This window comes from Eurosta solidaginis, chromosome 3 (assembly GCF_040869045.1).
Source record: "Eurosta solidaginis isolate ZX-2024a chromosome 3, ASM4086904v1, whole genome shotgun sequence".
In the NCBI taxonomy this organism is placed as follows: Eukaryota; Metazoa; Arthropoda; class Insecta; order Diptera; family Tephritidae; genus Eurosta; species Eurosta solidaginis.
In genome coordinates this window covers 271,550,841-271,804,638 of record NC_090321.1, presented here as the reverse complement: position 1 = coordinate 271,804,638, position 253,798 = coordinate 271,550,841, and the positions used below count along the sequence as shown (strand labels likewise).

At 37.6% G+C, this 253,798-nt stretch overlaps 4 protein-coding genes and 1 long non-coding RNA gene across 17 annotated transcripts; 1 reads left to right on the top strand and 4 right to left on the bottom strand.

Annotated features, from left to right (window-relative positions):
* Window positions 1–26,901: 26,901 nt before the first annotated feature.
* On the top strand, window positions 26,902–74,899 carry Sec24AB (Protein transport protein Sec24AB). 3 transcript variants are annotated; one of them, XR_010951363.1, is made up of 16 exons: window positions 26,902–27,172; window positions 48,093–48,921; window positions 49,092–49,984; window positions 50,057–50,159; window positions 54,835–54,961; window positions 55,029–55,138; window positions 55,203–55,434; window positions 55,493–55,650; window positions 55,720–55,945; window positions 58,127–58,380; window positions 58,462–58,830; window positions 58,915–59,144; window positions 60,940–61,037; window positions 61,113–61,251; window positions 67,055–71,961; window positions 72,244–74,899. XR_010951363.1 is itself a non-coding variant. In XM_067776486.1 (15 exons), exons 2-15 carry the CDS (start codon window positions 48,142–48,144, stop codon window positions 67,164–67,166), a joined length of 3,828 nt encoding a protein of 1,275 aa, XP_067632587.1. In that variant the 5' UTR covers window positions 26,902–27,172; window positions 48,093–48,141; the 3' UTR covers window positions 67,167–74,899. The 3 variants fall into 3 exon arrangements, 2 of the variants coding, with proteins under 2 accessions (XP_067632587.1, XP_067632585.1); XM_067776486.1 differs by having other exon boundaries at window positions 55,723–55,945; window positions 67,055–74,899; XM_067776484.1 differs by having other exon boundaries at window positions 67,055–74,899.
* Window positions 74,900–81,320: 6,421 nt separating this feature from the next.
* On the bottom strand, window positions 81,321–91,351 carry LOC137245583 (uncharacterized). Of its 7 annotated transcripts, none has more exons than XR_010951358.1 (4): window positions 91,234–91,287; window positions 89,951–90,990; window positions 87,661–88,021; window positions 81,321–81,606 (listed from the first exon to the last, which is right to left on the bottom strand). It is a non-coding gene; the product is annotated as an uncharacterized lncRNA (long non-coding RNA). The 7 variants fall into 7 exon arrangements; XR_010951357.1 differs by having other exon boundaries at window positions 91,162–91,273; XR_010951359.1 differs by lacking the exon at window positions 91,234–91,287 and adding an exon at window positions 91,162–91,176 and having other exon boundaries at window positions 90,721–90,990.
* Window positions 91,352–109,927: 18,576 nt separating this feature from the next.
* On the bottom strand, window positions 109,928–111,970 carry LOC137247168 (probable citrate synthase, mitochondrial). Its single transcript, XM_067778255.1, has one exon. It carries the CDS (start codon window positions 111,602–111,604, stop codon window positions 110,072–110,074), a length of 1,533 nt encoding a protein of 510 aa, XP_067634356.1. The 5' UTR covers window positions 111,605–111,970; the 3' UTR covers window positions 109,928–110,071.
* Window positions 111,971–115,412: 3,442 nt separating this feature from the next.
* Window positions 115,413–248,579, bottom strand: spin (Protein spinster). Of its 3 annotated transcripts, none has more exons than XM_067776477.1 (9): window positions 247,783–248,579; window positions 159,487–159,844; window positions 150,880–151,206; window positions 148,431–148,692; window positions 136,389–136,487; window positions 126,925–127,245; window positions 125,693–125,834; window positions 123,491–123,654; window positions 115,413–119,503 (listed from the first exon to the last, which is right to left on the bottom strand). In XM_067776477.1, the coding sequence occupies exons 1-8, from the start codon at window positions 248,063–248,065 to the stop codon at window positions 123,542–123,544; spliced, it is 1,905 nt and encodes a 634-aa protein (XP_067632578.1). In that variant the 5' UTR covers window positions 248,066–248,579; the 3' UTR covers window positions 115,413–119,503; window positions 123,491–123,541. The 3 variants fall into 3 exon arrangements, with proteins under 3 accessions (XP_067632578.1, XP_067632579.1, XP_067632580.1); XM_067776478.1 differs by lacking the exon at window positions 148,431–148,692 and adding an exon at window positions 141,920–142,181; XM_067776479.1 differs by lacking the exon at window positions 123,491–123,654.
* Window positions 248,580–248,859: 280 nt separating this feature from the next.
* On the bottom strand, window positions 248,860–252,879 carry LOC137247167 (uncharacterized). 3 transcript variants are annotated; one of them, XM_067778252.1, is made up of 5 exons: window positions 252,710–252,879; window positions 252,233–252,369; window positions 252,021–252,171; window positions 251,506–251,957; window positions 248,860–251,441 (listed from the first exon to the last, which is right to left on the bottom strand). In XM_067778252.1, the coding sequence occupies exons 1-4, from the start codon at window positions 252,760–252,762 to the stop codon at window positions 251,522–251,524; spliced, it is 777 nt and encodes a 258-aa protein (XP_067634353.1). In that variant the 5' UTR covers window positions 252,763–252,879; the 3' UTR covers window positions 248,860–251,441; window positions 251,506–251,521. The 3 variants fall into 3 exon arrangements, with proteins under 3 accessions (XP_067634353.1, XP_067634355.1, XP_067634352.1); XM_067778254.1 differs by having other exon boundaries at window positions 248,860–251,418; XM_067778251.1 differs by having other exon boundaries at window positions 248,860–251,957.
* Between the last annotated feature and the right edge of the window lie 919 nt (window positions 252,880–253,798).

The window sequence follows — 253,798 nt, the reverse complement described above, 5'->3', positions numbered from 1 at the left end:
TTTGTAATGACAAAGTACGTTTTGAATAAAATATTTTCAAACGGTTTTATTTAGCTTGACTCTGTGTAACGAGCTTTACACATTTTGTAATTGAAATTTCAGTAACTTCCCGATAAGCTACAAGCTTAAAACTTCGGATAGAGTTCAGAACCCAATGCAATAATAAGAAAAAACTCCGATAGTTGGCGCCTGGATCGAAATATTTCAAAAATTCGTATTTGTGGTCCGATTTGGTTCATATTTGCAACACATAATACATACATGAATAGAAAGCGACATATGAAAAAAACCGCCGTCAGGTGGCTCAAGGATCGAGCTATTAAAAAAATCGCATTTGGGGTCCGATATGGCTCATATTTGGAAAACATATATGACATACAGAAATAGAAACAGCTTTAGTAAAAAAAAGTCACGCTAGGTGCCGCAAGAATTGAGATATTCAAAAAACTCGTTCTTGTCTGTCCAATTTGGCTCATTGAACAAATATTACATACAGTCTGGTAGAAGTGACATCAAAATACTTTGGAGCACATAAGTTCAAATTGTGTAAGCGCAATTTAAGTAAAAAATTCAAGTCCCGTTAGAAGACACGTTAAAATACTTTGGATCACATCATTTCCAATTTTGTTAGTGAAATTTCAGTAAAAAAATTCAATCCCCGGTAGAAGTGACGTCAAAATACTTTGGGGCATATAAGTTAAAATGTTGGAAGTGAAATTCAAATAAAATAATTTAAACAAAATTTTTAAGCTAAACGGTTTTATTGAAAAGTATACCTACATTAAGTAATAATAATACTAAAAGCTAGAAAATAATTAAGTAGGTCTTAGGTACTAGTCATCACACTCCTCAGCAATCTAGGGCGTTCATCACAAAAATAAATAAAATCCTTGGGCGCGTGAAATTTATAAAAAATGTGAGGCGTAGCATAACCTTATTAAGGTTCAGTTCGTCTTACTTATACATATATGAAAATATGATTTGTAAACATATGAGCGGTTGACTATCAATAGAAATTTGACACGACCCCCGCTTTTATTTATTTGTCTGATCAACGCCCTAGATTGCTCAGGAGTACGATGACTAGTACCTAGGACGTACGTAATTATTGTCTATCTTTAACTTAAACATTTTTTTAAATTATTTTATTAATAAACATTTCAAGACATTTTTAAAAATATATTAGCTGAAGTCAAGCCTTTAACAACAAGAAAAATTTATATTACCGAAACTTGAATCAATCCAACTTTCCGGGGTTGCGGCCAACTGATCGATATTGGGCTCTGATAAAAACAAATCTTTTGAAAAAAGGAAAACCAACAAAAACCATTACAGAAGTAAAAAGATAGTGGCGAACACTACCGCTAAAAATGTACAAACCCGTTGTGCAAAGTACTACCGTCACAGGGACAGCAACAAATAAATTGACAATTAAATGTCGTTGATAAAAATATGTATTTTCATATTAATAAACACAAAAGCACGCGTTAAGTAACTGTGCTGGTATGGCACGGTAACACTAACTTCAACTCCTAATACCTTTTCTAATAAGTATGCCGAAAGTTACTACAATGGGCATTTGAACTTTCTTGATTTGAACTCATTTGAAGAACTTTTTGTACCAGGCCTTAGTTTGGGAATTTTAATGAACATTTTTAAAAAATTTTCGCTTTTTCCAATTTTTTTTCGAAATTTGTTTATATAACTTTTGTTACACAATTCACTAAAGTTTTTTTTTTATTAATTAATTTATAATTTTCTTTTTTATTAAATAAAAAAAAATAAAAACACAAAGTTTGCAAAAAATGTTTGGCACTATTTTTGTACATGCAGGTGTACATGCATATCGACTGCTGAGTTGCAGATCTCCCTACCTTGACTGTTGGAATAGCCCCTTTCTCAGAATTTGTTTAAGGAGAGTCCACCCGAAATTTTTTTTTAAAACGCAAAAACTCAAAATTTGTTGGTTTGCTAAAATGAGCATTTGTGGCCATAAATTGAAGCAGGGTATATTTGTTGTTCCCGATGCGTTTCGACGTTTACCTTACGTCTTCTTCTTTGGGGATCTATTTAATGTTAAATATATAAAATTAAATACATTAAACATTATACATTAGATTATCTAACAATAAACATGAAACTGACACATCATTTATCACTTATTTTGCTACTTACATTTATATTAACATTAATAATTATTTGATTCAAGTACTAATACAATTTTTTTCACAACATTATTCACACATTAAATGACATTTGTTTATTTTTTAACATTCTGTTGCATCTCTGTACAACAGCTGAGTAGACGCTGCTTATATTGTCAAAATCTTCTTTGAAGTTCATCGCGTTTTGTAATTGTTGTTGAATGCGTATACTTTCCAGCGTCAGCCTCGTTTTCTTTAACATTTGAGAAATCCGCTACGTGATTGCTCTTTGTTAGATGTTGTGCTAGCCCGGTCGACGTTTTTTTGTTTTCTGCATCTTTCTTATGTTCATTAATTCTTATACCTAGTTGCCGTTTTGTTGTACCGATGTAACATTTGTTACATTTTTCATTTTCGTTACCATTGCAAGTTATTTCGTAAACAACATCGGTTTGTTGTTCTTTCTTAATTGGGTCTTTTGTTCTAGTGGCAATTTTTTTGAGCAAGTTGTTTGGTTTATGCGCGTAATTAATGTTTTCGGTTATTTATTGTTTTATGTAATATTTCATTATCTGTAAGGCCCGGGATGTAAGTTACGCCGATATATTTCTTGTTCGTATTATCTGGTTGTGTGTTATTATCTTTTTGGTGAACTCTGTTCACAGCATTTTTGATTAGTCTATCCGTAAGAGAACTTGGATAGCTAGTGTTATATAGAATTTCCTTTATCTTTTTAATGTTATCCGTCCAGAAATCTTCATTGCTAAGTAATATTACTTTTCTTATTAAATTCGTTGTTGTGTTGATTTTTTGTTTCCATGGATGGTTTGAGTGGTAATTTATTAATCGTCCCGAGGCAACGGATTTTGCGTACCAATTCATTAGTAGATTTTTATTTTTTCTACTTACTTCTACATCTAGGAAGGCTAATTTATTGTCTTGTTCCATTTCAATCGTGAATTTTATACTCGTGACTTGAGAATTTAATGTGTTTAATATTTCTTCCGCGTCTTTAGATTTAATTATTGCGAATACATCATCTACATACTTGTTGATGTATTTGATGTATATGTCCTTTTTCTTTAATTCAGCTATGCTATCGTCAAGGATTTTGTCTAGTACTATATCTGCTATAGTCGGAGATAGTGGATTTCCCATTGGCATCCCGTAGGTTTGTTTTGTTGATACAATTTTGAATTGTACATGAAATAATTGTTTTCTCGCAGGCAAAATTCTAGTATGGTTTGGAATTGTTTCTTTGAAATATTTGTACGTCTTTCCAACTGCGTCCATTTTTTCATTGTCGTCTGTATTGCTATGTGTGTGGGAATGTTTGTAAAAAGTGAAATTACGTCAAATGATATACGTATTTCGTCATCATCAATATTAATATTTTTCAATCTTTCTTTTAATTGGAACGCATTTTTTACATTATAATCATCAGATATTATGTTTTTCAGTATAGCACCGGTATGTTTAGCTAACCTATAGCAAGGTACTTTCGTAGATGATGATATCGGCCTCAGTGGCATGTTGTCCTTGTGGATTTTTGGTAGACCGTATAATCTGGGCGCGACAGCCGCAGTACATGATAATTGAAATTTTTCTCTTGCACTAATTTTATTTTGTTTGTATAGCTCGTTAACGATGGTATTGTTTTTCCTCATTAGTTGTTGCGTTGGATCCTTCGTAATTATTTTGTAGACTTTCCTGTCGCTTAGTAAGTCTGCCATTTTTTCCTCGTACTCGGTTTTATTTATTAATACCGTTTTGTTACCTTTATCCGCCTGTGTTAATATTATTTTGTCCTTGTGTTGACGTAAAAACTTCTTTGTGTCTTCGAAAGTTCTCATAATTAGCTTAACTTTGGGGTTCTGGTTGATTCGTCTTTGGTAGCTAGTGATTTTTTCAGCTATATGCTTCTTATTGCGTCCTTACTTTTTTCGTCTTCGATCTCATGTAAACCTTGTTCCAGTTGCGCGATAAGATGTATTGGAGAAAAATTATCTTTTGTGACCGGTAGTGCAAACTTTGTGCCAAGCGAGAATAATAAGCAGCTTTCTTGAGGTACGTCGATATTCGATTTGTTTATGAACCAGTCCTCGTTGAATCGTATGCCAAATTTATCGATGTTTTTTGTTATTTGTGTTTGGATCTTCTTTTGGTGTGTTTTTCCCTGGCGTTGATGAAGTAGTTTGTGAAATGTTTTTGTTTTTCCACAATATTATCATAGTCGTGTTCATTTAATTTATGTTTTAGTGTATTATTTACGTATTTTAATTCGTCTTCAATTATTTTAATGTTTATATTTGTTTCCTTAATTTCTAAGTTTAATATTTTTAGTAGAAAACCGGTTTCCAATTTTTGTAGTTAGGTTCGGGTAGACTGGTGTTTAAAGGAGTTTGCTAAGAATTTAATTTTACCTCGTAAGTGTGGTGGTGTGATGCCGTAGCTCTTGCATTTGAGCAGAAATTTAAGCCTTTCTTTTTGTTTCGTGATATTTTTTGATTTTTTGTTAAATCTATTAATATTATGTTGTATTTCTTCATTGTATCTGGTTTTGATGTACCGAAAGATATGTTTTATGTTTATGTAAGACTGTAGTTAAGATGTTTTGTATTTCGGATTTGCTCACCGATTTTTGGATCTTTATTATGTTGTTTGGGCCAATTTATAAATGATTGGTTTGCTAAAATGAGCATTTGTGGCCATAAAAAAAAAAAAAAAAAAAAAAACTCAAAATTTAGTTAAATGTCTCAAATTTTCAACTAAGGTTGAAACAAAATATTTTGTTATATGATTTGGCGTTCTTCAACTTAATTCTGAAATGGGTCCTGTTTCAAAAACAAAAAAAACAAAAACTGGTATAGCGCTCTTCCAATGAAATTTCGATATTGGAAGGCTGTGAAAAAAAAAAACAGTCAGACCATTTACAAAACAGATTTTTGAACTTCCAGCCGAGATTATATTATATTGCACTCAGCCGTCGATATATTATTTTACTTAAGTAGTTATGTATGTACATATATTTATGTTACACGTTTTACTATAATTTTATTTTTTTTGCACTTATACATACATATATACAAACTACATATTAAGTAATACCTAAGTAATTGCAATTCAGCACAAACCAATCACTTCGTTGCGAAGGCATATATTCATGCATACATTTATATATTCTTTCTTAGTAGATTTAGCTGCAATTGATTAAGAAACGTTTTAGCATTTCACGCATAATATTTTAGTGTTGTGAACATTTTACATATTTTATATACAGACATACAAATACATACAGATATACATACATTTTTTGATATCACAAAATATTAAAAAAAAAAAAAAATGGGATATTGTGATCACAGTTCGGTCGGGTGAGATGAAAATCATATTAGGAAGTTCTTAAAATATACATACATATATCAATAATTGAGTGCACACTTTTTCTTGTAATTCATAATAGTTGAGTTCCAATGAGCTATACAGTTCTGGATCACGATCAAATTTCACTGGAACGAGAGTTCCTTCACTTCTATGAGAGTTGGCAACACTAAACTCATGCATACACATAATAGGGCACCTGTTTTTTACAAACTTGTCCCCTCAATCGCCCCCTTTTTGTTTAAAATTCAAAACACATCAAACTAATAAATAATATTATTACAAATGCGATACATTTTCTATATAAAATTATATAGGATTTTGCACTTAAGAAAAATTAAAATGCTATTACGAAATTACCAGGGTCAGGTGTTAAAACTCGTCAGAAAAAAAAATGGTTCGTTTAACAAGGGTCAAAGTTTGCAACTCTCTAAGGGGCCTGACTTTAGACACAGAAAGTTTTTGTTTTGCTCACTATCGGCAACTTATCTTGTATTTTTTTTTGCATTTGGGATTAATGGCAGGGTTCTATTACCATAGTGACAGGTACAAAATCAAAATGGTCTTTCTAGATTGTCGTTTCATTTCACATGTTCCTCCGTTATTCACCATAGCTCCGCTATTCAATAATATTTAAAAATTCCGTTATATCTCGAAATGTTAATTTTTCGGTTGTTAAATGGCACCACACCAGGCACAAAATCAATAGGAATTTCGTTTTTAATAGCACCACGCCAGACACAAAGTCCGCAATAATTTGATTTCTCAATGGCACCACGCCGGCCAACTTAGCTTTAGGTGTTACGCATTCCATCGCCAAATCTATACATGCAACTATTTGACATTCCCTTTTAACAGAAAATAATAATTATTCTCTTTATTTCGACCAAAACAATCAGTATGTTCTGAAAACCAAGAGAATGCACAATGGCCAAAAGAGATACAATACGTCACGTACGTTTTGAGTTTTATTATGAATATTAAATAAAAATCAGATTTTGATCATTATTCTTTATTGAAAGAATAATAATCATAAGGTAAAATCTTTGTGTAGTCTTTATCAAAACAATAAAAATCAAAGATCATAATTACGGTTGAAAAAAGTAAGAACCAGAAGTAATAATTATTCTTGAGTAAAAAAGTAAAAACAAAAAAAATTTTTATTAGTGAATGAATTTTTAAAAATCAAGGAAAATTATTATTTCTGAACTAAATTATTAAAATCAAATTAATTTATCACTTTTAATCGTAAAGTAAAACTCAGTAAACAATAATTGTTCTTAATCAATATCATATAAATCGAATAATAATGATTATTTACTGATTTATATCTTTTAACTTATAATGATTACCGCTCCTGATTTATTCTGAACAATTTACGATTGATCAACAGTATTGTTCTCTGAACGCGTTCGCAATAATGCTTGGTTTTCACTAGGTCAAACTCGACCACAAACCTTGTCATAGCAATGAAAACGGTGTGCCATCCGTTTCGACTACGAAGTGACAATTAAAATGACAAGTGTGAGCGGCAATTGACAAAAGGTAAGGCAAATTGACATTACAACTTCATTTGGAAATTTTTTTTGTCGGTTGCCAACTGGCGTCTCATCAATTTATAATGTTACAGCATTCCAAACAGCGAAAAATAATCAAACGGTTTGGAAAAAAACGAACTTAAACACATTCCTGTATCGACTTCGTGTCAATCCAATGGGTCACTTTTAGGTTAGCTGTGATGTCTGTAATTTTTACCTAATGGAAACATTTAATGAACTTTTTTCCCCTTTCCTCACTTACTCTGTGTTTAAAAAACAAACCAAAATTTTTGGAAGTGGGAGTGGTTATTCTGACTTCGACCATTTGCAATTCCAGTATATCGTCGACGATGCTGTAAAAGCTGCTAACTTTATTCAATAAAATTTCACAGAACGAAAGTTCTAAAGTTCTGGACAATAAACATACTTTTCTTTTGCCACCATTATTCCACCACGATCAAAAGTTGGTTTGAGTGAAATGTGGAAGATTTACCACATCGTCGACGATTGCCTTAATTCAGATCAGCTCGTGTACAAGATTTGCTGAATATATATATATCGGTTTTTGCTCAAGTTATGGTTTTTTGAGTCGTATTAAGTTTTATAAATAAACGCACATTAGTTTTATTATTGCGAAAAGTATTAAATAGTAATTTATTTTAATATATAAAAAACTTATTTTATTACTATACACAAAATAAACACGTAGGCACGCAATATTATGTAGTAAATAATATTAAAAAAAAACTAGATACATACATAACCTCACTTTAGAAACTAAAAAAATTATACTTTCGCCTACAATTAAAATAGCCAAGTCCAGCAATATTATAAAGATTTTAAGACGTAAGAAATCTTAAATAAACAAATTTTATACATTAATTTATATTAAACTAGTAAAAAAAAACAAGTAGAAACTGTGAATTATGAAACTCCAATTTAATGAACAATCAGCACAGAACGGAATAATTAATAGCATTTTTTAAAGTAAAATAAGTTTTAGAATTGCACATTTTTAATTAATTAATCGTTCTGACATGGTATTTAATTTTGTAGTAGTGCAGAAAAAAACATAAATAAAAAATATATACAATTTAGAGATATATATAAAAGTTTACTTAAACCAGTTAATAGCATTTACACATTTTCTTTATATTAATTGAAGCACTTACACTTTTTCCAGTTTAAGTTCAGAAATTTATAATTCAAGTCCAGAATTTCCAATTCAAGTTCAGAAATTCCAATCTATGTATATTCAGATATTGAAAATTCAAGTTCAAAAAATTACAATTCAAGCTCAGAATTTTGAATTCAAGCTCAGAAAATTACAATTCAATTTCAGAAAATTAAAATGCAAGTTTAGAAAATTACAATTCATGGTTCAACTATATGGTTGGCTCTTTTTTTTTTTTGTGCCCTGATGCTGTTGCCCAACCAGCTGATTATGGCAGAGTATATAAGTTACTCCACACGCCAGGTTATGATACTTTTAATTCTAAATTTCAGCTCTCCAATTCGTGGACAACTAGTGACAGTTGGGTACACTGTCGTGTGTTTACCAGCCTCCACAGTGATGATTATTAAGCTCCGTGTATTTTCATTTGTATCGATTATTTTTAGTTGCGGTGGTAGGTTCACATGTTTATTACAGGTTTGGAAATCTAACTACTTCAATAAGTTGTTTACAAATTTACTTATGAAGTGCCCTAAGATTTGCTGAGTGTTGATTTACTTGCTGTAATTGACTTCCTCTTAGTTCAGGTATATATGACTATATATGTCTATATTTTATTTAACAAGTAACTATATATATTTTTTTAATAGCTATTTCTAAGTAGCAGTGGATGTACGTTACATATTTATCAGGTATATTTTTTCCGTTTTTTGACTTAATTTAATTTAATTTATTTATTTATTATTACGGCTGTTTAGGCCTAAAACTTAAAATACTAAGTACAATTCATTATTATATCATTTATTTCTATCGAATATGCTGTTGGAATGCCATGTGATTCCGATCAGCATATTTACTGGCGTGACAAACGGACGAGTCTGGGAGCCAGTCATTTAAGGAAGGTTGGAAAGGACGCGTTTCCAATCCTCCAGGGCTCCCAGCTTAAGGCAACAAAATTTGGAACTTATATTTTTCAATTATATTTGTATTTTAAGCTGTCGGAATGTATTGGTCTCCGATCAACACAGCTAAAGAAGTCTTTGGATGTTGGAAATTGAAGTGTACCCAATCACCCCTCAACTTTGTTGAGTAAAGACGCTGTCGGAACGCATGAAGATTCCGATCAGCACAGCTCAAAATATAATGAGAGGTTGAAAAGGCCGTGTTTCTAATCCCCCCTGCTCCAACTTTTGTTTGACCTTATTTTGGTAACACATCATATAATTTTATTGTTATATTAATGCTGTCGGAATGCGAGTGATTCCGATCAGCAACAGTAAATATAGGCTGAAAATACCGAATTCCAGTGAAATTTGTTGTTGGAACTGTCTGGAGTTACAGGTGGCGACTGATTTTCTTTTCCTTAGGGCCGGATGCATTGTATTTTGCTGCTACCAATATTACGATTCCCTTTTCGCGCTCCAGTATCGGTATGTCATGTAAAAAATAAAAGAAGAAAAAAACTTTATCTTATTGGAAGGGGTTTACAATGCTCCAATAAACTTTTTTTAAAAGTATTGAAGTTATTACTACTTTTTATGTGATTAGGAAGTTCATTGAAATATTTCAGGCCCTTATAAAATATATTTTGCTTGTCCACTTCTGTTTTGAAAAGAGGTAATCTAAAATTATTGTTTTCTTTGATTACGTATGAATGTGCATCATTTACATATCTAAGCTTTTCGCTGAGGTATGTTGGTAATTTACCGTGCTTAATATTAAATACAAATTTCATACTGTAGTAGAATATGAGCTGTTTTATACTCAACCAGTTTAGTGCTTCTATCATGTTATTAATGGGAGTATCATACCTCATGTTAATATAAATCTCATAGCTTTATTTTGCATAACTTGTAGCTTATCTACCTGAGTTACATTGGCCATAAAGAATATTGTGGGACAATATATGAAATGCGGCTCTATGATGGATTTATACACTTTCAGTTTGTATTTTCTACTGATAAATTTGCATGACCTTTTCCAAAAACCAATTTTCTTGCCTATTTTGGCAACTATATAATCAATATGATCATTAAATTTTAATTTATTATCAATCTGAACCCCTAAGTACTTGAAAGTTTTAACTTCGTTAATGTTTGAGTTCACTATTTTTAGCTCGATATTACAAGATTCCTTATTCATCACTCTAGATAAGACCATAAAATGGGTTTTATTAACATTAAGTTTAAACTTATTGTTACAAAGCCACCTGTATAGGGTGTTCAAGTCTTCCTGCATTTTGCTCGCTAACATGATATCAATTTCACTTACTTCGAGCAGTGCGTCATCTGCAAACAGCCTTATTTTACTATGTTTTAGCGCCGAAGATATATCATTTATATATATGTTAAATAGGACCGGGGCCAAAACCGATCCTTGTGGCAATCCAATTCCTGTCAATACCTCTTCCGAGACAACCGACTCAATGGCTGTTTGTTGTCTTCGGTTACCTAAAAAGCTCTGAAACCACTGCAGCTCGTTGCCCCTAATTCCAATTTTTTCTAATTTTTTAATCATTATATTTCTGTCTATAGTTTCAAATGCTCTCTTTAAGTCGATAAAAACCGCAAGTATACTTTTCTTTTGATTTAGTTCTTCTTTCCAACTCGATATTACATAATTTAAAGCCGTTTCACAAGAGTGGCCTTCTCTGAAACCGGATTGTTCTTTAATTAGTATTTTATTTATTTTCAAGTAACTTATGAGCTGATCTTTTACTACTGTTTCTAGAATTTTTTCGATATTCGGCAACGTGTTGATCGGTCTCAGATCTTCTGCCTTTAATGAATTTTTTACCTTCTTTATTGGCACTATTGTTGATATTTTCCATGCGTCGGGCACTATTCCCTCTACTAATGATTTATTTATGATATCCGCATAGAAATGTCCCTTTTGCTTATTAAACGCTTCATTTCGGGTATTGATCTTATAAAGCATTTCTTTGTTTGCGTTGCAAAGACTCTCTACATGTTTAATCAACTCTAATTTTTCCGTGTTCACCCTGTTTATATTATCTACAATTCTTTTCATCTCTCTTTCGCTGTGCGTTATGGATGCGCTTATCTCCCTTTTGTGTTCATTCAACATTTTTTCAAGTTCACCCTTTTGCTCCCTTAAATTTACTTTGGTAATTTCTGAAATAGAAAGTATTTCTCGGAGGGCATCATCTACATTGGAGATATATGTCATACAACCATCGCACATAAATCTTAAAAATTGGCAGCCTTGCAAGCAGTTCATGCTACATTCGTCCATAGATGCGCATGCAATTGTCTTGTGATACACTTTACCACACACACCCTCACATCGTACACCTGTCTCCCCCTTTATTTTTTTGTGGCATTTATCGCACACCTCCATTCTCTTTTATTTTTGTTTTCACTGTTACATACATATATATTATATATATATATATGTCGAACTGAACAAGCAAAATATATTTTAGCACAATACCAATTGAAAATTTCACTTTAATGTTTATTTGTATACAAAAACACTTTATTTTTTGAATGTTGGTACATCACCTGCTGTAACTTTATTGTTTACACCACTTTTGTGTGCTTATTAACGCGCAGAACTTAAGAATTTTCGCTTTCTTTAATGACTCTAAAAATACACGTCCGTCCGCCGCTAATAGATGAGATGTGTATATGTTGTACTTTTAATTCTTATTACATTTTTTTTTAATTTTTTGATATCAACTATCCTACACTTACATACTAGAGCATTTTTGCTAGATTTGCATTATGCAGAAAGGTTACCAATTCTTCATAGTTTTTGAAATCATTCGATAAGAAAAGGTCTTTTACGTTATTAAATTTACTAAAAATAATACTGTTTCTGAAGGCACTATATCTGTTGCATTCGAAGATTAAATGGTGGGGGGTCTCGGCAGTCTGGCAGTCGGTACAGTGACCTGAGACGTTGGACCTGAATTTCTGTAGATACGTTCTACTATATGTGTACCCTAGAATGAGTCTGTTTATTAGTTTTGTATCGTATGGACTTAGCATGTTTTTTTGCTTTTGTACCACGGATTTTTTTCCTTCTTCGCTATCAACTCAATTAATTCTGCATCAAACTTGGGACAGTTGGTCTTGCATTCCTCCACCGTTTTCGCCCACAATTCCCTGCTGACTTGTATTAGAACTTCCCTTGGTGTCAAATCTATTGTTATGCGTTGGCCTACCTCGGTGGCCATTTTCGCTGCCTCATCTGCTTTTTAATTAAAGCTGATACCTATATGACTGCGCACCCATACCACTACTATTTTTTCAATTTCATATTTACTTGTTTTATTGTGTATTTCCGCCACTACATGGTTACTTGTTTCACCTTTGTCGAGATTGTTGATAGCGCCTAAACTGTCCGTGAAGATTACCACTTTTCTTTGCTTGTTTTTTATTGCTAGCTGGATGGCTTCATTTATCGCAATAAGCTCTCCGAAAGTTGATGATACTACCTCACTTATGTTGAACAAATATGACACCCTACTCTCAATACTATACACCGCACATCCTGTACTGCTCACATTAACAGAGGCATCTGTAGCTAACCCATAGAAGCCTTCACTTCTGAGCTAGTCGTACTTCTCATAAAATATTGCTTTTAATTGATCTGGATTATAATTTCTTTTTGCTCCACTTAGCTCCGATTTTATTAATTCTAACTTGCCGTGCCTCTGAAACCCTATGTTTGTGTTGATCCTATCAAATATGTGCTTAAATTGGGAGCATACGTGATTGTAGCTAGATTTAACCGTGCTTCCTTTCATCAACGACTTTTTTAACCCTGGCTTAAGAAGCCATTGTTTTGTTAGTTCCTTGGGTGTGAGCCGCTCTTGATAGCGGTGGTAGCTCACACGCAAGTGCCTATCTCGCATACGTGGGTGTGTTAGGAGGAACCCCTAGCAGCGTCTTAGGGTATCGTTCATTGTAGTAATAATTTTCTTCCCGTATCCTTTTGGGGCATTTGCAAAAGTAGTGGTAGCATAATCCGCTTTCGACCTAACATATGTCTTGAACAGATTGACCGCAATTTTTGGGGCCAGACCAGCTTTTATGGTACTAACCATGCGCCAACCATTTAATTTTGTCTACTTGTTGGATAGTGTCCCCATTTATGCACAGATCAAAACTTTTTTTTGTGATACTCATATACATGAACTGCGTTTTGTCCGAGTTAAAGTCTAGGTTAATTGCATTGCATATCCGTTTCAGCTCCGTTACTTTCATCTTAAGCATCCATAGTGCTTCTTCGTCCGAGTTGGCATGACATATCATTGCTATATCATCGGCATATTGGAAGATTTGTGTATTTTGATCACTGACTTCATGTAGTTTGGCAGTATAGATATTAAACAGCACCGGTGAGAGACAGCTCCCTTGGGGGAGCCCATTTTTGATCAGTCTACTTTCTCTTCCTAGATGAAGAGTTCTATTCGAAAATAAATTGTGGATCCAGTTTGCCATGCAGTCTTAGGGTCTCATGAAGAATGCCTAAGTCTACACAGTTATACCCATTCGATATATCTAAAACACAAACAAACACCTTTTCCTTGCCATTTTTTAGCTCCGCGATACTATGTAGAGCCTCATTCAAAAACATATTCGTAGACCGTTTTTTTCTGTACGCAAAGCTCCTTGGTGGGATGATTTTGTTTAATTCAACAAATTTCATTAACTCTTCTTTTACTAACATGTTAAGGCTCTTGACGATAACCGACAACAGCGAAATTGGTCTATAATTCTGGAAATCCTCTAGGTCTTTGCCCGCCTTGGGAATGGGTACTATTTTAATCTGCCGCCATTCTGTTTCAACCACATTTTTATTGAAATGCTCCACCAGAGTGTTAAACAGTCCCTCCTTTGTTTCTATTGTAAGGTTTTTCAGCATGTCAAACGTAACACCATCAACGCCACCGGCAGTTGATTTCTTTTTATTCAATAACAATAGGAAGGTTGAGAAACTGAACTCAGCTTCATTACTTGATGTAGACATATATTCTACACTAGCCACCCTGCTATTGTTGATTACCTGTGTAACTTGCTTCTCTAACATTTCTAAGTATCCCTGATTGTTCTCAGTTGCCAATTGACCTTTATCACCATTGCCCGAATTCTTTACATTATTAATGAAGCGCCAGGTCTCTTTCGAGTTTGGGTTGCTGTTAATTTCTTCTACTTTTCGTTGGTACTGTTCCCTCTTAGCCAATTTCACTGTTTCCTTCCAACTTTCCTCTTCTCTTGCTGCTTATTCCAAATCTTGTACAATACCTGTCTGCCTTTCTTTCTTCCTTTTTGCAATGAAGACTCTGTATTGTCTTTCAATGTCCCTGTTCCACCATGCCTTAGGAGTATGTCCTTTTTAATTCAGGTCATACCTTGCCTTCCTTATTGCATCCATCATCTTCCTTCTAAAGTCCTTCATGTTAACAAACCCTACTAAACTGAGATTGTCTTTGAGCCTGTGCTTTGATATGAATGAATTCGGTCTTTTCTTGTTCGGTACATCTATCATTATTGGCCTATGCTTGCTTCCTCCTATATATCCCTGGTGACACATGAAAGTGAGTGTCGTTGTCATGTTCGTGAATGCTAAGTCTAGCAATGATTCGGTATTAAGCGCTACACATAAACGTGTTGCCGACCCATCATTGATACATCTGAGATTCGTGTTTGCTGTGACCCTATCTAAGTTCTTGCCTTTGGTGGTATCCACTGAATCTCCCCACTTGCTCAACCTTGCGTTAAAGTCGCCTAGGAGAAGGATGTTTTGAAATTTTTGTAGAAACTGTGTAAGTCGATTTATTTCAGCCACGAAAATCTGATTGTTCAAATTTGGCGGAAAATATGCTGAGCATATTGTAATGTTCGTTTCTAAATTTTTTGTTCTTGCAATCAATATATCTTGTCTTGTTTGAAACTTGATTTTTGCAAACTTTATTTCTTTCCTAAGGCCGATGGCTACCCCACCGTAGCCATCCGCCCTGGTTTTTTAATTAAGTTAAATCCAATTAATTTGTGGTTACATTCTAGAATGTCGTGGGAAAAGATTTCCTGCAGACCTACTATATCTATTTTATATTTTTGATTAAAGAAATCTAGGTGACTTTTGTTAGCTTTCAAGCTTTGAATATTATATAGAAGAAATTTTATTGTGGTCGTCATTGTCACGGTCTAGATTTGTATGCATTGTTAGCCTTTCACTAACGTTGCCCCGACACAAGTTATTCATCAATTGTACTAAAGGTTCGTTATTATCTATCTCAAATTTTTGTACGAGCAAGGTGAGCACCTTTTCAATTTCCGACACCCTTGACCAGTTAGGATTCCGATAACAGGGTAATTCCTCCCTTTTGCTATTTTTTGGCTTATAATTTCTGTCGCCTTGTGCCTACCGTCTGTTGATCACACTATCATTGTTAATACATCCGGTGCCCGTGTTTCTGAGTGGTGGAAAGCTCTCCTCATCCACCTCCAATAGGCTGAAACGATTATTACTATTAATAATACTTTGGTATGATCTCATTGCTTCAACTCTGGCCAATTTTTTGATGGTCATTATTTCCAATACTTTTTTTTCCATTTCCCCCTTCTCACAGCTGTTCCGATTCAATGCACAATGCTCCCCACTACCACCACATAGAACACATTTATTTGGCTCTTTGCATTCCACTAAACATCTTTCCTCTTTTCCACAGAGTACGCATCTCTCCTTAGCTCTACACCCCTGTCTAGTATGTCCCAGTCTACCACATTTGTAGCACTGCCTAATTCTGGGTATGTAATGCGCTACCTTAAATTTTACACAATAAATTAAGACTTCTTCGGGGAGCTCGTTGCCTACAAATGAGATTTTTAATTTTTCTTTGTCATCAGGGTCTCTTTTTGTTATCCTAGACACCCAGGAAACTCTGCTAATTGAGCTAATATTTTCAAATATATCCTGGTCCGAGAAGCTGTGAGGTATGCTTCTCACGACCCCCACTGTTTCAGTGAATTTCTTCGGGATGAATGGTCTTAGATTGATTTTTCTTAGGTCACTATTGCCTATACACGCGTTTGCCTGTTTATACGACTCAAACGTTACCTTATATAAAGTTCTCCCAATTCCTTTAATTTCCTTGATTCCTGGAATTTTGAACCATTTTATTTTTTCCAGTAAGAACAAGCCATTCTTCATTCTCTTGTTGTCAAATAAGTTACATTTTGAGGTGTCTATAAGTACATAGCAGTTACCACGATGGTACTCAGTGTATAGTTCGCTGTGTCTCTCCTGTTCCCACTCAGCATCTTTTCCAGTTTTCCCATTATTGGCACTGGCCTTACTCGGCTGCATTTGTCCTACCTTCTGACTACCTACTTCAGCTGTCTCCATCAACTCTGTTGAGGAGCCACACTGGTTCGGTCCTTCATCCTTTTCTGCATTAACGCTCTCATTATTATTGTATTTATTTGTAGTTGTTGTATCAGTTACGCTTGGCGCCACTGTACCATTTACACTCGTATCTACTACACCATTTTTAACCTCATTTTTTGCGCATTTAGTTATTCCGCTTATTTCTTTGTGGTCTTCAACCCACTTGTTCCACACGCCTCCAGGTAGAACCAAGCCTTGTAGCAGAATTGTTGCACCGTTATGTTTGTCGGTTTTCACCTTTTTGTTTTTGCTTCTTTGAACCTTGTCCAACTTTTTCCTGATTTTTTCATCTACTGCCTCTTCAATTTCAGCTGTATCCTTCTTACTAGATCTTTTTCGATACCTAGTCTTTGTATTCCTATTTCTATAATCCAGAAATTCTAAGTCCAAGTCCGTGTCCCTGTCCGTATCCATGTCCGAATCCTCTTTTTCCACCGCCGGCGTCACCGCCGACGGCCCGCATCCGCCATCTTTCTACCCCAGCAACAGTGTTAAGCCTTCCCAAACTTACCACGAAAAACCAAGTTGGACGTTAATTTAGCTTTTGATTAAAATCCTCTAACACCAGCAATGTTAAGGCACTTTAACACAGTATAAAAATACAACTTTTACACTTTTGCACACCAAATTAACAAATTTTTTGTTTTTTTTTTTAAACGCAAATCACCTACCACCTTGGTCGCAGAAGACAGACACGTCTATTCAATTCAAGAATCAGCAAACAAATGCTATGGTTGGCTCATCTCTACAACAATAATATACATTTGTTCAGATTGTCAAAATATGCGTGTTGGACAGAACACATAACACTTTGCAATTCGAGTGTGTTGTGGGAAAATGATGCACTCAATTAGATGCATTTACTAAAAAAAATAACTTAAAGTGATGTGAAAATATTTTTTTATCAAAAATTTACCAACGCGGCAGTAACAGTACATTTTACATTTTGCGTTTTCCATCTCCTTTTGACAATCCCTATACCAAAAAAATAAAATCTGCTGATGAAATGAGCCAACCATATGATTGAGCCCTATTACAACTCAAGTTTATGTAGAAAATTACAATTCAAATTCAGAAGTTTATTGGTAGGGTGTTATTCTTCAAAAGTTATTCCAATTCATACTACGTAGTGTAATACTTATATGTTGCTTGCAGAAGTGTTGATGCTTTGTTGACAATGTTACCAAAATGGTGGCTTGGATATACCGTACCCCAAGTTTTCTCCATAGTGTGTACAACATGGTGTGTGAGCTTAGAGATCAAATGGAGGATAACTCTTTCCAACAAGTGCATGAGGACGCTCCTGCCAAGGAAGTCATTCAGTCGACACCGCAGTTTGGGAGCAGTGTAAGTTAGAGACCTCCACAGAGCTGTGGGAGGCAGGTGGAGGAAGACTTGACCTCCCATGGTGCGCCTAATCGCCGTCAGTTATTGCGAAACAGGGAAGGCTGGCGTAATTTCTTACGAAACGGCAAAAGCCGCTTAGGCAGTTATACGCCAAATGATAATGAATGATGATGATGGCGGATAAGTTGAGATAACTATTCTTGACATATGGTGCGAAGATCTATGCACACAGTACCTATACGCTACTTGCGGGAGTGTGGACGCTCCTTTGACTGTGTAAGTGGTCATATCTTCATTGTTGTTGTCGTTTTGAGTGTCGTCATGACCGCTGTCATATTCAATGCAGATCAATGGTTGTGACCCTAAGAATATAGCTGGATGGCCTTGTAGCTGACCTCTTATGGGCGGAAGAGAGAGAGGGAAGGTTTTTTTCCTTCGCTATCTCAAATAGTAGAGCAAAAATTTACCCCATCTTACATAACTACATTTATTTCCATTGAATCAAAGAAAACATACCTGACAAATTTTCAGAACTTGAATTGTAATTTGCTGAACTTGAATCGTAATTATCTGAAATTGAAGTGTAATTTTCTGAATTTTAAATATAATTTTCTGAACTTAAATTGAAAATTCTGAACTTAAATTGTAACTTTCTGAATTTTAATTGTAAATTTCTTAATTTTAATTGGAATTGCCGAACTTGAATTGGAAACCTTGAACTTGAATGGTAATTTTCTGAATCTTTATTTATAGTTTGCTGAACTTAAATTGGAAATTCTGAACTTAAATTGTAACTTTCTGAATTTGAAATTCAAATTTCTGAATTTTAATTGGAATTGCCGAACTTGAATTGAAAATCTTGAACTTGAATGGTAATTTTCTGAACTTGAATTGCAATTTTCTGAACTTGAATTGTAATTTTCTGAACTTAAATTATAGTTTGCTGTACTTAAATTAGAAATTTTGAACTAAAATTGTAACTTTCTGAATTTGAATTGTAACTTTCTGAATTTTAATTGGAGTTTCTGAACTTGAATTGTAATTTTCTGAACTTGAATTGAAAACATTGAACTTGAACTGTAAATTTCTGAATTTAAATTGGAAATTCTGAACTTGGATAGTAATTTTCTGAACTTGAATTGTAATTTTCTCAACTTAAAGTGGAAAGGTGTAGTAATAATTATATTTGAATCGGAAATTATTTAAAAACTTTTGAATAAAATATGCAATTCAAATAAAATTTGGAATATTTATAAATTATAAATTTTAAGAATACTATGTATAAAAAAACGTAATACATACATGCATATTAAATGAACAAATAAAAAATACGGATACACGTAGATTAAGCAATAAAATTTTGTTGAAACTGCTCTAGCATTACACAAAGAGAAATCACCAGAGAATAAAAAAGGAATCTACATATACTACATCAATAATATTAGAAAATTAATGAGTATTTTTATTTGTGGAGAACTGTAGCTTGTTTAACCCTCAAGCAGGCGAATTTTTATTACGGGGGGCTACGATGTTTAAAAAATTCACCTAGACTAATTTTACGTAGAGGAAAACGGAAACGGAACTATTTTCGGCGCTTGGTGCGTATTTCATCGAGAAAAGTGGAAAAACCGTTACACCGCTTATAAGCGGTCTTGCCTGATGAAGGCATAAATTGGGTAATAATATGATTTATACTATGAGGAAAACTATCTAATTAGAAACACGAAAATATCAATAAGAGGAACATTTATTTTGTATGAAATTGTACAAAACAGTTTCTGTCTTGGACCAAGCAAAGGTTTAATTCTTGTGTTTCATATTTACAGCCAGGAAATTTACATTTTCGTTTTCCTTTTACGTCCTTTACCTCCGGCCAGTGTCCAAATTGATCAAATCGTATTTCTGGCGGTGGTAAATATGTCTTATTTCCCGGATCGTAACTACGAACTTCTTCTTTTGGGGGACGGCCAACGGTATTTTTTTGCGGCGCCACCTGGAAACTGGTAAGGACATCAGCGACGAGGAGTCTGAAATCAGGAAGCTCGACGTGTTCATTATCTGCGCCATGCTTGTGTATTCGGCGATAAAGCAAGTACGAATTAACTACAGTCATATCGATGAAATGGTGAAACAAGCGATGAGAGTAACTAGATGTCTTTAGTCGAATCCTGTACCGTCCAAGTAGTCCATCCATAGTGTTAACTCCACCCATATGTGCATTATATTCTACAAATTAAAACAATAAGGAAGTAAATTTTTCTAAGCGGGGTCGCCCCTCGGCAGTGTTTGGCAAGTGCTCCGGGTGTATTTCTGCCATGAAAAGCTCTCAGTGAAAACTCATCTGCCTTGCAGATGCCGTTCGGAGTCGGCATAAAACATGTAGGTCCCGTCCGGCCAATTTGTAGGGAAAATCAAGAGGAGCACGACGCAAATTGGAAGAGAAGCTCGGCCTTAGATCTCTTCGGAGGTTATCGCGCCTTACATTTATTTTTTTAAAACAATAAGGAAAGTTACTGACAATATATTTTAAAGTACGTACCATTTATAATATGTGGACAGTCAACTTCAAGATAGTTCTTGTCTTTGCGGTCTTTGAAAATGGAAGAGTACCAACATAAGTAGAAACTAGACGTACGTTTTTCGTATCTTTCCATTGTATGGTGGCTATTTCAGCTCCGTAAGCGCTACCGATATATTCGACTACTTCACCACGCTTCAGTTTGGAATCTTTGTCACTTGGCAGTTTGCAATTGGGAATTCATTCACGTTTGATAGTTCCAAGGGCATATACCCTTGCTTTTCAATAAGACCAACAACGGTAATGAAGTATAAAAGTTATCAAAATAAACTATATGGTTAATCATGGGTGGGACTGTTTCCGTTAGCCGGACCACAACATTAGACGTAGCTCCCAAATCTGGATAACCATTAGGAATGATGTTATCGCCAGCACCGGAATAAAGCTCGAATCTGTACGCATAACCATCAGAATCGCATAAAACGAAAAATTTCATTCCCCATTTATGTGGCTTGTTAGGGAAATACTGCCGAAAACGTGAATGCATCTTGGTAGCACACATTTGCTCATCTACGCACAATCATGGCTTTTTGGAACCATGTCAACGCGTTGATTCAGATAATCAATAATTGGACGAATCTTGAATTGTGTATCATAACCCGGTTCTCCTATTTTCTTCATTTTAGAGAAATCATTGAAGCATAGGTATTTTCGAATTTGATAAAAACGTTTTGAAGACATCGCTTTCTTCACTGGAGCTACCGCATGACGACCCCAATAGCGATCGGCAGAAGGCATTCGAATTACAGACATATATATCAGAAGGGGCCTTCGATATTTTGTCTGTTAGCATTCAAGTTTGTATAGTGAACTATAGATTCAAAAAGATCGCCAGTGAAGAAAAAAACGAAACACTTATATGGCGTATCCAAGCTTATTATTTCATCTGATAACGACAAATCACCTAAAAACGAAACTTCGTTTACATGCTTCTGCATGTTCCCCTTACGTCGCAAAATTTTTTTAAATTCATTGGATTTAGTGTCTATGTCCATAGCATTGCCAGTAAAACCAAGATTATTTGTTTGAACTTCTGGACCTTCTACGTCATACTGTGGTAGGGGAGATCTTAGCCGCTTAGAAGGTTTTTTGGACAAACGAACTACTGTTGCTGTTACTATTTCTCGTTCAATCCCTGCTACTGATGTCGATGGGTGCACGAGTGGTGTAGATGGCGAAGTTACTGACAACAAAACCTCAGACGGAGTGGTGCGCACTGCATGCGCAGAGTTATCGAGATCACTTACGTTGCTCGTATTCCAAATCTGGTTCAATGGTTGAGCAAGGAACTCAGAGGAACTCCATCGTCCCAAATCGGAAACACATCGTCCAATTTGTGCTTCATCTTCTTGAGATATGTTTTCCAATAAAAGACTAACATTTCCTTGTTCATTTTCTGGATGATAATCTTCATCACTATCATCACTGTCTTCAAAGAAGCCTTTACAATCAGACTCAGCGTCCGACTGAATTTCTTCCGGATCTCCAGCCATCAAATCATTAATTTCTTCATCAGTTAAAGCACTGATTTCTTCAAAAGTCCACCTGTTCCGCCCCAAAACTCGATTACGTCTCATGGACATTTGTCTGCAAGAAAATCACCAATCGCCATACTAACAAAATTTTTTGAATAATTCAACCGCTAAAATTTGCCTGTAAACGGCAAGACCGCTTAGAAGCGGTCTTTGTAAAATGGAAGCTGTGACTCTTCCATTTAACATATTACAGTAAAAAAAATCACATATTTTCATAAGAATAATATTTACTTACCAGTAATAATTTTTTCAAGTTCCACAAATGAATTATTTTTCTGTATTTAGTTAAATAAGTTGTAAAATATTTCACTCTGAATTTTACATGCACATGCACTGACTTCACAAGTTCAACTGATTATGGGCCAATAAGTAAATAACAGAGAGAACTTTTTTTTTGGAAAAGTTTAACAACGGCTGCATTATTTCAAAACATTCTTTAAATAGTAAAAATCTATTACGTGTTACATGATTTTCGCTTTCTAACTCTTGACCGCTTAAAAACAGTCTTGCCCGCGTGAGGGTTAAAGGATGACAAACAGAGCAGAGATATACCCCCAGCCGGTTACGGGGTTAGAATATACCCGCGGTAGGTATGCCTGTCGTAAGAGGCGACTAAAATACCAGATTCAAGGGGTTTTGTAGCGCAACCTTTTCAGGTTGCCAGCGCAATATATAGCTTCTCCAAACTCAATTGTCAACTTCACCTTCGAGCGGCAAATCCCGTTTCACTAACAGAGGAGGCTCTGGGGACCCCAAGCTCCTCATGGAACTTGGGGGTGGGGAGGGAGGGGTGGTCTGAAAGTTTAATGTGGCCATATAAATCGTTCCCGAGATGGTCGGGCTAGCACCTTAATGGAGCTGTGTTACCGGATCGTACCGGATCTGTATCCGGCAAAGGACCATCACATCGATAACACTCCCCAAAGCATTCGGGGAGCAAGCTTATTGCTACAACAACAACAACATATTCGAGAGAAAATTGGTGTTTCCTGTAATGCCAACTACCTGAACGGTTGTAAATTTAACGATGAGCTTTAAGGAGATCTCAAAGTAGTGTAGTGAATCAGAGTCCGAAGGTTTTGCTTCCTAGGTCATGTTATGCGCATGGATAAAGACGTTTCAACACAAAAAGTACGCCCCTCGACATTCGAATTTGTCAGCAGAGAAATGGGAGATCTCCACTGTTCTGGGCTCAGCAACAGTAATTCCACGACGGGTGCATTTATTGTACGGTGCTGCCAAAACGCAAACAGCAGACACCGGATGCATCGGCATTAGCCGGGAAACACGAGCGTCCAAGCCTTAATCCATCATCCTCCTACCCATCCTTGCCACCTAAAAATTACGTTTACCTCACTTTCGCACTTCACAATTCTACAACTCACCGGAGGTAAAGTAGATATAACAGACTACACGAATAAGCAGAATATGCGCTTCAAAGCGATTCAAAAGACGTAGCTCAGCTACAACATCCACAATGAAAATATCGGGTGAGGGGAAAAAGTGGCGGCTTTGCATTTATCTCCCACAAACCGTGCAATCCGTGCCACCCTACCATGGGACGTAGGGACAATGCTTTAGAAAATCAAAGCGTAACTCTCCGGTCAGGCAATATCAAACTTGAAACGATAATCGTCCATATTTCTGCTGTTACCTGCTGTCCATGAGGATATTGCCCTGAAATCGGTGCGCTACTCAAAGGCAAATACCGCCTAACTCCTCTCGACTTTTATTCTATCACCTGCGCATACCCCTCGCACAATGACGATTGGCCAATCCCATCACCTCATAACGTCGAACCTTCATTAAATTTAAAAACTCTAAGTGCAATTAATAATGTTGTCGTTGTAGGAGTGGTTCGCCCTTTCCAATATGTGCCGCCACTCACAAATTGTAATCGGGAATCCAAGGAATCTTGCAGTTTCAAAAGGGGAGGACCAGAGTGAGGGGAACGTTAGAGGCGTTGGTTCCACATTACAATTAAAAAGATGGTTGGTCTCATGTGGGGATACATTGCAAGCAGGACATGCATTGTGTATGTCGGGGTTGATTCTAAATATGTAAGAGTTTAACCTGCTACAGTATCCAGATCGAAGTTGAGTTAGAGTGACGCGCGTCTGCCTAGGGAGAATGCTTTCCTCTTCTGCGAATTCAGGGTATTTATCTTTAAGAACGGGGCTCGCCGGACAATTCATGGAAGAGTTCCAACGCCTTTTTGTGCATATCACTGAGTACCTGTTTGTCTTTTTCTTCTGTTCTCAGGTGCCGTATTTCCTCATAATGCTTGCGGAGATGACTTCTTAAGCCCTTGGGAGGTGGGACCTTTTCAATCAGATGTCTGTTGTGATGCGCAGGTTTCTGGGCATTGAACAGAAACTGTTTGTTCAGCTTCGTTTCTCTCCCTATGGGGTGTACTCACGCCTCGCCCTGAAGGTGTTGTTCATAACAAGACAACCCGTGGTGGTTCTAAGAGCAGTGTTTTTGTAGGCCTGGGACGAGTAGTATGCAAGCGCCCAATTGTTTTGTAAGTGGTAATGAGCTTCTCCTTGTCTTTACTCCAAGTGCTGCCGGCAAGGGATTTGAGGATTTTATTACGTCTCTTGGATTTAGATACAATTGCGGTTGCATGCTCGACAAAATGTAGATCCTGATCGAACTTCACACCCAGTATTTTTGGGTGAACGACAGTCAGTTGTGTAATCCCATTGACGTAGATGTCCAATATGGTCGAAAGTTGCCATGTCCATGTTGTAAATAGGGTGCCCATGATTTGGTCGGTGGCAGCGTCCAGTTTCGCGGGAGATCATGGAGAGATCAGGGAGATAGTTGTTTTTTTTAATGATGAAACCCGTCGGGGGGTTGCCGTCGCTGAGGAGGGAACATCTAGAAAAGTTGCGCCGTGCAAGGCAGGAACTGCATTGGGCAGGTGTCGCGATCATATTTATTCTAGGCTGGCAAACGGTGCACAAGGTGGTAGGGACTAAGAGTCCTTCTGACCTGCTCGGCATTGCTACCTTCTCTGCTACGGAGAATGTAGTTATTGGTAGGAGCGGCCGTATGAGCTGGTGGCGCCGTGGGCGCGTGCAGCTGAGGGTACTTGTTGTGGCTTGCTGAGGAGTGGAGCTGCTGGAAGGTAGTGGTTAGGCGCTGAAGCGCGGAGTACGGGACGCCCTTGGGCGTGAACAGCAGGGTGCCAGGAAAGATTTGTAAAAATTACTAGGTCGACAGATTTTCGGGATCTAGCCCAGAGGACCAAGTGTGATGAAACCATCCCTTATATGTTACACACTGGCAGGAGTATGACCGTCTTAAAAATATTCTCTTCCGGCACACGCAGCAAAACCATTTCTCTGTATCGGGATCAGGTACTGGCACCGGATTGGGTTCGAAATCTTTCCGGATTAGGAGAATATGGCGAAGTCCCGCTGCAAGGGTCTGCTGGGAGGATGACACTTTGTGAGAAGGACGCAACAAACTAAATGGGGTTACACTGAAGTGACAGCCCTTGGTCGGAAAAAATCCCGAGTCGCTCCGGTACATCGAAACGGCTGCCTTGGGAAGCGTGGGACTTATAATATTTCCACTAAGTTTTCCTAGAAGATTCAATGTGATGTTTTTGTTGTTGTTGTAGCGGTATGGACACTCCCCGAAAGCCTTGCGGAGTGCTATCGATGAACGATTTATGTGGCCACATTAAACCTTCAGGCCATCCCCTCCTTCCCCACCCCCAAGTTCCATGAGGAGCTTGGGGTCGCCAGAGCCTCGTCTGTTAGTGAAACAGGATTCGCCGCGGATAGGTGAGGTTGACAATTGGGTTTGGAGAAGCTATATATTGCGCTGGCAACCTGAAGGGTTGCGCTACACACCCCTTGAATCTGGTATTTTAGTCGCCTCTTACAACAGGCATACCTACCGCGGTAATATTCTGACCCCCTTACCCGCTGGGGGTGAGTGTTATCGATGCTGATGGTCCTTTGCCGAATGCAGATCCGGTACGCTCCGGTAACAATCACCATTAAGGCATCAGCCCGACCATCTCGGGTACGATTTGTTATGACTCTGCTTTATCTCCGGTTAGACCACATGCGACCTTCTAGGCCATACTGCCCTCCCACCCCCTAGATCCATGAGAAGTTCGGGGTCGCCATAGCCTCGGCTGTTAATGAAACAGGATTCGCCACGGATAGGTGAGTTTGACAATTGGGTTTGGAGAAGCTATATATTGCGCTGGCAACCTGAGAGGGTTGCGCTACACAATCCTTGAATCTGATATTTTAGTCGCCTCTTACGACAGGCATACCTACCGCGGGTATATTCTAACCCCCAAACCCGGTGGGAATCATAGACAACCCTCTAAAATATGCATGCCGAACTTGTCAAAATAAGGGAAGACGTCAACGGGATGAGAACACCTTAATGCTGCCTTTGTCATCTTTGCTGCTTTTCCAACTGGTTACCAAATGTCAAGTTAGCTCAAATTATCAGCTTGAGTAATTGAAAGTTGTCATTTTGCTACCATACAACAGATGTCGCGCTCGGTAAGTTTTTGAAAATTAGTCTACCAATTGTACTAATAGTTGATTACTTATAAAACTAATAATCATATTATTAAAAACAAGGCCAAGACAATGTTTTTAAAAAGGTTTCAACTAATTTATCAAATTCAAAAAATAATTGTGACAGTGAAAACGCTGTTGTTGCGGTCATATGGCATCACTGAGGCCACGTCAAATTTTTGCTGAATTTTACTCTCTCGTTTATTTATTGCATTCTCTTTCGCTTTTGCTCGTTTTCTGCAATTCAATGAAAAATTTGTCGAACCAGTTATGTGTGGAAGTAAATTAAATTTTTTCCAAATCTAATTTGCAAAACTACAATTTGATCCATTTTTAGTGCGTGTAGGGGCAGAAATTTAATTAAGAATTAAGTGATTTAGGTTTAAATCGTCGTGTGAATGTGTGTTTGTACTGGAATTTACACTTTTTACGCCAGTGTCTGTTGAAGTGGTGCTCCAAGTGAATATTTGCTGAACAAAAGCAGCACCGAAGAAAAGTGTAAGTGCACCTAGAGAAATCAAGGAAAATTTATGCTGAAACGTATTTGTGCAAAAAAAAAAAGAAAAATTCAAAAAGCTTCAAGTAAATAGTTAAGAATATAATGAAATACCCCCAAATCCTTTTGTACATCAATGCAAATTCGAATAGCCTGGATTACTTTATTGGAGTTAATTATCGTTTATGAATTTCGTGTGTCGATCGTTTGAACAAAACAACGAACGGCGAACTCGAGCACAAAGTCTAACTTTCAAGTCAGATTATTAATATTAAAAGAAAAAAAGAAACATAATTGCATTAGAAGTATAATGTTCTTATAAGCTCTGGAAAAACCATTCTTGGCGACGTTCACCTCCAGTGCGCAAAATTCGCTTTAGTACGATACGATACCCTCACTTCTGCACAACTGCCTGCTCATGGGTACGTCGTCATTTGGGGGCCAACCGATGGGCGCATGGAGAGTTGTATAAAATGAAAGCTTCGTGTTCTCTTGGCGAGGTTTCGTGAGTTGCTTATTCTTGGTGATTTTGCATTTTTTGCTCTTAAATATTCACGCTTTCGCCAATCGAGTTTTGGTTAATCAACAAAGAAAGAAAACAGTACATAAATGTAAATAGAAAAACTGCATTCGTATCTACATCAGACAGACAACTCAATTATACTATCTTCGTGCATAAATTGTCTGCACAAATAAAGCAAATGTAAAAACGTGCCCAATAGGTACGTCATTCACCCGCTGCATTATGAACTTTAGTCGCTCAACCATGTGTGTCATGGCACTCCCAGGCAGATAAGCGGGTCAACTGGATTTGCTCTCATTACGAAAGCTAAGAATTTTCTGTTAATACGTCATCAATATGTTGTCGTTGTTGTTGTTGTTGTAGCGATAAGGTTGCTCCCCGAAGGCTTTGGGGAGTGTTATCGATGTGATGGTCCTTTGCCGGATACAAATCCGGTACGCTCCGGTACCATAGCACCATTAAGGTGCTAGCCCGACCATCTCGGGAACGATTTATGTGGCCACATTAAACCTTCAGGCCATTCCCTCCCTCCCTACCCCCAAGTTCCATGAGGAGCTTGGGGTCGCCAGAGCCTCGTCTGTTAGTGAAACAGGATTCACCGCGGATAGGTGAGGTTGACAATTGGATTTGGAGAAGCTATATATTGCGCTGGCAACCTGAAAGGTTGCGCTACACATCCCCTTGAATCTGGTATTTTAGTCGCCTCTTACGACAGGCATACCTACCGCGGGTATATTCTGATCCCCTAACCCGCTGGGGTAATGTTGTCGTCATGCGGTTACCTACATATATATAATCAACCGGTACCATAAAGCAAATCACACTACTATGTGTAGCTCTAAGGATTTTAGTATCACTTTTTTATGCATGTTGTTGTTGTTGGAGTTGTAGTTGGTGTTGTTGTAGCTATAAGGACACTCCCCGAAGGCCTTGGGGAGTGTTATCGAGTTTATGATCCTTTTCCGGATACAGATCCGTTCCGGTGCCAAGTCCGACCATCTTGGGAACGATTTGTTATGACCACATGCGACATGCTACAACAACAGCAACAACCTTCTAGGCCATACCACCCTCCCACCCCCTAGATCCACGTGGAGTTCGGTGTAGCCAGAGCCTCGGCTGTTTATGAAACAGGATTCGCCTCGGATAGGTGAGGTTGACAATTGGGTTTGGAGAAGCTATGTATTGCGCTGGCAATTTGAAAGGGATGCGCTACACAAACCCCTTGAATCCGGTATTTTATCGCCTCTTGCGACAGCCATACATACCGCGCGTATATTCTAACCCCCCAAGCCGCTGGGGAATTTTGTATTATAAGGTAACGTTTGAGCTACCTCCGAAAAACCACCCTTGAAGTTCAAGAAGCCATCACAAGATCGGTGCTCCGAACATGGGATTCCTTTATTTTCCACAATCCTGGCCGCAGGAAGAACACCTATGAATATCAAATTATAACTGTCCTGTCAGTTGTTGCCAAACAACGACATGAGAGCATTACTTGGGATTGGAAATCCGTTTGTTGTTATTGTTGCTTTTGTAATTATAAAAATACTACACGAAGGGTTATGCGATTGTTACGGATGTGTCATATCGACCGCTATCTCACCTTTCGGCAGTAGCGAAGGCATTGGAGATCGCCTCGCTCCCTAATTTCACTGCGAAACTTCGACCCGCCAACCATCAACATGGCTTCGGCAAAGTGCATAGCGTTACCAACGCGGTAAACGGCATAAGGACTCAGATAAGTTACGGACAGAACCAGGAAAACCCCTACAGGACGGAGCCCATTTGATCTCCCAAAAGCTTTTGACACAGCCATCCACGGTACGGTACTTCCAGACATAGAAGGTTCACTCCTTCCCTCCTGCCTAAAAAGTCGGACCACAAATTATCCGAAATGGACTCGCATTTATTACCCAGCACTCAGTGTATATGTAATATATTTGATCCCGACATCGGCCGAAGGTACAGTGTCCTGGAATGTCAAGGCATGTCAACATCTACATCCTTCCTGTCACCTGCTGCCCCAGTGGATACTGCCCTGACATCATCGCAATACTCACTGGTCAAAATCGCATCTTCTAGGCGCTTATTGCTCACCACGACATTTGGCATTTCGATTTACAAGCATACAGCAGGGATAAAATGCTGGCGGATCAAATAGAAGAAATGGCGCTTTGCACAATAAATGGGGACAGACATGTTGTTGTTGTAGCAGACAGACATCTCCATCGTATGCGCAGGTCTTGTTAACTTGTCATACCAACGCAGCCCTGTTGAAACTGCTAGTTTCCTAGGACTCCCGTTAGAGGATTTTGATGTTAATTTGTGAGAGGTCGCACCCATTGAATGAGTCGAAGCACTGTTAATACAACAACATTGTTACGGATACGGGTATTACTTTGCCTGATCTGAATCTGAATAAAGTTAAATAGCTTCAAAGCTTTCGGGAAAAGGTCCACTTACATGGATAGCACTCCTCGAAACCTTCTGGGAGCGTTTTGATGTTACAAGAAGAAGAAGAAACTATTGCCCCGACCGCCACAGAAACCTTTTTTCCACCCCCGAACTATTGAATCTGTGGATTGTAAAAAACATGCCTTGCTGCGGCTATGTTCCAATCGCCTTAAATCGATAGGCATTGGCCTAGAAATACGGCAAGTATTTATGTAAATGTGTCCAAATCCTGCCACTACCGGCCTTTGTCATTCCTGACAAACGGAAAGAAGCACGACGGCTACCCCTTTTCAAGGGGTTGATAAGCACAATACAAAGCTTTATAGTTGCCGAGCTTCCGAAACCCAAATGTCAACCTCACCTACGCAAGGTATATCCTGTTCCCGAGATGGTAAATCTTCGGTTAGTTCTGCTATCTAAATGCCACAAATCACTTGAAAGTAGTTGTAGCGATATATCCTTCAAAAGCTTTTTATGTAGTCAGCCAAGGCACGCTACCCGATTGTTTTCACGTTGGAAGATTACCTAAAATTCGGCGGAAGCTGCGGTCTTAGCGAGAGAAAGTGATCTTTCAAGGCATCGAGACCGGCGTGACCTCAATAAGCGTACCGGACAGTTTGTCTTTTAGGCTAAAAGAACTCTAAGAAATGCTCGAGCGCTGTGTAGTGCATTCCTTGCATGGTAAATGCGGACGGCGAGACAACAGCCCGCTTAAGCATTAACATGATGCGTTTCTCATCGCTCAGGCGGTGGCCTCGACGCAGATATCAGTTGGCTTCGCTCGAGGCTGACATAGTCACATAAATGTTGGTGAAATTACAGAGAGCGAAGCTTTAACTTCCTTTTTGCCATGTGCAGAGGAATTCGGTATGCCCTTAATCCAAAAGTGTTACCTCGGTTACTAAGTACATGGCGGAGGACCATGGCTCTTGGATGAGGACTATTTTCAGTTAAAGGCATTGAATTTTTCCTACAAATTGACGGGACGTAATGCGGACTCCGAACGACATCTGCAAGGCAAATGAGTTTTCACTGGGAAGCTTTTCATGCCACAAACACTTCCTAAGTGTTTGCCAAGCGCTTCCCAATGCAGTCGGTTCTATGTACCGGAGCGACTCGGGATTTTTCCCGACCAAGGACTGTCATTTCAGTGTAACTCTATTTAATTTGTTGCGTCCATCCCACAAATTGTCATCCTCCCAGCAGCTCCTTGCAGCGGGACTGCTCCATATTCTCTTGCTCCGGGAAGGTATCGAATCCAATCCGGGTCCGTCTCCTGACCCCGGTCCTGAGAAATGGTTTTGCTGCATCTGCCGGAAAAGAATCTTTTTAGGACGGTCATACTCTGTTCACTGTGTCTCGTGTAAGGGATGGTTGCATCGGACAGGTTCTGGGCTTGATCCCAAAACCCGATGTCCACGTAACTTTTATAAATCTTTTGTGGCTCCTTGCTGTTCACGTTCAAGGGCGTCCCGTAGTCTAAGCCTTAGCCCCCCCCACACTACCTTCCAGCAGCGTCGCTGCTCAGCAAGCCACAACTAGTACCCGCTGCTGCTCGCGTCCCACCGCGCCAACAACTCAAACAGCTGCTACCACTCATAACTACTATCTCCGTAGTAGGGGCGGTTGTTGTTGTTGTTGTTGTTGGTGTTGTAGCAATGCTCGCCCCACCTAATAGCCGCGACCGATCACAAATTGTCATCAATATCCTCTAACGGGAGTCCAAGGAAACTTGCCGTTTCAACAGGGGTGGACCATAAGGAAAGGGGTGTTAGAGGCGTTGGTTCCACATTACAATTAAAGAGATGGTTGGTGTCATGTGGGGACACATTGCAAGCGGGGCATACATTTTGTATGTCGGGGTTGATTCTGGATAGGTAAGAGTTTAACCTGTTACAGTATCCAGAACGAAGTTGAGCAAGAGTGACACGCGTTTCCCTGGGGAGTATGCGTTCCTCTTCCGCGAGTTCATGATATTTTTCTTCAAGAACTGGATTCACCGGGCAATTCCCGACATAAAGGTCGGACGCCTGTCTATGGAGTTCACCAAGGACCTGCTTGTGTTTTTTCGCTTCATACGGCTGGGTTCTCAGGTGCCGTATTTCCTCAAAATGCTTACGGAGATGACTCCTTAGGCCCCTAGGCGGTGCTGGTTCGTCAATCAGATGTCTGTTGGGATGCCCAGGTTTCTGGGTATTCAACAGAAACTGTTTGGTCAGCATCTCATTTCTCTCCCTGATGGGGAGTATTCTCGCCTCATTATGCAGATGGTGTTCTGGGGACATAAGAAGACAGCCCGTGGCGGTTCTGAGAGCAGTATTTTGGCAGGCCTGTAGTGTCTTCCAGTGGGTAGTTTTTAGGCTTGGCGACCATATGGGTGACGCGTAGCACGTAATCGGCTGGCTAATTGCTTTGTATGTGGTCATGAGCGTTTCTTTATCTTTTCCCCAGGTACTGCCAGCAAGGGATTTGAGGATTTTATTACGGCTCTGAATTCTCGGAACAATTGCGGTTGCGTGCGCACCAAAATGTAGATCCTGATCAAACGTCACACCCAAGATTTTGGGGTGTAGGACAGTCGGTAGCGTAGTGCCATCGACGTGGATGTTCAATATGGTCGACATTTGGGGCGTCCATGTTGTAAATAAGGTCGCGGAAGCTTTAGTCGGTGACAATGCCAGGTTTCGCGAGGCGAAAAAACTGGAGAGATCAGGGAGATAGCCGTTTATTTTATTGCATAGCTCATCGATCTCTGGGCCTGGGCCTGTGGCCATTATTGTGCAGTCATCGGCGTAGGAAACGATTGTGACTCCTTCCGGTGCTGAAGGTAGCTTAGATATGTAGAAATTAAACAAAAGTGGGGATAGGACACCACCCTGTGGCACCCCTTGTTTAATTCTCCTTGGTTTTGATGTTTCGTTTCTGAATTGCACCAATGCCTGCCGACCACCCAGATAATTTGCGGTCCACCTTTTAAGACATGGGGGAAGGGTAGACCCTTCCAGGTCTTGCAGTAATGAGCCATGGTTGACCGTATCAAAGGCTTTTGATAGGTCTAGCGCTACGAGTACTGTTCTATGGTGGGGGTATTGATTCAAGCCGCAATTTATCTGGGTGCTAATGACATTTAGCGCGGAGGTAGTGATATAGAGTTTTCTGAAGCCATGCTGATGAGGGGCTAGCTGCAAATGTGCTTGGAAATAAGGGAGCAAAATGGCTTCAAGCGTCTTTGCCATTGGCGATAGGGGAGATATCGGACGATATGACTCACCTACGTTAGCTGGTTTCCCAGGCTTTAGTAGCGCGACCACCTTGGCCATTTTCCATTTCTCGGGTATGGCAAAGGTGGAGAGAGACAGGTTGAAGACATGCGCGCATTTTTCCGCATCCGACAGCACCTTATCGCCAAAGGCGATGGAAACTTTGTCTTTGTGCTGAGCATCAGCCCCTGCCCCCGTCTTCTCCCCCCCCCCCCCCCCCCCTCTTTTCCGGCAGCAATCGTGTAGGTCAGGGAAACAGACTCTTAGTCCCTACCTCCGTTTGCACCGTTTGCCAGCACAGAATATATATGTTTGCGACATACGCCCAATGCAGCTCCTGCCTTGGGCGGTGCCACTTTCCTAGATGTTCAGGTCTCCGCGACGGCAACCCCCCGACGGGTTTCATTGCGCCATGCTGCCAGGTCGCAAACCCCAATCTACCGGTTACCCCAATGCTTGCCCAAGGACGCCCAGTCCCAGGCCACAACAGCAGTTGCGTCCTGGCCTTCCTCAACCCAGGCGTAGTCACCCGTCACTTACTCCCAGAGTGGCGACGTCTCCCCTATGCACTTCAGAATTCTGCAGTTAAACTGTAATGGACTAACTGGGAAGATCACGGAGATAGTCGATTTCATGAAGCGGCACAATATCATTGCTGCGATTCAATAGACTAAACTCACAGCAAGATCTGCACTGCAAACCTGTTCTGGGTATAATGCCCACAGAAAAGATCGCATGAGCGGAAATGGAGGCGGCCTCGCGTTTATCACACACCACTCTGTGTAATATCATATACTTGATCCTGGCATCGACCGCAAAGCACTGCTACAACAAGAACAACAACAACAAGTGTTTACAAAATCACCCGAAGTGCTTCCGACCCCGCTAAGGAAATCTTTTTTTAATTGAAAAACTTGTTTCTACATTTTTGATGTTGCTCGGCCCGTGGCTTGAATCCAGGTAGGCGAAGCATGCTAACACCACACCAGGGCGACCGCCAACGCAATGATTGATTTTTAATTTTTGGAAAGTAACTGTGGAAAGGAATCATTTCTCTAAATCTCTCGGCGTTAACATGGGATTATAGTTTTTAGCTTATCTTGCTTGCGATTCTTGTGATATTTAGTATGATAACGCTTTGGTACATAAATTTTATTTATTTTAGTATAGGAAATTTGCTAGCTTTAAGTATTCTGTTTTAAACACCTTGAACATCTTCTTTTATTTAAATGCAAATATTGACACTTAAATGAATACACATCATCAATGTCTTTGCGAAACCTTCTATGGTCATACAACTAATAAAATAAAACAGAAAATCAATTTTTATACTCAGCTGAGCAGAGCTCATAGAGTATATTAATTTTGTTCGCATAACGGTACCGCGTAATGGCATAAACTAATCGAGACAAATATACACTTTTATATATCAAAATGATCAGGGCGAAAAAAGAAATTCATTTAGCCATGGCCGTCCGTCCGTCCGCCCGTCTCTCCGTAAACACGAGAACTTGAGTAAATTGAAGTAATGAAATTTGGATGTAATGAAATTTGGTATGTAAGTTCCTGGGTACCCATCTCAGATCGCTATTTAAAATGAACGAAATCGGACTAACCACGCCCACTTTTTCGATATCGAAAATTTAGAAAAACCGAAAATGTGCTATAATTCATTACCAAAGACGGATAAAGCGATTTTGTTCAATGGGCGTGGCCCCGCCCACTTTTAAAAGAAGGTAATTTAAGTCGTTGAAGATATCATGATGAAATTTGGCAGGAACGTTACTACTATTACTATATACATATGTGCTAAATGAAAATTAGCAAAATCGGATGAAGAATGCGCCCACTTTTAAAAAACAAAATTTTTAAAAGTCAAATTTTAACAAAAAAGTGAACATCTTTACAGTATATAAGTGAATTATGTCAACATTCAACTCCAGTAATGATATGGTGCAACAAAATACAAAAATAAAGGAAAATTTCAAAATGGGCGTGGCTCCGCCCTTTTTTATTTAATTTGTCTAGAATACTTTTAATGCCATAAGTCGAACAAAAATTTACCAATCCTTGTGAATTTTGTTAAGGGCATAATTTCTATGACGATAACTGTTTTCTGTGAAGATGGCTGAAATCAGTTGAAGCCACGCCCAGTTTTTATACGCAGTCGACCGTTTGTCCTTCCGCTCGGCCGTTAACACGATTACTTGAACAGAAATCGATATATCTTTACTAAACTTAGTTTACGTACTTATCTGAACTAACTTTATCTCCCTTTTAAAAAACTCATTACCACCTTTCATTTGATACCCATATCGTTCAAACACATTCTAGAGTCACCCCTGGTGCACCTTTATGGCAATATCCCGAAATGGCGTCCACATATAGAACTATAGCCCACTCCCTTTTAAAATACTCTTTAATACCTTCCATTTGATACCCATGTCATACAAACACATTCCAGGGGGGTTACCCTAGGTTCATTTTCCTACATGGTGATTTTCCCTTATTTTGTCTCCAAAGCGAACTTAGCCTTCCTTACTTGTTAAATAGATTTTTTCATTAAAAACCGAGCATTCAATTACTTAAACTTATGAATGCTTTATTTTGCCTTGAACTTCGGATTAGCCAATATCGCGATTGTCGTTTTTGAGAGTTATGCGGTTTTGCAATAATTCAATGGGTGCTTTGCAAAAATAGTGACAATTTGTACAAATATACGTTTCTGTTCATAAAATGCGTATGAACTAGTTATGTACATATTTACACATGTGTATTGACATAACTATTGACATTTGAAAAGTTATTATAAAACATTTAAAGGACTGGCACTGAATATAGGAGGCGCTAACCTAGTTTGCGACTCTTAAATCTCATTTCTAGAATAACGAAAATTTCGTCATTTCAATCTAAGCGATTTATCAAAATTTCAAAACGATGCCCAATATATGCGATAGTACTGGCCCTACCGACAATTCAATTTAGGGTTTCAAGGGGATGATAAGCGCAAAGCTTTATAGCTTCACAGCTTCATTTGTATATAGCGGCCGCCGTGTTGTGGTGGTAGCGTGCTCCGCCTACCACACCGAAGATCCTGAGTTCAAATCCCCGGGTAAGCAACATCAAAAATTTGAAAACAAGTTTTTTCATTTAGAAAAACGTGTTTCCAAGTAGGGTCGCCTCTCGGCAGCGGTTTGGCAAACACTCCGAGTGTATTTCTGCCATGAAAAGCTTCTCGGTGAAAACTTTGCCGTTAGGAGTCTGCATAAAACATGTAGGTCCCGCCAGTTTGTAGGTAAAATTAAAGGAGCACGACGCAAATGCAAGAGAAGCTCGGCCTAAAATCTCTTTTAACGTTATCGCTCCTTGTATTTATTTATTTATGCGAGCCTCTGGCGATGCCAAGTTTCTCACACAACTAGAAGGTGGGGCTCGAGATGACCTATACGGTTGGGCTAATTCAGTAATTGTGATTTTTAGCGGTGCCTACCGGATCTACATATATCCGGCAAAGTGAGGTAACTACGTCTTTAGAAAAAAAAACTAAAAGTTGCCTAGGTTTGTCTCCTTCATCCGTCTTTTCGTTACCATCTAGGTATGTCCATATGATCGGCGATTGGTAAGCCTTTTTTCCCTGTTTAAATTCTTCTAAGTGCTTATTTGCACCCTAGCCCACTTCTAATTGTTGAGCTCTGCGAGATTATCGCTCCCATGACCGCCTAAAAACAAAAGTTTACGCGACTACAGTTTGCGCAGATTTGTGCAGTATTTCTCTTTGCCAGCTTGTACGATCTTGTTATAAACGGATCGGCACAGTATATCATAGACCATGTTGTTGTTGTTGTTGTAATAACGATGAAGACACTCCCCGAGGGTTATCGATGTCGAAGGGTCATTTGCCGGATATAGATCCGGTACGTTCCGGTAACAAGCGTCATTAAGTAACTAGCCCGACCACCTCGGTAACGATTAATAGGACAACATTAAACCTAGGCCATACCGCCCTCCTAATTGCCTAAATATTTTCATTCGAAACATTTCTGGCAATGAAAAATTAAAAGCTTGTTGGTCGGCCACACGCGTGTATTTACACACCGTTGCTAAGCGGGCTGAGCATTCTATACAAATAACAAGTAAAGGTGCCTAAGTTCGGGTGTAACCGAACATTATATACTCAGCGTGTGTGGTATTTAATATATAAATCACTATTTAATAATAAGCACTATTTATTTTTATAAAATATTTTTATTTAACCGCTCCTAAAAGTATGTTACAAAACGTTTTTAAATATTTCAACCGAATGAAAATTTTTGAAAGACAATATTTTACAATTGAAAAATAAAAATTAACAAGAACAAAAAAATTCAATTTATTTAAAGTAGGTACATTTAAAGTTGAATATAAATATAACCCTACAATACTCCCCCTTCCGGAGATTTAATGTTAAATAAATTAAAAGTAACTTTCTTTTTTGTTTTTGTGTTAGGTATCTGTATTTTATCAATCATTGCTGGTTTTAAACGATCAATAGGAATATATTTAATTTCATTGTTTATTTCAATTTTAAAATTTTTAATATCTTTTTCAATAACTCTATAAGGACCTTCATACGGATGTTGCAAGGAATGTTTGTTTATTACACGTACAAAAACAAAATGACAATCTTTTAAATCTTTTGGAACAAAAATACCACTAGAATTTTGATGATGTTCCAAATTTGATTTAAAATTTTTAAAATGTACACGCAAACTACTTAAAACATCCGTTGAAGTTATATTCTCTGTAGTTGAAACAAATAATTCACCAGGTAATCTTAAATTTTGTCCATAAACCATTTCAGCCTGTGTTGCTGAAATATCTTCTTTAAAAATCGATCGCAAACCCATAATTACTATTGGTAACTCTTCATACCAATCTCTGGATCCATTCCTAGCCATTATTGAAGATTTAAGCTGTCTATGAAAACGTTCTATCATTCCATTAGCTTGGGGATGATAAGGAGAAGTTGTTATTTGATGACTTCCAAGAAGTTTCGTTAATTCTGAAAACAAGTTTGAAGTAAATTGAGATCCCTGATCTGTTGTTATTTCTAATGGAACTCCAAAACGTGAAATATATTCTTTAAAAAATTTATTTACAATCGTAACTGCAGAAATATCTCTTAGTGCGAATGCCTCTGGCCAACGTGTAAATCTATCAATTATAGTTAATATGTAACGATATCCTTTTGAAACAGGTAAGGAAGGGTCCAACAATATCTAAGTGAATGTGTTCAAATCTAGATTTTGGAATTGGAATTTTCATAACTGGAGATTTTGTATGACGATGTACTTTCGATTTTTGACAACTTATACATTCTTTAGACCAAGTATTAATATCTTTATTCATTTTAGGCCAAAAATATTTCTTAACTATCAAACGACGTGTAGCTTTACTACCAGGATGTGAAATCCCATGTAACATATCAAATATTATTTTTCTTAAATTGTTTGGAATGAAAGGCCTAGGAGTTTCTCCTGACACTTCGCACCATATATTAAAGTTAAGAACAGGAATTTTTATTAGTTTCAAATTTAAAAATGTTTGCACTGAGGTAAGTTTGCTTAATTCACTGTCTTGTTGTTGTTCACTTTGTAAAATTTTTAAATTAATGTCCGAATTATTAATTGCTTCTACTTCAAACGCACGAGATAATGTATCAGCTACAACATTTTCTTGTCCTTTAATATACCTAATGTCATTCGTAAACTGAGCAATGAATTCCATATTTCTAGTCTGTCTTGGACTGCGTTCTGTTTTTGAATTTAAAGCAAATACAAGAGGCTTGTGAACTGTGAAAACTGTAAATTCACGTTCTTCTAGAAGGTAACGAAAATGTTTAATGTTCAAATAAATAGCTAATAGTTCCCTATCAAATGCACTATATTTAATTTCGGATGGAGACAATTTCTTTGAAAAGAATGCAAGTGGTCCTGACTTATTATTAAACGTTTGATGTATGACACCACCTATTGCCGTATTGGATGCATCTACATTTAAAGAAAGTTTTGCATCTTTGTTAAAATGATTTAACAATATCGCAGATGCAAACTTTTCTTTAATGCATTCGAAAGCTTTATTAGATGTATCGTCCCAAATTAAAATCTTGTCTCGCTTCTTATTTGTTCTATTAATTAAATCATAGATAACTGTCGTAAACTCTGCTATTTTGGTATATATCGATGGTAATAATTAACCATACCAATAAATTTTTGTGCCTGCTTAATAGATTTTGGACGATCAAAATTTCGAATGGCTAAAACTTTTTCTTCTGAGGGTCTAATTCCCGTTTCAGAAATATTATGTCCTAAAAAGTCAACATTTGTTACGCCAAAAGTACATTTACTTGGTTTTATATTTAAACCGTACTCCGTTAGGCGCTGAAATAGTACGCGAAGATCTTTGAAATGTTGTTCCTCATTTTCGCTTGCCACTAAGAGATCATCAATATATGTAAAAACAAAGTCTAAGTCATTAACTACTTCATTAATAAATCGTTGAAAAGTTTGCGCGGAGTTCCTAAGCCCGAAAGGCATTCGTACAAATTCAAACATGCCAAAAGGCGTAGTGATTGCAGTTTTATAGATATCCTCTTCTGCCATTGGAATTTGGTGATAAGCTCTTACCAAATCTAATTTTGAAAATATTTTCTTATTTCTTAGATTCATGTTGAAGTCATGAACATGGGGCAAAGGATAACGATCAGGAACTGTTACGACATTTAATCTTCTAAAATCTCCACAAGGACGCCAGTCATTTAACTCCTTCTTGGGTACAAGATGTAAAGGAGATGCTACTGCTGAATTAAAAGGTCTACATATCCCTGTCTTTACTAAAAAATCGAATTCAGTTTTAGCTACTTTGAATTTAATGGGGTCTAAACGTCTTGGTTTAGAAAATGGCAAATTTCCTTCAGTGACTAATCTGTGAACTGTTGTATGTCTAACTGGTTGTGAATAATCTGGTTCAGAAAATAAAGAAGGAAATTCTTTTAGTAACTTTGTAAATTTGTTATCAACAGCGAAAACTTTTGGTAGCGAAACATTACAAACACATGAAATTGTGTTAACTGAAAGACTTGTTATCGGATCTACTAAGCATTTGCGTTTAACATCAACCATATTTACACAAAAAATCAGCACCGATAATTGGTTTAGCTATATTCGCTATTAAAAACGTGAACGGAAATTCGCGACGCAGTCCTAAATTAATATTTAAAAGTTGTTTACCGTATGTCGAAATCGTTGAACCGTTAGCTGCAGTTAAAATAATATCTGATGACTTTTTCGAACTTGAAGATTTTGAAACCGGAAGCACTGAAATTTCTGCTCCACTATCTATTAAAAAATTAAGTTTGTTTGTTTTATCAAAAATAAATAAGCGACGTGTAAAGGTGTCTAAATGTCCGTTGTTTGTCGCCGTAACAACGGATAACTTTAGTTTGACGAACTATTATTTTTAAAAGCGCATGGTTGTTCGCACTTCAAAGCCTGATTACCAAACTTATAATGATACCTACAGAGCCAACTTGGGTTGTCACGAGACTTTGATCGATATCTAGAAGGACTTCTAAAACGATTCCTACTAAAAGATCGGGACCTTGAATAATTTTGACTCATCTGATTTTTAATTTCAGTGATCTCTAATGACAATTTTTCAAAATTTTTGCACATCATGTTAGTTGTTTGAACCAAATTTTAAATAATTGCATTTTCGCTTTTAGAATTTGGAAAATTACTAACTGAGGCTATTTCATTTTTATTATAAACTTCCCAAATATTATCGGCTAATTTAACTAATTCACTTATTTCATTCAAATTCGAACTAGTAAGAATAATATTTAAATTTTTGGGCAATTTCCTTATCCAAAGCTTTTTAAGAATTTCTTTGCTAAAATTGTTTCCAGAGAGTAGCACTAGAGACCGATAAAACTCAGAAGGTTTACGATCTCCCATTTCTGAATCGGATAACACTCGATCTAATTTGGCATTCTCACTTAATGAGTGCCGTTCGATTAAAATGTTCTTTAATGCAGAAAATTTGTCATTTTCAGGAGGATTTTGAATAAAATCAAGAATTGTCATAATTACATCCTGTGGAAGTGCAGTTATGACATATTCATATTTTGTCCCTTCCTGAGTAATGTTCTTTCGACTAAATTGCATTTCAGCATGGATGAACCATGCTTCAGGGCAATTAGTCCAAAATTGGGGAAGTTTTACCGATGTAGCAAAAATTTCATTATTTTGATTCACATATGGATTTGGTAAATCATTTTGATAATTGTCATTATCCAAATCAATAAGTGAATCGTTTACTTGATTTCGTGGTGTAGATGTACGTATATTATTTGATGGTGAATGAAACATTGTTAATAGAAATAACTACAAAAATTATATTATATGAAGAAATAAAAATGTCCGGAAAGGAGCGTTTACAAAACCCAAATTATTAATCTATTTTGATACATATACAGATACATATAAATAATATTAATACTAGATACAGCTCACCAAATATTTGTCGCAATGGTTTTAAAAATTGATTTATGAATTTAGACAATGTATTGTGCAATGGCTTTAAAATTGATTGATGAAATTGTACAATGTATTGTGCAATGGCTTTAAAATTGATTGATGAAATTAGACAATGTATTGTGCAATGGCTTTAATTGTTTTGTATTTGTAGCTTTTGTTGTTGTTGCTCTTGCAATGTTTGATTGAAAGCCTAATGTTAATGATGCAGCGGTAACGTCTGAAATAATGACAATCCAAAAATACGACGAAGACGACGTCGTGCAGTTGAAAATAAACTAATTTTATAGAAGTGAATCTAGTTTTTGGACCACCACGTCTACGTCAAATACGCGTTAGAGAGGGCTCTTGTGATGTTCACGATATATTTGGTATATATTTTCAACTTGTTTTTCAGATAATTCTTCGAGTAGTGAAGACACTTCACACTAGTTTAAAGGTACGAACTTTTAGCGAGTTAGAGCTGGACGTTGCAAGATGTTACGCACTTTATTTGAAAGTGAATTTAAATAAATCTCTTCACTGGTCTTTTGTAAATCAATTAAAGTTTGTTCAAGTGCACCACCTTTAACAATTTGTTTAAGAATTTGCTGATAAAAACGTAATAAGTTGGATATAGTAAACAGAACTATGGTATCGTTTTCGGAAGTCAATATGGTTTCCACTCGCATAATATATAACTAGGAAGAGAATAAATCGATTTTTGCTGAACATCAACTGGTGGCGTTATTATTTCATACAGCATACAAGAATTAAAATTTGATTCGTTGTTTTTGAAGGACGGTTTTTATGTTTGGCTGGCTAGATCGCCAATGTGGTATTTAATATATAAATCACTATTTAATAATAAGCACTATTTATTTTTATAAAATATTTTTATTTAACCGCTCCTAAAAGTATGTTACAAAACGTTTTTAAATATTTCAACCGAATGAAAATTTTTGAAAGACAATATTTTACAATTGAAAAATAAAAATTAACAAGAACAAAAAAATTCAATTTATTTAAAGTAGGTACATTTAAAGTTGAATATAAATATAACCCTACAGCGTGAACTTCAATTGTACATTTCATTTCAGATAAATTACTTTTCTACATAACACGTGGCACCGCCCGTTTAAAAAAAAAAAGTCTCCCCATTTCCTCTTACAATAAAACTTGTTAAGTGAAATATCATTGATTCAAAACTATTTTTTGCTAAGTTAAAGCTTATTATTTTAGTCTACGACCCTTTTAAACTTGTTTTATATCTAAGTTGCCGTGGTCTTTAACCGATCCCGTCCATTTTTACTAGAAATATTTTCTACTATAGGGAAAATTTGTGTACCCAATTTTATTACGATCCGTTAATTTTCCTTCGATTTATGACTCCCGAAACATAGAGAACTGCTTAGTCATAAAAGGGGCGGTGCCACACCCATTTTCAGAAATTTTAGTATTTTACAATTTAATGTTATAATTCAATTTAAAAAGTAAAATTCTATTGATACAAAGCTCTTTTCGCTAAGATATAGCTTATTTTATTCGTCCACGACCCTTTTAAAAATCTTTTATACAAAAGTGGGCGTGGTCCTTAACCGATTTCGTTAATTTTTCTTCAAAGCATTCTTTATAGTAAAGGCAACCTCTCTGCCGAACTTTGTTACGATAGGTTTAACGATTTTTGATTTATGATTAATAATATTTGTAAAATTGATTTTATCACAAGTGGGCGGTGCCACGCCTATTTTTAAAAAAATTTTCAAAGTTTTATCAAGTGTCTCAATATCAGTCCACATGTCAAATTTCAACATTCTAGGTGTATTGTTTACTAAATAATCAGGCTTTTTGTGTTTTCTAAAATGTTATATATATAAAAAGTGGGCGTGTTTATCATCCGATATCGTTTTCAATACCAATCTATTCTGGGTCCAGATAAGCTCGTGTACCAAATTTGGTGAAGATATCTCAATATTTACTCAAGTTATCGTGTTAACGGGCGGACGGAAGGACATGGCTCAATCAAATTTTGTGTGCAAAGCACGCTGAGTATAAAAATTGAGTCAGAAAACCCAAAAAGTCTCAAAAACCTCCCTCCTATCATCATCATATCTTTATCATTTCTTTTAACAATCAATGATTTCTTTAATTGGCATTTGAATACTTACAATTGTTGTGAGAGAAAAAATGAAATATTCTACTCAATTGCATTTGTTCATGCATATTTATTGGCTATCTTGACCCATTTGTATGTGGTTTAATATTTAAATGCTTTAAAATAGCAATACTAAATATTGTTTTGTTGTTATTTTGCCATAGAGAGCAAAAAGAAATTGGATTTTTGTTTGTACAAATTTGCATGTTTACTTGTTGTCACTGATAAACACGTCTACGCGTATATTATTTGTTTCAAAATATTTAAAGCATGGTTATGGGCAAGGTCAAGCTTCACTATTTACTCCAAATTAAACTTTTTTCCAATAAAGAACATTAGTTCTTAAATTAAACTCAAATTGATGCGTTCTTAGGCCCGATCAATGCAGGTTAAAACCTAAGTTTACGTTGACTTGAGTTAAATCTTGCCACATTGAGAAATATCAATTATCAAACTCATCTCAAGCATGTGTCCGAAACGAGATGCCTTCTCAATTTAAACTTTGTTGTCATATTTGTTATTGGCGAAATTGGGATTAGAGCTTTTCGAACGTTCACGCTGGTTCCTGTTGTTGTGTTAACATTCAAAAGGTTCGACTACTTACAAATTGTCCTCTAGCGGGATTCCAAAGAAACTGGCAGTTTCAACGGGATTCGACCATAGGGATGCAGCTGTTAGAGGTGTAGGTTCTAAATTACAGTTAAAAAGATGATTGGTGTCATGTGAGGAGACATCGCATGAAGGACATATATTTATACGTATATCTGGGTTGGACAAGAGAAACTTTAACCTGTTACAGTATCCAGAATAAAGTTGGGCCAGAGTAACTCATGTCTCTCTTGGTAGTGTGCTGTTTTCTTCTGCAAGGGTTGGGTAGTGTATAGTGATAATAGAGTTCACGTGACGCGACATAACGAAGGTTTTTTACCGATTCTGTGTGGATTAGGTTTAAGGCCTCTACGCTTACCTGGATCAAGCGGCTGTGTGGGTAGGTTCCGGATCTCATCCCAGTGCTTATGGAGATGTTTCATTATCCCTTTTTGAGGCGGGACTAGATGAAGCAGTTCTTTGCTGGAATGTTCGGATTTCTGACAATTTAGCAAAAATTTTCTGTTTAGCATTCCATGATGCTCTTTTATGTTGAGCTCTGTTGCCTTACTATGTAGGTGATGGTTTGGGGTCATTAGATCACGTGGTAGTCTGAGTGCATTTTTTTTGCAGGACTGCAGCATTTTTCAGTTAACATATGCGCCTTCCAGTTTCCTTGATATCGTTCTGCGTGCGGAGGTCTTGGTGAAAACGCTCGCTCTGCTTTTCATTGAGATCGCCAAAATTTTTTAGGAAAACGGTCCAGATGACTAGGGAGAAAGTGTATTTTGATACTCTTGTTTACACCTGGATGCTGAAAGTGTAGCATCAGTAGGTCTATATGGTCAGGAAGTTAGGTAACTTCCTGTTTCCCAAAAAGTTTTTTTCTAACCCAAACGAACTCGTCCCATGCAAATTTTTCAGGTGCTTTCATGCAGCTAGTGAACTCTGCAGCTGCTAGCAGCGACCCAAAATTAGTGAGTACCAAAAAAAATTCCGTGCAACAGACAAAAAGTGCCATTTTACCCACCAGTGTAATTTACTCGTAATCCTTTTACGTTTTTTTTTTTAAACCGTGGCTTCTGTAAATATTCGTGTAAACAAACCAATCATTTTGATTGTGTTTCTAGAAGCTCATCCCAGAAGATTTGCCCAAATGACGCGTTCTCGAAATAACGATTTTGTTCTCTTTAGGCAAAATTTTGTCCTCGGTATGATATAAAACAAGTTTTTTCTTTTATATCGAGCTCTAGGGCTGAAACCCGTATACGTATTCGCCGGTTTATTCCCGTCCGTGCTAACTACATTCACGTCTTAACAGGTCAGGGACAATGAAACGCTTCCTAAAACTGTATTTCCTCTATGTGTATGACCTCTCTGAAGTTGGCAAGACAACTTTTATGTGGAAAAAAATTTATATCGGGTAAACTGCCGTGAATTTGCCGTAACTTATCTGTGAAACGAAAAAAATTGCGGCGACCATATTTTAGAAAATATTGAGTGGCACGCCAATGAAGTTACCGAGCCATGTGAAGTTACCGTGCCACCCTGTGAAAAACTACCCTAGACACCAGTTAGGAAAATAGTTCTAATCATGAATTTGCCGTAGATGAGTGGCATATAGCAGAAGAAACAAAAGTTCTAGAAGGCGAAACGTCTAGACCTTAGGAGAAATATGCGAATGAAGCAACGGAGAGTATAAAAGCAGCGCAAGCTGAGTAATCAGTAATCAGTTTGATTTAAACACGCTATCAGTTGCGAAGTGAAGTATAAATGTACTACTCCCAAAGTTGTCTAATAAAGACCATTTTGCAATACAGAATATTGGAATGATTTATTCAACAGTTTAGCGATTCGAACGTTAGCACAAGGTTTCAAATAAGTGGAATTTCCCAAAATTCGTTACAATATGTATAAATTTCGTGTCACGATGTTTGTTCGCGATGGACTCATAAGCTACTTAACCGATTTCAATCAACTTCTCCCATCATGTTTAGTGTGATCTAACTTGGAAGATAGGATAGTGTTCCTGTGAAGTTTCTTTCCGGGAAGTGGACCAGGGACCGATCTTTTCGTACAAATTCTGCTCATGGTTCGATTTACCTGAAGTTGAGCTTATATGTAGCCCTTTGCCTAGATTAGTTGTTATGACACTTTTTTCAGAAAATGGAGCAGGGAGCGACTGGGACGGGGACTAGGACTTGGACTGGGGTTAGGGTTGGGATTGGAACTGGGACTGCGACTGGGACTGGGACTGGTAAATAGGGATGGAGAAGAACTAGATAGAAGAGAAAAGAGGGCACCAGCGTGTTAGGGGGTTAGAATACAGCCGCGGTAGGTATGCCTGTCGTAAGAGACGACTAAAATACCAAGTAGGTTCAAGGGGTTGTGGAGCACAATCTTTTCAAAGGGTTGACACCGAAATATATAGCTTCTCCAACCCAATTGTCAACCTCGCCTATCCGTGGCGAATCCTGTTTCATTAACAACCAAGGCTCTGGCGACCCCGAACTCCTCATGGATCTAGGGGATAGGAGGGCTGGATGGCCTAGAAGGTCGCATATGGTCATAGCAAATCATTCCTGAGGTGGTCGGGCTTGGTACCGGAACTTACCGGACTTGGATCCGGCAAAGGACCATCAACGTCGATAACATTCCCCAAGGCCTTCGGGGAGTGTCGTTATCGCTACAACAACAACAAGAGGGAAGGAGAAAGAGATAAAGGTAGACGAAGATAGAGATATGGATAGATGGAGCTGAAAAGAATGAGGGAAAAGACGGAGAGAGAGAAATAGACGCAGATAAAGCGAAAGGCAGAGGGGAAAATTAATAAAAAGATAAGGAAAAGGGGGTGATAAGGGAAGGGGTGTAAGAGGTAAAAACTGCTTAAAAGTTACGAAGATAGTCTAATGCTAGGGCAGCTTTAAATTAAAAAAAAAACATGTTAATTTTTTAAAAAATTAAAAAAAAGTTGTCTTGCCAACTTCAGGGCCGGTAATTTACCAGTTCCGTTCGGATTAAGGCCGTTAGTGACTATATAGTATAAATGTATATTTATCATAACCTTAATAAAAATTACAGAGGGGGAAGTACGAGCTATATTGTTTAAATTGCAACAACTGCAAAGTGCTCGCTATAATCTATGCTAGGCGAGAAGCAGTTATTGTTTTCATACATTTAACAAGCTTGAAACGTTTCTAGCACTCTGAAATCTTTTAAAATTTTCTATAAGAAATAACTTTCACAGCTTTCAATCTTATCAGCCTTAGGAATCAACTGACCCATTTGCGCTGGAAGTTACTGTATCCTCCACTGACTTGCTTAGATTAGATAATGAACTAAGAATATTGCACTAATTCATATCTCTTTTTTTTACTTCTTTAACAGATTTCGCCATATCTATGAATTGAAAAGTTGAAAAAATAATAAATATAAAATGTCTGGCTATACGAATACAAATTACGGTCCTCCGCAAATGGGACAGTCAAATGTGATGAACGGTTTGCCGACAACAACACAACAACTGCCGGCGGCACCGGGCACTGCCGCTGTACGATCTACACAACAACCACAGCAGCAATTACCGCAACAGAAACAACAACAACAGCAGCAGTTGCAGCCACAACAGCAGTCACCCAACCCAATTCCAGCACTCCATACCAATATGAGTAAATTTTTACCTCCTGCGACCCAATCCGGACCGCATCCAACTAATGGACCCACGCGTTCACCCAACATTACAACAACTGCAATACATGCGCCAATTAGCAATTTACCGCCACATTTACGACCACCACCTGGCATGAATGGTTCGTCGGCAGGTACGCCATTAACAAATGGTGGGAATGGTAGCGGAGATTTAAGCGCAAATTCTTCACGCACAGCATCACCATCATTGACACAACAATACCAACAATCGCAATATGGTGGATATACAACAAAGCCACCACCGCCAATGGGCTTAGCTGCAAGCTTCAGTATGACAACAACAAGTACTTCACAAGTTATGTCTGGCGATAGTGGCGTTGCTGGTCTGTCGGGAAGTATGCAAAACTTAAGTATTAACCGTACCAATGGCGTTGCGTCAACAGCGGGACCAACTCTATCGGCGGCAAATACCATCACTACGTCAGCGCAGCAGCAACAGCGATTACCGCATATAATGGCTAGTCAACCACAGCAACAGCAGCAGCGACCATTTGCCACAAACTATCAGGTAACTATTTTTAAACCACTTGTTATGGCAGGTTAGCGCACTGCGCTGTAATCGTTCCTAATGAGCAAACCTATTATCATTTCCCATAATGAGAATATATGCTCGGTTCCAATCGAAGGCAGACATACTTGCCCCTTAAATATAATACTAATATCTTTTTTATTTTTAAGGGTAATTTTCGTACAGACGCCATCAATGCAATCACTCCTACTCCCGGACAACAACCAGCATCTCAGGCAAATGGACCACCATCAAGCGCTGTTCCACCTTATATTGACAGTAAAACATCGCAGACACCAGCAATTGCATCCTTCAGTCAAACAGCGCCAACACACCCAGCACCTCCACCTCTGCTACCAGCACACGCTTCGGCTGCTGCTGGAGGTGCAAGTAATGCAAATATGTTTGGAACATCACGTTCACATCCAATTATCGCAAATGCACAGCCTGGTATGCAACAACAAATACCACCCCCAACGTCGACGCCATTGAATGAGAATTATGCATCCAGTTCTGGCGGCGGTGGTGGTACATTACAAACACCACGGCCGCTGCTGCCACCTTCTAATGTTGCTGCCGCCACCAACACAGTTCAGCAACAAAATCAGTTGAATAATAATATGCAACAGCAAATTTCTACGCAACGTAAACCCATGTACCCAACCGGACCGCCGCCAATGCTGGCAACAAGCCCACAACATCAACAACAGCAACCATATACACCAGCATATCAACAACAACCAACAGCACAACCTGGGTTATTTAATGGCCAGCCAAGTACTGCGCCACTGCAATATCAGTCACAACAACAACCATATATGCAGCAATCGCAGCAACAAATGCAACAGCATCAGCAATTTCCCCAACAACAAAACTTTCCTTCACCAGTTGGCGGTGGATATAATCAACAAATGAGCGTTACTCAATCGGGTTTCAATCATCTTTGGGGTCAAGACACAATTGATTTATTGCAAAATCGTCATATATTGTCGCCTGCGACTTTACCACCGCCTCGCATTGTGCTTAACAATCAATTTCATGAATCGATAAATTGCAATCCAAAGTAAGAAGTATTTGTAGTAAAAATGAGAAAGAGAAATAAATTAATTCCACATATCTTCATTTTTATGTATAGCATTATGCGCTGCACCATTGCTAAAATACCAGAAAGCAATTCCTTGCTACAGAAGTCCCGCTTGCCATTGGGCATATTAATACATCCATTCCGTGATATAAATGTAAGTAAAAAGTTACTGGTTTTAAGCTGGGAGTAATATAGCACTCCTCTCATAATTGTATAAAAACATTTTTAAGCAATTTTTAAATGTTTACTTAATTAAAAAATTTTTGGAAAAATTTATTTAACGCGCCATGACATCAGGCCGGAAAAGGCGACAGCTATTTAAATTTAACTTATAAATGGCTTCAAAGCCTTTTCTCCCGGTAGTGGGATTTGAACCTGCACTTCTGCGAAGATCATCGCTTTGAAGATATTTACAAGATATAGTCGAAACAGCTCTCGCCTTTTACGTCCCGATGTCGCGTTGAATCAATGTTTCCAAAAACATTTACTAACGTTAAAACTGTGATAACATAAAAATTGTCATCAATAAGTGTCAACCAACAACCATTCCGTTTTACTCTGCGAAAAGGAAAGTACGGGAAGTACGCGGAAATTTATTGCCAGCTGGGTTTGTGTCATATTCTGATTCTACGGTTAAGAAGTTATCTCTTCTGAATACGGAAATACACGAATCGGATATCTTTGTCGCATACCTTCGGTTCGGTTACGCCAGCAGTGCAATCAGGCCTAAAAAAATTGTTCGGTGGGGTTTTATGTTTCTGAATGTTTATGTGTCACTATACAACGCTCGGCTGTGTATTGGAATATACTTATTTTCTGTTGTTGTTGTTGTTGTTGTTGTAGCGATAAGGGCACTCCTCGAAGGAGTATTATCGATTTTGATAGTCTTTTGCCTACACCTCCAACACCAATTTCCCTCAGGTCCGCCCTTTTGAAATTGCCAGCCTCCCTTGGATTCCCGTTAGATAACTTTGATGACAATTTGTGAGTAGTCGTGCCCATTGAATTGGCCGAAGCACTGTTAACACAACAGAAAGCGGATTCGCCACGGGTAGGTGAGATTGACAATTATGTTGGATAAGCTTAAATTGTCCTGGCAACCCCTTGAAAGTTGCGCTGCATAACCCCTTAATCATTTGGGTATTTTAGACGCCTCCTATGACAGATATACCGGCCGCGGGTATATTCTAAGCCCCTAAACGACTAGCTTTTAGTATTAATATTAATGTAAGTATTGTTTTCAATAAAACCGTTTAACTTAAAATTTTGTTTAAATTATTTTATTTTCAAGTTTTTAGTCTTCATTTAATTGCCTATTATTTCCCAATGACAATGACTCTTTCCTGACAATTTATTACAATCTAAGTCCTCAATACATAAACCTTCCAAAGGCTTTCTCGATTCAGCGCCACCTATGCTTGTCCCTCCTCGAACCCCAAAGTATTTTGATGTCACCTCTACCGGACTGTATGTAATATGTATTTGTTCCAAATATGAGCCAAATCGGACCACAAATATGATTTTTTGAAATATTTCGATCCGTGCGCCACCTATCGGTTTTTTTTTTATATTATTGCACTGTCGTCGCGCTCTGAACTATATTCCAAGTTTCAAGCTTGTAGCTTATCGGGAAGTTACTTAAATTTTAATTACAAAATTCGGAAACAACGCCGGCCGGCCGGCCGCTACACAGGGTTAAGCTAAATAAAACCGTTTAAAAATAAAATAACACACGTTGTATGCAGTAAAATCTTAAACAGCCTTCGGGAAAAAAAAATTGTCAAAAATCTATGCGACTTCGAATATGAACTTTTTGAAATTAAAATGGATTCATGGCTCAATTATATGGTTGGCTCATCTTATCAGCTGATTTATTTTATTTTTTTCATTTTCCTGGTGTAAGGATTGTCAAAAGGAGATGGCAAACGTAAAATGTAACCAACACATTGACAATAATTTACTGCCGTGGTGGGACATTTTTTGTAAAAAAGTTGTTTCACATCACTTTCAGTTATTTTTTCAGTAAATGCATCTAATTTAGCGCATTATTTTCCCACAACACACAAGAATTGCAAAGTTTTATGTTTTCTCTCCATTCCATTCGCCTAACACCAACACGCAGATTTTGACAACCTGAACAAAAGTATGTTGTTGCATTAGAAATGAGCCAACCATATAGCTTAGTTGTACGATGAATGGATTTTACTTCAAAACTGCGTATTCAAAAATTATTAAGGTTTTTAAACTTTTACCTAATTTTCGAATTTTTTTCATTGCATAAAATATTCGGATAATAAATTGCTAGATTCAATGAGCAATAAGGCTTCGCAAGATGAATAAAGGTTTTATTTTCTGTTTATATTCATTTATATTTTATTTGGTTGATATTTCGACTACAATCTGAAGTCATCATCAGGGATGATTAACCCCAGCAGCAGGTATGCTTGCCGTAAGAGGCAACTAAAATACCAAATTGATTCAAGATGTTGTGTAGCGCAACGCTTTCAAGGGGCTGCCAGCGCAATTTATAGCTTCTCCAACCCCTTTGTCAACCTGACCTACCCGTGGCGAATCCTGATTCTTTAGCAGCCGAGGCTCTGGTGACCACAATTTCTGCATGAATCTAGGCGGTGGAGGGCGGAATGGCGTAGAAGGTTTCATGTGGTCATACTAAATCGTTCCCGAGATGATCGGGCTTGTACCTTCATGGTGCTTGGTACCGGAACGTACCGGATTTGCATCCGTCCATCAACATCGATAACACTCCCCAAACCTTCGAGGAGTGTCCTTATCGCTACAACAACAGCAAGATCAGGGACATATTGATATGTGTGACCAACGATCAATCTAGCAATTTCACGCGCCCAACGCTTTTATTTATTTGCCTGATAAATGTCCCATGATTGATGAGGAGTGTGATGACTAGTACCCAGGGCATACCTAATTATTCTCTAGCTTTTTGTAGTTTTCAATAAAATCGTTAACTTAAACATTTTTTTTTTTTAATTATTTTATTTTCAAGTTCCTAGTTTTTATTTAATCGCCTATTATTTCTCGTTCTATTATTTGTTCCAAATATGAGCTAAATAGGTCCAAGGAATACGATGTTTTTGAATATCTCGATCATTGCTCCACCTGTCGGGAATTTTTTTCAATGGTCCAAATATGAGCCAAATCCACAAATCACACACACAAGATTGCGCATTGCGCATGTAAACAAAAGATCAGCTGTTTTTCATGGGCAATTTTTACGTCACTTTCCTTTAGCTCTTGTTTTTTTTCTCTTTCTTTCATTCGCTCAAGCGGTCAAGTGCGACGTAGATGCGCAGAACGAAGCAATTTTGAACTCGTAAATGAGCAATCTTCTGTGTGTGATTTGAGAGCCAAATCGGACGAAAAATACCATGTTTTGAAATATATCGATCCATGCGCCACCTGGCGTAGTTTTTTTTTATTGCATTGTCATCGGGTTCTGAACTATATTCCAAGTGTAGCTTATCGGGAGTTACTTAAATTTCAATTACAAAATTCGTAATTCGCTACACAGAGACAAGCCAAAGAGGATAAATTATGATAAGAGACGTCACTCGCTACTCGCAGCCATTTGCTTGATGTTTTTTTTAGAGGTAGTCGCTGTTGTTTTTTTTTTTTTGCGAGATGTGCATAAAATGTCTTCTGTACATTTTCGTGGGGTATTTGCGTTTATTATCCCGACTGTATTTAATTAATTAATTATCTTTCCAAAAATCATAGCTGCAAAAGATGCCTACACCGCATGGATAACATGCGGCATCAATTTTTTGATTTCCAGCGAGTTACTCGCCACTCGTAGCAGACTGGTGGCTCTTATTACACCGCGTTACACACATTTTGTCCTATGGACCAAATATACTTTTTCGGAAAGGGGAGAAAAAATAAAAATACACGTGTATCGGCGATTTTCATGTACATTTCAGCATTTTTTTTTATGTATAACGCTCGTAGTGGCCGTCTGTCCGCCTGTGTGAAAGACTTTAGATCGATTTTTAACCCTTTTCCGTGATCCAATGGAGCTGAATTTTTGCAGGCAGACTCGTGGAAATGTCTGTATCACGTCAAATTGAAAAGAAAAAATAGATTTTTATCAATTCTCAGATTTTCCTGAATTTTTTTTTCACGTTTTTCGGCATACCTTGAAGGGACTCCAATTTTTTAAACTACTAAAGCGTTCCGAAAAAAAATTTGTTTTTCGACCTATCCTACTCCATATATTTGTAGTTTATCAATATTAACTTTCTAACACTAAACTGTTTATGACTTTTACAACGCTTACAACTGGTATGACAGATGAAACATTGAACTGCACAATCAATATTGCATCATTTAAATTATTTAAATAAAAAAATATTATAAAAAAAAATAAAAAAAAATTTACATAAAAAACAAATTCGGACGTGTACATGAAAATTGCCGATACACGTGCATTTTTATTTTTTCCTCCCCTTTCCGAAAAAGTATATTTGGTTCATAGGACAGAACTAAAGCTCGTTTTTGTAACGTAGTGTTATATTTCTCCGCTTTGGGAAATCTAAATAAAACCGTTTACAAACAAACGTAGCCGAACAAAAAAGTCTATAGGCCGTGACTGAAGAGCTCCTCTGTAGTTAAAGTGGAGTTTAAATTTGACTGGAGTTGAAGAAAACTGAGTTTAAGCTTAGCTCAACCAACTACTCCAAACCGAGCATAAATTATTAAACTTTTCAAATATTCGGATAATAATTTTATATTTTCAAATTAAAAGCCTTAAAAAGCAAAGCAAATACTGCTCAACTTTTATTTATATTTTGCAGAGCTTACCAGTCATTCAATGTCCCAATATTGTGCGTTGCCGTCTCTGTCGCACATACATTAATCCGTTTGTGTATTTTGTGGACAGCAAAATGTGGAAGTGCAATAATTGTTACAGAGTCAATGAATGTAAGCTTTCATTGCTCTCAGGTACATCAATAAATTTGTTTAACATCTTGTTTTTTTTTTGCTCTAGTGCCAGATGATTTTCAATATGATCCAGCAACAAAAACATATGGTGATGTTACACGTCGTCCAGAGGTGCGTTCAAGTACCATTGAATTTATTGCGCCTTCTGAATATATGGTAAGTTTTATTTTACGTATTAAAAATTTAATTACTGTATTTAATTCAATATATACCTTTACAGTTGCGTCCTCCACAACCCGCCATCTATTTGTTCCTTTTCGATGTTTCCATTATTGCCCAACAAAGTGGCTATCTGGAAAATGTTTGCACAACATTGAGTAAACATTTAGATGATATGCCCGGTGATGCACGTACACAAGTTGGATTTATTGCATACAACAGTCATGTACATTTCTATAGCATAGCTGAGGGCTATAATCAACCGCATGAGTTGACGTTGCTGGATATTGACGGTTAGTTCTAATATTTCTTGCGAAATAACACCATATTATATTCTCGTTTTGTTTAAAGATCCATTTTTACCACGACCTGATAATCTGTTGGTGAATTTGAGGGAGTGCAAAGAATTGGTAAAAGATTTATTAAATCAACTGCCAAATCGTTTTGCTGATACACATGATCCTGGTTCAGCCCTTGGTTCTGCTTTGCAAGTGGCTTACAAGCTGATGGTTAGCTTGTTATAATAATAAAAAAAAAAATATTTGTTAAAATCCTTGCTTTTTGTTTTTTGATTACAGCAGACAATGGGCGGCCGCATTACCGTTTTCCAAACGTGCCTTCCTAACAAGGGTCCCGGTTCACTGGAGCCGCGCGAAGACCCCAACAATCGGTCGTCCAAAGATGTGGCGCATTTAAATCCAGCAACCGACTTCTATAAGCGTTATGCTTTGGAATGTTCTGGTTACCAAATAGCTGTCGATCTGTTCTTAATGAATCAACAATATAGCGATATGGCCACGATATGTAAGCATAGACGTGTATATATATATTTTAAATTTTAGTTCCTAATACAAAAGCATTCATAAATTATTCATTTAATTTTTTTACATTTTCTAAACTCTATTCAATTTTCTGAAAACGTTTAATTTTCGAAAATGGGTTGTCCAATAAGAGAGCAGAGTTTGTACCTCTTCAATAAAAATCCTTAAAGTTGAATATTACAAAGGGTATTATTTCTAAAACATACTACACAACAGTATGTCCTATCTGCTCTGTATCTTTTATATTGTTACATTGCAGCACCCATCCGGATATTGAAACAAACTAATATTTTTGAAAAGATACAAGCCAAAGCAATCATTAAATTTTTACATTTTCCGAAGTTCTCCTCTAAAGTATAATTACACTATGCAACAAAATCAATTTTTTTTGGGTATTGGACCAAACGAACTTTTTTGAGGAGATTGAGGCTTAAATATAAGAAGTACTATCTGCGTTTTTCGAAGTTAGCCTCCAAAAAATAGATATCGGCTTTCGAAGTTCGAAATTCTACATTTCGAAATTTTATTTTTTTGTTAACGCGTTTAGCAAATTAAAGAAGTAAAAATGTGGTCGTGTTTCGATCTTTTCCCTTATTTGATGGGTTGAATTCTTTTTTTTGAGAAATTTAGTATAACAGCTGTTATACGCGGTGAAAAGTCAGATAGTCCCATGATAGTGGCTACTACTTTCATGTATGCATATACTCTGCACTGGAATTGCTCGTATTGTAATTTTTCAAAAAAAGAATTCAGCCATTCAAATAAAAGAAAAAGGCGGACCACGACCACATTTTTACTTTTTTAATTTGCTGAACGCGTTAACAAAAAAATAAAATAAAATTTCGAAATGTAGAATTTCAAACTTCGAAAGCCGATATCTATTTTTTGGGAGCTAACTTCGAAAACGGAGATAGTGCTTTGTCTACATAAGCCTCAATCTCTACAAAAAAGTTGGTTTGGTCCAATACCCAGCCGGCTGTTGCACAGTGTTATTGGCGTTGAAATTTCGAAATTGGACCCTTTGTAATAGATATGTTTCTTTAACACAACAAATAAAAAACATTTTTAGGATATGTCCAGTTACGAACTTCGAAACCAATATCTACGGTTTTGAGGCTTGGTTCGAAACGACATTTTCGCTAGTGGTTTTATCTCTTCAAAAAAGAAAAAAATAGTTTGGCTGAATACCCAGAAAAATATTCAGCCCAACTCTAAACAAAAATTCCGTGCGAGGTTTTTCCCTTCTCCCATTCCTCGTATTCTAAATAAAAATTCCTTGTGAGTTTTTTCACTTCTCCCTTTCCTCCATTCTGAACAATGTTCGAAGAAGCGGAAACCGGTTATGGGAGAAGAGTAGGTCTTATGCATCTGAGTGAGAGGGAGATTTCTCTGCCATTTCTTAGGAGTTTTTTCACTGGTTAAATTAAAGCGAATGCATCAAAATAATTAAAGGAAATTGATTCTTTTAAGAAAGAACACTTATTTGTACAAATTTGTGCTTAAATATGTACATTCTACCTTAATATTCTTTATTTTAAGTTGAAAAGTATATCATAGGCAACGGAAGAACTCTTGGTATATTTGATGCAGTCATCCAGAAATTGCGCAAGGATTTTTTGAGAAGGCTTAAATAGATTTTGGTATTTGACGAAAAACGAATTCAACTCCACTTGGCCGCCAGAAAATTGCTTTGCTGAATGGAAGCAGCGGATTTGTTTTATCCCGCCGTCTTCTTATTATGCTCCTCTGTTGATGTTGCTTTGGTACCAATTCATTACTCATTTCAGTGAATACCACATGAAATGCAATACTGTGCATTGTTTATATTTTATTTCTTAATTTCAAACAAATTTGCACCAATAATTAAACATTTAAATTTTTTAAACAAAATAAGAAATGCGCAACGAAATTTCAATTGACAAAACAGCTGACTTCGAAAATTCGAAATTCATATTCCCCAATTATTGTTCTCCCTAGGAGAATAGTACTGGAGATTTTTTCCGCGGTAATAAAAAAATCCGCGAGAACAAAATTCCGAGTGAATATTTAGAATTGGGCTGATTGATTTTGTTGTATGGAGCTATTAATGTCAAAAAAAGGCTTTGCAACTACGAAATTGAGTTACTAATTAAATTTATATACATATACTTTCATTTTTTTGCAGCTGGTATTAGTAAACATAGTGGTGGATGCGTTCATCACTTTCCACTTTATCAAAAAACGAAGCCTCAATTGGTTGATTCATTCAAACAGTGCTTCAAACGTTACTTGGTGCGTAAAATCGGTTTTGAGGCTGTAATGCGTATTCGTTGCACGCGCGGCCTACAGGTGCATACATTCCATGGCAATTTCTTCGTACGATCAACAGATTTGCTTTCATTGCCGAATGTTAATCCGGATGCAGGTTATGGCATGCAGGTGAGCATTACTCATAACATTCTCCTACATTGCATGATAGCAAATGACCACATTTGTAATTACTGTTAAATGCATTTATAGATTTCATATGAAGAGTCGTTGAGTGAAGCGAAAACAGTTTGCTTCCAAGCGGCGCTGCTTTATACAAATAGTGATGGTGAACGTCGTATACGTGTTCATACAATCTGTTTACCCGTAACTGGCTCATTGCCCGAGGTGATGCATGCCGCTGATACGGAAGCTATAATTGGGTTGCTATCAAAAATGGCTGTTGATCGGTCGCTATCGTCGAATGTGGCCGATGCGCGGGAAGCATTCATCAATGCAACTGTTGATATATTTAATGCATTCAAAGTTGCACAAAATTTACCAAGCGGCCAATCTGGCCAATTGATTGCACCACGCAGTTTGGCATTGATGCCTTTGTATATATCGGCGCTATTGAAACACGTGAGCAGATGCTGAATCCAATTTCATTACACAAATGGGATATAAAGATTTAAAATTAACTTCTATACTTTTTCTCTTCATTAGCCGGCGTTCCGTATAGGCACAAGCACACGTTTGGATGATCGTGTTTATGCGATGGATTGCATGAAAACCTTACCATTAGATCAGTTGATGAAATTTATTTATCCAGAATTTTATTTAATTGATTCATTGTTTTATCCAAATGCGAATCAAAATGCAAATGCAAATACTTTGGATAATGAAGACGAAGATGATTTGCCTGATGTGCCACGTTTGCAGTTATCAGCTGAATTGTAAGTTTTTAATTACGTTTTATATTTTTATAAAAAAAACCAAAATTCATCGCACAACAACTATTAAATATGAAGCATCGCTCTTCGCTACGGAAGCAGGTGGCCTGGTGTCAAAAAGAGATATCCCGTGGTAGCTGCTTCTTCTTTTTGTAGCGATAAGGATACTTACCGCAGGTTGTTGAAACTGCCAGTTTGCTCGGACTTCCGTTAGAGGACTCTGATGACAATTTGTGATTGGTCGTGTCCATTGAATGGAGCGAAGCACTATTAATACAACGACAACAACCGAAGGTTTTGTGTGTTTTATCGATGTCGATACAGAGCGTGGTACTGACAACTCGAACTTCCGGACTATTTTTTGTACTATTCACTCGAGAATGATTCCGGGACTATATTACAGAATATTTCATACATGTTCGGGATGTTTTCATTATTATGTATATTAAGAAATCGGTTCGGCCTGATTTATTGGTCAATATAGGGATTCAAGTATTTTTGGAAATATTAAGAAATTGGTTTTCAACCGTTTCCCTTAACTTGGAAAAACTAATTCCGAGAAAGATCCTAAAACAAAAATTATCATAGTTCGAACATATTAAGGAGCTCCAAATTTAAACCCAATAAGTGATAAATGAAAAACAGTGCCCAGTTTTAAATGGAGGCACATTTTCAAATGATACCTATAATATTGTAGCAGTTATGGAAGAACACACATGCAGTCAAAAAATCACATTTATCTCACATTTAGATTTGAAGTTCAGCAGATCATTTTTTGTAATTATTGCGCTTTGATCTGAAACAATTATTTAATGCGTTTTGGCCCTAGCCTAAGGCAGGCCAAATTTTTTATACTCCCAGCAACGAGACTATCAGCCAAACTCATTAATCTAAGCAGAGAGGACACTCACTGAGTATGATACGACACACTGTAGTCTACGATATCACCTAAGTCAGTTACATCTATCCGATACACATCTCTGTCGCTTTTGTGAGCTGGAGGGTGAAACGCCGGTTCACATTCTTTACGAATGCATCTCTTTTGCAAGACAGTTTTTGGTTTTCTTCAAGTATGACTAGTTTCGTAAAAACATCACCTGACTCACTGCAACTTCAAAATCCAATAATTTTTTGCTGTCTCGTACAAACGCAGGCTTCTTTTTTTATTTGGACATGTAGCACACAGCATTAATGCACTCAATACTTGTATTTAGTTAAGGCCGATTTGTCCCATGCTCCATTATTATCATATTATATTTTCCCGAATTTTTGTTCTTTAGATTACGATGTTTTTATAAGTGTTACTTTATGCTGTTCCTGACTAGCCTTTTAAAATAATTTGCTCAACTGTTGTGTTTGAAAAAAAATTCAAATAAATACAAATACAAAAACTCGAAAAGTGTGCCTTGCGAAGGGGGTACTCCAAATTAGTGATATACGCAACCAGACAGCCAGCAGACCAGACCTGGGCAGCTTGACATCAAGTTTGTCTGATGGTTTTCGTCGCCAAGAAGGCTGAGGAGAGTGTTACGAGTAGTCCTTTGCCAGATAAGAATCCGATAACACCTTCTGGTACTCGAACGTTCACACAAATCGCACAAATATTCCGAGCCCCTTACCCCAGTCCTATAGTTGTTAGGCGGCCTACTAAGAACGGCTATAAAAGATGCATTTTTGTTGCAAATTTTTTCATTGCAGAAAAACAATAGCCCAAAAGTTCTTGATTCCCGATTTAGTCTACGTAAAAGTCTATCAAAAAGTAATTACTAATTAACTTTTTTTCCTTAATTTTTTACAGCTTGGACTCTCGTTCCATATTTTTGTTGGACTGTGGTAATCTAATTATCGTCTATGTGGGCCTCAATGTGCCCTCGAATATTCTCGAAGGTGCATTTGGTATGTAGTCTGATTATAACTTCTACACTCAAATTGTTATTTGCTTAACTTATACTTAATTTTATTTTATATTAGGTGTTAAATCGACTGCAGAACTATCTGACTACGTGTATGGTTTACCAAATGTGAATAGTCCAGAAAATGATATATTAAAACGATTTATCTTACGTTTGAATGATGACAAACCCTATTCGCCTATTGTACAGATTATAAGGTAAGTTCACTGTAGATTTTAAAGCAATTGCTAAGATAATTTGTAGTTAATTATCATTGGAAAATGCTGTGAATAAGCCGCTCGTCAGTTAAGCAGATAACATCACAGGCTTGCTTAGTGTTTTTAAGCAAGCGTAGTAAATTTTAAACAACGTTCATGTATGGCCAAATTTTAAGGTGATAGACAACCTTCAAAGAGCAGTGTGGAGGGCGCAACAAATAGTTACTCCTACTCCAGAAAATTGTCCACATTTATAGTGCGTGCAAAGAACATAAATGGCTACCCCGTGTATTAGCTGATTTTCACAAACGCGCTGTCAATGATAATAAAAATTCATTAGCAATTATTTCCTTCATTTCAATTTTCTTCGCTAAAAATTTGTGAAGTTACGAAAGTAAATTGTCACGATCAGCTGGTTTAGCAGAGTTGCACTGCCACACCGCCATTTTATGCATGATAAATTTGTAACGCTTTGGCGTTGCGAGCAGGCAACAATTTTCACAAAAGAACGAAATGACCCGTAAAGGCGTTACCTGCTTTTCAGAATAGAACAAAATATATTTACAACCATTGCACGGCTGACAAAAAGCGTAACACTTTTGCCAGAAAAGAAAACGCCATTAGAGACCAATTGCAAAGCGAGCAGCGGGGATGAGTGGATAAAGGTATCTGCTTTTACACTAGTATAAATTAGGAATGTTGGAGATTTCGAGTTCAATACTCAGCTCCCGAAAAGCTAGCTGATAAAGAAGTGAATTTCAGAAACATGTCCCAGTAACCTCTTATATCAATAACAAAAACAATTGTATAAAGCAATATGAGCATGTCTCGCTAATTTAATACAGATAAAAATAATGTATAACAATCACACATTTGCCCTTATTTGCCATTTTATCATCTCTTCACACACTTGCATGCCTAAAAATTAAACAACGTTCATGTATGGCCAAATGTTAAGGTGATAGACGACCTTCAAAGAGCAGGGTGGAGGGCGCAACTAATGTGGTTAACTAACTAAGACAGGATCAATAAACATTTTGTATAATAAATTATACTATCTAGTAACTCGATTCCTGGGCGTAATGAAAACCGGGATCGATACAAGTGTTGAGGTTGTTCCAATTGCTAAGTGTTTTTTTATACTCAGCGTACTTTGCACAGAGTATATTAACTTTGATTGGATAATGGTTGGTTGTACAGGTATAAAGGAATCGAGCAATATAGAGTCTTTTCAAAATTTTATTGAGACATTTTCTCCGTCCGTCTGTCCGTTAACAAGATGACTTGAGTAAATATTGAGATATCTTCACCAAAATTTGTACAGGAGCTTATCTGGACCCACAATAGATTGGTATTGAAAATGAGCGAAGTCGGATGATAACCACGCCCACTTTTTATATATATAACATTTTGGAAAACACAAAAAACCTGATTATTTAGTAAATAATACTCCTAGAATGTTGAAATTTGACGTGGGGACTGATATTGAGACTCTTGATAAAAATTTGAAATTTTTTTTTAAAATGGGCCCACCTGTGACAAAATCAATTTTACAAATATTATTAATCACAAATCAAAAATCGTTAAACCTATCGTAACAGAATTCGGCAGAGATGTTGCCTTTACTATGAGGAATACTTTGAAGAAAAATAAATGAAATCGGTTAAGGACCACGCCAACTTTTATATAAAATATTTTAAAAAGGGTCATGGACGAATAAAATAAGCTATATGTTTGCCAAAAATAGCTTTATATCAATGGTATTTCATTTCCCAAGTGGTTTAATAACAATAAATAGGAAAAACTTCAAATTTTAAAAAATGGGCGTGACACCGCCCCTTTTATGACTAAGCAATTTTCTATGTTTCGGGAGCCATAACTCGAAGAAAAATTAACGGATCGTAATAAAATTGGGTACAAAAATTTTCCCTATAGTAGAAAATATTTCTATTAAAAATGGACGGGATCGGTTAAAGACCACGGAAACTTAGATATAAAACAAGTTTAAAAGGGTCGTAGACTAGAATAATAAGCTTTAACTTAGCAAAAAATAGTTTTGAATCAATGATATTTCACTTATCAAGTTTTATTGTAAGAGGAAATGGGGAGACTTCTTTTTTAAACGGGCGGTGCCACGTGTTATGTAGAAAAGTAATTTATCTCAAATGAAATGTACAATTGAAGTTCACGCTGAGTATATAATGTTCGGTTACACCCGAACTTAGACAACTTTACTTGTTTTCATATAAAATAAGAGAGACTCACATACTTACGACCAGGGCCGAATCGTTACATACGTATACGTATACAGTATAGCTCCGAAATAGTGCATTGGATTAATGAAATATGTGAACTAGGGACAACGCGTACTCACTAAATCCATAATTTATTATTATTTTTTTTAAATAGTTGGATAGCCTTATTTTAACCGCTTGTGTGAAAACTGTTTCGATAGCATTTTCAGTACGTGCCAGGAATTTTTGCTCTTAACACGAGTTATTGTTGGTCTATGCACGAGGAAACTTTTGCCTAACGCATAACAGAAAATCCTGCACTTAGCTTCGGTAAAATTTCAGCTTTTTGTTTACTTATAAGCAATTGTTCACGAATCGAGTTACTGCTGTAGTTAGGAGAAAACTGAATTACTTTCCTTTCAAGTATCGACATTTTTCTAAAACTCCAATTTATGGTCTGATTCTGCACAATTAAAGAAAAATTAGCGGATTTGTTGTGAGAGACCGAGACCCAGACCAATTTTTATTGAAGATGTTGAGCAATAAGAAAAAAGTTATTTTCCCGTTTTTCGAAGTTAGTCTCCAAAACATATGTATATATTGACTTTCGATGTACTAAAATGTGCCCATCCATTTTGTTTACTGTGTTCAAAAAATTAAGGCATAGTCTGCCTTCTTTTCTTATTTGGATTGTATACTTATTTTACTTTTTAAGCCTATAAAAGGGGTATTATAAAGGGCCAAAAGACAGGTCTTCAAACAACTTAAAAGCTACACAAAAAACCCTTGTGGAATCTGTTAATGCGACACATGTTCTCACATGTAATTTGATGGGCAGAATTCGAATCCAATGTCGAAATTTGCCGTGCCGAACCATGACACGTTAAGCCGATTTTGATAACGAATTCGAACTCAGCGCATCAAAATACATTGGAATGCATATTTCGCGTTACTAACTCTTCCTACGTTTTTTCCTGTTTTGGTGCCCATGCACATTGATAAGGCAGAAGTGAATCACATATGTATATGTACTTATGGAAACAGCTCGAGTCCTGAGAATGCTCCTAGTGTGCAAAAAATAAACTTTCCAAAGTAGGCAATTGGGATAAAGTTGTACAACAACATGGCCATGTCGTGGCTGAATGTGTTTGTAACAGTTCAACCATCGTATAAGTGCGCCTTTGAATCCCACTCCTGGTAGAAAAGAAGAGATTTACATGGTATAATCGTAACAGCTGTCGCGTTGGCCGTACTGATGTAACGTTGTTTTCCCAAATTACTAAAAATATTGTATTTGAAAAAATTGCTTCAAATAAGTGTTTTCTTACATTTAAAAGCAATGAGGGCAATCGCCGCTTAAATAATACTAATTTAATTTAATTTAGTTTATTTTGTTATTTAATTTAATTAAATATGATTTCATTTCTTTCCTTTTATTTTCTTAAATTTTTTTTATTGTTCTTTATTTTCTTTTATTTTATTTGATGTTATTTTATTTTTGTTCAGTTTATTTTATTTTACTTGATTTGATTTTATTCTATTTTATTAAATTTTTTTAACGTAATTTTATTTTAGTTTGTTTTTATTTTATATTACTTTATTTAATGTTATTTCATTTTATTTTATTTGATCTATTTTACTTAATTTATTTTTTGAATTAAGCGGGGATTGCCGTCATTGCTTTTAAAATGTATGAAAACATTGATTTGAAGCAATTTGTAATTTACAATTTATTTAATAATTTGGGAAAAATTTAAACAACGTGACGGCAGAACGGACAAGGCTACAGCAGTGAAGAAATTTACAAGGTATAAGCGAAATAGCTGTAGCCTTGTCCGGTCTGATTTTACGTCGTTAAAATTTTTCCCAAATTATTAAATAAAATAATTTATTTAATTTAATTTTTTAATTTTATTTTATTATAATAATTTTTTTCTTTCTTTCCACTTTATTACGTCATATAAACCTAACCAAAAACTTTTTCTCTAATATCAATAACAAAAACAATTGTATAATAAATACAGATATTAAAATTGATATAATAGTGAACAGTGGAAGTACTGCTTATGTTGTTGTTGTTGTAGCGATAAGGTTGCTCCCCGAAGGCTTTGGGGAGTGTTATCGATGTGATGGTCCTTTGCCGGATACAAATCCGGTACGCTCCGGTACCGTAGCACCATTAAGGTGCTAGCCCGACCATCTCGGGAACGATTTATAAGGCCACATTAAACCTTCAGGCCATTCCCGCCCTCCCTACCCCAAGTTCCATGAGGAGCTTGGGGTCGCCAGAGCCTCGTCTGTTAGTGAAACAGGATTCGCCGCGGATAGGTGAGGTTGGCAATTGGCTTTGGAGAAGCTATATATTGCGCTGGCAACCTGAAAGGTTGCGCTACACAGCCCCTTGAATCTGGTATTTTAGTCGCCTCTTACGACAGGCATACCTACCGCGGGTATATTCTGATCCCCTAACCCGCTGGGGAGAAGTACTGCTTATAAAAGGCATTGCTATAAACCCAATGTTACTATAAGATACTATAAGTACTCTACACAATTAGGATTAAAAACATAGTAGGTACCTAAATGGTGAATAAAGGAATAGCAACAAAAAAGGCAACACTTATGGCGTTTTCTTTTCTAAAATAAAATAAATTGAGGCCTAAGTAAATCGTAAAGCCTTAATAGAGTTACTCCTACTCCAGAAAATTTTCAACATTTATAGTGCATGCAAAGAACATAAATGGCTACCCCGTGTATTAGCTGATTTTCACCAACGCGTTATCAATGATAATAAAAATTCTTTAGCAATTATTTCCTTCATTTCAATTTTCTTCGCTAAAAATTTGTGAAGTTACGAAAATAAATTGTAACGATCAGCTGGTTTAGCAGTGTTGCACTGCCTCACCGCCATTTTATGCAGGGTAAATTTGTAACGCTTTTGCGTTGCGAGCAGGCAACAATTTTCACAAAAGAACGAAATGGCCCGTAAAGGCGTTACCTGCTTTTCAGAATAGAACAAAATATATTTACAACCATTGCGCGGCTGACAAAATGTGTAACACTTTTGCCAGAAAAGAAAACGCAGTTAGAGACCAATTGCAAAGCGAGCAGCGGGGCATTCATATGGCTGAGTGGATAAAGGTATATGCTTTTACACTAGTATAAAGTAAGAATGTTGGAGATTTCGAGTTCAATACTCAGCTCCCGAAAAGCTAGCTGATAAAGAAGTGAATTTCAGAAACATGTCCTAGTAACCTCTAATATCAATAACAAAAACAATTGTATAAAGCAATATGAGCATGTCTCGCTAATTTAATACAGATAAAAATAATGTATAACAATCACACATTTGCCCTTATTTGCCATTTTATCATCTCTTCACACACTTGCATGCCTAAAAATTGTGTATATGCTCAGTTACTTATATTGTAATATTTATTTTTAGAAATATCTCATAAAAGAAATATATTTGGATGGGTCTTCGAACGTCTATATTTATGTTTTGGAGGCTAATTTCGAAATAATTTTATTTTAAACTGATACCATTTTGTTTGTTTTTCCTATCTTTACAGAGATACTAGTACAGCCAAGCCACAGTTTATTGAAAAGTTAGTTGATGATCGAAATGAATCTAGTTTATCGTATTATGAATTTTTGCAACACATACGGACTCAGGTTAAATAGTATTTTATAAGCGGAAGTTAAACAGAAATTAATTGATTACAGCAAATACAATAATTAAAAGGAAATTAGCCACACTAAATAAAGAAGGAAATACAATTTACTTACATTATAAAGCTGGTGTAATATCTTAAATGTGAAAGCGTATGTATAGATTAAAACATTTGTAATAACAACAATAAATACGCAACAATATAAAATTAGAACTAGTATAGTACGTGATTCATTGATATATGATTAAATACAAGTTCGAAAAAAATTAAATACGCATGCAAAAACGAAAAATGAAAATAAAATTTAGATAATGAACAAAAAAAAATCATATACATACATAGATATATATATATGTATAAATAATACATATAACTAGCTAAGAAAACGAAGCAGTGCGAAAACATTTGTAGCAAATAAGTAATAATAAAAATTAAGAAAAAATTATAAAATAGCAAAAAAAAAACAATAATAATATTCAAAAAAACTAATAAATGAGTAAATACATAAATAAATAAATATATGATAAGTAAACGATTAAATAAATAATGTAAAAAATGTTAAATACGACGACTTTACATAGCGTGCTTGGGCAATCGCCCAAGAAAAAAAATTCAATTTTTCTAATTAGTGTCCAAACCAGAGAACAGCATAAATCGAAACAACAACGTTCGATTACATTCGGGAACATGCTCGTGTTCAATGATCCAACTTGCTTCAACGAACATAATCGACATTGATTTAAAATCAACCAACTTATTGAATGTGTGAATATAATCAATTCAGGTGTTTGCTCGTTTGCCTCAACAGCGATTACATTCATCGGAATGAAAAGGCAAATATGAAAACTCCATGCGTCAGAATATTTGCATGATTCTTCTGCCTTACGTCACGGCGACATACTACATATAAACATACATATAAACATTGCTTACGATTCTGTTTGTTTGCCGAACTAAACGATACTAATTCTCGTGCTTTGATTTTATTCTCCGCTTGCCTTCGTTTGATCAATACAATCGTACGCAAAACCTGTTCGGTCATTCGATAGCAATCATGCTAACGGAGTCTAGTAAAGACAGATGCTGAGTTTATTCAATTATGAGTTTATTCAGTTATGAGTTTATTCGCATGATTGAATGTGAATGCAAGTTTTAGTGTTTGATTAAATCAAGAAAATTGTGATTCTTGCAGTTCTCTGGTCCAAACTAAGGGCACTTTAATGAGTAGAACACCTCTTAAAGTGAAATGGAGTTTTTAAATTGCAAACCTATCGACGCGTACCTTGAAAGTAACAAAATTATAGTCTGGTGCGCAAAATACAGTTAATAAGTAGATAGTTACTCACAGTCAAAACGCGAGACATTTTTTGAAAAATAATTTTGTCATTTATTTTATTTAACTTTACTTTCATGTTATAATGCCAAATTCGCGTTGAGCTCGAAGCAAGGCGAATCTATTTAAATTGATGGTAAAGCGAATTCAGCCCAATTGATTTCGATTTACTGACATATTGTTGTACCAAGGCGTTGTATGGAAAATATTGGAAAAAGAAGCAATCAGCTGATGGATAATTCGTCTTGGCTCGAAGCATTCCACTTCTAATAAAGTTAAGGATTCGATGGAAATGCATTATAAAGTAAAAACAATGTCGCTATAGGTACGAGTATCGATCAATTCAGAAAACTCATATTCACGCAACTATTTGCTTAATATTCAGTGTTCGTATATTTACGAGAAGAGGTCACACTAAAAGAATTTAATCACATGGTGCAAATTTGGTACATGCGGACAGGAATCACTCCCTTTCTTAAAAAAAAAAATTAAGCGCAAGTGTTTAGAGACCTTAAGATGTCCTTAAAAAAAGATGGGAAATGTAAAGTCGAAGGCGAAGGAAAAGGATATGCGATATTGAAAAAGTGTGAGAAATGGAGGGAAGGTACTTCAAAATCGATATACTGCCATTCATAATAAAAAGGCGGTAAGTGTAAAAAGAGAAATCGGAGAAAACTGAATTTTTATTTGTGAAACTTTAAATTTTTCAAGTAAACATCAAATTCAAAACCTTGGTTTTAACTTTAGATCTGACTTTTAAATGAGTATTAGTTTAGTTAATAAGTAAATTGTAATCACAGAAATTGATTAAAATAAAATTTTTTAAAAGACAGTAAGTGAAATTTACTGCCTTTCTGCTTTGCAGGGCAGTATATGTATATTAGACTGGGTCGATTTATTAACCGATATCGCGCCATTGATTTTTCGATAGGATTTGGGGTCAGGAAAAAAAGTTCCACTACGCATACCCAAAAAAATAATTTTCGAGTCTGCAAAAAAAAAAAAATGACGAAAGGGTAAATTTTTCGACCAAAACACTCCCCAAAACCCAAAAAATATTTTTTTCAAAAAACTGTTAACGCCAACGTTTTTACAACAGTTTTTTGAAGAAAAAAATATTTTTTGGGGTTTGGGGAGTGTTTTGGTCGAAAAATTTACCCTTTCGTAATTTTTTTGTGAAGGCTCCAAATTTTTTTTTTGGGTATGCGTAGTGGAACTTTTTTTCCTGAGCCCAAATCCTATCGAAAAGTCTATGGCGCGATATCGGTTAACTTTCGTCCATACAAATCGACCCAGGTTAATGTATATAGTAGAGGTAAATACTAAAAACAAGACGATCCCATTTTGAGTTTGAGTAACTATTGATATGTATGTGCTAATTTTATTGCGCTGTCCAGTCAAAAAACTGCAAACAGGTTCAATTTAAAACGAGGAAGAAAAGGGAATGTTTATTATATCCCAGATGCGTAAATTGCGTGAAGCATTTGACACGCTGTACCGTGGAAATAAATTTGAACTATAAAACACGTCAGAAAAACTAAAAATGGGAACAAATTATTACAAATACAAGAGACAGCTTCAATCATAATAAAATACATACAAATGTGCGCATAAAAATAGCAGCAAATATTAGTAGCGCATTTTATACGTTATTTTTTTTTTGGATATATATAATTTGAGTAATTTTCGAAAATTGGTAATCTATGTAAGCAGAATTCAAAAAAGTGTTGGAAACACAAATTTAAAAAATTGAGAGCTCTATGAAAATTCAGCATTACATTATGCTCTTTTATGTTGAGCTCTTTTGCCTCACAATGCAAATGATGGTCAGGGCTCATAAGAAGGCACTCCGTAGCAGTTCTGAGCGCAGCCTTTTGGCAGGCCTGAAGCCTTTTCCATTGGGGGTTTCCCAGTTTATGCGACCAGATTGGCGACGCATTGCGGTGGTAGTGCTATGCATTTTGCTGAAGCCATGCTGATGGATAGCTAAGCGAAGATTCGCAGTAAAATTTGCCCGACTGTTTGCACGACGTCTAGCCTTGTCTACTGAAGTATGCATTACAAATTTAGGACAGAAACCGCTCGTGCATTTCTTCGAGTACGTCAGAGTTTATTCGCTAAAGCCGCTGTATATTTTATCATTGTAACTTTGTCGAGTTAGACAAGGACTTATGGTTTACCACAATCTGTCGACACCCGCATATAGGTAAGAATTCCTTAGACGCTCTTCCCATTTTCAGCAGCCGCATCGTAGTTAAGATCCCTTATGTGAGGGTTTCTTGGTTCGAGCTGTCTCGCAAGGTCACGTTCTCTTGCTAGGTTTCCAGCTTTGGCCTGGAAATGTGGTATGCTTTCAGGTATGAAGAACGCTCGTCCGCCTTTCCGGACCTCTGTTGGAATGGGGAGAGCACCGAAATATTGATTTGTAAAAGTTTCAAGGTCTTCCTAGGGTAAGCATCGGCTGCCGTTCAACGCTGCTGGGACTGTTTACTGCAATTCGAGTGGGTGCTTAGCCATTTATAGCGCAGAAAGTAGTTTTGTCTACTTTCTGTGCTAGTTCCGCGCCTCTGCTGTCGGCTGGATTGCCAGAGATCGTGATGTGCATTAAAATCGCCAAGAATAAAACGGGTTTCACCACTAAGCAGTGCACTGATAGCCTCTTGGGCAGCAGGTGGCAGGTATAGATGCAAATGATTTCTAGGTTAACATAACCTGACCATGCAGCTGATGTTGGGTTGAAATAGACGGTACTAAAAGTGTTCCGAGATCTGGAGATCCGATGTTAAAAATCAGAGAAAATCTTGACAGACATGCACACTCAAAAAGTTTATAGAAATCACAATTTTCATAAATAGTTTGAGTTAGCGAATTTTTTAAAAAACTTTGTTTTTTTAAATTAGTTTACATAGCATTCGTTAAACAATTAAAGGCCATTTTCTCATGCGTACTTTGAAATTTATCTGGCCTATAAACACAATTCATTTGTTTTTTAGAATTAATGAAAGAACGAAAAGCGAAAAAGACATATAAAATATTTAAAAAAAAAGTTGCTGCTATTTGTGTGCACACAGTTGCTCATATGTTTCTGCACGATAGTGTCTTTAAGTTGCTGGTTTAAATAAGATTATCTGTATATATATATGTATATAAATAAGTATATAAATATGTGTATATTGACGGCTTAGGGCTTGTTTTTCAGTTGGTCCCTTAATTAAAATTAAATCCACGTTAACTTGCCGATTAATACACAAACCTCCATTGACTCACATTAGTACCCAAATTATCCTGAAAACATAGCAGACACGATCCCGAAATAGTTCCGACAGCTTTCGGAAATGATATCCAAATGATCACGAAAATGTATCCAAAACAGTCCAGAAGAAAACCCTAAACCATCCTAAAATTATAAAAAACGGTCCCCAAATGCTCCCGAAACATGATTTCAAAAAAGTTCCGTCATGATACGAAACAGGCAAGAAAATATACTACAAAGTTCGAAAATAGTCCGCGGGGGGGAAGAGGCTCGCACTGTCCACTTTTTCACAATCCTTATTCTCAATATTTATGACCGAGATGCCAAACACTCTAGCTCAAATAGACTCAAAAGTGAAAACAAAAGTTTAAGAGGGTTAGCGTCTATAAAGAAAGGTTTACTAGGTAACTTAAAAAATGTATTGATGAGTTATCGCTTAAAAAAAAATACATAAACAATTTGTACCATGAGAAAGCGAGACCACTATTCCCACAAAATCAGGGAGTTTGACATGTTTTTGTTTATGTTTAAAATTTTATTTTGACATTTTAACAATAAAAACAATGGAAATAACACGAAAAAATTATTTCGGTATCTGATGGTTCTCAGTTTTCGCAAGAAATTTGATTTTAGTTGTATTTTTATGCTCAAATTTTTCGAACTAAAAACAAAATTTTTCTTTGTTAGAAAAAAATAAAGAAAAAACGGCCACATGTCAAAAAAACCTATCGAAATACAATCTGACTCCATGATTCAATTTCTAGAGGTTTGTTCTCCAATGACGACAGAGATTTGACACTCCCAAATTGGAATATCTGGACGGGTTGCTTTTACGAAATATGTATAAAGAGGAATAATTCAATCCCCTCCAGCTAAAATTGTAGCAGAAAAGTAGACAACCCAGACGGTATTTTAGTAGTGATAGTAATTTTTTAAATGCCAACAGGTTTTGGGGGGAGTAATTCATTTTCTACAAAATAATTCGTGAATTAATAAAAAGTTATGTCGGTTTGGTCATTCTTTCAGAATTTGTTTGAAGAATGTCGTACGTCATAATTTTATTTAATACTACACTATCTCAAAATTTGTTCCAAAAACTCCGTATCTGAGCATATGTTCAATGCATTTTGACATACGAGGAAATGGCAGCCGACATACTCTATGTTTTTAAACATGCTGCGATGAACTGACAAAAAAAAATAAAAGAAAATGGCTTATTGTCTTAGAACTTTATATTCCGGCCTTGACTTTGACAGAAGAGTTAAGCTTTTGTGCGGTCCTGCTATACAGGGAGTATTTTACTTTTTATTCATTTCGGAAAGCTCTTTTCCTTTGAAGTATTCATTGAAGTAAACGATGAATTTTAAATTGGTTTAGGTTTCGTATGTTCATAGGTTTACGAAAGTGCATGATTACATGGTGTCCGTACTTTTCATAAAATTACCTAATATGTTCATCTTTAAATTAGGATTGGTCAGTGATAGCAGATGTAGGAAGTGCTGGTTGGAGGAAACGAAGGATCACGTTTTGTGCTCACACCCTGCGCTTGTCAAGCTAAGACTGCAGCTATTAGGATGGATACAGCTGTATGACCTAGAAGTAGCAAGTGGCGTAGGTCCTAGAAAGCTTCTACTATTTGCCAAGAGGATGGAGTTATTTTATAACATAGGTTCTGGTTTTTGATAGGGTTTTTCAGTTTGGTCGTTAAATAAACTTCTGGTAACACTACGGACTCATTCAGTCTATGTGAGGTCCTCATAGACTGCTCAGTTCAACCTAACCCTACCTCAGCAATGTTCAGCCACACTAATAGATCATGGCATAGTTACCAAATTCATCATAAAACTAAAAAAATCGTTCTAAGAAATTGTGCAGTTCAGTACTTATCGGGTATTTGTAAACTGATTGCCTCCTATTTCTACTACTAATATTGTTCGAAAAATCGCAAAGAAACAACACAGTTAACGGATGTCAATTCGATTTGGGAGCAAAATGGCTGCAATTGTCAAAAAATTGGTCACCCGAGCATACCTCTTGTGATTGAATCATGAGCTGGCTCGTTTGTTTTTCATGAACTAGGTTGTATTTTTCTTGTATTTCGTTAGTTTTTTGAAATATAGTTCACACACACACCAGTACTTAAACCGTATTAGGAGGGAGGGCCACAAAAATATAAGAGATAATACAAGAAAAATATAGACAAAATAAAGTTGTGTCATATTTCTTAATTTCATTTTTTCACCAGCCAGCTTTCCGGGTGCTCAGTAGGCAGTAACGCAAATTCCTATATTCTTTCAACCATCGTGCCCCGCTGCACGCTTTCTAATGTGTCTCTAAATATTAAGTTTTTATTGCTATTCGCTTTCTACACAATTTTGTACATACATACATACTCTATGTTTTTAAACCCAAATTGTGGGGAATATTTTTGCACTTGTTCAACAGAACTTGATCGGTGACATTGAATTTATAGCAATGCATTATTGGCAATACATAAAAATTTTTTTACAACGAAGAAACCGCGAAAAGAATTCGTTACGCATCCAAATCTAAAGTGATTGCGTATTTAAGGGTTTTTCTGTGGTTTTTAGCGTTCTTTGGAGTTAGACTTTGTCTTAAATCTTTGACCTTCAGTTGAATCAATTCCGGCCATATACAATAACCCGAAATTTGTGAGAACATTGTTTTAAGCCGTCGATATAAGGTAACAACTTAGTACGTATGAAGTTCGGAAGAAGAATTCAATATAATATATGCTACGCACATTTAAAAAAGTTATGCTATTTTAAATTCGGGACTTTTATAATTTAGTTTTTGTTGCTAATAACTGTTAACTTTGTAATTAGTGTGTTTTGAAAATTTGTTTTGTATTGAGTCATTTGTTTCAAAATGTATTTTTTTAAATTTTATACATGCGTAATAATCACAACGTTTTGACTACAATCGTTGTAGGTGGAATTGAGAATTGTAAATCTAACACATAAATAGTTATGTATGTGCGCATAATACATTTTGTTTATTATTTAGTTAAGAAATGTGTGTTGGCCTAGGTATTACGTTTATTGCAGATTTTTGTGTTTTGAAATTTATGTAATTATAAATAACTAATAGAAATATAATTAATTAATAATCAATAAAAAGTGGTAATACATATGTACATTTTTTTTCTCATTCAAAACTTATTTAATTGGCGCTTAAACATTTAAATGGTTATGGCCGTCCAAGAAGGCGCTAGTCGCTTCTTTTTTGTGTTAACTGGCGCCAATTGGTCACACTATTAGAATTTGCATCGTTTTCCATCTGGTCCTTCCTCGGTTTGCATAGGTGGGTTCCAACAAAAATATTTTCATAGCCGGATCATCGTCTTTCATTCCCATAACATGGCTTAGCCAGCGTAGCCGCCGTGTTTTAATTCACTGGACTTCATTGATGTCTGCGTAAAGCTCGTACAGCTAATCAGTAAATCTTCTTCGGTACTCGCCGTGCCATCGCGTGGAGGTCCGTAAATCGAAGAACTTATCTCTCGAACACTCGTCGAGACGGCCCATTAGAGTGGGTCGATTTGTACGGACGAAAGTTAACCGATATCGCACCATAGATTTTTCGATAGGATTTGTGCTCAGGAAAAAAAGTTCCACTACGCATACCCAAAAATATAATTTTCGAGCCTGCGAAATTTCATTTTTTTAACCTTTTGTCGACTTTGATTTTTGAGGTTTTTTTTTTCAAATCAAAATTTTTTTGGTAGGCCATGAAAAAAACCTTAAAAATCAAAGTCGAAAAAAGTCAAAAAAATGAAATTTCGCGGGCTCGAAAATTATATTTTTGGGTATGCGTAGTGGAACTTTTTTCCTAAGCCCAAATCCTATCGAAAAATCGATGGCGCGATATTGGTTAATAAATCGACCCAGTCTACTGCCCATGCTTCTGAACGATATAGCAGGACGGGAACGATAAGTGACTTGTAGTGCATGATTTTCTTTACTTTTCAAGTGCCTACCTAGTCCAAAGAAGCATTTCTCGGCAAATGTGATTCTTCGCTGGAATTCAAAGCTGATGTTGTTTGTACTAATGCTGAGGCGTGGTTGCCAAAGCGGAGATACGCTGACTCTTTTCCTGATGACAGCAGGTAGTTCGTTTTGCCCTCTTTCACCATTCACCATCAAACCCATCTCCTTCAAGTTTGGAGTAAGCAGAAGTTACTGCGCGGATGTTCTGGCTTATGATATCTCATTCAAAACTGTTTGATTCAATGAAGGGATCTTAAATAAATACGCTGTGTAACAGCCTGTTGAACAAAAATAATTTATTTGTAGAATTTGTCCATTAGCAAAAAAGTGATTTCCAAGTTTTTAGCAGTTAGCCTCCGAACATAAATAATAGCTCTTGAAGTTTGAGTTCGAATAATAAATGTAAGGCGCGATAACCTCCGAAGAGATCTAAGGCCGAGCTTCTCTTCCAATTTGCGTCGTGCTCCTATTTTTTTTTCTACAAATTGGCGGGATGGAACCTACTTGTTTAATGTCGACTCCGAACGGCATCTGCAAGGCAGATGAGTTTTGACTGAGAGCTTTTTATGGCAGAAATACACTCGGAGTGCTTGCCAATGTCGCAGGATTGTGAATATCAATTGGCAAGAACCAGAATAGAAGTAGGAATAATGAAGACAAACAAAAAACCGATGTGATGGCTGAATGGTTATAGCATCGGTGCCTAAACGTTGCCGATGAAGGAATTTAGCAGTTCCCGAAATGGATTTATACAACGAGCTTTGGCAGTTGTCTAAAATTTTTTCTTTCTTCTATTCTAATTTAATAATTTTTTTCAATTAAGAAAAAATTTATCATAATAATAATATTGATAAAATAAATATTGGTAGGCCTTGAGCTCGATTCGAACCCGCGATCTTACAAATCAGTAGGCCGATATAACAACAAAAATTTTTTTTCGATACTGATGATTTTGATATATTGAAGTCTATATCTATCTCGATTCCTTTATACCTGAACAACCAACCGTTATCCAATCAAAGTTAATATACTCTGTGTGCAAAGCACGCTGAGTATAAAAAAAAGTGTAGGTCCCAACTCGCCAATTTCTAGAGAAAATTAAAAAGGAGCACGACGCAAATAGTTAGAGAAGTTCGGCCTAAATCTTATCGGAGGTTTGCCAAGTTATTATTAGTTTATTATATTATTTTAAACCGTTAAGCCATTCATTCGCACTTCGGCACGGCCCGTTGGTGGAACGAATTTTTCGTCGCCCCTATTTAACAATGATGAGAAAGTATTTGCTCGAGCGGAACTCTTCCATTATTGCGCATTGTCACGATTGAATGCACCTTGGATATGTAGCCCGCGTAAATTACTTTGAGTGAAGAAATACATAAAAAAATCCTTAAACACTTCTATCAGGGTAAAACCATTGCATACCCAGAACTTCGAGTACATTCTCTGAATTCCTAAAAAAAACATCCGGATTCTTAGGGCCGATTTCACCAACTCGTCTTAGGCTAAGACTTAAGTTAGTCCAGATTTGAGGCTAAGTTTTTTTTCGGTTTCACCAACTTAGCTACTAAACCCATTTGACATACAATAACCCTATCAGCTGTTGGGGAAACAGAAAAATTAAAAAATATGACTTAAATAATTTAAGTCGAGTTGGTGAAATCGGCCCTTAAAGTAGGCAGATCTAAAAAAAGCTATGCTCCAATTTTCGTGACCGTTCTCGAGGCATTGCTGCCGAAAATCGATGCAAAGTTTTTTTAAAAGGTTTGAGTGTCTAAGTAGGCGTTGCAACCCTCATTTTTTAAATACAATTTTTTATCGTCTTTTAGCATTGTAGCTTTATTATTTACGGGCGCGGTCATTGTAAAGGTCTACAAGTAGGATATGGAGCAGCACTCACATACACAGCCAACGCTCACCTGATAAAATGTTTGTTCTTGTTCGTTTTTTTTTTGTGAATGCTATTTGGCACTGTTGTACTTCTTAGGTCCAAGAAAAGTGTAGTAGCTGCTAACGAAAACAGCGTAAAATTTTTATCGTAAAATTACAATGAAACATCCTTATTTACTTTCAAACGAGCACTTAATTATATCTCTCTTTAAAATCCATATGTTTTGAACAATTTTAATTAACAAATTGTGATACTTTATTACCGGGGACGATTGCTAAAACACAACGAAAACCGTCGGGGGAGGTATTAATAGGCGTGTTTTTGCCTCGCTTTCAATAATTCGAATAATTTTTCGCCTTTGGACTATTGATAACAGGACAAAACGCGTCTTTTAATTTCTCTTGAACGGAGGAAAACTAAGCACCCATGTTTGTATTCTTAATACTGGAATAACTACGCGTCCTCAGATACCCCAATTCAAGACTTTAGTATCATTTTCTGTAGGACCCATATAGGTGCACTACATTTTCATACTAAATTCGTTCAAAAAAATTTACCATCACAGCAACCCATATCTGATATTCCGCATCTTTTTTTGTTTCCCTGCGTCGCTTTCCACGACAGCAACCCCGGTAATTTTGACACTTCGTTCAGTGTCAAACGCATGTTCTACGCAGGTTCCACTGATTTCCACAATAGTTTGACACTGACTGAAGTGTCAAACGGCAGTGGGTTAAAAAAGAAAAAGGAATTGTTTCCTTCTCATACATATCATACTTGTAAACCTGTACTATGGGCGCGGTCATCAGCGGATTAAAAATATCCAGAGCAGGGGCCCTATTCGCAAATGTGAGTTTTAAAGTGTACACAAGAAATTGTGTAAACTTTGAAATTCTGATTCTGTAAAATAAAACTGTGAACAAAAAAATTCACTGATAAAAATTTCGTAAGTTTTCTTGGCAGCCCGTTTACACTATTGTGACATTCAAAACTCATACGCACTGTTGCAGAATGACATTTTTGTTTTCATGGCGTTTGATGAATATTTTCTCACTGAGATAAGACTTTTACATTCAGCGCTCATTCAGCAAAACAATGTACACAATAATTTACAGAATCGCATGAAAATTTAAAGTGTAAATTGTGTGTGCAAATGAGTTTTCAATGAGTGTACATTTTTCAGTTTTTCACAGTTAGGGAATTGACCCCCAGTTCTCGTTAAATTAAGAAGGCGCCTACCAAATTTCATCCCTGTATCTTTAATCTTTCAATAAGTGGGTTTTGTCGCGCTCGTTTATTTATTTTTATTTTTTGTGCATATCGAGTCAGATCTACACAGGGAACCAATGTTCCAAATTTGAAGAAAAAGACAATCTTTGCTTTTGAAATATAGAAGAAGTATACATTAGAATGGGTCGATTTATTAACCGATATCGCGCCATCGATTTTTCGATAGGATTTGGGCTCAGGAAAAAAAGTTCCACTGCGCATACCCAAAAAAATAACTTTCGAGCCCGCGAAAAAAAAATGGCAAAAGGGTAAATTTTTCGACCAAAACACTCCCCAGACCCCAAAAAATATTTTTTTTCAAAAACTGTTATTGCCAACGTATTTACAATAGTTTTTGAAAAAAAAATATTTTTTTTTTTGGGAATGCGCAGTGAAACTTTTTTTCCTGAGCCCAAATCCTATCGAAAAATCGATTGCGCGATATCGGTTAACTTTTGTCCATACAAATCGACCCAGGTTAGTATACATTTTTAAAAGCTGGCGTGGTGATATGCCGATACGCTCCTTTTTAGTGGGAACGTTACTCGTGATCAGAAGAAGTGGTATGCCAAATATCATTTCGATACGATTTAATGATAAATAAATAAGAGTTTATGAAAGCTATTGCAAAAATTAATATTAGAGTGCCTCTCAAGAACTATAGGCTGACGTATGAGTGGAATGATAGCCGGGAAAATCATTACCCGTGTAAAATCATCATCCCTAGTCAAAACTCTTTTTCATAGTAGTAGCCATACACAGGTCGATCCTAAGAACATGAGTTTTATGGTATTAAAGAGTAAACATCTTTCAGCTATGTCAGAATTTGTTTGAGGAACGACCTATATCAGAGTTTGTTTCCAAATGCCCGTAACGTATAGAGTTTATATTGAGATAGGGAGGTGTTGATATAAATTCTGAGGTGCGTTTTTAGCCGTATTTCGAAATAGGACGAGCTTGCTCGCTTACCACACCGAAGGTCCTGGGCTCAAGTCCCATCGGCAGGTGTTGTGAAATATTCCGGGTATTTTTGCCATGAAAAGCTTCTAATTGAAACAAACTTTTTTAATTTGTTGCTTTTTCCAAGCCATTTTGAATTCATACAAGTGGCGAATGTTTGAAAAAAAAAGTTCACAATAGTAAACAGCCTGGATCAGCTGTTAAATTAGTATTCGATTACTGGAATTAATTGCTCAATAGTGTTTTTCAAACATTTTTGTAGACGACTGGTATATTGCATTATTAACATATTTTGAAATCCTTGCCTAACTGGTTGCTCATTTTTTATCTTTTAACTAGATTTTAAAAATGAATAGCCGTGTTTTTTTACACGCGTATACGTTTACGTTTGCGCGTAAAAAAACGCTTATCCTCGCTTAGATAATGCTTAGGAGACCCATCTAGCGGCAGAGGTTAAATAACTAGCTAGAGCACAGGGTGTACCGAAAAGTGGAGACACAACCCTCTGATAGCCATAGGGTATAACATATAGCTGAATCAGTTGCGATGAATTGTGGACGCACATCATTTTAAGAGGTGATACATAGAATTAGTGTAGAGGTGAAACATAGACACATATTTCAGTTACATCTGAGTATAATGCGTATTGAAATTTAGTAGTACTAATTTTATGCGCCGTAATTTCAGAGGTGTATTTAGAGTTTGACGCTTAGCAGCCCATATAAAGGTTAAGCGTAAACGTCTATAGATGTAAAAAAACAACACAGCTAATATATAGTCTGAGTTTCTGTAGACACATTTAGAAAAGTTGTTTTGAAACACAAATGGGCAATTCTTGGTATTTCAATTTAATAACTGTGAGCAAAAAAACAAATCTTTCTTACATTCTCTGGGAATTCGCGACAGCCATTCTCCCTCTCAACAATTATTTGACAGGTAGGTATGGCAATATATGAATAGATTTTGCACTTATAGGAATTCTCAATATGCCAAGCCTAAAAATACCAATGAAAACTGTTAAAATGAGAGATTTCCGGCAATATTGGCTGTTGATATGACAGAGATTTCTGTGGCACGATAGTCAGCTGAACAAAGTAGTGAGCGTAAGTTTCTCTTTAAAGTTAGCTAATGCATTTGCATAATATTGACAGTTGTTCGCTGTTGAAATGACCAATGAAATCAGTTCTTTTTACAGAATGATCATTTAGATTGGTTAGGAATCTGTATTTTTTACAGGATATTGTTGACTTGTGATCGACAGTTACTCCTTTGTTGAAATAACTAAGCAAATTTTGTAGTCTTCACAAAAAACACCTGAATTAACCATAATGCCATTATTTTTACTGAATATCTGTTAATTCTAGAATAAGAAACCTGATTTGTTGATTTTGGCTTCACTTCTTCGGTGTTTTAATAAAGAGAATTCATCAAAATAATATGAGAAGATGCAATAGTAAACTTGTCTCTAAACATGTTTGATATTTATTTAGTACAAGTAGCTACAAACAATAAAAAAAATATTTCAGAACAAAACGTTTCACTAAACTTATTTTTAAAAGGAAAATAGATACTAGAAACAATTACAAGTGAAATCACCGCCACAATTTCCAGACGTATGTCCTCTACTCTTGCAATATAGCATGCAATTTAAATGATTTCCAATTTCATCACAATGTAGAAAAACTGGCTTCGGAAGTCCTTGACTACGTGGATTATCTTCGAAATTGGTTTGATATCCTATAATTCAAGATAAGAAAAATAAGAAGTTATTAACATGTATGTACAGCTATGATTAAATAAATGGTAGTAAAAATTAATAGCAAATTTGATCCGTTTCTTCTTCTTTCTCTATTTTCGTTTTCTTGAAAAAACAAAAAATAAAAAAAAAAAATAAAATAAAAAGTTTTTATTAAACAAGTAAGGAAGTCTAATTTCGGGTAAAACCGAACATTACTTACCCAACTGTACACTTGAAATACTGCTGTTGTTTGTTTTGTGTGCTTAATAATAGTCTTACAAGGCTGCGCAATAATACATATACATATTATTCTATTCTGAACTAATTTTTCTTCGAGTTATGGCTCCCGAAACATTGAAAATTGCTTAGACAAAAAAGGGGCGGTGCCACACCCATTTTCAAAAATTTGAGTGTTTTCCAATTTAATGTTATAATTCAATCTAGAAAGTAAAATTCTATTCGCTAAGATATAGCTTATGATTTTCGTCTACGAGCCTTTTAAACATATTTTATATAAAATTGGGCGTGGTCCTTAAGCGATCTCGTTCTTTTTTTCTAGAAATATTTCCTGCTATAGGGAAAATTTGTGTACCCAATTTCATTACGATCCGTTAATTTTTCTTCGAGTTATGGCTCCCGAAACATAGAAAATTGCTTACTCATAAAAGGGGCGGTGCCACGCCCATTTTTTTAAAACTTGAAGTTTTTCCTGTTTATTGTTTTAAATCCAATTGGGAAATGAAATACCATTGATATAAAGCTCTTTTTTTGCAAAGATATAGCTTATTTTATTAGTCCACGACCCTTTCAAAAATCTTTTATACAAAAGTGGGCGTGGTCCTTAACCGATTTCGTTAATTTTTCTTCAAAGCATTCCTTATGGTAAATTCCTTATGCCGAATTTTGTTACGATAGGTTTAACGATTTTTGATTTATGATTAATAATATTTGTAAAATTGATTTTATCACAAGTGGGCGGTGCCACGCCCATTAACAATTTTTATCGAGAGTCTCAACATCAGTCCACACGTAAAATTTCAACATTCTAGGTGCATTATTTACTAAATAATCAGGTTTCTGTGCTTTATATTAAAAAAAAGTGCGCGTGGTTATCATCCGATTTCGCTCATTTTCAATACCATTCTATTCTGGGTCCAGATAAGCTCGTGTACCAAATTTGGTGAAGATATCTCAATATTTACTCAAGTTATCGTGTAAGTGGACAGACGGACGGACGTACGGGCATGGCTCAATCAAATTTTTTTCGATACTGATGATTTTGATATATAGAAGTCTATTTCTATCTCGATTCGAAATTTTTAAAACATCTCCGAAAAACTTTTAAAATCTTCATGAACATTTCCAATTTTTTTGTAGTTGTAGGAAACTTTTCTGTAGTCCAATTTGTTTAAGTCTAAGAAGGAACATGTTTGAAGCGTCTCGAAGTTCAAAACTTTTCAACATCAAAATACTTCCGAAAAAATTTACAAGCGCGGTCATCACATGGCAGTGGTTTGGAAAACACTCTGAGTTTATTTCTGGCATGAAAAGCTTCTCAGCGATAATTCATCTTCATGCATTGTCGTTTGGAGACGCAATAAAACATGCAGGTCTCGTCTCGCCAACTGAACAGGAATTCATTTTTGTTCTTTCCCTTTTGAAACAGCGCAGTCATTTCCTTAAAAAATAAACGTCCCAAAACTTGTATTTTTCCTTAGATTTGTGGGTATATTATTTTACTTTTACTCCCAGGCAGGTATTGAACCCAACACCTCTCCAATAACATAAATACTATAACTTCTTCTGGAAAATATGCACTGCGTGGCTTTTGAAGGGCCTTCCCTTCACGGCGGCCTTACCGCAGCAAGAGGGGCTGTTGACCCGAAGTGATGGATAAAATAAAGGGAGGTAATATAGATACTTTGGTTTACTCATAGATTAACCAAGAAAGTGAAAGAAGCGATGAAGCGGTTGCTCAGTTTCTAACTGTGGCACTAATTGATCACAGTATTCACAGATATCTATCGAAACTTTGAGAACTAAAGAATCGTCAGAACGTTGCGGGACGAACAAAATAAACTGCTACCAATCTTCGATTTAACAGGTACAATGGGGTTAAATTGATAAGACTGATTAATATAAGCAAGTAGAAGTTAAAAGGAGTTTATTCAAACTTCCAAAGGCAAGGCCTGAATCTTAAGTGCGGCGAAGTCGGAGGACGCGCCAAACCGGTTACAAGATTAACCGCCAGCAAAGTGAAGTGCCGGCGGGCGAACTCATCTTTACTATTAAGGAGGGTTCGGTATGGTTCTAACACACTTGCCATGGCTTTGTTTAAAGGAAAGCTTTCTTGAAAATTTTTTATATCTATTGGTAAATTTTAAAACAAAGATTCTCAGTTCTATTGGTATCGTTGGATAAACTTCTTATCAGTAGCTTGCAGGGTGATTTACCCAGTAAAGAGATCACACTTTAAGAATCACTCTCTTCCTAAAGTAGGATAAGGAAATTGCTTTAATTTTTTGTTGCATTTCATGGATTCACGGATTTCAAAATTCACCTTCCCTTCCAATTCGTGCCGTGCTCCTTTGAATTTTTCCTACAAATAGATTGGACGGGACCTACATGTTTTATGCGGGCTCCGAACGATGTCCGCAAGGCAGAGAAGTTTTTTATGGCAGTACTACATTCGGAGTGTTTGCCAAATCACTACCGGAAAAGAAAAACTTTTTTCAAATTGAAAAATTTGTTTTCTATACTTTCGATGCTGCTTTGAGGAGCATGCTACCATGTTACCACGGCGGCCACGGAAAAAAGCCAAAAGAAAAAAGGAAAAGTAGAGGAGGTTGCAGGGAAGTCGGAAAAGTAATGGGAACACGAGAAAGGGGGAGAGTGAGAGTAAAAGTAAGATGAAGGGTAATGGTTTCAGAATAAGTAGAAAGGAGAAGCTAACAGGAGAGTAGGAATAACATTAGCATAAGTTGCGGAGTAGTAGTGAGACAGATAAGAGCAAAAGCAGTAAGAGTAAAAGGAAAAGCGGGAAGATTCATGGAAGAATCAAGCGGATAGGGAGATTGAGTAAACTGCATAACAACTGGAAAAACGCAGTGAGGAGAGGAAATAGGAAAGGAAGAAGAGGGTGGAACAGAGGGGATAGGTGGATAGACAAAGCCCGAACAACGACAGTCGGGTTTAATGATAAGGCTGGAAGTATTTTATGTTGCTCTAAATGTTTCCAGAGTTAGGCAGAGCAGTTTAAAATGACGATCTTTAAAGCCAAATAATTATTTTTTGTCATGAGGAAAATCTATAAACTCTGCTATTTTGAAGCATCGTTGCTCTAAAAACTATGCCGCTAGATAATTGTAGACCATTCACCACTTTCTGCTCAATGAGTCTACCCCTTAATGTAAATGCTTGGACCGTATACCGTCAATCCCGAGTCTTCGTATGACGAACCTTCCAGATACTTATCTCCAACTACATTATATTGTTCCAAATCGTCAGTCATCTCATTGATGTGCATATTTTTAAACACATCTCGAATTATTCGAAAACGTTTTTGGAATTTCCCTACATAGTTTTAGTTACATATTCGCTGGGATTTTTTATAAATTAACCATATCAAAGAAAAAGAGAGGCGGCCGCCGTGGTGTGGTGGTAGCATACTTCGCCGACCATATCGAAGAACCCGGGGTTCAAGCCCCGGGCAAAGCAACATAAAAATTTAGAAAAAGGTTTTGTCAATTAGAAAAAAGTTTTTCTAAGCGAGGTCACCCCTCGGCAGTGATATGCCAAGCACTTCGAGTGTATTTCTGCCATGAAAAACTTCTCAGTGAAAACTCATCTGCCTTGGAGATGCCGTTCGGAGTCGGCGTATATATAAATGTGGAGAAATTTGTAGGAGAAATTAAAAGGAGCACGACGTAAATTGGAAGAGAAGCGGAGGTTATGGCGCCTTGCATTTATTTATTTATATAAAAGGGGAAAGTATATGATAGATGTTCGCATTTCTATGTATTTCAGTTTGGCAAAACTTTAGATACAACAAGTAAGGAAGGCTAAGTTTGGGTGTAACCGAACATTACATACTCAGCTGAGAGCTATGGAGGCAAAATGACCGTTTAGGAAAATGAACCTAGGGTAACCCTGGAATGTGTGTGTATGATATGGGTATCAAATCAAAGGTGTTAATGAGTATTTTAAAAGGGAGTCGGCCTTAGTTCTATAGGTGGACGCCTTTTAGAGATATCGCCATAAAGGTGGACCAGGGGTGACTATAATTTGTCTGTACGATATGGGTATCAAATTAAAGGTATTAATGCAGGTTTTAAAAGGGAGTGGCCCTTAGTTGTAGGCGTTTTCGAGATATCGACCAAAATGTGGACCAGGGTGACCCAGAACATCATCTGTCGGGTACCGCTGATTTATTTATATATGTAATACCACGAACAGTATTCCTGCCATGATTCCAAGCGCTTTTGTTTTCGCCTCACACAACTTTTTCATTTTCTTCTACTTAATATGGTAGGTGCCACACCCATTTTACAAAGTTTTTTCTGAAGTTATATCTTGCGTCAAAAAACCAATCCAATCACCATGTTTCAACCCTTTTTTGTATTTGGTATAAAATTATGGCATTTTTTTCATTTTTCGAAATTTTCGATATCGAAAAAGTGGGCGTGGTCATAGTCGGATTTCGCCCATTTTTAATACCAAGATAAAGTTAGTTCAGATAAATACGTGAACTAAGTTTAGTAAAGATATATCGATTTTTGCTCAAGTTATCGTGTTAACGGCCGGACAGACGGCCGACTGCGAATAAAAACTGGGCGTGGCTTCAACCGATTTCGCCCATTTTGACAGAAAACAGTTACCGTCATAGAAGCTATGTCCTTACCAAATTTCACAAGGATTGGTAAATCTTTTTTCGACTTATGGCATTTTGAAATTTTCTTTTATTTCTGTATTTTGTTGCACCATATGATTACTGGCGTTGAATGTAGACATAGTTTACTTATATACTGTAAAGATATTCAATTTTTGTTAACATTTTTTTAAAAGAGTGGGCGTGTTCGTCATCCGGTTTTGCTAATTCTTATTTAGAACAGATATAGTAGTAGGAGTAACGTTCCTACCAAATTTCATAATGATATCTTCAACGACTGCCAAATTACAGCTTGCAAAAGTTTTAAATTACCTTTTTAAAAAATGGGCGTTGCCACCCCCATTGTCCAACATTTTTCTAGCTTTCTATTCTGCGTCATAAGGTCAATCCACCTACCAAGTTTCATCGCTTTATCAGTCTTTGGTAATGAATTATCGCACTTTTCGGTTTTTCGAAATTTTCGATATCGAAAAAGTGGGTGTGGTTATAGTCCGATTTTGTTTATTTGAAATAGCGATCTGAGATGAGTGTCCAGGAACTTACATGCCAAATTTCATCAAGATACCTCAAAATTTACTGAAGTTATCGTGTTTACGGACGGACGGACGGACTTACATGGCTAAATGAATTTCTTTTTTCGCCCAGATCATTTTGATATATAGAAGTCTATATCTATCTCGATTAGTTTATGCCGTTACAGGGTACCGTTATGCGAAAAAATTAATATACTCTGTAAAACCTGCTCAGCTGAGTATAAAAATTTATCCGACAAGTTTCAAGAAAAAAGTTTGCAAAATATTTTTTTTTTTTTTATTGCCAGGAACGAAGGTTTTTCCGGTTTTACTTTAAAATCAGTTCACTGTTTTAAAATTCCATAGACATTGTGGATAAGACAAGTCTGATAACTTCTGCATATACATCAAAATTACAAATAGAACCGATCACCTGATTTTTAATTGACTATCGTGGTCCCATTCTGTATCCGTTTCTATCACCCGCTGAAGGTAGCCAGCCCTATACGTCGCCATAATGAACATCCTGTCAAAAGTCTGCCAAAACGCTTAAAAGTAGCCACCTTGAACATCCTATCAGGCAGTTGACGGATAAGATATCACACTTGTTTTATCCACAATTTCCATAGATTTATATATGCTTGAAAAATTACCAAGTAACGGGGCAGATTGACACATCACCGACATTAGAATCATTGTTATTGCGATTATTATCACAATAATAAATTGAGATTGTATTATCCGCCTGACGGAAAGCTTCCGCATATTGATGTACATATATAAGTATTTGTTTTTATTTTGTATGTATGTAGTATGAATGTTTATTGTTACAACAATAAGTATTTGCTGTAGTTAGTCGTTTGTTGAAAATTTGTTGTAGAATTACGTATCATACGAAGAAGCATTCAAATCGTCAAGCTCTATTCATATATATACTAAGTAAGTACTCATGTACACATTAGACCATTTACATTTTTTGCCCTCCCAGGCTAGAGAGTTTCGCTTATGTAGTATCTAAATAAAGGATGTTTATGAGAGCCAATATGGTTGAAATGGGTAGGTCGATTCATTTAGTAGAGCTATGCGTAGATCATTGGTGAAATCATATATCGTACACCTAGATCAAATCAGCGATCAACTCAAAAAGTCGCAAAGTTCAGAAAACGCTAAAAACTCACTGGCAGCATTCGCGCCAATCCAATTTTAGATATGTCAACATCTCTGCTCATAGTATAGGGCAACCCAGAATGTAAGGATAAGCGCAGTCTGTAGTTTAGGCGCAGTGTGCGGTATTGCCATGCTGCCTTAGGCAGAAGGCAGTCTCCCAGAAGCACATTTATATTTTCTCAGACAGTCAAGCAGCACTGAAAGCCCCTGACTCTGTCACACCTAATTCTGAAATTGTAGTAGGCTGTCGCAGATGACTTAACGTGATGGCTGAACAGTTTACTCTGCATCTGGTATGGGTTCCGGGACATAAGGGCATACCAGGTAATGAGATGGCGGATGAGCTTGCAAGAAAGGGAACCTCCCTTGCACGTTCGATATCCTGGAAGAGGTTGGGCATGCTGCTATCCACCTCCAAGCTGAAGATAAAGAAGGCTCTACTGATGGAATCCGGAGCCAGGTGGAATCATCATGATAGATGCCACACGGCAAAACTCACATGGCCGGAATGGAATGAGAAGAGTTCGCGAGAGCTTCTCACCCTCCGTAAGAGGGATCTTTTCTAAGTTGTAGGTCTTCTCACTGGTCACGTTTGTATTGGACCGCATGCAGGAAGGATTGGGGCTCCATTTAATGATTATTTTAGAAGCTGCGGCAACGAAGAATAGCCTGAAACTATTAGGCATCTACTTTGCGGATGTCCAGCACCCGGTATAAAAAGGCAATGTTTCATGGGCAATATGTTTCTTGTAGATCTGACTGATAAAGCTGAGGTCAATACACGACGCTTAGTTAGCTTCACAAACTCAACGAAGTCGTTTGATTAGGAGAGTAGGAACAAATTCGTGTGGTTTCACAATGGGCCTATAAAGGCCTAAGTGTGCCGCTCCGATGTGAACGGCAGCCACTTGAACATAACCTAAGCTAACCTATGGGGGAATACAGAACGTAAGCATAGTGTGTAGTGTAGGCGTAGTATGTGGGTTTGGTATGCTGTATGGGAGAATACATAATGTATGTGTAGTTTGTAGTGTAGGCCTTGTAAATAGTGTAGCTGTAATCTGTAGTGTAAGCGAAGTGTGTTGTGTAGTAAAAGTGGTATGTTGGATTGGTATGCTATAAGGGAATACATAATGTAAGCGTAAGTGTAGTCAGTATAGCGTAATGTACGTGGTACAGTTGATGTGAGGGAAATGATGCAGCTAATCAATTAATGGAAATTAACGAGGACTAGAAAAACAATTCGATGATATACATACATACATACATGTATAAAGACAGTGAAACGACAACGGAAAAGAAGTTGATGTAAAGAAGGTGAAACAGAAGGCGTGATTTTTGGTCGACGTGCTATCGGTTTATTATCGAAAAGTTACCGTTATGTTAGCGAAAATATATCAATTATTTATCGGAAAGGTATCGATTTGTTATCGGAGTGTTGCTGAAAAGTTTTGATTTTGCTATCGAAAAGTTTTCGGTTAGTTATCAAAAAGTTATCGATTTCAGGTTTGCTATGAAACACATACAGATAAAATTAATTATAAAATCGAAGACACATAACTTACGATAACTTCGCGATAATGGATCGCTGTCGATAATAAGCCGATATTCAAATAATAATTTGTCGGTACCGATTGGTGCAGATAAAAAGCCGACGAAGTTCATGTTAAAAGGCCCGAAATTATTTGTTTCTGTTAAAGTTCCCTCTGTTATGGATTAACTTCAATCCTTGGGTGAGTTCTAGTTAATTTAAAAACATTTGTTTTCAAGACGTACTTGGTACTGGGATTCAAGGGGCTGTGTAGCGCAACCCTTTCAAGGTTGCCTGCGCAATTAATAGCTTCTTTAACCCGATTGTCAACTTCACCTACCCGTGGCGAACACTGTTTCTTTATCAGGCTATGCTCTGGGGGTCGGGCTTGTACCTTAATGGTGTTTGTTGCCGGAAAATACCGGATCTATAGCTGGCAAAGGACTAACGATAATACTCCCAAAAATTTCCGAACAGTGTCTTTTCGCTACAATAACATTAATTTTGTACATACGCCTTTTTTTCTACAAAGCCTTTTCTCGCTGATTAGAGAAGGTATTAATAAATTGAGTATACAGTTCGATAGGTAGTGAAACGGGGAGCCCGGTGGTACTCATAACTTCGAAATTTAAGATTATTGAGTAATGGTCTAGGTGTGCGGTATTGTGTTTGCTGAAAACGCCCATTGTTTTTCAAAAGACGGCTTTCGATCACGGATCGTATAACACGATACGCCCCAAAATTTTATAGAACAATGTAAGAAGGACTCTTACTTCGGACATTTTTTTTAAAACCTTTGCTTTGTCTTAGACTGGAATAATTATTATTTTAAATGCAGCCCTAGAGGATTGCAAGACTTCTTTGTTAGCATGGCATAATGAATAAGAAGTTTTAGTCTTTATCCTTTTTTTTTCCTCCTTTTTGTATTCCATGGATTGCATTCATTGGACTGCAATACTCGGAGGGCGTTTCGCAATCCTTTGCATTCCTTTTGCTTTTCCCTTTTATTACTCACTTGCGTAATGCTTTTGAATTTTGTTACTCCACAAGAGGAATGCTTTTAAATGTTATTATTCCACAAGAAGAATGCAGAACGGAATATTTAGTCCGGATTAACCAGAAGAGAAAGTGATTAAAAAATGTGTTAATTATTCCAAAAGAAGGAATAAAGTCTGCACTCCCAAATTGTTTTTCCAGATATGGGAATTCATGGATTGCATTCTCGGGTGATTGCATTCCTTAGCAACTCTGGTCTAAGCATACCACCATTTCATGTGCAGAGTTTCTAGAAAAGAAATAATGATAGGCTGATGACTCTTAGACTGAGAGGGTATGTCACACTTCGTTGAATATAATTGTTATTTAAGAAACTCATAAATATATAATTTTATGTGTGCTGAAGTCGACCCGAACTTTTTATTATCATATTATATAACTTAATTCGGAAAAAACCTACAATCCACAAGCAAAACTTTAAAGCCTCTTTCAAACAAAAAAAAATTTAATATTCTGATTTGGTCTAACGTACATTCATTCGCGAACTGAAATAAAATAATTAAAAACCGACTGTCCGTTAGTTTTGAGCTCGTGCCGATTGCTCTGAAATATCACAAGAAACTGATTTTGGAGCTTAAACTTTTTTTTTGAACCGATCATCAGCTCAGACGCTTCAAGGCTTGACATAGGTGATAACGCTTTGGAGGGCCACGACAACGACCTCTTACCCTTGGTCGCAATAGTCGCCAATCACAACGCTCACAATATAGTGATGTGTGGTTCTGAGCAATTAACCGAATATTTTAAACGGTAGAGATGCAAAATAAAGGCCGCGGCACAATGAAATTTTTCATATAGCTGCGTTTAACACAAGCTTATACATTCCAGTAACAACGCCACAATCAACCAAGATGTTGCGATTTTAAATATGAAGGAACTTCAGGCTTGGCAATTCAAGTTTATTTCGCTTTGCCCATTCACATACAAAATTTTGCGAAGCACTGTTATAAACATTCTCCCTATACAACAAAAATAATTGCTAACATATTTTGTGTCGTATACATTTGTTATATTGCAGTTTTTAATTGCGAAAAATGTTGAAAAAGTTACCAGTGTACCAACACTCTTAGCCAAAGCAAATGACAAATTCTTCTTCTTATGCTTTGCCTTCTACAAAATTTGCAAGTTGGCCACTTTTTCATGTCAGAGAGTATTTTAAAAGGGAGTGGACCTTACTTCTATAGGTGGACGCCTTTTCGAGATATCGCCATAAAGGTGGACCAGGGGTGACTCTACAATCTCTTTGTACGATATGGGTATCAAATGAAAGGTGTTAATAAGTATTTTAAAAGAGAGTGGGCCTTAGTTCTATAGGTGGATGTCTTTTCGAAATATCGCCATAAAGGTGGACCAGGGGTGACTAGAATGCGTTTGTACGATATTGGTATCAAATGAAAGGTTTAATGATCATTTTAAACGTAGTGGGCCTTAGTTCTATAGGTGGACGCCTTTTCGAGATATCACCATAAAGGTGGACCAAAGGTGACTCTAGAATATGTTTGTACGATATGGGTATCAAATGAAAGGTGTTAATAAGTATTTTAAAAGGGAGTGGGCCTTAGTTCTATAGCTGGACGCCTTTTCGAGTATCAAATGAAAGGTGTTAATAATTATTTAAAACGTAGTGGGCCTTAGTTCTATAGGTGGACGCCTTTTCGAGATATAACCGTAAAGGTGGACCAGGGGTGACTCTAGAATGTGTTTGTACGTTATGGGTATCAAATTAAAGGTATTAATGAGAGTTTTAAAAGGGAGTGGCCCTTAGTTGTATATGTGAAAGCGTTTTCGAGATATCGACCAAAATGTGGACCAGGGTGACCCAGAACATCATCTGTTGGGTACCGCTAATTTATTTATATATGTAATACCACGAACAGTATTCCTGCAAGATTCCAAGGGCTTTTGATTTCGCACTGCATAACTTTTTCATTTTCTTCTACTTAATATGGTAGGTGTCACACCCATTTTACAAAATTTTTTCTAAAGTTATATTTTGCGTCAATAAACCAATCCAATTACCATGTTTCATCCCTTTTTTCATATTTGATATAGAATTATGACATTTTTTTTTTCATTTTTCGTTATTTTCGATATCGAAAAAGTGAGCGTGGTTATAGTCCGATTTCGGTCATTTTTTACACCAAGATAAAGTGAGTTCAGATAAGTACATAAGTACGTGAACTTAGTTTAGTAAAGACATATCGATTTTTGCTCTAGTTATCATGTTAACGGCCAAGCGGAAGTACAGGCGAACGACTGTGTATAAAAACTAAACTTGGCTTCAACCGATTTTGCCCATTTTCACATAAACCAGTTATCGTCATAGAATCTATGCCCCTACCAAATTTCACAAGGATTGGTAAATTTTTGTTCGACTTATGGCATTAAAAGTATTCTAGACGAATTAAATGAAAAAGGGCTGCGCCACGCCCCTTTTTTAATTCTTTTATTTTTGTATTTTGTTGCACTATATCATTATTGGAGTTGAATGTTGGCATAATTTAGTTATATACTGTAAAGATATCAAATTTTTTGTTAAAATTTGATGAAAAAAATTTTTTTTTAAAAGTGGGCGTGTTCGCCATCCGATTTTGCTAATTTTTATTTAGCACACAGACAGTAACATGAGTAACGTTTCTGCCAAATTTCATCTTGATATCTTCAACGACTGCCAAATTACAGCTTGAAAAATCTTTAAATGACCTTATTTTAAAAGTGACGGTGCCACTCCCATTTTCCAAAATTTTACTAATTTTCTATTCTCCGTTATAAGGCCAACCCACCTACCAAGTTTTATCGCTTTATCCATCTTTGGTAATGAATTATCGCACTTTTTCTGTTTTTCGAAATTTTCGGTATCGAAAAAGTGGGCGTGGTTACACTCCGATTTCGTTCATTTTAAATAACGATCTGAGATGTGCGCCCAGGAACCCGCATACAAAATTTCATCAAGATACCTCTAAATTTACTCAAGTTATCGTGTTTACGGACGGACGGACGGACATGGCTAAATGAATTTTTTTTTTCGCCCAGATCATTTTGATATATAGAAGTCTATATCTATCTCGATTAGTTTATACCGTTACGGATTGCCGTTATGCGAACAAAGTTAATATACTCTGTGAGCTCTGCTCAGCTGAGTATAAAAAAGGTTAAGTTCTGATGCGTAAAGGTCTTATATGTGGGGGAGTTGGGGTGGGATTTAGATTTCGAAAGAAAATGTATATAGAAAAGTTTTCTTCGTGGGAGGTAGATGGAGAAGTTGAGAAAGATGGGTAATGGAAAAGTGGAGTAAGGGAAGGACAAGAATAGAAAGAAGAATTGTTAAATAAAATGTAGGCAAGCCCGTTTTCGGGCAGGACAATAACTGCCGGGTACAAGGTTTTGATCGGACATGCTCCGGATCAGATTTGTTTGCTCTCCCCATATCCACAGTATTTTAAATACGAACCTATAAGACTTAGCGGCCGGTTCTCTAACAGGCATGGTTCTCTAGATCCGGGTCTTCTCATCATCAATATGCACATACTTAATACACACGTGCGCAATTAAATGCTTTCTTAGTCGGATTTGTATTATGAGTTATGTGATGCTGATGATATATACTTTTAAACAATTTCCATCGTTACCTTATTTTTATTATTTTTTATGCTAGTGAAATCTGAATTGCAAAAAAGCCAGATGAAAACTATATGAGTAGACATGCAAGATAGATTTGTCGGGTCCCCAAAGCAGACCAAGAAAAAGGGGAATGACTATAATGAGCTAAGAATAAAATAATCTCGGATATATCGTCGTCAGCAGGTAGTCGTTAAAACCCCTTTTAACACAGGACATATAATAAAAACAGTTTGATTTAATCATATTATGAGTTGAAGAGAAGGAACACATATTCTCGAAAACGTCTTGCGCCAAAAGAGCTGGATCGCATTGACGTGTAAGCTGAATTTCTTTCACATGACAAAGACTGCACATGCTCAACATTAGTGTGACCGTTATTTTTTTTCGTATTTTCACTTGGCAAACCCCTTAGATTTGTTCCAAATTAGACAAATTAGAAAAAAACTATATATAAAAAATTTTATATCGTTTGCATAATTATTGGGCGTTCCTTGAGCCCGCAAAGTTTCCTAAAAATGATATTTTTCTCACTATGGCTCGCTTTAATTGTTCTTAATTAACTTCAGTAATATTAATTATACTCAGCTGAGCAGAGCTCACAGAGTATATTAACTTTGTTCGCATAACGCTAATCCGTAACGGCATAAACTAATCGAGATAGATATAGGCTTCTATATATCAAAATGATCTGGGCGAAAAAAGAAATTGATTTAGCCATATCCGTCCGTCCGTAAACACGATAACTTGAGTAAATTTTGGGGTATCTTGATAAAATTTGGTATGTAGGTTCCTGGGCACTTATCTCAGATCGCTATTTAAAATGAACGAAATCGGACAATAACCACGCCCACTTTTTCGATATCGAAAATTTCGAAAAACAGAAAAAGTGCGATAATTCATTACCAAAGATGGCTAAAGCGATGAAACTTGGTACGTGAGTTGAACTTATGACGCAATATAGAAAATTAGTAAAATTTTGGACAATGGGAGTAGCACCGCCCACTTTTAAAAGAAAGTAATTTCAAAGTTTTGCAAGCTGTAGCAGTCGTTGAAGATATCATGATGAAAGTTGGCAGGAACGTTACTCCTATTACTATATGTGTGCTAAGCAAAAATTAGCAAATTCGGATTACGAACACGCCAACTTAAAAAAAAAAAATTTTTTTAAGTCAAATTAAAAAAAAAAAATTTCTATCTTTAACTCCAGTAATGATATGGTGTAACAAAGTACAAAAATAAAAGAAAATTTCAAAATGGGCGTAACTCCGCCCTTTTTCATTTAATTTGTCTAGAATAATTTTAATGCCATAAGTCGAACACAAATTTACCAATCCTTGTGAAATTTGGTAGGGGCATAGACTCTATGACGATAACTGTTTTCTGTGAAAATGGGCGGTTGAAGCCACGCCCAGTTTTTATACACAGTCGACCGTCTGTCCTTCCGCTCGGCCTTTAACACGATAACTTGAGCAAAAATCGATATATCATTACTAAACTTAGTCGACGTACTTATCTAGACTCATTTTATCCTGGTATGAAAAATGGCCAAAATCCGACTATGACCACGCCCACTTTTTCGATATCGAAAATTACGAGAAAATTAAAAAATGCCATAATTCTATACCAAATATGAAAAAGGAGATTAAACATGGTAATACGTCTTCATCTAAAGTCGACGACTCAATGCATTCGCCATCTCTTTTTTTGACTCTACAGAAACACTGTTATCGAAAAATCTTAAAGCCACACATTCAGGACTCAAGTACCATAAGTGGGTTTTAAATTTGTGTAAAGCAACTTGAGATATATCAGCATCAATTTTTTTTAAAAGAATCCAGTTTTTTCAAAAGCTGGAAATCTTTGTATGGTGCTTGTGCAGCAGAAGAGGCAGAGAACCATATCTCAACATATATTGAAACAATAAAAATACATATATTACGTGAAGCTTTCCTATCTTTCACTGCCAAATCAAAATCACGTCGAAATAAAAATATTTTTAAGCAGTATATAACTTTTGCCATACATCACGCGTGGTGGACAGCCCCAGGGGCGCGAAAAGCTACATCGCGAATAGGTGGAGTCTCGCCAAGAAATATTAGTGTTAGCTCAAGAAACTCTCTGCAGTCCTCTCTTGGCTGTTTAGTTTTGATCGCATCGTTCACAAATTCAATTATTTTATCTTTATCTACTGTTAAATATTTTTTGACATCATTATCTTTCATTCCAGACTGATAATTATTTTGGTTAATATTTCCCCACGTATTTTTAAATTGCTCAAATATTTTTACATTTGGGCTGTCGGGTTTGCTCATCTTAACTTCAAAGACACTTTTTAATACGACTTCCAAAATGGGGTGACGGCAAGGTAGCCAAAGAAGCTGCTTCTGAAGACTGTGTTCAATAGTCATACAGGTCTGTATTTACGGCAGTTGTGTCGAACACCAAGGCTTTTATATGATCTTGAGGTCCCCATTCAAATATAGCTTTACAAACAGCAGACGCCTGCTCTCTGCCAGTTGCACTTTTAGGTGCGGGCACTTCAAGTAGTTGCTCCGTACGCCCGCATGAAATTATGATTCGAAGTCTGTCAACTTTTTCATTCCCAGTAAGAGCTGGTAACAGCTTTCCGTCCCAGTGCAAACAAATTGCACCAAGTTCGTTCTTGTTTGAACGTTCTTTTATATTTTTGAACTGCTCGTATTTTTTCCCTTGCATTATGTATAGACGTTTTATTTATAATATAGTTTTGTAATTCAAGACCGATTGCTTCTACCACACATATAATTAAATGCACGGCTTTTCGATCACTGACCTTGCAAACATCTAAAGCGGCTGCAAATTTTGGAGTCATTATATTTTTTTTGCTGGAGTTGGCATTACAGCTTCTGCTCCTAAGACCTGTTAAAACAATTAAGTGTTCTGGTTATAGTTTTGTAATTTAACCCTGTGTATTTCAATTATTTCTCATCTACGTTTTATATAGTTTCATTCTCACGTTTTACTTATAATTTATAACCTTGAACTTATCTCATAGCTAGCAGCGATTTTGCTGATAACGCTCTCCGAACTGCAGGAAGAAAGTTCAGCTGTTTCATCTGAATAGAGACAGTACAAATAAATATATGTTATACTATATTAAAAATAATATACAATTTCTTCTTACTAGAAGCAGCTAATGCACGATCATTCTGTTCTTTCTGTTTTAAATGATTTTGCTAACGTTCTTACATTCTTTCTTCACTTACGCTGATTTGTAATCGATGCCATATATAAACCCCGGTCTACCTCACTTTCTTTGATTCTCCAAAAATAATTTGTCCTCTGAAATTCTAATAAGGTCCAGTGCATTTGCACTTGCTGTATCAAATAAGTCATCTAACTTCGACGTCCACGCCTCTTCTCTTTCTCTTTGCGCTTTGCGTTTCCGATTTAATTTTAGAATTTTTATTCACTTTCCGCCATGAATTATATAAATCTTCAAGTTTTGTTATGCAGTGTTGCTTGATTCTAGTGGGGATTCGAGCTTTATCCCAAAAAATATTCACTTCTTCGACCACTAATTCTGCACTTTCACGTAAAATAATACCTTCATAACTTCTTTGTTAGAAGGTAGTTTACACCCACTTAAGGAAGGAGAAAAATAGCCTAACAAATGAATTTTTTCAGGCAAAATTCTTGATGACATGTTTAATTACTTTAAATGCACGGCAATAAATGAAATGCAGTCGTCGTTAAGTAACAAGAACAATAATATTCTGCTCTGCTACTCAGTAAGAACTAACGGTAAACTGTTGCACTAATTATGTGTTGCAAATTGTTAGCAGATATTTATTAATAGAAAACGGATACTAAACACACAAACTCGGTTTCAATGCACGTATAATTTCGACTGTAAAAAATTATTACAATACATATTTTAATTCACTGGCAGAAATTCCAAAGCCAGTACAACTAAGTTAAATATTCTATGTTGTTACCAAGTGATAAATAAGCAAAGTAGTTTTATAACACAAATAATTATATGAAAATATTGTTACGAATATTAGCAAAACTAAGGGGTGCTGCCATCTCTAAGCCGATGCTAAGCAGCGCCTTGCATGCACATCCATAAATCAATCCTTATGTATCTACATAAACGAATCAATCATTATGTCTACACATATGTAGGTACACGCAGCTGAGAGCAACGCACAAGCACATGCAGATATCTTATATGAAATGCTCCTAAAGGTATGGAATTGTGGAAGTGTCGCTCACACATACAAGCGCATGGGGTATGAGTGAAGCTATAAAAATTATACATCTGTAGTTGTAGCTGAGAAATTTATAACTAACTAGTAAGTTCTGGAATTAGAAAAGCCTAGAAATATGCAACGAGGAAATCCGACAGTATAAAAAGGCGACAACAGTAGAGGCGAGAATCAGTTTCATTTAAGCTATCAGTCAGTTAGGTTATTAAGCAAGCGAGTTACAAAGTATAAGTGCTATTGTGAAGTACTTTAATAAAGGCCATTTTTCCATTATTCAATATTGGAGTTATTTATTCAACAGTTTAGTGATTCGAACTTAGCAGAAGATTGCAAATAAAAGGATTTGCAGTAAAATCGTTACAATATGTTCGTATGCAAAGAATTCGAAGATATGTGAAAATTTCGCTGTTATTTTTATACCTTTCATGAAAATGAAATGGTATATTAATTTCGTCACGAAACCCAAAATTGTAAGTCCTTAAAGGAAAATAGATAGACCCACCATTAAGTATACCGAAATAATCAGGATGAAGAGCTGAGTTGATTTAGCCATGTCCGTCTGTCCGTCTGTCTGTTTGTATGCAAACTAGTCCCTCAATTTTTGAGATATGTTGATAAAATTTGGTGAGCGGGTGTATTTGGGTGTCCGATTAGACATTTTTCGGAGCCGGCCGGATCGGACAATTTAACAGATTGAAGCTTCAAACTTCACCATATACTTTCGTATATTGCACATATTGTTGTCTGAAAAAATTGATGAGATCGGTCGTATATAGTATATATCCCCCACAACCGATTGTACAGATAAGAAAATTTTCGTAATTACTGCCCTATTTTAAGAGCTAGAGGCTTAAAATTTCAACGAATGCTTACGTATATAGCATATATTGTTGTCTGAAAAAATCATAAAGATCAATGGTATATATGGTGGTATATATAATATATATATATATTTTCGCAATTTCAGCCCCATTTTAACAGCTAGAAGCTTCAAATTTCACCGAATGCTTACATATATATCATATATTGTTGTCTGAAAAAATCATAGAGATCGGTTGTATATATAGTATATATCTCATACAACCGATTGTTCAGATAAGAAACTTTTCGCAATTTCTACCCCATTTTAATAGCTATAAGCTTGAAATTTCACCGATTGCTTACGTATATAGTATATATTGTTGTTTAAAAAAATCATAGAGATCGGTGATATATATAATATATATATGATGGTATATATAGTATATATATATTTTTTTTTTGCAATTTCAGCCCCATTTTAATAGCTGGAAGCTTCAAATTTCACCAAATGCTTACGTGTATAGCATATATTGTTGTCTGATAAAATCATAGAGATCAGTAGTATGTATGTATATCTATAAATCTTATAAAATAAAGTCGCTAAATGCCATGTATGCACATAACTTCACACAGAATGCTCCGATTTTAAAACGGGTTTTTGCATTTGAAAGCTTGGCTAGATTAGATGGTACAGTTAATATAATTTGAAGGTATATATTATAGGGGCGTGGCAAATTGCCAAAATGTAGTAAAAAATCATAAAATTTTTGTTTACACAGCTGTAACTCATAAACGGATGGATGGATTTAAAAAATTCTACTTTTCGGTAAAACTTTGAAAAATTTACCTTCGATCTGCATCAAAAAAAATAATTGATTCCTTTCTTATATCAGCCAAATTGTTTAAACAAAAGTAACATTTTTATCAAAAAATGCGTATGTGTGTTTGTTCGCTGTGAACTGTCCGCGCTAATTGCTTTTGAGTGAGGCTTGATGCGACACATACATACGTACATATATAGCATTCGGTGCGTTATTTAACTTCGGGCGTAGGTTTATAGGTATGTATGGATGTACATCACTACATAGTATAAAACAAAGTCGCTTTTTCTGTCCCTATGTCCCTTTGAATGCTTAAACCTTTAAAACTACGCAACGGATTTTGATGCGCTTTTTTTAATAGATAGAGTGATTGAAGAGGAAGTAACGGATGAACATATTTGGCTGAGAACTGGTCGAGGGGTAGCTTAGAACCAGGAGACAGACACAGGCTAATTTTATCCCGTTCTGGATAGGGTCTTGAGATCAAAACGTGGACCTGGGTAATCCTGGAATATGTTGTACAATATGGGTATCGAATGTAAGCTGTTTATGAGTACTTTAATACGGGGTATTTTTCGTACCCGCGTGTAACTAGGGTCTCGAGATATAAGCGAAAACGTGGACGCGGGTACCCCTAGAATGTGTTTATAGAATATAGATAACGAATGAAAGCTGTTGATGAGTGCTTTAGCACAGGGTAGTTTTCATACCTATTTGTGAAGGGTCTCGAGATATAGGCCAAAACGTGCATCAGGGTAACACTAGGATGTGTTTTTACATTATGGGCATCAAATTGAAGCTGTTGATGAGTGCTTTAGTACAGAGTAATTTTTATACCGCTGGGTGACTAGGGTCTCAAGATATGGGCAAAACCTGGACCCGGATACCCCTAAAATGTGTGTGTAATATGGATATCAAATGAAAGTTGTTGCCGAGAGCTTTAAAGTAATTTTCATTGTGATATTCGATTTAGTTGCATTAACCTGGCAAAACTGATAAATGTGCATGCGAAGCCGAAATAAAGACATGAATTAATAATACCCACATAACTATTTACATACGTCCTATTCGATATGCCTGGTAATAAGGGATGAAGAAGAATGGGAAAAACTTTAGAGAAGAGAAAAGACGGAAGGAGACTGAGAAAGAGATAGAGTGAGACGAAAATAGAGATAGATGAAGCGAAAAGACGGAGGAAGGAGTGAATAAAAGGATTAAGAAAAAGTGAGGAGGGGGAGGGGGGGGGGCAGGGTTAGACGGAAAAAGTTTATTAAAATGTATGGAGATAGACCAAATTTAGGACAGAACAACGTCTGACGGGTCTGCTAGTATATTATATACCCCATATAAACTGTCATTTTTCCCCCTTTTTTACGGGTAGAAGCTTCAAAATTCATCAAATTTCATCAAATAGTTACGTTTACGTCATAGTTTTTTGAAATACGTGCTTCGTAGTCATAATTTTTACATGCAGACCACAAAAAACGTGAAGCTTTGCACCCTCACACAAAGTACCTACATATTTTTTATTTTATATTTATCTTAAAAATCGTTTAGGTATGTACATCTGTTCACTATATATTTCTTACCTTATACATCCGATTATTTGGAGATTACGAACGGGATAAGATTATTGTTCAGCCCCATTCATGAAAGGTATGAAGTCTTCGGCACAGCCGAAGACAGTCCCGTCTTTACTTGTTTAATTTGTTTTTTTCTGGATTAAATATTAATGTTAAAGAAACCTAATACAGAGCAACATTGTTCATCAGATATGTCCCTAGAATATTTGTGAATAAAGTTATTCTATAAAATAAATATTACTGAAGTTAAGAACAATTAAAGCGAGCTATAGTGAGAAAAATGGCATTTTTAGCAAACTTTGCGGGCTCAATAATTATGCAAACGATCTAAAATTTTTTATATATAGTTTTGTTCTAATTTGGAATAAATCTAAGGGGTTTGCCAAGTGAAAATACGAAAAAAAATGTTCATATAACTTGGGTCACACTACTCAACATGCATTTGACGGGATTGAATTCCACTGGCTCAGTAGAAGATCGGCTCGAAAAGCCGCACAAAAGTGTACTAAGGGATCTCGAATTATTCTTGTTGTTGTTGTTGTTGTAGCAATGCTCGCCCCACCTAATAGCCGCGACCGATCACAAACTGTCATCAATATCCTCTAACGGGAGTCCAAGGAAACTTGCCGTTTCAACAGGGGTGGACCATAATGAAACGGGTGTTAGAGGCGTTGGTTCCACATTACAATTAAAGAGATGGTTGGTGTCATGTGAGGGCACATTGTAAGCGGGGCATACATTTTGTATGTCGGGGTTGATTCTGGATAGGTAAGAGTTTAGCCTGTTACAGTATCCAGAACGAAGTTGAGTGACTTGCACTTCCCTGGGGAGAATGCGTTCTTCCTCCGCAAGTTTTGGGTACTGTTCTTTGAGTATTGGATTCACCGGGCAATTCCTGGCATAAATGTCCGACGCCTGTTTGTGGAGTTCACTGAGGACCTGCTTTTGTTTTTTTGCTTTATACGGCTGTGTTTTCAGGTGCCGTATTTCCTCAAAATGCTTACGGAGATCACTCCTTAAGCCCCTAGGCGGTGCTGGTTCATCAATCAGATATCTGTTGGGATGCCCAGGTTTCTGGGTATTCAACAGGAACTGTTTGGTCAGCATCTCATTTCTCTCCCTGATGGGGAGTATTCTCGCCTCATTATCCAGTGGGTGATTTTTAGGCTTGGCGACCATATGGGTGACGCGTAGCACGTAATCGGCTGGCTAATTGCTTTGTATGTAGTCATGAGCGTTTCTTTATCTTTTCCCCAAGTACTGCCAGCGAGGGATTTGAGGATTTTGTTACGGCTCTGAATTCTCGGAACAATTGCGGCTGCGTGCTCACCAAAATGTAGATCCTGATCAAACGTCACACCCAAGATTTTGGGGTGTCGGACAGTCGGTAGCGTAGTGTCATCGACGTGGATGTTCAAAATGGTCGACATTTGGGGCGTCCATGTTGTAAATAAGGTCGCGGAAGATTTAGCCGGTGATAATGCCAGGTTTCGCGAGGCGAAAAAACTGGAGAGATCAGGGAGGTAGCCGTTTATTTTATTGCATAGCGCATCGATCTTTGGGCCTGGGCCTGTGACCATTATTGTGCAGTCATCGGCGTAGAAAACGATTGTGACTCCTTCCGGTGGTGAAGGTAGCTTAGATAAGTAGAAATTAAACAAAAGTGGGGATAGGACACCACCCTGTGGCACCCCCTGTTTAATTCTCCTTGGTTTTGATGTTTCGTTTCTAAATTGCACCGATGCCTGCCGACCACACAGATAATTTGCGGTCCACCTTTTAAGACATGGGGGAAGGGTAGACCCTTCCAGGTGCTGCAGTAACGAGCCATGGTTGACCGTATCAAAAGCTTTTGATAGGTCTAGCGCTATGAGTACTGTTCTATGGTGGGGGTATTGATTTAAACCGCAATTTATCTGGGTACTAATGGCATTCAGCGCGGTGGTAGTGCTATGGAGTTTTCTGAAGCCATGCTGATGAGGGGCTAGCTGCAAATTTGCTTGGAAATAAGGGAGCAGAATGGCTTCAAGCGTCTTTGCCACTGGCGATAGGAGAGATATCGGACGATACGACTCACCTATGTTAGCTGGTTTCCCAGGTAGCGGGACCACCTTGGCCATTTTCCATTCTCAGGTATGACAAAGGTGCAAAGAGACAGATTGAAGACATATGCTAAATATTTGAACCCCTCTTTCCCTAGGTGTTTAAGCATCGGCATGGCTATGCCGTCTGGGCCCACTGCTTTGGATGGTTTAGCACGACCAATGGCGTCCTCAACCTCTTTAGCGGTGATGGTGATTGGTGACGCGCTGAATTTGTGTTTATGTGCACGTCTATTGGCTCTCCGTCTATCTTTGTCGACCGTAGGATGCATTATATATTGTCGGCAGAAAGCGCTCGCGCATTTTTTCGCGTCCGACAGCACTTTGTCGCCAAAGGCGATGGAAACTTTGTCTTTGTGTTTAGTCGGATTCGATAGGGACTTTACGGTGGACCAAAGTTTACCCACACCGGTAGAGAGGTTACAACCTCTTAGGTGCTCCTCCCATTTCGCCCGCTTGTGTTCATCTACAAGCAATCTGATGCGTTGGTTTATATCCCTTATTTGGGGGTCGCCTGGATCAAGCTGTCCTATAAGGTCACGTTCTCTCGCTAAGTTTGCGGCCTCCGCCGGGAAGTGGGGCCGGATTTCGGGAATTCTCCCGGCGGGAATGAAATATGCCGAGGCGGATTTAATGACCTTACGGAAGGCACGCTCCCCTTGGCGGGCATCAGTCGGGATAGGGAGGGCAGCTAGGCGGCTGTCTGTAAAGGATTTATATTCTTTCCACTTTCCTTTTTTGAAGTTTATGAAAGTGCGTTTTTCAGTGACGATGAAGTCGGCGTTACGCTCAAGCGAAATAAGTATGGGCAGGTGGTCGGATGCCAATGTTACCATCAGCTGCCAGTTGATGCAGTTTACGAGTTCTGCGCTCACGATTGAGATATCTGGTGAGCTGTGACAGCTTCCTACCATACGTGTGGGGGCGTCTCCGTTTATTGTGCAGAACGTCGTTTCTTGTATTTGATCCGCCAACATCTCACCCCTACTGTCCGCCCGCAAGTTTGAATGCCATAGATCATGATGGGCATTGAAATCGCCTAAGATAATGCGATTGTTGCCAGTGAGTAAGGCCCTGATATTAGGGCGGTATCCACTGGGGCAACAGGTGGCAGGAGGGATGTAGATGTTGATGATTTCTAGGTTTGCATCGCCTGACCGGACAGATAGGCCTTGACGTTCTAAGACATTGTCCCTGCGGTCGATGCCAGGATCAAATATACAATATTGCACAGAGTGGTGTATGATAAACGCGAGACGGCCTCCATTTCCGCTCTCGCGGTCTTTCCTGTGCACGTTATACCCAGAGCATGTCTGCAATGCAGATCTTGCTGTGAGTTTAGTCTCTTGAATCGCAGCAATGCGGATGTTGTGCCGCTTCATGAAATCGACTATCTCCGTAATCTTCCCAATTAGTCCATTACAGTTTAACTGCAGAATTCTGAAGTGCATAAGGGGAGACGTCGCCACTCTGGGGGTAAGTGACGGGTGACTACGCCTGGGTTGGGGAAGGCCAGGACGCAATTGCTGTTGTGGCCCTAGGACTGGGCGTCCTTGGGCAAGCATTGGGGTACCCGGATGATTTGGGGTTGCGGCCTGGCAACATGGCGCGATGAAACCCGTCGGGGGGTTGCCGTCGCGGATACCAGAACATCTAGGGAAGTGGCACCACCCAAGGCAGGAGCTGCATTGGGCGGATGTCGCAAACATATATATTCTGTGCTGGCAAACGGTGCAAACGGAGGTAGAGACTAAGAGTCTGTTTCCCTGACCTACACGATTGCTGCCGGAAAAGAGGGGGGGAGAAGACGGGGCAGGGGCTGTTGCTCAGCATTGCTTCCGACTCTACAACGAAGATTGTAGTTATGAGTGGTAGGAGCTGTTTGAGTTGTTGGCGCCGTGGGGCGCGAGCAGCAGCGGGTACTTGTTGTGGCTTGCTGAGCAGCGGGGCTGCTGGAAGGTAGTGGGGGGGGGGGGCGCTTAGACGTAGACTACGTGACGCCCTTGGGCGTGAACAGCAAGGAGCCACAAAAGATTTATAAAAGTTACGTGGACGTCGGGTTTTGGGATCAAGCCCAGAACAACCTGTCCGATGCAACCATCCCTTGCACGAGACACACTGAACAGAGTATGACCGTCCTAAAAAGATTCTTTTCCGGCAGATGCAGCAAAACAATTTCTCAGGACCGGGGTCAGGAGACGGACCCGGATTGGATTCGATGCCTTCCCGGAGTAAGAAAATATGGAGCAGTCCTGCTGCAAGGAGCTGCTGGGAGGATGACAATTTGTGGGAGGGACGAAACAAATTAGATGGTGTCACACTGAAATGACAGTCCTTGGTCGGGAAAAATCCCGAGTCGCTCCGGTACATAGAACCGACTGCCTTGGGAAGCGAATTCGATTGCGAATTATTCTTCTTTGCGTCTTGTCAATGGAGTGGGGTTTTCATCTTCGTATGATTTCGTATGTGTTCTGGTGAGACATCTTCTGGCCTGAAGCATCATCAACAGTTGAGTTTTGATCCGTTGAACTATTTCGAGAGGGTGGAATGGCTCTTCCGGTGTTCCAGAAATGTTGTCCAGAAGATTATGGTATTTGCTTATTACGTATTTTTACTAGGTCTGGAAGCACTGCAACCTTTGTGTAAATCTAATGTGCATAACCTTTCAGCCTAATTTTGTATGTGGAAGCTTTTAATGTATCTAAGTACTTCTTCAGGCTTTTTACTCCACATCACAAGGGGATTAAGAGTCATACCACTTAGTTGGGAGTCTCTGCCTTGCCAGAGCGACGCATTCGCAGACAATGTGAAACAGCGTTTCATCCTCCAGCTCACAGGAACGACAAATTTGTGTATCGGATAGATTTAACTTTATTAGGTGATATCGTAGACTACAGTGTCCCGTATAGTACCTGGCTGATACTTTCGTTGCCGGAAGTGTAAAGAGTTTGGCCTGCCTTTGCCCCGGGCATGTAATCCGTTGTCGTCTGAACTGCTTTGTTTCCCAATTATTTATGGTTTCCCTAGTGTGTGCTTTTGTGAGTCGACAGAAGGGCTCTGGACCATAGAATGATGCTGTAGCACCCTTGTTGGTTGGGTAATCTGGTTGTTCATTACCTTCATGTCCCTGATGTCCGGGAACCCATTCTAACAAAACCTTGTTTTTGGCTCCCAAGTCATTAAGGATTTCAATGCAGTCATTCCCCAGCTTAGATGTAAGACACAATATGATGGAAGTCTAATGATAAGCTGTAAGGGTCTAACGCAGATATGAACATAGTGCAGAAAATAAAAGTCCTCTACTCTATCTAAGTCATTTTATGCAATTGGCGTCAGGATTTACGAAACAAAAATAACTGGTTGACTTGTCACCCAACAGCCAAAAAAGGCTAGGCGGCAAATTAGTGCGGCTGGTGTCAATTAATGGCGATGAGGTGATGCGTGTCAAATCTCTTTTCATGTATTTCCAAAGATTTGACGGATAGAGAAAAAGATTGTAGATTTTCGAGGTATACAGTCACAAAAAAACCAGTCGGTCTACGGTGAGTTTCCATGTTTTGCACCATCTCATATGCGGTACTTAGAAAGCTGCTTCCGTTATAATTGCCGCGGAGATGCGGACAGCATTTGCCACTTTTCATCTTTTTCAAAATTTTGAGATAAAAATTTCGTAGCGTTCCATTTGCCTTCTGCCTTTTTTTCTGAAACGACGTATCGTTTGCTTGTTTAACACACGGGAACGTTAGAACAGTGTCCTGGTTGCATTTCATTTCAAAATGGCCACGTAGTCAATATCCTTTCCTTCGGTTGCATTGCGGCTTTCTTCATCGCACTAGGTATTTTTTCTGGTAGGCGGCATCAACTTACTTTCTCGTCGGCCTTATCAAGTACCCAGAGACATACTCTGGCCATACAACACATCGTGTTGGCTCGTGCTCTCAGAGAACGGGCGTGAGCACGAAATTGTGAAGTCATTGCAGCTATGTCACGACTCCAGATTATCGACCTCAAAATTTCCTTGTGTTTTTGAGTGCACCCTTTTTCTGAGGCAGGCGTCGATTTCGGCTATGCAGTATAATCATCCGAGTCGATATTGCGTCCTCGCATCGGGCGCACATCTTAAATATTGGAGGCAACATGACGGACTATCACAACATGGTCAATGGGATATGGGGGGTTTCAATTGCGGGATGTGTATTTTTATATTTAAACCTGGTGCTTGATATGATCATGTTTCGGATATCAGTGAAGTCAACCAGTGTCAAGTTTTCAGTTCAGTTTAGTTCTATAGCCGTGGAACTTTCCGCCTGTGAGGCACAATACACCTCATATCACAAATCTGACACCGAATGTGCGCTTTTCTGCATTATCTTCACAAGGTTCAGTGGTCGCAATTCATTATCTTTTCTACCGCATTTCTGGAGTTGCGGTTTCGTCAGCTTTTACTTTTACGAAAAGATCAACATATTGTGACGAATATTCACATCACTAAGGATACTAGAATCCCTAATCCGATACTAAGCAGCCACTTGTATGTACGTAAACAAATCAATCATCATTTACCCATGTACGAAGTACTACTCACATACATACACGCATATGGCTATGCGAGAGACTATAAACTACAAATATACATGTACATATATGGCTGGTAACCAAGCATGAAGTTCGCGAAGTTACTAGACCTTAGGAGAAGTGAAGTTTAATTGTGAAGTATAATTGTACTACTCCCTAAGTAGATTAATAAAGACCATTTTGCAATACAGAATAATGGAGTGATTTATTCAACAGTTCAAATAAGCGGAATTCCCCAGAAATCGTTACAATATTAAAGAACTGGATATTACACGTGTATGTAATCATAGTAAGCCATCAAACGTTTGCCATGCTCACTATGTACGAAATTTTGTCTTTTTGTCTAAGGTGTCTCGCTATTTTCATTAGAAGGTGCTTTTACGAGGCGTGGCCACCCAGAAGATACTTAAGACTCAAGCGTATTGTGACGAATATTAGCATCACTAATCGATACTAAGTGAATAAAGGCACAACAACAATAAAGCAAGCTGCCACTGTTGTGTACATCAAATCAATCATAATTTACGTACATACATGCAAGGCAACGAAGAGATAAGTCACACACAGATTTAGCCATCAGCCGAAGTGTTACATATACACATATATGGCTACAATCTACAAATATACATGTATATGGCTGGTAACCAAGCATGGAGTTCGCGAAATTACTAGAACTTAGGAGAATTGGGTGAATGAGGAAACCGAGAGTATAAAAGCAGCGCAAGCTGAGGCATGGCTAAAGCAGTTTGATTTAAGCACGTTATTGGTTGTGAAGTATATGCGTTATTGTAAGTACTCTCAAAGTAGTCTAATAAAGACCATTTTGCATTATTGAATATTGGAGTTATTTATTCAATAATTTAGTGATTCGAATGTTAGCAGGTTGCAAATAAGCGCAATTTTCCCTAAATTCGTTACAGAATATTCTTTCGAATTACAGAATAAGGCCCGTAGTCATTCCCTGATGCATGACGATCAGTAAACTTCGCAAACAAATAAATTTTTCTAAATTTTGATACTGCTTTTTCCGAGAGGCTTGAACCCAGGTTCTTCAGTGTGGTAGGCGAGCGCGGTCCACGCGACCACGGCGGTCGCCAGAAAGGTTGTGATTTACCTTGCGTACCTCAACAACTCTTGATACATATATATATGTGTATGTGCATATAATCCATTTTCATTCAGTTTTTAGGGAGGGAAATACTTGTATATACATATTTATGGGTCTTATTATGCAACTCGCCTCGAAAAAAAATTTAATAGAAATGTATGTGTTTTGATGGCTTTCGAATCACATTTCCGTTCGAATCGATTTACGGAATAAGATTTACTTCGATCGAAACCCCACTCTCCGATTGCCGAGTACCTACCGTATCTTGCTTCGAGGGCTTCGTGAATAAAGGATGCCAGGATGGATGATTAGCTTATACGTGTTTAATAAATCTTTAATGAAATTTTGTAGGAACAACTAAGGTTTTAAAATTTTTTTATTATAAAATATATAACAGTTTGGAACCTCAATAAGAAGGATTTTGAGTTCATCGCATGGTTAATAAGTCGTTATTTGGCACATTTGCTATTTTTACCTTTGTCGTCTTTTCCCTTTCCCTTACCATTCTTTCCTTTGCCACAGCCATCACCTTTCTTCGCTGCCTCCATGAGGGCATCAGTGGTAAAACTCTTCGGCCGTTCAATGGGTATAAGCAGAGCACGATGCCACGTAATCGATGACATAACACCAAGAGCACGCGAAACACCAAACAATACCGTATAATACTGCATTTCCTTCATACCAAAATATTGCAATAAAACACCAGAGTGAGCATCAACATTTGGCCAAGGATTCTCTACTTTACCCAATGACTGCAAAATGGGCGGAACAACTTTGAAAATTGTCTTTACCAATTGATATGTCTCATATTTGGGTAAATGTTTTTCGGCAAATTCCTGTTGAGCCGTATAGCGTGGATCGGTCTTACGTAGGACAGCGTGCCCATAACCGGGTATTACGTGTCCAGATTTTAAAGTTTTCTCTGCATATTCCTTAACTTTATCCTCTGGCGGATTATTACTACCCAATTCTTTTTGCATTTTATTAATCCAAACCAATACCTCCTGATTGGCCAAACCGTGAAGGGGTCCCGCTAAACCATTTAGGCCAGCAGCATACGAAATGAATGGATCATTCAATGCCGATGCGACCAAATGTGTTGTATGCGATGAAACATTACCCGAATCGTGATCACAATGTATGGATAGATAAAGACGTAAAAGCTCACCAAAGAGTGGATCTTCATAGCCCAACATACGCGCATAATTGCCAGACCAATCTAATTTTTTATCGACTTTATCACAACCTTTGTTATCGCGAAAACAATTGCGATAGATGCGCGCTGCTATATTTGGTAGCTTGGCTAGCAGTGTCATTGCATCTTCTAGTGAATATTTCCAATATTCCGTCTTCTTAACACCCTTATTATAGGCTTTCAAAAATTCACTATCCTTACTCAAGGCGGTAACAGCCATGGAAAAATGTGACATTGGATGTAGGTCTTTTGGTAAATTATCTAATATTGTCATCAAATAATCTGGCAACTCTGCTTTACTATTCCATTCGTCGGTGATCATTTTGACTTGATCTTTTGTGGGCACCTGCGCCGTCATTAGCAACCAAAACATCGCCTCTGGCAGCGGTTCTTCACCACACTCAACTTTAGGTAATTTCTTTTGACAATCTGGTATGGTGAGTCCACGAAATCGTATTCCCTCATTCGGATCCAATCTTGAGGTTTCGCACAGTAATGCTGGTATACCACGCATTCCGCCATAAATTTGTGATATTATTACCTCACCAATTTTCTTTTTTCCATTTTCTTTAACAAATTTTTTCACTCGTTCTTGCTCGGATTGGATTTTTTCTGCTACGCTTGCACGCAAGTCTTTTTTACCATCACCTCCTCCCTTTCCTTTGCCATCACCACCTCCTTCTCCCTTGTTATCACATTTTCCGGAGTAATTTCGTAAAAGTGTGCGGCGTGCAGTTTGTTCGAATAGCTTGGTACACCGTTGCGTTGAACGAATCAATAAAGTCATTATCCTTGAATTTAGGTAATTTTTTTTTTAAATTAAAAAAAGTTAGAAAATGCTATTTCATTTTGAATTTTTATGATAACTTTTTAAACAATGCTAAGAAGTTGAGCTGCGAAACTTTCCTGTATAACTTCTAACAAGTTGCTGGCTTCGTGAAACTTCTTGGATAGATAGAACGGCTGCTCACTAGGCACCGTATTGCTGTTCCTCCTGTTGTTGTTGTTGTAGCGATAAGGTTTCTCCCCGAAGGCTTTGGGGAGTGTAATCGATATGATGGTCCTTTGCCGGATACAGATCCGGTACGCTCCGGTAACACAGCACCATTAAGGTGTTGGCCGGACCATCTCGGGAACGATTTATATGGCCACATTAAACCTTCAGGCCATCCCTCCCACCCCACCCTAAGTTCCATGAGGAGCTTAGGGTCGCCAGAGCCTCGTCTGTTACTGAAACAGGATTCGCCACGGATAGGTGAGGTTGACGATTGGGTTTGGAGAAGCTGTATATTGCGCTAGCAACCTGAAAGGGTTGCGCTACACAGCCCCTTGAATCTGGTATTTTAGTCGCCTATTACGACAGGCATACCTACCGCGTTTATATTCTGATCCCCTAACCTTCTGGGACTGTTTTTCCTCCTGTTGTTGTTGTTGTAGCAGTGCTTCGCCCCACCCAATAGGTGCGACCGATCACAAATTGTCATTAATATCCTCTAACGGTAGTCCAAGGAAACTGGCTGTTTCAACAGGGGTGGACCATAATGAAACGGGTGTTAGAGGCGTTGATCCACATTACAATTAAAGAGATGGTTGGTGTCATGTGAGGGCACATTGTAAGCGGGGCATACATTTTGAATGTCGGGGTTGATTCTGGATAGGTAAGAGTTTAGCCTGTTACAGTATCCAGAACGAAGTTGAGTGACACGCCTTTCCCTGGAGAGAATGCGTTCTTCTTCCGCAAGTTTTGGGTACTGTTCTTTGAGTATTGGATTCACCGGGCAATTCCTGGCATAAAGGTCCGACGCCTGTTTGTGGAGTTCACTGAGGACATGCTTGTGTTTTTTTGCTTTATACGGCTGATTTCTCAGGTGCCGTATTTCGTCATAATGCTTACGAAGAAGACTCCTTAAGCCCCTAGGCGGTATTGGCTCATCAATCAGATGTCTGTTGGGATGCCCAGGTTTCTGGGTATTCAACAGGAACTGTTTGGTTAGCATCTCATTTCTCTCCTTGATGGGGAGTATTGTCGCCTCATTAAGTAGATGGTGTTCTGGGGACATAAGGAGACAGCCCGTGGCGGTTCTGAGAGCAGTATTTTGGCAGGCCTGTAGCTTCTTCCAGTGAGTAGTTTTTAGGCTTGGCGACCATATAGGGGACGCGTAGCATGCAATCGGCTGGTCAATTGCTTTGTATGTGGTAATGAGCGTTTCTTTCTCTTTTCCCCAAGTACTGTCAGCAAGGGATTTGAGGGTTTTATTACGGCTCTGGATTTTCGGTGCAATTGCGGCTGCATGCTCACCAAAATGTAGATCCTGATCAAACGTCGCACCCAAGATTTTGGGGTCGAACTATATATGACCCCAATAAGCACTGACGATGCCTAATAAATAGGCCATATAGTTGTCAGATAATCAGAGTTTATTAGAGTTAAAAATGACGCCGGAGAGTTCCAGTAGAGTATAATATGGGCTGTTTAAACGCATTTTAAGACTTATGTCGGACTCTTACTTAGGCTCAAATGATATACGTTAATAGGACGACCATTGCAAGAAGGGAAATACATTGGTTTCGGCCTCACAAATGAGCACATACCGGCTGTAAATGCTCCAATTTAGATAGTTTTCTGATTCTTTTTTGACTTCAAATGTTTACTGGGTAAACTTAAATTTTTGCAACGGGATGCATTATTGGCTAAATATTTTTCAAAAACGCTGGATTACAAATTAAAACCAATTCAACCGATAGTGTAAGGGATAACTACCCACCAATATTAGACAAATTGTATACATTTTGGATTGAATTAGTGTTTCGTTTCCCATATTTTCTAAAAGATTAAAGATATAAGATCGCGAGTTTGAATCGATCTCAAGGCCAAACAATAATTATTTTATCATTATTATTGTTATGATATATTTTTTGTTAATTGAAAAAATTTTAAATTAGAATAGAAGAAAAGATTTTTTTTTTTGTTTTAATAATGATAAAATAATTATTGTTAGGCCTTGAGCTCGATTCAAACTCGCGATCTTACAAGTCAGTAGGCCGATATAACAACAAAAATTGATTAAAGATATATATAACCAATTTACCGGGTATTTACCATTTGGGTATTTACCCCTTCCCCATCTCTAGGTATAACTTAATTTAGATACTGGCGCGCTTAAAGCTAAATTGTGCGCAATCGACCGAAAGGCAAGGAACGTATTCAAACTAAAACAATTTGGGAAATTTGAAAACAGCTTTTATCGAAAGTGAGACGGGTTTTTAGCGTATTATTCGAAAGCATTTGGTTTTTGTGCATAACCACTAAGGGATTAGGTAATAAACACTTTTCCCTGTGACGCGGTATTTTTGTTTTGAGGTAGAGTTTTATGTGCAAATGTACATACGTACTCAGCTCTTTATAAAAGAATCTAAGCAATGAATAACATTATTTTGCAAGAAAACTCAATTTCTTTAAAAATCAGGCCCGATGAAAGACTTTGATTTTGGTTCGGAATATATGTATTCTCTTTTTGTACACGATCGAATCGTTTTGATTCTTCTTAAAAACGCCCTTAAGTAGTAGCAGGCCGTAAAGTATAGTATTCAGATTTTTAATTAAATTGTAATAACTAGTAAACATTCACAAATCACACTTTACAATATTCATTTAATAGTAACTTTGTTATTTTTCTGAAAGAGGGAGCATCGCACAAATAATTCACGTACTGCTGTACTATATATTTATGTAGAAAATTTAAACATTTCTTACTAACATCTGGAAATGCCCAAAGAGTTATAAATCTATAGATAATTGCTAGTATTTTTTTAGCGTTTATACAGCATTGAGCAAAGATAATCTATACACACAGCTCTTTCTAAAAAAAAACAGCATGGTTACTACTTTTTTTTTTTTTTTTTTGGGATTATTAGTTTCTTGGTTAAAGCTTAAGCTTATAAAACACCAGGTTATCTCTCCATTGGTGTTAATCCATAACACCATGTTATACATATATTAAATTTTTAATGTCTTTAAATTGTTGTACAGTTGCTCCACCAACACACAGGTAATACACTAAGGCCAGAACCATGTGCGTAGGTTTCTGCGTAATTAAGGTTATTATATATTTAGATTTAATGGTTTACTCCAAGTACGATGAATTATATTTAGATTTAATGGTTTACTCCAAGTACGATAAATTTTAAGTTTTTCAACTATTTCGATTCCCTCACAATCCGCCATTTTGTTCTCAACCGCATGAATAGCATCCTTTTATAGCACGCGGTTGAGTTGTGGGGAAAAGAACTTGACGCGACGACGTTACAACACGAAGTGATGGTTACTACTTAAAAAGAAAAATTTATTTATTGTGCTGTGTTATTGGCCTTATTCGCATATTTTGGTTTTCTAGCAAAAGAGCAGACTAGCACAAAACACTAACAAAAAAATATTTCAAATTCAAAAATTTCAATGAGCTCTTTTTCCCTCTGAAATGAGCACTTAGTTCTGCCAGTGTGCTCTTGCGATAATTGGTGTACTGCCGTCCAAAGCAAAAGGCAGTAAAGTTTAAAAAGTGAAATCAGAGAAATTTCACGTACGAGTTTTGCGTAGATTTTTTTTTTTTTTAACTAAGCAAATGATTTTATTTGTTACACAACAAAAATTAATGAACATTGAACTATTAAATCGATAAGATCAATAGAGGGCCATTGTCATGTGATTCTGTTACGTATTTATTTCAGGGCCTTATGCCAATTTCACACAGAGGCTTAATGAAATAATTAGTCAAGTTTTCTACATTAAAGCCCTAATTGAACGCAATCTTCCATACAAAATACAAATTCTTAATTATCTCATTATTGCTTTATTGAATGCCCAATCGAGTGAAAATCCAGTCAGCTTTGCTTGGTGTTTCGATTTTTATTGTCAATGAAACAATTAAAAATAAATTATTTTCAATTATTTACGAAAAATAGAAAAACACGAAAAAATTCAAAATTAAATTTTCCCTGCATTTGCTGCAAAAGATAATATGGTTTTTTCGAAAATAGGCACATATTTGGTTAGGTGCAACATCTATGGGTAGTTGCGCGTGCATCTTATTTTGATTGTATTTATAGTTAAGAAGAAAATGGCTGTTTTCCATTTTAACCATTGTAATTCGATTAAGTTTCTGTGTGAAAACGGTATTAAATAGGAAGCTAACTGCCTTCATGACTTGTAAATCCAAAAGCAGTAAAATCAGGGCCCGAATCGTCACATACGATCACGGATGGGCAACTATAAGAAAGAAAATTACGTGCTACGTCAAACGTATAAACGAAACGGGATTATAACATACGATAGCAAACGGAACGTAATTTATTTTCAATTCACAATAAATTGTACGATCCACATTAGGTGGATTATATTTTTAGCTCACAATAGATTTTGAACTGTCAAATTGGTTGCCAAAATATAAAAAATAAAGTAAATAACTGCGATGGATCAAACTTTATTGTTTTGTTTGAACTCCAGTAATAGCGAAGGCGATGAAAAGATATTCCAAAGGCGCTTAAGAGAGTGCAGTAACCTTTGGACTTATCGAACAAAGCGCAAGCATATCATTTCTGTATTATACTTTTGTAACAAAAAATTATTGCAGTTTCTTAAAGAAGCTTTTAGTTACTTTCTAGAGAAGTTAAATTTGAAGCGAGCCGATAACAAAGCGTGTGGGTCGCCATGAATTCCGGCAATATTCCCTTTGGCTTGGATTAAGCTTGTTTGATTTCGACCTTTGTTTATAATAACCGTTTTAAATTTGTTATTATATTTTACTTATTCAATTACAATTTTCTTACATTTTCAATGAAATTTGTGTGTATACGATCGCCAGTTTGTGTTCGAATAAAAGTGGGACGGAACGTGTACGTTCAGTCACTCGTCACGTATGTTGCGATCCAAAATTACGATCGAAGTAGTACGTTCACGTATGTCGTAATCCGAAAATCATATTTTTACGTGACGAGTTATACGATCACGGATGTTACGATTTGGCCCCAGATTTACTGCTTTTTAATGTATTTTCATAGAAAAGTTTGACTTACTCTGCTTTTTTGCTGTGAAATAATTCGTTTAGCAAAATTTTAATATAATTTTATTTTAATGCTGAAATATAACATTTCTATGTATAACGAAATTTCAGTGAACAAAAGCAGCAATATTTATTTCTTGTTTTTTTTGTCTTCAAAAATTTATTTACTGTTTTCTTGCTTAAAAAATTAAGATATTCGAAATATTAAACAAATTTTAAATCTTATTTTATCTTTAAATTTGAATTTTTATGAGTAAATTGAAGTTGCAGAAATTTATTGGCATCAAAATGACTAGGCCCGGTTTTTTCGCACAAGTTCAACTCGCTTTGTCAGTTAAACTACGCTTAAACTTATTATGCAGTTTTTCAGTCTACCTTAACTGAAGTTTAAGCTGGGGCTTAAGCGACCGATCTGGCAGGATTAAACTTTAGTTAACCTATCAGTTATTTGCATTCGTTCGAAATGGCGTCGAATATACCCAACAAGCATTTGGGCTTGAGTGCCATTAGAGCTCATATTGATAACTAGCATACTTCTAGAGTTGCTTCGAAACAGTGGCTCAACTCGATAATCATAGCGTACTCAGCAAAAGAGGGAATTTTTTATAAAGCAAAAAATGCTATTACTTAAATTGAAAAAATTTAATTGACAACTTGTGGTTCTCTACCTGGACTCAAATGTAAAATTCCATACTACAGTATTTTCACGAAAATAAAATAAAATTATATAATTAAAAAAAAAATAAATGTGACACGCTAACCTCTGAATTGCCGGGACGGGACCTACTTGTTTCATGCCGACTCTCACCGGCATCTGCAAGGCAGATGAGTTTTCACTGAGAGCTTTTCATGTCAGAAATACAAACGGAGTGCTTGCCAACAATGCCGAGGGGCAACCCCGCTTAGAAAAACTTTATACTAATTGAAAAGCCTTGTTTATAAAATGTTGATATAGCTTTGCCCGTCACACCACGTCGGCCGCCCATATAATTTATTTTTATTCATTACTGCCAACAACCAAGTGTTTATTTCTCAGAACAAACAGCTGTTGGTTTTGGTGGTACCACCTTGGAGATATTTTTCAACTCCTCAACTCGATATGCAATGTAGGATATCAGCTAGAGAAATGTGTTGAATGTTCATTTGAGAACTGTACATTTCTCAAAATCTTTCGAAATTAGGATATTAATTGGAAAATATTAATGACAATGGAGATCAAACCGATAACTATTAATTTTACAAAATTTCTCAAAGGTTGGATAGTGATTGGAGAATGAAGTTGGATGTCTACTCGAGAACTATATGGTTTAAGAATAATTAAATAATAATGTTGGATATCACTTCTGGAACTATATATATAATTTCGCTGGAGAATTTTTTTCCATGTTTGTAGGGTAAACAAAATCCAGCTGTTGCCATATCTACAAATTATCTAGATAACAAAAATACCAATGTTGCCGCACAAAAAAGCCTACCCCAAGGGCGGCCTTAAACTGTCACTGAAAAAGTGCTCAATAATTTAACTGGAGTTTAAATTTGACTAAAGTTTAGGCAAACTTAGTTTAAGCTTAGCTTAACCAACTACTGAAAAACCGGGCCTAAAAAGCAGTAAATGAACTTTACTGCCTTTGTGCTCTGGACTCCAGTATAATGAAATGCTATTATTGCTACACAATTTCTTAATGCACACATTCGTATTATCAACTTCATTCACATCTATTTTTTTATTGCTATTGTTACAATTATTTTTACAGTGTTATTTTTAATTTTTCTTCATTAATTCCATTATTATTATTATTCCTACTAGGTATTATTTCATTATTTATGCTATAACTAATTTATTATCTTCACTAACTAAATTTTTAATTATTTTCTTTACAAAATTCTTTGTCAGTTTATGTAGAAAATCTACGTTTATAAACTATATAATTTTTGACTAAAATATGCAGATTTTAAACATTTGCATTTTTTAAATAACTGAGCATGCACATTGCGCAGGACATGGGGTGATAGTTTTAAAAAAATGTTATGGAAAATATTTTAAAACTATTTCTTTGAATAATAAAATAATAATACAAAAAAGAATTTTCAATTGACCCAATAAGTGATGACAAATGGTAATGATGGAACTCATGCATCTTTTCTTATTACCTCTTCTTTAGGTTTATAAGCTTTTTGTTGCGTACATATGCCCTTAGTTACTTAGACATGAATTCTTCTCTGTATATGATAGTTTTATGTTTATAATGATTTAAATTTACAATTTGAATAATTTTACAAAATGTTTAGGAACAAACACACTCACTAATATGAGGCACACATGATTCTATCTATAAATCATTCGTTGTACATACATATTTACATAAGTATGTGTATTACTACTAAAATATAATTAGTTATTGTAAAAACTAATATCTTTTTTTCAGTCATATGTTTTTTGCCTATATAGCAATACATCCTCGCCAACACACATGCGCTGCAGAGCGTGAGGGATGTGATTGTAATCGTGATTTATTATTGATTGACTTGACTGGCTTTATGGTTGGCTAAGTGTCTTAAAATATATTTGCTATTTCTTTAGTTTATATAATTAATTGGAAGTGCACTTCAATCTCGATTTGCTGCATTGCCTAAAATGAAAAAAATGGAACCAAATATTATTGTTAATACATTTTTTTTTTTGTTCAAACTTAACATGCAATACATAATAATAATAAAGTATAACTAATTACTAATTATTTTAGAAGCACAACAAAAAAATAGTTAGAAGCGTTAAGGTTAATGAGCCCTTCAACCAAATTGATCGAGTTGACGCATTCATACAAACATATATACTGTAACGAATTTAGGGAAACTCCGCTTATTTTACACCTTCTGCAAACGTTCGAATCGCTAAATTGCCGAATATATAACTCCAATATTCAGTAATGCAAAATGGTCTTTATTAGATTACTTTGGGAGTACTTCACAATAACACTTATACTTCATAACCAATAGCGTGCTTAAATCAAACTGCTTTCTGAGTAGTCAGCTTGCTCTGCTTTTATACTCTCTGTTGCATATTTCTCCAAATTTCTAGACGTTTCTCCTTCTAGAATCTTCTACTTGGTTACCAGCTATATGCGTGTATATTTGTAGTTTATAGCCTCTCACATAGGCATATGCGTGTGTATATGTGAGTACTACTTCGGCTGATGATTGCATGTGTTTATGAGTATCTCTCCGTTCTCTTGTATGTATGTGTGTAGATGACAGGCATGCTTAACGAACGAAACGATATCATTTCGTTACGATAATCAACGCTAATAAACGAAACGAAGTCACTTCGTTTCGTTTATTAACGTTAAGAACGTCAAATTAACGTTAATTTGACGATCTTAACGTTAATAAACGAAACGAAGTGACTTCGTTCCGTTTATTAGCGTTGATTATCGTAACGAAATGATATCGTTTCGTTCGTTAAGCATGCCTGGTAGATGATGATTAATTTGTTTACGTACATACTGCTTAGTATCGGCTTAATGATGGTAGTATCGCTTAGTGATACTAATATTCGGCACAATATATATATGTGACGCTCCGCGAGTAAATGCCCCTAGCTCAAAAAATTCGTGTTTCTTAACGGTTTATTACAAATTAAATTTCGTTCTAGAAATGAGTGAAAATCAGAGATTGAAATCGTTGGTACTTTTTGAGTTATGAGCAACAAAATTCGACAGTAGTTGTGCGGTATATGGGCCATCATGTCAAAGTTAGGGCACACGACCCACTATACTTGTTCGCCGTGTAAAATAAACGGCATTCAACGGGGCGTTTTCTCGCGGAGCGCCACATATGTCCACATAAGCGTGATTTTTGTAAATAAACGATTTTTTTTCATTCCCATACCTTCAGACGGTAATACCCTGGTCAAAAATATCAAATATAAATTTTGGCCCTGAATAGGGACGGCTGTTGTTTTGTGTTTGTAGCGATAAGGACACTCCCCGAAGGCCTTGGGCAGTGTTATCGATGTTGATGGTCCTTTGCCGGATGCAGATCGGGTACGTTCCGCTACACAACCCCTTCAATCAATTTGGTATTTTAGTCGCCTCTTACGACAGGCATACCTAAAATAAATAAAACAAATGAAAGGCGCGATAACCTCCGAAGAGATTTAAGGCCGAGCTTCTCTTCCAATTTGCGTCGTGCTCCTTTTAATTTTTCCTACAAATTGGCGGGACGGGACCTAGGTATGCCTGTCGGAAGAGGCGACTAAAATACCACATTCAAGGGGTTGTGTAGCGCAACCTTTTTAGGTTGCCAGCGCAATATATAGCTTCTCCAAACCCAATTGTCAACCTCACCTTCGAGCGGCGAGTCCAGTTTCACTAACAGACGAGGCTCTGGCGACCCCAAGCACCTCAAGGTTTAATGTGGCAATATAAATCGTTGCCGAGATGGTCGGGCTAGCACCTTAATGGTGCTGTGTTACCGGAGCGTACCGGATCTGTATCCGGCAAAGGACCATCACATCGATAACACTCCCTAAAGCCTTCGGGGAGTAACCTTATCACCACAACAACAAAAACAACGGGAGCTACATGTTTTATGCCGACTCCGAATGGCATCTGCAAGGCAGATGAGTTTTCACTGAGAGCTTTTCATGGCAGAAATACACTCGGAGTGTTTGCCAAACACTGCCGAGGGGCGACACCGCTTAGAAAAATCGTCTTCTAATTGAAAAAAACTTGTTTCTAAAATTTTGATAATGCTTTGCCCGGGCGTGAACCCAGGGTCTCCGGTGTGGTAGGCGGAGCACGCTACCATCACACCACGGCGGGCGCCAGGACTGACCTACCTACGGGGGGTATATTCTAAGCCCCCTAACCCGCTGGGGCGGTTAAGGCGTGTTGTACAGGAATTAAAGCTCATATTGCCTTATGAGGCTTAATATATTAAAAACGGAACTAGTAACTTTGTTGCGAAATCCCTTAGTCGTTTCTTATCGGGACTAAAATTTGTATATGATAATTTTTACCTTGATATTACCGTATGGGGTGAGACTGGAAATTATCATTTATTTGATTACAACGACCACCCTGTACATATATGCAATGAAAAAGCATAGAGGCATCATAGCGAAGCAACGCGATTAAAGCGGTTATGCTAATCCACTTTTAGAGTCGATGGATGCACATGTGGAAAAATACATTGGATTTTGTCACTCAAGACGAAGAGAAGAGAGAAAGCAAGCAGATGCGCAAATAAAAGGTCATTCATACTATTAACGGGATTTACAACACCGGAATGGCCAGGACTCTGGTTATCTTTGTTACATAGACGGAGGAAAAATTTATACTCATACTGAATTATGAAAAACAAACGAGCCAAATCAATCGAATCGAGTTAAGATACAAGACGCCTTAATATTTCACAGCTTCCACATACATCACACATCACCTATCAATCAGGAAAATCCATACAACCTCTCCTCTACCAAGCACAGAGCTGCACGCTGCTAATCTTCAAATATTGATAGCCAATGCAGAGACTGAGACTAAAGAGAGCGAAGGGAGCGATGCTGCAGATCTATCAGAAAAACGCTCCAAGAACTTATGATGTATCCAAATAACGTCACAGCATCACTTGGGTGACATATGGATTGATAAGCACAATAGATATTCAACTTCCGCTACCCAATTGACGACCTCACCTATAGTCCAAACAAGGCTTTTGCGACCCTAAGTTTCTTATGGAAAACATTTCAGTTAGTGAGATTAGTACATAACGGTGTTGTTTATGGAGTCAACCGGCTGATCTTGAATACAAGTACAAAAAGTGATTTAAAGAACTGAAATGGGAGCTGTTAGAGCCAAGCCTTGGTGCCAGAGGATGTTTTGGGCAATCAACCAGTCCCGGGTCTTACTGGAAACTATACTCACCGATAGACCTGTAAGCCAACCACAGGTCCCGATCTTACAAGCACCAAAAAAAGGATCGAAGATAACAGAAAAAGAGCCCTGCCGAACAACTTCCATTAAAAAGAAAACAGGATTTCTGGACCGTTTATGGATCTTCTTGTTGTTTTACCAGAAGCGAACAGCGAGTCTAAAGAACCAATATTTTTATTATTTTAGAACCTAAAAGCGGCTCTCAATTAACCAAACTTGGATTCAATGTAATACTTGTTTCGAAAAGAATCGATTGCAGAATATTTAGGAGATCAATTTGTACTGTTCCCTAGCGACGAAAAAACGTAACATTCTGAAAGATATTTGATTTCCTGAGCAGTATTTGAGATAGATTTTAAATTTTGTTGGGTATGTATTCGACCTAGAAATTTCATGACCTACATTAATTGCATGCCTAGTATGATAAAAACTATTAAAGTTTCCAATAAAGTGTATTACGAAGTTTAGCTCCAAGAGAAAGAACAATTTGAAGGATTTGTTTATCGAATTAATCGTAAAAGTATTGTAAACTCGTTCTTAGTTCATTAAATTCAATGTATAATGCAATGAAAGAAAGGAAATGCGAAGTTTACGATTGAAATGTTTGTTAAACATCGAATATTAGCAAATGCGGGCACAGTTAAGATGGTATGAGAAGCGAAAGTTAATCAAACTAGAACCCACCAGCAATGCAGAGTTAAATAAATAATAGTTTTCAGTATTTTTTCTTGCTGCTTATGTAAGATTATCTCGTGAAATATCACTACAAAGTACGATGCATTCGGCATCTTCGAAATCGAATTCTTTATCTTCACTGTCCGCATTGCTATAAACGTAATGTTTTTTAACTAAATAGAAACATAAAAAAAAATATTAACAAATTATAGTTTTAAAACTAGGGTGCTCAAAAAAATCTACTATTCGGCTAATCGACTGGTCGATTATGACCATTCGGGCTGTTATTAAGTGAATTGTGTTATCCAATTACAGAAGGCTCACAAATTAGAGCCTTCTGTGATAAGAATTTTCAGAAATTATAATCAACTTTATTTAGCAATACAATAAGTACTTGCTCGAAAAATTCAAATTTCTTGGATTTCGTTTGTTTTTTGGTTGCAAAATAGATATAAAAAGGGGAACTCGCAATGTGCGTTGGATTTATCAGAATGACGAACAATTCGAAAATGATATTTAAACAACTAATCGCACATGCTTATTACCTGCAAAAACATTTTGTCAATATATACACATTGAAGTAAGGCCCGGTTTTTCCGTACAAGTTCAACTCAGTTTGTCAGTTAAACTACGCTTCTGCAGTTTTTCAGACTACTTTAACCGAAGTTTAAGCTGAGCTTAAGCGGCCGGTCTAGCAGGGTTAAACTCTAGTTAACCAATCAGTTATTTGCGTTCGTACGAAATGGCATCGAATATACCCAACAAAAATTTGGGCTTGAGTACCATTAGAGCTCATGTTGATAACTAGGCATACTTCTAAAATCTCAAGAGCTGTTTCGAACCAATGGCCCAACTCGAGAACCATAGCATACTCAGCAAAAGAGGGAATTCTTATAAAGTAAAAATGCTATTACTAAAGTTGAAAAAATTTAATTAACAACTCGGGGTTCTCTAACTGGACTCAAATGTAAGATTCCATACTACAGTATTTTCAAGAAAATAAAATAAAATTATATAATTTAAAAAATTAATAAATGTGAGGCGCGATAACCTCCGAAGAGATTTTAGGCTGAGCTTCTCTTCCAATTTGCGTCGTGCTCCTATTTTTGTTTTCCTACAAATTGCCGGGATGGGACCTACTTTTTTAATGCCGACTCCGAACGGCATCTGGAAGGCAGATGAGTTTTCACTGATAGTTTTTCATGGCAGAAATACAATCGCAGTGCTTGCCAAACACTGCCGAGGGGCGATATCGCTTAAAAACATTTTCTACTAATTGAAAAACCTGCGTGAACCCAGGATCTTCTGTGTGGTAGGCAGAGCACGCTACTATGACACCTCGGTGGTCGCCTATATAATTTATTTTTGGTAAATTACGCTTCATTACTGCTATCAACCTCTTGTATATTTCTCACAATAAACAACTGTTGGTTTTAGTGGTACCACCTTGGAGATTTTTTTCAATTCCATCTAAAATTGATATGCAATGTAGGATATCAACTGGAGAAATGTGTTGAATATTCATTTGAGAACTGTACATTTCTCAAAATCTCTCGAAATTAGGATAATAATTGGAAAATATTAATGCCGTTGGAGTTCAAACCGAAAAATTTTAATTTTACAAAATTTCTCAAAGGTTGGATAGTGATTGGAGAATGAAGTTGGATATCAACCCGAGAACTATCTGGCTTAAGAATATTTAAATAATGATGTTGGATATCACTTCCGAAACTAGATATATATTTCGCTGACGAATTTTTTTTCCATGTTTGTTGGGTAAACAAAATCCAGCTGTTGCCGTATCTACAAATTATCTAGATAATGAAAAAACCAATGTTGCCGCACAAAAAAGCCTACCACAAAGGCGGCCTTAAACTGATACTGAAAAACTGCTCAGTAGTTTAACTGGAGTTTAAATTTGACTAGAGTTTAGCAAACTTAGTTTAAGCTTAGCTTAACCAACTACTGAAAAACCGGGCCTAAGTCACTGCCTGATCGACTGTCCTGAAGTGAAGTCGATTAATGCAGTCAACTTATGGCATATTCGAGCAACACGACTAGTCGACTAACCAAATAGTGAGGTTTTTTGGAAAAAATAAAAAAAATGTTGTATACCATGAGAATATTGATACTCGAAATCATATGGTAAAGAAAACCATAGCAATTTACAACTGTCTATGCTTTTATGCTTGTTTAATCGTGTTTACTTACCAAGTGTTGCCTGCGCAGCGCGCCGTTTATCATTTATAATATATATGGCGGTTAGGAAAAAGAAGACAGCACCCAAAACTTCAATAAAACTCGTCGAAAATAGTGAATATTGTAACGCTTTAAATTTAGTTATATCGGTATCCTGAAAATAGAAGAAGAAAAAAACAATTTGTATGAGTTTAAGCGGGGATTACCCTTATTGCTTTAAATGTATGAAAACATTCATTTGAAGCAATTTTTAATTTATAATTTATTTAATAATTTGGGAAAAATTTAAGCAACGTGATATCACGAAGGACAAGGCGACAGCTGTTTCGATTATACGTTGTAAATCTCTTCAAAGCCTTTTCTCCCGGGAGTGGGATTTGAACCCGCACTCCTACGATGGTTGAAGTGCTACAAACGCATTCAGCCACGTCATGCCTAAGTTGTTGTACAACTTTATCCCAATTGGATTATTTGCATATTTTCTTTATGCACTGGACATACTTCGTATGTCATCATGTGGTAAAGTTATGCCTTGGTAAGGCGGTTTAAAAGAAACTTGGTGTTGTTGCTTTTGTTCTATTTATAGAACTATAACGAATTAACCAATGTTAGCTATTTGTATGAGTTTAAGCGGGTTCAAATCCCACTCCCGGGAGAAAAGTCTTTGAAGAGATTTACAAGGTATAAACAGGAACAGCTGTCGCCTTGTCCGTCCTGATGTCACGTTGGTTAAATGTTTCCCAAATTATTAAAAAAAAAAAACAAATTGTTATTGAATATTTAATCGTCTGATCATTCTAAATATTTAGAAGATTCAATAGTTTATTTTTCAAAACCAATAAATTAGCGTAGTGGCCATTCGTCCGGTAATTGTTTTTTTTTGTCCGGAATCGAGAACGAGGATGAAACGCACAAAAATGAAATAAAAAAAATGTCAGGATTAAGATGAACATAAAACAATTAAGGATATGAAAACATTTTTCAACCCGAAATGATGTGACTATTGAAAAACCCAAACTTAAATTTAATCAGGCAAGCTTTCAAGACACTGTCAGGTTTTCTCAGTTAAAACAATTTTTTTCGATTGCAATTCAAATAGCTTTGAAAAAATGAACTATGATTAATTTAAATATTTTGTAAGCTGTTACCGGAAGAACTAAAAACTTAAGATTTTTGTGAAAAAGTCATCTTAAACTATATCTCCTTACAATACAATGTGCTATGTGATAAAAAAAAGCACTCACCTGGAAATTCGCAGTCCTCAAGGCAATATCTTCACTATTATATGATAAGAGACTTGCATCCGTAATAACATCTGTGACATTTTGATGTATAAAATTGGTAGCATTTACAATAAAATCACTAATCGTCTCAGCCACTACACTGGTGGCTTGTGCTAAAGGAGTAACTGCTGTAGCATTACTTGTGAGCAGGGTGTCGGTAAGATTATGACTGCTGCTATTCTCCAATGTTAATGACATACTGGCTAAGGGAAGGCTATACTCGCCTGTATGTGTGCCTTTATCTGACTGCGTACGCAAGTGTTTTTTAATTCCCTCCGATAGCTAAATACATAACGAGAAAAATATTGAAATTTGAAATGTTAAATGGTTAAATTTAATATGTAGTTATGTATGAATGCCTGTACACATGTGGACATTGAAATATGTAAATATCAAATAAGAAATATATCGGTAATCCTCACACAAAGTTTCACCTATTTCGTTGTCTATATGAGATACATAACTATGAACTCTGAGCAATAGGTTGTATGGGATATACATATACTATATGCACTATCGATCTATACGATTCTTTCAGACAATAATATGTGCCATATCCGAAAGCATCTGCGCGATTTGAAGCTTCCATCTGATAAATAGAGGAAGATATAAAAAAAAACGCTTTTCTGAAAAATCTGTTGTATGGGGGATATATGCTATAGTGGTGCGATCCAGTTAGTTCCGACAAATGTCTAATCGGATATCCGCTCACCAAAATTCATCAAGATTTATCAAATATTGAGGGACTAGTTTGTAGAGCTGGATTCGATTTGATTTTTTTAAGAATCGATTTTTTTGATTCGATTCTAGAAAAAAATCGATTTAATCGATTAGATCGAAACGAAAAAAGTTTATTTCAATTTTGCTTATTCTTTGTAACAATGTACGTTTACTTACGTACTTAACCATTTACTCTATTTTTCCCCACAAATACAGCAGGCAGGGCCGTACCGAGACTGGTGCAAGCGGTGCGGTGCACCAGGGCCCCAGCTCCGAGGGGCCCCCAAACCACCGAGTCGCAAAAGTTTCACCGAAAAATATATACACTAAATTATGGGGAAAATTTTATTTTTTATTTATTTTATTCAAATTCTATTCCAAAAGCAGATATCGGGATGGACGTCTAGGATAGAAATTGAGTAAAATACCGTATTCTACACATACTAAACGTCGATTAGACCATCCACTAAAAATTCTCAACTTCGCCTTGGATTTTGAACTATGGATGAGCGAAAACGATGTTTCGAATGTGCCGATTGAGCTACTCTTAGTGTCTGAAATTATATAATTATTGAAAGATTTTAAGCCCTTTAATATATAGTCGTGTAAATGGACAAAATGAAATTCCACTTATATACGAACGACTCGAGATTCGGGAACCGTGCGCGCAGATTATATTAAAACCTAGTAGAAGTAGAGGGACCCACAACTCTTAACACGCGTTGAAGTTATAATCTTTCTGAGATTTTACATTGAGTATTAGTCATTAATTTACTAGTCAAATGTAATGATATAAGAATATTTATTTTTTTTGTAACGCTGATCACTTCTGATTAGCAATACAAGTAGTACGCAGAGCTGGGTAAACTCAATTCCATTACATTCCTCAGTAATTGGAAAAAGTAATCAATTCCTTTCCTCCACGGCAAAGGAATTGATTACATTTCAATTCCTAAAAAAAAATACCAAAAGTAATTTCGTTTTTTGAGGCTCAAGTACAAAAAATTTTTTGCTTGTAACTGAAAAAAAAATACTTTGCTCAAATGTAATTTCTGCCCAAGTACTTTCGAAAGGAATTGCAAATGTAATTGAAAATTTTCCAATTACAAGGAATTGAAAAAGTACTTTCGAATTTCCCATTCCATTCCTCAAAGGAATTGCGAAAGTAATTGAAAAACTACAAGTGTATAGGAACTTACGCGGGTTGATGTGGGTGACTTTTCGGGTCACACTTTTCGTTATTTCATCAGATTTTTCTTTTGAGTGGTAACTGGTAAGGGATCTCCTCTCCTTCCTCCGCTATCAAAGGGTAGTGGCTATAGGTAAGCAGCATACTTTTTAAATTCTCTTTGACTCATTCAGCTGGCATAACGTAAATACCAATAATGTTCCGGAAAACTTTTTTCTCGTATTCTTGATCTTTTGATCCATCAATAGTTGCCTCTTCTGAACCATATTGTAATAAATAATATTAAAGCAGACAATGACAAATCGTCCAAGAACTGCCAACCCCCTAATCCAGGGTGTTATTCGGACCATGCCTTTTGGACGATTTGCAGCCAGAGGATAAATTCGAACGAAGCCTTCCAATACCGGGCCACTCCGGAAGTACTGATGGCCTTACCACAGTAAGGGGCGCTGCTAGGGTTCTTTCCCCGTACATAATACTGAACCGCTCAGCCCGCCCTGTCGGGTAGGTTGTCGTGCGACCAAGATGAACGACTCATTATCTAATTGAAATAAGGACGACGATAATGGGAGGGCTGAGTCACAAGCCAAAGTCGACAAAAACGCATTAAGCGATGCGTTGGACACGGGGAGCGAGAGTAGGGCTGATTCAATTAACTTCGTGTTGGAAAAGCATACAAATGAAAACGGAGTAGAAGAGTAGAGGAGGGTACTGGGCAGAGGAAGTAAGAGAGCCCTGTCGCAGTACCGAGCAGCACTAAGAATTGTCCAACGCCTGGGAGCAGTGGTCGACCCAACAGAAACGGATATCGATGAGTGGGCTCATGAGGCGGTAGAAGTAGGTCCAAGGCAGTTCAAAAGGTTTGCTGCGAGAAACTCTCGGCACTGCAACCGGTACGAGGTGGAAGAAGCGTCGAATGGCAGAATGAAGAGACAACGTTCGGCGGAAGGCGAAAAATTTGCTTTCAAGAGTCTGAGCGGACTCAGTCCCAGAGCCGCGAGGCAGGGCAGCCGCATAGACAAGATAAGTAGGCCTAAAGCTGTAAGACAGATGGCCCCAATAGCGAGATAGCAACTACCTCGAAAGCTGCAAGTCATAGGAAGGACATCACCTGAAAGGTGGAGATCTGTAGAAAGGGAGCTTATTTGCTTAATGCTTAAGATGATAACGGAATAACCACGTAAGCCCCTGGTGTGAAGATGATAGTGTCCGCATCACGAACATGATGTGGCTGGAGGAAGTGGTTCCAAACCTCCAAAGCCAAGGCGCGAACGCGTAATTCGAGGTGGTGGATAAAGCGCAAATCTCCACGGTAACAAATCTCCAGGGTAATATACCGGCACAGTATTGGACATTGGGATCTATACATTGATTTCCATTGTGCTGCAATATCACCAGGCTCAGCGCTATGATTCGAGCTCACCTGATATATGTTTAAAAATTAATTAAAAGATCCTGTAAAGTCCTTATCTAACCCAAAAAAACACAATGATAACACAGGCCGACAGCATCTTTGACCCAGAAACCGGACTATATATTTTCGAAGGATTTTCATGCTATGAGTCGAAATCTGGCCTCAAAATTTCTTTATCAGCTCTGGTTTTCGAGATATCCTAACCTAAAAGTGCCTAACCCCTAGAAACCACCCCTACCACACCACAAAATTTCAAAATGCGATATCTCAGGGAAAAAATATTTAAGCAAACTCAACGCCATTTGAAAGAAGAGGACTTGTATTTAAAGATGGCATCCTTTAATATTGGTGAAAGAAAACATCTGCAAGACTACATAACCTCAAATATGGGCAAAAACGGTGTTTTTTGCACTTTTAGGTTAGGATATCTCGAAAACCAGAGCTGATAGAGCAATTCTAAACCTTCAGAGCATCATAAACCTTCGAAAATATACAGTCCGGTATCTGGGTCTGAATGTTGGTTAAATTTTGTCGGCCTGTGTAATTTATCCATCGCCTTTGGCGATACAACTCTTGTAACTCGAAGAGATGCGTGAGCGGTTTGTGCCGGTATTTTTTAATGCCCGGAATTTTTAATTCCCCGGATGAGGTGAACATAGACACAAACACGACGTGTGACCCGTTACCATCACCGCACAGAGGTTGAAGAAGCCATGAAAAGAGCCAAACCTTCTAATTCAATAGGTCCAAATGGAGTAGTCATGCCAATGCTAAAACATCTTGGCACTGAGGAAGAAAGCTATCTGGCGCACGTTTTCGAGCATGGGAAACCGGCTAACGAAGGTGAGTTATAACGACCGGTATTACTCTGTTCGCCAGTAGCGAAGACATTAGAAACCTTCCTGCTCCGTTTAGTGCGAATCTTCGCCTAGCCACTCATCAGCATGGCTTCCGCAAAATATATAGCACTACCAGCACTGTCAAAAGCTTTTGACACAGTCAACCACGGTACTATACTCCAAGATATAGAATATTCACCCTTTCCCCTTTGTATAAAAACATAAACTGCAAATTATCCGAACCTAGCCGGCCAAATCCACGGTCACTGTTTTGCGACGTGGAATATTGGACGTTGACGTCGATGGTGTTGCGTTACCGATTGTCAGCCATTAAAATATCTTAGGAGCAACATTCGGTCACACTCTCACCCTCAAGAAGTATGCCATCGAAGTTGTATCTAAAGTACAAATCCGCAACAAAATCCTCAAGTCGCTTGCCAGTAGCACTTGGGGAAAAGATGAAGAAGCATTGCTAGCCACGTACAAAGCAATTGGCCGGCCATTCAACAGAAAGTCTAAACTACGATGATACAATCTTACCATAACCCTCCTCATATATGGCGAAAAGAAATGAATTGCAAGTCACTGAAGGCAGTGCTTGTGTTTTAAAAACATTTTCTTATGGTCCAAAAAGTTACAATGGCCTCATAAGATCACCACTTGAATCGCAAAAATATTTTTTACACTAAGAATTCTTCAATTACTTTTGCAATTCCTTTGAGGAATGGGAAATTCGAAAGTACTTTTTCCATTCCTTGTAATGTAATTGGAAAATTTTCAATTACATTTCCAATTCCTTTCCAAAGTACTTGGGCAGAAATTACATTTGAACAAAGTATTTTTTTCTCAATTACAAACAAAAATTTTTTTGTACTTGAGCCTCAAAAAACGAAATTACTTTTGGTATTTTTTTTTTGAGGAATTGAAATGTAATCAATTCCTTTGTTGTGGAGGAAAGGAATTGATTACTTTCCTCAAGTACATGTAATGGGGAATCGACGGATACTGTTTACCTAAAGTAATCATTACTACCCAGCTCTGGTAGTACGATAATTTGGCTGTAAAAAGTATGTAAAGAAATTATGTATGCAACATAATATAAAAATATCCTACAAGCAAAACCTTTGTGTCGTATAACCTTTTTTTTGGAAAAAGGGCCCCTTGTGAATTTTGCACAAGGGCCTGTTGTTGTTGTTGTTGTTGTAGCGATAAGGTTGCTCCCCGAAGGCTTTGGGGAGTGTTATCGATGTGATGGTCCTTTGCCGGATACAGATCCGGTACGCTCCGGTACCACAGCACCATTAAGGTGCTGGCCCGACCATCTCGGGAACGATTTTTGTGGCCACATTAAACCTTCAGGCCATCCCCTCCCTCCCCAACCCAAAGTTCCATAAGGAGCTTAGGGTCGCCAGAGCCTCGTCTGTTAGTGAAACAGGATTCGCCGCGGATAGGTGAGGTTGACAATTGGGTTTGGAGAAGCTATATGTTGCGCTGGCAACCTGCAGGGTTGCGCTACACAGCCCCTTGAATCTGGTATTTTAGTCGCCTCTTACGACAGGCATACCTACCGCGGGTATATTCTGACCCCCCCTAACCCGCTGGGGGAGCACAAGGGCCTCCACGACCTCCGGTACGGCCATGAAAGCAGGACAGTTTCTCTCTCGTTTCGTTCACTGCCGACAAAATTGGAAGCCTCAAGGAATGCCACATGGGTCTTCACTTGATCCTTTTATGGGAGTGAGATAATTAGTATAGTATATACCGAAATGTCATACTTTTTGCTCTTTTTTGAATATTTTATTTCAAAACACAGTATCATACCTATATACATAAGTAATACTCCTATATGGCTAAAACAATATGCTCGCATTGAGTTTTGATTTCGAAATGAAAAAAGACAGCCTACGAAATTTTTGTGATTGTAGAAGCATAAGTGTGAGAAGAAAAAATTTAATTGGGTACATTCGATTTTTGATTACAAAAACTTTTAAACAGCAATATATCTGTATATCTGTATCTGTACCCGGCCTGTATTAGCAATATAGGAGTATTACATACATAAATGATCATACCAAAAAAAGGATAAACACATTTTCAATATATTGCTTACCGGAAGTCCGCAGAAATTTCTTCATCTTTTTCTCGAAGACAACAACACAATAAAGCTAAATTTATAAAAATAATAAAAAAAATACAGAATATGTATTTCCTCAAGCGCCCGTAAAACAGATAGTGATGAAAGCTTCGATACCTAAAGAATCGAACGATTTAAAAAAAAAAATCGATTCTACATTTCTAAAAAAAAACGATTAAATCGATTAAGAATCGAATCGAAATCCAGTTCTACTAGTTTGCTTTCAAACAAACTGACGGACATGGCTAAATCACCTCTGCTCGTCATCCTGATCATTTCGGTATGTCTTCTTTTTTCTATCCCTACCCTTTCTCTCTCCAATGGGGTGATATTTACACTACTATGGTGAGCCGTCTTTAGGTCGTTTACTGAGTTATAAACTTCTTTTTGTCGTCGTAAATAAAAATACTTCGCCAAAGCAAAGCCAGAATCTGAAAATATTGCTGCTTTACAGTCGCCAAAGAAATGGCGATTATTTTTTAATGGCTATTTCACACCATTTGGACTGTAGCGACATTCTGGACCATAGTAGATTTGACTGGTCTGAACGCGCAGTTCCACGATAACAACAACAAAACGCACAATAACCTAGAGAGAACCTTCTGTGCAGACATACAATGGATATGAACCAGAGATTCGGACCTCGGACCGAAAAATTTTCCTCGCATTTGAGGCTGTTTGAAACTGTTGTCTTGTTGTAGCGACGAGGACATTGCTCGAAGGTTTTGAGAAGTTTTATCGATGTTGATGGTTCTTTGCCGGAAATAGATCCGGTACGGTCCGGTAACAAGCACCATTAATATACTAGCTTGACCACCTCGGGAACGATGTAATATGATCACATTGAACCTACTATGTTGACATATGTCAGTTCTTACTACCTTTAAGCAATTTCACCGGATGTTGTTGTTGTTGTTGTAGCGATAAGGTTGCTCCCCGAAGGCTTTGGGGAGTGTTATCGATGTGATGGTCCTTTGCCGGATACAGATCCGGTACGCTCCGGTACCACAGCACCATTAAGGTACTAGCCCGACCATCTCGGGAACGATTTATGTGGCCACATTAAACCTTCAGGCCATCCCCTCCCTCCCCACCCCAAGTTCCATGAGGAGCTTGGGGTCGCCAGAGCCTCGTCTGTTAGTGAAACAGGATTCGCCGCGGATAGGTGAGGTTGACAATTGGGTTTGGAGAAGCTATATATTGCGCTGGCAACCTGAAGGGTTGCGCTACACACCCCTTGAATCTGGTATTTTAGTCGCCTCTTACGACAGGCATACCTACCGCGGGTATATTCTGACCCCCTTACCCGCTGGGGGAATTTCACCGGATCGTGTGCCTGGGGTTTTAGTTCCATTTTAGTCATGCCATACCTTTGATATATTTGAACCCCTAACAAGCCTTGTACATTGAAAATGCAAAATTTTTTTATAGATACCTGTCGACGGCAGCCTAACCTCACAGTGTCCAGAAAAACAAAGGATCTACTTACGTGAACCACCGGTCCAAAGGAGGCTCCCGCTACCCCACTTCGTTGCACAAAATTGGTATGTACTAATAGATTGCATTGAGTGACACAAAATACAGCCTGACCTCCACCAGAAGAAGTTACTATCATTTACAATAACTGTACGATAATGGCAACGGGACCTGACCCTCCAATACACTAATTAGTTTCTAGCTATCTCCCCAGTATTTCTAGTTTCTTCACCTCACGTGACCTGGTACTATCACCAACCAAATCCACGTCTACTCTGTTTACGACGTGTAAGAACCAGATGAACAGCTGGCGCAAATATTGGCCTTTCACGTCGATGGAAGTCAAGATTACTTAAAAAAAAACTTAAATACGTAAGAAATTTGCATTCCGTAAACATTCAAAAGCAACAATGATTTTGCTCTACTTGCTTACAAAGCAGAAGCTGATAAATGTAATTTACATTATAAAGGTTTAAAATGTTATAACGAGCTACCTTCCGATCTCAAATCCTGTACTATAGATAATTTCAAAAAACTTTTTATAATTACAGCAAAAAGCTACCAGTTTATTGCCTTCCAGCGTATCACTCACGGTGCCCTCGAGCCAAGTAGCTTGTTGTTGTAGTAGCGATAAGGTTACTCCGAAGGCTTTGAGGAGTGTTCTCGATGTGATGGTCCTTTGCCGGATACAGATCCGGTACGCTCCGGTAACACAGCACCATTAAGGTGCTAGCCCGACCATCTCGGGAACGATTCATATGGCCACATTTAAACTTCAGGCCATCCCTCCCTCCCTACCCCCCATGTTCCATGAGGAGCTTAGGGTTGGCAGAACCTCGTCTGTTAGTGAAATAGGATTCGCCGAGGATAGGTGAGGTTGACAATTGGGTTTGGAGAACCTATATATTGCGCTGGCAACCTGAAGGGTTGCGCTACACAGCCCTTTGAATCTGGTATTTTAGTCGCCTCTTACGACAGGCATACCTACCGCGGATATATTCTGACCCCCTAACTCGCTGGGGGTAGCTCTAATGCATCAATTCACGTCACGCACAGAAACGCAACATTTTGGCAATTAAATTTGGCTTTATAACCAAGGTTAGATTATTAATCAAATCTTATAAATAGGTATAAGTTATGCATAAGCAAGCTGTAAGCTGCCAGTTCCGTCGCCTGATCTTAAAAACACAAACTGTAAAAGGCTACAACAGAAATGAAATGAAATAAACAGGCCATAGGTAAAATGGACACCGAATCGTAAACGCCTTTGCCAGAACGCGTGGTGGGCCCCGTTATCAATATAAACTATCCCACCTTTGCAGAAGAAGAAAGGACACTATCAAGGGATACACGAGCCACCGTGGCTCAACTTGTGCTGGATAATGAAACAAGTTGAACTCTAACACCAACTATGGTCCAGCCCTGCTGAAACTGCTAGTTTCGTTGAACTACCGTAAGGAACTTTGGTCGCACCCATCGAATGGGGTTAAACACTGTTAACACAACAACAACGACAAAAGCGATCCAGCCTTCCATCAAAGAAGACCAGGTGTTGCTTTTCCTCTTTTTACATGTATGAGTGTAACTTTTCAATATACATACATATGTATGTATTTTATTGCTTCTTGTAATTGTAATATTTTCCATACATACCAAACCAACAAAATATGGACTGCCTGCATCACCTAAGGCATGTGACATCAAAATCTGGAAGGCTTCAGCTGTTGAACGACGTGTTGGCACAACCACATACTGTAAAAAAAGGTTAATTACATTTTGTGATATTTAATTACAATTGTACTATTAATCTAAAACAGCAATAAAATTACATAAACAAAGAGAAGGCGAGTGCAGGTGTTAATTAAAGTTGAGTGTATTTTATGTGCAAATTATTTAAACCAAAATATGTATGTATAAAAGCAAAATAGATAAATTCCATGAGCAAAACAAACTTAGAAATGTATTAATTTTTACACAAATATGAAACACTGGAATTTCTCGAAAAGCTGTTCACAGATGGAGCCACAAACGCAATAAGAAAGCAAAAAAGTTTAGTTCATGCACAGAATAATCCAAAGCAACAACAACAAATTAGTACATGGAAGTTAAATAAATTAGGTGAGGAACAACCAGCAGCGAATGTGTATACAAATTTTTTAACCGTTACTGTAGGCTCTTGTTCTGCTTGGAATATAGAAAATATGTTGCATACTTTTAGGCGATAGACGTGAATGAAGATCAAAACTTGCAACAAAGAACATTCGTTTATTATTTAGTTTTTAATTTTAAAATTGGATCTACCATTTTTCAACAAGTTTTCTTTTCGTTTTTTATTCGTTTTTGTTTTGCTTTCTTTGAACGTTGTGTGGCTTTTGTGGCGTTTGAGTTTGTGCTCGCGTTACTCTAGTAGGTGTTCGAATGTAGATATGTATGTAGGTGCCAAAACTTTTGTTGCAAATGTAAACGTTTTTAATATATGTATGTAAGTGACGTTCCGCGAAAAAAACCCCTAGGTGGAGAAGAAATAAGTTCTTTAAAGATTAATACAAATGAAAGTTCGTTCTAGAAATTGAGCTGTCAAAGTCGTCAGTAATTGTGCCGTATGAGGGCCGGCCATCATGCGAAAACAAGCACACATGACCGTAATAAAATCCTCAAATCTCTTGCTGGCAGTACTTGGGGAAAAGATAAAGAAATGCTCATGAAGAGAGAAGAGAAATGAGTGAGAGAAATGAAATGCTAAGCAAAGAGTTCCTGTTGAATACCCAGAAACCTTGGCATCCCAACAGACATCTGATTGATGAGCCAACACCATCCATGGGCTCAAGGAGTCATCTCAGTAAGCATTATGAAGAAATACGGCACCTGAGAACACAGCCGTATGAAGCCAAAAAACACAAGCGGGTCCTCAGTGAACTCCACAAACAGGCGTCGGACCTCTATGTGGGGAATTGCCCGGTGAATCCTGTACACAAAGAACAATACCCGAAACTTGCAGAAGAGGAACGCACACTCCCTAGGGAAACGTGAGCCACTCTAGCTCAACTTCGATCTGGATACTGTAACAGGTTAAACTCTTGCCTATCCAGAATCAACCCCGACATACAAAATGTATGCCCTGCTTGCAATGTGTTCCCACAGGACACCAACCATCTCTTCAATTGTAATGTGGAACCAACGCCTCTAACACCCCTCTCATTATGGTCCACCCCTGTTGAAACATGAAGTTTCCTTGGACTCCCGTTAGAGGATATTGATGAAAATTTGTGATCGGTCACACCTATTGGACGAGGCGAAGCACTGCTACAACAACAACAACCCACTATACCTGCTGTTGTTGTTGTCGTTGTAGCCCAACCCCGGCGTTTCATCATCCAGCTTACAAAATCGACAGATTTGTGTATTGGATAACTTTAACTTACTTAAGTGATATCGTAGACTACAGTGTCCCGTATAATACCCAGTGATAGTTCGTAGGTCACCTCTGCTTTGATTTATGAGCTTAGCTGATACCCTCGTTGCTGGGAGTATAAGCACTTTCCCAAGTGTGGACCTTTGTGAGTCCACAGAAGGGACAGGTAGTCTGCCTCTTCATTACCTTTATGTCCCTTATGCCCGGGAACCCATCCCAACAAAACATTGTTTTTGGCCCCCAGATCATTTAGGACTCGAATGCATTCATCCAATAGCTTAGAGGTAGTTATGTAGGACTGAAATGATCGCAAGGCTGCCTGGCTGTCTGACATAATGAGGATATTCCTCGATGTCTTTAAATACCCGCTGCTGATATCTTTTATTGGGATTTAAACGTTGTGAGCCTGTTCTTTCCTCCGCTCTATGGATCCACCGCTAGCTCCTCTGTGCTGAAATTAGCTAGCATATGGTCTTGGAGCAAGTTCAGCCAGAAAGTTTTATAATAGTTTTGGTTACATTCGCTAATTGAATAGTGCAATTGGGAACAATTTTTCCACCTGACGATTTTAAAGAAATACCCATATATGCATACAAAGAAGCTTTATGGGAAGGGAAAGGGTTGTTGTTACAAAGCAATTAGGTGGTGTACTTTGGGGTATAAATAAATTGCAAAGCATTATTACGAAATATGTGCTATGTTGTTTAGTGCAAGGGTGGCGTAATTTGGCGCCAGTTTTTCAAAGTAATGGAACGAGGATATATTATTTGTATGGGTTTGCAGAAATAAATTGTAACCCCTAATAGTTTTATTACTAAGAAGTGCGGAGGCATAGGAATACCAAACTTTTTTTGAATTTTTCAGTTTTTAAGGTCAAACTTCGTCTTTAATAACGAAAAAGATTATAGAGTACCGAGAAGCATAATAAAGGACTATCTTCGAAAAATAAAGTAGGTTATATGACATTTATAAAGGCTAAATTAGGTTGAACTGGCCGGTCAATGAAGGCCTCACACAGACTGAATGTGTCCATAGAATTACCAGAACTTGTTTTATGACCAACCGGTAAACACAAATTAAGCACCAGGACTTATGTTATAGAATAGTTCCGTCTTCTTGGCAAATACTAGAAGTTTTTAGGACCTTGCTGAATTGCTACCATTCTGCCGCCACTAGTAGCTGGAACCTTGACCTCGCGAGCATAGGACAAGAATACAGAACGTGTTCAACAGTTTCTTCCTACAGCTCGTGCTTTCTACATTTGCTGTTACTGACGAGGCCTAACGTATAAGCATCTAACGCCCTTCTTCTGTTGCCGCCTTTCCTGCTTGATGGATCATATGCAACTCCTGTCTTCTTTTGATTTCTTCCAAACGTATTGGGACGTCTACCACCGCTCCATTTCCAGCTCATCGGCCTTTTCGTTACCTTCTATCCCTTTACGACGGGGAATCAAGTTTAGATGTATGGTCCGGCCTGAGCGAAGTCTTTCCAATGCTTCTTTAAATTCCAAGATACTTCTTGAACTGTTTGAGATTGTTGGCTTGATCGCCGCCTGACTATCAATATATACATATATTGACGCGAATGCAGATTAAACACGCTTCCCGCCATAATTTCTGCTGCTTTCTTCACGGCTGCAGTTTCCACCTGAAAGGTACTGCAGTCATCTAGCAGCCTGTTGGATCTACTTATTTCTTGACCGACACAGCAAACAGCAGACCCGACCACTTTCGTTAATTTGACATCATCCGTATTCACGGGTATAGTATGTTCTTCCATTTCTGCGCCCTCGCGCCAACTCTCCGGCTCTATTGCGGCTCTAAGATCTCTTTCGAATGTCATGTAGTATCTTCGTCTTATAGTTAATGGCGCGTTAGTTTTGGCCATTGGGTCTGATAATCTGCATAGCTCCCAAGTATTTTGTCAAACGTACTTTTTTTGTGGTTGTTTACCAAACTAGGACCCCATAGTAAAGTATGGGCTTGACAATTCCGGGTAAATACCGAATGTGTCAGTTTGGGCGATAGGCCTCACGTGCAACTTAGCATGGACACAGTGCCACGAGGATTTCTTTGCTCCCTCTTCCACATGGAGTTTCCCCGAAAACTTGCTATCTAGTATAATATAAATATTTTGTGCTGTACTTTTCTCGTAGAGCTAGCCCTATAATTTGAGGCTCCAAAATTGCGGGACGTGGCTCAATTTTATGCAACCCCCTAATATTGCTCTAAGCCATTCTCCAATCGTTACATTACGCCACTTGCAACATAGAAGGGAATATCCCATCTGTAGGTGGTGATTTGAAGTTGGGAAAAGTTTTTATAGCCCACTCAATTTTAGTATTTATCCAAATCCTGGTCCTGCTCGCTCTGTATTTGAAGTGTAGTAGACGTTGTTATACAATTATTCAGCATCATCTTCTGATGTGAAGTGTGTGCTGAGTAGTACCTCAAGCGACTCTTCACCATTCCCCGTCGTCCTTTTTTAACAGTCCCTGGACTCTTTCTCCTTTAGATACCACTTTCCTCAGTCTTGCCGTTTCGCTGGAGCATTATAGGCCGCCCACAAACTTTTCCATGAAACCCTCTTTGAACTGCTGATTTCAAGTTAATATATCCTTAGCAGATCTCTATATTCTTCCCAGCACTCTTCGCTTCCCGCAACTTTTGCCAGCTAAAAAATATCTTTAACCTGCATTCTAAGAAGACTCAATGCTCTACTCCACCTTGGCAGCTTTCCTTTTTCCTTGAATCTTTTCAGAGGACGAGCTCCGATGTACGCAGTGATAAGCGAATTTTATAAGAAGTAGTTGCACTCCTCCAACTACTCTACGGTGGTAATCTCTTCAGGTTGTCGCAGTCTTCCTGATACATATTTCTGGGATTTGTAGCACTCCGTCGTCCTAGGGCTTTCAAAGGTTATCCCCTTCTCTACCTTTTTGGATTTTTATTTAACTGGAAGCCTTCTAGAAGGGAGTGTTTCACAAAATTATAAAAATAACAAAGCCACATATGCCAACAATATAACTAATCCAAAATAAAGTATACATTAAGACTACATTATATTGTGGCGAATGTTGACATCACTAGGCTGTTAGTAAATAATCACGCAACAATAAAATCATGAAGCAGCCACACGTAAGTATATACATGTACATTAAAGCGAGCTGCGAATCCTGTGTACATGAACAAATCAATCATAATTTACACACATACATACAAGGCAACGAAGAGATACTCACAAACACATGTAATCATCAGCCGAAGTTCTTACTTACGCATACACACGCATATAACTAATTACCAAGCAGGAGATACAAGAGTTCTAGAAAATGAAACGTCTAGACCTTTGGAAAAATATGCGGGCGAGACAAAAGAGAGTATAAACGCAGCGCAAGCTGAGTAATAATCAGTCAGTTTTGATTTAAACACGGTATTGGTTGTGAAGTATAATTGTGAAGTACTACTCCCAAAGTAATTTAAATAAAGACCAGTGTGCAATACCGAATATTGCAGTTATTTATTCAACAGTTTAGCTATTCGAACGTTAGCAGAAGGTTGGAATAAGCGAAATTTCCCAAAATTCGTTACAATATTAATATTTCGATAACTAAAATTAATAATAATACTATTAATAAAACGTTTACATTTGCAACTACATACATATATACCTACCATTGTGTTAATAACTGTTTGCATTTGTTATTTACAACAACCACCAATGTGTGCTTTTTGGTTTTTTTTTTTAATAAATTTAGATTTTTCCTTACCAATAAAATATCAGCTACAATTGCCCAATTTAGATTCAAAAATAATTGTCCAAAGAACATTAATACATATGATAATATGACATATTTTGTTACTACCAACATCGCAACAGCAATAATTAAGGCGCTACAAAATAGTCCAAAGGCGCATACCAAAGGATCGGCATTGCCCTTATAACGGCCAAGTCCACGTGACAAAAGCGGCCCAAGTGGTACACCAAGTAAACCAGCTATCATTGTTATTACGCCAAAACGGAATGACACGCTGTTAAATTGGCGCGAGTTTCAAGATTTGTAAGTTTAAAATTTGTTTATAAATTAAAAAGAAATTTCGATAGAAAAAAGAAAAGAAGTAAAATAAATATTTAGACAACATTAGAAAGCATTTAAAAACAAAAAGAAAACTTGTTTAGAATAAAAATTTAAATATATTTTAATAGACATTTTTTAAAACAATAAAAAAAAACGTACATTTAAACCATGATACAAAAAATGGAGGTAGTTCCATTTAGTGTGACGTTAGCCACTTGACTTTTATTTTATGTTTATTTTTTATTTTTATTATTTAAGTCAATGGTTTACAAACCTGTGGGGGGACAATGACAATTTCACCAAAAACAAGCTACCAGATTGAAAAATGTTACGAATTTCTCTAATTTTGATGGATTTCATATTAACGAATACGACACAATAACTTTCATAGTTATTTAAAAAAAGAAGAAAAAAAAGGATTTTGCTTTGAAAATATTTTAATACGAAATATCAGCCTAAAAAAGAAGGTTTTTAATAAGTTTTTCGAGCTCCCGAAAATTACTTTGGTGGAAGAAACTTGGATCGAAGTATACAAAGCAAGGGAATATAGCCTTCTTAAGTGTCCGCACGTTTGCTCAGAACATGTTGAAAAAAACATACACGTTTGTCCATTGATGGCGCAAAGGAGGTCCTTATAAACCGACAACGCAATTTCTAAAGGGTTAAGCATACTTAAACGCAATTTTTATGAAATTGAGTGGTTGATAAATTGGCTACAAGTTCACATTTTTTATTTATTGTATAACACAGGCCGACAAAATTTAACCAACAATATTCAGACCCAGAAACCAGACTATATAATTCCGAAGGTTTATGATGCGCTGAATCCAAATCTGTCCTCAGAATTGCTCTACCAGCTCTGGTTTTCGAGGTATCCCAACTTAAAAGTGCAAAAAAACACAGTTTTTGTCCATATTTGAGGTTATGTAGCATTGCAGATGTTTTCTTTCACCAAAATAATAGGCTGGCATCTTTAAGTACAAGTCTTCTTATTGCAAATGGCGTTTGCTCAAATATAATTTTTTTTCGCTGAAATATTGCATTTTGAAATTTTCTTTTTCTAAATTTTCCTACACCTGAAAATCGATTGAGATTAGTCGGTTACTAATTTGCTTGAATTGAGTCTTATTTTTTTTTTTAATTTGTCTCACACCATAAGTGTTCTAACTCACCACACCCCTACACTCTAACCCACGGGTACCAAGTCACACACGGCCCTAACCCCTAGAAACCACCCCTATCATACCGCAAGCAGGCTAACCCACTTAACCCTGGGGACAGAGTCTAGTCGCATATTTTTCTTAAAATAAGTTTTATTTATCTGGATATCTCACAGTACAAGTGGGCTAATCAACTTAACTGTTAACCCATTAACTCCCGTATCCCCTAATCCCTAGAAACCACCCCTCCCACGTTAAAATTTCAAAATGCGATATCTCAGCGAAAAAAAAATGATATTTCAGCAAACTCAACGCCATATGAAAGAAGAAGATGCCAGCCTATTATCTTGGCGAAAGAAAACATCTGCAAGGGTAGATAACCTCAAATAAGGGCAAAAAAGTTGTTTTTCGCACTTTTAGGTTAGGATATCTCGAGAAATTTTGAGGTCAGATTTCGATTCATCCCATCAAAATCCTTCGAAAATATATAGTCCGGTTTCTGTGTCTGAGATGCTGTCGGCCTGTGTAATTCGAGCGTAACACTTAAGGAGGGAATTGTTAAAGAATATTGCCCTGTAGCTCCGCAGGTTAGCCACTAGTTATGAGAGTTCGTTTGTACGTTGTACCAGGCGTCACCTTGGGGCAAGCCCCGCCTATACACATTCTGTGCCCTTTTAGCATTGACATGGATGTGGCGTTTCACAAACGTAACAAATTAAACACCATAAAAAAATAAATAAATGTAAGGCGCGATAACCTCCGAAGAGATCTAAGGCCGAGCTTCTCTTCCAATTTGCGTCGTGCTCCTCATGATTTTCCCTACAAATTTGCCGGACGGAACCTACATGTTTTATGCCGACTCCGAACGGCATCTGCAAGGCAGATGAGTTTTCACTGAGAGCTTTTCATGGCAGAAATACACCCGGAGCGCTTGCCAGACACTGCCGAGGGGCGACACCGCTTAGAAAAATTGTCTTCTAATTGAAAAACCTTATTTCTAAAATTTTGATGTTGCTTTGCCCGGGGCTTGAACCCAGGGCATACGGTGTGGTAGGCGGAGCACGCTACCATCACACAACGGTGGCCGCTTAATTAAACACCATGCCTTGAGAAATATCCGCTGTAGAGGCATGATAATAGGGCCATGCTAGAATAACAGGATTTTTTGTGTCTAGGAGTCAAGTTGCCATAAATTTATGAGTCATTAACCAATGTATGAGTCACTATCCACTATTTTTCAATAAAATTGCATGTTTTACTGTACTCTCAATCGATATGTATACACATAAATCGTGCTAATGCATATTATTATTGTCTCAGATGACCTTTGCATTGTCATCCTGAAGGAAATTTCCATCCCGAAAAACCATAATTTCGCCATAAACAGAAACGGTATGGCAACGCTTCCAACAAAACAACAAACATTATGAAAACTCAAAAATCATTCCGGTCGTGTCTTTACGTGTGAGTGGACGTGCGGTGTCATCCTCGACTCAACGTCAATTTTTTCGGGCTGTTTTATGCACAGAATGTGTATAGGCGGGGCTTGCCCCAAGGTGACGCCTGGTACAACGTACAAACGAACTCTCATAACTAGTGGCTAACCTGCGGAGCTACAGGGCAATATTCTTTAACAATTCCCTCCTTAAGCGTTACGCTCGAATTACACAGGCCGACAGCATCTCAGACCCAGAAACCGGACTATATATTTTCGAAGGATTTTGATGGGATGAATCGAAATCTGACCTAAAAATTTCTCGAGGTATCTCAACTTAAAAGTGCAAAAAACACAGTTTTTGTCCATATTTCAGGTTATGTAGCATTGCAGATGTTTTCTTTCACCAAAATAATAGGCTGGCATCTTTAAGTACAAGTCTTCTTATTGCAAATGGCGTTTGCTCAAATATCATTTTTTTTCGCTGAAATATTGCATTTTGAAATTTTCTTTTTCTAAATTTTCCTACACCTGAAAATCGATTGAGATTAGTCGGTTACTAATTCGCTTGAATTGAGTCTTATTTTTTTTAAACTTTGTCCCACACCATAAGTGTTCTAACTCACCACACCCCTACACTCTAACCCACGGGTACCAAGTCACACACGGCCCTAACCCCTAGAAACCACCCCTATCATACCGCAAGCAGGCTAACCCACTTAACCCTGGGGACAGAGTTTAGTCGCATATTTTTCTTAAAATAAGTTTTATTTATCTGGATATCGCACAGTACAAGTGGGCTAATCAACTTAACTGTTAACCCATTAACTCCCGTATCCCCTAATCCCTAGAAACCACCCCTCCCACGTGAAAATTTCAAAATGCGATATCTCAGCGAAAAAAAAAAAGATATTTCAGCAAACTCAACGCCATATGAAAGAAGAAGATGCTAGCCTATTATCTTGGTGAAAGAAAACATCTGCAAGGGTAGATAACCTCAAATAAGGGCAAAAAAGTTGTTTTTCGCACTTTTAGGTTAGGATATCTCGAGAAATTTTGAGGTCAGATTTCGATTCATCCCATCAAAATCCTTCGAAAATATATAGTCCGGTTTCTAGGTCTGAGATGCTGTCGGCCTGTGTAATTCGAGCGTAACGCTTAAGGAGGGAATTGTTAAAGAATATTGCCCTGTAGCTCCGCAGGTTAGCCACTAGTTATGAGAGTTCGTTTGTACGTTGTACCAGGCGTCACCGTGGGGCAAGTCCCGCCTATACACATTCTGTGCCCTTTTAGCATTGACATGGATGTGGCGTTTCACAAACGTAACAAATTAAACACTATAAAAAAAAAATAAATAAATGTAAGGCGCGATAACCTCCGAAGAGATCTAAGGCCGAGCTTCTCTTCCAATTTGTGTCGTGCTCCTCATGATTTTCCCTACAAATTGGCCGGACGGGACCTACATGTTTTATGCCGACTCCGAACGGCATCTGCAAGGCAGATGAGATTTCACTGAGAGCTTTTCATGGCAGAAATACACCCGGAGCGCTTGCCAGACACTGCCGAGGGGCGACACCGCTTAGAAAAATTGTCTTCTAATTGAAAAACCTTATTTCTAAAATTTTGATGTTGCTTTGCCCGGGGCTTGAACCCATGGCATACGGTGTGGTAGGCGGAGCACGCTACCATCACACCACGGTGGCCGCTTAATTAAACACCATGCCTTGAGAAATATTCGCTGTAGAGGCATAATAGGGCCATGCTAGAATAACAGGATTTTTTGTGTCTAGGAGTCAAGTTGCCATAAATTTATGAGTCATTAACCAATGTATGAGTCATTATCCACTATTTTTCAATAAAATTGCATGTTTTACTGTATTCTCAATCGATATGTATACACATAAATCGTGCTAAGGCATATTATTATTGTCTCAGATGACCTTTGCATTGTCATCCTGAAGGAAATTTCCATCCCGAAAAACCATAATTTCGCCATAAACAGTAACGGTATGGCAACGCTTCCAACAAAACAACAAACATTATGAAAACTCAAAAATCATTCCAGTCGTGTCTTTACGTGTGAGTGGACGTGCGTGTCATCCTCGACTCAACGTCAATTTTTTCGGGCTTTTTTGCGTTGAGTGGAAAAGTAAAATATGGATGTGGCGTTTCACAAACGTAACAAATTAAACACTATAAAAAAAAATAAATAAATGTAAGGCGCGATAACCTCCGAAGAGATCTAAGGCCGAGCTTCTCTTCCAATTTGCGTCGTGCTCCTCATGATTTTCCCTACAAATTGGCCGGACGGGACCTACATGTTTTATGCCGACTCCGAACGGCATCTGCAAGGCAGATGAGATTTCACTGAGAGCTTTTCATGGCAGAAATACACCCGGAGCGCTTGCCAGACACTGCCGAGGGGCGACACCGCTTAGAAAAATTGTCTAGGAGTCAAGTTGCCATAAATTTATGAGTCATTAACCAATGTATGAGTCATTATCCACTATTTTTCAATAAAATTGCATGTTTTACTGTATTCTCAATCGATATGTATACACATAAATCGTGCTAATGCATATTATTATTGTCTCAGATGACCTTTGCATTGTCATCCTGAAGGAAATTTCCATCCCGAAAAACCATAATTTCGCCATAAACAGTAACGGTATGGCAACGCTTCCAACAAAACAACAAACATTATGAAAACTCAAAAATCATTCCGGTCGTGTCTTTACGTGTGAGTGGACGTGCGGTGTCATCCTCGACTCAACGTCAATTTTTTCGGGCTTTTTTGCGTTGAGTGGAAAAGTAAAATAGGCCTCAAGGTTGGCTGCTTGGCTTCCCTCTGGCATTTTGGCGGAGTTAGGAGATGCAATGCCTCCCTGACCTGGAGTTAGGGCGGTTTAATGCACTCCTAATAGGAATCAGTGACATTTGAAAAGTGGCGTGGTTCCATTGAAAAACCTAACCTTATTTTTATATACTAGACAAAATGTAACGCGATATTGTAACATAAAAACGGAATATCTGGCGTGACGCCATAAAAATCAAACGTGTTTTATATACGAACGGGACTTTTACCCATAACGGGATAGTGAAAAAAACATGGCAATAAGCCATATATTGGATTTTCAAATATATATTAATAATTTTGTTACTTGCCATGCTGCCATGAAAAAAAACCAAAAAATTAACATTTCGGCAAATAACGGAATTGAATAAGTGAATTTAGACAACCTGGCAGTATAAGGGCTATTTTAAGCACCTCGCCATACGGCGCTTGCGAATGCAGTGTCATTTATATACAAAAAAAAAAAAAAAAACTTCAAAAATCCCCAAATACGTCAAAAAATTTTGAGTGGAACTACCTTTTTTTACACCATGATTTAAACGCAAATTATTTGCATTTCGTTCGTACGAGCTCTTCATTCACTACTTTTTAAAAAAAAGTGTAAAAAAAGGGGGGGGGGGGGCGTAACAGAGGGACAGTATATCATTTTGCTTTGACTATTTTTTTGCATTTTTTACACATTTGCTGATGATTGCACTTCGCCTTTTCATTCATTTATTAACATTTGTTTTTCGCATTTCATGCGAGTCTTACCAACAAAATATCAGCGACGATCGACCAGCAAAGATTCAGCGTCACTTGCGCCAAAAATATGAATAAAAAGCAGAACGAGGTTGAGGTTTGTGGTGTCACTAGCGCAAAGTAAACCATTGGCGCTGATATGAGTAAACCGAAAGCACATATGTATGGATCACAATTTTCGTGACGTGGTCGTAGACGTTGCGCTAGCATCGAACCCATTGGTACACCAATCAATCCAGCTAACATAGCGATGATGCCAAACTTGTACGACACGCTATATTATTGTTTTTTTTTTTACATTGGACAGGTACATGTTATAACATTTTTGGGTTTGCGTTATAAAATATAAAAAAAAAAATTACTCAGTACAACCCCTAATTTTAAGTATTTATGTGAGGCAGTTTGAAAAATAAATAAAAATTCGGGCTACCTCAAGGGTCGTGAGCCAGAAAGAAGTACTGAATATTAAGCTCGGCCATCTAACAGAAAACAAAGAGAGACAAGATAATGTTTTCGCAGTGCGCTATAAAACTGAGTCTCTTATACCCTAACTTCTCAATCTAAATTGAACCTGTAATAAAGCTATAAAGCTTACCTTCATATGCCACAGTCTAATATGTTTGCAAGCTGGGATAATTTGATGGAACTTACTTTATCATCGGACGAAGGTAGAAATCTGGATGTCGTCGAACGAATCCTCGCCCTATCGAACAACTCTTGGATTTACTGAACAACATAATGCAAACCTTTCTACAAAACAAACCACGATAAGACCTTAAACAATGTAATTTCATCGGTGTTATTACAATATTAATAAGGAATAAGGCCTTGTAAAGCTGGAACAGCTTTAAGTTAGACGGCCGGAATATCACTTACAGTTGGGGAGCTCTTGGAACCACAAAATTGGTACAGTCGAGAATCTCGCAAGATGAAAAACTATCGCTTTGTGGCTCAACGTGGCCCTTAAGTAATTCTAGGGCTGGCTGGACAATCTGGCGGCATAATCAAAAGACGTCATAATATGTGGGAAATATCTATCAATGCTCGGTTCACTGATGAACAAGTGCTGAAGATCGTTCATGTCTCAATGTCCGAGAAATATGAAATATCGAGGGTAAAGCCGAAACTAAATAGAAGAGTAATATTAGCAAAAAGGGATCGCACAGTACATTTGAATTTTTCTGAAACGGCATTATTAATGGAATTTTTCCTCGTGTGAACCAAAATTCCCATCATATAAGAGCATTCATTCACTTCAGTGAGTGACAATTAACCTGAATGCCATTATGAAATATTTGGTATTATACAGTAGTGAGTATGAATGTGAGTGATTGCGACGCAGTGTCACGGCGCCACACATCATCTGGCTCTTAATGTTAATTAAGAGGCGAAAGCGGTCTGAGTGGCTATGAATGAAAACTTATCCGCTACACTTGGCGTCTGTGGCCAACCGCTTCATATTGGTTTTCTCTGCAATCGGAAGGCCAATTCCATTTTATGGGGTCAATTCTATTTCATGGCGGAGTTTACCTCCGGGGAGTTTTGGACCGCGCTTTTTTTCCAATTCGCATCGTTATCCTTCTTAATTTTTCCTAAAAAATCTACGGGAGGGGACCTGCATATTTTATGAAGACTGAGAATCTTATCATGGCAGAAATACATTGGAAGTGTTTTTGCCAAACGACCCGCAAGAAAGACCGCTAAGAAAGACTTTTTTTAAAGATATTGTTTCTAAGTTTTTGATGTTACTTTGCCCAGAGCTTGAACCCAGGACCTTTGGTAGGTGGATCATGCTACTGCCACGCTACCGCTAAAAACGGCATCGACAACTCAGCCTCGTTGCAAGCTGAGAGTGAAGCTTCCAAAACTCCAAAAGGAAACTCCGCATAGTCTTCATGTTGAAGCGTTGTGTGTGTAGATTATAGTGAGAATTAACTATGAAGGCATTCTTCAGTTTCTTCACTTGTCAACCGTATACTTATGCCCACTTGCAGAAAGGAAGTTATATTTTAGCTCAGTTAATTTAATAAAAAATGGCAAAAATGTATGAGTTTAGTCCCTATGGCAGGTTAACTCTGAGTTTAAAATTAACTTGCCGTTCCGCAAGTGGGTTTAGAAGCAAAGAGCATATTAAGAAATTCAATGAGGCTGAATGTCTCGTGGCAGATTGAGTATAGAACTTATGGCCATAGTATACAGCCAACAGACTCAGATGAGGTTTTCAAAATCACAACTTGCAGTTGGAGAACCTCGCTCAAAAATTATTAGTCATCTAACTATCCAGTTTTCTCATCTCGCATTATTTAGCTCGGTTACTGACCAAATGTGCGTAACCTATGGTAACCAATTTTATTTTTCGAAACTGCCTTCTATTGATACTTCATAATACGGGGTGTTTGTCATATACCATTTTTCATGTTTTAACATTTTACTACTCATACATTAAAATAACAGTACTTACTCATTAAGTGACAAATGCTCATTGCCCGTCTGCATTTTGAAGCCTAGATAAATAAATTTCGGTCCCCACCAAGCCAAAGCACCCGTAACGAAAGCGACGCATGTAAAACCACCAGTCGAAAGCATAAACGAACGATTCTTCACCAAATCCTTAATATCCTCTGTATAACTAGTCGGCTCTAAATCATGTGAGCCTTCACTTTCTCCACGTTTGGGTTCTTTCGTTAGCAGTATTAGAGCAACGGCTATTATACCAAGACCGGGTGTAACACGAAGAGCCCAACGCCAATTCTTTGCAAAACGAGCAGTTTCCGAGCCGACAATGTAACTAAAAGAACAGAGAAGTTCAATTTAATAAAAAATAAAAGACTACGTAACATTTATTTATGAAACATACTTATGTACATAGGCATCTCGAAGCAGCAAAAGTATAAAGACACCTACCAAACGACCACGACTACTAAGAAATGACTCCTTTTTAAAAATGAATTTATGAATAATTTAAAATTTTTATACTCAGCTGAGCAGAGCTCACAGAGTACGCCTTCACATATACAACTAAGGGCCACTCCCTTTTAAACCCCTCATTAATACCTTTAATTTGATACCCATATCGTACAAACACATTCTAGAGTCACCCCTGGTTCACTTTTATGGCGATATCTCGAAAAAGCGTCCACCTATAGAACTAAGCCCACTCCCTTTTAAAATACTCTGTAATACCTTTCATTTGATACCCATGTCATACAAACACATTCCAAGGTTACCCTAGGTTCATTTTTCTACATGGTGATTTTCACTTATTTGACAAAGGATGAAGGAAAATCGTTCCAAAAAACCTTACCCTTGGTCTACAATTTGGTCAATATTTCCCAAACGTATGTGATATGGAATTAAAAACCACTTATAAACCATCTACGAAACTCTGCGAAACGAACGCAGCTAAGCTCTCAGCTGAGTATGTAATGTTCGGTTACACTCGAACTTAGCCTTCCTTACTTGTTGTAACTAACCTTTCTCCGGAGATGAGCGTAGGACCTAGGTTGTAGAGCAAATACTCTAATAGCTAGCGCACTTCGGTTCCAATAAAAAACTATAGTATAAATATATCTAGCAGAAGGCAATTGTGAAAAAGTTGTAAACCAACAAGACGCGTCATTGCTCCGGTCTGTTTGTCAACAAATAGATCATCGCAATAAATAAATAAATAAATTGGTTAGTTATTGTGCTCCAAAAATAGCACAATGCAAAAACCTGTTCATATTTAGAAAACATGCCAAAACCAAATGTATTGATACAAGCAAATATACAAAATATTTACTGCACGAAAAAATTAATACACTTGTGCAGAAGGCAATTGTTAAAAAGTTTTACAACAAGACGTGGCTTTGGGCGAGTCTGTTTGTTAACCGATGTTGTTGTTGTTGTTGTAGCGATTAGTTACTCCCCGAAGGCTTTGGGGAGTGTTATCGATGTGATGGTCCTTTGTCGGATACAGATCCGATACGCTCCGGTAACACAGCACCATTAAGGTGCTGGCCCGACCATCTCGGGAACGATTTATATGGCCACATTAAACCTTCAGGCCATCCCTCCCTCCCCACCCCATGAGGAGCTTGGGGTCGCCAGAGCCTCGTCTGTTAGTGAAACGGGATTCGCCGCTCGAAGGTGAGGTTGACAATTGGGTTGGAGAAGCTATATATTGCGCTACACAACGCCTTGAATCCCCTTTGTTAACCGATCGATCACCGCAGTAGTTCGGGTTCGAATTGCACTCCCGAAACAAAAGGATTTGAAGAGATTTACAAGATATAATGTGGTTACCACGTTAACAGTGCTCAACGAATATTGGAATCTAACCCAGAGCACTCCAAGTCTGAAATTACAGAAGGGTTGGAGAAACTGATTGAAATTTGAGCACTCCGAAGAATGCAGCCACACTTTACAGATGACGCAATGACAAGAGTATGACCATTTTATTTTTACAAAAGTGCAGCAAAACCACTTCCTTTGACCGGTGTTATAAGAAGCTGCTCCGAGGATGACAATTTATGCGCTCCCGTAGATAGACCCGGCCGTAACGGGAAGCGATAATATATAATCGGAATAGCTGTCCCTCCTTGTCCTTCTTGATGTAGCGTTGTTTCTATTTGTATTTTTTTGGCTAATTCTCGTTACATACGAAGAAGTTAACAAAAAATTGCACTGTGGAACAAAACAGACCACATATACAAACATCTATTTAAAATAGCTCCTAGAATAAGTCCGTTGAAACATATTTTATATTTAATTACTTTGGATAACCGAGAGATTGACCGGTGTTCTTTCCAATTTCCAATTAAGTAAACTTTGGTTAGTGCCATTGTATTTTTTGTTGAGTCATTCACCTCTGATATTATCAATTCAAACGTGCAAATATGGCGATCGCGTGATTTTTATTGACATTATAAACATTAGACCGATAAGCATAAACCCGAATTTCTTGCTTTTTACTTACTAAAAAGGGATTCGCAAAAGAGGGATTCGCTTTAATGTCATGTTCCAATATTTCAGGTGATAAAATAAAACATGAATAAATACTTGGCGCGATTTGCCTACGAGGAAATTTAGGCAAAACTTCTCTTTCAATTTGAGTCGTGTTTCTTTTTAATTTTTCCTACAAACTGGTGGGACGGGACCTATCTATTTTATGCGGGATCTGCAACAGCAGATACATTTTCACAGAGAAGCTTTTCATATCAAAAATACACTCGGGATATTTGCCAAACCACTGCGGAGAAGTGACATCGCTTTGAAACACTTTTTTTCTAATTAAAAGGGCTTTTTACAAATTTTCGATGTTGTTTTGCCCGGGCTTTAACCCAGGACCTTCGGTGTGAGAGGCGGACCACGCTACCAACACACCACTGCAGCTTGCTGTTTGCATCTGCCATTACACAACACAAAGAGCAACAGCGTTGACTTCAGAATTATGTAGTTTTGATATCACTCCAAAAAGTGCAATACTATACAAATACACCAAACTTTTTAACGTTGCACTATTTTGTTGCTAAATGTGAAAATACACGAATAATACGAATGCTAGTTTCAAAAAGTTGGCGAAACTCAGCGCATTCAGCTACGTCATGCCTTAGTTGTTGTTACAAACATGCATAACTTCAACACATAACTACATACGAAGTATGGGATGTGTGGAAGATAATATATGCGAAAGAAGGCAATTGGGAAAAACTTTACAACAACTACGGCATGACGTAGCTGAATGCGTTTGTAACCATTTCAACTATCGTAGGAGTGCGGGTTCGACTCCCACTCCCGGGAGAAAAGGCTTTGAAGAGATTTACAAGGTATAATCGAAACAGCTGTCGCCTTGTCCGTCCTGATGTCACGTTGTTTAAATTTTTCCCAAATTATTAAATAAAAAAAATGATTAAAAATAAAAAATAAATGTTCATACATTTAAAGCAATACGGGCATTCCCCGATTAATTCAAATAATTTGGAAATTTGAAACTTGGTTTTAAGTAACTCCTCGATGAACTGGAGGCTAAAAATTTAGAGCTTAATTTAGTGGTCGATAACAGCCGATGACGCAATACAAAAAGTTTCGCTAGGAGGCGCACGGACTGAGATATTTAGAAAAATCAAACGGAACGGAGCCAATTTTGGAATTGATTTTTATGTAAGTTCTCATTGAGCTACAAGCGTAAAACTTAACAGATAGGTTAAGACACCGAGAAAATGTAAGAAAAGGAGAAAATAAATATAAAATAAAAAAATTTTAAGCACTTCCTTTATATAAATGGACAAAAATTAGCGAAAAATTTTTCCTTATAAGACATATTCTTGCTAAACTTTGATTTTTAAATTTTGACATAGAAATTGCAAAAATATTTATGAGAAGTAAAAATATAAAGGTGGATTGATTGACTAATAATATCTCCTTTCCTACCTACTTTCCAATCCAAGTAATGTGCGCTCCACTTTTATATTTTTATTTCTCATAAATATTTTTGCAATTTCTATGTCAAAATTTAAAAATTATAGTTTAGCAAGATTATGTCTTTATATAAGGAGACATTTTTCGCTGATTTTTGTCTATTTATATAAAGGAAGTGCTTAAAATTTCTTTATTTTATTTTTATTATTTGTTTTAAACCATTCGGCTTCCAAATTTTAGACTTATCGAACAAGTTAAGCTTACAGCTTAAACCAAATAAATTTTAAAAACAGTAAATTGCGAGGTTTCAATTTGGTACAAAAAAGTTTGAAATATTCCTTTGAAGCCGATAAATAGTTTATAATTAACGTTCACATTTTTATACGTGTAAATAAGTACCTAAATCCCCTCGGAAAATCGATCTATATTTAAGATCTTAGAACTTGTTCTTAAGTTCACTGAGTTAAATTTTTGTGAAACGATCTTTAAATATTTGAAAGTAAAAACTTGCAGGATTTAGTGTGAACACAGATTGAAGTATTGGCAGTTTTCAAAATATGCCCGATTTTAGGGTTAACTAAAATTTTTAAACTCGAAATCATTTTTTTATCGGTCTAATAAAAGTCTGCCGATCACAAGCGCCGGATTGCGTGCTTTCAAATGCTGTCTCACGAAGAAACGAGATGAAGACACAGGGCAAGTCAGAAGAGGTCTGCCGCCAATTGAATGTAATTTTTCGAATAAATTTGAACAATTGATATTTACTTAATTGTGTTAAACCCAATTTATTGCATAAGCAATAATGCATGCTTTATGAATTGATGTTGTTGTTCTAGCAGTGCTTCACAAATTGTCATCAATATCCTCTAACGAGGGTCCGACGAAGCTTGCTGTTTCAACAGGGTTGGACCAGAGTGATAAGGGTGTTAGAGGCCTTGGTTCCACATTGCAATTGAAAAGATGGTTGGTGTCATGAGGGGACACGATACAAAAACTACATGCATTGTGTATGTCGGGCTGATTCTGGACAAGTTAAACTTTAACCTATTACAGTATCCAGCCCCAAATTCCAGCTTTCGCTAACGCTAAAACTCCATCGCCAAAAATATCTAAAACAGTATCAATTGCGCAGAAAAGTATGCAACGGTTACTACCTTGTGGTCGTTAGGAATAAATGCCTAAGTCCTAAGTAAAAGTATAGGATTTGGGCTGTTATTGCTTGTGACCATATTGTACTAAATGTTGCATACTTTTCTGCGGGCTTGATACTGTTTTAGATATTTTTGGCGATGAAGTTTTAGCGTTAGCGAAAGTTGGAGTTTAGGGGCAGATTGAAGTTGAGCTAGAGTGACGCAGGTATCCCTGGGGAGGTTGCTTTCCTCGACTGCGAGTTCAGGGCATTTGTATTTAAGAGCTGGGTTTACCGTGCAATCTCTGGCATAGAAGTCGACGTTTTGTGGATGTCTCTGAGGGCATTTCATGTTTCTTTTCTTCACACGGCTAAACTTTTAACTGCCGGATTTCTACATAGCGCTTACAGAAATGATTTCTTAAGTCTCTGGGTGGTGGACCTCTTCAATCAGATGTATGTTGGGATGCTCGGGTTTCTGGGTATTCAGCAGAAACTGTTTGTTCAGCATTTTATTTCTCTGGTTTGTGGAGAGTATTGTTGTTGTTGCTGTAGCGAGAGTTTACTCCCCGAAAGCCTTGGGGAGTGTTATCGATGTTGATGGTCCTTTTCCGGATGCAGATCCGGTACGTTCCGGTAACAAGGTACTTGCCCGACCATCTCGGGAACGATTTGGTATGACCACATTAAACCTTCTAGGCCATCCCGCCCTCCCACCTCCTACATCCATATGGAACTTGGGGTCGCCAGAGCCTTGGCTGTTAATGAAACAGGATTCGCCACGGGTAGGTGAGGTTCACAATTGGGTTGGAGAAGCTATATATTGCGCTGACAACCATTTGAAATGGTTGCGCTACACAACCCATTGAAATCAGTTTGGTATTTTAGTCGCGTTTGACGACAGGCCTACCTGCCGCGGGTTATGAGCACTTCTTTATCCTTGCCCCAAGTGCCGCCGGCAAGGGAGTTGAGGATTTTGTTAGGCTCTGTACTTCAGGTACAATCGCAGCAGCATACTCGCCAAAATGTAGGTCCTGCTTGAACGTTAAATCCGGTATTGACGTCGGTAGCATAATGCCATCGACTTGGACATCCAATATCGTCGACATTCGCTTTGTGTGCGTTAAAAATAAGGTTGCCGAGGATTTGGTCGGTCCCCAAAACCTTCGGGAGCGTCTTTGTCGTTAATACAACAACAACACCGATGCACTGACTACACAAATAATTTGCAGTCCACCTGTTTAGGCTGGGAGGAAGGGTGGACTTTTCCAAGTACTGTTATATGTTGGGGTTTTTACTTCGGTCCACAATTTATCTGTGTGTTTGATGGCGTTAAGCACGGGGACGGTACTATGTAATTTTTGGAAGCCTTGCTGATCATTTGCAACCTACATGATTGTGCTGAAATAAGGAAGAAGGACATTTTTAAGTGTCTTCGTTACTGGCAATAGGATAGACATGTATTGGCTTCCCTCGTTAGCTTGTTTCCTAGGATTTAGTAGCGGTATCCTCCCAGCCATTTTCCATTTTTCATGGATGAAGAAAGTGGACAGAGACAGATTGAAGACGAACGCCAAATATTTAATTCCAAGGTTTATAAGCATCGCCATGGCGATCCCGTGCGGGCCGACTGCTTTAGACGGCTATTTTAAAACTCTGAATACCGTGAGTGAAGTCCTTAGCTCAATTATAAATCCTTTGCTTCGAGCTTTCGATGGGTGCTCTGTATGAATTTTATAATTCACACCGAAATTCTGTGGTTACTTTTTACGACCTATCAAATTGAATTTACTCAAGAGGTTAATTAGTAATAGTTATTTTATTATCGACTTTGGTTGTCAATTTAAATTTAAATCAATTATTTCAATTCTTTTCACAACTGAATGCACATTTATGTGTGTTTTCGAGTGTGCGTGCTTTTGACACTCAGTGCATTTAATATATTCGAGTAAAATAAAACATACAAAATAAAATTCATCAATTAATAATAGCAATATTAATATTTTTGAGCGGTACATTCGAAGAAACTAAGGCCGAGCTTCAATTCCAATTTGATTTGCATTTCATTTTCCTACAATTTGGCGAAACCTATGTTTTATGCCAACTCCGAACGGCATCTGGGGCCCTATTCATTAACTGTGAGTTTTAAAGTGTACACAAGAAATTGTGTAAACTTTGAAATTCTGATTCTGTAAAGAAAAACTGTGAACAAAAAAAACTCACTGATAAAAACTTCGTGAGTTTTTTGGCAGCCAGTGTAAACTATTGTGACATTCAAAACTCATACGCACTGTTGCGGAATGACTTTTTTGTTTTCATGGCATTTGATGAATATTTTCTCACTGACATAAGACTTTTACATTCAGCGCTCATTCAGCAAAACAATGTGCACAATAATTTACAGAATCGCATGAAAATTTAAAGTGTAAATTGTGTGTCCAAATGAGTTTTCAATGAGTGTACATTTTTCAGTTTTTCACAGTTAGGGAATTGACCCCCTGCTAAGGCAGTTAATTTTCTCAGAAGGGGCGAACTCGGTTGAAAAACTCAATCGTTTCTTCCTCCAACCCGCACTTCCTACAAGGCCGTTCGGATTCGGCATAAAACAAGTAGGTCCCGTCCCACCAATTTGTAGAAAAAATGAAAAGAAGCACGACGCAAATTGGAAGAGAAGCTCGGACTAAAATCTCTTCGGAGGTTATGGCGCCTTGCATTTATTTATTTATTTTAAGGTTGTAAGGCCTGCACATGATCGTCAACACCTTGCAGCTCCGCGCTGCGTTCCACGTCTTTCCTGCATAATCAATCATATGCAACTCTCGCCTTCTTTTAATATCGCCCAATCTGACATCTAGGGAAGAAGCTTCCTGGGATGCGCCCTTTTTAGCAAGCTCCTCCGCTTTTGAAAAAAATAATATTTTTTGGGGTTTTGGGGAGTGTTTTGGCCGAAAAATTTACCCTTTCGGCACTTTTTTTCGCAGACTCGAAAATTATTTTTTTGGGTATGCGTAGTGGAACTTTTTTCCTGAGCCCATATTCTATCGAAAAATCGATGGCGTGATATCGGTTAACTTTCATCCATACAAATCGACCCAAGTTAATAAATATCCATTCTTCCAGCTGTAAAGTACCCTGGTACTTTCAACTTTTTAATGTATTTTTCTAAATGTTTCGGCTGAGTGCAAGATCATCTCATTACCTATAGCAAAAGTAAACCACAGAATGTGGTTAAAAAACTGTATCTCAGACTTTTTTCCGAAAAACGCCCTATGCATGGAGAACGTGTCCTAAATAATGCTAAAGTAGGGCATTCTTGGAAACAGATAGGGCGTTCCTCAACCGAAAGCCGATATAGCATATTCTAGAATCAAATTCAGCCAAAATAAGCTGACCCAGCCATCAAAGCTTTTTAGTGATAACTTCGAATATCCCGCTTAATGTGGTAGTGGGACTGATTTGGAAGACCGCTGTATGTAATATATAGTACAAATATTTGAACACTGTATTATATTGAAATATATTTTATTTCCATAAACTTACCCAAGTCCTGAGCCCACAGGTATTGCAAAATAAAATAACGCCAACATTTTTGAACGCATATCGTGTACGAATAAATCCGAAATAATAGTTGGTGCTATTGTACTATACGAAGCTTCACCAATACCCACTAAAGCACGAAATGCGATGAAACCACCAAAACTACCCATAAATGAGCCCAGCAATGTTGTTGTAGACCAAAGTAAGACCCCAATGGCCATAATCCAACGACGCGAATAACGATCACCAAGATAACCAAAAATGGGCGCACAAATCATATAAGAAAGTACAAAAGCGGTCTGTAGAAGACCACCATCGTCATCACCTATATTGAAATCATCTTGTATATCTGTTAAAACACCTGAAATGAAAGATAATGTCAACGAATTATTCAATAACAAAACAAAACTGCAGGATTTTTAGATTTACACTGGGATAAAAAATAATTCACATTCAATTCAAAAATTCTATTTTTTTTTTAAATTGCAATGTTTGAGTTGCAGTTTTATAAACTGAACATTGCTAAAAGTTAGAATTTTAGTACCTAGCATGGTTCGAAACAAATGATCTAATAATATGACGCTGATTAATTAGAGAATCTATAACAAACTCATACGGCATACATATAACCTTTTACATTTTACTTTTTTGAGTTAAGGAAAGAGTGCCCAAAGGTAAGTTATACGAAAAAAGTGAACAACGTTCCCTTAAGGGATTTAAAATTTGGGTGTTTTTTGAAGTAAAATACCTTAGAGTACTCATAAAACGTGCTTGAATTCCGAAAATGTTTGCGAAGAAACCTGATACCTACCATTGTTGGTATGTTATACTAGAATAACTCTAATAACACTTTGATAAATACGCTAATATACATTCATAGTAGATCGCTCAATTTTGAGAAAGAAGCACGATTTTTCTATCCGAACATGACTTTAACAACCTTGAGGCCTCACAAGCATTACAGTTGGTCCACAAGTAGTTGTAGCAGTGCTGACGCTTATTATGCTTCATAATAATTTTCGGTTTGTTCGATATGGGAGGAGTGAATCAAGTCTGGTATCCACTATGGTTTTTTTATACGATGAAGCGAAGCGGGTGGTGACATAACTAGGACTGCGTAAACAAAAAATCGGAGAGGGTTTATAATATAGACCAGTGATGCACAACGTGGGCAAAGCTTCGAGTATAAACGCAACTTTTTATGTAGTAGTATGCGTTTACATGAGTGCATTGTGAATTCATACAAGTGAAGAGCCATAAATCGCCCAGTTGTGTTTCAAAACAGCTTTTCTTTTAAATGTGTATACAGAAAATCGGACTACATATTGATTTTCATTTCTAAAATCTAGTTATTAGATAAAATATGAGCAGCCAGTTAAGCAAACATTTTAAAATATGTAAATAGTGCAATATACCAGTCGTTTAAAAAAATGTTTGAAAACCACTATTGACCTAATTATATAAGTAATCGAACAGCGGTCGAACAGGTGATCCAGGCTGTTTACTATTGTGAACGTTTTTTCAGACATTCGCCATTTGTATGAACTCACAATGCATGAGTGTTTGAACATAGAGTTCACGCATGAAATGTTTACTGCTTGAAGTACAAGTGTTTGTATGCACAAACAAAATTGAATGCCTGTTGGAACTCACGACAGCTCGAAGAAATGGAAAGAAGGAAATACGGAAATGAAACAACAAGAATTAATAAAATGTAATATAAAAATGTTTAAGTTTATTTAAGAAGAAAACCCGCATATACGAAGATATATGCGCATCAAAAATCTATATAGTAGATATAATAGATAAAAATGTTCAATATTACCCGTATCTTGATAGCTACCTTCGAACGCTGTCTCAATTGGAGTCGTCGTGAAAGTAGACTACCTCTTTGCAGTTAAGCGCAGCGTTCACGTATCCTAACTTCGAAAGAGAACCACCGGTGGATTTCCAACAGCAGTGCAGCTTTGTGGCTTACATCTTCAAATGAAGATACACCAGTGGTTCCCAACTATTGAAGGCGTTTGGCTTCAACAACAAGCCAAAACTGATTGACTGCTTGCTTGACTGATTTTGTCGCTGTGCTCACACGACATCTAGGTGGACGCCGAATAGTTTTCCGAAGCTATATGAAGTTCTCGAGTGCATCACTGATATAGACATGCATCGCTATAATCAAATTGGTCATTCGGTAGCAAATTGCATTACACCTACTTTTTAGTGAATAACTTGAGTAAGTAATTTGATAAAGAGGCAAACAATATCAAAGCCTATCTAAAAATACAAATTGCCACCAGAAATAAGTAAATACATATCACCCACCACGAAAATTTCTCTTAAAACATCCCCTTTAATACATTAAAAACGATTAGTTTTCAAGTGCACTCTACTAGCAGATGATTAACTTTTGGTGAGGGGTTTGGTAAGAACATTGTTAATTGTTGATATTTGCAAAAGTGATAAGTCATACAAGTGAGTGCTAAAAGCGCCACTTATCACCATGTCAGTTCGATCTTCAAAATAGATCACATGAATAACAAATCAGAATATACGCATAGATAAGCAACAAAATGAAGACGACGAATGAAACACTCCCTGTAGCAATTTGAAGTATAGCCGAGTTGAATCGAGCAAGTACGAAAGATTTGGAACTATAGTGATATATAATACACTTCCACCTTGCGCACTTGTGTGTATTGAGCTTAGTATGCAATTGAAAATATTTGGATTTTTCAAATGCATAGTAGGCGAGGTGAAAAAATAATTTAGTTTGAGTTTTGGTAATTGGAATTGAAGGTGATCGAATGTGAAGTATCGTTGTTCATCTTATATGTAAATTAATAATCAAATTTTAAAAAAATACATTTTAATTATTAAATAAAATATTAATATAAATAATTATAAAATATACGTGTATGTGTGTTTTAATTAAAGCGTATTTGTGTGTAATGGTGCATAATTGCACGTAAGAAGACATTCCATTTATGGAGTCTTTATATGGCGACCGTGGGCCGGAGCCTTACAATAAGAAAAAACAAAACGAAAAGCGGAACGAAGAGAAATACTAATATTAATATACTAGCCTTTACCCGCGGCCCCGTCCGCAAGGAGAAAATGAAATATGTGGGCTATTCACGTTAGCCTGCTTATAAAGTTATCTGTTTAAAATTTTTTTTCTGTCTAATGCATTTTATTTTTGTAATTGAGTAAAAAAAAGAACTTTATGAGCTGATAACCTGATAGGATCCCAAAAGGAAAACGAAATTATCCAGAAAAAGCCACGAAATGACCCCGACGCTATCGCGGACGGATCCCGAAAACCATCCAGAAACGCCCCGGAAGTGTTTCCAAAAGTAGTCCCAAAAAACCCGAAATGACAACGACACGATTCTAGACTTATCCAGATAACCACACAGAAATGATGCCTGAAGGGTACCAAATTGATCCCGAAATAGTCCCGAAAAAGTTCCGAAATTACCCTGACGGGCTCCCGGACGGATCTCAGAAACCATCCAGGAAATATCCAGGAAGGGTCCCTAAATTATCCCGACTAACTCCAGAAAAAGTTCCGAAATGGCTCCGAGGGGATCCACGATGGATCGCGAAAACCATACAGAATGATTCCGGAAGGATTCCAAAATGATCCCGAAATAGTCCGGAATTGACCCAGATGGGATCCCGCACAGATCCAGAAATGATCCCGGAAGGGTGCAAAAACTATCCCGGAAAAGTAACAAAAAATCCCGAAATGGCTCCTACGGCATCCCGGACGGATCCAGAAATGATCTCGGAAGGGTCCCCAAATGATCCCAAAATGGTCCCGAAATGACCCTGATGGATCCGGAAACCATCAAGAAATTATGCCGAAAGGGTCCGAAAATGATCCCGAAATAATACAGAAAAAGTCACGAAAAGACCCCTAGAGGATCCCCAAATGATCCCGTATTAGCCCCGGAAAGGTCCCGAAATAACCCCGACGGGATCCCGGACAAATCCCGAAAACCATCCAGAAATGATGCCGGAAGGAATCCCAAATGATTCCGTAAAAGTCCCGCATTGATTCCGACGGGATCCCGAACGGATACCGAAAATCATCCAGAAGTGATGCCGGAAAGGTCCTCAAATGATCACCTAATAGTCCCGAAATGACCCTTAAGGGGTCATGGACGGATCCCATAAACCATCCAGAAATGATCTCGATATATTCCCGAAGAAGTCCCGAAATGAACCTGACGGGATCTCGAACGCACCCCTAAATGACCCTGACGGGATCCCGGACAGATCCCGAAATCCATCCAGAAATGATCTTGGGAGGGACCCCAAATGATCCCGAAATAATACAGAAAAAGTCACGAAAAGACCCCTAGAGGATCCCCAAATGATCCCGTATTAGCCCCGAAAAGGTCCCGAAATAACCCCGACGGGATCCCGGACAAATCCCGAAAACCATCCAGAAATGATGCCGGAAGGAATCCCAAATGATTCCGTAAAAGTCCCGCATTGATTCCGACGGGATCCCGAACGGATACCGAAAATCATCCAGAAGTGATGCCGGAAAGGTCCTCAAATGATCACCTAATAGTCCCGAAATGACCCTTAAGGGGTCATGGACGGATCCCATAAACCATCCAGAAATGATCTCGATATATTCCCGAAGAAGTCCCGAAATGAACCTGACGGGATCTCGAACGCACCCCTAAATGACCCTGACGGGATCCCGGACAGATCCCGAAATCCATCCAGAAATGATCTTGGGAGGGACCCCAAATGATCCCGAAAAAGTCCCGCAATGATTCCGAGGGGATCCTGATCGGATACCGATAACCATCCAGAAGTGATGCCGGAAAGGTCCTCAAATGATCACCTAATACCAAAATGACCCTGACGGCATCCCGGACTGATCCCAAAATCCATCCAGAAATGATCTTGGGAAGGTCCCAAAATTATCCCGAAATAGTCTCGGAAAAGTTCAGAAATTACCCTGACGGGTTCCCGGACGAATCCTGAAAGCCATCTCTAAATGATCCCGAAAAAGTCCCGAAATGACCCTGACTGGACCCCGAAAGGATCCCGAAAACTATCCAGAAATGATGCCGGAAATGTCCTCAAATGAACACCTAATAGTTCCGAAAAGACCCTGACGGGATCCCGAACGGATCCCTACAACTATCTAGAAATGATGCCGAAATGGCGCGCAAATGATCCCGTATTAGTCGAGAAAAAGTCCCGAAATGAACCCGAGGGGATGCCGGACGAATCCCAAAAACCAGCCAGAAATGATGCCGGAAGGGACACCAAATGATCCCGAAAAAGTCCCGCAATAATTCCGACGGGATCCTGAGCGGATACCGAAAACCATCCAGAAGTGATGCCGAAAAAGTCCTCAAATGATCACCTAATAGTCCCAAAATGACCCTGACGGCATCCCGGACAGATCCCGAAATCCATCCAGAAATGATCTTGGGAGGGTCCCAAAATTATCCCGAAATAGTCTGGGAAAAGTCCAGAAATTACCCTGACGGATACCGGACGAATCCTGAAAACCAATCTTAAATGATGCCGAAAAAGTCCCGAAATGACCCTGATGGGACCCGGAAAGGATCCCGAAAACTAATCAGAAATGATGCCGGAAAGGTCCTCAAATGATCTCCCAATAGTTCCGAAAAGACCCTGACGGGATCCCGAACGGATCCCGACAACTATCCAGAAATGATACCGAAAGGGCCCGCAAATGATCCCGTATTAGTCGAGAAAAAGACCCGAAATGACCCCGACGGGATGCCTGACGAATCCCAAAAACCATCCAGAAATGATTTTGGAAGGGACCCCAATGATCCCGAAAAAGTCCCGCAATTATTCCGACGGGAATCTGAACGGATACCGAAAACCATCCAGAAGTGATGCCGGAACGGTAGGTATCCCAAATGATCCCGAAATAATCTCGAAATAACCTCGTCGGCATCCCGGATGGATACCGTAAATTATCCAGAACAGATGCCGGAAAGGTCCACAAATGATCCCCTAATAGTCCCGAAATTACCCTGATGGGATCCCGGACGGATCCCGAAAACCATCCAGAAATGACGCCGGAAGAGCCCCCAAATGATCCCGAAAAAGTCCCCAAATGACCCCGACGATATCCCGGACGGATCCCGAAAACCATCCAGAAATGATGCCGGAAGAGCCCCCAAATGATCCCGAAAAAGTCCCCAAATGACCCCGACGAGATCCCGCACGGATCCCGAAAACCATCCAGAAATGATGCCGGAAGAGCCCCAAATGATCCCGGAAAAGTCCCCAAATGACCCCGACATACTCCAGAAAAGGTTCCGAAATGGCTCCGAGGGAATCAACGACGGATCGCGAAAACCATACAGAAATGAATCCGGAAGGATCCCAAAATGATCCCGAAATAGTCCGGAAATGACCCAGATGGGATCCCGCACAGATCCAGAAATGATCCCGGAAGGGTCCTAAAACTATCCCGGAAAAGTAACAAAAAATCCCGAAATGGCTCCTACGGCATCCCGGACGGATCCAGAAATGATCTCGGAAGGGTCCCCAAATGATCCCAAAATGGTCCCGAAATGACCCTGATGGATCCGGCAAACCATCAAGAAATTAAGCCGGAAGGGTCCACAAATGATCCCGAAATAAAACAGAAAAAGTCACGAAACGACCCCTAGAGGATCCCCAAATCCCCGTATTAGCCCAAAAAAGTCCCAAAATGACCCTGACGGGATCCCGAAAGGATTCCGAAAACAATACAGAAATGATGCCGGAAAGGTCCTCAAATGATCCCCTAATAGTCCCGAAATGACCGTGACGGGATCCCGACAACTATCCAGAAATGATGCCGAAAGGGTCCGCAAATGATCCCGTATTAGTCGAAAAAAAGTCCCGAAAGGACCACGACGGGATCCCGGACGAATCCCAAAAACCATCCAGAAATGATGCCGGTAGGTATCCCAAATGATACCGAAATAGTCCCGAAATGACCTCGTCGGCATCCCGGACGGATCCCGAAAATTATCCAGAAATGATGCCGGAAAGGTTCCCAAATGATCCCCTAATAATCCCGAAATTACCCTAATGGGATCCCGGACGGATCCCACAAAACCATCCAGAAATGATGCCGAAAGGGTTCCCAAATGATCCCGTATTAGCCGCGAAAAAGTCCCGAAATGACCCCGACGGGATCCCGGACGGATCCCGAAAACCATCCAGAAATGATGCCGAAAGGGTTCCCAAATGATCCCGTATTAGTCGCGAAAAAGTCCCGAAATGACCCCGACGGGATCCCGGACGGATCCCGAAAACCATCCAGAAATGATGCCGGATGAGCCCCAAAATGATCCCGAAAAAGTCCCCAAATGACCCCGACGAGATCCCAGACGGATCCCGAAAACCATCCAGAAATGATGCCGGAAGGGTCCCCAAATGATCGCGAAATAGTCCCGAAAATGTTCCAAAATAACCCCGACGGGATCCCGGACGGATCCCGTAAACCATCCAGAAATGATCCCGGAAGGGTCTCGATATGACCCCTACGGGATTACAAATAAGGTGAAGCTAATTATAAAACCATGTTAATAAGGCAGCAGGCGCATTGGAGCGAATAAAAATTTAGATAGAAACATACAGGTAAAGCTAATAAAAGCGTGCTAATAAAAACAATTGATAGAGGGCGGATGGCGGGAGTAGAGGAGAGGACCACTGATCGTTCCTCCAAAAATGTCTAGATCTCGTTCTGTATGTACCAGATACCAAAAACTATTGATTTAGGAGAAAATTTAGATTGAGTTATAACAATTTATGGATTTTACATCAGAGGGGGAGATAAAGGGGGGCGGTCGGAGGGTGTCACTGCTTACTTTGTAAGCCCTCGACTTATTTGACCCCTTGAGTCTGTGATATTGGTAAAGTTATAATGTGTAAAAATTATGAAAAATAATTTCTCGAAGGGTCGTGGGACCCCCACCCCTCTTTCAATGTTCGAAAAAAATTTCGCTAGTAGACTACTGTCTGTGTCCCAAATTTCATAAAAATCCGTGTAGCCATTCTGGCGTGATTCAGTCGCAAAGACGAAAAAATATAATAATTAAATTATAACTGTTCCTAGGGGGCGGGGACCACGCCCCTTTTGAAAAATATATAGCTAGTAGATCCTTCTACACTATTGGCTATATGTGTGCAAAATTTCATCCAAATCGGTCCAGCCGTTCTTGCGTTATTGAGTCACAAAGACAAACGTCTGGACAAACATCCAAACATCCAAACATCCAAACATCCAAACATCTAAACATCCAAACATCCAAACATCTTAACATCCAAACTTTCCCATTTATAATATATATTAGATTAAGTGAACGAAAAAGGAACATAGAGAAATACTAATATTAATATATTAAGTGAACGAAAAGCGGAACTGAGAGAAATACTAATATTAACATATTAAGTGAACGAAAGAGGAACATAGAGAAATACTAATATTAATATATTAAGTGAACGAAAAGCAGAACTGAGAGAAATACTAATATTAACAATGGTATAAAAAGAATGGAACAAGTCAGCACTGAATATTAGCAAATATAAAATAAATTTTTTTTTTCTTGAACTAAAATTTTCTTAATTTATATTATTTACACTTTTGCACATTTATTATAGTACCACCACACACATGTACTCATTACATATTTACATACAAACTATTACTAATATAATTTATCTAAATATTTAACAATAAAAAAAAAAAAATTTAAAAAAAAAAGAAATAAAATTTAAATAATAATAATAATAATTAACATTTTACTAAACTTTATTTTAAATATATTAAAATATATTAACATATGTATGTACAAGTGTACATGTTAATGACAGTGGGCTGGTGTTGATGAAAATTTTAAAATATTTCTTTTTGTTTTTATTTGTTTTTGAAGACAAAATTAAAACAAAATAATTGAAATAAATAATTGAATTCAAATTATTTAATTTTTCTTTTTGAAAATTTACTTTTGCCCTACTGTCCTATATTCACATGTGGTAAAATTTACTTTAATTTAATACAAGTTTTTTTATATAAGGCAGTGTGTGCGTAAAATGAATATGTTACTTTTGAAATAAAGCGATACAATTCTCAAAGATGTGGCTTGAAAGCGATGCGTCAGTAATATAAAAAAATTTATTTTTCCCAAATTTTGTAAGCTCAGCGGAAATTTCATTTTATTACGATAAATTACACGGTAATTCTTTTACTATTACATATTCAATATTCAATTTAGTTTGCTTTTGTTTTGTTTTTTTTTATATGTGCGATTCTAATAGTCCACATACATTTTCAAATACTAGAATAGAATTTAGTGCAGATAGAGATTCATTATTTGAAGACTTTTTAGGGTTTGATAACACAAATCATTCTACGCAAACTTCATCTTCTAGTTCGATTTCTAATTTTGACCTAACTTCAAATTCTAATTCTTATTTTACTTCTGATACTATTTCAAATTTTAACGATTTAAACATGGCTACTCTTGAGCAATAGAGGTCATTCATTAGTACTTGTGCCTCGATTATTCGAGAAAACTATAGCGGTGATCCGTTATCACTGGCCTCGTTTATAGATAAAATTGATTTAATAGAAGATTTAACTGATGTATCTTTAACTACTACATTTATATCATTTTTAAAGTCGAAACTCGAAGGCAAAGCTCGCGAAGCTCTACCAACGCAAATAGATTCTATTAGTCAGATTAAAGATGCTTTACGTAGCAGAATTAGGCCAGATAACTCGAAGGTTGTTGCGGGTAAAATTGCGGCCTTAAGGGTAAACAATAATAATTTTACTGATTTTTCAAAACAAGTAGAAGATCTTTCTGATTCGTTAGAACGCTCTTTGATCATCGAAGGTATGACACAGGCAAAAGCTCATGAGATGGCGGTTGAGCAAACTGTTACTGTTTGTAGGTTGAACAGTCGTTCAGATATGGTGAAGTCTATCCTTGCATCAACAACTTTTAAGGATTCAAAGGATGTTGTTGCTAAAATGATTATTGAGCGTGAACAGGAGGTAAAAGAGCGGCAGGTGTTAGCGTATCGCTCACGTCCGATAAGATCTAATAGTTTTCGCGGGAATTTTAGAGGTAATAATAATTTCGGATACAATAACAATTTTAGATTCAATGGTAATGCAACTAGACCTAACAATAATTTACATTTTCGAAATACTAATTACAATGGAGGTAACAATAGGTATAATAATTACAACAACAATTACAATAGAAATAACAATCGGTCTGTAAATAACAGTAATTCAAATAATCAACGTGTAAATAACAGGAATTCAGTCAATGTTCGTCCTTTAAATGCCGAAGCCCCTCAGGAGCGAACACTGAGGGAGCAGGTGCTATTGGGTTAAATTCTTTTAAATCAATATATTGTCTAAATTTAAATTATTCTGACTTCATCGAAGTCAACTGTAGTGATTCTTATAAAATATGTTCTTTTCTTGTAGATTCTCAGGCAGATATTTCACTTATAAAAATTTCTAGTTTAGCAAGTGACGTAATAGTAAATAACAGTAATGTAATAAATATAACAGGTGTAACAACAGACACAGTAACAACTTTAGGCACAGTTAGTACGAACATAGTAGTTTCAAATATATTATTTCCTCTGACTATTCATGTTGTTGATGACAACTTTAATATTCCTTCGGATGGTATAATAGGAAAAGACTTTTTAAAAGCAAACAAATGTATAATCAATTATTCGAATGATACAATAACGATAGGACTAGGGAGAGAAAGAGTTAATATTTCAATTTTGCATTGCACTTCAACAGATACTCTTGTAATTCCACCAAGATGTGAAGTTTTTCGTGTTTTTAGTTTGAATAAATCGGAAAATCCAGTTTTTGTCGATTCTCATGAACTTTGTAGTGGTGTTTTTACCGCAAAATGTGTCATTGATACGGAACATCCTATTTTAAAAATTATTAATACTACTGATGAAGTGAAGTATGTTAAAAACTTCAATATTCAAACTGAGGACATAGAAAATTTTGATATCTATCGCATAAATGAAACATCTGTTGATTCAAAACGCATAGAAGAGCTTAAGTCAGTTTTAGTAAAACAAATACCTTCGTATGCAAAAGATAAATTACTTGACTTATGTTTGAAATATTCAGATATTTTTGCTCTAAAAACAGACTTAATGACGATTAATAATTTTTACGAACAAAAATTAAGACTAACGGACAAGACACCAGTGTACATAAAAAATTATAGATTGCCATATTCACAGCGTGCTGAAATAAATAAACAGGTTGATAATTTGTTAAAAAATGATTTAATTGAAGGAAGTTGTTCAAATTATAACAGCCCATTGATTTTAGTACCGAAAAACGACCCAAATGGACAAAAAGCATATCGAATGTGTGTAGACTTTAGAGCAGTCAATAAAAAACTTGTTGCAGATAAATTTCCTTTGGCACGTGTTGATGATATTTTGGATAACCTTGGTCGAGCTAAATATTTTTCGACTTTGGATCTTTTTTCGGGTTTCCATCAAATTCCATTACATAAAGATTCGAGAGATATAACATCATTTAGTACAGATCGTGGATCTTTTCGTTGGAAAGTTTTACCATTTGGACTAAATGTTGCTCCTAACTCATTTTCAAGAATGATGTCAATAGCATTTTCCGGTATTGCACCTAATCAAGCCTTTATGTATATAGACGATATTATAGTCATTGGATGTAGTGAGACCCATCATTTAAAAAATTTGGAGAAAGTTTTTGAGACATGCAGAAAGTTTAATTTGCGGCTTAATCCTAATAAATGTAATTTTCTTAGATCTGAGGTAACATTTTTGGGGCATAAATGTTCAGCAAAGGGTTTGTTACCTGATGATTCAAAAATAGAGGCAATTAAAAAGTATCCTAAGCCGCGTGACAAAGACGCAGTTAGAAGATTTGTTGCATTTGCAAACTATTATAGGAGATTTATACCTAATTTTGCTTGTTTAGCGGCACCTTTGAATCGTTTGAGTCGGAAAAATGTTGAATTTAATTGGGATACCTCGTGCGAGCTGGCATTTGAGAAACTAAGAAAAAGTTTAATGTCTCCAAAACTTTTGCAATATCCAGATTTCACTAAAGAATTTCTAATAACAGTTGATGCTTCGAAAATTGGGTGTGGTGCGATATTGAGTCAAGATCATAATGGTAACGATTTACCAATTTGTTTCGCTTCAAAAGCATTTAGCAAGTCTGAACAAAATAAAGCAATTATCGAATTAGAACTTTTGGCAATATATTTTGCAGTTAAGCAGTTTCGGCCATACGTTTATGGTACACACTTTATAGTGAGATCAGATCATCGGCCGTTAGTTTATTTATTTAATATGAAAGATCCTACGTCAAAACTGTCTAGAATACGTTTAGAGTTATCTGAGTATAATTTTACTATAGAGTATATAAAAGGTAAAGCGAATGTAGGTGCAGATGCTCTTTCTCGTATAACTATAGATGAGTTAAAAAATTCGACTAAACATATATTGGCAGTACAAACAAGGTCAATGACAAAGCAAAAAGAGGAAATACAGATACAAAACGATAACCGACAAATACAGACAGAAACATTACAAGTTTACGACAAATTTGCTTATAATTTTTCAAATAAAATCCCGAGAATAAAGTCGAATATAAATTATGATAAGAATGGTGATATTAGTAATATAGAAATATGTGCGCACTTAAAACATAAAAAGCTCGAGCTACTTAATTTTGAGATTGTTAACAAAATAGTGAATTTAGATGAGCTACTTTTGAGGCTGGAACATAATGCCGGCAATCACAATATTAAGAATATTGAATGGCAGAAAGATGATAATATTTTTCATCATTTTACTATTGCAAATTTTAAAGAAACCGGGAATAAAATTTTAAAACATTTAATAATTATATTGACAGAGCCAGTAGAGACGGTAACTGATGAAGACACGAAATTAAAACTTATGACAGTTTATCATAATGATCCAATATCAGGTGGTCATTGTGGATATAAGAAGTTATACGCGAAAATACGTACAAAACATTTTTGGAAAAATATGACGCGCGATATTGCTAAATTTGTGAAAAATTGTGAAAAATGCCTGTTAAACAAAGTTAAGCCCAAAACAAAAGAAAATATGGTGCTTACACCAACACCTTGCAAGCCTTTTGATATAGTAGTTATAGACACGATAGGACCTTTGCCTGAGTCGAATAATGGGAATAAGTTTGCAGTTACCATTATGTGCGATTTGAGCAAATATTTAGTTACAATAGCTATTCCAGATAAGAGTGCAAAAACAGTTGCATCTGCAATTTTTGAAAGTTTTATTTTAATTTATGGAATAATGAAATCTATTAAATCAGATTTAGGTACAGAATTTAAAAATGAAATTTTTGCGGAATTGACTAAACTTTTGAAAATTGAGCATAATTTTTCAACACCTTATCATCATGAAACTGTTGGTACTATTGAAAGGAATCATCGTGTATTTAACGAATATTTAAGAGCTTACCTTGACGATTCATTTCCCGAATGGGACGTTTATTTAAAATATTTTACATTTTTGCATAATACAACAACAAGTACTGTTTTTGATAATCTATTTACACCTTTTGAATTAGTATTTGGTAGAAAAGTTACTTTGCCAAATGAGTTAAAGAAGGAAAATATAGATCCAATTTATAATGTTGAAAATTATGCAAAAGAGGTAAAATATCGTATGCAAAAGTCACATCTACTTGCAAAAGAATTAATTAATAAACATAAAATTAGAAATAAAAATGTTTACGATAAAACAACAAAACCTTTGACTATTAATATAAATGATCGAGTTCTAATAAAAAAAGAACCTAGAGATAAACATGCAAACATATATCAGGGCCCCTACACTATAACAAAAATTGATGGAGTTAATGTAACAATTTTTGATAACAAAATTAAAAAGAAAAAATTAGTACATAAAAATAGAATACATAAGATAAAATAAATATTCTTATATTTTAGTTTTAGCATAGACTAAAATTTAGTTGTTGGATTAATGAAAATTAAAAAAAAAAAATTCAAAAAAAAAAAAATACTAAATGAATAAATTGTTTAATAATACAAATTGAATTTAATATTTGAATTATTAACATAATGTTTAGAATATAAGTTAGTAATTATTTGTAAATTACTTAATGTAGTATTAACCTAATATAGTATTAACATAGTAGTAATAATAATAATTAATAAATAAGTTAGTCTGGTTTTTTTTTTCTAAATAATGCATATTCGTTCATTCAAAACAATTAATCTTGCAGCTGAATAAGCAAGAAGGACGTGACAAAACTGATCAATTTGTCACATCCTTCTTTTCGAAAGGAGGGTGATATAATACACTTCCACCTTGCGCACTTGTGTGTATTGAGCTTAGTATGCAATTGAAAATATTTGGATTTTTCAAATGCATAGTAGGCGAGGTGAAAAAATAATTTAGTTTGAGTTTTGGTAATTGGAATTGAAGGTGATCGAATGTGAAGTATCGTTGTTCATCTTATATGTAAATTAATAATCAAATTTTAAAAAAATACATTTTAATTATTAAATAAAATATTAATATAAATAATTATAAAATATACGTGTATGTGTGTTTTAATTAAAGCGTATTTGTGTGTAATGGTGCATAATTGCACGTAAGAAGACATTCCATTTATGGAGTCTTTATAGATATACGCCCATTACGATACCACAAGTTTCGCATTCTCCATTTTGAATAATCTAGACAGCTGAAAGAAACTCTTTAGGTTATTTGCTTTTCTGAAATCCCCCCACTCATATCTGTTGGACGACACTAGACAAAAACAAGGGCGGTAGGATTATAGCTACTTGGCAGTTAAAGCTTAAGCCTTAAGGCAACAGAACATTTTACCCAATGACCATTACGCCACAGCAATCTTACAACACTTCGAGCAATTGGGACATTTCGTTCAAGCTTCTCCTCCGTACTTTTACATATATTTTTGCTGAAAAGCTTTCTGCTGCAGAAATACACTCGAAGAAGTTGTTAAACTACTGTGGGGGCAAGCACACAACTCGCATCCTACTTGATGCAGCACAGAATATTTTAACAAAGCACCGCAGGAATCTTGGATCATGATGGCTGGATGACTAAATCCCGATTAACTTTTGAAAAGACGGGCCGAAAACGACTAGAGGGGATAGGAGCTGCAGTACTCTGTTGAGAGCTTGATGATGATTCCAGTAAATTCAAAATTTGTGAACTCCAGCAGGGATCAAAGAAGTAAAACAAAAGAACCGATGCGGTAGGAAAAGCTGAGGAGAAATTTACCTTAAGATCGAGAAAGGTCAGACACGGATACGAATGGCCTGCACTCTGGGGAATACCACATACTACCTTTTTACACTGCAAAGCCGACTTGCATAAATTAGGCTTAGTAGCAGGATATAACGAAGGCGATTGTATCGAAGATTTAGCATTCGTTAACACTGCCCCTACACTTGGAGCAATTGTTACCCAGCCAAGAAAAAGAAAAATTTCCAAGACGCTGTTTAAAGCTTCAGTGGGCGTGATCTTGAGTGATCTACTTATGTGAGTGATAGTCCAAGAAAAAAGATTGCTCAATTCTGATTTTCCGATGGGTTTCCCTAAACGTTCCCACAAAAGGCAATAAATTCACCTTCATCAACGACCACACTAATCCATCTATTCCACAGACTACCCCTCCCTCATGTGCTCATACTTAAGCATTTTGTTTATCAAAAAATCGTGTGAGGTGTGGAATTTAGCAAAATAAAGAAGCCAAAACATATAAAAAAAAAGATTTGAGCGTCAATGAAAGCGTATCGCTCCACATGGTTAAGAGAGAATTTGGTTATCATCTGATGACTACTTTACGTGGCTAAACTGGCATGATTCAAAAGCAAATTTGTGAGCGCAAATGCTGTCAGAGCATTGTGAATGACGCGACCGTCTGCCTTCAAGAAATTTCTGACGGTCGTTCAAACCCGCTTTTAAAGCCCAAAAACTCATTGAGACCGACCGTTTTGCGTCTCTGCTGTTTCTCCGTCATTGACACAATTCATATTTCGTTTCATAAAAACTTGTTTACTGCATTTTCTATAACATTTGCATTGTTCGCATTAAATTTGTTTTGTTGTATTTTAGACGCTTATTGCTTTCAATTATTTTCGCTGTCATCTAGGTCTTTTTGTATGAGAAATTTATCGTATGATTTTTTCAACCAATCAGCGCGCACAACGCTCTTAGCCAGCTAGCATTGAATAAGTGACGCAAAAACAAACGATGTTAACGGCCGAACGAACGCTCAGCTTATAGTGATGCAGAAAACCGGTTAATCGCAGAACCCAATGCTCTAACACAATGCGAAATCTTGAAAAGTGAAAAAAAAAATTTAGGTTAGGTTAGGTTAGGTTAAGAGGGCGTGCGTGAGTGTTACCCACACTTCCACTCGGATACATTGTGAGTGCCCTCAGTAAGTGCAGGGTGGCGGCAAATTCGTTTAGCCCCATTACCTCCTAGTGGTCCTCAACGAACCACTTGCTTTCCCTGATGAACCCAAGAAGAAGCGAGAAGTCCACCTTTCCAACCTCTGCCAGGCTGTCGACGAAGCGTTAGGCCAGAAATATGAGCCTTTTTCTTTGAAGCGCCGGACATCGGCAGAGAAAGTGGTAGATCGACTCCTTTTCCTCCTCATCCTGACAGCTTCTTCAGAGGGAGCTTGTTGGTATTCGCCACCGTCGGAGCATTGGTGCGATAGCACAATGACCTGGGTTGACACCCCTAAGTTCCTTCACCACAGATTTGTTCAGTTTGAGAAGGAAGCTGGTGCCTTTCCTATCCAAGCATGGCCATAAGGACCTTGAAACATCGCAGTCAACTCTATTGGTTCCTAGAAAGTCCGTTGCCCTGTTCTCATATTCGTCGATTCTCCATGGGAGATAACTCAGCGACGGTCGGACAGAGCTGTCCACCAAAAAATAATATTTACTAAGTATTTATTTTACTTTTGGAGTGTAAAAATGGTTTTAAACGCACAGCCAACAACAAAAGCCAACAAAAATAATATTTTAGATAAAGCACAGAGATTAAGTTGTTTAAGCGGATTTTCCTCGCTTTAGAACTGGGCATGAGTTCTTGGGGAAACCTGTATAATGTTCAAGTTGAAGCTGTGATGCTAGCTAGCTGCAAGTGTCGGGAGAAACATTTATGCTAACATTGCAGCTAAAATATAAACACCCTGTATCACTCTTCGCTTAAGTTACAGCTTTGTACCCACAGTTCTATTGAGCACCTATAATAGCACAGCGGATTTCAAGCGTTTTTTCTTCGATAACTCTAACCTTAACCGTGACGGAGAAATTAAGTTTTGATACAACTTTTTCCAATTTACCCTATAGTGCGGCGGCGTTAAAAAAGCTGCTAACTGCTGAGACTTAAAATGGTTAAGATGGGCAACAATCAGATGTTTTTTATCTCGTTATATGAGGATTTTGTATAATTCTATTTAGTTTTTCTTCCTTTAAAGTTTTTCTTTACTACTTTACAAAACTTTGAGTCGTCTTACCTTACTTATTAAACGGAAACGCTAGCTGGAGATTGATGGCTGCAAATTCGATTACAATTAGATATGAAAGAGCGTTATTGGAATTGTCAGGTTAGAAAGTTTGCTTGCCCAGTTTTGACATTAGACGGCCGCAGCGGTGTGGTGGTAGCGTGCTCCGCCTATGAAACCGAAGATCCTAGGTATAAGTTCAGGGCAAAGCAACATAAAAAATTTAGAAGAAAGTTTTTGAAATTGGTAAAAAGTTTTTGTAAGCGAGGTCGCCCTTACGAATTTTGTAATGAACATTTAAGTAACTTCCCGATAAGCTACAAGCTTCAAACTTGGAACATAGTTCAGAACCCGAATACAATGCAATAATAAGAAAAAAACCTACAATAGGTAGCGCAGGTATTGAGATATTCAAAAAAATCGTTTTTGTGCTCAGATTAGGTTCATATTTGGAACACATATTACATACATGAATAGAAAGAGACATATGAAAAAAAAACGACGCCAGGTGGCGCAAGGATCGATATATCATATTTGGAACACATATTACATACAGAAAAAAATCCCACTAGGTGCGGCACGGATCGAGATATTAAAAATACTCGTCTTTGTGGTCCAATTTGTCTCATATTTGGAACAAATATTACATGCAATCCGGTAGAAGTGACATCAAAATACTTTGGAGTTCGAGGAGGGACAAGCATACGTGGCGCCGTAGTGCGCCGGGTCGAGTAAAGTCTTTGGAAGGATTATGTATTGAGGACTTAGATTGTAACAAATTGTCAGGAAAGAGTCCTTGTAATAATGAGTTACTAAACGAACTGAATATAATGAGAAATGATAGGCAATTAAATAAAAGCGTTGGGCGCGTGAAATTTCTAAAAATGTGGGCGTAGCATAACCTGACTACCAATAGAAATTTGACGCGTCGTATTAACGTTTTTATTTGTCTGTCAACGCCCTAGATTGATGAGGAGTGTGATGACTGGTATCTAGGACCTACCTAATTATTTTCTAGCTTTTAGTATTATTATTACATAATGTAATGTTGGCGGCCACCGTGGTGTGATGGTAGCGTGCTCCGCCTACCACACCGTATGCCCTGGGTTCGCACCCCGGGCAAAGCAACATCAAAATTTTAGAAATTAGGTTTTTAAATTAGAAGAAAATTTTTCTAAGCGGGGTCGCCCCTCGGCAGTGTTTGGCAAGCGCTCCGGGTGTATTTCTGCCATGAAAATCTCTCAGTGAAAACTCATCTGCCTTGCAGATGCCGTTCGGAGTCGGTATAAAACATGTAGGTCCCGTCCGGCCAATTTGTAGGGAAAATCAAGAGGAGCACGACGCAAATTGGATGAGAAGCTCGGCCTTAGATCTCTTCGGAAGTTATCGCGCCTTACATTTATTTATTTTAATGTAATGTAAGTATTGTTTTCATTAAAACCGTTTAACTTAAAAAAAATTTTTATTATTTTATTTTTAGTTTGTAAATATATTCCCTTCTATATATTTCTGTACCTAGACATGCTTATACACAACCCATTTTTCTTTCAGTTACCGTATCCTTATTCCAATCCTATTTCTGTTTTTATAGCTGTCCCCATCCCTTTCCGTATCCATATTCCTATCACTATCCTAACCATATTTCTTTTTCCGTTACCATATTTCTATTACCGATTACTATTACCGTATATTTTTTGAAACCCATATAGATTTCCATGTATTGTATGTATAAATTTAGTGAGAAGGCTTGCACATTTTAGGGAGTGGTTCTCAACTTAAGCCGTTTGGGACCGACCTACAAATAGTCTTTAATTGCAATTCATTGAGGCACAAGTTGATGACTGTTATACTCTCTATCTGAAACTTCTTTGAGAAATTGAAGCATTTCTCATACCCTAAAGCCAATGGAACCGGTTTTAAATATGCGCCAAAGCGGACATCACTGTTATGCAGGCAAAACACGCGAAATAAGAAGTAAACAGAACAAGTAAAGGTGTCTAAGTTCAGGTGTAACCGAACATTATATACTTAGCGTGAGCTTCAATTGTACATTTCATTTCAGATAAATTAATTTTCTACATAACACGTGGCACCGCCCGTTTAAAAAAAATCTCTCCCCATTTCCTCTTACAATAAAACTTGATAAGGAAATATCATTGATTCAAAACTATTTTTTGCTAAGTTATAGCTTATTATTCTAGTCTACGACCCTTTTAAACTTGTTTTATATCTAAGTTGCCGTGGTCTTTAACCGATCGCGTCCATTTTTACTACAAATATTTTCTGTTATAAGGAAAATATGTGCACCCAATTTTGTTACGATATGTAAATTTTTCTTCGAGTTATGGCTCCCGAAACATTGAAAATTGCTTAGACAAAAAGGGGCGGTGCCACACCCATTTTTCCAAATTTAAGTGTTTTCCAATTTAATGTTATAATTCAATTTAGAAAGTAAAATTCTATTGATACAAAGCTCTTTTTCGCTAAGATATAGCTTACTATTTTCGTCTACGACCCTTTTAAAAATCTTTTATATAAAAGTGGGCGTGGTCTTTAACCGATCTGGTCCATTTTTTCCAGAAATATTTCCTGCTATAGTGAAAATTTGTGTACCAAATCTTATTATGATCCGTTAATTTTTCTTCGAGTTATGGCTCCCGAAACATAGAAAATTACTTACTCATAAAAGGGGCGGTGCCACGCCCATTTTTTTAAATTTAAAATTTTTCCTATTTACTGTTAGAAATACACTTCGCAAATGAAATACCACTGTTTTAAAACACGATCCTTTTAAAAATCTTTTATATAAAAGTGGTTCTTAACCGATTTCTTTAATTTTTCTCCAATGCTTTCCTTATAGTAAAGGCAACCTCTCTGCCGAATTTTGTTATGATAGGTTTAACGATTTTTGATTTATGATTAATAATATTTGTAAAATTGATTTTATCACAAGTGGGCGTTGCCACGCCCAATTTAAAAAAAGTTTTCAAATTTGTGTCAAGTCTCAATTAGAGATATACGCCGCCGCCGATTTAGGTCGTTTTTCGCACGTCGCCGCCAAAAGTCAAAACTTTAAAAGAAAAGTTATATAATAAATTTATATGCTCACTCTGCATCTTTTTCAAAAAATTAATGATGAACAATGAATTCAAATAAAATGTCCCAAAATGTTAAACATGTTTTAAAATTGTCCTCAAGTTGTTAAAAAAGGCAAAATACCCAAGGAAGGTGCCGATTTTTTAAAGAATTTTATATTGCGATTGGCTGAAAGAATAAGCGAATTCAGTGATGGAAAATCCTTTAGTAGGTTCTAGGGGCATAACCACTCCTTTGAAATTATTCTTACCTCATACTTAAGTTGAGGATATATGTACGTATGAGAAGGGTTTGAAAAATCACTTGGGCTTACATTCAAACATCTGTTGTTTATTTGCGAAACTATACAATAGCGTCTGAAATATTAATTTTGATTTTCACAATTGATCCTTCAACACCCAATTCTCCCGGTTTGACATTTCCTAAAGTTGGCGGCCCCATCCAAAACTAATCCCTTGGAGTGAATCACATTGATTATAGTTTATCAACCATGTTTAAATATCACCTACACGTTACGGCTCCTTTTACAAATGTGAATACGTAAGCACATATATTTACTAGGTAAGGCTTTGTTCTTCGCAAGAACACTCAAAGTGGTGAAGCAAAAGCTTTCCCAAGACAGTCGAACTAATGACCATGTGTGCTACTACCCTAACATAGTGGACAGTCGAACTAGTTTTCAGATGCTACGCGGTCATCCATAATAAGCTCTTATATCATAAGGCCGGAAAACAGCAGTTAACATCTTTCAACTTAAAATCGGTCGACTTTCATTCTAAAATATCGTTTTGTTTTAGCGAAGACTATTGAAATCAATGTTTCGAACACAAACGTCTGCAAATTTTGGTCTACATTTAAGAAAAAGGTATCCAGGGTCCTTGTAAAATTTAAATTATGTAGGATTATACTATTTTCACCCATGAGTTACACAAGAATATCCACTTGGACTGCTTACGATTTCGAGGGCGGCATCCTTGGCCGAATAGTTACTCTCTAACGTTTCAAGGTGTTTCTCTGGTGTAGCTCGGCAGCACAGCGCGACAAAAGCATCCGTTGGAAAGTCTTCCGAGCTACACCTATAGCTTTTAGGAAAGTGACGTCGACGAAGGTATGAGTTCGAAGTCGCAGTCCTATAGTTTCTGCGCTGGCATATGGTGTGAGGGTCAGGAGGCGTGGTAGCACTGGTGGTCGGGATTGCTACTGTTCGCACATCGGGAATTGAAGCTCTTAAAAACAGCCTAAAAACTGGAGGCGCCCTGTGCCACGAGAGTCATGAGTATTAATAGACCATTAATAGCAACCGTAAGTCGCCTTTGTGCGTGACCGCTAAGGAGCCACAAATGATTTAAGGAAATTGTGTTCGCGACAATTATTAGGAGTTATCCCTAGGCGAAACTAAGCTTTGCACCAGATATACAGACAAAAGTGTGACTATTTCATGTATCTCTATTTCTTTTCAGCAGACGCAGCAGTACCAATTCCAAAGACGGGTTAGGTTCGAAGCCTCTCTGGAGTAAGCGAACGAGGGATAATCCCCCCGCAAGGAGCAAAAACCCCGGATCTTTCCGAAATGGCTAAAAAGTTGATTTCCTTAAATACATAGAAGCAAAACCTTTTCTAAATATTATTTTTTTAAATAGAAAAATCAAGCTTTTTAAAACAAGAACACCGGCGTACGACGGCGCGCCGCCTACGCCGCCGCCGCCGATATGCTCGGCGTAAGCCTCTAGTCTCAATATCAGTCCACACGTAAAATTTCAACATTCTAGGTGTATTATTTACTAAATAATCAGGTTTTTGGTGTTTTCCAAAATGTTATATATATAAAAAGTGGGCGTGGTTATCATCTGATTTCGCTCATTTTCAATACCGATTTATTCTGGGTCCAGATAAGCTCGTGTACCAAATTTGGTGAAGATATCTCAATATTTACTGAAGTTATCGTGTTAACGGACAGACGGACAGACGGACGGACATGGCTCAAGCAAATTTTTTTTCGATACTGATGATTTTGATATACGGAAGTCTATATCTATTTCGATTCCTTTATACCTGTACAACCAACCGTTACCCAATCAAAGTTAATATACTCTGTGTGCAAAGCACTCTGAGTATAAAAAATTCCAAACGCGAAAAGTCGAAATGCGGGCCAATGCATTAAAATTTTATGCAGTAAAACACTGGTTGCATACGTATAAATATACAATTGGTATGCGAAAACTACACGTAAGCATATGGATGGGTAGATTGCGTTATTCGCGGGCATTCGAAGGTGGGTGTGCAAGTAAAGTGGGAAGAAGAGGTTAATGCCAAAAATAAAGATTTGACTATCGCATTTGTGATCATTATAATAGTGCATTGGGGGGTTTGAGTCATTGACTAGCCGGTTAACCTGGTGTGTCTGTGGAGGATTTACAAAATTATTTACGCAAAAACTTAAATGAAACAGAGTGCGATACGCAGCTGATGCTTCTCAAAATAAAATAAATAAGTTAATGATGCTGTAGTTGTGAAGGGGACAATAGTCAGGTCAAAAACACTTCTTAACAAGTAAGGAAGGCTAAGTTCAGGTGTAACCGAACATTACATACTCAGTTGAGAGCTGTGGAGACAAAGTAAGGGAAATCACCATGTTGTAAAAGGAACCTAGGGTAACCCTGGAATGTGTTTGTATGACATGTGTATCAAATGGAAGGTATTAAAGAGTATTTTAAGAGGGAGTGGGCCATAGTTCTATAGATGGACGCCATTTAGAGATATCGCCATAAAGGTGGACCAGGCCTGACTCGAGAATTTGTTTGTACGTTATGGGTATCAAATGATATGTGTTAATGATAATTTTAAAAGGGAGTGGGCCTAAGTTCTATAGGTGGACGTCTTTTCGAGATATCGCCATAAAGGTGGACCAGGGATGACTCTAGAATTTATTTTGTACAATATGGGTATCAAATAAAAGGTTTTAATGAGTATTTTAAAAGAGCGTGGGCGTAAGTTCTATAGATGGACACCTTTTCGAGATATCGCCATAAAGATGGACCAGGGGTGACTCTAGAATTTGTTTGAACGATATGAGTATCAAATTAAAGGTGTTAATGAGTATTTTAAGAGGGCGTGGGCCTTAGTTCTATATGTGGACGCCTTTTCGAGATATCGCCATAAACGTGGACCAGGGGTGACTCTAGAATTTGTTTGTACTATATGGGTATCAAATGAAAGGTGTTAATGAGTATTTTAAAAGGGAGTGGGCCTTAGTTCTATAGGTGGACGCCTTTTTGGAATATCGTTATAAAAGTGGACCTGGGTTGACTCTAGAATGCGTTTGTACAATATGGGTGTCAAACGAAAAGTGTAATAAGTGTTTTAAAAGGGAGTGGGCTTTTGTTCTATGGGTGGACGCGTTTTCGGGATATCGCCATAAACGTGGACCAGGGGTGACTCTAGAATGCGTTTGTACAATATGGGTATCAAATGAAAGGTGCTAATGAGCATTTTAAAAGGGTGTGGGCCTTAGTTCTATAGGTGGACGCCTTTTCGAGATATCGCCATAAAGGTGGACCAGGGGTGACTCTAGAATTTGTTGGTACGATATGGGTATCAAATGAAAGGTGTTAATGAGTATTTTAAAAGGGCGTGGGTCTTAGTTCTATAGGTGGACGCCTTTTCGAGATATCTCCATAAAGGTAGACCAGGGGTGACTCTAGAACTTGTTTGTACGATATGGGTATCAAATGAAAGGTGTTAATGAGTATTTTAAAAGGGAGTGGGCCTTAGTTCTATAGGTGGATGCCTTTTCGAGATATCGCCATAAAGGTGAGCCAGGGGTGACTCTAGAACTTTTGTGTACGATATGGGTATCAAATGAAAGGTGTTAATGAGTATTTTAAACGGGTGTGGGCCTTAGTTCTATAGGTGGACGCCTTTTCGAGATATCGCCATAAAGGTGGACCTGGGGTGACTCTAGAATGTGTTTGTACGATATGGGTATCAAATGAAAGGTGTTAATGAGTATTTTAAAAGGGCGTGGGCCTTAGTTCTATAGGTGGATGCCTTTTCGAGATATCGACATAAAGGTGTACCAGGGGTGACTCTAGAATTTGTTTATACGATATGGGTATCAAATGAAAGGTGCTAATGAGTATTTTAAAAGGGAGTGGGCCATAGTTCTATAGGTGGATGCCTTTTCGAGATATCGCCATAAAGGTGGGCCAGGGGTGACTCTAGAATTTTTTTGTACGATATGGGTATCAAATGAAAGGTGTTAATGAGTATTTTAAAAAGGAGTGGGCCTTAGTTCTATATGTGAACGCTTTTTCGAGATATCGCCATAAACGTGGACCAGGGGTGACTCTAGAATGTGTTTGTACGATATGGGTATCAAATTAAAGGTATTAATGAGGGTTTTTAAAGGGAGTGGCCCTTAGTTGTATATGTGAAGGCGTTTTCGAGATATCTACCAAAATGTGGACCAGGGTGATCCACAACAGCATCTGTCGGGTACCGCTAATTTATTTATATATGTAATACCACGTACAGTATTCCTTCCAAGATTCCAAGGGCTTTTGATTTCGCCCTGCAAAACTTTTTCATTTTCTTCTACTTAATATGGTAGGTGTCACACCCATTTTACCAAGTTTTTTTCGAAAGTTATATTTTGCGTCAATAGACCAATACAATTACCATGTTTCATCCATTTTTTCGTATTTGGTATATAATTATGGCATTTTTTTCATTTTTCGTAATTTTCGATATCGAAAAAGTGGGCGTGGTCATAGTCGGATTTCGGCCATTTTTTACACCAATACAAAGTGAGTTCAGATAAGTACGTGAACTGAGTTTAGTAAAGATATATCGATTTTTGCTCAAGTTATCGTGTTAACAGCCGAGCGGAAGGACAGACGGTCGACTGTGTATAAAAACTGGGCGTGGCTTCAACCGATTTCGCCCTTTTTCACAGAAAACAGTTATCGTCCTAGAAGCTAAGCCTCTACCAAATTTCACAAGGATTGGTTAATTTTTGTTCGACTTATGGCATTACAAGCATCCTAGACAAATTAAATGAAAAAGGGCGGAGCCACGCCCATTTTGAAATTTTCTTTCATTTTTGTATTTTGTTGCACCATATCATTACTGGAGTTGAATGTTGGCATAATTTACTTATATGCTGTAAAGATATTAACTTTTCTTTTAAAATTTGAATTTAAAAAAAAAAATTTTAAAAAGTGGGCGTGGTCGTTCTCCGATTTTGCTCATTTTTATTAAGCAGACATAAAGTAATAAGAGTAACGTTCCTGCCAAATTTCATCATGACATCTTCAACGACTGCCAAATTACAGCTTGCAAAACTTCTAAATTACCTTCATTTAAAAGTGGGCGGTGCCACGCCCATTGTCCAAAATTTTACTAGGTTTCTGTTCTGCGTCATAAGCTCAACTCACCTACCAAGTTTCATCGCTTAATGCGTATTTGGTAATGAATTATCGCACTTTTTCGATTTTTCGAAATTTTCGATATCGAAAAAGTGGGCGTGGTTATTGTCCGATATCGTTCATTTTAAATAGCGATCTGAGACGAGCGCCCAGGAACCTACGTACCAAATTTCATCAAGATACCTCAAAATTTACTCAAGTTATCGTGTTAACGGACAGACGGACGGACGGACGGACGGACGGACGGACGGACATGACTCAATCGAATTTTTTTTCGATACTGAGGATTTTGATATATGGAAGTCTATATCTATCTCGATTCCTTTATACCTGTACAACCAACCGTTATGCAATCAAAGTTAATATACTCTGTGAGCTCTGCTCAACTGAGTATAAAAAGTATACAGTAGTCTGAAAAAGCTAAAGTACCATGCCAGTGTTTATGTCTCTGTATACATAATTTTGGAGATCCTCTTCTTCTGATTTTTGTAGCGATAAATACACTCCCCGAAGATTTTGGAACTATCGATAGTGATGGTCCTTTGCCGGATACTGATCTGGTACGTTCCGGAAACTAACACCATTAATGTGTTGATTTGTGTATACTCTCGTGGAAGACATGCCTATAGCGGGAATATTATTGCCGGTTTGGGATTAAGCTCTCTCCTTCCCCTACTTTCTACCCTGCATAGTTATCTACAACACTCTATTTTTAATCTCGCTCGTACACTCACTATACCTCTCTTCTCGAAATTTCTGTCTTGTTATTGTGACAGTAATCCTAAAGATTTTCCAGATCAGGTTAGCATGCTCTCAAATATCTTATTATCGATCGGCAGAATATGTCTGCTTTGTGACCGATGAGTACCAATTTAGCATGGAAATTATATTGTATATGTTATGTAAGTCTCATTTAATTACTGCGAGTGGCTGATATACCGTGAGGTACTTAGTGCAGTTTAGCAATGCGCAAGCCTTTGCTGGTTCACGCACTTTCAGTCACTATCGAAATATGTGTCCTTAGGAACCCAGATGATTAATGGTCAAGCAATTGGCTTTTTATGTATCATCTAGTTACAGTTACTGATGACCTTAGGGTATGTACATAGTTGCATAAATTCAGCGCCATGAGGGCCACTTAGATCTCTGAGCATATATGAAAATCCATGGCACTTTTATTTAGTTTTCTTGGAAGAACTGCAGTCTCGATTACCATTAGTTCCACCTGGATGGTACTTGGTGCATTTAGAAGATGGCAAGTAAGTGCAGTCTGTAGTTGTTCTGAGAATCCATGTTCCAACATTGTAGTTATTTTTAGTCCGTTTGGCTTTATTAAAACAAGGTGACGGAGCTTCCCCTGTCACCCCTTATATTTCATTAAGTGTTCGTAAGCTTTTTCTAGGTAGTGTAAAAACAAACAACACACTTATATAAAAACGACTCAAAAGCAAAAGTTTTAAACAAAGAAGAGTAGTTCGGACAAATAGAACCTGTTTGCGTTGCCGGTATTGATATGAGTGGACGCCGGTCTATACTTAATTACAGTTGCCACGTGAGACAAGATACAAAACCAAATTGACTGGAAACCACTATTACAGTTAATCCGCCCAATACGGCCGCTGTTTTACGTTTATGGCATGACAAATTCAATGTCCTTGAAATATAAGTGGAAAATTACAATATTAAAGTGTCGGTATATGTACATGTGTGTGCACAAAGAATAACAGTAAAAATTACACATATCCGTTATTCTCTTCTTTGACATATACATTTTTATATGCTAATTTTATACAATTTTTTAATGAACTTTAAGAGAGATATGTAGGTAATTTAAAAAATGCTTTTGAACATATTGGAAAACTTAACAAATATTTGAAAATTTTCAGGAAATTTAAAATTTTTTATTACAATTCAAAATAAATATCTTTCGCATGTAAACAAAATTTATAAGATTTGACCGATTTGGAATCGCATTTACGTTCAAATCGAGTTTGTGGTTCAATCAATTTTCGTGTAAAAGCTTGGTTTCCTCGGAAAACGGTGCCGCTATATTACGACCGCTAAAGAACGTTTGCTTTACTCATTGTCATTAGCGGCTGTAAAGCTGGAAGAGCTTATCCTGCCGATTCCATCGATGATGTTTTGACTAAATTCATCCCTTTTCCAGTTTTTTTGCTTGTTTTCTTTTTTATTTGTAAATAGATTTCCAATAATAAATTTGAAGTCTGAATATTTGTTTATTTTTGAGATATTTGCCAAATATTCACGGCTTTCAGAATAGCGGTGGTGAAAAACTTTGATGAACGAGTTTCTACCGTCATGGCCGTAATATTTTATGCCCTACAGGCTTGGTTTCCTCCAAAAGCGGTACCGCTATGTTACGACCGCCAAAGAGCGGCCGGTATACTCACCGTTTCTAGCGGCAACGCTTTGTTGGAAGCTACGAACTGTTACGGCAGACGAGTTGCAAAAGTTAAATTTACATTTTTGCATGTTTTTCTTTAGATTTTTTATAATTTTTCTTTTAATAAAATCACAAGAAAAAAATTTCAATTCAAAAATGCTCTTTATTTTATAAATACATAATTTAAAATATTTGACAAAATATTCACCGCTTTGACAATAGCGGGGGGGGGGGGGGGGGGGGGGGGGGACGGTGATGAACGAGTTTCTACCGTCATAAAGGCAGGGTTGTTTTATGCCCGGCCGCTATATTACGTCACGGTGAACATCACCGTCTTCTTAGTTTCCACATAATTACCTTTACTTTGCAATATTTTTGACAACGTACTCTACCGCTATATAGCGGCACCGCTTTCGAGGAAACCAAGCTTACCGCTATATTACGTTGCGGTGAGCTTCACCTTCTTCTTAGTTTCCACGTAATTATTTTTATGTTGCAGCATTTTTGACAACGCACTCTTCCTCTATGTAGCGGCCGGTATATAGCGGCACCGCTTTCGAGGAAACCAAGCCTTAAAGTACGAGTTTATAGTATCAAAACTCATGTTGATTTTTGAAATTTTCTTCGATGGGTGTTTCAGATTTTCTTCCATACGAAAAAATAAACTATACACAATTTGTGTGAAAGAAAATCTACAGCGATCTTTGTAATCCACTAATGTATTTACTTAGTTTTGGGAAGCTTATTGTAAAGGTTATAGTCCCCCATTTTTATTTGCAACACATTGAAGGACAAGGTCAACATTTTCTGCCGTCGACACAGATATGTTAGGAAATGACTACACACATCATCGTCTATGTATTTATTTGAGAGCAGTTCTTATAGATCAAATAAAATATGTTTTCCGGGACTCAATGTGCAACACCCCTTAATCAATTGCTATCGAGGCCAAAAATAGTGTGATGTTTTTGATCTAATTATTAACCCCTGAGTGGATGAGACAGGAGAAAATTGTTTAGTTGATTTATATGAACCATCCTAATGTAAAAATATTTTTAACAACACCGTAGTAGATATTGCTTCCATCACATGCTTTAATAAGTAAAAGGATTTTCAAGCGCCAAATACAAAGGTAATGTGTGACTTGTGGTGGGTAAAATTTGAGTCACTTCACATTTATATATAAAAAATGACAATTTGAATAATTTGATTGATGTCTGATGACAAAGATATTTACAGTTGATTTGATAAGAAAATGTAAAATCAGGCGTTCAAAGAGTTTTATTACTCCAGTGACTTACGTGTCATGTGAGTCTAAATCAAATGATATTCAAACGCAAAAGATTAATAGCTTTTTTTTTGCTTTTAGGGGGACTTTCATCAATAATAGACCGGTACAATACATAAGTTCAAAGTTATAGAGTGATTCTGTAACTGTCCCGAAATGATCCTGAAGTATGATTCAACTTCTCCAAAATTGTTCTGAAACAGTTTTGAAATTGCTTCGAAGTTTTCCCGAAATGATACCTTAAATAATCCCGAAGTGATCCTTAAATTCTTTCGAATTTAATGACTGGTATGTTTATTTCTTATGAAAAAAAAAAAAACGATATGACCATGTTTTATTGTATACTTCCATGTGTTCTTGTTTTACAGTCGTTTTATTTTTTCACCGAATTCTCATGTTTAAAGTTTTGGTTTTATTCACTCTTGTAATAAAAACCCTTTTTATCGCCGGCCATCCATATACATTCTTGTACAACTTGTAACGTAGCAAATGCTACGCCACAATATCTATTTCCTATTTTGCGCCCACCCCTAACATCATATTTTCCATTTACTGCCCATCCCTAGTAGTGTATATACCGACATACATATATACATACATACCGGCCCAACAACCATCGCGCAAGCACAAAGCAAGCCAGCGATGGTGAACGCACAATGCTTGGGAATTTTCATTCGTGGCGCGCTGTGCGCGACAATGCGAGCATAATTCCCAACGTGTTCATAGTTACCTATGAATAAGATGATTGGCCGGAATACACCAGGCACACTTCGCCGTAGGTAAGTGAAGTGCGTGTCGGCCGCCACTGGCGGTCGACAAGGGGTGCCCTTTGGGTTAGGAGGGTGCGTTACAAGGTCGGTTCCACCGATGGTACGCCCCCCCTGCTTATCGAACACCCCGCAGGTTTACCCACATTTCCGGTAAGACGGGATTCACACCCCTTATTACTCATCGGAAAGGTAATGCACGAGCAGCCTTCTCGGGTAGGAAGGAAACCCGTCCCAACGCCATTGGCGGGGCGGATTTCCCCACAACTCTAGTAGACTGCTCGAGCCAATATAAATACATTGTAGGGACTCCCTTTGGGTCGAGGGGGGTAAAGTTACAAGGTCGGTTCTGCCGATGGTACTTCCCCCCAGGCCTATTGGGCAGCCCTACCCATATTCCAGGGACTCCCTTTGGGTCGAGGGGGGTAAAGTTACAAGGTCGGTTCTGCCGATGGTACTTCCCCCCCGGCCTATTGGGCAACCCTAATATTTTGCTATCATCTCCTCTGAGTAAGACGGGACTCACCCCCCTATTACTCAGAGGAAGGGTAATGCACGGATATACGGCTCAGGTAAGAGGGGAACACTTCCCAACGCCTGCGGCGGGACAAACTCCACTACTACCCTAGCCGAATACCCGAGCCAATATATTGTAGTTAGTTAGCCTCATACTAATATACACACTTCGCCGTAGGTACAACATCATCGCCATCCCGATCCTTGGACATCCCATCCCGAAGTCTAGCCACCACCGTCAACATAGCTATTTGGTGAGAACCACCGTCACCCAGTACTCTCTCTTCGGGCGTGATCCTAACTACCGCCGTTAGCACCCCTTAGCGAGAGCCACCGTCGTCTTCACCATCTCAGCCACCGCTTAGCTAGCACTCTATCTCCCTCTATCTGTGGAGAGCCGTGGTCCTTGGGTTACACTATATTGTCAGCGACACTACCTAGTGAACATCTCTCTCTCTCTCTCTCTCTCTCCTGGATTAAAGGTTGTGGATATTTTAGCCTGAGAGCCGCGTGTGTGTGTGTGTTCGAAATAAAAACACTAATTTACTGTGTATTTATTTAGGTGGGGGAAGTGGGACCTCCATCCGACTCTGGATTGACTTGAGCATACCTCAGCCTTTGACCAAACCCACCTCATAAATGGCGCCCGAGCAGGGACCCGTCTCCTCAGGCGACTGTGCCAAAACCACCGAGAGCACCAACACTGTAGGAACGGGTTCACCGAACACACAACCAACAATTGACACAAAGATAAGCGAAACCACCACCACCACGCTCAACGTCGACTCTCTAAGCTGGATTTACCTGCTGAAGAAGGAGAGGCTAATCGAAGAATGCAAACGCTACCGAATCTACACCGAAGGACATACCGTCGCCGACTTGCGCAGCACACTCAGCGCATACGTCCGAGACCAACGAAAGCGTAAGTCAACAGAAAATCTTTTGAGAGAGGTAGAGATGGAGATCGCCGCCGAAGAGGCCCGGCCAGTCACATCTACGCAAAACACCACGCCGGCCGTCACAATCAAAGTAATATCCCCCCAGCGCGAGCAGAGCGGTATAAGTAACACGGTGGTCATGAATACAGTCCGCCGCTGGGATGTACATTACGCTGGAGGCGACACATTATACGACTTCCTGGAAAGGATTGAGGAACTGGCAGAATGCTATCTGATTAAGCCAGATCAACTCCTCCCAACCCTTCCAGAGATACTGCGTGGCAAAGCCCTTCAATGGTTCCGCCTGCGAAAACAACAACTACACACATGGGCTGACTTCCGCTCCGAAGCCGGAAAATTCTTTTTGCCGAAGCGACATATTAGCCAGCTAGAGGACGCTATCCGCCAAAGAAAACAGACGAGCAGAGAAAAGGCCAAGGACTATATCCTCGCCCTCCAGACGATGATTCGCCGCCACCCGACTTTGTGCAAAGAAGATCATCTAGAACGCATATACGACGGACTACAGGTGGAGTATCGACTTTTTGTGAAGCGGGGCGAGTTCCAAACGATAGAGCAGCTTATGGAGCTCACCGACGAGTACGAACTACTGCGGAGCGAACAAGCCAAACAGAGCCGACTGTTAGCACATAGCTTAAGCACAGTAATAATCGAGGAGCTGGAGGAGCAGAATGATCAAATAACAAACTCTCTGTCCACACTCACTGACCGTTACGATGCAAGAAACACCTGCTGGCGATGCAAGAAACGCGGCTACCGCCGCTCCCATTGCAACAACAAAAGATGACTTTTTTGTTCTAGATGCGGCAGAGACGGAACGCTCTCCAGGAATTGTGCATGCTACGGAATGAACCGAAATAATCCGATAACACCCGCACTATTATCATCCGTAGCCAAAGGGAAGGGGGACGACGGACGTTTTTACATACAGGTGTCCATCGAAGGATTGATGTGCCGCGCCCTGATCGACACGGGGGCCACCGTGACATACATCAATGAAGCCGTAAGAAGGCATCTGGAACGACGAAAGATTCCACCGTTATCCAATCGTCGCAACGTGCAACTCGCCGACCAATCGTGCATTGCGAGCACCCACTCCTACCCGGTCAAGGTCAAATACAATGATCAAACAGCCAGTACGTTGGTGTCTGTTATCCCTAATTTGGCCGAGAGTGTTATCCTGGGTATGGACTTTTTGGCAAAGCGCAACGTTACCGTCTCACTGGATGGAAAGCCCCTTACCACAGCCGGTGCAACCAAGGCCAACGCACCCGTAACCCTGCATTACATAAGAGAAGCGGAACACCTCAACGAAGAGCGAAAGATAGAACACCTAGAGCTCATAGAAACACATCAAAAAGCACCCACACACCTAAAAGGACCAAACACTGCCGCAGAACACAGACACAACACAACACTAAAACAAAGTTATTACCCGGCCATCCTCAGCAACAATTGTGAGCAACTCGTCACTAACGCTCCGGCAACGATCCTGAAGGATCATAACATCACCCACCGATTTACCAAACCGTGTGCCCCCCACAAAAATCCTACCGAACGCGTTAATCGCGTTATCAAAACAAGGGTGGCACAACGTACGAAACAAGACCATCGGAACTGGCAACGGCAATTACCAGAAAAAGCGTTCGCCATAAATACGACCCAACACAAATCAACCGCCGAAATAAATTTTAACCGCAACTTCGTTGGGCCGAGAGAAGCACGATCAAAATATGCCATGCCCGAAGAACCGCCTCCATTCGACGCAGTACCGTGGCCCGCAAATAAGCCACGAATACTGGACGCTAAGATATTCTGGAACCCGCCATTAATAGCCGGCCATCTAAACGCCATCGTATGCGACAAACCAACCGCTGGTGACACTATACCGTATGCACCAAACCGAGAGCCACACGATACTACTAATGGAAACCACGCCCAGACTTCTTTGCCCGGACTATGGCTAAATCGCAAAAAGGGTGTAACACGGCGCGTAGGGTGGACGAAGATCACGCCATAATCAAGCTGAAAGAACACTACAAGATGGTACGATTCGCTGGCTGAGGAGAAGCAAGATCCGACCTAGTTTGATAAGTTTTCTATACATGAAATGTAAATACCTTAATTTTGAAATGTAAATTGAAATTGTAATATAAAAATGTACATATGTATATACCTTAATCTTGAAATGTAAATTTAAAATGAATTTCTACTTGCAATGTAAATTTAAACACAAATGAAATGTACACATTATTGTTGAAAAAAGAAGAAAAAAAAAAATCAATCAATCATAATAATAAAAACATCAACGAACACATATACACACATGTCGGCCGAGCCATCGGATTCAACCGATGATAAAACATACCTGGGCTCTGCCCATGGTAGTTCAGGCCTCCGCGCAAAAACCCTAGAATACCAGAACCTTTCGTCCGCCGAAGTAGGAGGGGGACTGTAACGTAGCAAATGCTACGCCACAATATCTATTTCCTATTTTGCGCCCACCCCTAACATCATATTTTCCATTTACTGCCCACCCCTAGTAGTGTATATACCGACATACATATATACATACATACCGGCCCAACAACCATCGCGCAAGCACAAAGCAAGCCAGCGATGGTGAACGAACAATGCTTGGGAATTTTCATTCGTGGCGCGCTGTGCGCGACAATGCGAGCATAATTCCCAACGTGTTCATAGTTACCTATGAATAAGATGATTGGCCGGAATACACCAGGCACACTTCGCCGTAGGTAAGTGAAGTGCGTGTCGGCCGCCACTGGCGGTCGACAAGGGGTGCCCTTTGGGTTAGGAGGGTGCGTTACAAGGTCGGTTCCACCGATGGTACGCCCCCCCTGCTTATCGAACACCCCGCAGGTTTACCCACATTTCCGGTGAGTAAGACGGGATTCACACCCCTTATTACTCATCGGAAAGGTAATGCACGAGCAGCCTTCTCGGGTAGGAAGGAAACCCGTCCCAACGCCATTGGCGGGACGGATTTCCCCACTACTCTAGTAGACTGCTCGAGCCAATATAAATACATTGTAGGCACTCCCTTTGGGTCGAGGGGGGTAAAGTTACAAGGTCGGTTCTGCCGATGGTACTTCCCCTCAGGCCTATTGGGCAGCCCTACCCATATTCCAGGGACTCCCTTTGGGTCGAGGGGGGTAAAGTTACAAGGTCGGTTCTGCCGATGGTACTTCCCCCCCGGCCTATTGGGCAACCCTAATATTTTGCTATCATCTCCTCTGAGTAAGACGGGACTCACCCCCCTATTACTCAGAGGAAGGGTAATGCACGGATATACGGCTCAGGTAAGAGGGGAACACTTCCCAACGCCTGCGGCGGGACAAACTCCCCTACTACCCTAGCCGAATACCCGAGCCAATATATTGTAGTTAGTTAGCCTCATACTAATATACACACTTCGCCGTAGGTACAGCATCATCGCCATCCCGATCCTTGGATATCCCATCCCGAAGTCTAGCCACCACCGTCAACATAGCTATTTGGTGAGAACCACCGTCACCCAGTACTCTCTCTTCGGGCGTGATCCTAACTACCGCCGTCATTACTACCGCCGTTAGCACCCCTTAGCGAGAGCCACCGTCGTCTTCACCATCTCAGCCACCGCTTAGCTAGCACTCTATCTCCCTCTATCTGTGGAGAGCCGTCGTCCTTGGGTTACACTATATTGTCAGCCACACTACCTAGTGAACATCTCTCTCTCTCTCTCTCTCTCCTGGATTAAAGGTTGTGGATATTTTAGCCTGAGAGCCGCGTGTGTGTGTGTGTTCGAAATAAAAACACTAATTTACTGTGTATTTATTTAGGTGGGGGAAGTGGGACCTCCATCCGACTCTGGATTGACTTGAGCATACCTCAGCCTTTGACCAAACCCACCTCATAAATGGCGCCCGAGCAGGGACCCGTCTCCTCAGGCGACTGTGCCAAAACCACCGAGAGCACCAACACTGTAGGAACGGGTTCACCGAACACACAACCAACAATTGACACAAAGATAAGCGAAACCACCACCACCACGCTCAACGTCGACTCTCTAAGCTGGATTTACCTGCTGAAGAAGGAGAGGCTAATCGAAGAATGCAAACGCTACCGAATCTACACCGAAGGACATACCGTCGCCGACTTGCGCAGCACACTCAGCGCATACGTCCGAGACCAACGAAAGCGTAAGTCAACAGAAAATCTTTTGAGAGAGGTAGAGATGGAGATCGCCGCCGAAGAGGCCCGGCCAGTCACATCTACGCAAAACACCACGCCGGCCGTCACAATCAAAGTAATATCCCCCCAGCGCGAGCAGAGCGGTATAAGTAACACGGTGGTCATGAATACAGTCCGCCGCTGGGATGTACATTACGCTGGAGGCGACACATTATACGACTTCCTGGAAAGGATTGAGGAACTGGCAGAATGCTATCTGATTAAGCCAGATCAACTCCTCCCAACCCTTCCAGAGATACTGCGTGGCAAAGCCCTTCAATGGTTCCGCCTGCGAAAACAACAACTACACACATGGGCTGACTTCCGCTCCGAAGCCGGAAAATTCTTTTTGCCGAAGCGACATATTAGCCAGCTAGAGGACGCTATCCGCCAAAGAAAACAGACGAGCAGAGAAAAGGCCAAGGACTATATCCTCGCCCTCCAGACGATGATTCGCCGCCACCCGACTTTGTGCAAAGAAGATCATCTAGAACGCATATACGACGGACTACAGGTGGAGTATCGACTTTTTGTGAAGCGGGGCGAGTTCCAAACGATAGAGCAGCTTATGGAGCTCACCGACGAGTACGAACTACTGCGGAGCGAACAAGCCAAACAGAGCCGACTGTTAGCACATAGCTTAAGCACAGTAATAATCGAGGAGCTGGAGGAGCAGAATGATCAAATAACAAACTCTCTGTCCACACTCACTGACCGTTACGATGCAAGAAACACCTGCTGGCGATGCAAGAAACGCGGCTACCGCCGCTCCCATTGCAACAACAAAAGATGACTTTTTTGTTCTAGATGCGGCAGAGACGGAACGCTCTCCAGGAATTGTGCATGCTACGGAATGAACCGAAATAATCCGATAACACCCGCACTATTATCATCCGTAGCCAAAGGGAAGGGGGACGACGGACGTTTTTACATACAGGTGTCCATCGAAGGATTGATGTGCCGCGCCCTGATCGACACGGGGGCCACCGTGACATACATCAATGAAGCCGTAAGAAGGCATCTGGAACGACGAAAGATTCCACCGTTATCCAATCGTCGCAACGTGCAACTCGCCGACCAATCGTGCATTGCGAGCACCCACTCCTACCCGGTCAAGGTCAAATACAATGATCAAACAGCCAGTACGTTGGTGTCTGTTATCCCTAATTTGGCCGAGAGTGTTATCCTGGGTATGGACTTTTTGGCAAAGCGCAACGTTACCGTCTCACTGGATGGAAAGCCCCTTACCACAGCCGGTGCAACCAAGGCCAACGCACCCGTAACCCTGCATTACATAAGAGAAGCGGAACACCTCAACGAAGAGCGAAAGATAGAACACCTAGAGCTCATAGAAACACATCAAAAAGCACCCACACACCTAAAAGGGCCAAACACTGCCGCAGAACACAGACACAACACAACACTAAAACAAAGTTATTACCCGGCCATCCTCAGCAACAATTGTGAGCAACTCGTCACTAACGCTCCGGCAACGATCCTGAAGGATCATAACATCACCCACCGATTTACCAAACCGTGTGCCCCCCACAAAAATCCTACCGAACGCGTTAATCGCGTTATCAAAACAAGGGTGGCACAACGTACGAAACAAGACCATCGGAACTGGCAACGGCAATTACCAGAAAAAGCGTTCGCCATAAATACGACCCAACACAAATCAACCGCCGAAATAAATTTTAACCGCAACTTCGTTGGGCCGAGAGAAGCACGATCAAAATATGCCATGCCCGAAGAACCGCCTCCATTCGACGCAGTACCGTGGCCCGCAAATAAGCCACGAATACTGGACGCTAAGATATTCTGGAACCCGCCATTAATAGCCGGCCATCTAAACGCCATCGTATGCGACAAACCAACCGCTGGTGACACTATACCGTATGCACCAAACCGAGAGCCACACGATACTACTAATGGAAACCACGCCCAGACTTCTTTGCCCGGACTATGGCTAAATCGCAAAAAGGGTGTAACACGGCGCGTAGGGTGGACGAAGATCACGCCATAATCAAGCTGAAAGAACACTACAAGATGGTACGATTCGCTGGCTGAGGAGAAGCAAGATCCGACCTAGTTTGATAAGTTTTCTATACATGAAATGTAAATACCTTAATTTTGAAATGTAAATTGAAATTGTAATATAAAAATGTACATATGTATATACCTTAATCTTGAAATGTAAATTTAAAATGAATTTCTACTTGCAATGTAAATTTAAACACAAATGAAATGTACACATTATTGTTGAAAAAAGAAGAAAAAAAAAAATCAATCAATCATAATAATAAAAACATCAACGAACACATATACACACATGTCGGCCGAGCCATCGGATTCAACCGATGATAAAACATACCTGGGCTCTGCCCATGGTAGTTCAGGCCTCCGCGCAAAAACCCTAGAATACCAGAACCTTTCGTCCGCCGAAGTAGGAGGGGGACTGTAACGTAGCAAATGCTACGCCACAATATCTATTTCCTATTTTGCGCCCACCCCTAACATCATATTTTCCATTTACTGCCCACCCCTAGTAGTGTATATACCGACATACATATATACATACATACCGGCCCAACAACCATCGCGCAAGCACAAAGCAAGCCAGCGATGGTGAACGAACAATGCTTGGGAATTTTCATTCGTGGCGCGCTGTGCGCGACAATGCGAGCATAATTCCCAACGTGTTCATAGTTACCTATGAATAAGATGATTGGCCGGAATACACCAGGCACACTTCGCCGTAGGTAAGTGAAGTGCGTGTCGGCCGCCACTGGCGGTCGACAAGGGGTGCCCTTTGGGTTAGGAGGGTGCGTTACAAGGTCGGTTCCACCGATGGTACGCCCCCCCTGCTTATCGAACACCCCGCAGGTTTACCCACATTTCCGGTGAGTAAGACGGGATTCACACCCCTTATTACTCATCGGAAAGGTAATGCACGAGCAGCCTTCTCGGGTAGGAAGGAAACCCGTCCCAACGCCATTGGCGGGGCGGATTTCCCCACTACTCTAGTAGACTGCTCGAGCCAATATAAATACATTGTAGGCACTCCCTTTGGGTCGAGGGGGGTAAAGTTACAAGGTCGGTTCTGCCGATGGTACTTCCCCCCAGGCCTATTGGGCAGCCCTACCCATATTCCAGGGACTCCCTTTGGGTCGAGGGGGGTAAAGTTACAAGGTCGGTTCTGCCGATGGTACTTCCCCCCCGGCCTATTGGGCAACCCTAATATTTTGCTATCATCTCCTCTGAGTAAGACGGGACTCACCCCCCCTATTACTCAGAGGAAGGGTAATGCACGGATATACGGCTCAGGTAAGAGGGGAACACTTCCCAACGCCTGCGGCGGGACAAACTCCCCTACTACCCTAGCCGAATACCCGAGCCAATATATTGTAGTTAGTTAGCCTCATACTAATATACACACTTCGCCGTAGGTACAACATCATCGCCATCCCGATCCTTGGACATCCCATCCCGAAGTCTAGCCACCACCGTCAACATAGCTATTTGGTGAGAACCACCGTCACCCAGTACTCTCTCTTCGGGCGTGATCCTAACTACCGCCGTCATTACTACCGCCGTTGGCACCCCTTAGCGAGAGCCACCGTCGTCTTCACCATCTCAGCCACCGCTTAGCTAGCACTCTATCTCCCTCTATCTGTGGAGAGCCGTCGTCCTTTGGTTACACTACATTATCAGCGACACTACCTAGTGAACATCTCTCTCTCTCTCTCCTGGATTCAAGGTTGTGGATATTTTAGCCTGAGAGCCGCGTGTGTGTGTGTGTTCGAAATAAAAACACAAATTTACTGTGTATTTATTTAGGTGGGGGAAGTGGGACCTCCATCCGACTCTGGATTGACTTGAGCATACCTCAGCCTTTGACCAAACCCACCTCATAAACTAATTGTTCAAATAATAAGAATTTTTGTTTTTTGAACAGATTATTGTTTAGCTCCATTCATGAAAAATATGAGTATAGTCCTTACTGGCTTTTTTTAATTTTAGGATAATTTTTTTTTATAAAAATGTTCTCTCAAAATTCGCATTGATTTTTGAAAATTTTTTCGGAATGGTGTTTTAGATTTTCTTCCATTTAATAAACTAAAATTTATTGTGCTACAAAACTGCATACTCAAAAAAAATTTAATTTAAAACTCGAATTCTAGAATCCTTTATATAAAAAGTACAATATTTACGTAAATTTATTTCTTTTTTTGAAAAAGTTTTTAAGATTATTTATGTTAGTGCCAGTTACAAAACTCATAAAAGTTTTTGCTTAAAACACCAGAAATAGAAAAAAAGGAATTTAATAGACGAAATTTTATAAAAATTATCACTGCTGTTTTTCACTTCGCTGCTGTAAATATATATTGGCTTTTTTTAGCAAAACAAGATAAATCTGGATGAGTGATGATCAACATGACATGATCTTTATTAAACTAAATAATATGTATACACATTTTTTAAAAACACCAAGTCAATTAATTTATTATTAATATATTTGCCCCAAAAATCATGGACAAATTATATAAATTATGCTAATAAAGTAATATTTATGGTGTTATTTTTAAACAATTTGAGGTTCATTGCTGGTAAATTAATTTCTGGGTAAAATTTATTTTTAATCAATACGTAATTAAAAAAAACCCAAAAACATATGTCGGTTGTACCTGACATAGCTTAACCCTCTATCCATTCCTGTATTGTAAACAAATAGCTAAAATAAAATAAAAACAAAAAATAGCAAACACATCTTAAATTTATGCAAAAAAAACATAACGTAATTAAGTCGTAGAAACTTTTTTAATTATTTTGGAAAATTGTCAAAACATCAACAATAACAAATTTAAGTACTTGTTTATTTATATAGTCAATGACATGCAAATAAATAATTGTCTAAATTCATTGTTCTTTTCCGAAAATCAATAATTCACTAATTAATTAAAAAGCCATTGCATTGGTATTTTGGTTTGCTTTCTTCAATGAAATCAACAAATATTTCAGCTGGAAAGTTCCAAAACAGAAATTTTGAATATTTAAGCCTTCATTGCTTTTTTTTTTATTTATTATACTCAGCTGAGCAGAACTCACAGAGTATATTAGTTTTGTTCGCATAAATATAGACTTCTATATATCAAAATGATCTGGGCGAAAAAAGAAATTCATTTAGCCATGTCCGTCTGTCCGTCCGTCCGTAAACACGATAACTTGAGTAAATTTTGAGGTATCTTAATGAAATTTGATATGTAAGTTCCTGCGCACTCATCTCAGATCGGTATTTAAAATAAACGACATCGGACTATAACCACGCCCACTTTTTCGATATCGACAATTTCGAAAAACCGAAAAAGTGCGATAATTCACTACCAAAGACGGATAAAGCGATAAAACTTGGTAGGTGGGTTGACCTTATTACGCAGAATAGAAAATTAGTAAAATTTTGGACAATGGGCGTGGCACCGCCCACTTTTAAAAGACGGTAATTTAAAAGTTTTGCAAGCTCTAATTTGGCAGTCGTGGAAGATATCATGATGAATTTTGGCAGAAACGTTACTCCTATTACTATATGTGTGCTAAATAACAATTAGCAAAATCTTATGACGAACACGTCCACATAAAAAAAATTTTTTTAAAGTCAAATTTTAACAAAAAAGTGAATATCTTTACAGTATATAAGTAAATTATATCAACATTCATTTCCAGTAATGATATGGTGCAACAAAATACGAAAATAAAGGAAAAGTTCAAAATGGGCGTGGCTCCGCCCTTTTTCATTTAATTTGTATAGAATACTTTTAATGCCATAAGTCGAACAAAAATTTACAAATCCTTGTAAAATTTGGTAAGGGCATAGCTATAAGCCGGTAACAGTTTTCTGTGAAAATAGGCGAAATGATGTTCTGGGTCACCGTGGTCCACATTTTGGTCGATATCGCTCTATAAACCCTCATTAATACCTTTAATTTGATATCCATATCGTACAAACACATTCTAGAGTCACCCCTGGTCCACTTATAGAACTAAGGCCCACTCCCTTTTAAAATACTCATTAACGCCTTTCATTTGATACCCATATACAAACACATTCCACGGTTACCCAGGTTCATTTTCCTACATGGTGATTTTCCCTTATTTGACAAAGGATGAAGGAAAATCGTTCCAAAAAAACGTCGCCCTTGGCCTACAATTTGGTCGATATTTCCCAAACGAATGTGATATGGAAATAAAAACCACTTATAAACCATCTACGAAACCCCACTAAACCATGGCAGCTAAGCTCTTCTCACCTGAGCATGTAATGTTCGTTTACACCCGAACTTAGCCTTCCTTATTTGTTTTTATTTATTTTTTTAATAAAAAAAAATTCATGCAAATACTGTGTTTATACGTGAAATTACCAGGGCGAAGAGAAACTCATGGAAAAGTTTCTGTACGGACATAGAGTGCTCCAGTGAAACAGCACGGTTGAAAAGTCCTAGCAAAGGGAAACATAGTCCAGGGACTAATAAAGAAAGAGAACGGGGAATGGTCACGTGATAGTGAGGAATCCCTTGAGGTGCTTCTCGATACACATTTCCCATCGGGAGACGGTTTAGAAGAACCAGCAGACATCACTCACACTTCGATCACGGAGCTAGTGGTGCCGGGCTTGGTGACCGATACCAAGATCGAGTGGGCAGTGAAGACGTTTTCTAAGTTCAAATCGCCGGGCCCAGATGGTATATTCCCGGCCATGCTAGAATTCTCAAGCAGGGCGGTCGTGGAATGGCTTAAAATAATATTCGATGGGTGCATAAGACTGAATCATGTTCCGCACTCTTGGAGAACTGCTCGTGTAGCTTTTCTACCAAAGGCGGGGAAGATCGGTCACGTGTATCCCAAAGACTATAGACCCATTAGCTTAACATCATTTCTGCTCAAAACCTTTGAGAGGCTGATAGATGTGTACATAAAGTCCAACGTGGATGGAAAGCTGCTCTCCACAACACAGCATGCGTACACCAAAGGCAAGTCGGTAGACACCGCATTGCATAGGGTGGTAATAAGCATAGAGAAATCCCTGGAATATAAGGAGTATGCTCTAGGAGTCTTCTTGGACATTGCCGGGGCTTTCAATAATGTTGCAAAATGGGCGATTATGGATGGTCTTAATTACATTAAAGTACATCCTGCCTTAATCAGATGGATCGGCTGCATGTTAAATTGAAGAAAGATTACATCACAATGGGGATTGTACGAGGCCACGAAATCAGTGGACAGGGGCACGCCGCAGGGTGGGGTGCTATCACCTCTGTTGTGGACACTGGTCATCAACCAACTGCTCAGGCAATTCGATGAGGGACCCGTAAAACTTACGGCTTACGCAGATGACGTTGCAATTGTCATAAGTGGAAAATGCCGTCCAACGATTAGTTCTTTGATGGATCGGGCGCTTCGGGATATTCATACCTGGGCATCTAATGTCGGGCTGAAAGTCAATGCGGAGAAGACGGATATGGTCTTGTTTACAAAGAGGTACAAGGTCCCAAATTGGACCAGGCCTAAGTTAGGAGCGGTGACCTTACAGGAGAAACCTTGCACAAAATATCTAGGAATCATCCTAGACAGTAAGCTGTCATGGAAGCTCAACGTGGAGGAGAGGGTCAAGAAGGCCTCAACGGCACTCTATGCATGTAAAAGAATGCTGGGGTGTACGTGGGGCCTATCGCCCTCTCTTTCTCATTGGGTTTTTACAGCGATTGTAAGCCCTATTCTATACTATGGAGTTCTTGTTTGGTGGAAAGCCACACAAAAAACAAGTAAGGAAGGCTAAGTTCGGGTGTAACCGAACATTACATACTCAGTTGAGAGCTATGGAGACAAAATAAGGAAAATCACCATGTAGGAAAATGAACCTAGGGTAACCCTGGAATGTGGTTGTATGACATGTGTATCAAATGGAAGGTATTAAAGAGTATTTTAAGAGAGAGTAGGCCATAGTTCTATGGATGGACGCCATTTAGGGATATCGCCATAAAGGTGGACCAGGGCTGACTCTAGAATTTGTTTGTACGATATGGGTATCAAATGAAAGGTGTTACTGAGCATTTTAAGAGGGAGTGGGCCGTAGGTCTATCGGTGGACGCCTTTTCGAGATATCGCCATTAAGGTGGACCAGGGGTGACTCTAGAATGTGTTTGTACGATATGGGTATCAAATGAAAGGTGGTAATGAGTATTTTAAAAGGGAATGGGCTTTAGTTCTATAGGTGAACGCCTTTTCGAGAAATCGTCATAAAGGTGGACCAGGGGTGACTCTAGAATATGTTTGTACGATATGGGTATCAAATGAAAGCTGTTAATGAGTATTTTGGAAAGGAGTGATCCTTAGTTCCATAGGTGGACGCCGTTTCGAGATATCGCCATAAAAGTGGACCAGGGGTGTCTCTAGAATGTGTTTGTACGATATGGGAATCAAATGAAAGGTGTTACTGAGCATTTTAAGATGGAGTGGGCATTAGGTCTATAGGTGGACGCCTTTTCGAGATATTGCCATTGGGGTGGGCCAGGGGTGACTCTAGAATGTTTGTACGATATGGGTATCAAACGAAAGGTGTTATTGAGCATTTTAAGAGGGAGTGAGCATTAGGTCTATAAGTGGACGCCTTTTCGAGATATCGTCATTAGGGTGGGCCAGGGGTGACTCTAGAATGTGTTTGTACGATATGGGTATCAGACGAAAGGTGTTACTGAGCATTTTAAGAGGGAGTGGGCATTAGGTCTATAGGTGGACGTCTTTTCGAGATATCGCCATTAGTGTGGGCCAGGGGTGACTCTATAATGTTTGTACGATATGGGTATCAAACGAAAGGTGTTACTGAGCATTTTAAGAGGGAGTGGGCATTAGGTCTATAGGTGGACGCCTTTTCGAGATATCGCCATTAGGGTGGGCCAGGGGTGACTCTAGAATGTGTTTGTACGATATGGGTATCAAATGAAAGGTGGTAATGAGTATTTTAAAAGGGAGTAATCCTTAGTTCTATAGGTGGACGCCTTTTCGAGATATCGCCATTAGGGTGGGCCAGGGTGACGCTAGAATGTGTTTGTACGATATGGGTATCAAACGAAAGGTGTTACTGAGCATTTTAAGAGGGAGTGGGCATTAGGTCTATAGGTGGACGCCTTTTCGAGATATCGCCATTAGGGTGAGCCAGGGGTGACTCTAGAATGTGTTTGTACGATATGGGTATCAAAAGAAAGGTGGTAATGAGTATTTTAAAAGGGAGTAATCCTTAGTTCTATAGGTGGACGCCTTTTCGAGATATCGCCATAAAGGTGGACCAAGGGTGACTCTAGAATGTTTGTACGATATGGGTGAGTAAGGGAGTAATCCTTAGTTCTATAGGTAGACGCCTTTTCGAGATATCGCCATTAGGGTGGCCCAGGGTGACGCTAGAATGTGTTTGTACGATATGGGTATCAAACGAAAGGTGTTACTGAGCATTTTAAGAGGGAGTGGGCATTAGGTCTATAGGTGGACGCCTTTTCGAGATATCGCCATTAGGGTGGGCCAGAGGTGACTCTAGAATGTTTGTACGATATGGGTATCAAACGAAAGGTGTTACTGAGCATTTTAAGAGGGAGTGGGCATTAGGTCTATAGGTGGACGCCTTTTCGAGATATCGCCATTAGGGTGGGCCAGAGGTGACTCTAGAATGTTTGTACGATATGGGTATCAAACGAAAGGTGTTACTGAGCATTTTAAGAGGGAGTGGGCATTAGGTCTATAGGTGGACGCCTTTTCGAGATATCGCCATTAGGGTGGGCCAGGGGTGACTCTAGAATGTGTTTATACGATATGGATATCAAATTAAAGGTATTAATGAGGCTTTTAAAAGCGATGGCCCTTAGATGTATATGTGAAGGTGTTCTCACGATATCGACCAAAATGTAGACCAGGTGATCCAGAATATCATCTGTCGGGTACTGCTAATTTATTTATATATGCATTACCACTAACAGTATTCCTGCCAAGATTCCAAGGGCTGTTTCGCCTTGTAGAACTTTTTCATTTTCTTCTACTTAATATGGTAGGTGTCACACCCATTTTACAAAGTTTTTTCCAAAGTTATATTTTGCGTCAATAAACCAATCCACTTACCATGTTTCATCCCTTTTTTTCGTATTTGGTATAAAATTATGGCATTTTTTTCATTTTTCGTAATTTTCGATATCGATAAAGTGGGCGTGGTTATGGTCGGATTTCGGCCATTTTTTATACCAAGATAAAGTGAGTTCAGATAAGTAGGTGGGCTAAGTTTAGTAAAGATATATCGGTTTTTGCTCAAGTTATTGTGTTAACGGCCGAGCGGAAGGACAGACGGTGGACTCTGTTAAAAACTGGGCGTGGCTTCCACCGATTTCGCCCATTTTCACAGAGAACAGTTACCGTCATAGAATCTATGTCCCTACCAAATTTGAGAAGGATTGGTAAATTTTTGTTCGACTTATGGCATTAAAAGTATTCTAGACAAACTAAATGAAAATGGGCGGAGCCACGCCCATTTTGAAATTTTCTTTTATTTTTGTATTTTGTTGCATCATGTCATTACAGGAGTTGAATTTTGACTTAATTTACTTATATACAGTAAAGATATTAAATTTTTTGTTAAAATTTGAATTTAAAAAAATTTTTTTTAAAAAGTGGGCGTGTTCTTCATCCAATTTTGCTAATTTTTATTTAGCACATATATAGTAATAGTAGTAGCGTTCCTGCCAAATTTCATCATGATATCTTCAACGACTGCCAAATTACAGCTTGCAAAACTTTTAAATTACCTTCTTGTAAAAGTGGGCGGTGCCACGCCCATTGTCCAAAATCTTACTAATTTTCTATTCTGCGTCATAACTTCAACCCATCTGCCAAGTTTCATCGCTTTAACCGCCTTTGGCAATGAATTATCGCATTTTTTCGGTTTTTCGAAATTTTCGATATCGAAAAAGTGGGCGTGGTTATAGTCCGATATCGTTCATTTTAAATAGCGATCTGAGATGAGCGCCCAGGAATCTACATACCAAATTTCATCAAGATACCTCAAAATTTACTCAAGTTATCGTGTTAACGGACGGACGGACGGACGGACGGACGGACATGGCTCAATCAAATTTTTTTTCGATCCTGATTATTTTGATATATGGAAGTCTATATCTATCTCGATTCCTTTATATATGTACAACCAACCGTTATCCAATCAAACTTAATATACTCTGTGAGCTCTGCTCAACTGAGTATAACAACATACCTAAAAAAATTAGAGGGGGTATGCAGACTATCGATACTTTGCATTACGGGAGCCCTGAAAACAACCCCGACGGCTGCACTGTATGCCATTCTGCACATTCCACCTGTAGACCTGGTAGCAAAGAACAAAGCATTAACGACCGCAACCAGGCTCGGTGCTTCGGGGCAGCTTGAGCGCCGACCATATGGCCATAGTAGTATAGCGTCCTCAGTCACAAGACGAACAGACTACATGATTCCCTACCTGCACTTTGAGGGAGATCTTAAGGCCACAATAGAGGTGGACGGTTGGCGCAAGGGTGCGCAAATGGCGGACGAGGCGATACATGTGTACACCGATGGTTCCAAAATAGTGGAAGGAGTAGGGTCTGCGGTATACTGCGCTGATCCGGAATTAAGCAGATCCTACAGGCTGCCGGATTACTGTAGCGTTTTCCAAGCGGAAATATTAGCCGTAACCAAAGCAGTAGAAACCCTGGAAGAGAATAGCTTAAGCTGCAACCGTGTTAACTTTTATATTGACAGTCAAGCAGCAATTAAGGCAATAATCTCGCATAGCACAGCATCTAAATGCGTGTTAGAGTGTAAGCAGTCTCTGGAGAGAATCGGGACAGGGAGAAGCATACATCTATATTGGGTCCCAGGGCATATGGGAATAGATGGGAATGAAAAAGCGGACGAATTAGCTAAAAAGGGCGCATCCCTTGAAGCTTGCTCCGTAGACGTCCCAATTAGATTGGGCGAGATTAAGCGAAGGCGAGAGGTGCACATGATCGACCAAGCAGAAAAGGCGTGGGTTCAAGCGCGGGGCTGTAAAGTGTCGAAGATTATGTGTAGGTCTTACAACCTTAGACTAACACAGTTGCTTCTATCATTAAAAAGAGAGGACTGTAGACTCATGACGGGTATTCTGACTGGACACTGCCTTCTGGCGTCACATGCCTTTAAATTAGGCTTGGTCAGTGATAGCAGGTGTAGGAAGTGCGGGTTGGAGGAGGAAACGATCGAGCACGTTCTGTGCTCGTGCCCTGCACTTGCCAGGCTAAGACTCCAGCTATTAGGAGTGATACAGCTGTCAGATCTAGAAGCAGCAAGTGGCTTAAGTCCTAGGAAGCTTCTAGTATTTGCCAAGAGGACGGAGTTATTTTATAACATAGGTCCTGGTTTTTGATAGGGTTTTTCAGTTTGGTCGTTAAAACAAACTTCTGGTAACACTACGGACTCAATCAGTCTATGTGAGGTCCTCATTCGGACCGGCCAGTTCAACCTACCTACCTACTGTGTTTATACAAATGTATAAGAAACATATGTAGTTTAGTTTTAAATACACAATTGTAGCGAATAAGTATATTTTGAAATTTCCTATTAGCAAAACAACTCAGATAGAATTTAAACACTTTCGAATAAAAACTATTAAACAAGTAAATACATTTGTGGAAAATTGTGACAAAATTATATAATCAGAATTCAGTAGCAAAAAGTAGTACCTTTCCATTAATAACAATAAAATTGGCTCAATCTTACATCAATCAGTTACATGCTCGAAAATTACATATATAATAAGTGATTTCTTACAAAGCTTTTAAATATTTATTACCAGAATGCAACTGTGGAATTAAAAATTAAATAAGGGAGTTCGGAGTATTTGGTGTTGGAAACGTTGCTATAGCAAATGAAAGCTACGGATCGTGAACAACTTTTTTTGTTTAAAATTTTTTCTTTGCATATTTTGTTTTGTTTTGACAGTTGTTAATTTGCTATTCAAAATTGAAAAAATAAACTACGGTTTTTGATGTTACGTATTTGCCATGACGTAGCAAATGCATAGCCGTATAATTTTTTGGCGTTTTGTGTAAAAATAATACACCTCTTTGCAAATACAACGATGCTAGACCATTTGCACAAAATCCTTAACTCCCCTAATGTTTTATATTGATTAAAAATGTATCTATAATATGTAATTTATAGTAATAATCGAACTACACAGACTTTATAAACGCATTTGATAAAATTTCCTAATCGATTCCATTGCCTAACCCACATAGGCTTTACATTTCTTTTCTGCGTTGGATATCCTCCTACCTGAAAGGTAGAACACAAAAGGTGATGTTTAGAGACTGTTTATCTCGCTTAGTAAATGTTACGTCTGGTATACTGCAAGGTATATAATATTCTCGACCCTATTTCGCCTGTATTGTTCCTGAATGACCTCCCTACCCTGTATGCCGAGGACATTGTTATGCCTATCCGCCACCCAAAGGACAGATTAGTGCCCCAATCCGATTTAAATAACTTTGTTATGTGTTGCGATGTAAACAAAACATGGGAATCAACATATGTATAAGTCCATGTTGGTGACTATCTTATTGAGCAGACTGCAAGCTTCATTGGTTTAGGTGTTACAATGGATCCTATGAAGCCTCATATTGAAAGTTGGGGAAGCCGAGCTACGGGCTTTTAACAAACGTTGGTCAAAGGATTTCAATGACCCTTACAATAGCTAAACGCTCTTCACCAAATTAGTTAGATCAATTCTAGAATATGTTTCAGTAATGTGTGGAACCCGCGTTAGCAGATTCATTGTGATAAATTGGAAATTTGGCTTTTAGCGTTCAGAGACTTACCATGGGATCCGCCAAGGAATCTTTCTCTCTGCTACAGCCGTTTAAAACTTATACAGTTGCCCGCGTTACAGAGTCGTAGAGAGATACTTGGTGTATTATTCATGGTAAAACTTACAAGAGGTTTGTTAAATAGCCTGTTTTTGCATTGGGGAGGTTATATATAATGTCGCCTTCAGGCCGTCTGGACATTTTTAACCACTTTTCATAAACACATACAGATCAAATTTTTAATTGCACGAATCTTATCGTTGCTAATGTAAAGATTTTAATAATCGTTGTAACAATTTTGACACCTCTATCTAGTCGAAAAAATGTGTAAGCGCCACCAACGTAAATGCCGCGCTCAGTGGAAAAATTTGCTTTGGAGTTAGGATCTAAAACGTTATTCCACTGTTAGCGCAGTTGTTAAATTTATGATTTAAAAAAGATATATCGGTTGGTATTAATTTAGTTAACCGAAATGTCAAAATAGGTTCACCAAATTTTTTTTAAATGCGTCGTTTTTTTCTTCCTAAAGACGTCTCATTTTATCACTTAGAAGGTTTTTCCCGTAAATCTTTAGTATGTTTCTCTTAAATACGCTTCTGTGATATGGGTATCAAATAAAAAGTGCTAACTGTGTTATATTAACATGTTTCGAAGATATCGAACACAATGGGAACTCGAAACACTCTACAATTATATATGTATATATAAATCTATATGAATAATTACATCTTTCAAAACTTTTTTAGCCCTCATTTTCACCGTTTTCAGTAATGCTTCTATGTATTTCCACAATTAAGAAACAGTTGTGCTGAACGTTTTAACTCTTTCCCCAGGTAGGGGAGATTTACATAAATCAAGAAACTATATCAAGAACACTGAAGAAATTGGAGTAAAAATTGGTTTTTCTCGAAAGCCAGGTTCTCGCATCATCAACCAAATCAAGTTAAATAAAATCAAAACGATTTTGCAGAAGGAATCCTACCATTGCTTTATCCAATCTTTCACAAAATTAATTTCATGAGTTAAATCTTGGAAACAAACGCGATAGCTAAGATGAATAATTGAGTCAAAAACACTGTATAAACTCTCCAATATATCTGGTCTGAGGAAAAAAACTACAGCAACAGCTAACTCATAGAATATGTCCATACATACTTATATATCCTTACACACAAACTGAAATACAAAAATGTGCGAAGGAAATAGCTAACTGAAAAACATTTGAATAGCTTTAGTAAGTCTTTCCTGTCTAATGAAAGTCTTCCGGGATTTATTTTTTCACGATAAACATGAATTTTTTGATTTAAACTCGCTTGGTGTGACCAATTGGCGCCGGTTGGCAGAGAGAAGGAGCGACTGGCGCGCCTTGTTGGACGGCCATAACCGTTTAAACGGTTAAGCGCCAATTAAGTAAGTAAGTAAACATGAACTTTTGTGAAAAAAACTATGGAAATTCAGATGAAATAAAACGAAAATCAATTATTTTTATCGCTCCATTTCTCTTCTATATCATTCACCGAATATCAGCAAACGGATACAGCAAGAAAAACAAAAATACCAAATATTGGTCGCACCACGAACGAAAAACACTAGACAATGAAGAAAGGCAAAAAAAAAAAAAAAATAGAAAGTTCGTTTAACCAAACGCTTTCGTAAGTTTAGATACAATGAACGTTACAAACGTCTTAAAATACAAATTGTGGGCACTTTTGAATTGGCCAAATTTACAAAAGCTGAAATAGTGACTGGTCCAAAAAATGTGAAAGGAAATCCATACACACATACATAGTTCTAACGTACATAGCTAAAGTCTGTGTAAAATGGTGCATCCAAACAGCATTTAAACGAAAAACAAAGAAAACGAAAGGATTTAATGAAACAATTTCAGTTGATCGTAAATTTATGAAAAATGTCAAAAATACCTGTGTGACAAAGAAAATCGAATATACTTTTTGTTAGGCATACATCAAGTTGTCGGTCTACACCTTTTTCATGTTAACTTACTTTAGAAACCATAAAATGTTGCACAGAAACGGTTAAATGTACTTCAGAATAATCATTAGTAACTCAGAAACGGTAAATTGGACTTCAGAATAGTTAAATGTGTTTCAGATTATTCAATTGTACTTCAGAAAACGTAACATGTATTTAAGAAGAGTCAGTTTCAATTTAGAAACCGTTAATTGTACTTCAGGAACCACTAATTGTGCTTCAATGGCACTTCAAAAATCTTATACTGTACTTCAGAATAGAACAAGTAAGAACGGGACTGTCTTCGGCTGTGCCGAAGACTTCATACCTTTCATGAATGGGGCTGAACAATAATCTTATCCCGTTCGTAATCTCCGAATAATCGGATGTATAAGATAAGAAATATATAGTGAACAGATCTACATACCTTAACGATTTTTAAGATAAATATAAAATAAAAAACGGGTAGGTACTTTGTGTGAGGATGCAAAGTTTCAGGTTTTTTGTGGTCTGCGTGTAAAAACTATGACTACGAATCACGTATTTCAAAAATATATGACGAAAACGTAACTATTTGATGAAATTTGATGAATTTTGAAGATTCTAGCCGTAAAAAAGGGGTCAAAATGACAGTTTATATGAAGTATATAATATATATACGACCGATCTCTATGATTTTTTCAGACAACAATATATGCTATATACGTAAGCATTTTGTGAAATTTGAAGCTTCTAACTGTTAAAATGGGGCAGAAATTGCGCAAAGTTTCTTATCTGAACAATCGGTTGTATGAGATATATACTATGTGTACCACCGATCTCAATGATTTTTTCAGACATCAATATATGCTATACACGTAAGCAGTTGGTGAAATTTGAAGCTTCTAGCTGTTAAAATGGGGCCGAAATCGTAAAAAAAATATATATATACTATATATACCATCATATATATATTATATATATCACCGATCTCTATGATTTTTTGACACAACAATACATACTATATACGTAAGCAATCGGTGAAATTTGAAGCTTATAACTGTTAAAATGGGGAAGAAATTGCGCAAAGTTTCTTATCTGAACAATCGGTTGTATGGGATATATACTAGGGTAAACCCGGGTGATATGACGCGATTTTTTTCTTTTTGCAATATCTTCCAAATAAAACAAAATTTTGTTACAAAGGTTAGATTAGAATTCAATTTATTAAATTAACTTATATATTTTGTTTCAAAATAATAAAAAACTAAAAAAATTCATTGCATAAAATGCGTCGCAAAAATGTATTACGACTTCGCCATTTCACCCGGAGACCCAGGTGAAATGGTGCACCCTATCGGGTGAAATGGCATACTACTTTTTTTTTTAAAATATCATTTCCACATTTGTTGCAGGTATTGATGTAAGAGGTGCAACTATCGTGCGACCATTTTTTGAAGATCACAAACTGCACCCAGTCATCTTTTTTAGAGGTTACATTGTAATCCTCACCACAACCAGCGCATAAATTATCTTCAAACTCTTCTAATCCATCAGACTCGTCATCAAAAGGCACGTTTTGCTTTTCCTCTGATGAGCTGGACAAATCCAAGACTTTCTTTTTGTTCTTTGGGTTAGGCATGGGCTTAGTTTGTTTATTATTGGTTTTTTGCTCACGTTTTAAAGATTTGAGCACTTGCTGTGATCTGTTCTCTGGCGTTGTAAGCACCCGTGCCTTTTGTGCTCTTTCACTTTTTTTAGGCTTAGATACCGATGGAACTGGGCAGACTTGGTCTAGAGCTTTACCAGGGGTTACATCAGAAGGCTCCGGGACGTCTAATAAAGGGTCAATTGTGTCCTGCAAGGATAGGACGTAAAATAATAACGTTGCTATTGACATACCGGTGGTGGTGTCACATCCCGCGGAATTTCCATCTCAATTTCTTCGCTCATTTCTATAAAAGCATATTCTGGGATTATAGTTGGATTAAAAGGCCAAATACCCGTCGCCTCGAATCCCGACATTCCATTTTTCGTTACTGCAGAATTCTCCCAAGCCTCTGAGAGTAAATTTCCGAATTCATATCGTCCAATTTTGCGATGTGGATTATTGCGAATAAATAAATTACACGCAGCGTAATAGTATGACTTGAATGCTTTGAAAAACGATCTATCCAAAGGTTGAAGGAATTGAGGTGGCAAACAAAAAAGAATTATATCATTTTCCGCTGCGCAATCCAGCATCTCGACATTTGTACAATGGGAGGAATGCCCATCAAGTATAAGAAGTACTTTGCCCTCTGGTTTTCTTGGTAGGAAATGGTCTTTAAGCCAAAGAAAGAAGATATCTTTGTTAACGTAAGCTGTCTTTTCACCCATGAATATTTTTGAACCAGGTGGCATTCTATCGATCCATCCTGGTTTCATTCGCTTTCCTTTAAACACACATGTTGGTGGCAAAAAGGTACCCTCAGCAATGCAACAAGCTATAACTGTTATTGTCTCACCCTTCTCTCCCGAAGCGATAGCTGCGATATTTTTCGAACCTCTTTGGGTGACAACAAGTTCTGGTTTATTATTTAACTGGCAACCGGTCTCATCGACGTTGAAAATTTGAATTGGTTTGCCCATAAGTTCATTTTCAGTCATAATAGTTTCAAGAAGAGCAAAGTATTTGTTCACTTCTTCACGGTTCATGCTGGTCGCTCGAGCTTGCGAAACACCTTCAGATTTTCGAATCGAAAGGTCTTTGTTTCGCTGCAAAAACCGTTGCAACCATTCGTCGCCGGCTCTCTTGGCTGTCTTGTTAAAGCGGTGCTGAACACCAGGTCTTTCAGCAATGTCATATGCCATTTCGCGAACCATCTTCCGTGTTGGAGCGAACCCATGGCCTTGCATTTTTTTAATATGTGAAACCATTTTCCGCTCGATTTCGTCTCCCAAACAAATAGGTCCACCCAATGTTTTTTTGGTCCAAGTCCCAGATTTCAGGTACCGCCTTATGGTTGAAGAAGGGATCTTATATTCTTTGGCAGCCACATTGATAGAATTTTTTTTTTTTTTTTTATTGCATCAATCGCATCTCTTAACTTTTTATTGGACCACGAAGCCCTGGCAGAGTTAGCTTTTCGTTTGTAAATATTGGGCATTTCTACTGGCATAAAATATAAAAATCTAATTAGAGTATATACCTGTATTTTCTTTCGAAATATATGAATGGTAAGTAAACCGGGTGATATGGCATATGAAAAATGCATGCCATATCACCCGGAAAAAATTGCACCATTTCGCCCGCTTCGGTAAAATTAACTATCAACACTGGCAAAACCTAAACTTCCTGGAATTCTTCACAATTTGCACACGCGGTTTTTCTTTTAAGTTTTGCTTACCTTTTTTATGTAGATGAAATATACGTAGGTTAAAAACTTACCGAATAATTCAGCTTTGAATAAATGATATATCAATTAAGAAAGTCACTTATGCTGTACTTTTTTTTTCTTTCAATTTTTTTACCAAAATTTTTCGGGTGCACCAACAAGAGGACGTTGCCCCTTCGCGTTATTTCACAAGACTGAATCGTTTTTCTTTAAATGATGTTACTGAACGAGTTAGAAATTAGATTTCTTGATGGTATGCCATATCACCCGGATAGCCATTTCACCCGGGTTTACCCTATATATACCACCGGTATCTATGATTTTCTCAGACAACAATATATGCTATACACGTAAGCATTTGGTGAAATTTGAACATATCTAAACGATTTTTAAGATAAATATAAAATAAAAAATAGGTAGGTAATCTGTGTGAGGATGCAAAGCTTCACGTTTTTTGTGGTCTGCATGTAAAAACTATGGCTACGAATCACGTATTTCAAAAATATATGACGTAAACGTAACTATTTGATGAAATTTGATGAATCTTGAAGCTTCTAGCCGTAAAAAAGGGGTCAATATGACAGTTTATATGAAGTATATAATATATATACCACCGATCTCTATGATTTTTTTTTAGACAACAATATATGCTATATACGAAAGCATTTTGTGAAATTTGAAGCTTCTAACTGTTAAAACGGGGCAGAAATTGAACAATCGGTTGTATGAGATATATACTATGTATATCACCGATCTCAATGATTTTTTCAGACATCAATATATGCTATACACGTAAGCAGTTGGTGAAATTTGAAGCTTCTAGCTGTTAAAATGGGGTAGAAATTGCGAAAAGTTTCTTATCTGAACAATCGGTTGTATGAGATATATACTATATATAGAACCGATCTCTATGATTTTTTCAGACAACAATATATGCTATATACGTAAGCAATAAGTGAAATTTGAAGCTTATAGCTGTTAAAATGGGGTAGAAATTGCGAAAAGTTTCTTATCTGAACAATCGGTTGTATGAGATATATACTATATATACAACCGATCTCTATGATTTTTTCAGACAACAATATATGCTATATACGTAAGCAATCGGTGAAATTTGAAGCTTATAGCTGTTAAAATGGGGTAGAAACTGCGAAAAGTTTCTTATCTGAACAATCGGTTGTATGAGATATATACTATATATACAACCGATCTCTATGATTTTTTCAGACAACAATATATGCTATATAAGTAAATATTCGGTGAAATTTGAAGCTTCTAGCTGTTAAAATGGGGCTAAAATTTGCGAAAATATATATATATATACTATATATATATACTATATATACCACCATATATATACTATATATACCACCGATCTTTATGATTTTTTCAGACAACAATATATGCTATATACGTAAGCATTCGCTGAAATTTGAAGCCTCTAGCTCTTAAAATAGGGCAGTAATTACGAAAAGTTCCTTATCTGAACAATCGGTTGTGGGGGATATATACTATATATACGACCGATCTCATAAATTTTTTCAGGCAACAATATGTTCAATATACGAAAGTATATGGTGAAGTTTGAAGCTTCAATCTATTAAATTGGGTAAGATATTACAAAAATCCTCTTTTTCTGAAAAATCGGTTGTATGGAGGATATATGCTATAGTGGTCCGATCCGGTCGGTTCCGACAAATGTCTAATCGGACACCCAAATACACCTGCTCACCAAATTTTATCACGATATCTCAAAAATTGAGGGACTAGTTTGCATACAAACAGACAGACGGACAGACGGACAGACGGACATGGCTAAAAAAACTCAGCTCTTCAACCTGATTATTTCGGTATACTTAATGGTGGGTCTATCTATTTTCCTTTAAGGACTTACAATTTTCGGTTTCGTGACGAAATTAATATACCATTTCATTTTCATGAAAGGTATAAAAAGCTGTTCAGTGGACAGCTTTCGATAAAAAAAGTTTTACGTTTTCTGAAGTACAATTTACGGATTCTGAAATACAATTTTCTTTTTCTAAATTGCAAGTAACTATTCTGCAGTCCATACTACATTTTCTGAAATACAATTGATTACTCTGAAATTAGTTTTACGGTTTCTCAAGTACAATTTACTATTCTCAAGTACATCTTAGAGCTTCTGAAGCACAATTGTCTATTCTGAAATCAATTTTACGGTTTCTGAAGTGCAATTCTTTATTTTAAAGTACAATTTACGTTTTCTTAAAACCACCTGAAAAGGTGTAATGGAGGAAACAAAGACTGCATACGCAGAATTTTCAATAAACCCGTTGAAAGCGCAGTCCATTTTTCAATAACATCAAAATTGTGTTCGTGGTCAGGCCATTAGCCTATGTATATATGATTCAACATATGTGAAAAGGGTTTTGGCCCCTTACTACAGGTTTTGAGGTAATATTCAAAATTCTTAGTACATATGCAGTCCTTGTTTGTCTCGCAAAGAATATATTTTCGCTGTCACACACTGTAATCGGATAAACAATACTTTTTAAATGGAATGTTAATGAAAAATGCCATATTTTACGAAGCAGTTGAAAATGCGTTTTGCACATGCACACTACATACGTACATATAAAAAATTATGTATACAATTCATGTAAATAAGCATTACCAATAAGTTTCAAATTACTTGTATTTATATATCCTTACACACAAACTGAAATACAAAAATGTGCGAAGGAAATAGCTAACTGAAAAACATTTGAATAGCTTTAGTAAGTCTTTCCTGTCTAATGAAAGTCTTCCGGGATTTATTTTTTCACGATAAACATGAATTTTTTGATTTAAACTCGCTTGGTGTGACCAATTGGCGCCGGTTGGCAGAGAGAAGGAGCGACTGGCGCGCCTTGTTGGACGGCCATAACCGTTTAAACGGTTAAGCGCCAATTAAGTAAGTAAGTAAACATGAACTTTTGTGAAAAAAACTATGGAAATTCAGATGAAATAAAACGAAAATCAATTATTTTTATCGCTCCATTTCTCTTCTATATCATTCACCGAATATCAGCAAACGGATACAGCAAGAAAAACAAAAATACCAAATATTGGTCGCACCACGAACGAAAAACACTAGACAATGAAGAAAGGCAAAAAAAAAAAAAAAATAGAAAGTTCGTTTAACCAAACGCTTTCGTAAGTTTAGATACAATGAACGTTACAAACGTCTTAAAATACAAATTGTGGGCACTTTTGAATTGGCCAAATTTACAAAAGCTGAAATAGTGACTGGTCCAAAAAATGTGAAAGGAAATCCATACACACATACATAGTTCTAACGTACATAGCTAAAGTCTGTGTAAAATGGTGCATCCAAACAGCATTTAAACGAAAAACAAAGAAAACGAAAGGATTTAATGAAACAATTTCAGTTGATCGTAAATTTATGAAAAATGTCAAAAATACCTGTGTGACAAAGAAAATCGAATATACTTTTTGTTAGGCATACATCAAGTTGTCGGTCTACACCTTTTTCATGTTAACTTACTTTAGAAACCATAAAATGTTGCACAGAAACGGTTAAATGTACTTTAGAATAATCATTAGTAACTCAGAAACGGTAAATTGGACTTCAGAATAGTTAAATGTGTTTCAGATTATTCAATTGTACTTCAGAAAACGTAACATGTATTTAAGAAGAGTCAGTTTCAATTTAGAAACCGTTAATTGTACTTCAGGAACCACTAATTGTGCTTCAATGGCACTTCAAAAATCTTATACTGTACTTCAGAATAGAACAAGTAAGAACGGGACTGTCTTCGGCTGTGCCGAAGACTTCATACCTTTCATGAATGGGGCTGAACAATAATCTTATCCCGTTCGTAATCTCCGAATAATCGGATGTATAAGATAAGAAATATATAGTGAACAGATCTACATACCTTAACGATTTTTAAGATAAATATAAAATAAAAAACGGGTAGGTACTTTGTGTGAGGATGCAAAGTTTCAGGTTTTTTGTGGTCTGCGTGTAAAAACTATGACTACGAATCACGTATTTCAAAAATATATGACGAAAACGTAACTATTTGATGAAATTTGATGAATTTTGAAGATTCTAGCCGTAAAAAAGGGGTCAAAATGACAGTTTATATGAAGTATATAATATATATACGACCGATCTCTATGATTTTTTCAGACAACAATATATGCTATATACGTAAGCATTTTGTGAAATTTGAAGCTTCTAACTGTTAAAATGGGGCAGAAATTGCGCAAAGTTTCTTATCTGAACAGTCGGTTGTATGAGATATATACTATGTGTACCACCGATCTCAATGATTTTTTCAGACATCAATATATGCTATACACGTAAGCAGTTGGTGAAATTTGAAGCTTCTAGCTGTTAAAATGGGGCCGAAATCGTAAAAAAAATATATATATACTATATATACCATCATATATATATTATATATATCACCGATCTCTATGATTTTTTGACACAACAATACATACTATATACGTAAGCAATCGGTGAAATTTGAAGCTTATAACTGTTAAAATGGGGAAGAAATTGCGCAAAGTTTCTTATCTGAACAATCGGTTGTATGGGATATATACTAGGGTAAACCCGGGTGATATGACGCGATTTTTTTCTTTTTGCAATATCTTCCAAATAAAACAAAATTTTGTTACAAAGGTTAGATTAGAATTCAATTTATTAAATTAACTTATATATTTTGTTTCAAAATAATAAAAAACTAAAAAAATTCATTGCATAAAATGCGTCGCAAAAATGTATTACGACTTCGCCATTTCACCCGGAGACCCAGGTGAAATGGTGCACCCTATCGGGTGAAATGGCATACTACTTTTTTTTTTAAAATATCATTTCCACATTTGTTGCAGGTATTGATGTAAGAGGTGCAACTATCGTGCGACCATTTTTTGAAGATCACAAACTGCACCCAGTCATCTTTTTTAGAGGTTACATTGTAATCCTCACCACAACCAGCGCATAAATTATCTTCAAACTCTTCTAATCCATCAGACTCGTCATCAAAAGGCACGTTTTGCTTTTCCTCTGATGAGCTGGACAAATCCAAGACTTTCTTTTTGTTCTTTGGGTTAGGCATGGGCTTAGTTTGTTTATTATTGGTTTTTTGCTCACGTTTTAAAGATTTGCGCACTTGCTGTGATCTGTTCTCTGGCGTTGTAAGCACCCGTGCCTTTTGTGCTCTTTCACTTTTTTTTAGGCTTAGATACCGATGGAACTGGGCAGACTTGGTCTAGAGCTTTACCAGGGGTTACATCAGAAGGCTCCGGGACGTCTAATAAAGGGTCAATTGTGTCCTGCAAGGATAGGACGTAAAATAATAACGTTGCTATTGACATACCGGTGGTGGTGTCACATCCCGCGGAATTTCCATCTCAATTTCTTCGCTCATTTCTATAAAAGCATATTCTGGGATTATAGTTGGATTAAAAGGCCAAATACCCGTCGCCTCGAATCCCGACATTCCATTTTTCGTTACTGCAGAATTCTCCCAAGCCTCTGAGAGTAAATTTCCGAATTCATATCGTCCAATTTTGCGATGTGGATTATTGCGAATAAATAAATTACACGCAGCGTAATAGTATGACTTGAATGCTTTGAAAAACGATCTATCCAAAGGTTGAAGGAATTGAGGTGGCAAACAAAAAAGAATTATATCATTTTCCGCTGCGCAATCCAGCATCTCGACATCTGTACAATGGGAGGAATGCCCATCAAGTATAAGAAGTACTTTGCCCTCTGGTTTTCTTGGTAGGAAATGGTCTTTAAGCCAAAGAAAGAAGATATCTTTGTTAACGTAAGCTGTCTTTTCACCCATGAATATTTTTGAACCAGGTGGCATTCTATCGATCCATTCTGGTTTCATTCGCTTTCCTTTAAACACACATGTTGGTGGCAAAAAGGTACCCTCAGCAATGCAACAAGCTATAACTGTTATTGTCTCACCCTTCTCTCCCGAAGCGATAGCTGCGATATTTTTCGAACCTCTTTGGGTGACAACAAGTTCTGGTTTATTATTTAACTGGCAACCGGTCTCATCGACGTTGAAAATTTGAATTGGTTTGCCCATAAGTTCATTTTCAGTCATAATAGTTTCAAGAAGAGCAAAGTATTTGTTCACTTCTTCACGGTTCATGCTGGTCGCTCGAGCTTGCGAAACACCTTCAGATTTTCGAATCGAAAGGTCTTTGTTTCGCTGCAAAAACCGTTGCAACCATTCGTCGCCGGCTCTCTTGGCTGTCTTGTTAAAGCGGTGCTGAACACCAGGTCTTTCAGCAATGTCATATGCCATTTCGCGAACCATCTTCCGTGTTGGAGCGAACCCATGGCCTTGCATTTTTTTAATATGTGAAACCATTTTCCGCTCGATTTCGTCTCCCAAACAAATAGGTCCACCCAATGTTTTTTTGGTCCAAGTCCCAGATTTCAGGTACCGCCTTATGGTTGAAGAAGGGATCTTATATTCTTTGGCAGCCACATTGATAGAAATTTTTTTTTTTTTTTTATTGCATCAATCGCATCTCTTAACTTTTTATTGGACCACGAAGCCCTGGCAGAGTTAGCTTTTCGTTTGTAAATATTGGGCATTTCTACTGGCATAAAATATAAAAATCTAATTAGAGTATATACCTGTATTTTCTTTCGAAATATATGAATGGTAAGTAAACCGGGTGATATGGCATATGAAAAATGCATGCCATATCACCCGGAAAAAATTGCACCATTTCGCCCGCTTCGGTAAAATTAACTATCAACACTGGCAAAACCTAAACTTCCTGGAATTCTTCACAATTTGCACACGCGGTTTTTCTTTTAAGTTTTGCTTACCTTTTTTATGTAGATGAAATATACGTAGGTTAAAAACTTACCGAATAATTCAGCTTTGAATAAATGATATATCAATTAAGAAAGTCACTTATGCTGTACTTTTTTTTTCTTTCAATTTTTTTACCAAAATTTTTCGGGTGCACCAACAAGAGGACGTTGCCCCTTCGCGTTATTTCACAAGACTGAATCGTTTTTCTTTAAATGATGTTACTGAACGAGTTAGAAATTAGATTTCTTGATGGTATGCCATATCACCCGGATAGCCATTTCACCCGGGTTTACCCTATATATACCACCGGTATCTATGATTTTCTCAGACAACAATATATGCTATACACGTAAGCATTTGGTGAAATTTGAACATATCTAAACGATTTTTAAGATAAATATAAAATAAAAAATAGGTAGGTAATCTGTGTGAGGATGCAAAGCTTCACGTTTTTTGTGGTCTGCATGTAAAAACTATGGCTACGAATCACGTATTTCAAAAATATATGACGTAAACGTAACTATTTGATGAAATTTGATGAATCTTGAAGCTTCTAGCCGTAAAAAAGGGGTCAATATGACAGTTTATATGAAGTATATAATATATATACCACCGATCTCTATGATTTTTTTTTAGACAACAATATATGCTATATACGAAAGCATTTTGTGAAATTTGAAGCTTCTAACTGTTAAAACGGGGCAGAAATTGAACAATCGGTTGTATGAGATATATACTATGTATATCACCGATCTCAATGATTTTTTCAGACATCAATATATGCTATACACGTAAGCAGTTGGTGAAATTTGAAGCTTCTAGCTGTTAAAATGGGGTAGAAATTGCGAAAAGTTTCTTATCTGAACAATCGGTTGTATGAGATATATACTATATATAGAACCGATCTCTATGATTTTTTCAGACAACAATATATGCTATATACGTAAGCAATAAGTGAAATTTGAAGCTTATAGCTGTTAAAATGGGGTAGAAATTGCGAAAAGTTTCTTATCTGAACAATCGGTTGTATGAGATATATACTATATATACAACCGATCTCTATGATTTTTTCAGACAACAATATATGCTATATACGTAAGCAATCGGTGAAATTTGAAGCTTATAGCTGTTAAAATGGGGTAGAAACTGCGAAAAGTTTCTTATCTGAACAATCGGTTGTATGAGATATATACTATATATACAACCGATCTCTATGATTTTTTCAGACAACAATATATGCTATATAAGTAAATATTCGGTGAAATTTGAAGCTTCTAGCTGTTAAAATGGGGCTAAAATTTGCGAAAATATATATATATATACTATATATATATACTATATATACCACCATATATATACTATATATACCACCGATCTTTATGATTTTTTCAGACAACAATATATGCTATATACGTAAGCATTCGCTGAAATTTGAAGCCTCTAGCTCTTAAAATAGGGCAGTAATTACGAAAAGTTCCTTATCTGAACAATCGGTTGTGGGGGATATATACTATATATACGACCGATCTCATAAATTTTTTCAGGCAACAATATGTTCAATATACGAAAGTATATGGTGAAGTTTGAAGCTTCAATCTATTAAATTGGGTAAGATATTACAAAAATCCTCTTTTTCTGAAAAATCGGTTGTATGGAGGATATATGCTATAGTGGTCCGATCCGGTCGGTTCCGACAAATGTCTAATCGGACACCCAAATACACCTGCTCACCAAATTTTATCACGATATCTCAAAAATTGAGGGACTAGTTTGCATACAAACAGACAGACGGACAGACGGACAGACGGACATGGCTAAAAAAACTCAGCTCTTCAACCTAATGGTGGGTCTATCTATTTTCCTTTAAGGACTTACAATTTTCGGTTTCGTGACGAAATTAATATACCATTTCATTTTCATGAAAGGTATAAAAAGCTGTTCAGTGGACAGCTTTCGATAAAAAAAGTTTTACGTTATCTGAAGTACAATTTACGGATTCTGAAATACAATTTTCTTTTTCTAAATTGCAAGTAACTATTCTGCAGTCCATACTACATTTTCTGAAATACAATTGATTACTCTGAAATTAGTTTTACGGTTTATCAAGTACAATTTACTATTCTCAAGTACATCTTAGAGCTTCTGAAGCACAATTGTCTATTCTGAAATCAATTTTACGGTTTCTGAAGTGCAATTCTTTATTTTAAAGTACAATTTACGTTTTCTTAAAACCACCTGAAAAGGTGTAATGGAGGAAACAAAGACTGCATACGCAGAATTTTCAATAAACCCGTTGAAAGCGCAGTCCATTTTTCAATAACATCAAAATTGTGTTCGTGGTCAGGCCATTAGCCTATGTATATATGATTCAACATATGTGAAAAGGGTTTTGGCCCCTTACTACAGGTTTTGAGGTAATATTCAAAATTCTTAGTACATATGCAGTCCTTGTTTGTCTCGCAAAGAATATATTTTCGCTGTCACACACTGTAATCGGATAAACAATACTTTTTAAATGGAATGTTAATGAAAAATGCCATATTTTACGAAGCAGTTGAAAATGCGTTTTGCACATGCACACTACATACGTACATATAAAAAATTATGTATACAATTCATGTAAATAAGCATTACCAATAAGTTTCAAATTACTTGTATTTTTTAAAGACTGCTGCGCCCACTAAAAAATACCAAAACAAATACATTTCTTCATATCTCGTCTTTAACTGTTCGTTATAAGAAGCTTTATGTGCGATTTGTTAAAAGCGTCTCATTGTCTTCCTGTTGGTTTCTTATCGGCTTGCTATCGACGGGTTATATATGTGTCAACGATTTTATATTGAGGTTTTGAAGGTATGCGTTTCATAACAAACTGATGAGTCGTCGTTAGCAAATCGTTAACATGCCGACAAAAAATTGGCAACACTCCAATAAGAAATCGATAACTGGAAACATATTAATTTCCTTTTGATAACATATCGATTACATTTATTAAATAATCGATAACTTTTTGATAACATATCGATAATATTTCGATGATTAAATTTATTTTTATTTATATGTAAGTGTTAATCGGGGATTGCCCGTATTGCTTTAAATGTATGAAAACATTTCCTTATTTTTTCACTTTATGTCCAACTTCACTCAATAAAATCGCTTGTTTACATTTCCAGCTAAAGTATGCAAATTAGAGATTGACGTATTATCAACGGCACTATCGACTACACTATCGATAGCATTGATGTAAAATAAGCATGTTGTACTATGTTTTATTTTTTTTTTTTATGTTTTATGTTTTATTTTATTTTTTATTTTTGGTTTTCATGAACACCTTTTATGTACTTTAAAATTGGCCCAAAAAGTATTCACATTATTATTTAGTTTTTAACCAGAATGGAACGAAATGCAAGTATATCTCAACCCATTCTCAAGTTGAAGAACAACCTTTAAAAAAAATTTAAAGAATATTTAGTTGAATATCAAACTGAGAATTAATGTTTTCTCAAACGTTTGAGAGAAAACAATTTTCAAGTATGTCTCAAATTATTCTCAAATCAAAGATCGACGTTTGAGAAAAAGTCGAGAAAATGTTTTGATTCAAATGATAAATAATGTTGAATATCAAACCGAGAATCAATATTTTTCTCAAACATTTGAGACTTTTGTTTTCAGTGTTTGTTGGGTAATATCAGCATTGCTAGTCAGCCGTGTTAATCAAGTTTCAGTAAGTATATTCGTTTTGATTCCTTTCAGTAATGAATACTCTATAAAATTTGGAATAAATATCAGCCCAAAATTATGATATTAAAATATTTATTTAAAAATGTTAAAGTCACTTAAGCCTGTTGGTTGTAAAGCTACTGTAGGTTTTTGAGAAGTTTTCATGACCACCCTAACTTAATGTTTTAGGTTTGGTTGGAAACCAAAGCAGGCCCAAAACTGATCTTAAGCTGATATCAAAAAATTCAAGAATGAATGTGTCGTTACTTGGTAGCCTCATTCCGACAGTAGCCATCATAACTAAACCAAGAAAACCCAACAGTTAGAGACGCAGGCTCTCTCTGTGAACTCTCTGCGAACCAAGTAGATCCCAATTTGGGATTCCAAACAAACTTGTGAAAAAATAAACACAAGGTAGTTAAAATTTTCAGCTTTTTTCTGGCTAGGCGTTGGTCCTTGCTTTAAAAAAAATGCATTAGGAATATGTGCTTTTGAGGCTTCAAGCAAATCCGCTACGCTGTTATGAGCGCTGGACAATTGAAGGATACAAAAATTTATGTTACAAAACAGTAGCTAAACACTTTTTGGAAAAGTTATGTGCTGCAGTTTGCTAAGCCTCAGAAAATATAACAAAGGACTTATTAGATCATATGTAAGAATTGCTCCCAGTTTGTCTAAAATACAAACTATGGAACATATTTGAAGGCATTATAAAAACCCTAATAAAAACTGGAATAAAGTAGTGGTATTTTGAATTTTGTAAGTACCAATTTTTTCGAACCTAGTAAATTTGGTATATAACAATGCTACAATAAGGCTGACGACAGAGTGGAAGCGAGAAGCGTTGCTTTAATACATAGAAATAGAAAAGGAATTCAGTACCAGGTGTTGTTATCCCAACAGCTGATTGTTTCTTCTTGATTATTTTCCATACAACGCCTTGTACTACAATATGTCAATTAATCGGAATCAATGAAAATTTTATTTTGACTTGACCTTCTTCTGCACGGCGAATCGGTTGAATTCGCTTTGCCACCACCTGGTATGGATTCGCCTTGTGCAAAATTGTAAAAGATGTCAGAGTGCTAGAAACGTTTGAAATTTGTAAAATATTTGAAAATAAAAATAGTAGTAGTATACCATCAATTGCCTCATCTTCGAATATTCACGCAAGGAAAGTTATTGATGTTTGTACATGGGGCAAATATACGAAAATTTCGCCAAAAATTGGCAATCGTCAAAAAGTGGAGACAAATTTTTTTTTTTAATTTTTGTACCAAATGTGTGTTTCTTTTCATTTGCAAAAATTGGCAATCGTCAAAAAGTGGAGACAAATTTTTTTTTTTTTAATTTTTGTACCAAATTTGTGTTTCTTTTCATTTGCTTTTAAATAAAACCTGGTCAAAAAAAAAAAAAAAAAAACAAGTAAGGAAGGCTAAGTTCGGGTGTAACCGAACATTACATACTCAGTTGAGAGCTATGGAGACAAAAAGGGGAAAATCACCATGTAGGAAAGTGAACCTAGGGTAACCCTGGAATGTGTTTGTATGACATGCGTATCAAATAAAAGGCATTAAAGAATATTTTATGAGGGAGTGGGCCATAGTTCTATAGGTGGACGCCATTTAGGGATATAGCCACAAAGGTGGACCAGGCGTGACTTTAGAATGCGTTTGTACGATATGGGCATCAAATGAAATGGGTTAATGATTATTTAAAAGGGAGTGGGCCTTAGTTCTAAAGGTGGACGCCTTTTCGAGATATTGCCATAAAGGCGGACCAGGGGTGACTCTAGAATGCGTTTGTACGATATGGGCATCAAATGAAATGGGTTAATGATTATTTAAAAGGGAGTGGGCCTTAGTTCTAAAGGTGGACGCCTTTTCGAGATATTGCCATAAAGGCGGACCAGGGGTGACTCTAGAATGCGTTTGGACTATATGGGTATCAAATGAAAGGTGTTAATGAGTATTTTAAATGGGAGTGGGCCTTAGTTCTAAAGGTGGACGCCTTTTCCAGATATCGCCTTAAAGGTGGACCAGGGGTGACTCTAGAATGAGTTTGTACGATATGGGTATCAAATAAAAGGTGTTAATGAGTATTTTAACAGGGAGTGGTCCTTAGTTCTATAGGTGGACGCCTTTTCTAGATATTGCCATAAAGGCGGACCAGGGGTGACTCTAGAATGTGTTTGTACGATATGGGTAGCAAATGAAAGGTGTTAATGAGTATTTTAACAGGGAGTGGTCCTTAGTTCTATAGGTGGACGCTTTTTCGAGATTTTGCCATAAAGGCGGACCAGGGGTGACTCTAGAATGTGTTTGTACGATATGGGTATCAAATGAAAGGTGTTAATGAGTATTTTAAAAGGGAGTGGGTCTTGGTTCTATAGGTGAACGCCTTTTCGAGATATCGCCATAAAGGTGGACCAGGGGTAACTCTAGAATTTGTTTGTACGATATGGGTATCAAATGAAAGGTGTTAATGAGGGTTTTAAAAGGAAGTGGCCCTTAAGTTTATACGTGAAGGCATTTTCGAGATATCGACGGAAATGTGGACCAGAGTGACAGCATCTGTCGGGTACCGCTAATTTATTTATATATGTAATACCACGAACAGTATTCCTGTCAAGATTCCAAGGGCTTTTGATTTCGCCCTGCAGAACTTTTTCATTTTCTTGTACTTAATATGGTAGGTGTCACACCCATTTTACAAAGTTTTTTCTAAAGTTATATTTTGCGTCAATAAACCAATCCAATTACCATGTTTCATCCCTTTTGCGTCCCTTATGGCATTTTTTTCATTTTTCGGAATTTTCGATATCGAAAAATTGGGCGTGGTCATAGTCGGATTTCGTTCATTTTTTATACCAAGATAAAGTGCGTTCAGATAAGTACGTAAACTAAGTTCAGTAAATATATGTCGATTTTTGCTCTAGTTATCGCGTGAACGGCCATGCGGAAGGACAGACGGACGACTGTGTATAAAAACTGGGCGTGGCTTCAACCGATTTCGCCCATTTTCGCATAAAACAGTTATCGTCATCGAATCTATACCCCTACCAAATTTCAGAAGGATTGGTAAATTTTTGTTTGACTTATGGCATTAAAAGTATTCTAGATAAATTAAATGAAAAAGGGCTGAACCACGCCCATTTTGAAATTTTCTTTTATATTTTTATTTTGTTGAACCATATCATTACTGGAGTTGAATGTTGACATAATTTACTTATATACTGTAAAGATATTAAATTTTTTTGTTAAAATTTGACTTTTAAAAATTTTTTTTTGTTAAAAGTGGGCGTGTTCGTACACCGATTTTGCTAATTTTTATTTAGTACACATACAGTAATAGGAGTAACGTTCCTGCCAAATTTCTTCATGATATCTTCAACGACTGCCAAATTACAGCTTGCAAAACTTTGAAATTACCTTCTTTTAAAAGTGGGCGGTGCCACGCCCATTGTCCAAAATTTTACTAATTTTCTATTCTGCGTCATAAGGTCAACACACCTACCAAGTTTCATCGCCTTGTCTGTCTTTGGCAATGAATTATCGCATTTTTCTGTTTTTCGAAATTTTCGATATCGAAAAAGTGGGCGTGGTTTTAGTCCGATATCGTTCATTTTAAATAGCGATCTCAGATGAGTGCCCAGGAACCTACATACCAAATTTCATCAAGATACCTCAAAATTTACTCAAGTTATCGTGTTAAAGGACAGACGGACGGACGGACGGACATGGCTCAATCAAATTTTTTTTCGATACTGATGATTTTGATATATGGAAGTCTATATCTATCTCGATTCCTTTATACCTGTACAACCAACCGTTATCCAATCAAAGTTAATATACTCTGTGAGCTCTGCTCAACTGAGTATAAACATTTGCATAATTCATAGTTGATCAAATGTCAAGACATTTTTGTGGCACCTCACCTCACTAATTATAATTGCTTACTTCAATTAGAAGTTACGTGCAGTGCATATAATTAGGCAACGATAAAATATAGTTAACTCAAAAACATCCGATCCAGTACAAAGGTTCATTCGCAGCTATTAAGAGGTTGATTAGGTTCGCTTTTCGTTTAAACATACGATCTTTGTATAAATTTGTAATTATACCCAGCTGTACTTGTACACAGGGTACTATAACTTTGATTGGATAACGGTTGGTACCAAAATCATCAGTATCAAAAAACAAGCCATGTCCGTCCGTCCGTCTGTCCGTTAACACGATAACTTGAGTAAATATTGAGATATATTCACCAAATCTGGACCCAGAATAGATTGGTATTGAAAATGAGCGAGATCGGATGATAACCACGCCCACGTTTTATATATATAAAATTTTGGAAAACATAAAAACCTGATTATTTAATAAATAATACATCTAGAATGGTGAAATTTGACGTGTGGACTGATATTGAGGCTCTTGATAAAAATTTAAAAAAAATTTTTTTAATGGGCGTGGCACAGCCCACTTGTGATAAAATCAATTTAACAAATATTATTAATCATAAATCAAGAATCGTTAAACCTATCGTAACAAAATTCGGCAGAAGGTTGCCTTTACTATAAGGAATGCTTTGAAGAAAAATTAACGAAATCGGTTAAGGACCACGCCCACTTTGATATAAAAGATTTTTAAAAGGGTCGTGGACGAATAAAATAAGATATATCTTTGCAAAAAAGAGCTTTATAACAATAACAATGGTACTTCATTTCCCAAGTGGATTTATAACAATAAATAGGAAAACCTTCAAATTTAAAAAAATGGGCGCGGCAAGCCCTGCGGTAAGCAATTTTCTGTTTCGGGAGCCAAAACTCGAAGAAAAATTAGTTCAGAACAGAACCATATGCATATGTATTATTGCGCAGCCTTGTAACACTTATAAGCACACAAAACAAACAACAACAGCATTTCAAGTGTACAGCTGGGTATGTAATGTTCAGTTTTCCTTACTTGTTTTTCCTTGCCGGCAATTACTAAAGTAATATTAAACGTAGGCATATAAGGGTGTTGCTTAAAAATATACCAACGATTTTTTCTTTCAAGCCCCCTTTTTATACTACGTTAAACTACGGTTAAGGATATGAGAAGCCCGATATCAAAACTCAGTAGCTGCAATCTGACAGTTTCGAGAAATTTAAGAACATATAATCAAAAAACGTAATGTAAACGTAAGTAGGCTGGGTCATTAACCTTTTCATGAACTATCTTGAAAAAATTAAAAGAAGAACGTGATTATATCAAAAACCGAAAAAATGTGTAAGTGACCTATTGCGTTTTGATATGGAACTCCTCATAAAATATATACATTTTGTTCTCCTGAAGCGCAATCGTAGATCTGACCTCTGTGCGAGACGCCTTTTTCATGTCCAATCAGGTTAAAAATGTTTGTATCATATTTTTGAACGTGGTATTACCAAATAAAGAGATGAAACCAAAATAAAATTTCTTCGGCTTATTAAGAACGAATCAAAACAGCAGTGAACACTGAAGTAGCAGTGGCAATTTTTATCACGGTGTCCACCGTGGTGTGGTAGTAGCGTGCTCCGCTTACCGAAGATCCTGGGTTTACATCCCGCGCAAAGCAACATCAAAATTTTAGAAACAAGTTTTTTTAATTAGCAGCAAGTTTTTTTAATTAGCAGCAAGTTTTTCTAAGCGGAGTCGCCCCTCGGCAGTGATTTGGCAAACACTCCGAGTGTATTTCTGCTATGAAAAGTTTGTCAGTAAAAACTAATCTGCGTTGCATAATGCCGTTCGGAGTCGGCATAAAACATGTTGGTCGCGTCGCGCCAATTTGTAGGAAAAAGTAAAAGGAGCACGACGTAAATTGGAGGAGAAGCTCGGCCTAAAATCTCTTCGGACCCTTACATTTGTTTTTTTTTTAATCCTCTTTTTTCGATATTATGAGAAGAAACTTCCAGAAGTTTTATAACTGAAACTATGCAAACCCATCTCAAAACCGTTTTCAAAAAATTTCAAAAATTCAAAAAAAAAAAGGAAATAAAAATAAAATAAAACAAGTAAGGAAGGTTAAGTTCGGGTGTAACCGAACATTACATACTCAGTTGAGAGCTATGGTGACAACATAAGGGAAAATAACCATGTAGGAAAATGAACCGAGGGTAACCCTGAATGTGTTTGTTTGACATGTGTATCAAATGAAAGGTATTACAGAGTATTTTATGAGGGAGTGGGCCATAGTTCTATAGGTGGACGCCATTTAGGGATATCGCCATAAAGGTGGATAAGGGTTGACTCTATAATTTGTTTGTACGATATGGGTATCAAATGAAAGGTGTTAATGAGTCTTTTTAAAAGGGAGTGGGTCTTAGTTCTATAGGTGGTCGCCTTTTCGAGATATCGCCATAAAGGTGGACCAGGAGTGACTCTAGACTTTGTTTGTACGAAATGGGTATCAAATGGAAGGTGTTAATGAGTCTTTTTAAAAGGGAGTGGGTCTTAGTTCTATAGGTGGACGTCTTTTCAAGATATCGCCATAAAGGTGGACCAGGGGTGACTCTAGAATATGTTTGTACGATATGGGTATCAAATGAAAGGTATTAATGAGTATTTTAAAAGGGCGTGGGGCTTAGTTCTATAGGTGGACGTCTTTTCAAGATATCGCCATAAAGGTGGACCAGGGGTGACTCTAGAATGTGATTGTACGATATGGGTATCAAATTAAAGGTATTAATGAGGCTTTTAAAAGGTAGTGGTGGTAGTTGTATATGTGAAGGCGTTTTCCAGATATCGACCAAAATGTGGACCAGGGTGACCCAGAACATTATCTGTTGGATACCGCTAATTTTTTTATATATATAATACCACGAACAGTATTCCTGCCAAGATTTCAAGGGTTTTTTATTTCGCCCTGCAGAACTTTTTCATTTTATTCTACTTAATATGGTACGTGTCACACCCATTTTACAAAGTTTTTTTTCTGAAGTTATATTTTGCGTCAATAAACCAATCCAATTACCATGTTTCATCCCTTTTTTCGTATTTGGTATAGAATTATGGTATTTTTTTCATTTTTCGTAATTTTCGATATCGAAAAAGTGGGCGTGGTCATAGGCGGATTTCGGCCATTTTGTATACCAACACAAAGTGAGTTCAGATAAGTACGTGAACTGAGTAAAGATATATCGATTTTTGCTCAAGTTATCGTGTTAACGACCGAGCGGAAGGACAGACGATCGACTGTGTACAAAAACTGGGCGTGGCTTCAACCGGTTTCGCCCTTTTTCACAGAAATAAGTTATCGTCCCAGAATCTAAACCCCTACCAAATTTCACAAGGATTGGTAAATGTTTGTTCGACTTATGGCATTAAAAGTATCCTAGACAAATTAAATGAAAAAGGGCGGAGCCACGCCCATTTTGGAATTTTCTTTTATTTTTGCATTTTGTTGCACCATATCATTACTGGAGTTGAATTTTGACATAATTTACTTATATACTGTAAAATTATTAAATTTTTTGTTAAAATTTGACTTAAAAAAAAAAAAATTTTAAAAGTGGGCGTGGTCGTTCTCCGATTTTGCTAATTTTTATTAAGCATACATATAGTAATAGGAGTAACGTTCCTGCCAAATTTCATCATGATATCTTCAACGACTGCCAAATTACAGCTTGCAAAAGTTTTAAATTACCTTCTTTTAAAAGTGGGCGGTGCCACGCCCTTTGGCCAAAATTTTATTAATTTTCTATTCTGCGTCATAAGTTCAACTCACCTACCAAGTTTCATCGCTTTATCCGTCTTTGGTAATGAATTATCGCACTTTTTCGGTTTTTCGAAATTTTCGATATCGAAAAAGTGGGCGTGGTTATAGTCCAATATTGTTCATTTTAAATAGCGATCTGAGTGCTGAGGAACCTACATACCAAATTTAATCAAGATACCTCAAAATTTACTCATGTTATCGTGTTAACGTACGGACGGACGGACGGCCGGACGGACATGGCTCAATCAAATTTTTTTTCGATCCTGATTATTTTGATATATGGAAGTCTATATCTATCTCGATTCCTTTATACCTGTACAACCAACCGTTATCCAATCAAAGTTAATATACTCTGTGAGCTCTGCTCAACTGAGTATAAAAATTGTAAGCACTTCCTTTATATAAATGGACAAAAATCAGCGAAAAATGTCGCCTTATACAAAGACATATTCTTGCTAAACTTTGGTTTTTAATTTTGACATAGAAATTGCAAAAATACTAACGGAATTTTTTCTCCTTTTGTTCTTTGTTACGATGTCTTAACCTGTCTCTGAGGTTTCATGTTTGTAGCTCAAGGAGAAGTTGTTAAAAAATCGATTGCAAGATTTGTATGAAAAGCGGACAAAGATTCAACCGACCTAATATAAAAGAAGTAAAATTTTACCATACAACTTTTTACGTAGTTTTCTGAGTTTTTAATTTTGTAGCCCAATTTTAGTCTAACAAAGTACAAATTAAAGGTCTCTCAAAATTGGTATTGATTTTTAACATTTTCTTTTTTGTTTCGAAGACTGTTTTTGAAATGCTGAAAGACCCTTCGGAAAAAAGTTGTCAAAAATCTATGCGAATTTTGAAATACCTATAACTTGTACTTTGTTAGACTAAAATTTAGTGGGCAATTTTACTTTGCGAAGTCTTAGAAATTTTCTGAGCTTGCAGTATTGTACTCTATTGAATTTATGTACGATTATTTGTTAGACTTAGTAAACTAAAAGGACTTGGTAAGTTTTTGGCAATCTTTTTTCTAGCGGGCTTGATCATTGTTGGTTAGGTTGAACTGGCTGGTTCGTGGGGAAAAGAATAATATGTCAAATATCAGTAGGACGTCTTAGTGGATTAAGATGAAACTAATTCTAGCGCAATGCTAAATACCCCTATTTTGTTGTTTCTAGTGTTCCAAAGATATTATGCAGCCAAATACAATTTTCATACAGCCACTCCTACGGTTTTGTAGTCAACTCTATATAGATTTTGGTTACGTGTAGGAAATCGAAATGCATAAATTGAATGCATACAAAAGTTTCCGGATCCACACACGTCACCAATGCCGGTTATAAACGGTTAATGTGAACACAGTTGGCAGCCTTTGTTAATAAATATGCATAAGTGCAGGGGAATCTACTTATAAAAGGAAACTCCTTTATTATGCAATTATTTGTCGAGTTCCAGCTAAAACACTTGAAAAAAAAAAACGGCAAAAATGGACTTGGTGCTCGTGGGCTCACGCGTATAATGGGCGAAAAAATTGGGTTCGGTCTATTTAAAGCGGAGCAATAGTCATGGACAAAATCAAAATCCCCGAATTTAAAAAACTTAAGTTTCTAGAACAGAAACCGTCTTTAGTAGCTAAGCGAAGCTCATTGCTTTCACGAACTTTTGCGGAGTAGGAAATCTGTTTCTACCAAGGGTTGGAGTGATACCTCATTCATGCTTCAATAGTGCTTTGATCAGGCAAATGAAAATGGTGGAGAAAAATAAAAAAAAAGGGATTCACATTACTCGAAAAATAAAAATTAAAAATTATGCGAAATTGAAGCAGGACTTTTTATACTTATGTGATGGGGACTCGGTTAAAATCGACACTTTTTCGCGGTCCCATGGAGTTCATTATAACCGGAATATATGCAAATAAAAGAGTTTAGACAATATTTTTATTGCTACATATATTCATTTTAATTTATTTTCATCGTCATTCAAGTCATTTAAAAGCAAATAGAACTATGGGCCGGAATCTATAATAGACAAACGATTTTCGGGACATTCCCAATTTTCGGAGCTTTGGATAAGAAATACTCGTTACGGTTCCACCAATAACCCCCTAAGATTTCACGCAAAAGGATCAATGTTATGTAGAATATTTTGAGGTAGTGATTCACGCTGATAAAATCCATCAAACTTCAATCACGTGTAAAGCCTACAAAGCGCTACCTATTATATATACTTTGCTTTGAGTTCGCTGATTACGATATTGCTATCTCTTTTGGGAACATTTTGGCATTCTTTGTGTGCTTTTTTGTTTATATTTCTGGAGCATGACTAGTATTTAAGCAACAATAGCTGTGTTTTTTTTTTTACATCTATAGACGTTTACGCTTAAACTTTATATGGACTGCTATACGCATTATACTCAGATGTAACTGAAATATGTGTCTATGTTTCACCTCCATACTAATTCATGTATCACCTTTTAAAATGGTGCGTGTCCACTATTCATCGCAACTGATTCAGCTATATGTTATACATTATGGGCACCAGAGGTTTGTGTCTCCGATTTCAGATACACCCTGTTCTGTAGCTAGTTATTTAACCGCTGCCGATAGATGAGCCTCCTAAGCATTATCTAAGCGAGAATAACCGTTTTTTTTAAGCGCAAACGTAAACAGATGCGGCGAATATCACGAATAATTTTTATTTTGGGATTGCTTTTATGACGACTTCAATACCGTTTTCGGGGTCGTTCCGGGGGCATATTGCGATTGTTTACGGAATCTTTTCTATTTCAGGGTTTTGTTAAGAATAATTTAAGGAATATTTTAGGCCTACTATGGAATTGCGATTATTATACGGAAACTGCCCCGAAATGGCTTCGAAAGCAATCCTGAAATACTTAAACTGGACGAAAGCGAACTGAAATAATAATGAACAGAAATAACTCTATTTTCGATTGCAATAATGTGAAACTTTGGCTACAAAAAAGGCCTTTTTGTTTAGACCATGTTTGGAGTATGATATTTCATAAAAAAATAAAGGCATAACCAAACTCAAAAACGTTTCTAAGATAAGTTTAAGCATTGACAATTTTTCTTTCTAAGGGTATTTTATGTTTTCCTTCTTCTATACGAAGCTTTATTTTTTATATGAAAAAAAAATCTGAAACACCCTTCGGTAAAAAATTGCCAAAAATCAATGCAAATTTTTAGAGACCTTTAACTTCTACTTTATTGGACTAAAACGGATTGGGCTACAAAACTGCTTGCTCAAAAAAATTGAGGAACTCTAAATGAAAACTTTGAAATTTTTGTAAAATTTTCTCGAGTTATCAAATTTTTTTCAAAGTTTTTTTGAATTATCGAAAATAAAAAAAACAGGCCAGTTCTAAATATTCCCTCGGTATTTCGCTCTCGCGGAATTTGTTATTACCGCGAAGATATTTCTCCAATTCTTTACTTCTAGGGAGAACAATAATTAGGGAATATGAACTTCGAATATTCGAAGTCAGTTGTTTTAAAAAATGACAGTTGCGCATTTGTATTTTGGTTTAGGAAACTAAACAGTTTAACAATTGTTTAAAATTGAGAAATAAAATATAAACAATGAACAGTATTGCATTTCATGTGGTATTGTATGAATCGAGTAATGAATTGGTGTCACAGCAACATCAACAGTGGAGCGTAAGAAGACTGCGCGATAGCGCAAATCTGCTGCAGTTGCCTTCTTCCTTTCAGCAATGCCATTTTCTGGCGGCAATGTGGAGTTCAACTGCTTTTTCGTTATATGCCAAATCTCTTTAAGCCTTCTTAAAAAATACTTGCCCAATTTCTGGATGGCCGCATCATTCATAATACCTACTTTTCTCTCTTAAACGGATATTGTTCAGAATAACAGGAAAGGGAGAGGTGAAAAAACTCACAAGGAATTTTTTGTTTAAAATTGGGCTGAGGAAGAATTGAATTGACGAGAGGTGAAATAAATTGCCACTGTTTTTATTATTTTAAACGTCTGTTTTCAACAATTTGCTTTTACCTCCTTATTAATGTTATTATGACGTTGATAAGTAACTAAATATATAATATTATTCATTGTTGTTTTTGTGTGAGAAAAACAAATCCCGCGCAATGGTGAGTAGTTGAGCCAGTGCCAAACAAATTACAATTACATAGATATGTACTTAGTTATGTATGTACATATGTACATATATATGTACATATGTATGTACGTACATTTGCCAATATTGTTTAGAGTAAAACACATCACGCCACATTTTTCGCAAAAACAAATAAAAAAAGTAAGGAAGTCTCAGTTCGGGTGAAACCGAACAATATATACCCAGTTGTACACTTGAAATGCTGTTGTTGTTTGTTTTGTGTGCTTAATAGTGTTACAAGGCTGCGCAATAATACATATACATATGGTTCTATTCGGAACTAATTTTTCTTCTAGTTATGGCTCTCGAAACATAGAAAATTACTTAGTCACAAAAGGGGCGGTGCCACGCCCATTTTATAAAATTGAAGTTTTTCCTATTTATTGTTATAAATGCACTTGGGAAATGAAGTACCATTGTTATTGTTATAAAGCTCTTTTTTGCAAAGATATAGCTTATTTTATTCGTCTATGACCCTTTTAAAAATCTTTTATATAAAAGTGGGCGTGGTCCTTAACCAATTTCATTAATTTTCCTTCAAAGCTTTCCTTATAGTAAAGGCAACCTCTCTGCCGAATTTTGTTACGATAGGTTGAACGATTTTTAATTTATGATTAATAATATTTGTTAAATTGATTTTATCACAAGTGGGCAGTACCACGCCCATTTTAAACAATTTTTTATCAAGAGTCCCAATATCAGTCCACACGTCAAATTTCAACATTCTAGGTGTATTATTTACTAAATAATCAGGGTTTTTGTGTTTTCCAAAACGTTATATATATAAAAAGTGGGCGTGGTTATCATCCGATTTCGCTCATTTTCAATACCAATCTGTTCTGGGTCCAGGTAAGCTCGTGTACCAAATTTGGTGAAGATATCTCAATATTTACTCAAGTTATATTGTTAACGGACAGACGGACGGATATGGCTCAATCAAATTTTTTTTCGATACTGATGTTGTTGTTGTTGTAGCAATGTTTCGCCCCACCTAATAGCCGCTACCGATCACAAATTGTCATCAATATCCTCTAACGGGAGTCCAAGGAGACTTGCTGTTTCGACAGGGGTGGACCATAATGAAAGGGGTGTTAGAGGCGTTGGTTCCACATTACAATTAAAGAGATGGTTGGTGTCATGTGGGGATACATTGCAAGCGGGGCATACATTTTGTATGTCGGGGTTGATTCTGGATATGTAAGAGTTTAACCTGTTACAGTATCCAGAACGAAGTTGAGCCAGAGTGACTCGCGTTTCCCTGGGGAGTAGGCGTTCCTCTTCCGCAAGGTTTGGGTACTGTTCCCCGAGTACTGAATTCACCGGGCAATTCCCGGCATAAAGGTCCGACGCCTGTTTGTGGAGTTCACCAAGGACCTGCTTGTGTTTTTTTGCTTCATACGGCTGAGTTCTCAGGTGCCGTATTTCCTCAAAATGCTTACGGAGATGACTCCTTAATTCGCTAGGCGGTGCTGGCTCATCAATCAGGTGTCTGTTGGGATGCCCAGGTTTCTGGGTTTTCAACAGGAACTGTTTGGTTTGCATCTCATTTCTCTCCCTGATGGGGAGTATTCTCGCTTCATTATGTAGATGGTGTTCTGGGGACATAAGAAGATAGCCCGTGGCGGTTCTGAGCCCAGTATTTTGGCAGGCCTGCAGCTTCTTCCAGCGGCTAGTTTTTAGGCTTGGCGACCATATAGCGACGCGTAGCACGCAAACGGCTGGCCAATTGCTTTGTATGTGGTAATGAGCGTTTCTTTGTCTTTTCCCCAAGTACTGCCAGCAAGGGATTTGAGGATTTTATTACGGCTCTGGATTTTCGGAACAATTGCGGCTGCGTGCTCACCAAAATGTAGATCCTGATCAAACGTCACACCCAAGATTTTGGGGTGTAGGACAGTCAGTAGCGTAGTGCCATCGTCGTGGATGTTCAAAATGGTCGACATTTGGGACGTCCAGGTTGTAAATAGTGTCGCGGATGATTTAGTCGGTGATAATGCCAGGCTTCGCGAGGCGAAAAAACTGGAGAGATCAGGGAGGTAGCCGTTTATTTTGTTACAAAGCTCATCGATCTTTGGGCCCGGGCCTGTGGCCATTATTTTGCAGTCATCGGCGTAAGAAACGATACTGATGATTTTGATATATGGAAGTCCATATCTGTCTCGATTCCTTTATACCTGTACAACCAACCGTTATCCAATCAAAGTTATAATATACTCTGTGTATAAGTACAGCTGGGTATAATTTGTTTTTGTTGGAAAAAAATTCAAAACGAGTTTCTCTTTTTGTGCTAACCCACACAGTACGCATGTACCTACCAGTACCCAACACATTTTTTGAGGGGGGTGGTACAATGAATGATGGCGTCATGGTTCACGTAAATTGATGACGTACAATCTAATCTCGGACACATCCCGGACTAATCGCAATATTTGGACGAAACGGATTAAACTTATTTGAAGGTTTAATCTCTAATAAAGGAATGAATTGTTTTTAACACTAAAACGTTTTTTTTTAATCAGTCTAATGCGAATTAAAATATGCATTCCGAAATCTTGGCATTAAATAGAGCATGCATTCATGGCCTATTTGAACTATTTCTCATTGATAGGTACATATGTATCATCAGCCTATCAAAATTTGTAAATTAAAGCCGATTTGTGGGTGTGGCTCTGACGCTATTTATGTACGTACATAAGAATGTATGTATCATCATTTCATTTTAGTCGGCGCTTATCAGCTTTCATTAACTGCTCCTTTTTTTCATATAATTCTCAAACTAATCTAAGAGATGCGCCAATGAATAATAATCTTAGATCATGTTTTTCTTTGGGATCACGCGACTTTTTTTGTGATGCAGCTTTTTTTGATGTATGTACATATATATGTATGTGTTTATGTAAAACATTAGTGGCCGCATTTCTCAATATAAATACTTCGTAGTGTGAATCATTGGAGTAAAGACGGAAGCTTATGAAAATAATTTATAATTATATAATTTTTTTAATTTTATTTATGAAAAATAAAAATCAAATAAGATCATTATTTGCATATTTTTTTAGTCGTTAAAAATATTTATTTCGATATTTTTTTTGGAAACATTTGATTTTAGAAATACGCCTATTACCCCACGAAAAAGTAGATGTGGTTGATGTTGTAGCAGTGCTTCACCCCATCCGATAAGTGCGACCAATCACAAATTCTCACCAATATCCGATAAGGGGAGTCCGAGGAAACTTGCTACTTCAGCAGGGCTGGATCAAAGAGATAAGTGTATTAGAGGAGCTAGTTTCACAATGCAATTGAAAAGATGGTTGGTGTCATGTGGGAGCTCATTTTATTGGATATTTCGGGGTTGATTCTGGATAAGCAAGAGTTTTACCTATTACAGTATTCAGATTAAAGTTGTTGTTATTGTTGTAGCGATAAAGACACTCGCCGAAGGCCTTGGGGAGTGTTATCGAGTTGATGGTTCTTTGCCGGATGCAGATCCGTTACATTCCTGTACCAAGCCCGACCATCTCGGGAACGATTTGTTAGTGTCGCGCGTCTCTAGGGAAACGGTTACATCCCTCAACTGAGAGTTCCGGGTACTTGTTCTTAAGAACGAGGTTCACAGGGCAATCTCCGGCATAGTAGTCCGAAGACTTTTTGCGAATGTCTCTGAGGGTCTCTTGTTGTTGTTGTAGTGATAAGGATACTCCCCGAAGGTTTTGGGGAGTGTTATCGATTATAATGCTCCTTTGCCGGATATAGATCCGCTACGTTCCGGTAACAAGCACCATTAAGGTACGAGCCATCTCAGGAGCGAATTAATATGACCACATTGAACCTTCTAGGCAATTCCGGCCCCTTCCAATAGTTCCATGAGAAACTTGGGGTCGCCAGAGCCTCGTCTGCTAAATATGTGTATGATACATGCATATTTGTAACAGGAGTCGCCTCCCGTAGATGAGGTTGACAATTGGGTTGCGGAAGCTATGAATTGTGCTTGCATTCCTCTCATTCTCCTTTTCTTCATGCGGTTGAGTTCTTAGCCTACCAGAAACTTAAGAAGTCATCTCCTTAAGCACTATGAAAAAATCCGGGGCTTAATAATGTGGTATTTTTATCATTACTACTTTTATATTAGATCGCTTGACTGCCAATATCAGTTGAGTTTTAGTTGTGAAACTTGGATCATAGTTCAGAGCCCGGTGTCAACGCAACATAAAGTAATAAAAATTTTGCTAGGTGGGGTAGTAGTTTTTCTTCTTCGTGTAGCGGAGATATTTATCGGCATATTAACTGAGCGAACGAGTTGTTATTGTTGTAATCAGTGCAATTATGTACAGGATTCTTATTTGCCAAATCACTCTATATAAATAACACTTCCTTAAACCATCAAGGAATGTTTTTTGTGAATACAACAGCAATAACAATAGTATATTGAAGGACTACCAGAACATATCATTTAAAACTGCTACAGAATTTCTTCTGATGACGTCTGAACATGATATACACAGTGAGGCCACAGAGCTTAGCTACAATATAAAAAAAAGCATTTACTGAATTGCAACTAGCCGTAGTCAATTCCTAGATGCAGGTGATGAGATTCTAAAGCACTTTTACCTGCGGTTGATCCAAAGAAGCATAAGCAGACTATCACACTCATCCAATCCATCTTATACCCATCCTCCCCAGCGTGTTGGGGCGGGTATACCCGCGGAAGGTATGCCTCTCGTAAGTGGCGACTTAAATACCCAAATGATTTAAGGGGTTGTGTAGCGCAACCCTTCAACGGGCTTGCACCATAATTTATAGCTGCTGTTGTTGTTTGGTTTGTAGCAGTGCTGCATTCCACCCAATAGGTGTAACGTCTCCCTGGTGAGGTTGCTTTCTACTGCAAGTTTGGGGTATTTGACTTTAAGAACAGATTTCGCCCGGTAATTCAAGGGTCCGATGCGTTTTGTTTTTGCTCTTTTTCTTCATACGGCCCAGTTCTCAGGAGCCGTATTTCCTCATAACGCTTGTGGAGTTGACTTATTAAGTCCCTAGGAGGCGCGGCTTATTCAATCAGATGCTTGTTAGAATGCACGGGTTCCTGGGTATTCATCAGAATCTGTTTGTTCAGAGTTTCATCCCCATATGGGGAGTACTGTCGCCGTAGAAGTTCAAAGAGTGGTGTTTTGAAAGGCCTGTAGTTTCTTTGCTTCCCACGGCAGCCGGTTCTATGTACCGCAGAATCTCGGGATTTTTCCCGACGAATGGCTGTCATTTCAGTGTAACCCCATTTTAATTTACGGCTTCTCGAACCCAATTGCAAACCTCAACTACCCGTGGCAAATTTTGTTTTATTAGTAGCCGATACGCCATTTTCCTCATGCAACTAGGGGTGGGTAGGGACTACCTATAAAGTTTTATGTGGTCATATCAAATCGTTTCCGAGACGGTCCGATTTGTACCCTAAGGATGCTTGTTAATGGAACGTACTAGATCTGTATACGGCAAAGAACCATCAACATCGCTCACAGCACTGAACTCGATGTTTGTCCCAATCAATTTTATTTCAAGTTGCTCTGCTCAACGATACTAAAATATATGTACAAATTATAACTAAAAATATGTAACTTGGCAAAATATGCCTCCGAGGAGATATAAGAATCTAAAGAATATTTATGTTGGTTTTTCCGGTACTTGATCCTAGAACCTTCGGTGTGGTAGGCGAGAAAGCTACCTCCAGTAGTGATAAGTAAGTAGTAGGGGTGCCTGTCGTAAGAGGCGACTAAAATTCCAGACTCAAGGGTTTGTGTAGCGCAACCTTTTCAGGTTGCCAGCGTAATATATAGCTTCTCCAAACCCAATTGTCAACCTCACCTTCGAGCAGCGAATCCCGTTTCACTAACAAACGAGGCTCTGGCGTCCCCAAGCTCCTCAAGGAACTTGGGGGTGGGGAATGAGGGATGGCCTGAATGTGTAATGTGGCCATATAAATAGAGATGGGATTCTACCGGGTATTTACCATTTTTCAGGGTAAATACCGGGAAAATACCCAGAATATTCCTTTTATCTACCTTTTTTTGGGTATTTTTAAAAGCATTTGAATCGAGGTTCGTTGGTATTGTATGTCAGAAATTCAATGTATACGTCATTGAAAATACATATTTGTTTTGATTTTCCAAAAGTGAATGTTGATAAAATTTAACAAATCTACATATATTTGCGCAAACAAAACAATTAATGATGACGATGACAAGCAACCTTTATTATCTTACTTTGAGGAAAGGTTTGAAATGTCGGTAAAGCTCACAAAGCTCGGTAAAGCTAGCCAAATGCTACTAATTTCCGTGATCCGAATAGTCCGAAAGGCACGAACTAAGTTCATCTGATTATCTTACTGCAATGAAATTTATATATGATATGAGTAGTAACTTTATCGTAAATTCTAAGGTGGACCTAGCAAACTATAAGTATTTATTTATTTATTTATTTATTATAGAAAGTGCTTTTGGGCTGCAGATTTTGTTTGGGACAGCATTGCACAAATTTCTCCTTCCACGTGGTGGAAGTCCTTTATTGACTGCTCCATGCACTTCAGCTCCAACTGAACGCTCATTCATCTGTCAAAGTTTTATTCACTCCAAAAGAAGAAACAGATTAACAACAGATAATGCGGCAAAAGCGTGTTTCATATCACACAATTGGAACCTTTTCAACAGATGTGTACGACAAAATTATACTTCTGGCAAAGTTGATGCCGGCGAGGATGAAAGCGCAAACTCATTCGATGAAGTACCACCTTCTTCCACCGGTTTTCCACAGTCTAAACCCCGTACTTCTTTTCGGGATTATGAAACTTTCAGCGATAGTGACTAAATACTATTTTGAGTAATGTAATATGATATTTAAAAAATGAATACATATTTTAGTATAATGTAAACTTTGATGTGTTAAAATTTGAGTATTTGGGCTGCTTTATAAATATTTGTATTCCAATTTTACAAATTGGTTGTAAGGCGAATTGATTCTCTGTATTTGTTTGCCATATTTCCTAAAACATAATTTATACCCTAATTTTGGGTAAATATTTGGGTATTTACCCATTTTTATCATATATACCCAATTTACCGGGTATTTACATTTGGGTATGTACCCATTTCCCATCTCTACATATAAATCGTTCCCGAGATGGTCGGGCTAGCACCTTAATGGAGCTGTGTTACCGGAGCGTATCGGATCTGTATCCGACAAAAGACCATCACATCGACCACTCCCCAAAGCCTTCGGGGAGTAACCTTATCGCTACAACAACAACATAAGTAAGTAGTCCCCTATCTATCCGGATATGTATATCTAAGCAATGTTTCGATTAGGGGGCCAACTTAAAAATGACAACATGATTTTCAATGTCGCAAAAGTTCCCGATATCAACACATCATGCACTAACAATTTTTAGATTGTGTGCAGTATACAAAATATACTACTCAACTTTAATTATCAACAACAAATGTGCTGATTCCATGAAAAAGTAAACAAACTATTCTAAAGTTAGCACAATGTGAAATTTCTGTTTTATCAGCGCTAGGTATTTGAACTATGATGACGATGGTTTATGGAATGGAATGTGACGCAACTGATAAAATTTATGTGACTTTTTTTTTCAGTTTAGAGGAAAAATTAGTTATTTATGATGCCATGCTTCCTATCAAGACATAAGTAAACAAAAAATTGCATATCTTTAACTCGCACTTTCTCTACAAAAGACTGCATATTTTCATTAATAAAAATTATTAAAGGAATAAGATTAAGTAATCTGAAATATATTTTATATAATTTTGTCTTTAAAACTTCGTTTTATTAATATTAATGAGCACGTTTTTAGCTGCATTACAGATATTATTTCGTGTCATAGGCAGGCAGTTAGTATATTTATAACATTGACAGAAATGCAACTTATCATGCATGCGAGCTTTTGTAATGCGGTAGCGAAAACCACAACAGTTGCCATAGTGCATCAATTCTTATGCAAACTACCGATGGAATTTACTTGTACTCTGCCTCATCCACAAAAAGAGCGATCCCATCAACCAATGTGCCTCCAGTACTACTGAGTCCACTATCGATCAGTCTTCGTTAGACGATATTGATAACAAATATAAAAAAACAACAAATTGCTTCTTTGGAATTGGAAAGTACATCTCGAAAAAATACGCACCCACACGCAGTTTCATACAAGGCAAATAATCGTCGAGCGATTTATAAAACTTATGCTGGTGATGTATAACTTGAGCGACGTGAGGTGCTAATATTGAAGCGTAGTGAAATCATATACGGAAAATAGCACCAGCTGCGACTATTTTAGGAACTTATTTGCACACAGAGTATATTAACTTTGCTTGGATAACGGTTGGTTGTACAGGTATAAAGGAATCGAGATAGATATAGACTTCCATATATCAAAATCAACAGTATCGAAAAAAACTTGATTGAGCCATGTTCGTCCGTCCGTCCGTCTGTCTGTTAACACGATAACTTGAGTAAATATTGAGATATCTTCACCAAATTTAGTACACGAGCTTATCTGTGCCCAGAATAGATTGATATTGAAAATGAGCGAAATCGGATGATAACAACGCCCACTTTTTATATACATTTTGGAAAACATTTTGGAAAACACAAAAAACCTGATTATTTAGTAAATAATACACCTACAATGTTGAAATTTGACGTGTGGACTGATATTGAGACTCTTGATAAAAATTGGAAAAAAAAATTTAAAATGGGCGTGGCACCGCCCACTTGTGATAACATCAATTTAACTATTATTAATCATAAATCAAAAATCGTTAAACCTATCGTAACAAAACGGCAAAGGAATGCTTTGAATAAAAATTAACGAAATCGGTTAAGGACCACGCCCAATTTTATATAAAAGATTTTTAAAAGGGTCGTGGACGAATAAAATAAACTATATATTTGCAAAAAAGAGCTTTAGCTTTATCTCAATGGTATTTCATTTCCCAAGTGAATTTATAACAATAAATAGGGGAAATTTTAAATTTTAAAAAATATACGTGGCACCTCTCCCTTTTATGACTAAGCAATTTTCTATGTTTCGGGAGCCATAACTCCAAGAAAAATTAACATATCTAATGAAATTGTGTACACATATTTTCCTTATAGCAGAAAATATTTCTAGAGAAAATGGACGAGATCGGTTAAAGACCACGGCAACTTAGATATAAAACAAGTTTAAAAAGAGTCGTAGACTATAACTTAGCAAAAAATAGTTTTGAATCAATGATATTTCACTTATCAAGTTTTATTGTAAGAGGAAATGAGGACACATTTTTTTTAAATGGGCGGTGCCACGTGTTATGTAGAAAAGTAATTTATCTGAAATGAAATGTACAATTGAAGCTCACGCTGAGTATATAATGTTCTGTTAAACCCAAACTTAGACACCTTTACTTGTTTTCGGATGTTTTTGGTAAAGTCCACAGCAATCTGTGTATTTCCACCATGTTCGGGTAAATTGAGCATGTAGAAAGAAGCTCGTGCGAGTTATTCCATCTGCTGGCGAAACCTTCATCACGAAGGCTTCATGGTTAGTACACTCGAAGGAGAAACACAAATTTTTATAATAATGAGAATCACATAATGTTGAGTGGCAAGGGAAAAGAAAACTTTTAAAAGAACGCCCTATAGCAAACTTTAAATTCCTTTTTTATTTCATATGCATACATATATAGTACTTCAACCAAATTCAACTAGGCAATATAATATCGTTTTGAAAAATATGCACAAACAAAAAGTTGAAGGCCGAAGCTGCTTGCCGCCAACGTGTCATTTAGTTGGCTCAGCTGATGTGGTGTTCACTAAATCTCCGATATCTTATTGCTCATTATGTATTTTGTTTTGTTTATATCATGAGTAATACAAAAGTAACAAAACTGGAGCCGTACATACATATGTATTAACATGTTATCATACGATATGGAAAGTATGCATATGAAAAGCTAAAGATATTTTTGGTTTGATACCAAAATGTGTTTACGTAAATGTATAAGTTTTTGGAATTCAGCTCATTAATACTCAAACTAACGTTTCACTAATTATGCAAAGCGAAACACGAGCTTCATTGGTTTCTTGTATGTCAGCTATGTATGCACTCAAGTGAATATAATGCAAAAACCAATGAGGTGTAAATTTCGATCTATTTCAACGTTTGCTGATCCCTTAAATGAATGTGCTAGTTAATTGTTTTTTTATGTAATTTTTCAATATGTTTGTATGTATACAATGTATCCACTTACCCGCTATGGTGAAACGATCCATATAATTTATTAAATTGACAAAACATAGCACCGCCACCGTAAACCATTGGGTTTTTGTAATGCCGGTGGAGGGCCTTTGTGTACCAACGCTATCCGTATCTGATGATGGTGGCATTAATTGCTGCGATGAACAGGTGGCGGGTAGGCTAGCTTCCACAGTATGACTATCGGCCTCAACATCACCACTGGATCCTGTCAATGCGGGATTATCCATTCTTGTGGTTATTGGCAAATAACGAGTCGATGACGAGTGTGAAGACATTCACGTGGAATTCTGCTTTTTATTTGTTGTATTTAATCCTGCAGAAATTCCAAAACACAGCCCCAATATCCAAGCCGCACACCCACGCACAACGCAGCAATTATTATTTAATTATTTATTTTAAAAGTTAAAACCACAAAATTAATGAGCTTTATTAAATATTTACTTCAGTTGTTTTTATTAATTTTGCTTCAAGATTTCGCGTTCTTTTGACGTTTATCTTCACTATTTTTTAGCGAAATTCTTATTTGCCTTTTTTGCACTGGCGTTGATTCTTACAAATATATATTTTTTACTTCTACAGCAAAATCCTTTTTACTTCAATATTTAGCTGCTTCACACACTTTTACAATAAAATCTCCGTTTGTTATATTTTCAAACTTCAAATATATTCGATAAATTTATGCTAAATTAAAGGAATCACGCAAATCAAATCTGCGCTTTTCTGATTATTTTAGCTTATCAAAATTTGCCAACTTTACGCAAGAAATGTGTGAAACAAACTGGCCGTTGGAATTCAGCTGAGTGTGGTAAAGCGTAAAATGGTGGGATTGATGTGGTAGATATGAGAAGGTCAAAGTATTTTGACACATATCAAATGGCAGTGTTCACTGATATGTTATAGAATGACCGATAACTAAACTAAAAATATGTGTTGCTTTTTTACAGAAAAACGTTTACATATTTTTTTATTTTCTTTTTGATCGGCTGTACAATTATTTTGAACAAGTGTTTTTTATTTAAAGTTATTAGCATCATCAGAAGAATGAATTACTTTCGAATATTTGCCAGTTTCGTGCAGTTTACGCTAATCTACAATACATCATTAATAGATAAGTACCTGGGCGACCGAGCTTTGCTCGGCAATCTTCTAGTATGCCGCATAACATACTTTGTTCTACATGCCATCATTAATCAAACTCTACTTAAGTAGAAAAAAATTTTTTATATGTAAATATACATATTATATATTTTTACTTACCAATATTTGATTTCCTTAAAAATAGATTTCAAAAACATATCAAACACTAACCGCAAAATAAACTGGAATGAAAAATTTTTGAAATGGGTGATGCCAGCCTATAGTATAAGGGATTGTTATGACAATTAGTGAAATTGAGTACTAAGTTATTTAGGTGGAGTACCTTCATGCGCCGAATTATTAATTTCAAACATTTTTTTAGCTATACACTATGAAAGTCTCACAATTTTATTACATTCCAAAACTTGTAAATTTCACGAATGACAACTATCAGTTATGACAACTATCAGTTAGTTTAATTAAATGTCAACTTACTTCCCTAAGCGCCATCTGTTGGTAAGTAGTTAAATGGTTAGATGTCGTTTTCAAATCGAACTTATGCGCCTAGTGTTCAACGGTAGTAAATTACCATGGTGATATATCTTTTTTCTATGGTGAGAAATCTTTCTAATAGGAATCTGTGAGAAATTGCAGTTATTCATTTCATATTTGCGAAAAATATGCATTTAAATATATTTTGCTAGAATTTGCCACGGTGCCTTCATATTGCATTTCAATTTTATTAGCGTGAGTGAAATTAAGAAAATTAAGTCGAATCATGTGTAAGATTTTTTTACGAAGATTTTTAACTTTAATGTTCTTTAAAGCTTTAATAGAATATGAGTAAGTAGAGTACTATTTCGTCTAACTAACCCAACCCTAAATGGCAACCCTGCTCAAAAATGCGCCTATTGTAATGCGGAGTGAAATACCTTTCGTTTGATACCCATATCGGCATATCTCATACAATTTTTTTATAATTTCGAGTAGGTGGCAATCCTAAATGGCAACCCTACTCAAAAATGTCTCTATTGTAATCCCGAGTGAATTACCTCTCGTTTGATACCCATATCGGCATATCTCAAGCAATTGTTTTTTAATTTCGAATAGGTGGCAACCCTAAATGCCGACCCTACTCAAAACTTTCCCTATTGTAATGCGGAGTGAAATACCTTTCGTGTGATACCCATATCGGCATATCTCATGCAATTTTTTTTTATTTCGAATAGGTGGCAACCCTACTCGAAAATGTCTCTATTGTAATGCGGAGTGAAATACCTTTCTTTTGATACCAATATCGGCATATATAATGCAATTTTTTTTTTATTTCGTATCGGTGGTAACCTTGTGAAACATTCTAAGTGACAAAACCTAGGTAGAAGTCTCTGTGCCAAATTTCATTTAAATCGGTTGAGCCGTTCCCGAGATCGTTCGGCTATACAAGCATACAAATATACAAGAATTGTTCGTTTAAATTTATAAGATTTATGCGTTTACATTTATCCCATCCCCACGAAAAAGATTATTAGCTGTCAAATACATATGCACTTAAACTTTATACGGACTTCTAAGTGCATAACTCTATCAACACTTATGAAATTGGTGCGCACAAAATTATTACTGCTAAATTTCAGTATGCATTAAACTCAGTTGCAACTGAAATGTGTCTCTCGTCTTTATCTCTGCACTATTATCCACTCCTATGACCGTAAAGTTTGTGTGTCCACTATTCATCGCAACCGATTCCGCAATAGGTCATACACTATGACCAACTGAGGTCCGTGTATCTGCTATTCAGTACAAACCGTTTTGTAGCGAAATATTTACCTCTCCCGCCACTAGATTAGTCTCCTAAACAGTATGTAAATGATGCTAAGCGCTTTTTACCCGCAAACGTAGATGTATATGAATGTAAAATAAACACGGCTATAATTACCGATTATCAAAGGGAAAAATTCATATGAAAAAATTTGTGGGGAGTGTTGTCGATGTAGTTCCCGTGCGTTATGGTAACTATTACCATTTAGGTACTTGCTCTACCGATCTGATACAACCACGACGAGCCTTCCAGGTTATTCCACCCCCATCCCTGGTTCCATGAGGAACTTGGGGTCGTCATTGCCTCGCCTGCTGTATGCTATATTATTCACTCATATTTGTTGTTGTTGTAGCGATAAGGTTGCTCCCCGAAGGCTTTGGGGAGTGTTACATGAGTGAAAAGCCCGAATTTCCACAGTCGCTACACACCTTAAGCATGTCAAGATACTCATTCATTCGTATAACATGGCCTTGCCAACGCAGCAAGGTTGTGCTTTGCTTGATTTCTATGTTGATATTGCTGTTTATGTTAATGCTGGTTCCATATAAAGGAAGTTCTTTAAGTCCCATCATTCCATTCATGTCTCTTTAATAAACCTTCGATTTTGATCGTCTCACTTGAAAAAAATATAGCCTCATGTCATAAAAATAACTATCTTCTAATCTGTGAAGCTGAGCACTGAAAAACATTCAACTCAGTTGACCCATTTTCTCTATTTGGTGCGATCCTTCCCTATAGTATAAGAATAAAAACAACTTAAAAACAAAATTAATGCATACAATATGAAATGTTTCTATCAATAAGCTTATAAGTATGTACCCATGAAACTATACAATTAAGTTTCCTCTGGTTCCATTTTAATTGTTATCAATGCATCAAATAATACGCGCATTGCTTTTGCCTGCTTTGCTTCACTCATTTCTGATAAAAAAGCAGTGACAGTTTGTCCAAAAGATTGTATGGCAGTGCTTTGTCTTGGAACTCCAGTTGTAGCAAGAGATGGATAGGCTTTCGATGATTCTCCTTCCTTTACCATTTGCCTTGGGATCAGTACATCATCTATAGGTGACGTAATTTCCGCTGTACGTGAATTTAGGTCTTCACTAGGTGAATTTATTTCTTCCTTAAGAGCCATACCATTTATAGTACTGACTTCATAAAATTGATTACATGTATCACTAAAATAAGAATCTTCTGCAGATATCTCTTTATCACCTTCTAGTTGTTTAGTAAGAAATTTAAAATCGTTGCCGCTGAAGGTGGTACGTGGACTAAAATATATGTAGACACATAATAAAAATATGCAGCTCATTTATATTTGTAAGCGTACTCACTTCCTCTGCTTCACATATTTCCTCAAAAAGGACATGGCCTTAAAATATGGCCATTCCACAGCATCTTCAGATTTGCCTTCCGACTCCAAATGCTTCAGCTCTCTTGAATAACGTTCACGTAAAGATTTAAATCGTCTGGAGCAATCTGCGGCTGTAATTAATTATTAGATTCATTTAGTTACTTTATGTACGAAAACAGCAAACATACGCACCTGTAGAGCCCAGGCTATAGGCAATTTGCTGCCATGCGATTTGCTTTTCTTGTAAACCACTATTACCGAAGCCTTGCTTATTGTACAGAACTTTATGTATACGCACCTTTTCTATTAGTTTTTCGTTGAATTGTTGCCTGTGATATACAAAAGATTTGGGTATTATATATGTATGTATGTATATTATTTTAATCTTAACGAATTTATAAATATTTTATTTGAATGTTTCAGCTAAAGATAATGCCAAATGTTTTGCTATGTTGCCACATAAAAACCGGAAAAGGCCATTGGTTCTTGTTGATGTTACCGGAGCAGTATGTAGTTCTTACTACTTTCGTTATACTTCCGGATGTTGTAGGTTGGACCGCAGCACCATTTTGATGCAGTTTTCGAAAAAATGTTTAAGGACACTTTGTATGCATTATAAATGGGCTTATCTGACGATGATTTAAACGGGTGAGGGAAACACTTTCTTACATTATCGATGTCGCGTCACGGAAAGTCGCTATGTCCTTATTTGCATTTGACATTTTAACACGGAACTCGTATCACGTAAAATATATAGGAATACAAATAGTTATTAACAACATTCAATAAAAATGCAAAGTTTATGCAAAATTGCATAGAAAACAAACGAACTGTCACAACATTCCAACTGGAACTATTCCAATATTAGGGATGTCAGTTAACAAAAAAACTTCGATGTAGTAAAACAACATCGATCGCGAAGCATATATCGAAAGTATCAATATTAACATTTCTTTCATTTTTCTTTTTACTTTGAAGTAATTAGAAGATAAAGGCTCAAATGTATTCACTTAAATTTCGCTGCCCCCACGTCGACTTAATTCATTCGCTATTGTTCGGCAGCAGTAATAAATAACATCATTTGGACTGTTTTCAGTCTCCTCGGTTAAAGGGCAAACTTGCCATATCCATATAAACAGCTGATTCAACCTCATGGAAATTAATGCTATTGGTCAATAGCAAAGAGGATAAATATGATAAAAGACGTCACTCATTACTTTGCATATTGTTTTTGGTCAGGGTAATCGCAGGTTTTTCTTGGGGCGAGATGTGCATAAATGGCTTTATACCTTTTCATAGGTTTTTGTGTTTATTTTTACGACTGTGTTTAATTAATTCTCTTTCAAAAATCCACATTTGCGTAAAGGGCTAAATAAACTTCCTTGACGCTAACGCCATAGTCGTAACCATACCCAAATCCATAACCATCTCCAATGTGATCAATTAATGGTGCCTTAACTTAAAAATCGTGAAAATTTCATAAAAATGAAGAAAACGCAAAAAATTACAAACAAATTTCACAAAAAATAAATCTCTAAGTCATAACGTATCCAAAACAATGCATAAAATCTACAAAAAGTTATTAAATTCACCAACTCAAATATTTTTAGGTTATGGATATGGCAAGAAACCAAAAACCAATTGGTTGGCTACGGTATGGTTATGGCGTTAGCGTTATGGTATGGCGCCATTAATCGATTACATTGATTTCCATAAGGTACGTTGGATCAGCTGTTTTATCTGGCTATGGTTTTATGG

Bases quoted from the DNA above. Each gene is read 5' to 3' on its own strand.
- Sec24AB (XM_067776484.1), top strand. From the start codon at position 48,142: ATGTCTGGCTATACGAATACAAATTACGGTCCTCCGCAAATGGGACAG. The intron at 55,435-55,492 runs GTTAGTTCTAAT...TTTTGTTTAAAG, and splicing joins GACGTTGCTGGATATTGACG to ATCCATTTTTACCACGACCT. The intron at 55,651-55,719 runs GTTAGCTTGTTA...TTTTGATTACAG, and splicing joins AAGTGGCTTACAAGCTGATG to CAGACAATGGGCGGCCGCAT.
- spin (XM_067776477.1), bottom strand. From the start codon at position 248,065: ATGTCTTCACACTCGTCATCGACTCGTTATTTGCCAATAACCACAAGA. The intron at 151,207-159,486 runs GTAAGTTTATGG...CTGTTCTTTTAG, and splicing joins CCTGTGGGCTCAGGACTTGG to TTACATTGTCGGCTCGGAAA. The intron at 148,693-150,879 runs GTAAGTACTGTT...ACAATAATATAG, and splicing joins GAGCATTTGTCACTTAATGA to CGTGTCGTACAAGTTTGGCA.
- LOC137247167 (XM_067778251.1), bottom strand. From the start codon at position 252,762: ATGTCAAATGCAAATAAGGACATAGCGACTTTCCGTGACGCGACATCG. The intron at 252,370-252,709 runs GTAAGAAAGTGT...TGTATATCACAG, and splicing joins CGTGACGCGACATCGATAAT to GCAACAATTCAACGAAAAAC. The intron at 252,172-252,232 runs GTGCGTATGTTT...AATTAATTACAG, and splicing joins CTATAGCCTGGGCTCTACAG to CCGCAGATTGCTCCAGACGA.
- LOC137247168 (XM_067778255.1), bottom strand. From the start codon at position 111,604: ATGACTTTATTGATTCGTTCAACGCAACGGTGTACCAAGCTATTCGAA.